At 47.4% G+C, this 288,358-nt stretch overlaps 2 protein-coding genes across 2 annotated transcripts; one reads left to right on the forward strand and one right to left on the reverse strand.

Moving 5' to 3' along the window:
- Window positions 1-46,030: 46,030 nt before the first annotated feature.
- Window positions 46,031-47,572, reverse strand: LOC142775159 (uncharacterized). The gene is made up of 2 exons (XM_075876501.1): window positions 47,207-47,572; window positions 46,031-47,122 (listed from the first exon to the last, which is right to left on the reverse strand). Exons 1-2 carry the CDS (start codon window positions 47,570-47,572, stop codon window positions 46,031-46,033), a joined length of 1,458 nt encoding a protein of 485 aa, XP_075732616.1.
- A 38,830-nt stretch (window positions 47,573-86,402) lies between these two features.
- Window positions 86,403-201,617, forward strand: LOC119177293 (b(0,+)-type amino acid transporter 1). Its single transcript, XM_037428751.2, has 13 exons — window positions 86,403-86,580; window positions 166,421-166,582; window positions 171,506-171,607; window positions 172,826-173,101; window positions 176,694-176,819; window positions 179,354-179,453; window positions 179,667-179,711; window positions 179,858-179,981; window positions 184,831-184,934; window positions 188,401-188,497; window positions 188,570-188,719; window positions 192,082-192,250; window positions 200,949-201,617. The coding sequence occupies exons 1-13, from the start codon at window positions 86,541-86,543 to the stop codon at window positions 201,020-201,022; spliced, it is 1,569 nt and encodes a 522-aa protein (XP_037284648.1). The 5' UTR covers window positions 86,403-86,540; the 3' UTR covers window positions 201,023-201,617.
- Window positions 201,618-288,358: the final 86,741 nt, after the last annotated feature.

The following is a 288,358-nucleotide window of genomic DNA, read 5'->3' on the forward strand; positions in this document are numbered from 1 at the left end:
ACGTTTTTCTGCTTAATACCATTGCATGCAGTGTAATGAATTTGAGTTTTTTGTGACCATTGAAAAAACTGAAATGTCATAATTTTCACGTGACTATGCGTCATTTCTTTCTGTTTAAACTGAAAAACACAAGCATTGTGCATGCTTATGTACCTGCTTATGTGTTAAGCAAATAGGCAACGCTGCAGATATGCCATGTTGCTTAATTCATCTGCGGAAGATGGCACGAACGCCGAATGAAAGTTCAAAGAAAATTATCCTTGTAAAACTGGCGCAAAGTGAACGGTAGTACAATTAAACATCACTGTCTAGTCATCAGTCAGGATCAGATTAGCTGGCGTTGACTTGAAGTGAACTCGTGGAAGACTCGCTGGTGATCGCCTTAGCGTGAGTACTTAGCGATCAGGGGAGTAGGGCCTACGAAAAGTAATTTGATATCAAATTTTGCGCTAGTGCACACAAAACGACGTCTCTTGTATACCAGCTATTGCGTCACATCCAAGTTATTTTTGTTCCACTGGAAGTGTTCCTTTCTCACACAGATGGCGCTAAGCCCATGAGCAGCTTAAAACCCCTTGATTTTGGGAAAGTAACGACACTCTCCTTTACGCCCGCGTTTTCTCCTCGATTCTCCTCGCCCGCTTGCTGTATGCGAGGCGCCATTTTTCGCCGACGCTCTCGCGGGCGCGCCCCAGAATTCAATGGAGGTGGTTTGTTTGCGGCAGCTTGCGCGCCATAGTAGAGCTGAAAAATTTTAAAGTGGTAATAATAAATTGAGGAACGTTAAGGCAACCGTTTATTAAAGGATTAGGTTTTTCCAACGGTTGTATAAATGGGGCATACTAACTAAATAAAAGTTTTTGTGAGAAGTTCTGCGATGCGGATGTTTTTCTGCCACATGATAACATGCTGTACGTTTGCATCTGATGTGGTTCCGCTTGTGGCATGTCCGTCTGTGTTCGGAATTTTTTTTTCGTGCTTGTGCGCCAGTATACGACACAAGTACTTGTGGCGTCACATATTGCAATGACTTCGTGGATGGTGGATCGTTTAGCCTTGTGTTCATCTTTTTGGAGTAAATAGCTTTGCGCAGTTGTCTTCATACTGAAGAAGGCCTTTGAGCAATGCCAATACGATTGAATGTCGCCAACAGTGGCTCAGATACTACAATAACAGAAACATAAAAAATGATTACTTAGAACTGTATTTTCGCATTTTTGTCAAAGAAACTAGCGATCCGGTTACTTATGACAGGAGGAACTCTGCACCAGGAATGTCATCATAGTCTGCGCGTCCTTAGTGACCAAGAAATTCTATTTGGACTGACGGATCCCGGTCAGAAGTACCCATGTGACAGTGGTGTAAAAGATAATATATTCTTATTGGGGCATTGAGGACATGCTAATGCAGGCATGACCAAAACGATTGTGGCTATGGTCACCCAGAAAATATCTCATTTGCTATCACCGTGCTATAGCTTTTTTTGTTGCGCCTCTGTATTTATTTATTTCTTTCCATGGGCTGCATCTCTTTCATGTTTTTTGTGTTGATTCCCCCCTACAATAAAGAAATAACAAAATAAATACACTTATGGAAACGAGCGCCAATTGGTGCAATCTCTATTGATCCATTCATTTGTTTTCTCCAACAGACGCTCTAGTAAACGAATACTAACAGTCACAAAATGCGCGATTGAGAAACTGTGCCATCCCATGTAATTGTTCGCAGCGAAAGCAGACTACTGTGGTGTATTTTGGCCGATTGCTGAAGTGCGTGCGAGGTGAAGAAATTTGAGTTAAATATTTTTATTTATATTATTTGTTAATTTCGACATATTGCAGACCAGCATTTTTGTCCAAGCTGGAGGGGCTTAAGAACCATCAAGTGATTTGTAACAGAAAAAAAAAAACATGTATTCATACGCTAACAGAGGTCACATGTCTGTGAAACAGCTACAAAATTCATAACACATTTGAACACTAGTAGATAATGTTCCAGCGACATATCAAAATTGTCAGCCGAAAAAAAGATCATGAGACAGTGAATAGCTTTCATCAACGGTTCTGGGAAAATAACTGTATTTATAAGCATTAGTTCGTGCAAATATGGGTGCCAAGGATCGATCATATTTATGGCGGGTATTCCTAGCAGTGGCCGGCTGAACGCAACAAGGTACATTTAAGACAACTTTACCTGACATAATTTTGTGTAACAACGTTAAATGATTCAACTTTTTTGTTGTATCTAACAAAGAAATTCAGAATATTGATGACAGCTCTACTTTGAAGCAGCGCACGAATAGCCGAGAAAAAAAATCACAGCCACGAAGTGAATGATGACGAGTGGGGTGAAGCGTGTGGACGGATGGATGGACGCATGGAAGGACAGATGGATGCACACACATGAACGCACGCAAGCATGGACGGACTGATGGACGCTTCGTCCCACTCATCATCATCCACTTCATGGATATGATGTGACACCCTTTTTATTGACATCCAATGTAATGAAACTGGCTACTACGACGACACGAGACATACAACCAGCGGGTAAGAAGCTTCGCCCCTCAAAAACACGTATGTTGATGAGCAGGTCGAAACAATATTTCAAATGCAGCATTCGGTGATGCTTTGGTACGAGCAACAAGAAAGGCGCCTCACCTCTCAAAGTACACTGTTCTGTGTCGGAACGAAGTTTTTTCAGCTGATGTTGTACAGTCCCTGCTGCTTGCGTAAGCCGTTGCGTTTGTCTTGGGGTTTCATGAAAAGTGCGTAACCATTTTCATTGTGGTCGTTGCAGTCAAAGGCCCAACAGCAGGGATTAGCGCCCGCAGAAAGCACAGAAAACAAAGCGCCACCCACGTTTGTTACGCAGAGCGTCGGCGAAAAATGGCGCCAGCGAAAAAGAAAAACACAAGAAAAGCGCAAGATCCACGCGTCTCATAGGGCAACCGCGAAGAAGACCAATCATCGCGCAGAAAAAGTGTCGGATACCGAGAGGATGCGAAGGGGGGCGGGTTAGGAGGGAGAAAGGAGACGAGCGCGTGGCTAGGGTGGCTAGAATGGGGAGGTGTGATGAGCCTGGCGCTTTTTGCTTGCCGGAGAAGGTCCTTCGGTGCGCCGATGCCGCGAGGGGCGCTGATGACAGCGGCGTGGGCAGCGAAGTTCAGTTCGGACTGGCACGGTGGATGGACGTGTTTTTTGAGCGCTACCGATCGACTGCGCAGATAAGTGGTTTTGCGTGTTTTGAGCTGGGCTTTATAATTATTAAGGCAGCAGTTAAAATCTTTGTAGCACCTATTACATTGTTTGGCTTTTCCGGGGGTCTGTCGCCAGGTATTTACTAGTTTTTGCGTGTGTGTGTGTGTTTGTTTCTTTGTGTTTTTTTCTTGCCACCCTGTGGGGGAGGTGCAAGTACATTGAACATGCAAATTTTTGTAGTAGAGCTTAGACTTTCTGTTTTTCGTAGGACAGGGATGGTGTTTTGTAGTTATCGAGTGAAACAATCATAAGGGCAATTGGTGTCATAAAGACATGGTTAAAAAGGCTGTAAAGTATTCAGGAGGCGGGGTGAGTTTGAAAATGGACCCAAGTGCAGAAGCAAATGGAGAGGAGGCTGACTAGAAGTGTAGGTATTGTGAGGTCGAGGAAAAAATGGAGAAAACGATGGTTACCCAAAGTGAACTACTGTTGAGAATCAAATCACCAAGCTGGAGACTGCGTTGGCGACAGAGCAAGAAAAAAATGAGGGCAATGGGAGAAAGACTTAAAGTCCGCCGAGGAAGCACTAGCCAAGGTGAACAAAGGATCGGCTGATGGAGAGAACCGTAGGGCTCTGGTAACCAGAACGGTGGAGAAGAAAGAGCAAGCAAGTTTGGAAAAAACAGGTTCAGCCGGTTATATTGTCGCAAGGCCCAGCTTCAGCGAAGTAGTGGTGAGGATGGGAGGGGACAAAGCAGCCGGCGTCGCAGGTGCAAGTAACCCCCAGGTGCAGAACGCTCCAGCTTAACAGTCATAGCATGTAATAATAGCCGGGGACTCGAATTTAAATCGCAGAAGCAATCAAAGAGAGGGTAAAAGGTGACAAGAGGGTTGCAGGAGGGACGTTCCCAGGACGCTAGCTGGAAGCAATCATGAGGCAAACTGGCGCAAAACTCAAAACTACAGCTGATAGACGAAACCTCGTGATAATTTCAGGCGGTTTAAACGATGTCTTAAATGAAGATACGGCAGGATTAGCGACCACACTGGGGAAAGGGGTCGATGACATGCGCGCCACTTTTCCTCAGGTACAGGTAGTGTTATGCACGGTACCGGGGCGTGACGGCAACCGGAAAAGAGCGGTGGTCAACGCAAACCAAGATATATGGCGGATGAGTCGAGAGAATGAGGCGGATGAGTCGAGGGTTGGCGACTTGCAGGACGCGCAGTAGCTTTTTTTTTTGGGGGGGGGGGGGGCACGCGGGCCCTTCGGGGTGCAGGATAGCTAGTAACGAGGAAAACAACCAGGGAGGGAGACTCTTTGATATGTGGTATGGACATTCCAAAGGGGCACCAGTATCTAAGATAGGTAGAGTCCGGGGCAGAAATAGACGTAGCCACGAGCGCCGAGCCAATTCAGACTTAGAGTATATTAACATGCAGGGTGGCATGAACAGGCCGAAGTGGGAAGAGATAGAAGAACAGCTAAGAAAGGAGAGGCCGATGGTATACGGTTTTGTAGAAACACATCTTAAGGACATGGAACAACCTCCTAAAAACCGGACTAGCTGTGGGATTATTGTAATAGAAGATAAGGCAGCAGAAAGGAGAGGAAGACATTCATTTATAAAAGTACAGACTAGCAAAGGGTCAAGCAGGAGTGCAAGGAACATTTATGGCTTAAAGGGAAAGTGGCAGGGCAAATGACACTCCTTGGTTCTATGATATTACTCGGGGTAGTGTCTGCTGTTTGAGGCAAGGAGGAGAGTATTGCGAACCAAGACATATGGGGCCAAATACGACGGGGTAGACACGGTATGCAGTGCGTGTGGAGAGAAAGGAAACTGCCGAACACTTGAATATGTTCTTGAAAGGGCTTCACCCTATAGTACCATTTTCATGGTACTTGTGGACGGGAGCAAAGGCCAGAGAGGAAACTAGGCAATGGTAGAGTGTATATCAAAGGACATTGAGGAGTTACGAGGAGAGTGCGAGATAAACATACTAAGAGATATGAATGCGCACATAGAAGATATACATGGGTATACTGACCCGACAGGCAAAATGATCATGAATATGTGTGAAAGGCTTGATTCGATCATTTGCCACAGTACCGAGAAGTGTGAAGGGCAAATAACATGGGAGTTAGGAAGGCTGCAGTCGACGATAGATGACGCACTGATGTCTCATAGGATGTATGATAAGCTCAGGGGAATGCACATAGATGAAGGTGGCTCGAGAAGTCTGGGTAGTGATCACAAACGTATCAAGCTAAGTTTTGGAAGAGCAGTGAAAGTGGGAAGGAGACAAGACGAGCAACTACAGGAAAATTTTTATTCAGAAAGGCAAACTGAAATAGCCACTAAACAAATTGAGAAAGTAATCACTGAGGATAATAAAACAGTGTGGACATACACGAATCTAATTAGACTCTTTGAGCTAGAGCTTGCTAAGACACATGACAAGTCGCCCCGGAAAAGAAGACACAAACCAAAGAGTTGGTGGGAACAGGAAGTTAAGAGAGTCATAGCAAAACGTTGGGAAGCCTCTAGGGAACACAGACATGCTAACCAGCGGGGTGAACCGACAGATGATGTTGAAAGAAAAAGGGAAATCTTTCTGAGCTGTAGAAGGGATGCATCCCTTCTAATCAATGAAAAGATTAGAATAAAGGGAGCTCAGTGGCTGGCAGAAGTACATAAAAGAGATAGAAATGCAGCTGCGAAATTTTGGAACCATCTAAACTCCCTAAGAAATGAGACGAGCCTAGAGCAAAGATTTATAACTACAGCTCAAGGTGTTAGGCTAAAAGACGACGAAGCTATTGCATATATAAGACCAAGAGTGACAGAAAAATTTTAACAAAGAAGTGCTTTATGCACCACAATAGAGAAGGATGAATCCAGTGGTGCAATGGCTCCATTTTCACAACGAGAGTGGGAAAGGGCTGAGACGAGGGTTTCTAGTAGTGCATCAACAGGCCCAGATGGTAATCCAATTATGCTGATAAATACATTAGGTCCGAAGTCTAAGCAGGATTTGAGAGAGACAGTGATCAAAATAATAATCGATGGTGAAGTCCCCGATGGATGGAAACTTAGCAGGATGGGCATGATCTACAAAGGAAAAGGGGACAAAGCTGACATAAACAACTACCGTCCTATAACAGTGACATCAGTGGTCTACAGGCTGGCGATGCAGATTATAAAGGAAAGACTGCTGGTATAGATAGATGATGAGGGGGTGCTGGGGTAACTGCAGAATGGGTTTCGGAAACACAGAAGGTCGGAAGACAATCTGTTCTCACTGACGCAATGCATTGAAATAGCAGACAAGGAACACAGGCCCCTGTGGCTAGCATTTTTGGATATCAAGGGAGCGTACGATAGCGTGGTTCAAGAGGATTTTCGGGGAATAGTGGACACACTAGGTGTGGAAGACGGAGTCACTAATCTTTTAAAGGATATCTATAAAGGTAACAAGTTAGTTACAAAGTGGGTAAAACGGGCATCCAAGCCTGCAGAGGTAAAACGGGGGCTTAGGCAGGGGTGTCCTATGTCACCCTTGTTATTTATGATGTACCTACAAGGATTAGCGGCCAAATTAGAGGGAAGTGGGCTGGGCTTCAACAGCTCTTTGGTCAAACAAGGAAAACTCATTGAACGGGCACTACCAGCATTGATGTACGCAGATGATATAGTGCTCATTGCCGAAAACAAGGAAGATTTGCAGAGATTGATGGAAATCTGCGGTAATGAGAGAGATAGGTTAGATTTCAGATTCAGGAAGGAAACATCAGCAGTCATGATATTTAATGATAATGAAGGTAGTGGACTTAGAATGCAGGGGGTCTTGCTAGAGATAACAGAGAAATACAAATATCTGGGCGTATGAATAAGCAATGGGGCCGAGTACCTAAGGGAACACGAAATACATGTGACGACTTAAGGTAACAGGAATGCAGTGGTAATGAAAAACAGGGCACTTTGGAATCACAATAGGTATGATGTTGTGAGAGGAATGTGGAAAGGGGTCATGGTTCCTGGACTGACGTTGGGCAATGCATCTTGTGTATGAGATCAGAAGTTCAAGGAAGATTAGAAATTAAGCAACGTGGAATAGGTAGGCTTTCTTTAGGAGCTCACGGGAATACACCAAATCAGGGAGTACAAGGTGATATGGGATGGACATCATTTGAGGGCAGGGAAGCTAGCAGCAAGGTAAAATTTAAGAAGCGATTGAGAGAAATGGGGGAGTAGCGTTGGGCTAGGAAGGTATTCAGCTACTTGTACATGAAGAATGTCGATACAAAATGAAGGAAGCGAACCATAAATTGACACGTAAATACTTAGAAAAGAGCAAGGGGCCAAGCCAAAAAGAACTATCGGTTAAGAAGAAGGTGAAAGCTGAGACCGATATGTGGAAGATTGGCATGATTAAGAAGTCCGCACTAGAGATCGATCGAACTTTTGAGCAGGAGATTGCCAAAAAAAGAATCTATGTAATATATATTACTCGGGGTAGTTCTCTGCTGTTTGAGGCTAGGAGGAGAGTATTGCGAACCAAGACATATTGGGCCAAATACGACGGGGTAGTGCGTGTGGAGAGAAAGGAAACTGCCGAACACTTGATAATGTTCTTGAAAGGGTTTCACCCTATAGTTCAGGATGATGGTGCAGAGTTTTTTAAAGCACTGAGGTTTAGGGACAGGGAGGGCAAAATAGACTTTAAGCGGGTAGAATTAACTTGAAGGTCATCTTATTGGTGGCTAAAGTGAAGGCACGAGTGAAAATAAACCCTTCACTGCAAAGTACGAGTCCTCAACCTCACTATTTAAAGAAAAAAAGAAAATCTAGTTTGTGATTCACCAAGTATTATGGCTTGGTGGCGTTAGCCACCGCCTTATGTAAAAGGTACAGTCATATCAATCCATCCATCCATTCATGGGTAGTGAGCGGTGCACTTCTCAGAGTTTTCTTCGCGTGCGCTGCTTTTTTTTTCATAGGTGGTAGCTGCTTTACAAGTACTTCGTCAGTCGGTGATTGCACCGGGTTTCTCTGAAATGCCTGAAGGTATCAACGACAAAAAAAAGTAAGTAAATTCAGCGTCGCTGCATTTTGCTTGTCCGCAAAACCTAATGCTTCAGTTCAGCCTCTTGAAGAGTCCCAAGGGTGGCAACGTGGATCACTTAGTGGATGAGTCTCTCTGTCTGTAGAAAAATAGAAAAAAATGCTGCATGAGATGGAATAAAATGAGAAAGACTATGAAAGACTTCCATCTGATGCACTAGCAGTGTCTGTCGCCCATGAATCGTACACCGCTGAGCGGCGGATGGTCGCCCTTTATATTATGTGGCAAGCTACGCTGTGAAAAATCTGGTACTTCGTAATAATCGTGATGAGTGCAAGAACGCCCGCCTTATTTCCAGTGTTGTTGGTTACGCGTTATAAGTAGCACCGTTACTGGTATAGCACGTTACTTCGGCGATTAGTATTTGACGCACTCGTTATGCATGTAGAAATAGAGCTGCTGCTTAAATTGTGCGAGTTGTAGTTGTCAGCAAGTCGTTCCTGCAACACGGTAGCGCCATTTATCAGTTCTTTTTCCAAAATAAAATTTGCTTCTGCTGATAGTACAGGTGACGGAGCATTAAGTTTGCAGTACCTGGAAAGGTAAGGCTGAAGTTTCCATAAACAGTTGCAATTCGAGCGGGCCCTGTGTAGGTAGAGGGGTAAAAATTATTTACACTGCCATTGTTTACGCTGCAAATACCTGCGATTATGGTCCGCTAGCAGATGCAGGCTGTCAGAATTACTGTAATTTGTTTTTTAGGTCAGTGATCATGTCTTTTCGGAGAAGGTTGCCGGTGAAATAATGTTTCGGTTTTTTGTGACAATGAGAACTGGATTTAAGATGTGCCACGACGTTATAAGTCATCACACGCAACTCTCCGATGCACATTCGGTTACTTGTACGTCCGGCATCTTGTGCGAAATTTGCTATAGTTTAATTCACCTCAATCAGCTGTATAGTTGTTTTGGTCACAGACTTCATTTATTTTTTTCAGTAGGAGAAGCATGGGGTTAAAAGCTCGAGGGATCGACAAAGTACCGACCCAGTCAAAAGTTGTCAATGCAGCAATACACGACACACATTCATACATGCAGAATAAAACATAAACTTTACAAGTATAAAATGATACCAAGTACGAACACAAAAGTTATGAAACAAAGCTCCACAAATATAGAGCGAGAGAATACATATGTATCATGACTTGACATGAACATGAAAAGCAAAAATCAATAAGTAGAATGACGAAAATTCCGGGAGATGTACCATTTTGGAAAGTGAATGAGCTGGGGGAAGCATGTAATGCGACGATTTTGATTATTTAAAATACATATATCTACAGCGCCCTAGTTGGGTAATAATCGTAAGAAATAATTACATATAATTTTATAATGAAGTGTCAAATTATCGGGACTAAAACTATACACTGGTACACGGACGCATGACAGTAAAAGATACAATACAGTAATAAGAATTATAAAAAAATGCGCGAAAAGGCCAATTGTAGCGAAATTTCTTGCAATATTTAAATAGATTCATAGGGAGCTCTCAATGGCAGAAGAAAAGACGAAGTATTAAGTATACGGCCTATGGTTCTTACCAAACAGTATGTCATACGCAGAAAGGATACCCGGTCGGGTTTCAGTTTCGCACCTTTCTGCTTATTAAAATCATTTGCGAATTTCCTGGGCATTTCAACTATTGGTCTCGTGACAAGAGTATCTCAGGAACATAGAAACACCATAACCTTGACATAGTCGAAAAATCGCCGGAGTCGGCCTTTAAGTACACGAAACTTGGCGTCAAATCTTGCTCGTAGGACTTTTCAAGAATGGTTTTCGGAGATGAGACGTTAAAGGGCTTAGGTGTCATGTACTGCTCTACGCTTGCTCGATCAAAACGATTTTACCGAAAACGGGTGACCTCCACACAGCGTGGGAGCAGTTCTTGTGGAAAGCGGCGCGTGCAGTCTCGTTTGTATCCTCCGCAAGGTTACCCTGATGGATGGATGGATGGATATGGCTGTACTCTTTAGATTGGGCGCTGGCTAGCGCCACCAAGCCGTAATACTTAATGAACCAAAAACTAGATTTATTTTTCCTTTTGAATAGTGAGGTTGAGGATTCGTACTTTGCAGTGGAGGATTAAATTTTCACTTGTGCCTTGACTTTAGCCACCAATCAGATAACCTCCTTCTAGTTAATTCTACCCGCTTAATGTCTATTTTGCACTCCCTGTCCCTAAACCTCAGTGCTTTGAAGAACTCTGCGCCATGATCCTGAACTATACAGTGGTAAGTCCCTTACACAACATTACCAAGTGTTCCGCACTTTCCTCGTTTTCTCTTTACGCACTTCATACCATGTCTACCCCTTCGTATTTGGCCCGATAAGTCTTGGTTCACAACACTCCCGTCCTGGCTTCAAACAGTAGAGAACTACTCCGAGTATTATCATAGATCCTTTCCTTGGCAATTTCCTGCCTAAAAGTTCAATATATCTCTAGTGCGGACTTCTTAATCATGCCGATTCTCCACATATAGGTCTCAGCTTCCTTCACCTTCTTCTTAATCGATAGTTCTTTTTGGCTTGGCCCCTTGCTCATTTCTAAGTATTTACCTGTCAATTTATGGTTCGCTGCCTTCATTTTGTATCGACATTCTTCGTGTACAAGTAGCTGAATACCTTTCTAGCCCAACGCTACTCCCCAATTTCTCTCAATCGCTTCTCAAATTTTATCTTGCTGCTAGCTTCCCTGCCCTCAAATGATGTCCATCCCATATCACCTTGTACTCCCTGATTTGGCCTATTCCCGTGAGCTCCTAAGGCAAGCCTACTTATTCCACATTGCTTAATTTGTCATCTTGCCTGAACTTCTGATCTCATGCACAAGACCGCATTGCCGAACGTCAGACCAGGAACCATAACCCCTTTCAATATTCTTCTCACAACATCATACCTATTGTAATTCCAAAGTGCCCTGTTTTTCATTACCACTACATTCCTGTTACCTTTAGTCGTCACGTATATTTCGTGTTCCCTCAGATACTCGGTCCCATTGCTTATCCATACGCCCAGATATTTGTATTTATCTGTTATCTCTAGCGTGACCTCCTGTATTCTAAGCTCACTACCTTCGTTGTCATTGAAAATCATGACTGCTGATTTTTCCTTACTGAATCTGAAATTTAACCTATCTCCCTCATTACCGCAGATGTCCATCAATCTCTGCAAATATTCCTTGTTGTCGGCCATTAGCACTATATCATCTGCGTATAGCAATGCTGGTAGTGCCTGTTCAATGAGTTTTCCTTGTTTGACAAAAGAGGGGTTGAAGCCCAGTCCACTTCCCTCTAATTTGGCCTGTAATCCTTGTAGGTACATTATGAATAATAAGGGAGACAGCTAGAGGACACCCCTGAGCACGTGTACACGCTTCAAAAAAAGCATTAAAAAGATGAATGTTTTATACTTACTTATCGAGCATTCTTATTTGTGACGTTTTTTAAGAGAAATTATAATAGGACCTACTTGCAAGGGGTGTCTCTCCCCTGACCAAGCACAAAGTGGTCGGGGAGTCAACGTTCTCTGCAGGCGTGGTCAACGGGCGTCCAGCTCGTGACCAGTATGGACTTTGTATCTGAGCAAATATTGCATTTGCTCTCATCTGCACACATGACCATCGACAGATTTTTGTCTTGGGGGGGGGGGGGGGTGCAAACCTTTCTTTCAACTTGTATCACGTCTGAGGGAGGGGGTCGTGTTGGTGTCGCTAGAGTGGGTAGCAAGTGCTAGTGCGGCTTCAAGGGGTCAAGTGCCCTTTTTACACCACCCGCCTCGATCACGCCCATGTCTACACTTCATTCATTTAACACCGCGGTGAGGAATAGTTGACTGAATGCGCAGATTTGTTTTCTTCCGCATCTTATACCGCTGCATAAAACATTCTCACGTTGTGAAAAGTAGGTATTTTGATTCGTTCGAAGGAAAGTTGCAGTCAAGGCATGACAGATACTCAAAAAAGTGCTTTCATGCAATCGCAATAAGAAAACTCGTAGCAGAGGTGCTTCTTTTTTTGTGATTCGATTCGAAAAACGCGAACTGAGTGACGTGCATCAGTGCTTGCTAATTGTTCAATGAAAGAAGGTTTCATGAAGTATGATGTAGCCAACAACAGCAACAAACTGCTGCATCCTAAATTAAAAAAAAACAAGCAAAGTGCTGCACATTTGTGGTAGAACATGGACATAGATTGAAATACGCGTTATTTTTTTTAGGAAAACGGAATGAAAACTATTTTACAAAACGTTTTGCATTCATCGTGATGTCGACACAACTGTGTAGTGTCATTTATGCTATTTGGATGAAAATCCTTGAATTTCAACAAATTCAGTAACTTGTGGCAGAAGAGCCTCTTGAATTTTTAGTTTCGGTTTCCGCGCCGCCGCCGATGAAATAACCGGCGTGCGCCGACAACGCCGCCGCCGCCGACTCTGGGCGACCCCCCCCCCCCCCCCCCCGCCGCTGCCTGTCGAAATCTTCTCGGCGCACACCTCTAGATAGGGGTAGAGGTGTGCGCCGACTGGTCGGCGCGCCGCCGCCGCCGACGCGAACTGATCGGCGCGCCGCCGCCGCCGACGCGAACTGATCGGCGCGCCGCCGCCGCCGCCGCCGCCGCCGACGTTTTTCATCGGCGCAATCGGCGCGCCATTTATGCGCCAGTACTGACTTTTCACAGATTTGTCTTCTTTTTCATCGTGATTTATAGCTTCGTTTCACATTTTATGTAGCCAGTAAAAACCAGGCTTCTTAGTTATCTTCATCCAGCTTCAGAGACCGAGAGTACCACTATGAACAGCAGAACGAGTTCGGCGGCCGCTGCATGAAATGACATATTGGACAAATTGACAAAAATAAATGTAACAGTTACAGTAAAGCATAGACACTGCCATCTTAGGCTTAGAAGCAATTTATCTGTTTTTTGTGTCGTAATTAGCTATAATTATGGTGATACGGCGTTGAATGTAATGGCCCAGCGTTTTGATGCGTGCGAGTTCTCCATAGCACAATTCGAATATTCATACGGACGGAAAATGGCATCATTATCAGTCCAAGATGGCAGCCTATAATTGTGCCCGAAACAGGGAGTACATAAAGAAGAAATGAAGTGGTAGCAGTGCAGCACGAATGCAGCGCGTTAGATGAAGGGAGGAGGAGGAATAAATGAGGAAGGACATGGAGGTTAGGCGTTAGATGAAGAACTACACAAAACCCCGAAGGATGAAATCGAAAGGGAGAAGTTTAATGAAGATTAAAAGCGTCGAAGCATAATACATGCTCGAACCTACTCAGGGTATATCAGCACCTGTCCGCGGTGTTAAAGTTGATAATTTTCGAGGATGACCACTTATATGCAGCGTCTGAACATGCTGCAGAAAATATTCACCATCTGTTTTATTTTTTAACTTGTCTGTTTGTACCGGCCTTTTAAGACATTGGATACCCGGGATGAAGATGCCAAGGCAGTAAGATGGCAAGAGAGAGAAAGGAAGGCTGGGGGATTAACCATATCTTGGCATCCGGTTTGCTGCCTAGCACTGAGGGTTGAGAAATAGGGGCAAGGAAGGGCGTGTAGAAAGACAGAAAAGAAAACGCATGTGCACTCAGGAGTAAGATGGCAAACTTAACAGAGTATTTATTACATTCTGTACAGACAGGGCGAGAGGTCTCTTGCGAATGAGCTGGGTGGCTCACTATAAAGTGTACGTTTTGACTTAATCAGGGAATGGGTCCCGAATGCGCTGTTGAATCACGAGACACACACACCATTTCTGACGGTGCGGCTCACACTCGCTCAAGTCAAGGTCTTTGATTAGGGCGTGGCCACCACACTGCACCTGTGACACCAAGAAACCATTGTAGTCGTCTCGTCGAATGTCTTATGGTGTCGGAATGCCACCTCACTTCCCGGCTAAGATGGGCAGTACACGGCGGACAGCAGGCTGGCAGCCCTTCAGTGACTTGTTTGATGAACAAAGAACGCGGCCCTCCCCCGTCGGCCCAGGTGCCGCGCGTAACAACGGCTATCCAGTGGTGAGGAGAGGCGTAATAAGCTTGTCTGAGACCACCAGTTTTAAAAAGAACAAAACAAAATTTTAAAAAACCTGCCAGTAGACAATTTACAAAAGACGGCTGGATTCATCAAAAATGCAGAGACCGACATTTGAGCGACATGTCATATATGACATAGTTCAGCAAACTGGTTTTCATCACGTAACTTGAACGGACCTACTGGCACTGGGAGAGGTTAAGAATGATTGTCGCTGACAGATGTACTTCTGTTGCGAAGGTAATGCTCAGAGTCAACCAAATAAAACTTAACATTATATTCAAGTCTTGATAAAAAATAAGTCAAGTTAGAAAGCTCCTCAGGTGGCCAAATAATAAATTACTTCACCATACTTTATGAAGAAGTAATTTGCAAATAAATAATGCAACCGCTGTTTAAATGACATTCAATGACGTGACCGCAATCAACGGTGTGTCGTCGCTATAAAACGGGAAAGTTATATGTGGACACGATCGGGCGAATGCGGCGGAAAACGAATATGTCACGTAATAAAAGCGATGTGATGTTGCACATTTTCATCTTTACAACTCCGTGCCCTTTTGCTTGCTCGTGATGTGTTCGAAGGAGCTAGCCAATTAAGTCTCAGGTAGAAGTCAAGCAGAGTAGCCAGGCTGATAAGAGCAACGTTTATGTTCACTATTTACACACTAAAGGTAGCATCATGGAAGCTTGATGAGAGCTTCTGAGAGCTGGTTCAGAGCGTCTCGGTGCTCGCGTTTTAAGCCGTGATCTTCCTAAAATTCTCTGCAGGAGAAAACAATAGACAGTTTGCAATAATCTGCAAGGCAGCTTTTCTGTAAGGTTAGTTTTCCAACCCTAAACTCTCGTTCACAGACTGCTTTTCTCGCTCATTTTGTTTTTGCCATTCACCTTTTTGAGATCTTGTGCTCGCGTGCCTTTGCTGGAATTTGGAGAGGTGACATTTTGTTGTACTCGCGTGCATTCGCTGGAATTCGAAGAGGTAAAGACGCAATGAGGGAAAAAAGCAGTCTGCGAACGATAGTTTTTGGCTAGAAAATAAACCTTACAGGAAAGCCGCCTTGCAGATCACTGTAAATGGACAGACTGCATGTCCATTCAGTCCAGGGCAGTCTTGTCTTGTCTCCTAGGAGATCTTGGCTCATCAGGGCAGTCCAAATAAATTGTCGTCTTCATCTCCGTCCCCCATATGGAGGGGGGGGGGGGTAGTGGTTAGAAGAAGGCGCCTAAATTCTGCAGCCCAGCAGGGAGCACGGCGCAGCGAATAAAGTTAAAAAAACGAGAAGGAGAAAGAGAGAAAAAGTCAAACACTGCCTTCTTTTCTACCCAGGAAATAGAAAGGATGCACGTTCAGTTCGTCACACGGCGAGAGAGAAACACAACGTAGGTCATAATGCAATAATACGCACAACACAGCACAGTGCGATAACGTTGCATCGCACGTGCAGAATAGGGCCTGCAGCGCTAGGCAGGCTAGGGCGTGGGGGAGTGAAAGACTTGAAAGCATCACAGAGTGTGGGAAACATACCTGACGACGAATCCCAACCTCTCGGCTAATTATTCAGCGCGTCTCGTGGCACGTCGAACAAATCAAGCTGCCTCGATTTCCGACAGCTCTTCCTAGGCCGTCAGTCAGTCAGGCGTGTCCAAAGGGTTTTTGACGAGGGGAGCCAACAGCCCTAAAAAATTCGAAGTATGACTTTCGTGTTGTCGCCTCTTTTGGCGCACCTCGAGAGCGTTGACCCGGAACAAATCAGGGTAGGTGAGGTGACTTTCCGCGAACCTTACCTGCTTTCCAAACCAGTTACTGCATGCAAGCTTCCCCTGAATGGATGAATGTGTGGTTGAAGAAAAAGAAAAAGACACTATCTTTCCTTGCGAGCCCACGGCTCAGTCCCTTGAAGGGAAAGGGGAGAGTGGAGAAAATAGTTTAGAAGTAGGTAGGAGGAGAAGGTTTGGAAGAACGTGACGGTCATGGCTGCTAGAGCAGAAAGAGAATAGGGGCCGTCGGCAGGGCAGTCCGAGTCGTACAACTTGGAAATGTGGAGCTGAAACCATGTACGCAGATACCTATGGTCATTCCCACGAAAAAAAAAATTCTGGGTCACCTTTCTTGGGCAAGAATACAGAAAACTAGCTAAACGAGAAAGCTAAAATAAGTAAAGAAATAACCGATAATCTAACCACCAGTTGTCACCACAGCTACGGAAGGAAAGAAGCAAAAACGTAATCCGCGACTTCGGCACCAGCGGCTACACAGAGACATTTCTTCGTTGAACACTGTGTATAAGAAAAGACACGGGAAACACAACACCAATGGCGCCGCAACGACGCCACGTGTCGACCAAACTTGAGCTCACGGAACAGGGAACGAAGCACAATGGCAGAACACTGCGAGACCACTGGCAACATATTTGCGTCATGCATACCAGTCCCGACGGCACGGTATACAGCTCGTTAGGTTGTATTGTAGTCTTTCTGAATTCCTTGAAGTGCACAAAGAGCGCGAAAGGTTGGGTACAAGGAACTTGAACACAGAAAACGACTTTGCCATCAAGCCTTTTGCAGTGTGTACTGGACGAACGCAGTGACGGGTGACGAACGACAGGAATTCAGTTCTTATGCGCTTCAAAAATGACTATGAATGGAAAAGTTTTTGAATGGGAATGAAAAAATCATCAAAAACATGGGTGTTGCTATGTCGGTGCAACAGAACTGCAAGCCTGTTGGAAAAAGATGGCAGCAATATCTCATAAAGAGACTGGAGAATTAAAAGCCTCTCTGATTGCCGAGAAGTAACAGAAGTCTTCAATCACGTTACAGCTTGAATAAATTGATTTCCACGAGTGATGAAGGATCACGTATGGCATGAACGGTGCGTTTCTGCCTCCTTCCTTCTTGAAATATGGCCGCGACAATTTTCATGGTAACCTAAATTACGCAGCCACTGTTTAATTGGTAGCAAATGACATGACAAAACCCATGATCTTTGTCATCGCTACATTTTAACAAAACTTGAAATCCTGCCAAATGGCGCATTGCTATCGGGAAATTTCGAGCGCTAACTAATGCCTCCACGCGACGTTCACAAGCACCCGTCCTGTCTCTCTCATTCTTGTTAGCGCCTTGTTTGGCGCTCACAACTTTCCAGATCGCCACATTTATTCAAAAAGAAATTGAAGTGGCATCTCAGGGCACAAGCAGTTCAACGAAATAGAGAGAGAGAACGGGCGCTCGATTGCTCACGAATCGTGCTGTTTTCTCGTCTTTGAAGCCACATTAATAATGAATCCGGAGCTTAGCTCTTATTCTCCGTTGATTAGGTACATAATCATAGATCATGATTCGATGTCATGTAATAAAGGTGACCTGGAGTGGCACATGTGTCACAACATGCTGCAGAACCCAATTCCATGCCTTCGTACCGTCATGCTCGTTTAATACGAATGTTTGTAGATTGGACTACAGAAACAACATGAAAAGACCGAGAAATATTTAATTCTTCCGTTCGTTAGTAATGTACTTCGTTATGCGTTTTTCTGTTCTCTGGGAGCATATCACGAGAGTTGTGTAGCATGAATGAACATAAATTGCTGTTTCTATTTCACCACAGTCGTTGAACGGTGTTCTCTATAAACGCATCATCTACAATAAACTTCGTGCCAGCACAATGCTTAAAATGCTCAATTACATCGCCAAAAAAAAAAAAAAAACGCGGATTTCACCGAAAGAAACTCGTAAACCTCGTTAGATATTCAAACGTCAAATTTAGAAATAGCACTGCCATGAACGAGATTAACTCCATGGCGAAATTTCACTGCAAAAAGCGCTCGAATAACTGCACCTTGCAGGTATGCAATATACATTGCATGAGGTTTTAGAAGTGTGGTAACATTATTAGTTAAGGTTACATTGTTTTAGCGTTGAATTAGCTTTTTAGTCACGTTTACTGTGCTTTTAAAGTTAATATTTCACCTCATCGGTAATTTAGTGACGTCATTTCATTTCCACATCTTTAAATGAGAGTTATGAATAGCTGATATCCAAGCATTTCTTTAAAAATATGTGACTGGTGTTAATCAAAGGACCAACCCTAGAACGAGTGCCGGGGAGGGAAGGGGGGGGGGGAGATATGAACAGTTTATAATTTGAAAAATAAAATTTTCGGCTTTACAAGCCAGAACGTCAATACGACACCAAGGCACGCCATAGTGGGAGGTTTTAAATATTCGAAACCATAGGTCGGCAAAAAAAATAGAGCCTATACATAGACTCTCTCAGTAAATAGGCTTTTATCTTAGGACTCAATATAGGGCCCAGCCATAGCCTCCTTTATTTAAATGAAGGAGGCTATGGCCCAGCCTATAGCTGAAATTTCAGTCACCTATAGGTCACCAAAAATATTTTTCTCTCGAAAGAATTTTCGCGATAGACTGATTTCAATGGAGTAAATCAGCCCGACTTTTTTTTTTTTCGAATACACCTGAGATAGTCGACAAAACGTTTAGGACGTTTGGCGGGGAACGACCGATCAAACTTTACGTCGATACCTATCACTTTTCGTCTCCACTGTCTCTTTCTAAGTTCATGTTCTTCCTTTCTTGACATTCAACTTCACAGTATTTTAACAAATCCGCATCATATTGGTTCTATAGAAGACAATAGCTTGTGGTATACGCATCTTAAACAAAACTTGGCCATGCACTTACGCCCCATCTCCCTATTTTGTATCAATCATTTCAGCGTTCTCATTTCACTTACGGTATTGCCGCGTGGTTGCGACGTCAAAGAAGATGGTACGTGGGTTGCTCAATACGACACTTTTTATTGAGTGAACATGTGCATAGGAAAGTGCAAAGTGCTCGAAATTCGTGCTTTACACAGATAGCGGTAATCAGAGCATTGGTCGTTGGTAATATGATCTGCGCGAAGGTACGTCACCATTTATACACGTAGCATCCATATCGTAGGTGTCTAAGGCTTATCAGAAAATTCTAAAATAATCTAGAGTGTTCACAGACAGCCAAGCGTCCTTTGCGCAAGGCAACTGATTAATATGTGGTGTTTAACGTTTCAAAACCACCACGTGATTATGAGAGATGCCGTAGTGGAGGACTCCAGAAATTTTGACAACCTGGGTTTCTTTAACGTGCACCCAAATCGCAGCACATAGGCCTACAGCATTTTCGTCTCTATCGAAAATAAAGCAGCCGCAGGTGGGACTTGATCCCGCGACCTGCGGGTCAGCAGCCGAGTACCTTAGCTTCTGAACCACTACGGCAGTGCCTTTGCGCAAGACTGACATAAAAATACAAGCGAGCGTGGCAGTATAATAATGTTGTGATAAAATTTCAGCAGATGCAACATGTTTCACTGTGGATGCCATTTTCATACAGAACCGTCATCGGGTGGCCACGCGTTGCACGGTGGATCGACGTCTTTGGGTATTTTGAGTAGGCTAAATTTCTACCTAAAACATACGGCGTGACGACCGCACTGACGTCGACTGTAAACTTTAGCGAAACGAAGTGCACGCTTCGGTGGGATGATATGCATATTATTAAGAAACTGTTGTGTATTCCTCAAAGGTCTAGATCCTCAATGGTGGAGCAACCCTTCTGGACGAAAGTAATATATCTCTATGTAATGTTTAAAGCCAGCCTGTAGACCGCAACAACTAACGGTGTGGGCCGACATCACTCCTGTAAGTCTATATAGTGATGTATCCGTTACAGTAAAAAGTAACTAAATACCTCACTAGTTACTCAAATAAGAAAAAGGGGAACGTTTCACGGCTCCACGTTATATAGATACATAAAAAAGGTAACGCATTACCGTTACCGTAACCGAAAAAAAAAACAGAATGAATGTTACCTCTGCCGTAGCTCCGGAGTCATCAGTTTTAATCAATGTGTAATTGCTGCAGAAACCCACAATGATAATTTTAAATCTCAAATTTATGTTTCACACATACTAACCTAAGCAAGGATTATACTCAAAATGTTCAATTAACGAGAATTATTTGTACAAATGTACTGAACCTTAGCAATGTCATATAGAAGCTTAATGATGCCTGCACATGTGATGGCTTCTGACTCTGCAGTGACACAGGATGAAACCATTTTTTTTTTCATTGGAACATTATACACAAAAAGAGGTCCAATAATCCACGGTATTCATGAAGAAACTATCACTGAACTCTCAAGAAATTTACAAATATCGGCCTTTTCTTGATCCTTCAGCACCTCCAATAAAGCGAGTCGAAATCGCCACTGTTGGATCTAGCCACCGGAATGGCCCGCCGCGCGCCAGTAGGCAATCACGGAGGCCTACGGAGGCCTACATTGGTGCCTTTTTATTAGAGGGGGGGAATCGGGAGATGTCGTGGGGAAAAGGGGGGGACACTTACAAGTTTGTGACACCAGATGTGCCTTGCAAAGACTTCAGTCTAGAAAAATCACGTCTTGCAACACACATCTTGAAATAGCAGCCTTTTTTAATATGTTGCAGGTTTTATTTTTGTTTATATAAGAATTCAAATCATGCCTAGAAATCAAATATACAAAAGAACAAAGGTTCCCAGCACTCGTAATTGCATTGTTCTATTGTGTCTTTTCCGGAACAAGTCGAGAGTGGCAGTTGCTATTTCGATTTCTTACACATCTTATGGGTATTGAGCACGTGAACACGCTACAAAAAAGCATTGAAAAGTTGAATGTTTTAGACATACTCATCAAGCATTCTTATTTGTGACGTTTTTAAGGAGAAATTTTAATGGAGCCCACTTGGAAGGGGTGTCCCCCTGCCCTAACCAAACACAAAGGGGTCCGGGAGTCAACGTTCTCTGCAGGCGGGGTCAACGGACGCCCAGCTCGTGACCAGTATGGGCTGTCTATCTGAGCAAATATTGCATTTGCTCTCATCTGCACATATGACCATCGACAGGTTTTTGTCTTGGGGGGATGCAAAGCCTTCTTTCAACTTGCATCACGACTGAGGGAGTAGGTCGTGTTGGTGTCGCTAGAGTGGGTGGCAAGTGCTGGTGGAGCTTGAAGGGTTCAAGTGTCCTTTTTGCACCACCCGCCTCGCCAACGCCCATGTCTACACTTCATTTATTGAACACCGCGCTGAGAACTAGTTGAATAAATGCGCAGATTTGTCTTCTTCCGCATCCTATACTGCTGCATAAAAGATTCTCACATTGTGAAAAGTAGGTATTTTGATTCGTTTGAAGGACAGTTACATTCAAAGCATGACAGATACTCAAAAAAGCGGTTTCATGCAATCGTAATAAGAAAACTCGAAGCAGAGGTGCTTCTTCTTTTGTGCAGCGTACAATGTAAAAGTAAGATCAGATCCGGAAAAAGCGAAATGAGTGACGTGCGTCACTGCTTGCTCATTGTTCAATGAAAAAAGGTTTCATGAAGTATGACGTTGCCAACAACAACAACAACAAACTGATGCATCTTAAATTATAAAAAAAAGCAAAGTGCTGCACATTTACCGTAGAACATGGACATAGATTGAAATACGCGTTATTTTTTCATGAAAGCGAAATAAAAACTATTTTACAAAACGCTTTGCATTCATCGGGATGTCGACACATCTGTGTAGTGTCATTTATGCTATTTGGATTAAAATTCCTGAATTTCAACTAATTCAGTAACCTGTGGCGGAAGAGCCTTTTGAATTTTCAGTTTCGGTTTCTGCGCCGCCGGCGCCGCCGACGCCGCCGCCGCCGACGAAAATTGGCCGCACGCCGCCGCCGATGAAAAAACCGGCGTGCGCCGACAACGCCGCCGCCGCCGACTCTGGACGACCCCCACACCGCCGCCGGTCAAAATCGCCTCGGCGCACACCTCTAGATAGGGGTAGTGGGACGAGGGCACTCCTCCCGAAAAGGCCCTCTGCACGGAAACCACTAGGCAGTGCTGCGGCGCCTTTCCACTGAAGCGCGCCGCAGTGGGTGCTTGTTTGGGACAATTTCAAATGATGAGGGTGATATGTTTAACGTTAATGCCAGACCCCTGATTGCCTAAGTTGTACACTGAGTCAACAAAAATAGAATAGTTTTGTCTCGAAAGCTCTGAGACGTGAGATTTCAGGCAGAAGTCTGTCAGTGAGAAAGTTTTTGAAACAGCGCATGGCTACTCATTCAGAACTGATGCGGCCCTGCACAGCCAGTGCCGTAGACGCAAAAAAAAAAGACAGTGACAGATAGACAACCGAAAAAAATGGATCAAACCTTTTTAACTAACCGAAATACACTTTTCCAAAACTATTTGTACGAACACAAACCCAGGCTTCTTGGTCGTTCGGCTGAACCTTTTTTTTTCGTTCTCTGTTGAAGCGCAGATGCGTGAAGACACAGACAAAACATTCTAGAGTCTGTTTCTCCCTTGCGAATGTCGCATAGAATAACTATTGGGCAGAGGACGTTATTGTTATTCAAAAGAGCCCCGATGTTACAAATGCTGTTGCTGTGTGGCTCCTAGACAATATAGCACGTCTATACACATAAATCAGAGCTGAGCAGATACACTCAAAGTATTCTCTGTCACAAACAAGCGCTCAAAAAAAAAAAAGGGGAGTGGGTTGGCCGAATTTTGGTGAGCAAGCGCCAGAGAGATGCCTCAAGGTCAACGATAAAGAAGAAAACAAGCATTCAAAGTCACTCCGTGTGCACTGTCTCCCCCCCCCCCCCCGCCCCTCGGAAGCGTAGTTTCGCCGACCAACCTCCTCACATCGGCCGCCGAGCAAGCCCTGGAAAGATCTGGAAGGAAAGGGGCGTGGTGATGTAGATTTGCGTCATGTGACGCGTACGGCCCTCGAAATGTCTCGCTCTTTCTCCAGCCTTGGCTGTGCATCGCGCCGACGAAACGATTAGAATTTTCTGGAATCTAGCGTGAAAGCTATTTAAGCGAGCAGCGGAGAAGGGAGATCAGGAGAAGAAGGAATGTTGCGCTAGTGTGCGTAGGGTCTTTCCTCAGTGTGGGCGAAGCCTTTTGTCCTCAGTGATAAAGAAAGAGAATGAAGAGGATTTCCACCTGAGGGGTGAAGACTCGTGCTACAAGCAGAAGAGTGTGTCTACCGCCAGCGAGCGAAGACGCGTTGCAACAGCTGCGCGTCGGAAGCCGACGTGCTACCGGCGAAGTTTGGTGCTTGGAGAGCGGCCAATTGAAGACGCGAGGTTTCCTGGAAGAAAAACTTCGGGTGCAGCGGAACGACAACAGCGCTGGACTTTGAGTGAGTGATTCTCGGAAGAGTATCATTCAGACTTGTGTTCCAAGGACTTTGGACTGAATAATTTTTTGAACTTTTTAGTCTTTAAATGTGTTGGTTGTTCGATGCATGTGATTGCATTGTAGCACGTATTGTTGTGTCCGTTGTTTCGAGTGTGGCTGATTGTCCTGTGTAGTACGTTGTTTCATTGCTGACATATCGTATTCAACTATTGTCGAGTGTGCATATTTGTGTATCGTTTGATCTGCCATATTTGAGAATATACTTTTGTTTTGTTTATCAACTCTCGGCTCTGACTCGTTCTTTGGACCACAGCCGGTGTCCGCTGGTGTGCCAAATAGGACCACTTCTAAATTGTTCGCGCTGTCGTTGTGAAGTTCGGGGGGCTGATACTTCAACCCTTGGAATTAGCCCGGCGATTGCCTCCCTAATTAACGGGACCTGTGACATTCTGATAGTACAAAAATCAAAATACACCTGCTATAAGCATAAAAATACAAGTCCTGAAAATACTTAGACAAGACGTAATGGCATTTTATGAAAATAGATTTGCAAAAAATGAAAAAAAGTATCTAGGAATACAGTTACAGGAATACATATACAAGAATACAGACACTAAGATATTTTAAAGTTACATGGGTATTCATATTCCGCCTCTATATTGATTAAGCGTAACTGTAATGTTGTCGATGCTGCTGCGGGTAAATAAAATGCTGTAAGCCGTATCGCTCACAAACAGGTAAACCACTGATGAGAAGTAAATATGCCCTTATTTCACGCACATGATCGATCTATTTTGCCGAAAAGGCTTACACTAATTATACTAAATTAACAACAGCTTCTAAAATAGACTGTCAGCAGACAGAGAGCCGGGAAAGTTTCAATTTAAGACTGGAGATATAGAAAAGGCTATCTATTATTGCAGGCAAATACAATAAGCTTTGTAATATAATTCCTAAATACCAAAATTGTCCCCGAAAATAAAACTAACAGTGCTTACCCGGATTGAGCGAGATCATAGACTGCGTCTATGCGAGATCATAAACAGGCATTCTCAGTACATATACTTGCATTCGGTTTCCAGCGCTCCAACATCGCCCCTTAAGAAATTCGCTTGGACGGTGGCGCCACACTGCCACTATGTACTGCCACACTTTCCTCTAGGTACAGTTTACTAGAATGGGGCAGTGGAGTGAACGAGGCGGCCGCGCCGTATCTCGAGTGATCCTCCGGCGGGTGACAGCAGCGGCGGCGCTAGAGTCGCATGGTACTGAAGATCTCAAAAGTGTCTGCATTGGGAGAGCGCGCGAGTAGCCCGCGAAAGTGTGTATTTGCGTGTTTTTAGTGCGTTTAATGCATTTTAGAGCCTTTATAAGTGTATGCACACCTACTAAGCGCAATAGTACACGAGTAAATATGCAGATGCGCAGAAATTACGTAGGACATTCACTGTTTCAAAAGCATGCAGACAAAAAAAAAAAAACATGTAGTACAATCAGAATTTGCATAGATCCGCCTAGCTTTTCACTCAAGCAGCGCTTTGAGCGGTGCTACATCATAAGTGGCTACTGGGGAGCTACAAAGAGGGAAGTATCAAAACAGTGAATAAATCATACGCTCGTTTTGTCGGCAGTTCCTATATCTAGAGCACTCTTCCTCATATCCACACGCGCTTGATTGTTTCATGAGAAGCCTGATTATAAGTAATGTTGTCACCGCATTTATGTCGGTGACGACTTAGTTTTATCATCCCAGTTTTACGGAAGATAATTAATTCTTTCTGAAAGGCTTTCCTGTTTTAATCGCGTGCTTTCGCACTCACTTTCCTTCTTTTATGCAAGCTCCAGGAGGCCGATCCAGGGAGCCGAGCTTAAAGAACGCCTGTACCTCCTAGTGAAGAACTATATGCGCAAGGGGTTATCTTAAAACATATTATAGAGTGCCATTTGTATAGTATACATAGCCGGTCTGTTACTCTGCGTACATTCACTGTAACCAGTTCTCATTTTGTATCGACAGCTTAAATTGTACTGCTTTCCTAATATTATACTGGCGTAACGCTGTTGCAAGCGAGAAAACTTATGACGATGTTTACTATTACAGGTGTAGTTCTTTTATTAGGTGTCAAAAGTGTAGGCAGAGTTGGTGCATTTTGTTTTGACAAATATAACTTGAATATGTACACAATAAACACACACACACACACACACACACACACACACACACACACACACACACACACACACACACACACACACACACACACACACACACATATATATATATATATATATATATATATATATATATATATATATATATATATATATATATATATATATATATATATATATATATATATATATATATATATATATATATATATATATATATATATATATATTGCTAAGGCGTTTATTAGCCGGCAACGAGCGAGAATATGCAATGGCGACAGTCACAGCAAAGCACGGGCTCTCAGCGCGAGCGGCGTCCTTGTTGGATAGCCCCACTAGAAGGTACGCAAGAGTTCGACCCATTTCATAGTTCGGAGGCTTCGCTACAATTACCCCGGGGTCGAAGAGGGAGCCGCCTGGCGACCTAACAGCTTGTTATTATTAGCGGGTCATAATAAGCCTTCAGGCGCTCCACGTTGACGATGTCTCGCCTACGGCGGCGCATGTCCGAAGATATTTCAACGGGTTCGATCAGATAGTTGACGGGTGAGGTGCGCTCGATGACACGGTAGGGGCCTTCGTATTTAGGACGTAGTTTGGAAGAGGGGCCAGCGGCAGAGGTCGGGGTCGAGAGCCATACAAGCGCACCAGGAAGGAACATGGGCTCAGAAGTGGTGGAGCCATCACGGATACTCTTCTGCCGCTTTTGATCTTGCGTCGTAAAAGTCTTGGCAAGCTCGCGACACTCTTCAGCAAGCCTGGCTGTCTCGGAAATAGGTGTACACTCAGATGGATCCGGCGTGTACGGGAGTATCGTGTCCATGGTGTGCGACGGGTGCCTTCCGTACAGCAAGTAGAAAGGTGAAAAACCAGTCGTGCTCTGAGGGGCGGTGTTGTAGGCGTAGGTGACGAAGGGCAGTATATTATCCCAATTAGTGTGGTTGGCAGCGACGTACATAGAAAGCATGTCGCCGAGGGTGCGGTTAAAGCGTTCGGTGAGGCCATTCGTCTGTGGGTGGTAAGCAGTAGTTTTGCGGTGGACAGAATGGCACTCCGTCAGAATGGCTTCGACGACTTCCGACAAGAAGACACGGCCTCGATCGCTGAGAAGCTCTTGGGGTGGTCCGTGGCGCAGTATAAATCGATGCAGCAGGAAGGACGCAACATCGCGCGCAGCAGCCGCAGGGAGAGCGGCGGTTTCGGCGTATCGCGTTAAATGGTCAACGGCAACGATGGCCCAGCGGTTACCAGCCGACGTCAGAGGAAGTGGTCCATACAAATCGATACCTACGCGCCCAAAGGGACGGTCAGGGCAAGGTAACGGTTGTAGACTGGCGTGCGACATGTGGGCTGACGGTTTACGGCGTTGGCAAGTGAGGCAAGAGCGAACGAACTGCTGCACATAGCGGTACATCCCGCGCCAGAAGTAGCGTTGTCGAATGCGATGGTAGGTTTTGAATACCCCAGAGTGCGCGCATTGCGGATCAGAATGGAATGATTCACATATCTCTGACCGCAGACTGCGGGGTATCACGAGTAACCACTGCCGGCCGTCGGCGTCGTAATTGCGTCGGTGTAGGAGGCCGTCACGAATGGCGAAATGGCGAGCTTGACGGCGCAATGCACGCGTGGATGGCGTTGCGGATGGATCAGAGAGCATGTCGATGAGCGGGCCGATCCAATTATCCTTTCGCTGTTCGGTAGCGATGATGTCAACATCAATGGCAGAAACAGCAGCCGAGGATACTGAGCAGAGCACATCACCTTCAGGCAGAGGGGAGCGCGAGAGGGCGTCGGCGTCAGCATGCTGGCGTCCGTTGCGGTACAGCACGCGGATATCGTAGTCTTGTAAGCGAAGAGCCCAACGGGCGAGACGGCCTGAGGGATCCTTCAATGATGAAAGCCAGCATAGTGCATGATGGTCGGTGACGACATCGAATGGGCGACCATACAAATAAGGTCGAAACTTTGTAAGAGCCCAGACGATCGCCAGGTACTCTTTCTCCGTGACGGTGTAGTTTTTCTCGGCTCTCGTGAGCGTACGGCTTGCATATGCTACGACATATTCAGGGAATCCGGGTTTTCGCTGCGCCAGGACAGCGCCGAGGCCTACTCCGCTGGCGTCCGTGTGCACCTCCGTTGGGGCTGTAGGGTCGTAGTGGCGTAGAATGGGAGGCGACGTCAACAAATGGCGGAGCTTCGCGAACGCGTCGTCGCACTCGGATGACCACGAATTGAAGGGCCCGTTGCTTCCAAGGAGCTTCGTCAGCGGTGATATGATCGTGGCGAAATTTCGTATGAAGCGTCGGAAGTATGAGCACAGGCCCACGAAACTACGCAGTTCTTTGACAGATGCAGGTTTGGGGAATTCGGCCACGGCCTGAAGCTTGGCAGGATCAGGAAGAATGCCGTCTTTGGACACGACGTACCCCAGTATGGTGAGTTGCCGTGCTGCAAAGCGGCACTTTTTCAGATTTAGTTGTAAGCCGGCATTGCTCACACGTGCGAAAACTTCTTTCAGACGTTGGAGATGCGTGGAGAAATCCGGAGCAAAGACAATGACATCGTCGAGGTAACACAAGCACGTGTACCATTTCAAGTTGTGCAGAATGGTGTCCATCATGCGCTCAAAGGTCGCAGGTGCATTACATAGACCAAACGGCATGACGTTAAACTCGTACAAGCCGTCTGGCGTGACGAAGGCGGTCTTTGGTCGAGCGTCGTCAGCCATGGGTACTTGCCAGTACCCCGAGCGCAGATCGAGAGAAGAAAAAAAATCGGCTTTATGAAGGCTGTCAATCGCGTCATCGATGCGTGGCAGTGGATAAACATCCTTGCGAGTGATCTTATTGAGCCGTCTGTAGTCTACACAGAACCGCACAGAACCGTCTTTCTTCGCAACAAGAACAACAGGAGACGCCCATGGACTGTCGGAGGGCCGAATAACGTCGCGTCGGAGCATATCGTCAACCTGATCATTAATTACTCGACGTTCAGCAGGCGACACGCGATATGGACGTTGCCGTAAAGGTGGATGGGCACCAGTGTCGATGCGATGCGTAACAACGGACGTGCGACCGAGAGAACTTCGCCCGACATCGAAAGAAGAACGATATTCTTGTAACAGGTCCAGAAGTTGGGAACGCTGTGCGGCCGTAAGGTTGTCAGCGATGGAGGGGCCAAATACATCAGCAGACGACGAATCAGAAGTGGAAACAGCATTGATGGTACACGACCTGGGAGCGCGCGTGTCATCTGGTACGTCCAGGACTTGTGCGTCGTCGACTGGTTCCACTCTGCCGAGACATTCCCCTCGAAGCAAGGTAACAGCGTACGGGAACGGGTTGGTTACAAAAATAGCAGTGTTGCCCTGGTTGACCTGCACGGTCGCGAAAGGTACTAGCAACCCTTTCCTGCTGCAAGCGTGGTCAGATGGCGAAACAAGTCCAATGGTGTCGGAGAGACCAGCGCAGTAGACAGACACAGCCGTCGTCGAGTTTGGAGGCACTGTTGTATCGTCTCTCGTTAGAATCTTGCTCAGTGTCGGGGGACTGTCTTCTGGCGTCAAATGCGAGAAGGGTGAGAGCTCAATTTCGGCAGCGGCACAATGAATGACGGCGTCATGGCGGGAGAGAAAGTCCCATCCCAGGATGACGTCATGAGAGCATGCCTGAATGACGATGAACTGGGCGACATACAGAACGTCCTGGATGACAACGCGAGCTGTGCACCCTGCTGTAGGATGATTCCGGTGCAAACTCGCAGTACGAAGGGATAACCCAGAAAGTGGCGTCGTCACTTTTCGAAGTAAGCGGCAGAGTTTTTCGTCCATAACTGATACGGCAGCTCCAGTGTCAATAAGAGCCGATGCACAAACACCGTCCACAAGCACGTCAGTGACATTCGAGGGGCTGCTCTGAGGGCTTTCACATTGCGATAGCGTCGCAGTCCTTGCCTCAGGGACTGCGACGACTAGTTTTCCCGCTCATGAGATGCCGCACTTAGCCGCATGGGAGACAGGGAACGGCGTCGTGGAGACGGTGATCTTCGAGATGGACCTGGGCGAGATCGAGGTGGCATAGACGGCGGTTCTTCGCGATAAGGACGGCTGAGTTGGCCAGCAACAGGTGAAGAAATTGGAGCCGGCTGTACGCGATGGCAATAACGGGCCACGTGACCGGCGTAACCGCAGGCAAAGCAGATGGGCCGGTTGTCGGGTGTGCGCCATCTGTTCACCGGGGTAGGTCTCACCCATGTCGCAAGGGCTGATGGACGGAACGGTGGCTGCATGGTGGACTGAAGCTGAGGCTGAGGGGTTACGTCAACATACGTAGCGGGCGTACCCGCTGCAACGGACGGAGGTCGTGCAGCAGCTTCAGCGTAGGTCAGAGGGGCGGGTGCTTGAACGACTTGGGGTGGCCTGGCGACCACTTGCGCGTAACTCAGGGACGCAGGAGCCGGAGGCTGTTGGGGGTGGTAAGCAGGCATTACCTCCGCCATTTCCTGTTCAATCGCTCGGCGGATGGGAGGGAGAAGGGTAGTAGCCGATTGTTGAACAGCAGGTTGGTGGGAAAAGGGCAGGAGGGCGAACTGACGCGCGATTTCCTCACGGATAAAGGACTTCAGTTCTGCCATCAACGCCACTTGGTCACAACTGGCCTCCAAGCTAGCAAGCGTTGCAGCTCGTGGTGGGGAGCGTCGGGTCATCGAACGCTGCCGGCGGAGCTCCTCGTAGCTCTGGCACAGTGTGATGACCTCAGCCACCGTGCCGGGGTTTTTGGCGAGCAGCATCGTGAAGGCATCATCGTCGATGCCTTTCATGATGTTTCGGATCTTGTCAGACTCGGACATGGTGTGATTGGATTTGTTGCATAGGTCCAGGACATCTTCAATATAGCTGGTGAATGACTCACCAGCCTCCTGAGCCCGTTCACGCAAGCGCTGCTCGGCTTGCAGCTTGCGAACAGCAGGGCGGCCGAAGACGTTGACGATTGCGGTCTTGAAGTCGGACCAGGTGGCAAAATCGGACGCGTGGTTGTTGTACCACAAACTGGCGACACCGGCAAGGTAAAACACCAAGTTTGTCAGCTTGCCGTCCTCGTCCCATTTGTTGGGGACGCTCACGCGGTCGTAAATGGCGAGCCAGTCCTCCACGTCAGTGCCATCAGCGCCAGTGAAGATGGGTGGGTCGCGGATTCTGGGGACACCGGGACAAGGGGGTGGCATTGGAGGAGGCGTTTGCTGAGAAGCGTCTTGGTACATAGTAGATGGCAGGGTACGTGATCGTAGCTCCAAAGGCATAGACAGGGATCGCAGCACTCTCCACCAAATTGTTAAGGCGTTTATTAGCCGGCAACGAGCGAGAATATGCAATGGCGACAGTCACAGCAAAGCACGGGCTCTCAGCGCGAGCGGCGTCCTTGTTGGGTAGCCCCACTAGAAGGTACGCAAGAGTTCGACCCATTTCATAGTTCGGAGGCTTCGCTACAATATATATATATATATATATATATATATATATATATATATATATATATATATATATATATATATATATATATATATATATATATATATATATATATATATATATATATATTGTCACGTTACAACGTAACTGTAACCTGCTGATAATGGCGCACAAGGGCGTCAAACTGATTCGAACAACGGCAGTATGACTATTGTTTTTCTCTGCATGCGCATCTTTGTCCTCTTCTGACAGCGGCACATACAAGCATGCCAGCATCTGTGGAAATAATAGTTTCAGAACTTGTACTAGTGGCATTACCTCCCTTCCCAAAGGACATCGTACCGATGTCATAACATTACGTCTGGAAGGGTCTTTAAGGTTCGCCAACCAGCAGAGCGCATGATGATCGGTAACAACTCTGAACGGGCGACCATACAGGTACGGTCTGAATTTAGCTATTGCCCAGACAACAGCTAGGCACTCCTTTTCAGTTGTTGTGTAATTCGCCTCCGCAGATGATAAAATCAGACTCGCATAAGCAATAGGGCGTTCGACGCCGCGTTGCCACTGGACGAGGACTGCACCAAGGCCGATGTTACTGGCGTCTGTGTGTAGTTCAGTGTCGGCATATTCGTCGTAGTGTCCGAGTAAGGGCTCAGACTGGAGACGCTGCTGGAGCTCGGAGAAAGCGCGTGTTTGCTCAAGGCCCCACACGAAGGGAACGTCGTCTTTTGTCAGACGAGTGAGGGGTTCGGCAATGTTTGCGAAATTTTGCACAAAGCGTCTGTAGTATGCGCAGAGGCCAAAAAATCGACGCACATCACGTTTGTTGGTAGGTGGTGGAAAATCTGCGACAGCCAATGTTTTGTCTGGGTCCGGCCGAATAACATCAGGGCTAACAAGGTGACCGAGGAACTTTAATTCGTTGTAACCAGAATGACATTTTTCTGGTTTCAGTGATAGGCCTGCTGTGCGGATTGCAGCAAACACAGATCTAAGTCGCTGCAAATGCTACTCAAACGTTTGGGAGAAGACAACGACGTCGTCTAAGTAAACAAGGCATGCTTCCCACTTGAGACCGGAGAGCACTGTATCCATCATCCTCTGGAATGTCACAGGGGCAGAACACAGACCGAAGGACAGCACCTTGAATTCGTACAGACCATCAGGCGTTATGAATGCTGTTTTCTCTCGGTCGCGTTCATCAACTTCGATCTGCCAGTAGCTACTGCGTAAATTCATAGAGGAGAAGTATCGGGCGCGTCGTAGGCGGTCTAGTGAGTCGTCGATGCGCGGAAGCAGATAAACGTCTTTCTTTGTGACTTTGTTGAGTTTGCGGTAATCGACGCAAAATTGGAGAGTGCCGTCCTTTTTTACTAGTACGACGGGGGACGACCGTGGACTGTTCGAGAGTTGGATTACGCCATCTTTGAGCATCTGCTTCACTTGAGAACGTATAGCCTCTTGTTCCTTTTGTGATACTCGGTAGGCATGCTGACGTATGGGTCGCTCAGCATGGTCAGTGACAATGCGGTGCTTTACGGTTGGCGTTTGTTTTATCTTGGATGTAGATGCGAAACAGTCGCTAAAGATGCGGAGGACACAGCGGATTTGCTCTTTCTGTGCACATGACAGCTTCGGATTGACATCGACTGCATCGGCTACCGCGGTTTCACTTTCAACGGCCGCAGAAATTGGGGCTATCGTCGTACACGCTTCATCGTCAATGGATTCGAAATGAGCGATAGTTGTTCGCTTGGCCAAATGTTGGTATGCTCCACTAAAATTGGTGACCAACAACTCAGTCATCCCACGTTTAAATTGAATTATGCCGCGGGCAACACAGATTTGCTGAGACAAGAGCACCGAAAGGTTGGCTTCAGCGATACCACTACTGTCACGGTCTATGTAGCCCTGTACTGTAACGAACATACTGGTGCTTGGTGGAAGTGTGACGGTGTCGTCGACAATGCGAAGCGCAGTCTTCTGCGGATTGGTATCTCTAGGCTTCGGGCCATAGTCGTCAGCAAACGTTACGAGGCAGTCTCGAAGATTTATAACAGCGCCGTGCTCACGAAGGAAATCCATGCCAAGGATTACTTTCCGGGAGCATTCGGGAAGCACAACGAAAGAAGCAACGAACGTCGACTCACAGATTTGCAGCCTTGCGGTGCATCTCTCGATTAGTGTCAAGAGATGACCACCAGCTGTCCGAAGGTTTGGTCCATGCCCCCAAGGAGTCGTGGCTTTCCTGAGTTCAGCCACAAGTTCTGTGCTGATAACTGAGTAGTCGGCGCCAGTGTCGACCAGAGCAATCACTGGATGGTTGTCGACACGATCGGCAATGTCAGCAGAAACGGGTTCGTCAGCGATGTGAGGTGTCGGCTGAAAGGAATCCTCGAAGGTCGGTGGAAGGGTCGGAGGAGGCTGTTTTGATGATAGCTTAACAGCGGTCCCACCCCCGGAGGTCGCTGATTCTAGTTTCCACGGCGTGGACTTGGGGACCTAGCGGATCGTCCCGCAACATCGGCGAAAGTGGAGTATTGATTCGCGGACGTAGTGCGTCGAGGAGACGGAGAGCGTGATTGGTGTCGCTGAAGATTTGGAGACGGTAGACTTGCCAAGTATTCTGCGATGGCGCGGGGTCGTTCGCCGTCCCTGGGCCGACGAGCGTCTGGCCGAAATCCAGATAGGCCCATCTGTCTGTACGAGCACTCCCGGTACACGCGACCTGGCTCACCACAGTGGTAGCATAGTGGCCGATTGTCGCAAGCGCGCCACACGCTAGATTTCCGCAAATTAGGTCGCGGATTCTCATAGTGTGGTGGGCCCGAGAAGTACTGCGGCATCTGCAGGCAAGTCGGTCGTTGGTTTTCATAGCGTGGCCCGCCCGAGAAGTGCTGTGGCATCTGCAGGCTAGTCGGTCGGGGGAAATAGCTGGCTGCCGGCGCAGGAGTACGTACAGCTTCCGCATACGTTAGCAGAGGAGCTTCGATTGGAGGTGGCGCTAATGGTCGTACCAGCTGCCGCACCTTTTCACGGACGACGTCTGTCAGCTAGAGCAGCTACTTGAGGCTGTGAAGGCACTGGATGAAGCTTTTGCAGCTCGTCGCGTACGATGCTACGGACTAGCTCAGCAAGGTCTCTCACGCTCGTGACATCGGGTGTTACCAAGGGTGCTGACAGACATGCAAGGTTGTCGGACCGCTCATACTGCGAAGGCCGCTGTCTTAGCATTCGCTCTATTGTCGTCGCTTCACGGAGGAATTCTGCCACGGTAGCTGGTGGGTTTCGTACAAGTCCTGCAAACAGCTGCTCCTTGACACTCCGCATCAGAATGCGTACCTTTTTGTCTTCCGTCATTGACGAATCCGCTCGACGGAACAGACGAGACATCTCCTCAACGAACATGGCCGCGCTTTCATTGGGTCTTTGATTGCGAGAATTGAGGAGACGTTCGGCTTGTTCTTTCTGGTCGGCCCTACCATACGTGTTCCGCAGCTGAGTGCAAAACACCGGCCAGGTTGCCAGGGCGGCCTCGTGATTCTCGAACCAAATACGCGCCGAATCCTCCAGGTAGAAATAGACATACCGCAGTTTCCGGCGCGCGTCCCACTCGTTGGCGACGGCGACTCGATCGTATTGGTCCAGCCAGTCTTCAACGTCTTCGTAGGGCTCCCCATGGAAGGGATTTGACGTTCGAGAGGCTGGTAGCCATGGTGCTGGTGGAGTCGTGGTCTGTTCAGTCTGGCTTGCAGTTGTCGCATATGCCATGGTTCTGGAGCGTTCCGGAAGAGGGCTGAATCGGGGTGTTAGGCCTAGTTGCCGCCGACTGCGTCGAAGGTTGGCTGTTTCTACTAAGGCGTCGATGTTGGGACCGAGATCTTCCTCGTGGTAACAGTGCATAGACTATTATCCAGCGCCTCCACCAGTGTCACGTTACAACGTAACTGTAACCTGCTGATAATGGCACACAAGGGCGTCAAACTGATTCGAACAACGGCAGTATGACTATTCTTTTTCTCTGCACGCGCGTCTTTGTCCTCTTCTGAACAGCGGCACATACAAGCATGCCAGCATCTGTGGAAATAATAGTTTCAGAACTTGTACTAGTGGCAATATATATATATATATATATATATATATATATATATATATATATATATATATATATATATATATATATATATATATATATATATATATATATATATATATATATATATATATATATATATATATATATATATATATATATCCACAAGTACACGCATTTAAGTCTCACGTCTCCGCACCCTTAACAATATCCATGCAATGCCCCTTAGAACAGCCGCGCGTTTTACGTCGTGCATTTTTTGTCCAGCTATGTTAGATTTGAACTAGTTTTGAGACCTCATACTGTCGAAAAAGTGAAATATACAGTGCACATTAGTACAGAGGCACGCTATATTGAGCTTCGCCAACTGTAAACGTTCGGCGCAGGGCTACCCAGGATTTTTCGGCTACCCAGAAACACACGCACTTAAGTCACGTGACCCTTTATTGTGTGTGTGCTGTGTGCCTGTTACAAAAGTGTAAAAACAGTTTGCTGTTTTCCAGCTGGCTGACAAAAAAAGAAATAAGAAATGCGTGCTGTCGTGAGCAGAAAAATCACAGCATATCCACTGAGTGAACGATGATGTGTGGGGCAGAGCGTTTGTCTGTGCTTCCGTCCGTGCATTCATCCATATGTGTGTCCATCCATGCGTCCGTCCAGCATATCCACAGAGCACAGCATAGCACGGACGAACGCTTCGCCCCACTCATCAGCATTGATGATGATGAGTGGGGCGAAGCGTACGTCCGTCCGTGCTTCCGTCCGTCCGTTCGTTCTTGCTTCCGTCCACCCATCCGTCCGTGCATATGTCCGTCTGTCACTCACACTAGCGTCACATGCTGAGTGAGTCGTACAACTAGGTGGTTACGAACCGATCACAGACCCACGGCTTTAGAAGCTTCGCCCCTAAAACTGTGATTGCGTACCATATTTTTATACATTGTTTTTGAATTACTCATCAGCTACCTCTTTTACAGACCACACCCTGCAATGCACAGTATATTGTATTTTGTTTTCATCTGTGTTGCCTTACTGCAAGCAACAGATTGGCAAAAAATTGTTGAAAACCTATAATACTATTTGGTGATCTATACATGTGGCTTTTACGGCATTAAATCATGGCTCGCGCGCAGACATTGACTGTCCCACCAGGTTTAGCGTGTTTTACACAGGAATAAGTCGTAATTGAGTAATTGTTATAAGACATTCATCGATATCGTTAAAGTGAAGCGACCACATATGGCTTTAGAACAATGAGAACGCAAGTTGCATTTACCTTTATTTGGATGATAACTTCAATATCTTTCGAAAACAAGTGCTCCAACTCACTGCAAGTTAACCACCTTACATGTATTGCTTCCACTTCCACTATATTCGGGTACCACTTAAGAAGGCAGGAGAGGCACCGCCCAGATGACCGAAGCGCAGCAGTCAATCCACTCCGCTACTAAAGAAATAGTCCCGCTCAAAAAATTGTGACTTCTTCTAAAACGCCTATTTGTCGGTATAAATAAGATTTGCGTATTGTAACAAGTGTTTTGGTAAGACTGTAATGATCGAAATGCTACAGCACGCGGGCCGGATCGCGAGAGAAAAATAACTCCGTGCCTTCTACAACGCTGTGCGTCGTCTGCTATACGGAGCAAGATCGATGGCACCGGGCGTGTAATTTTAAAGCAGTCGCTGGTTTCATAGCATGAGATTCGAATGCAATTTTTGTGTGTTTGCACAAGCTGTTTTTTCGTTGTGTTAGGCTTTTTTTTTTGGTTGCGAACCTGCAATCTCGTGAGTTCGCGCACGTTGGCGCACGGAATTCTATGCCAGAGTTATTCAATTATATGAGTTACAAAAATGCGTTCCAAAATCCGGACACAAAGTTGACCCAAATTTTTTGGGATGGATGGATGTATCCGGCTGTGCCCTGTAGATCGGGTGGTGGCTCACCCCACCTAGCCACAAAATAAGTACTATCATGTATGTTTAAGGATTGAATTTCATTCGCGCCTCGATTGTAACCGCCAATCAGTTTGCCTCCTCCTGGTTATTTCTATCCGTTTAAAGTCTATTTTGCCTTCACTGTCCCTAAACTCCATTGAGTTAGCTGACGTTCGCGCCACCTGGGAGTGGTAACACAAACCACAAATAGTGTGTTTAATAGTGGGCGTGCGAATCAACAGGTGGCACGACAATCTGCTCACTCATGACGTGTTTGGATTTCGACACATGGAGCCTATGGGGAGTTTCGCAACTCATTTCATTGAATAACTCTGTTTCGTGCAAGTTCACTTAGGCACAAATAGAACACCATGAAACAAACACGCACGATGTTTGCATCGTTATGTCCTCGCGGGATCCTGTTTCCAGACGGAGCGCAGCACAGCGTCACCGACGTTTCTGCAACCTCTTTTCGCCGGCTCAAGGCTCAGAAAAAGACATGCGGCACAAATTGTGTATCGTAAGCTCACAATAATGCTTCCGGCATGACAGACCACCACACATAATTTGAATTCACTCTGACAAAGGGAAACGCATACAGCCAACGGTACTCGGCCCAGTTCGAAGCGGAAGCGGCCATGTTGAGCATGTTCTCAGTCGGCTGGGTCCCCAGTTAGAGTGTAGTCCGGCGCATTACGTCACCTGAAGTGCGCGTCTATTAGTGGAGGCCCATGTACATCCGCCTTTGAGGGGAAAATGCGCTGCCTTGTTAAGTGGTACCTGACTATAGCTCTCGTTGTTTCGAGCTGGCGCAGGTGAATGCGCAAACTTACTCGTGCATAACTTGATATCAACATTTTTCCCAGAGAACCCTTGTGTTGCTGGCATGCCTGCACGCTGCACTTCGCCCTTTTGCTGAAATATACAGTTATAGATTTGAGAGGGGACTTCAGGGTGAACAGGTTGTCTGTCCAGGATGTGATTCATTTAAAGTTCTCTTCACAAGATATCAGTGAGCTCATGGGTGAACAGGTTGTCTGTCCAGGATGGGATTCATTTAAAGTTCTCTTCACAAGATATCTGCGAGCTCACAACCTCACAGCTTCGATAACATGTTTTCACCATCCTGAACATACCCCTTCAGTGCAGTTAAATATGCATGTTAATAGCTCACCGAGTGCCCACAGTCCGTTTTCTTCGAGATTCCTTTCACTTAATCCACCTATATTGTAACGGATTCAAGAGAAGGAACACCAAAAACTAGTTTATTATGGGCGAACTTCTGCCCTGAAAACTATGTGCAAAAATGGAAGAGTCCATTGGAGTGTTCCAAAACAAAAACTGTTCATCCGCCAACGCGCCTTCTTCCTCGCAGGTCCAACCCACACTGACTCGTGCCCGGAAACGAGAGGCATGAGCGTGCGGCCACGAGCGCGCACGAGACTGTGGACGCTGATTCTTCATAATATCAGATAGTGTAATTAGTCTATGTGGCAATATGGTGCAAAATGCTGCACTCTATTGAAGTCAACGCTTCAACGAAAAGAATTTCCCCATCACCAATTCACTCTTCAGCATTTCTACGACACTACTTTTCCTTGGGAAATCATGTCAAGCGGGTACTGTGAGTCATCATTTTCATAACTAGAGTTATGAAAACTGGCTGACGCATACAAGCGTTAAAGTGCATTTCATGTCGTAGGCGTTAGAAGCGGGCGCACGGACAGACAAACGCACGGACGAACGCTGGGACGGGCAATGGACGGATGCACAGATGGACGGACAGACGAAGGAACGGAAGCATCGACGGACTGACGGATGCTTTGCCCCACTCATTATTATTCACTCCGTGAATATGCTGTGACACCGTTTTTATTGACATATAATGCAATGCAACTGATTCTTACGACTACGACGACACGGGACGTACGATCCACGGCGTAAGAGGCTTTACTCCTAAAAGAAATAGTTGAAGGCGCCGGTAGCAACAAGCGCACAATGTAGGCGCACACCTTCGCGCAATCGCAGCTTGTGTACAAGAAGCGATTAAGAACAATGAATTTTTTGCTATCCAAAATGAACGAGTTAAATACGCATATAACATGCAAATGAACGTGCATTGCACCCGGTGCACTGGTGATAGCAATTAAGCCCGATCAGAATCACATTTCTCAACAGTGATTGGCACCCTTTGCAGCTGGCGTGAGAGAGTTAATCACATCAGGCTTGATCGCGATTGAAAGTGCCCGTGTGACAGCGCTTTAAGTTATAACTGTCGAAATGCTGAAATGGCATAACTTACGCTGCACAAACACGAACGATCTGTGGGCTGCTACTTGTCGCGCTTGATCTTTAGAAGCCACAAGAGCCACCTTTTCGGATATTTCGGGAATCTGAACAACCTGTAGCCATTTCGCGAGTGCTTTGTGCCCTGTGGCACACAACACCATGGCGACACCCGTGCATTTTGCCCGAGAAAATGCCGCGCACGTGTCTCACTCAACCAGCCGCGACGAGACGGGGGGAGCCCAATGGCGGCCGCCAATTGGAAGGCGGCACTCGCCCATTCAAAGAGTGGTTCCACCCTCCAAGGGGGCGCGCGCATCAAGGAACCCTATGAGCAGCTGGTCAGGCACCATTTTATGAACGTATGGGCTTCTATGGAGCTTTCGCTGTCAGTTGTGTCTACCTTGTATGAGTTACAAAGACAACGTGGCCGAGCGGAGGGCTCGGCAAACGGCTGCAGCAGTGCTCGCCGTTTTTACATGATGATCGACTGGGCAAAATGCGATCGCTCTTGGCGCGCTTGCTCTTTCGCCGGCGTTAATTGATATGTGGGGTTTACCGTCCCGAAACCACCAATTGATAATGAGAGGCACCGTAATGAAGTGCTTCAGAAATTTCGACCACCTGGGCCAACAGCCGTCACTGCAGTGGGTGCCGTTACGTTTGTCTGTTGCGAAGCTTTTGGGGCAGACTTTGGGGATCCCGATAAATTCAAGAAATAGCGTCCGCAGCGCAAAACCCGAACTCTGTGTGGGTTTCGCGCATGTGCTGTGGCCTCGACGATATCACTATTTGAAACGCCCAACTACAATGCTATTTGAAAAACTCCTTACTGGCACGACACGATGACGTATGCTAGCACTGCAGTGTGGGGCGACATGATGTCGCGGGACAGCCCCGCGGCGGTGGTCTAGTGGGTAAGGTACTCGGCTGCTGATCCGCAGGTCCCGGGATCGAATCCCGGCTGCGACGACTGCATTTCCGATGGAGGCGGAAATGATAGGACCGTGTGCTCAGACTTTGGTGCACGTTAAAAAACTCCAGGTGCTCGAAATATCCGGAGCCCTCCTCAATGGCGTCTCTCATAATATTATTGTTACGGGGTCGGTGACTTCTGTACACAATGCTTTTACAGAGGAAAAGCCACAGACAAGAGTCACAATGGCTGATTGTCACCCTCGTGCACCTCTCAGCTGATTATGTCCTTCCTCTTCCTTTACTTAATTTCCGTAACAAGACCCCCGGGTGCTGGAGCGCCATCTCGGCGCGAGTCCGGAGAAGTGCGACAGAAATATGGTGGTTTTGGGACGTTAAACCGCACATATTAATCAACGATGTCTCGGGACACTTGATGCCGGAAAGACGAGGCGAAGTTGATGAAAAGAGACGATATTTGTTCTATTTCTGTTACTAGCAGCATGGATGAGCAATCAGAGATTGGAAGGAAGTGTCTGCGCGGCTAACGAAGCTCGGCGCCGTGGTCACGGCTGCCACGCTGCCGATTCACGGCGATCGGGCATCTCGAGAAGGGCCAGGCTCAGGAACTGTAGAGAGGCGGGGGTAGCTCCCATCAGAGCCAGTGGGGGCATGCCCCCGCACTCAAAGCTGTTCCTATACAACCCCCACCCCCTTCCTGGCCTTCCTCTCCGTCGGTTTCATCTAGGAAGTTGACTTTTTTGATCAGTTAAAGGGTGCTGCCCTCAACACACGAAACAAAATATTCGGAAAGGCTGTGCTTTATGGTACACTATTTGTCGGTGGTTTTGCTGCGTAAAGAGCACTGCCTGTTTTTTTTTCTGGTTCAGCGTATCTTTCGTCTATGTAGTGGTTCTAGAGGTGGTAAAAACTGAAGCTCTATATTCGGCAGCCCTTACAGGGCCACGTTTCAGCGCCATGACTTTAGGATGCCTTTCGTTTTTCCCCTCTTTCTTTGCTCCTATCCAAGCCCACGAAAAGCAATCAGATAAAAAGGTTGGGGTAAGCCTGTTCCCACATAAGTTTGATATTAACCGTGTACCTATCCAGGGGCGTAACCATGAGCTGTAATTTGAATTAGAGCTCATGATTGTTGAACTGGACACGGAAAGCAGAAGAGTAGGTCTGAAAATAATAGGCACAAAACTAACGTGATGTGCAACAGTCTCGACAGAAAACAGCACTTTGCGATAGGTGGAGAGACGCTGGAAGTTGTAAAGGAATGTGTCTATAGTTAGCACAGGTAGTAACCGAGGAGCTGAACCATGAGAATGAAATAACTAGAAGAATAAGGATGATGTGGATCACATCCGGCAAGCATTCTCAAATCATATATGGCAATCTGCCACTAACCCTCAATAGGAGGGTATATAACAGCTGCATCTTGCAGGTACTTACCTATGCATCAAAAGCGTGAACGCTTACAAAAAAGGTTCAGCTTAAATTAAGGACGACACAGTGAGCGATGGAAAGGAAATTGATAGGTGTAACCTTAAGAGACAAGAAGAGAGCAGTGGGTCAGGGAACAAACCGGGGTTAAGGATATCATAGTTGAAATCAAGAAGAAGATATTGTTACGGGGAAAAGGCGTCGGAGAAATATGCTTACTATCAATTTAACAAGCAGGCATACAAGATGGAACCCAGTCTGCACGAGAGCTCCAACATCGCCTTCTTTCTTATCGAGTTTTGCGTTATCCGTGGCGCCATGTAGCATCACCCCCCGGCGGCGAAGGCACCATCTCGGTGCTCGGTTGGTCCGAGTGGTATCGCTTCAGCCGAGAGACGTGCACAACGTCAGAACACGAGCGGGCACTGGTGCTGTGAAATGGTTCAATTCCATAGGTCACGTCGGTAACTTGGCGCACGACACGGTACAGACCTAAGTATGGCGAAATCAGCTTTTCGAACAGGCCAACTCGCCGTGATGGCATGCTGAGAAGGACCGTGTCACCACGCTGGAAGTTCACATCACGGTGGCGGGCATTGTACAGCAGTTGTTGGTGGTCTTGCGAATTACCAAGACACAGGCGAGAAACTTCACGTGTCTGTAGAGCTCTAGAGAACATCGCGGGCGTAGTCCGATGTGTGGGTAACGGTTGGAAGGAGCGTCACAAAAGGTAGCCTGGGTTCTCGTCCATACAGGAGAAAAAAAGGCGAGAAACCTGCAGTATCATGCCGGGACGTATTATAGGCAAATATCACAAATGGCAGGACCACGTCCCAGTCACGATGGTCGGTGGAAACGTACATTACGAGAATTTCTGTGATAGTTCGATTTAGCCATTCTGTGAGCCCGCTGGTTTGAGGGTGATAGGCTGTTGTGCATTTGTGTCTTGTAGCGCAATAAAGCAATATGTCTTGTATAACCTGGGATAGGAAGTAGCGGCCCCGATCGGTAAGTAGTTGTCGAGGGGCGCCGTGAAGTAGAATGACATCATCTAGGAGGAAGTCGGCGACGTCGGTTGCACAACTGGTAAGAAGGGCCCGCGTGATGGCATACCGAGTGGTGTAGTCCGTGGCGACTGCTATCCACTTGTTCCCACGGACTGATAAAGGGAAAGGTTCAAGTAGGTGAAGACCTACCCTATAAAATGGTTCCGATGGTATCTGAATGGGCTGAAGGTCCTGCTGGAAGGGTTGTTGGCTTTTTGCGGTGTTGACAGGATTTACAAGAGGCGACGTAACGATGGACGGATCGGTACATACCAGGCCAAAAGAAGCGATGTCGAACACGGTTATAAGTTCTTGGGAAAACGATAATACCTCCTCTCCCTTTCTGATTTCCTCATTGCTCTCACGGTTTCAAGTAGCTATTGGATGAAACTTTCTTTTGCCGGAGTTACAGTATAGTGATTGCAATAGTGTGAGTTCCCTAGCTTATTAAATGATAATGCACAGCGCCTATGGGCGCTCTCAACAATATCGGTTGTTTTACCGCATTTGAATCACTGCCCTGCAGACGTGCTTGAAGATATCCAATTGCTTTTTGGGATTAAGGTACTGACATATGTCTAGTTCATGATGGTATAGAGGGTGTCTGATTCGCGTGGTAAAAAAAAGTTCCCTGGCCAGTTTTGTTCAGGGTGCGACAGCCATCCAGCCCTCGTAGCTCCATCTAGCGTTGGGATGGTTTACTATATGGTGCCACGTAAAAATTGAAATAGGGTGCGCGTGAAAAGAGAGGATTCCTGTGGAAGGCAGTTATGACCCCGCGAAACGATAATTAGGGTTCGTTGAGGTAAATATCTGTAGTATAGCACATCAATAGGGTATTGTTAAAAAGGACGAAATGCGCGTTGCTGAACATCCAGTGTATGTACGAAATAGACCCCTCAATTTACAGCACATTCTCGAGTTTTACAGGTTGCACAGAAGGTTTAGCTATAAACTAATTAGTTAATTAGTGCTAATTAACGAATGCATCTTTGGTTTGGCTTTGAAAGCACGAGTAATATTTACCAGGCGCGGTATTACGGATGGTGGTATCAACTCGCCGTCTGCGCCGCTTAAATCCGGCAGACCTCAGGAATCCGTCCTCGGGCCTCTTTTTGGTTTATATCAATAATGCCACCGGTGATACTGCAGCAAATATAATGTTTTTTGCAAATGCCTGCGCGCTTTAAAGTAGTTAACTCATCGAGCGACCAGGTTCTTTTAAATAACTCTTTTAAGATTCAAGATTGGTGCACTAAATGACAGATGACCTTCAACGCGAGAAAAACTCTGGTGATAACCATGACCTGAAAAAAAGATCAACTAAAATTCCAATACAACCTAGGCAATCGATTCTTGTCCTTTGTCTCACAGTATACGCACCTTGGTCTTGTTATCACATCTAAATTAAGATGAAACCAACATGTTTGTTATACTGAGAAAATAGCTTTGAATATACAAGGCTACTTAAGACGGGCACTCGCTATGGCATTTGGCAAACCTAAATGACTGCATGTGAAACGTATGTAATACCAATACTAGAATATTCATCGGCTGTCTGGGACCCACACACGCAAGCTAACACAGATAAACTTGAATCAATACAGCGAAAAGCTGTAAAATTCATATTCAGTACCAAAAAGTAACACATCTCCGTCAGTTCTTCTGGAAGGCGCTCAACTAGAAACCTTGGAATGGAGACGTTATCGCGAAATAACGAAGCTGTTGTAATACATATATTAATAAGCTGGAAATACAAAAAACTAATTATATCAAACCAGTTTTGCGCCACGAAACGCGTGCCTCCAATCTCGAAAGAGTGACTGAGCCCCTATATACAGGTACCTTTTTTTTTCCCGACAAGCAGAGAGCGGAACAATACGGCACCAGAGATTCTTGAAAGTGTCGATCTTAACTAGTTTCTTCGTGCGTTAGCTGTTTCACATGGCTCATAACTACACCTTCATACATATTACAGTGCGCTTCATTTTAATACCCATCTTGATCAGACTGATTGCTTGAGGTTCAATGCCTCGCTTCTGCACGATTCTTAAATGCTTCGATTCTGCAATGTCTCACTTCTTGATATTGCCGACTTTATTTTTGCTACAGTTAATATGTGAGTTCTTTTTTACTTTTTACCCAAACAAAATAACCTAGTGCACACTGGTTTTATAGTTTTTGTTTTGTTTAGTGTATTAAGGCCATTCTTGGGATTGTGGACCATGTTCCATGTCGCTTCTATTTTTTTGTTTTGCGTTTTGAATCCTCGCGCTTTCGTTCAACACATCTATACTGCTGTATCTCCTACACAATGTTGCTTTCACTGCGCTACACACTACTGCCCAATGTCCGGCACTAGACTGGCACTTTTTCTCTAAAATAATTAAAATCCACTTCCTTTTTTTCATTGCGCAACTCTCCGATTCAATAATAGAAATTAAAAAGTAAGTTAAAAGAGAGAGATATAATGCTGAAAGGCGGGGAGATTGAATTTGTTAGGAACAAATAACCCTATTTGCATTGTGTTATGTCCACGGTAGCCATAATACCAAGCGTACATAACAGGGAACTGAGTTTATTACTTTCAAGAAAGTCATTTGCGCGCAGCACGGTCCAAATGTTGTTGTTGTTAGTGGTTCATGAGGAAAAGGGAGAAGGCACCTAATTTCTGTCTGCCTACAGGCGGCACGGCGCAGTGCCTTTGGGGTGGGGTGGAGTGGGATGAAAGAGAATAGGAGAAATAGTGTGTGGTGTGTAAGGAGGGATGTCCGGTCCGCTTCAGCGCGAGCAGCAGGTCGTCGGCAAGGGCAAGGGCAGCATGGCTCCTAGGATCAGTGGTAGGCAGCGATTCCTGACTCCTCCACGAACTCCGCTAGGCTGCGGAGTGCTGTTGGATGTGGACGAGACGGGAACAGCAGGTGTTCCAGGGTGGAGACGGGCAGACCCTGTCTCCTGTAGGCCACGTAGGCCCTCAAGCGTTCCTGTGCTAAGCCAGGGCAGGCACAGAGGAGGTTTTCGAGGGTCTCTGGGTCTCCTCAACGGCTGCAGGCCGGGGAGGGGCAGAGGCCCTTGGCGTGGCGGCGGGCCGCTTTCCACACGCAGCCGGTCCGCACTCGCAACAGGGAGGCCCGTTCTCTCCTGGTGAGGCCCGTCTCTGGGAGAGGCTTTGGTCCTCGCCCGCTGGCCACCCTCGGGTCTGGGTGGACGGTGACGAGGAGCCTCTTGAGACGGGCCTGCGAATAGTCTCTGGCCGCCACGGCAGAGGAGTAGGGGGTACCAGGCTGGTGGGCAGCCTTGGCGAGTGTGTCCGCCTTCTCGTTTCCAGTGATGCCCACGTGGGAGGGCAGCCAGTAGAAGGAGACGGACGCCCCGGCGTCAGTGAGGGCCCGAACCTTGGCTGTCAGGAGGCAGGCCGTCAGTCTGGCACGGCGGGAGTTGGCCAGGGTCTGCAGGGCCGCCTTGCTGTCACACAACACCGTGGCCGGCTCAAGGGGGATGTCCTCGGCCAACAGGTCTACCGCGAGATGGAGTCCAGCCAGTTCCGCAGCCGTGGAGCTCGCCGGGAAGGGTAGCCTGCACTGCCTGCTGTTGGCTCTGGACGGGATTACGCATGCGGCCGCTGCGGTCCCGTCCAGCATCACAGATCCGTCCGTGAACACCTGCAGCCGTCCCTCCAGTTGTTCCTGGAGCTTGCAGTAGGCCGCCTGTTGCAGTGCGGCCGCAGGCGTCCGTCGCTTGGTTGCCTCTTCCATGCAGAGGTTGGCCTCTGGTGGCTGGTGGTGAGGCGGTGGAGAGGTAACCGGGACTGGCGGATCCGGGACCATCTGGTGGTACAGCAGGCAGAGGCCTCCCATCCATGATCCTGGCTGACTGCGTAGACGCTCCAGGAGGGCCCTGCCGTCGGTGGCGCGGTGAAGGCGGTCGTTGTGGCCCAGCGCACGTTGGAGCATACGTAACGTCGGGGGCCACTCTCCAGCCTCCGCGAGAGTCACTGCCACCGGCGAGCTTTTGAGAAGCCCCAGGATGGCCCTCAGTGCACCCCTGTGGAGTCCCTCCAGCAGGCGTCTCCTGGCCGGTGTCAGGTTCACCAGCGGGAAGGCGTACAGGAGGACCGAGGACGCCGCAGCCTGGTTGAGCCGGAGGGCTCACTTGGTGGATCAGCCGCGGCCACACAGCTGCAGCCTGCTGATGGCGCCCTGGACGCGCCGCACCTTGGTGGCAGCAGCCTTGGCAGCCGGGATCCACGTGAGCCGGTGGTCGATGGTGAGCCTCAGGTACTTCACCACCAGCCTCCAAGGCAGGCTGCGGTTGTCAACCCTCAGCCGTCTCACGTGGGTGTGAGCTGCCGCCAGCGGGTGAATCAGCAGGGCCTCGGTCTTGGTGGCAGAGACCTTAAGCCCGATGCCTCCGAGGTAGGTTATCACTGCATCGAGGGCCGCCTGCAGTGATCTCCTGATGGCTGGGATGGACTGCCTTGGTCCCCGGACCCAGAGTGCCACGTTATCTGCGTAGACGGAGCAGCGGGCCGGGAACTTGGTGTCTGTTGTGAGGGACGCCGGAAGTCCTGCTAGTGCCATGTTAAAGAGGAAGAGGCTCAGTATTGAACCCTGTGGGACACCAGCAGTGATGTCCCTGGGTTGGCTGGTTGCCCCACACGGACACGGAAGGTCCTCCTGGACAGGAAGGCGGTCACGAAGCCTCGGAGGCTCCCGCTGATGCCGAGGTGGTCCAGGGCCGCCTCGACCACCACGTGTGGGAGTCCGTCGAAGGCACTCTCCACTTCCAGCAGCAGCAGCATGGCCACGTCCCCGCTGCTCCTGGTGTCCTCGAGGGTAGCGACGACGTCCGAGATCGAATCTGCCGTGCACAGGTGTCGCCTGAAGCCCGTCTGCTGCTTCGGGAAGAAGCCCAAGTGGTCGGAAATTCACTCCAGTCTCTCTAGAGCCACCCTCTCCATCACCTTGCAGGGTGCAGAGGTGAGAGAGACTGGCCGGTACGAGGAGAGAGCCGTGGCCTTCCTCCGGGGCTTCAGGATTGGCGCCACCGCCGTAGTTCGCCAGGACTCGGGTAAGACTCTGGTGCAGCAGACGTCGTTGTAGTACTCCAGGAGTCGTTGACGGCCACCTCCATCCAGGTTGCGGAGCATCTGGAAGGTGATGCCGTCGGCCCCTGGAGCACTTTGTCGCTTGGTCTTCTCGAGGGCCGCCACCAGCTCGTGTATCCCGATGGGCTCTCCGCACAGCTCCCGCACCTGCGCGGACACCCATCTGGGATGATGGCAGGAGGCAGGGCAAGGGAGGGCAGCAAGCGGTGGTGCAGCAGGCAGTGGGGCTATGTCTCTGGCAGCAAACTGATCAGCCAGCCGTTCTGCCAGGTTTGCAGCCGTGATGGAAAGGTGAAGAGCCAGGGACAGTCCCTGGTTCAAGACCCGGGGCGCCATCAGCAGGCACTTCAGCAGGCGCCAGGCCTTGGTCCCATCGCGCGAGCGGTTGATTGAGACGCACACGCCCTGCCAGCCCTGGTTCCGGCGCCGGCGTGCGTGGCGTCTGCAGATGGCATCGATTCTCCGGAAGACCGTCCAGAGCTCCAGTTGGGCCTTTTTCAGGGCTTGCGGCTCTGCACGTCACCGTGCCACCCTCAGAGCCAGGTGCCGGATGTCCAGGACGGGCTGCCCCTGCTGGACCTTGGCAGTGACTGTTGCTGCCCTCGCACTGTGGGCCACCAGTTGCAGCAGGTCCACGCTGCTCGTGTCCTGCTTGAGTAGCCACCGGTAGACCTGCCAATCTACCACGCGGTACTCGCGGTCCCGTGGAGCCCTACCTCTAAAGGGGGACAGCAGGATGGGCAGGTGGTCCGAGCCCCAGGTGTCCGGGAATGGTGACCAGGCGTACTGGCAACCCTCTGTGCCCACTCTGAGATCTATAGCAGTGCTGGTGGCCTGGTGCCCACGACGGAAGAAGGTGTTGGCACCCGAGTTCAGGATCGCCAGCCCCAGCTGCTGGAAGATATCAAGCACTTCTCTGCCTCGAGCGTCAGTCCTGCGGCCACCCCAGGCTGGGTGATTGGCATTGACGTCCCCGCAAAGCAGGAACTCCCTGCCCAGGCGATGCGCCAGCTGCCGGAGGCATCTGGGGTCCCAGGGCTGGCCCGGCCAAAGGTAGATGCTGGCCACAGCGGTGTCCTGCACCCCGATGTAAATGCGGACGGCGCAGCATTCAAAGGGGCCTCCAACCAGGTCAGCCACCTTCACCTCTGCCTGCGGGAGCTCCCGCTTGGCGTAGACAGCACACCAGGAACGCTCTTGCTGGTGGCCGTCGTTCAGGCAGGGGGCATAATGGCAGGTCGCCAGGGTGCAGCCAGTCCTGCTGCTGTATCCAACATACCCCGGCAGGCGAAGGTCCTCCACCCGGGCATACACCTCCTGCAGTGCAAGCACGTCGTAATCACTCCGCGGAAGGTGCTCTGCCAGGTCGTCTCTCCGCCGCCCCAGCCAGTTGACGTTCCACTGAAGAACGCTCGAGTGGCGGCCTCGGCTCGTTCCGGGTGGGGAGCTAGCCATGATTGGCTGTGGGGAGCAGAGAGCCTTCCGTCTGTAAACAGATGACTCGAAGGGGGTGGTCCAGAGGAAGTGACTCTCCCACAGACCGCAGGGTGGCGATGATTTGGTAGGCCGGGTTCGCTGGAGGCAACGCTACTGTCGCAGCAGGCGGGGCCACAGGAGCCGTGGGCACAGCAGGCCGGCCTCCGGGGACAATAGCAGCAGGCTGGGCCGCGAGAGCGGCAGCTGCAGCAGGCGGGGCCTCAGGAACAGCAGTGGCCACCGGCGGGGCCATAGGGGCAGCAGTGCCAGTGGACTGCTGTCCCTGGAGTGGCTGGCGACGAGATTTGCGAGGCGCCGGGATGGGTCTGGCTGGAGGGGGAGGCGGCAAAGGGTGGCCCTTCACCACGCTCGCAAAGGTCCGCGCCTCCTAAATCTCCTCTCGCACCGCTGCTGCCACTGCATGCCTCGAGAGGATGGTTGGGGAAGATACCATGATAGTGGCAACCTTCCACTGCTCCTGCCACCGGGGGCACTCCGGGGTGTCTGCAGAGTGTGGGCCCCCGCAGTTGACACACCGGGGCCGGGTCTGTTTGCAGCTCTCTCCCGGGTGGGTCCGGCCACATCTGATGCAGCTGCCTGGCCAGCTGCAGCTCTCCTTTACATGGCCGAACCGACCGCATTGCCGGCACTGCAGGGGGCGGGGTCTGGCCGGCCGCACTGGGAAGCGTACCAAGAAGAGTGACCGTGCTCCGGTGGCACAGGGCCGGCGAAGCGGAGCGTCATGGTTCGCCCCTCCCTGGCAGCAGAGAGCACCGAGACGGCCGACTGGATCCTAGGCAGCAGGCTGTCCGCCGCAGGCTCGCCGTCGACAACGTGTAGAAACCCCGTGCTGGTTTTGTGGTCACCGGGTTCCTTGGCAGTGACAGGGATCCCCTTTAGCTCCTTAATGGTCAGGAGCTACTGCAGGCACTCTTGCGTGGTGGCGTGAGCAGCCACAATGTTGCGTTTTTGATTTACGCGAATCGCGGCTACGCCGGGCCTTGCAGAGAGCGCCTGTGCGAGGATCAGGCGTGGGGATCCACTGAAAGTACCACCGGGGGCCGACGGGCGGAAGAGAACTGTGCCCACAATGGCAGGGTCGACGGGGAGGGCTGCAGCAGCAGCAAGGTCCCTGGCACGGCGTCGGGCACCTCTGGTAGTGACCACCTGGAAGCCCTCTGTGTCTGGGGGACTCCCCGCTGCACTGCTGTGCCTCCTTGTGGTGTCGACTGCAGTGGGGGCCTTGCCAAAAGGTTGGGGGAGGTTGGCAGCCGTGCCCTCTGATGCAGTAACCGGGGGTTGCTTCTTGGTCGGCTTCTTCTTTCCCTTCTTTCTGCGGTTGGTAGGTGTGGCCCCCACTGACGGTGTAAGGAGAAAGTCTTTCGCCGTATAAGGGGCTTCCTTTCGGGTGTTGCCCCCTGCAGCGGTACTGGTAAGAACTTCCTCCACCGCCTCCATGGCAGCTGAAGCGTCAGGGGGTGCTTTGTCGGGAGATGCGGTGGTCCCTTCTGCTGCAGGGGCAGGTAGGGTGCTCTCTACTCCTTGGGGAGAGGTTGCTGGCAAGGGCAGTCTTTCTGTGTGGGGGGAGGGAGGGCAGGGGTCCCCAGGAGCCGATAGGTCGTCCGTTGAGGCCGTAGTAGGGAGTTGGCAAGTGACTGCACCATCCGAGCTCGCGGGGTCCGTGCCGCCTGTTGTGGCAGATGATGTCATGTCCGCTGTGGTGCACGCCACTTCGGAATCCACCGTGGTTCTGCACTCGCTCCCGGACAACTCCTCTGAGCCCTGAGAAGTGTGTGATTCCTCTTCAGAGGATCCAGAGGGGGTAGTGGCCGTTTGCTTTCGTGGTGCGTGGTCGTCCTCATCCCCACTTTCTTCCCGCAGCCTCTTCCGTGAGTTTGAGAAGTCCATTGCCTCGTCGTCCTCATCAGAGCTGAGAGGTAGGGGAACGCCAGCAGGCCCCTGTGTCTGCCCAGGAGCTTCGGTCTGCATGGGGCTTTGTGGCAGCTCCTCTGCAGTTGCGGGGGCACAGGCGCCACTGGTGGCAGGTGCGGCCCCGCTGGCGCACTGGGAGGCTGGCATGGGGGCCTGTGTGGGCGTGACAGGATTGGCCTGCAGCCACTTTTCCACTATGGCTTGAATGTTGTCGGTCGCAATCTTTTCGAAGAACAGATAGTGGTGTGCCTGGACCTTGTTGGTCGGGAGGCTCTCCGATCGTCGGGGACAGAAAGGGTGCTTCGTGGGCTCCTCAGAAGTTCGGGCAGGAACTGGAGCGCTCTCTGCTGATGGGGATGCCGCGATGGGCGAGCGGGCGTTGGGGTCGGAGTTCTGCCTTGGCGAGTGCATCGTCACACTCGCGCACGTGTTCACAGGGATGCACGACACCGCTCAAGAAAACACTTCGCAATCAATGAGAGGGAAAAAAACGGAAAGCGCGACTATGCTACGCGCTAGGAGCGGCGCCCCTACACCACGACACACGCTGGTCGGCCGCGTACAACACGCGATGTGAAAGAGAATTAATTCACTAACCAGCAGTGTGAAGTGTGGGGGGTTCCGGGGCAATCCATGGCAGGCTAATCCGACAGGAGTTCAGGGTAGAAGTCCGTCACTGACGCCTGAGCGAACGCATTGCTGCGGAAGAGCCGTACTCCTGACGAGCGCGGCCCGCGAGTGACCGCACTCAGCGGGAGTTGGGGAGCGACTGACGTGAAGGAGAAGCGGCGAAAAAGCGCGGAGCGCACAGACACGACCTTCTCCTCTCGCTGTCGAAGCAAGACCTCTCCAAATGGTCCAAGCGCTGGCTTTCGAGTCCACTGTGGGCCATAAAAGGGTCGAGGAGCACAAAGGACAGGCAACCAGTGCACGGGCGCACTGATTGCCCCGATAGTCCGTCACTCACCGGGCGCGCGGCGTCCAGTATATACGGTGGTGGAGGGGCGGTCAAGGTGGAGGGCAGGGTGCATCCCTGCATTCCTGGAAGGGGCAATGACCGGTCTAAAGCCTCTCCATGCGTTTTCCGGTAGAAGACGTGATGGAGGGGCTTTAACTTCAACAAACCGAAACTCCGGCTGAAACTTTTTTTACGATGGCTGCCGTTCATTCAAAATTCTGTGAAACTGGCGGGCGACCACTGGCTGTCCTTTGTGGAGATACCGGCAACGCGAGGCGTCTTCCTAATCTGGTGTAACCTTTCAAGGCGATTCTGGCAGAATGGCTGAGATATGTGTTTGCAGCTCGCAAGGAAACATGAGATTCGCCGATACCTGGCCCGTTTGGCCCATTGTGAGTTGCTCGACAAAAAAATTACGGCATATTCACGGGGTGAATGATGATGAATGGGCGAAGCTCCGGAGGGATTCATCGGTAAACTGTGAATCTTCCGTGTAATTCGCCTAGTCGATCATCATGTAAAGACGTGAGAAACGCTGTTTGTGTATATACACAAATCAACTTTTATTTGTTCTTAGACGATGGATGGCTTGCGATGTCCCTTGTCTCGCGCGCTCGCACATCGGGATTCTGTCTGCGAGCGCGCGCTGCTGCCGCCTTGCGCTCTCTCCGCTGTGCAGCCTTATCCATCCGGCGACTCCGAGCGCGCGCCAACAGCGAGCGGATTTTATTACAACGCTCCCCCTAGCGTACGTCGCCGCACTAAATCGAACGATTGCCTTCAACCAATGACACGAGCCATATGTGACATCATTCCTATTTTATAAGATCTCGCGTCTTTCATCAACTACAAGTACCGCTTTCTAGTTTATAACATCTTGCATCTTTTCATCATCAGCTACAAGTACCACCATCTAGTAAACACTACAAGAACTAAACGGGAGGTGGCTACATACAGGAGACGGTACCGCCATCTAGTGAACACTGCAAGAACTAAACTAGAGGTGGCTACATACAGGGGACGGTACCGCCATCTAGTGAACACTGCAAGAACTAAACTAGAGGTGGCTACATACAGGCTACAGGGGACGCACAGCCCACGCCCTAAGGAGCTTCGCCCCTAAAAAAAAGTGCAATGCACCACTGTAATGACCCCGCAGAGAATCTCGCGAGAGCACGTTATAGCTCTAGCACGTAGCGTTTGGCCTGTCCGTTTGTGGCTGGGTGGTTCGGTGCAGATTTCACCACTGTGATGCACTTGTTACTCGTAGGATTTCTGTATTTTGGCTGACAGGAATGCGATTCCGTTCTTTGAGACCACTTTGTGGGGTAACCCAAAAGTTCCGAACAACAAGCGCAGGAAATCGATGGCAGCTGTCGATGTTGTTCTGTTCACATGGCGACTTTCAACCCATTTACTGTAGGCACAAGAATAGGACAGCAGCGCAAATATTGCAAATGAACCAGTGGCTAGGAATGTTGCTATCTCTTGGGATAATCACTTGACCAGTGACTACACGTGAGCGATCATAGCTAAGTGTCTTCTTTTGAAAAAAAAAATATTCCGGTTACCTGACGAATGTACGTGGTATCCGATTGTTTTCTCAAGTTCTTGAAAGCTTTTATAATAAATTTCTGTAACATAGCCTAGGCTTCCGTAAAATCAAGTAATGTTCATGAAGCTTTCATCATATTGTCGCTGCCTTAAGCATTTAGTTCAAAATGGTTCATATTTATTTATTGGTTTCTTTTTTATTTGTTCGCTGTGCCAGCAGTGTAGCCAAAAACTTCTTTCGAGTGGAGGCTTTGCCGTTCCTTATGCATTCTGGTGCATATCTTTTCATGTGTATGTGTACACAAGCACCCCCCCCCCCCCCCCCCCCTCAGCGCAGCATTGCCTACGCCAGGGTCTGTGCGATTTTTGCAGCTGAAGTGAGTTCTGCCACCAATAAGACGCCCAAATTGAGCATTCCTATGGTTTTATGCTTGAAAGAACTGGAAGAAGTTACTGCAGTGGTACTTGTTTGGTCGGTGATGGGCTCTATCTCATAAAGAGAAAATTGTTGCTGAGGCTCTATACGGACAAGAAATGAAAGTACTTGTGAATACTTTATTTTTTATCCTTTGTTTGAATGTATACTAAGTGCATTTATTACTAATTACTGTGCTTGAGCATATGTTCCTTACTTCTGTTATGATCTTGACATTTGCATCTGTTTATAGGTATAATTTGTAAATTTGTGCACGCCATATTTCTTTTATGTTTGTATAGAGATATGTATATAGGTTGCGCACATTTTTTTGGCGGCTTTCATGTTTGATTTTTCGCGCATTTATTTCAAATGTGTGGACAATGAATGTCTAACAATCTTTTTATTTGTTAGGCACATTGTGGAAATAGATCATAATAGAGTTTTACAAAACAATTTTTTTATAAAACGAGCTGCGTTGTATTTTGCATGTGCATTTTCTACTACAGAAGACAGCTAGCTCTATTGAGACTATCACTTCACACAAGTACTTTACCTTATCAGTGGAAGGTATAAGGGAGGCAGTTCCACTTCTCAAATCAGGTAACAAAAGCCTAACGACCAAATTTCGGCCCATTTATTTTACCAGCACGTGCTTCTAACTATTATATGATACTTCGTAATCAAAAGCACTCTCAATTTTCTTGAAAATAACACCTTCTTTTCGCCTTCACAACATGGTTTTAGGAAATTAAAATCATGTGAGACTCAACCTGTACCTTTCACTGATCTAATTCTTGATCGTTCATCATCCGCTGGCTGCATTTGTTTTAGATCTTGCAAAAGCATTTGATAAAGTGTGTCATAAACTTCTCATCCACAAGTTACTGAACTTAAATCTTGACATTAACTTGCTTGACATTAACTTGCTTGACTTGCTTGCTTGACAAATCTTGACATTAACTTGTCTTGCTAATCACTTACAGTACGTTACTGCTTACGGCTACAGTTCATAAATGTGCCATGTTATCTCAGTAGTGCCCCTAAAGTTGGCAATTGGTCGTTTGTTGTTTCTAATATATATTATTGACCTACCCTCTCAAGTAGCTTCTAATATCCACCTTTTTGCTGATGATTGCGAGACTTTTACAGCAGTTACTTCAAACGACTATTGTAATCGCCTACACTCCGATTTAAATAAAATATCTAACTGGTGCAGCTTGTGGCTAATGGAACTAAATATTAACTTATGTAAAGTTAAGCATATATTTAGGTCACCTAACTCTTCTCGGGTATACTACTTAAATAATTTCCCTTGAGATCAAATAACCTCATACAATACTTAGGGATTTATATCACATCCACTCTTACTATACGCACGGGCTTGTAATAGTGCAATGGTGACTACCCGGCTCCCTACTCAAGCCAGGGTGTAGGAGGAGAATACTTATTTGACAGACAGACGTTTTTTGTTATCTCGTTGAACGCGAGCAAGGGTTCGTCTCAAGGTAGGCGGACTGCGGAAGCAGCATGGTCCTCTGGCGTCGTCGTCCGCACAATGAAGATTCGGCGAACGCCTTCCTCAAACCACATTCCCACAATCACAAACGACACGTGGGGGGAAGGGGGGTAGGATGGACGGCAACCATGGTCAGAGGTTCAGCCAAGCTCCCAACGAAAGAGAATGAACATTTTTCTGTTTGCAAAGTCTACCCCCCCCCCCCTTTTTTTTTTTTCTCTCAGTAGTCGGCTTGACGGAGGGATAATCATTACCGCGGGAGCAGGTTTTTCTTGCCGAAGTGCTGGTGTGTGGACAAGTGCAGAGGAGTCAAAATCGTGTCCGAGTTCGATACGTGGCAGGATTTCGACACTGCTTTCGGCAGAGATAACCATAGCATGCAGCAGTGACCCAGTGCTTCCATCATTTTGGACTCGCTCACTACATATGAGGCCTTATGCTGGCTGCTCGCCGTCTCATCATATTTTGGTTCTGGTTTTACTGCGCATTTGATATTGAACATTCTTTTTTTTGTATTCTCTTTCTATGGTGTGCCTGGATGTTTATTCACTCGTGTTCTTACCGATGAAATGGGCACACGGCAGAGGTTTTGCTACTTGATTCATTTCACTACAATAAAAATTGGCAGATCCCACGTACAGTGGGAATCGATGAGACGCGAACCTTGCTCGAATGAGAAATGTTGATATGTCTCTTTAAAATCAGCACAACGTTACGAGGTAGAAGTAAATGATGCCATACATGACTTCCGTGTCATCATTATCATGTTTGGATGTGTCATTTACCTTCCTCATCTGTTCATGTCGCGTGATACCAAAGTTAGTATATGTGGAGCTAGCAAACCGGCCGTGAGCACACTATGAGCTTGGTATGTTGACATGTTCCTACATGACACGCGTGTCAGGATTATCGTGTTTCCACCAGTCATATACCTTCGTCATTCATTGACGTCACGTAACACAGAATTTGGAATACGTGGAGCTAGCAAAATGGTGGCGAGCGCATCATGAAAGGCCCAATATACTCCCATGTAGCGTTGATGCTCGAGCACACTGGGCACAGCGACGCTACGTTAGCAAAACGCGAGCACTGTATAGTCTGACGGCAGGCGCGACCAGCGGGCGTCGGCGCCACCCGATGGCAACTGGTGTGAAATGCGACATGTTGCATTTAGTGCCGATGCGTTACCAAGACAACACTGCGTCTCCCTCTTTTCATTATGGAGGGACGCCGGACAAGCTGAAACGCGCATGCGTCAAAGCAACGCAGCGCGCCTGTGAGTATATCGCAGGACCGGCGCCTGGCGTGGCAACGCCAGCGTGACGCGACGAAATGAATGCCGGCGAGCACGCGCACCGCGTCACGTCAAAATGTATTGCCGCCTTGACTTAGGCATGTAGTCATGTTCTCACATGACACGCATGCATGTCATGATTATCATGTTTGCACCAGTCACATACCTTCGTCATCCATTGGCTTCACGTAATACCAAACTTGGCATATGTGAAGCTAGCGAAACGGCCGCGAGCGCATCATCAGTGTGGCAGGTAGTCATGCTGTTACATGACACGCATGTCGTGATTATCATGTTTGGATATGTCATTTACCGATGTTGTCCGTTCGCGTCGCGTAATACCGAGTTTGGTACATGTGAAGCTAGCGAAACGGCCGCGAGCGCATCATGAGTGTAACATGTAGTCATGTTGTTACATGACATGCATGTCATGTTTATCATTCTCGCACCAGTATCATACCTTCTTCATCCATTCACGTCTCGTAATACCAAATTTGGTTTACGTGACGCTTCCGAAACGGCCGCGTGCACATCATGAGCGTGGCGTGTAGTCATGTTGTTACATGACACGCGTGTCATAATTTTCATGTTAAGTGTGTCGCTTGTGTTCGCCATGCAATCATACTGTACGATACCAGTTTTGCAACATGCCATGTGAACGAATCCACCGCAAGAGCTACAAGACTATGAAATGTAATTCATGACATTCATGACATACATATCACGATTTTCATGTTATGACCAGTCAAATATGTTCTTCATACAGTCATGTTATGCCATACCAAGTTTGGTATTGATACCATTACCGAAACGGCCAGGAGAGCTAAAAGTCGTAGGCGGCTAGATAGATAGATACGCTGAAAGTCGCCGAAGTTCGCTAAGAAATGAAGGAAGGAAAACAGGAGGAAAAGAACGGCAAGGAGGTTAACTAGCCCATAGGCAGCCGGTTTGCTACCCTGCGCATGGGAGGGGGAGGGGGAGATGAAATATAGAGAACAGAGAGGGAAGAGAGATAAACACAGCACATTCGGCAGCACACGCGCGCACACTCAGTCATAGTCCAGTCTTGACTTTCGCGGTGTGTGACATTGCTGTTACATCCGCTTGTTAAAGTCCGTGTCGCGTAGGAATTTCAACAGAGCTTTTGTCGCCTTCTGTTGCAATGTCTTCTCTCGGACACTTGACAGAATAGTGTCCAAAGACATTTGGCTGCTGTCGATGCGCGCAAAAACGGACGCCAGTGACTGTATCTGGATGTCATACAGCGGACAGTCGAACAGGATGTGGTGTAGCGTCTCTTCGCAATGACAGGCTTCGCAGAGAGCGTTGTCGGCCATTCCTATGACAAAGGAATAAGATTTTGTAAATGCCACTCCTAGCCATAAGCGATGAAGAAGGGTGGCTTCTCTTCGGTCGAGCCCAGTATGCATGTGGAGAGCCATCAAAGAGGACAGGTGGTGTTGACGATTCGTATCGATGCTTGGTGGGCACCATAGTGAAAACGTGATTTCACGCGCAAGTCGCCGAAGATTACTGGCAGCATCGGTCCGCAAAAGTGGTATGGCTTCTTCTCGTGTTCCTTCAAGAGCTGCCCGCGCGGCAGTATCAGCATGTTCGTTCCCTATGACGCCGCAGTGACTTGGCAGCTACTGAAACGTCACATGATGCCCTTTCTCATGTGTGAAGGGGGCATCGAATTTTGAAAAGAAGCTGTTCGTACGGACCGCGACGCAGTGCTGAGAGCACAGATTGTAGGGCAGCCCTTGAGTCGCTGAAAATCGACCATTGTTGCGGTGGTTCCCGATTGACCAAACGAAGTGCAGCGCGCAAAGCAGCTAGTTTTGCTACTGTAGATGCCATGGAGTGGTCAGTCCTAAAGCTGATGGTAACACCTCTTGCTGGGACAACTACTGCAATGCTTCGCATTTAATATTGTGAAAGGAGCAATGCGTGCGTGTGGGCGTGTCTACTCTCTCTATATGTAAAGTTTATTAGATCTTGTGGTACCACTCAAGCCTCGTGATGCTTTGCAGGCCGCGTGCAGCAGTTTATTCGTGTTTTAGGCCCGTAAGTTATTACTGAAATATTTTGAATTTCTGCTTGAAGCTTTCCGGCATTGTGATTGCCGTGCATGTGTTGCAAATGACTAACGTTATTGCGAATCAACCTAACCTTATTTTTTGGTGAATGAGAGAAACATAGTGGGAGGGGTGGCTTTACTGTTAGTCTCCTAATTCTGCGTTTTTGCCGGACCGCCTAACATTATGTTTGTTTTCTTCGGGATCCTCTTTAGTCAGACTTTAACGTGTATTTCTTTTACATCTCCAAATTATTTTTTTCGTGAATCATCGCCGGCATTACTAAAACGCGCGATATTGTACGCAGAACTGAAATAACAAAGATATTATACGTTAAGCATTATTATTTTGTTTCGTTTTACTTCTTTAGTATTATTAAATTGCCGCGAATCCAATTCAAGAGCTTCTAACTCTTACTGAGCGCATTACCGATCATGATTTTCTTGCTTTTCTTGAGGTATACTGTGGTTATGGGGTCGTTTAAAAGCACGTAATAAACTGTTACGTAGCATAGGCTACTACGAATATGAGTAATGCTAATGACGCTTTCTTTTATCATATTCGTACTTACGTCATTGCCGTAAGCGTCTGCTTATATGTAAATATTCGTGTTTCTTTATAGGTTGATTTTTTTCAATTTGTCTGGGGCAGCACAATGTACGGAACTTTTTTTCTAGAGGGGGAGGGGGAGCAGGTGTTTAACCATACTTTACTATGTTCGTGCGTGTAGATTGTATGTGTGCGAGGCACTGCGCCGTGCTTCCGGTCGGGTTGCAGAAATTAGGTGCCTTTTCTCATCTTCTAACCACTACTACCACCACATAAACACATGCATCCACGCACTCCTGCATTGACCAGGCGTCCGTACAATTTTCGCAGCTGTAGTTAGTTTTGATAGTAATGAGGTTTTCATAGCACTATCATGGTTATATGCTAGAGAGAACTGAAAGATGTAGCTTTAATAATTTATGGCCCAGAAATGGTGATAGGATCTTTTTCACACCAAGAAAAGTGTTGAGGCTTGATAAGGACAAAAACAAAATTACTTTCAATGTATTATTGCATTTTTTCGTTCTCTGTTTTGAATATCTCGACAATGAATATAACATTATATTGTGCATGCATATACGTGCCTTGTATTGTCATGATCTTGACATCCGCATTCATTTGCAGGTAAAGTTTGCAGATTTGAACAGCATAATTTTGTACATTTTAATCGGGACATGCACATACGTTTCACACAATATATTGAGGTGTTTCTGTTATTAAAGAAAACTTATTTTTATTGATTCACTAAGAGCACACAATAAGTATCCAAATATGTCTATATTTTTAGACACATTACAAAATATATCATAATATTGATTTGCAGCGCATGTTTTATTACAAACGAACTGCGTCGTATTTTGCAGGTATGTTTCTTGCTATAGGCCACCACTCTATCAATGACAGAAATATTTCACTTTTCTCGGAAAATTTTACAGGCTCAATATTTTCGGAGTATTTTACATGACTTAATTCTACAAATTGACTACAAGTTTGGTTACTGTGATTCGGTTTGTGGTGGCAGCTATAAAACTCCGACGACAGAAAGACTCATGAAAACATACGATTGACGACATCACTGCCGTCTATTCCTACATTTGCTCGAGTACAAGTGTTTGCTCAGTATTATACACTGCACCATGATTCAGAAGCATAGCCTCAGAGGGACGGGACTTGGACAATGTCGGTGAAAGAAAGATACATAGTTTCCACGCTGAGTGATAACACCTTCACATTTAGGATATTTTGTGTGCGCCAAGAGTTTTACTAAGCCCACATTGCTCTAGTAGATTCCTCAAGGCCTTCAACGTGTACTTTGATGATGTTCGGGATTGTAACTATATGTGGATGAGGGGGTTCTGACCACCACCAGATTTTTTTGTAATGCTTTAGCTTTTCGGGTGATACAAAAGTATCTCCACGCCTTCACATCGACCCGGACGTTGCCAAAGATAGCTGATTTACAAAAACCCAGGCGTGTGTGCTTGAATTCGTTCAATTATTTCTTCGTAGTATCACCTTCCAAGACAAGCATGCTCCATGAATGACGATGGCACGAACGCAGACCAAAGCAGCAATTCGATTCATAGATTACAAGAAGGTGTTTTATTCAGTAGAAATATCAGCCGTCAGGCATACACTGCGGAATCAGGGCGTAGATGAAGTATATATAAACATTGTGGAAGAAATCTACAGGGGATCAACTGCTACCATAGTGCTTCATAAAGAAAGCAACAGAATACCAATCAAGAAGGGTGTAAGGCAGGGGGACACAATCTCCCCAATGCTATTTACCGCGTGCTTACAGGAGGTTTTCAGAAGCCTAGAATGGGAACAGTTAGGGATAAGAGTTAATGGAGAATACCTTAGTAACCTGCGCTTCGTCGATGACATTGCATTGCTGAGTAACTCAGGGGACGGACGAATTGCAACTCATGATTACGGAGTTAGACAAGGAGAGCAGAAAGGTGGGTCTTAAAATTAATCTGCAGAAAACGAAAGTAATGTACAACAACCTCGGAAAGGAGCAGCGCTTCGAGATAGGTAATAGTGCACTTGAAGTTGTAAAAGACTATGTCTACTTAGGGCAGGTAATAACCGTAGAGCCGAACCACGAGATTGAAGTAACTAGAATAATAAGAATGGGGTGGAGCACATTCGGCAAGCACTCTCAAATTATCACAGGTAGATTGCCACTATCCCTCAAGAGGAAGGTATATAACAGTTGTATCTTGCCGGTACTTAGCTACGGAGCAGAAACCTGGAGACTTACAAAGAGGGTTCAGCTTAAATTGAGGACGACGCAGCGAGCAATGGAAAGAAAAATGGTAGGTGTAGCCTTAAGAGACAAGAAGAGAGCAGAGTGGATTAGGGGACAAACGGGGGTTAAGGATATCATAGTTGAAATAAAGAAGAGGAAATGGACATGAGCCGGGCATGTAGCGCGTAGACAGGATAACCGCTGGTCATTAAGGGTAACTAACTGGATTCCCAGAGAAGGCAAGCGGGTTAGGGGCAGACAGAAGGTTAGGTGGGCAGATGAGATTAAGAAGTTTGCGAGTATAAATAGGCAGCAGCAAGCACAGGACCGGGTTAACTGGCGGAACATGGGAGAGGCCTTTGTCCTGCAGTGGACGTAGTCAGGCTGATGATGATGATGATGATGATGATGATGATATGGCAATGCTTTGTTTCCGCTGGGCTTGACACATATGTTCCGAGTTCGGAGAGGCCGTCGGCCAGGCTGGAAATGAAGCTTAAACACTCTGCTGTTGAAAATGAAATGCTACATGTATCAAGCGTGTAATTCACCAAGATTTTCATCTTACGCTCTTGTCTGAACTGTGGGAGGGCTGAAGGTGTAACACTGTTTACGATGGCATCAAACGTGAACATCAGTTTTCTTTTTTCCCGGAAGGAAAAATAAAAGCATATTGCTGCCAGTAATGACCTCACGTTAGCAACTACTGGAATATTCTCAATAGACACCTGTTTTATAGACTAATACAAAATGTTCTGCATCACTTTTTTTTTCTTGGCTACAACATGATTAGTGTTCCTGCCGTTGCCATGTTTACACATACATCAGCGGTACTATTGAGTAGAAAGGTGGATTATCATCAATATTTTCTAATTTAATATAGGCAATAATTATGGTGCATTCACTCTTCTATCGTGAAATCAAGCTCTGAATTCTGACAACATCCGGGGGCGAGAGGAAGCACTACGTACTTGAAATGTACACGTAAATAAACAGTGTGGGTTTAAAATTGCTTTGAAGTTAAGCATGTTATCCCTTACATCGTACGCCAAGGACCCCATTCGATACCTGCTTTGTTGCTGCGCAGGCCTTCAACACATATATCAAACACGCGGAGATTGTTGCACATTCGACTATCTGTTGCATAAAGCACTTGTAATGTGCACAATAACACTATGAAATCTCCTTTCACATGTCGCAATGAAATCTCGCCAGATGAAGTGTTACATAAATTATTTATCTTTTGCTATTTGTAATATATCAAGGCGATTGAAATGAGCCAAAAACATAAAGACACAATAGTTCTAGTTGTAGCAAATATTTTTTTTAAACACACGATGCTGCATAATCTGGAGTTGCGAAGCTCGTTAAATAAATGTTGTCACGTAGTAGTGCAAAAACAATCAGGGACACGCTGTCCCTTGAAGCAGGCATTGTTTAAAGTACAGTTTACGGAACTATGCTGAGTACCTTATAAAATTAGGCACCTGCAATGAGATGCCAGCAAATGAGATGTTAACACTAAATCACAAAAAGGTCTACAAAAGGCGCTCCTCCAGCTTACATTGTAACTGCGCTGTCCGTCCCGAGCATCTGGTGCTCTTTTCTCTATGGAACTATACTTAGCTCTTTACGCACATTGACGCAAAGAATAAGCTCTACGAAGAAATAAGAAAGCGAAAGAGCTTCCGCAAGGGATAACTGAACAGTACAATCTCGGAGTGTTTACTATGTAGTTAACAAGCACATTCCTTTCCTGCTCCATTACTAATGTACTGAACACATTATTTATTACTACTATTTATTTACAGTTACTGCAATCACCGTTTGGTGATTCCAGCAGGGTGGTACATATACTTAGTCGCTGACAAAAACGTGACGGTAAAAGTGATGCATAAAAGTAAGCAGAGCTACAGTCGGAACTGAAATCACTTTGGTAGCTTCTGTAAGAGTCGCGTAACATGTTTTTAGGTGTAGTTCCCCCTTCACCCCACCTATTTATCGGGCACCTGAAGTAATTGCGTAATCTACGCGAAAATGCGTGCGCATGATGCGGTCAAGTATACAAAAGTATTTCAGGACATAACTTTGCACCATTGATATCATTTAAATTGTACTAGCTCTGTCATGTCTTTTCGGTACATTGTTGCAAAAAATGTAGTTTTTCTATTAAAAAAAATTGCTGGCAATGCGAGAATTACCTTTGTCCAGTACCCTCACACCAAGATGTAATGGTGCACATCGTGCTCAATTTAGAAGGAAAAAAGCAAACAAGAGGTGGCTTGACGTGACACTCTTCAAGCCCAGTCATAAAAAAACAAAACTTGGACATGCTGGGAATCTATCAACAGCATGAAGCATGAGGAGGAACAGCGCATGATGAAGTTGAATTGTGGACAACATAGGCACGCTCTCTTCTACCACGAGAAACTTTTTCTCGGGTCAAAACAAACCCCGCTTGTGTTTTATAAGACTATTAAGCTAACAGGGCCAAAATCAGCGTTCTTTCTAAGAGAATAGCAGAATGTGTGTACCTATATGTTCAACAGATTATTCCCAGTGTCCAATATACTGTACATGCTTCTCCTGTGAAAATCTTTCTGCTAACATAATTCTTAATTTTTTGCGTGCTTTTCAATAGCCCAATAGCCAGAAAAAACAAGATTAAAATCTTTGTTCTGCCCTACAAAAAGTTTGGGTCGGAAAATAATATGGCTTAACCACAAATAAAGTATTCAACCTGATATTATGAATACAGTAGATTACCTACGACGAGAAAAAAACTAAAGTATGTAATGCAGTTGGTCGTAGCTTGTTCGTATATAAATTATCTATAACTATATCAAAACTGTGAGGACTCGAATTCAACCAAGCCAAAGAAAGAAAGAAGTCCTCAGTCTGAAAAATTGTTAATGGCCGGTCCAGAACCTGTTCGCGTACTCTACACCAGCCGGCTCTTAAACGACGTGAGTAAGAGTGCACTGGCAGCGGGGCGCTATTCTTTGGTTCCCGCAATGAGGGGTGGGCGAGAACAGGTTGAAGAGCGAAGCCATTTCCGTAGGGAACTCGTCAGCGTCGTGGTGGGAGGAGAAAAGAGGGAACGAGGGGGAGGGTTCAACTTTATGCGGCACGTGGTGGACGTTTAACGAACTAGCCCCTCATGAGCCGGAATCCTGGCCTCAAGTTGCCGATGATTCCCTCCGGAGCTTCGCCCACTCATCATCATTCACACCGTGGATATGCTGGGATTTTTTTAATTCTCAAAGCTGTAGGCGTCTTCACTGGAAAGGGGGACATCAGGTGAGAACTTAATGTTGCTGAGCGAATTAAATTTGCGTTACAAGTTCGCTTATAAAGACGCCTTCTCGGAAGTGCTTACAGCAAACCCGTGCGCGGCACTTCGGTTCATTTCCCTTTCTAAGCTTTATGGGCACGCGTCGTGATGTTTTTATTTTTGAGATAAAAGCGTAAATGTGAATTTGCGTACAGCCTCTCTACGTGCGTGATACATTAATTGTGGCACACAGCCACAGAGCAACAGGCCGCCGAAAGCACTGGTCAAGCTCTGGTTGTTTCTAGATGCCAGTGCTCGCTCCAAGAAACAACGTGCTCGGGCCGCCGGCTTCCCTTCGTCATCAGAAAGGATCCGTGAAGCAAGGTGGCGCCACTTTTAGCATGTCACAGCCACTGCAGAACCTGTGTCTCCAGTTGCTCGTAGTGATCGCAAACGCATTCCGGCCACGATTCGTCGAGATCTGTTCAGCTTAATATCCGTCTCATGTGTTTTTTATTTTGCTCACTGCCAGTTAACGCGGTGGTAATAATAACAGAAACCAGGTGTACACATATTTCTGGCTGCGCGAAACGTGCTTGCAGAGCTTTGCTGCAATCAGGTGTACTTTGACGCCAGCGATATCAACATCACGGCAGTATTTTTTGTCGACGTGCATGTCGTTTGTACGAGCGAGCATCGTACAGCGATTCTGCTTCGGATTTCACACGTTTTTTTTTACCGCTGTTCCGCAGATAACTATTAGGCTTCGATGGTTTTGATCGCATGGTATACATTTCTCCTGACTGGCACCCTCCCACCTGCTCTTTCATGGAAGGATTAAGTGCCCTTGCATGACTCTGCTCTTACTACTGTGCCACCCGCCTCTTCTCACTGCACGACGCCTCTGCTCGTGTTCTTCTAAACGAAATCGCCACCAATAGAAACGTAAAATGAAATACGCGAGTGCATATACAGCGTTCGGCAATCAGACGTCTCGCAAACCATCGACGAAAACGAAGCTTCGTTTTGCATCAGTTGCTGCCCGAGCCAGTTTCTATAAGGCGACAAAAAATATTGCAAGCAGGAAGAGCTTCTGCGAGAGCAGAGATGACCATTTCAGACTAATTGAAATACAATCCTTCTTTCATGGCGAGATCTACAATGCGATGTTTCTGCAACCACATCCGTTGCGGCCATCACGAAAAGCACAGCCATGCGTGGCCATTTCCACACATGGTAACGTGTCATAGCGCCTTCTAAATTTGATCAGAGCAATGAAATTCGTGATGACATCGCCTGAGCACCAAATACGGGGCGAGAGAAATCGAATAGGAGATATTCCATCTTTTCAAATATATTCACTAGTTCTTTTCGCAGCCAACAGGAACAGCATATATATTTTTCAATGCGCCTCTTTCATTCCCCATGCGTGAAAGTGGCTCCAGAAAACATTTACATATATGCACGTGTTATACGCCCTACCTCGGGTGACTATATTTAGACGGATCAAGAACATCGACTAAACCGTCGGCTTCAATGAGGCGGTGAACTGCCGTGATACCTCTTTTCTGTAATGCTGCTCAAGATTTCGCTTTTGATTGTTTCACGTAAGCATTTTATGGTGTCTCCATGAGATGGCATCAGCGTCATCACACCGATGCGGACTCCTACGAGGCAGAAAACACTAAATTTCAGAAAATAATTTCACCAGGCTCTTGCGCGATATTGGTACTCGAAAGCCGAGTTGTCAGTCGAGATAAATTTTGCCCCAAAACATCCTTTTGTTGTCAAGGTAGCGCCACGCACAAACGTGTGCACAGCCTAGAAACGTCGCCCCCACATGGCGCACTAGCTGTAGATGAGCCGTTGGGGGGAGGCTCTCTGAATCTCCCAATGTATCACAATTTATGTCAACAAGCACTGCAGGGTTATTCTTCGGGGAATCATCGCGAGAACAGCTATTTCGAGTGCGTCGCTGTTGTGTCCCTTACGGCCCCGGCGAGCTATAGGAAAGGTAGTTTACCGATCGTCACTTGTTGAAATGAAGAAAGTCACCAAAAAATAAAAAAAGAGAGTGCTACTTTTGTGTCCAATTGACATAGACGTAAACCGATTTTTTTTTTACAAGTATGACTCTGTAAACGTCTATTCCTCATCGCACATATACCAAAGGCGTTCATTCACCTTTCTAAAGTCATTTCAAGGCTTTTCTGTGATAGCAATTATATGGACACATCGTGAACTTACTTACAGCGCAACACCAGAAAAAATACAGGACAGGGAAGGAGCAAAAGAAAAAGAAAAGACGGCGCTGTCTCTTTTGCTCCTTCCCTGTCCTGTATTTTTCCTGGTGTTGCGCTGTAAGTTCACGATGGATCCTAACCAACTGGCCCAACTTACCGTCTTGCTACATTATATGGACACTCTCGGCTGGATTATGCCGCCGCTACTGGCGTCGGCGTCATGCGCCGTATATGTATACGTATCTATATATATATGGAAACGCAAGAAAGAAAAAAAAAAGACTACAGTGCGCGGCATCGAACGTGAGACCTCCGCGTCGTGAATGGGAGTCGTTAACCACTGAACCACCGAGAGGTACATCCCTCATTGTTCAAACGGCAAGCTATTCATATCTACCACTTACCGTTGTTGGCTAGCATCTCAGGGGGTACAATCGTGTTTTTAGCATTATCAGCAAGATGGCACAGTGAGCTCGTGGCGGCTCTCATTTCTCACGCGTACTTTGGCCGTAGTATAGAGAATAAGCGGGTGTACGCGCGATCACGCACCATTATCTTGCAGTGGGGACAGTCGTACGTCTTGGCTAGCCTTTAAGTTTTGTCGGAACGATTCTATTATAGTTACCGGGCGCACAAAGGTCACTGCCATCGTTGCACAGCCTCCGTTTGCAAAAAGGGCGTGCTTTTCAGACACAGCGAACTAACAACTGAGACGCTTATTCGCGTTAACCTGTACCTGTGAGTACGTTTCGTGCGTCCTTTTACGCGGAGCACGTTTCGATCTGCTTGCCATTCTGTGCGTGACCTTCCGATTTGTTGCTATGGCGTTCCTTGCTTCACCTTTGCGGCAAAGTTGTGACTTTTTTTTTTCGACGTTCTGTGTTTTTTGAGAGGTGAGTTTGAGAGCGTAACTTGGTACGTGAAAGGATCTTCGATAAAGTGAGCTACAGCGCTTACCACCACGTGCCTTCTGTCACAGAACGAGCGCTAAACAAGAGCGCGCCGCCAAATCCTTGCGACAACGGGCGGCAGAAACGCCGCGAGGTAAAAAGAAAAAAAAAAGAAAGCAAACATCCAGGGCTCCCGGGCGCGCGCTCTCCCCGCAGAAGCACGGCTTCGCAGACGATCCTCCTCACCCCACATCGGCGGCCCAGCAAGACCGCGATTTTTCTCGAACGAACGGGGCGGGGTCAGACCGAGCTGAGTCATCCGACGCGGAGGGCAGACAAACCGTCTCGCCTCTCCCCAGCCTTCGCTGCGTATCGCGCCGACGAAATGACGAGAAAGATCTGGAAAGTCGCGCGCAAGGTATTTAACCGAGCAGCCGAGACGAGAAATCAGGAGGAGACGGAAAGTCAGCGCCGGAGCGCGTAGGAATTCCGCCGTGTAGTCGGCGAAGGTTCTGCCCGTAGTGACAGAACAGGAGGAGACGGAAGTGAGCGCCAGAGTGCGTAGAGATTCCGCCGTGTAGTCGGCGAAGTTTTTGGTCCGTAGGGACGGCTCGAGCTACAGGCAAGAGCGTGGGTTTACCGCTATCGAGCGAAGACGCGGGCAACAGCTGCGTGTGGGAAGCCGACGGATTTCCGGCGAAGAAGTTTGAAGCTTGGAGAGTGGCCATTTGAGGACGCGAGGTTTCCTGGAAGAGAAACTTCGAGAACTACGGAACGACAACAACGCTGGACTTTGAGTGAGTGATTCTCGGAAGAGTATCATTCAGACTTTTGTTCCAAGGACTTTGGACTGAATAGGTTTTCTATCTCTTTAGTCCTTAAGTATCTTGGTTGTTCAATGCATGCGACTGCATTGTAGTGCGTATTGTTGTCTGTGTCCGTTGTTTTGAGTGTGGCTGATTGTACTGTGTAGTACGTTGTCTGATTGGTGACGTATTGTATGTAGCTATTGTGGAGTGTGCCTACGTGTGTATTGTGTTTTGATCTGCCGTTAATGAGAATATAATTTTGTTTGTTTATCAACTCTCGGCTCTGACTTGTTCCTTGGACCACAGCCGGCGTCCGCTGGCGCGCCAATAAGGACCACTTCTAAATTGTCCACGCTTTCGTGGTGCGGTTCGGGGGGCCGATACTTCGGCTCTTGGAATTAGCCCGGCGATCGCCTCCCTAATAAACGGGACAGGTGTGACAATTAATCTGGCGTCCGCGACAGGACCTTTTGGTGCACAGTGTGTCCAAAGTAGTAGGAAAGAGCCTCGAGTTGTTGATAGTGCTATCGGAACGATTTTGTGTGTTGTTCAGTGTTCTCGTTAACGAGTGCAGGGGAGTGTTCCGATAGACTGATTTAGGCAGATACTTTTTGCACGCGGCAAGGTTGTATTTGCGAGTTGCGAGACACAATGGATCTCGAAAAGTTAGTTGCGCTTGGTGAGAAGATGGGTCTTTCCGGCGCCGAACTACGGAAATGGGTAAGCCAGAAGGAGAAAGAGGCGGTGGAGAGAGAGAGGTTGGCGGCAGAGAGGGCCAAGGAAGAAAAGGCAGCTGAGTTGGAGAGAGAAAGGCTGGCCGCTGAAAGGGCGAGAGAAGAAAGAGAAGCAAAGGAGCGACAGCTGAAAGAAGAAAGAGAGGCAAAAGAGCGACAGCTGAAAGAAGAAAGAGAGCTGCAATTGAAGTTGGAGCTGGAGAAAGAAAGACTGGCAGCTGAGAGGGCGAAAGAAGAAAGAGAGGAAAGGGAACGGCAGCGACAGCACGAGATAGAACTCGAGCGGCTCCGTTTGCAACAGCGAAGCGAAGCTCCCGTCCAAGCTAGAGTTGAAAGCAGCGAACGGGAAGATCACGGCTTCCGCTTGAACCCAAGCAAGCTGCTCGTAGCGTTTGATGAAAGGAAGGACGACCTAGACGCGTACCTCCACAGATTTGAGACGATTGCGAGGAGCCAGAATTGGCCCGAACAGCAATGGGCAACTGCTTTGAGTACTTGCTTGAGTGGTGAAGCGCTCAGTGTGTACGGTAGGCTGACGCCGACCGATGCAGCCAACTACGCAAAGGTGAAGGCTGCTTTGTTGAAGCGATTTAGATTCACTGTGGAAGGATTCCGGGACAGATTTCGGACAGGAAAGCCAGCTGATGGTGAGACGGCTACGCAGTATGCCGCCCGACTTTGCCATTATTTCGACAGATGGATTGAACTTTCAGGGACAGCGCAGGAGTACGATGAGCTTAGAGAGCTCCTAATTAGAGAACAATTTCTTACTAGTTGCCACCCAAGCCTGTCGCTGTACTTGAAAGAGAGGAGAGCTAAGTCACTTGAAGACATGCTTGAATTAGCTGATCAATTCTTGGAAGCGCAAGGTGGCACTAATTTGGCCAAAGTCAAGAAGGAGTGTCCCGAGGATTCGAAGAAATCGGCTCCCGAGGAAAAGAAGCGTGCACCGGAGAGCATTCCGCGATGTTTTCTGTGCAACCGAGTGGGTCATCGCGCGAAAAACTGTCGAACGTTCTTTACGAGCCCTACGGCAGTCAAATGTTTCAAATGTGGTCAGACTGGGCACAAAGCAGACGCTTGTCGTAACGGAGTGAGTCAAACTCACCAGGTATCTTGTGTGCAAGTGGCACCGAAATCCGATAATAATGCCGTCACCGACGGATTCGTAGAATTGAAAAATGGGGAGAAAATTCCTATTGTGGGGGCTGTAATGTCAAAACAGCCAACCGGTGTTACGAAGGGAATGCCAACGCTTCCTGGAAAGATTGCAGGCAAGAAGATTACGGTTCTAAGAGACACCGGTAGCTCCACGGTTATCGTGAGGAGAAATTTGGTACGGGAAAGAGAGTTGACAGGCAGAACGAAACCGGTTTGCCTAATTGACCGTACTGTCCGGATGCTTCCCGAAGCAGAAATTGAAGTTGAAACCCCGTACTTCAGCGGGAAGGTTACTGCGTTATGTATGACGACCCCCCTGTATGACCTTGTCATCGGAAACATCGACGGGGCGCGAGGGCCAAGTGATCCGGAATGTTTGGGAGAAGACCCGAAGATAGAGCCCTCGCCAACACAGCGGCCGCGAGATACAGTGGAGGAGCATCCCGTGACGGATCTTACTAGAGCCCAAGGTGAAGCTGCGGCGCAAGAGACAGCGAAGGAGAAGACGATCGTGTCGAATAAGTTCACGGGCCGAGCAACCGGACTTACGTCGGCACGACCTCAACCGACCGACAGTGTAAAGGAGACGGAGTTGACCAGCCGGGCAAAAAGTAGAGGCATTATCAAGCGGGTAAATAAACAGACAGGACCCGTCGAATGTAATGACGCGTTAACGGTGTCGGAAGAGACAACGATGGCTGAGACGACGCCTCAGATATCGTCGTTGGAAAGGGCTCGCCGAAAAAGAACGTGGAAGCACAAGAAGAGATCGAGCGAGCACCGCAAAAAGGGGCGCAAGCGCTGTTCGAAGTACTCAAGATAGGTGCTGAGGTGGAATCAGAATGTGTTTGGCAGGGCTGAGTGACATATGTTGTGTTAATGTTCTTGTTATCCTGTGTCTCAAGTGTATGTCGAGTGAGTCAGTGTTCTGTGCGATGGTGTGATGTATAGTGTTGTATAATTGTTGGATAGACAGAACTTTGTACGTTTGTATTGTTTAGAATGTGTGATGAAGTGTTGTAGGCATGTACCTGTGGCTATATTTCATGTGTTGTGGAATTGAACTACAATGTACGATTGTATTGAGTGATATATTGTGAATGTGAAGTGTCATGAGCGACGGATTGTGTTACAGTCTGTGAGAATGTGTGGTGACTGTTCGCGCTCGTTTGTGTGGTTTTGAATATTATGAGATAATATTCTTAAAGTGGGGGGCAGTGTCACAGAACGAGCGCTAAACAAGAGCGCGCCGCCAAATCCTTGCGACAACGGGCGGCAGAAACGCCGCGAGGTAAAAAGAAAAAAAAAGAAAGCAAACATCCAGGGCTCCCGGGCGCGCGCTCTCCCCGCAGAAGCACGGCTTCGCAGACGATCCTCCTCACCCCACATCGGCGGCCCAGCAAGACCGCGATTTTTCTCGAACGAACGGGGCGGGGTCAGACCGAGCTGAGTCATCCGACGCGGAGGGCAGACAAACCGTCTCGCCTCTCCCCAGCCTTCGCTGCGTATCGCGCCGACGAAATGACGAGAAAGATCTGGAAAGTCGCGCGCAAGGTATTTAACCGAGCAGCCGAGACGAGAAATCAGGAGGAGACGGAAAGTCAGCGCCGGAGCGCGTAGGAATTCCGCCGTGTAGTCGGCGAAGGTTCTGCCCGTAGTGACAGAACAGGAGGAGACGGAAGTGAGCGCCAGAGTGCGTAGAGATTCCGCCGTGTAGTCGGCGAAGTTTTTGGTCCGTAGGGACGGCTCGAGCTACAGGCAAGAGCGTGGGTTTACCGCTATCGAGCGAAGACGCGGGCAACAGCTGCGTGTGGGAAGCCGACGGATTTCCGGCGAAGAAGTCTGAAGCTTGGAGAGTGGCCATTTGAGGACGCGAGGTTTCCTGGAAGAGAAACTTCGAGAACTACGGAACGACAACAACGCTGGACTTTGAGTGAGTGATTCTCGGAAGAGTATCATTCAGACTTTTGTTCCAAGGACTTTGGACTGAATAGGTTTTCTATCTCTTTAGTCCTTAAGTATCTTGGTTGTTCAATGCATGCGACTGCATTGTAGTGCGTATTGTTGTCTGTGTCCGTTGTTTTGAGTGTGGCTGATTGTACTGTGTAGTACGTTGTCTGATTGGTGACGTATTGTATGTAGCTATTGTGGAGTGTGCCTACGTGTGTATTGTGTTTTGATCTGCCGTTAATGAGAATATAATTTTGTTTGTTTATCAACTCTCGGCTCTGACTTGTTCCTTGGACCACAGCCGGCGTCCGCTGGCGCGCCAATAAGGACCACTTCTAAATTGTCCACGCTTTCGTGGTGCGGTTCGGGGGGCCGATACTTCGGCTCTTGGAATTAGCCCGGCGATCGCCTCCCTAATAAACGGGACAGGTGTGACACCTTCTCATCGGCGTGGCGCCCGTGGGCTCGACGCGCACGTTCACTTCTCCGCGATTCCCCGCTTCTAGGCTGACGTGAAATGGAAGAACCTGCAGTTCTCCACAAAGCTGGCGATGATAATTACAGTCGAACGCGCAGGAAAGAAGTCGTCACAGCATACCGATAAGCACGCTGAGTACGATATTTAAGAACAAGGCTAACATCAGGGCAAGGCAGAGTGGAGGCAGTAGAATGCATGGTTGCTGCAGCGCCAAAACCAACAGAGTGCACAAGACGAGACGCTGTTTGCACAAATATCGCATTTTCTCCCATATAACCTGATCGTGCGTGCAACTTTCACCCCCAAAAAACGTTAAGGCACACTGCTGTGAAGCCGCCTTTCTTGCGTTATCGTGGAGAAGGGTGATGAAGCCGCCTTTTTTGCGTTGTCGTGAAGCAGTGCCGTTAAGCAAGCTGCCATTCAAAAGTTACACAGAACAACTTGTGCATCTTTCTTAATCAACTAGCGCAAAGAAAGCAACACGAAGAAAAGAGGTACGCAAATGGGACGGCCTCTTTCTTTCGAGTTTTTTCGTTCATGCTTCTAGAAGCGCTTATAAACTACCTCTGAAAATACGGAGCCCGAGGGTGTTATTCTGTAGCGGCGTTTCACACCTTTGCGACGCTAGCTGTTTGCTCACGTGACGTCAGGACGCAATAAGCTCTCGAGTGGTTGATATAAGAGGGATACCTGTTGTGAAGTGCCTCCTACTCTGCTTTACCATGCAGTCGTTGTGCCTTGTCTCGCATATGACTGCGCGATAAACTCATTTCACTTGGTTTTCTGCATTTGCGACTGCACAAGCGGACACAGCAGCGCTGTTACTTTTGGTTCGGCAATTCGTCTGGGCAGACGCGATCGTGCGTAAGCCGGTCTACTAGAAAGGCTTTCAAGCCCATCAGCGCCCAGTCTGCAAGACGCTGTCCTGTAGATGTTCCAGGAAGTAGTCGGGTCTGATCAAAAGCTTGGGGAGACAAGCCTTTTGTTGCACGGGCTCAAACAGCGTGGGGATGGCACCACTGTGGTGGGTCTTATTAAGTCAACCTTTCGACTCGGCTATTGTCATCTACGTGAGGCTATCGCAAAGCACCTGTCAGTCCGGAAGCGTGGGAAGACGTCGAAGGAGCCATTCTCAAGGATCGAGTGTTTGGACTGCCTAAAATTGAAAGCAGCATGGACCGTTGCTGACTTCGGGTCAGCGGCCATCTCCCCAGAGGAGCTCAACCTTCCCTCTCCGCACTCTACCTCCTCGCCCTGCGGCGCCTTCGAGGTGGGGGCCGGGTGCGTCATTGTGTGGAGTGGACGCGTCCTCCCATCAGACCATTGAGACTTCCTGATTTGAGGCGAGAGTGCTCACCGCCTTCTTCGGATCTCCGTGGAAAGGAGACGGCGGGCTATAAAAGCCGAAGCATTTTGTAAATAAGTGTTGAATCGTGCTGTATCATGAACTGAATCTCTGCTCTACATATTGCGGTATCTTCTGGATCCCTGTACAGTTCCTATCTTTCATCTATCATGTAAATAAACTTTCGTTCTATATCTCTCTTACGAACGCGTCTCCTCACTGGCGAGCATCGGCTATGTGGACGACGGCCGGGTACCAGCTACCCTAAAGAAAACCCACCGTACCTACCATCGACCTTCGAGCCCTTAACAACTGGTGGCAGCGGTGGGATGCCATCTTCAACTTCCTTCCCTTTACAACTGCTTGGCAGCGGTGAGATGGACCTCGCGACATGGTGCTGTGCTGTGGTGAGTGCTTGGTGTTTACTTCGACTTTCCAGGCTTCGTTTTGTGAGTGAGTTAAGTAGAAGCTGTATTGTGTGTGAATTAGGGAGATCACCTATTTCTGAGTATTGAGTGGAAGGGATCACCTAATTATGTGTGAGACGCAGGACCAAAGTAAAGCAGCAGTCATGGCGTGGAAGCAATGCTAAAAGAGGAACTTTTGGCTCTGAGTAAGCATCTAGGCATTGAAGTAGTGGATGGAATGGGCAGGACACCGATTGTGATGCTGACCTCGCAAAAAGCCAATGAGGAGGATATTAGAAAGGCGGTAGAAACTTTCGAGAAACAAAAAAAAAAAGAAAGAGAAGAAAGGAAAAGAAGAGATCGAAAAGAGCGTGATCTAGCACCCGACTTAGAGATTAAACAATTGGAACAGAAAGTCTATAGGCAATGAGACGGAAGATTCAGCCATCCGTAAGTATAGCACATGAGAACTGCGAGAAAAAAATAAGCGAGATGCAGTTGATAGCCGTAGATAAGGCTAGTACGTGTAAAGACATCAGAAGGTTCGATGAAGAACCAAATTTGAGTGCTGAGAAACATGCCGCACTGAGTAGAGAGGCCGACGAAGGCCAGAGCGAGTGCGACGAGGTGCTGTGCCATTTAACTGTTTGCGAAATAGCTAGGTTATCTGTAGAAAAGCTGGTAGAAACCTCAACTGAGGTTGTCGCGACGGTGGATCTTGCAAACAATGTGGAAGTAGACAAGAACAGTGGGGAGAGCTCAGAAGCAGCGAAATTAGATAGCGGGTATAACAGTACAGTTCCCGACAGCCTCCACCTAATCGAGGTAGATTGTTTTGATAAAAACAGCGGCACTCTTTCTAAGCGCGTCAAGCTGTCCGCCAGTCTAGTGTGTGAAATAGATGATTTTGTCGAAAATCATTTAGACTGCGCGGGTGAGACAGCTGACGAAAGCTGTGAGAGGGTTCACGAGTGCGAGATGCGATCGGGAAGCTCGGAAACGAGCCGCAAGAAGCGACGCAGACGCAGGAGATGTCGGAAAGCCGTGAGAGAGAAACAAGGTACTACGCGGGTAAAAGAAGGCGCAAGACTTTCGAGCCTAGCTAGCGAGACTGAGTTCAGTACCGACTTGAAAGTCGGTTTTCATGCGTCCGGGCCGCCGAACGAAAAGTAAAAAGAAAGCGGGAATGCAATCCCGTAGAAAGAGCAAGTCTTACGGGTTCCCTTTGAACTTTAAAACCATCGAGGACTCAACCCGCGACAAATTTCAAAGCAGTGCGGGACAAGTCAGTCGCAAACGTTGCCGTAAAAGAGTGAAGCGAAGAAACGCGCTAATGCAAAGGCATGAAAGAGGTGGCACACAGCAGGGCGAAAAAAAAAACAGCAGGGCGAAAGAAAGAAGGGTAGATCATCGGCCCGTTCAACGAAAGGTCCTTTGTGGCGTACACTAAGGCACAGACAGCCAAACGGTAGGCCATGGCGCAAGTCGTTGCGACGGAACACGGTGGAGATTTAGAGCTTTTCGTGGACAAGAGTGTCGACAGGGTCCTAGAAGAAAAGCCACAGTAGCTCAGCGCCGCGCGGGTGCAAGCCCAAAAGGGGCATTGCCGCTCTTTCCCACGCGTTGCTCGTGTCCCCTCCGCCGAACTGACAGAAGCAAGCCAAAATCGCGAATCAGGCGTAACTGCGCAGTTCAGCATATGGAACGTGCACGTTGTGGTGTTGGACGTTCTCGAAATCCGCCAAGACCGAAACCGCCACGGGTACGATTAAAGAGAGAGGGACAGCTGCGCGCTTGAGAGAGTGACACAGGAATGATTTTGGAAGCATGTTTGTTGGCTTATTTTAGGTTTTGAAGTAATATGCCTGTGTCATCTCTACGGCTAGTTTGCTTGGATACTTTTTTTTCTTCTAGTTTTCTTTAAAGCATTGTAAGAGTTTTCAATTCAGCTGTTAAGCGTTATGCGAAAGCAGTGACCTGCCCCAGTCAACCGACTGCGTGAAATTAGGTTTTTTCTTTGAAATAAAAGCACGTAAGTCGTAATTGAAGATTTGTACGCCCCGCTAGTTTCGAAAGCGTGGTGGCGTTGTCGAGTGGAGCCGAAGTTTTATGCTTCGTTCCCTTTGGTGCAGCGCGAAGTTTTACACCATCTTTAGAACGTAAATTACATTGTTAAAGTAGGCATTAGAATAAAACCAAAAACAATTTTCGAAATTCTCATCTTTGAGAATCATTTGATACAGGGTTTTTGGCACAAAAATTACGCACGTTTTATTAGGCGCTCATGAAGTGTATGACATCTAGCGTTATTTTATATGTGGTTCCTTGTGAACATTTACGTCCAGATGCGTGTTTAGTGATGCCTAGGTTATAGGGATTGACCTATGGTTAGGTGTGTGTTAGTATGCTAGTGCTCTTTGGATGAGAGTATGATGACGTGATAGGGTGCGCAGCAAAGTCCTGTGCGTTCTTTAAAACATTAGCCGACATGAGGCTACATTCAGATAATGAGCGTGTTCGTATACGAGGTTTCTTCCCTTTGTTATTTTTGTGAGTGCTTGGGGATCATGTGATCTCTTGAGCTGAGAGTTGCGCATTACCGAACGTAAACGTTAGGGATACGTTTCAGGTAGGTATAAGACGCAGTTTGATCTGTTGTGAGTGAGTTTTCGTTGGCGTCAGGGTGTCCTAAAAGTAGGTACTCTCGATTACGCCTCGAAAGTATGTAATTAGAAAAGGAAGAATGCGCACAGTTACCTTGTGTTAAGTTCAGGCTGCATTTGTGTGAAAGTTAAGTAGTTGTGTTTCATGAAGTTAGTGATGAAATTAGTAGATGTAAGTTACAATTTAGTAGTGCGGATGGTAGGAGAAATCCAGTTTTGCAAGAGTGTGTTTATGGTTATATGGGGCCAAAGCGTATTTGCCTTTCTGTGCTTTTCTCGCGCGGCGAATTGTTCCATCTTTAGTAAGCATCTCCACATCCATGATTGTTGTAAACTTTGGCGGCACAAAATTTTGTTGAATTTGTAGAATATAATTTGTTTGTGTTTCTTGAGAAGCATGGAGGGTTTTAAGCAAGCCTAATGTGCTTGACTGCAGCATGGTATTGTGTTGTGTGGTTCGTTTTGCTGTTGTCCGTCATTGTGAGGTGGTTTGAGAGTTGGTTGCGAGTTCGCAGCTGGAGGTTCCAAGCCAGGCCATCGACCTCGCCACAAGCCATTCTCTTTGTGCCCAGCGGTAGGGAGCGCTGGCCAGCCGAGATTTTCCGCGCGGCGGAGGAGCTGTTATGTTCGGCTCGGCAATTCCTCATGGGCAGACACCATGGTGCGTAAGCCGGTATACTAGGGAGGCTTTCAACCTCACCGGCGCCCAGTCTGCAAGACGCTGTCCTGTAGAGGTTCCAGGTAGCGATCGGGTCTCAACGAAAGCTTCCGAAGACAAGCCTATTGTTGAACGGGCTCGAACAGGGGGGACGGGGGGACGGCGCCACTGTAGTGGGTCTCATTAAGTCAACCTCTCGACTCGGCTATTGTCATCTACGTGAGGCTATCGAAAAGCACCTGTCAGTCCGGAAGCATGGGAAGACGTTGAAGGAGCCGTTCTCAGGGATCGAGCGTTTGGACTGCCTAAAATTGAAAGCAGCATGGACCTGCTGACTTCGGGTCAGCGGCCATCTCCCCGGAGGAGCTCAACCTTCCCTCTCCGCACTCTACCTCCTCACCCTGCGGCGCCTTCGAGGCGGGGGCCGGGTGCGTCATTGTGTGGAGTGGACGCGTGCTCCAATCGGACCATTCAGACTTCCTGATTTGAGGCGAGAGTGTTCACCGCCTTCTTCGGATCTCCTCGGAAAGGAGACAGCGGGCTATAAAAGCCGAAGCATTTTGTAAATAAGAGCAGAATAATGAGCGGAATCATTAACTGAATATATGTTGTACATATGGGGGATCTTCTGGATCCCGGTACAGTTCGTATCTTTCAGCTATCATGTAAATAAACCTTCGTTCTACCTCTCTTACGAACGCGTCTCCTCACTGGCGAGCATCGGCTATGTGGATGACGGTGGGGTGCCTGCTTTTCTAAAAAGAACCTGCCATGCCTACCATCGACCTTCGAGCCCTTAACAACTGATGGCAGCGGTGGGATGCCATCATGAACTTCCTACCCTTTACAGCACGTAGTCGAAAAGCGGCCGCGCGCGCGTGCGAGAAAGAGAGAGAGAGAGAGAGAGAGAGAGAGAGAGAGAATTCATTAGAAGGCAGAGATGTCGGCCTGAGCTAGTTTGCTCTAGCCTGCTACTTTACACAGGGCATAAGGAAAGGGTGAAAGAAACAGGGATGAGGGATGATGATGGGGACAGGAAGAGGTGGTGCGTATGTACATTCTGTTTCAAACTTGGGGGAAATCTCGTAGTGCGTGGTATCGCGATGCGGCCATGACGCGGCCAGCGCGGCCGTCGTGCGCTGGCAGCAGTTCGTGCGTGCGCAGACGCTTCAAGCGCATTGTGTTGAATGGTTGAACCGCGTCGTCTGCTACGGCGGCGCGCACTGGTAGCATTTTCGGCCAGCGGATGAATTTCATTGTTACTGCGGGAACTGGGACAATATCGCTCATCGCGTCATTATACGCCTCACTACCATCCAAAATGAGCACCATCAACGCTGCCCCCAAGGACATGATGAGCTATGAAGTGAAGTTTGAAGCTTCGCGCGTTCATTTTAGCGCCGGCGAGTGAGTGCTGCCTCATGTAATGAATGCCGTAGAAGAGCACGTTCAGGACGTTATCTTGACTTTCAGCCTTCCTGAACTCGTTCTCGTTCGTTCTCTTGCACTGAACTCACAAACTGCACGGCAGGCACTATAGAGTGCTTCGTTTTATTTTTTCAGTGCGAAGTGAATACCACGCACAATGCGTGCTCATTATGGTGTTCTTCGTCGCGGACTCGCTCGCTGAATTTCGTGCCGACCGGTTGTGCCCTCGCGATCTCCGACGACAGCGCAGCTCTAACCAACTGGGCTCGCCCTGCGCCATCTCCTGACGCCGACAAGAGCTCTCGCCGAGTGGTGCCTTGTCCTCGGACTCCTGCGACCGTGTCCATCTTTCCTATCTTCTCCTTACTTCCGTCGTTCGCTGTCCCTCCGCCTCGCTCTCTCCTTGCTCTCTCTCTATTTCTTTACCTTATAATTTTATCCGTTGAATCCCTCCTTTACGCCCACCCCTCATGAGCTACTGTTGAGGTGTCCTCCTCCTGAGAGGCCGTTACGGGGCTCACTTTTCTCTTAAGAGAAAAGTGAGCCCCATTTAAAAATCACTTCCCCCCTCCCCCGTCACAGCCTACTGCGCATCACACTCGAAGAAAGGAGTATGCGTGAACGCACTCATTACTATGCCATTTCAATATTGAACAACGTATGCTGTTAGTAACTGGCGGCTCACCTCCACCCCCCGAGCAGTTCTCGGGCACAGCTGAGCCAGTTTCTCCTACAACCTGAAAAAGGTAGCAGGCCGGTATGGGGTACCTGTCGCCTTTTCCGCACCCGTAAAACTGGCTCAGCTGTGCCCGTGAACTGCTCGGGGGGTGGAGGCGAGCCGCCAGGGTTGCGGCAAGAAACATGGCATGATGCACAGGAAATGTGCCAAAGGCGTTGTTTATGAGATTCCCTTTTCTTGTGGCAACTCGTACATTGGGACTACCGGGCGCTGTATTAATGAACGGGTTAGGGAGCATGAATTAAATTTAATGAAAGATGGCTTGGCGCATTTGCCTATGCATTGTAAAGCCGGCGGGTGTGTACCACATTTTGACGAGGTGAAGATTCTAGGTAGAAGTAGGCATAAAAAAAACTGCGCGTGAGATGATGAAAGCATATTACATTAAAAAGAAAGGTGAAAATTGTATCAGCGAACCGTCGGTGACATTTTACTTATCGGAAGAGAGATTGTTCGATAGCTGGATAGCGTAAGGCTGTGTGAAGACTGCGCATGTCTGTATGTTGTTACTTAAGTCTATTTTTTCGCCCGGTCTACTTTAGTTGGAAGTGCCGCTTGTGCTTGTCGTTGAGTGTTTCTTTACTTTGTGTGCGTATTATTTGCGGCCAAGTCATGTCAGTAAAGTACAAGAATTTAGTCTCACTTCAGAACAGATACTCGGATCTTATCGAGAAAATCAGCCCAAGCGTTGACGCAATGAATGATTATCTGACGAGTATCATTACGGAGTGTGCGGTGGAAGTTGTAGGTATTGTAGCTAGACAGGACACTGGCAAGCTATCCCGGGAAACGAAGAACCTTATTAACAAGCGTGAAAGCATGAAAGCCTCAAGTGCAATAGACAAAATAGAGTTGGTAGAGCTTTCAAAATTTATTAATAAGCGTAAGGTATCCGATGTAAGAAGGTATAACATGGAGAAAATTGAACACGCTCTGAAGAACGGAGGAAGTGTCAAAGCAGTGAAGAGAAAACTTGGGATAGACAAAAATCATATGTTTGCACTGGGAGACAAGGAAGGCAAAGTAACTACCAATATGAATAGGAGAGTTAAAATAGCGGAAGAGTTTTACGGAAATCTTTATGGTAGCCGGCACAACCACGACCTTACTATAAGGACCAGCAGGAACCCAGATGGCACCCCACCAGTAATGATAGAAGAAGTCAGTAAAGCCTCATAGAGCATCCAAAGAGGCAAAGCGGCAGGTGAGGATCAGGTAACATCAGATCTGCTAATAGATGGAGGACAGATTTCCACCCTGTTTACGAGGAGTCTCCTGACGGGAAGAGTACCAGAATCTTGGAAGAATGCAAACATCATCTCAATATATAAGAAAGGAGATGACAAGAACTCGAAGAATTACAGGCCGATCAGCTTTCTCTCCGTCCTACACAAGCTATTTACAAAGATAATTGCTAACAGAATTAAGACAGCATTAAAATTCAGTCAACCAAAGGAACAAGCAGGATTTCGAACAGGCCATTCAACAATCGACCACATTAATACTATCAATAAGGTAATAGAGAAATGCTCAGAATACAGCTAATCACTATACACAGTCTTCATAGATTACCAGAAGTCGTTTTAGTCAGTTAAAAAATCAGCTGTCATGCAGACACTATGGAATTAGGGCGTTGATGAAGCGTATATAAACATCATGAAAGAAATCTACCCATCTCTGCCGTCAGCGTCACAGACAAGCCATCTGAACAGGTTAAGGACCCTTGAATTGTATCGCTCTTGAATATGCTTTCTGGCACATCAACTTCCGGTTACCCGCGTGCTCTTCGCCACCAAGCAATGCATTTCGCCGAACGGGATGCCCTGCTATGCCGTCGCAACTATCAAGTGGCGGGTCGTAAATGGCTGCTAGTCATACCCAGCCATATGCGGTCTGATATCAGTGAATATTTTCATGCTGAACCGCAACACGCACACGCCGGTACACTAAAAACGTATGAGTGGATCTTCCAACGTTACTACTACTGGCGGGGTATGTACACGTTTGTACGCAAACACATGTTGCCTGTGTCAGCAGCGCAAGACATTTCCTCATTCACCCGGACATCTGTAGCCTTTACCATGTTCTACACGCCCATTTGACCGTGTTGGGATTGACCTATACGGCCCGCTACCGTGCTCTGGTGGGGGTAATCGATAGGTGATTGTGGCTGCCGACCATCTGACAAGGTACGCCGAAACGGCAGCACTACCTTCGGCTGGTGCTCGTGAAGTTGCAACCTTCATCTTGTATTGGTTTGTTCTTCGTCATAATGCACCAGCAGAGCTTCTGAGTTACAGAGGTCGCGTATTTTTGTCCGAAATTCTGCAGCAGCTCCTACATTCGTGCCGTACGGTACACCGCACATCAACAGCCTACCACCCTCAGACGAAGTGCCTAACGGAACCTTTCAATAGAACCCTTGGAGACATGCTCGCTATGTATATTGATTCGGACCACTCCAATCGGGACGTCGTTCTTCCTTTCGTGACGTACGCTTACAATACGGTGATTCAATTTACAACAGGCTTTTCTCCATTTTTTCTTTTATATGGTAGTGACCCATGTAGCACACTTGACACAATTCTCCCATACAATCCCGATGGCTCCGAGTTCAGGCCAGTTTCTGAATGGCCGAACATGCTGAAGAGTGCCATCAGCTTGCACGGTCTTTCACAGCCGATAGTCAAGCCCTCCAAAAAGATCGCCATGACCGTGATCTTGTCCAGGACACTTTCCCCGTCGGTTCTCTCGTGCGGCTCCGACTGGCTTTCCACTCTCCTGGACTGACTCCCAAGTCTGCACCGAAGTATACTGGCCCTTACCGCGTTATGCAGCACCCTTCTTCTGTCACCTATGTGATTAAACCGCTCAAGCCATCCACGGACAAGTGCCGCCTTGGTCGTGACAAGGTCTACGTCAGTCGCCTCAAGTCCTGCTACGAGCCCCCTGTTCTCCCGTAACCTTGAGTCGCCAGGATGGCTCGTCGTAGTGGGGAATTCGCAAGACAATGACCAGTGGGACCATCTCTGAGTGCGAAGCGGGAGTGTGTGCACGAGCTGTCGATGCTGGACTGCTCGAGTATTTGTGTCCGTACCGGCTGTCTGCCTTCTACCTTGCGTCGCTATAAACTCCCTTGTAAGATGATCAACTGCCGCCATAGTGCTCCATAAGGAAAGCGACAGAATACCAATCAAGAAGGATATAAAGCAGGGGCATAAAATCTCCCCAATGCTCTTTACCGCGTGCTTACAGGAGGTTTTCAGAGGCCTAAAATAGAAAGAGCTAAAGATAAGAGTTAATGGAGAGAGCCTTAGTAACCTCTGCTTCAACGATGATGCATGTCTGAGTAACTTAGGGGATGTGGAACTCATGATTACTGAGTTAGACAAGGAGAGCAGAAAAGTAGGTCTTAAAACTAACCTGCAGGAAACGAAAGTAATGTACAACAACTTCAAAAGAGAACAGCGCTTCGAAATAGGTAATAGTGCACTTCAATTTGTAAAAGACTAAGTCTACTTCGGACAGGAATATAATAACCACGGAGCCAAACCACGAGATTAAAATAACTAGAAGAATAAGACAGGAAATGAGCACATTTGGCAAGAACTCTCAAATCGTGACCGGTAGACTGCGACTACCCCTCAAGCATCTTGCCGGTACGTATGCGGAGCAGAAACCGGGAGACTTACAAAGAGGGCTTGAGGACGACGCAGGGAGCGATGGAACGGAAAATAATAGGTGTAACCTTAAGAGACAAGAACAGAGCAGAGTGGATCAGGGAACAAGCAGGGGTTAAGGATACTATGGTTAAAATCAAGAAGAGGAAATTGACATGGGTCGGAACCATTGGTCATTTAGTAGCTGACTGGGTTCGCAGAGAGGCCAAACTTGTTAGGAGCAGACAAAAAGTTAGGTGGCCAGATGAAATTAAGAAGTTTGTGGGCATAAAGTGGCAGCAGCAAGCACAGGACCGAGTTGACTGGCGGAACATGGGAGAGGCCTTTGTCCTGCAGTGGATGTAGTCAGGCTGCTGCTGCTGCTGACGATGATGATGATGATGAAAGAGCAAAACGACTTTTCGCGTATTAGGGAAGTACAATTTCACAACCACGAAAACACCCCTCTAATCGCGATGTGACGCTTGGTAGGCGAGAAAACGCGCAAAAAAATGTGGGTAAGATTCACGCACCAAACAACGTGACGTCATGGATGTTAAAGGCGTCTACTGGGCGCTACGTTGCTCGTAATCGATGAACGTAAATGACATGGTCATCTGTGGGTGCAAAAACCTGGCATACAAAGTTTCAGGAAATCGCATGGAGCTAATTTCACGGAAATAACAAAAAATGTGTCTTGAAATTTCTGACGTCATGCGTGCAGGTTTCAGCGCCAAATTTAAGAATGAAACTTCAACCTTGATTTTCTCTGCTAATATTGAACTTATGTTAGCGAAAATTATGGCATTAGATTTCTCAGAGTGCAGTTGGTCAGTCTCAAGTAAGTCATTGTTATTATTTTGTGCCCGTTTAAGAGAAAGTGACTTGCGTAGAGATTTCTTCGTTAAAATTACACAAAACGAAGTCAGGTTATCTTTTTGCAGTGAAAAGTCAGCGGCTAAAGTTTTCTAAATAGCCACGCCAGGATATATAGGACTGTTTTTTTTTCACCATTATAAAATTGAGAGAGTTCAAATGTCGGACATGACTCTGACATCTAAAAACACGTGCGTGAAGTGGCTGCTCAGCAATTCTGTACTGTATTGTCAAGGTCTCGGTAGTGTCTTAGACATCCATTAGCAGGCTAGTCGAGAATCCGTCGTGGCTTTAAATGAAAAAAGCATTGTGTTGGATAGAACAGTACGGAATGTAGTTTTTTTTTTCCATTAAGAGGTTGGATCCTGCGCAACCGTGACAGGCTATGTGACACGTGTCTAAGGGCCTTGAGCGTGTGTTTCTATGCAACAAATGAAGGGGATTCGACACACCACCACCATGAAAGGTGTCTCAGAAGCTAGATATAAGACGTTAGGTTATCGGTATGTTTCAACAAAGGACCACCATTCAGTGTAACTGTCGATTGATTTGCACCAGTTTCTTGCATTTAGTTGTGTAAGTACTTTTATGCCATTGTTTATGCCCACTGAAAGAAAAAAGAAAGAAATAAAGAGAAAAAGAAAGAAAGAAAGAAAGAAAGGAAGGAAGGAAGGAAGGAAGGAAGGAAGGAAGGAAGGAAGGAAGGAAGGAAGGATGGAAGGAAGGAAGGAAGGAAGGAAGAAGACAAGACATGAGACAAACGAGTCTGCAAGTTTATTTGTCCTAGCCCTCGCATCTGTGCGTCGCGGGCAGCACAAGCGGATGGCTCTGTGTCTGTGGACGAGACACAGATGGCGCCACGGAGCATTTCCAGCGAGACGCCAGGAAAAAATCGTCTGCTCCCCTGCGAACATAACCGCGCGTGGTAGCGGGGAGCCGCAAAGCGAGGGCCAACCGGCACGGCAGGCGCACGCAGCTCCAGAACCGCAGCCGCTGGGTAGAAGAGAGGCACGCATCGGGCAACAACCCGCGGCTCCATCAGGGTGATTACCTTCTGCCGTTGCTCCTGCTGGCCGGATTACACTCAAGCTGGACATGTCGGCCACCGCTGGATACGACTACGACTACGCGCCAGGTGAGCGTTCCCACGCCAGGGTCCGCATATGGAAGCCACGTGGGCCGCCCGCCTCATCCGACGCTGTCGCGACATCGCGCCGGATGGAGCACGGGAGGATGTCCGGCCCGTTGATGCGAGCGAATATTTCTTTTTTTTTTTTGCCCTACACGGCGGGATCGCTGAATGCAAGCGTATCTCATAAAGAAACTGCGCGGCCCCTCATACTCCTCGGTATAATTTGCCATGTTCCACCCTTTGCCGGGTGCTGCTTCCTTTGCCGGGTGCCTTCGCCAAGTTTGTGATGCAGCGCGAAGCTATGCATTCGATCCGGTTACATTACAAGTTTGCGGTTGGCGTAACTTGAGCGTGGTTCATTTAAGTTTCACAACAGTATTCCGCTCTCTCCACTCCAATGCCTCCCCCCCCCCCTTTTTTTTATTCATTTTAGCACGGCCTCGCGTAAAGGGTGCCGTAATAGTATCATATTTGCACATCGGCGGCGGCGATCGTGCGCAGTTCGTTGTTTCGAAACGCTCACGACCAAAGCAGCCGATAGAATCTATTTCCCTCCAAAAACGCTACGATTATGCCTCTCACAACTCCGTACGTCGTACACGATGCCATGCAGACGCCCGTAAAGACGCTTCTCCCAGCTTCGATGCACAATGTTGATGATCGCGTTGTGACAGATATGATTATTAGGGTTCGCTCAATCTCGCACTCAATCTTCGCGCCTCATGCGCATCATGCAAGCACCGAGCGAGTGCAATGTACGTCGACGCATGCCTGACTCCTCCTTCATTCCTCAAAAGGACACTCCCAACATGGTGACTATTGGGAGCAGCAGAGTTTGCTTTTTTTCTTTTTTTTACATGACTGCAATTCGTCACTGTCGTAGACGTATCTTCCGCGCATAAGCGGTGTTCAGCACTCCCATCGCGCGAATGAGATAACTGAAGTTTCAAAGGCTTGATTGATTGATTGATATGTGGGGTTTAACGTCCCAAAACCACTATATGATTATGAGAGACGCCGTAGTGGAGGGCTCCGGAAATTTAGACCACCTGGGGTTCTTTAACGTGCACCCAAATCTGAGCACACGGGCCTACAACATTTCCGCCTCCATCGGAAATGCAGCCGCCGCAGCCGGGATTTAAACCCGCGCCCTGCGGGTCAGCAGCCAAGTACCTTAGCCACTAGACCACCGCGGCGGGGCAAGTTTCAAAAGCTACGTTGAACTAAACTGGTTCAGCTGTTACCAGAAAGGAGCTTTTGAAGCTATAATTGTTGAACATATTAAAGAAAACAGTCAGCCAGCGAAAAACAGCACCTAACGAAATGCATTGCGTGATTCTCTATTCACTCTTGCTTTAAGGCTGCACATTGTGAAACGTGCGTGAGAGATAAAACAAAGGTGCCCTTAATTCTCAAATTTGGACTGATAATTCGAATTGGTCGTGGGGCCGAATCACCTGCCAGGTGACTGTATTCGATAAGAATGAAATAAGGCATGCTCGTTTGTTTACATCATACGTAAGGAATCAATAAACAGATAATCAAGGTTTCGGCATATCATCAAAATTAATCGGGAGCGTTCCGGTGACTGAACCATGTCACATTTTCCACGTCCTACTCTTTGTTGACGCCGGCCTATATTTGATAACTTTACATTGAGGACAGACTGCATTCCATACGTTTTTTTGGGGGGGTGGGGGGGGGGTTAAATTAATAAGCGCCATTTCAGTCAGTAACGCATTCTAATGATGGGTGTCGTGAAACGGACAGCCTGATGAAACGTCCGCTTTTTGTGGGAAAGCCTAGTAATCGCATGGTGTGTACCCAGGTTTGCAATTTTTTTTTTGGTCTCTACTTTTTGCTCTCTATACAATTCCCACGTAAGTGTAGTGCAGAAAATTGAATTCCCTTGACAACTTTCGTGCCATCCGCTATATATTTATTGCGAAGACGGCTGGTCGACTTTGCTAATGCTATCCTGATTCAGAAAAAAAATTAGAGCTTGTTCATATCTATGGCAGTTCTGACCTATCGAAACATTCTGTGAATGCATGTACGGGCGTTTCGATGAAAATGTTTACGAATTCCATGTGATGGCTCGGAAAAAAAAATGCTGCTACACTGGAAACTTGTCTGCAGGATTCACAGCTGAAAATAATGAAGGAACAAGCTCCACGAAGCGGCCTATTCACGAGCAAGGATTATGCACATTTATTCAGCCATCCGTAATAACAAAATATGCTGTGAAAAAATTGTAGGTGACTCGTCAGCGTGAAACATAACTTAATGGACCATAGATATTTGCTGAATTTGGCGTCAGTCTCAAATCTTCTCATGAAGCACGCTGCGGTATTGGCCAGCGCACTCGTGAGCCCAACCGTAATCGAGGCCGGTTGGTTTTCTCCTATATATAGGTAGGTTCGAAGATTCTCACATTTACAGTACAGTATTATAGGTTACGTCATGTTTTTGCAGTTCAATAATATATATACAGGGTGCCCCAGATATCTTTAGCATGGTTTTGAAAATTCTCCGATGCGCCGGAAGATGATAGCAAATGCGTTTCTCTTACCCTCGTACGGAGTTAGTCAGACTGTTTTTCGTGTTCCACCTAAATGGTTAACTAGTGAAGATTAATTAATTAACTTTGAAAGCAGTAAAGGTAGGTAAATATTTCCTATTGGAAAGACGTATATTGATCTGTCAAACACCCAGTTAAACAGTTTCTAACCTTATATCTATTCAGTATTGGTGTTTTTCAGAATGCTGCGGATGGTCACCGAATAAAAAAAAAAAAGTGACGTACGTGCTTGCGCGCCGCAATTGCAGTGCTCTCGAAATTCGTGCGTACGAACTAACGTCACTCTTAGCCGGTTGTACCGCCGCCTAAAAGACGGTAGGTGGAAGGCGAAGACATTGGTTATTTATTTATTTATTTACACTTATACCCACATCGCCATTCAGGCATTACAAAGGGGGGGGGGGGTTACACAGAGAATTTATACATCATACATTTTAAGAATATTGACAGAGAAAAAAAAACTGAATTTGAACCATAATTACTATGGGGAAATAGTGGCATAATACTCTTGTAAATGCATATGAATGACAAAGATAATCTAACCTATATAGACGAAGATAGAAAAAATGAACATGAAAAATAAAAAAACTATGTGATAAGAACAAAACATTGCACAAAATTCAACTGCAGCCGAAGCAGAATGAGATGTCAAAGAGCGGCCGCAAAAGCTTCGTTATCTAGTATGCTGACCGCGTCATGAGGCAGACGATTCCATTCAGAAACTGTTAGAGGAGAGAGTACTTAAAAAAAAAAAAAGATTAGTCCTGCAGGTATATTCTCTAACCTTGGGCTCGTGATCTGTTCGTCTTGATATATAATGAGGCTGTAGATTGTACTGATTACGGTCTATTCCAATGTGGCCATGATTTACGCCAGCGGCATCGCTTCCCTCGCGCTGATTCATGATTACGATAAGCACTGCAGACGCAGTGAGTCTCGTTTGCCCTGCTTTAAGAAACGGTTGCGTCATTGCGCCATAGCTATAAGGAAAATGAATATGACCGAAAAAAAAAAGAACCTTTTGAAAACGCCGATCACCGTGGAATAACGGACACCTCGATGGCCGTAGACCGTTTCTTTTTTATTGGTGTTATGTTGAATCGGCGAAACGCGCTTTCGGAAAACGTACTCAAGTAGGTCATCCTGTGTTGCGATACAACACTGGAACATTTTGAGAAAGTTTGAGTACGGCTGGCGAAATGACATGGCATATTTCAGTTGTCCTCTCCTGCAAGGCTTTTGGGGTCGTCGTTTCCGTGTTGAATACGTGAATGTAGCCCCGCACACACACACACAAAAAAAAGCCAAGGGGGATAAGGTCGGGTGACCTTGCCGGCCAGTGTACGGGTCCGTGGGGGGGGGGGGGGGGCATCTCGGTGGCGTGCTGAGAGAGAGATTGTGGTTATATCAGAAGAAAAGAAAAGAAAGGTGCCGACCCGTAACTGTCTCTCCTTACGAGGACACCTCAACAGGTCAGCAGAGGAATGGGATATGGGGAATAAAAGATATAGAGAGAAGGAATAAAAAGAATAGAAGGAAAATAGATGGATAAGAAGCCGCCAGCCAGCGAGAGGAAAAAAGAAGGAGATAGGAAAGTGGAGATCCGGTCGAAGCAGTCCAAGGGCGGGGTGCCACAATGCGAGAGCTGCACGGCATCAGGAGACCGCGGAGGGCGAACCAGTCGGCGGGAGCTACGCTGAAGTCGGAGATCGCGAGGGCACAACCGTCCAGCTTGAAATCCTCCGAGCGAATCCCCGGCGTGCTGAGGACCGAAACGGCGTACTAGTACTTACACAGGTTCGCCCATACCTAAAGGCTACCCATACAGGTTCAAAACCAGCGAGGGCAAGCCACCACGCTATTGCAACATTCTCTTCATCACATTCTTCTCGCCTACTATCACTCCTGAAGCTAGAGGCTCTTTTGACTAGCTAAATAAAAAGAAAGAATGAAAAGTGCGATGAAGAAATGGCCGCTTCTTCGAGACTCCGGCTCCTGATAGTGCAACCGATAGCGAAAATGTGTTACCGGAGAATGACAGCTCCTTTCGTAATGCGCGTGCGCCATGTTATATGTGAAATATATTGCTGAACCTACTTTTTTACAACCATTGTTCATAATCAAAATTTGCTCTTGCGTGCGTGCTAATTTTGCAACAAAGAAAGTTTGCCGGAACAAAAATGTCAATGCATCATTAGCATTGACAGAAAAAGGAGGCATAGTATGCAGGTTTGATGAATGCAATAAACAATTTGGAACAATACTTTAAATGGCGAGATGATAAGAATCGTTTAGATGCCGACTTCATCATTCTCTTTTGGGTGGTTGCATGTAATTTACGAACTTCGTATATTACGTTCAAACTAGACAACTGGCCGGTAAGGTCCATTTGTTGTTGCACAATTTTTCTAACCTTGTGGTCTTCTGGCGGGTCGTACGATGAGTGGACGTGCAAGGCGGCTTTAGGTATATAGGGGAAGCCGCTCATTCCCTTGCCCAGAACAGTTAAGTGGCTTTTTAGATGTGAAGTGCAGCTTATGGCGGAAACATTGTCCCTCCCTCCTTGCCACTGCGTCCACACCCCTACTGCGCATGCGCGTCCTATCCCCCTCTCTCTCCTTCCCTACAGTCCCCGTGTCTCTCCCTCCCGAGTCGGGCGACGAAAAAAGCGCCGGCGGTAACGCTGAGTGACGGTGCCTAGGCGATGGTTGTCGAGGCGTTTGAATTCGTCCATCATGTTCTTGTACACGTTGTCGTCCTTGTGGTGGAAGCGATGGTCACCGGCAACAGTAGGGAGGTAAAGGTTATGAATGGTGGCGCACCTGCTTAAGGCGACGATTTTCTGCACATAATAATAATAATAATAATAATAATAATAATAATAATAATAATAATAATAATAATAATAATAATAATAATAATCATGAGGGGCGCTGAAATACACTTGCCATGTCCGCCGTCCTATCCAGTCACGCCAATGCTCCCTAACCTACTGCCCTGGAAAGTTCACAATGCGTGTGCTTCACTAGAGCTGTGGGCTGACGCCCCATCATGCTGACCACAACGCGCCGAGGCAGTGGTATGTCGCAGCGGAAGTCTTCAACATGCCTTTTAAGAATCTGACTTACGCACTTCCTGTCAGTCAGTGTGTTGTTGAAAAATACTGGGCCAATATTTTTGCTCTGATGTGTGCCACTGCAAACACTAAAATACCATTGATATTGGTGGCGCAATTTTCCGAGGCAGTATAGATTTCGGCCACTCCAGTAGTGTGAACTGTGGAGATTTACTTGAATTTCGGGAAAAGGTGGCTTCGTCAGTCCATATTATCTTGTCTAGAAAGTCACTGTCCCGTTCAGGTTGAATCAAAATCCAATTCACGAAGCCGCGTCTGTTTTGACCAACCTTGGGCTCCTGGAATTGATGCAGGTGCAGCTGCTTTCGGAAACCTCCAGGTTTGGACACTCCGGTCTCACGCTACGTGCACGTGCTATTATGGATTCATCGCCATATACGCCAACCGATTGGAGCGCAGCTCGTCACTTATACGGGAAGCCTTACAAAACAGCCATTTCGCTTCAATGATTCATAATTATTCACTATATTCATCCGGCTAGGTCACATTCCAGGATGACAGGTGTGAAATATTTGTGCAGCCTGCCGTCTCTGTCTACCTGTAACGCATATGACATGAACCATGCCTGCTTTTTCTTCGTGCGAACAAGGCATCGCAGTCGCAAGAACTTCGCTTCAACACCGGACACACGAGTCTGTCGCTTTCCGAAACTGCTGCGTCTGTAAATCGCCTTGTGCAGCGATAACGGCAACCTGCTTGCTGCACACCCTTGTCGCTTCTAAGCGGCGGTACACCTGGCTAAAGGCGGTGTAAGCTCGCATGCGAAGAAAAGTTTGAGAGCATTGCAGTCGCTGCGCGTAAGCGCGTATGTCACGTGGTCTTTTTTTTCTTGTATTTTGCGGGCATCTGCACACCAATTATGAATCGATAGTAAGGCAGAAAATTTTTAATTGGGTGTTTTACAGACCACTCTACGGTTTTTCTATAGGAGTTATTTGCCTTATACTTCGTTGCTACCAAAGTAGAACAATTAATGTTGAGTAATTCATTAATTAAGCGGAACGCAAAAATTAGCCCGGCTCACTCCATACCACAGTAAGAAAACTGCATTTGGTCTCGCGCGTTCTTGGGGCGCGTCGGAGTATTTTCAATGCCTGGATAAAGATATCGGGGACACCCTGTATATTAGCAATCAGTGTAAGCAGAAAACAGCGCTTACTTCGTCTGCTGTAGATGTCCTGATTATACATATAAAAAACTTCGGGTCACAAGCTAAGAGACAGAAGCGGCGGGTCGCTCACTCTCTGTTTACCATGGGACCGAATCCGCAAAACATTTCTTTGGCAAGTCTCCTTTGCCGTTGGTACGTCGCCTTCACTTATAACATTCACAGCACCACGGTATTGGCAGAAAAATCCTCTTACTAACAATCCTCGCATAATATGTTTTTGTGAACACGGGCTCATTGACCCAAACAGGCTTTCTGAGCGCTGGTACACAGTATTTTCTTCATGCCTCGCCGCGGTGGTCTAGTGGCTAAGGTACTCGGCTGCTGACCCGCAGGTCGCGGGTTCGAATCCCGGCTGCGGCGGCTGCATTTCCGATGGAGGCGGAAATGTTGTAGGCCCGTGTGCTCAGATTTGGGTGCACGTTAAAGAACCCCAGGTGGTCGAAATTTCCGGAGCCCTCCACTACGGCGTCTCTCATAATCATATAGTGGTTTTGCGAGTGGTTCTTAATAAAGAGAAAGGAAGAGAAAAGTGAGCCCCGTTATTGTCTGCTTCAGTGAGCGACACCGCCACAGGGCTCACAAGGGAGGGGGGTGAGGAGGGATAAAAAAGGGTAGAAGTAAAGATATAGAAAAGAGAAAGAAGAAGCAACAACAAACTGAGGGGATAGGAGAGACAGGAAAGATGGAAGCACGGTCACTGGAGTCCGAGGACGGGGTACACTTGCGAGAGATGTTGTCGGCCTCTGTAGATGGCGTAGAGCAGGTCCAGTAAGTCAGAGCTTCACTGTCGTCGAAGGTCGTCGGCGGCAGGAGGTGACGTTGGGCGAGCCCAGTCGGCCAGAGCTACAGTATTTATCAGTACATATCAACAGTATTTTCTTCATAAAAGAAAAATACGTTGTATTCAAGCAAAAGCAAAAATGGCTATGCACAAATCCTCGAGTGGACGTAAAACGAGTGCCGTTACAATTTTATGTAATAACGGTGTCGCTTTTGCGGCTGCCTCTCATATATCCACAAAGAAATGAGGCGAGAATCTGAAGAATTCAGAAGTGCTGGCACTGCTGCATCTTACAGCGACACCATATAGTTGTCATAAAAGAGCTCCAGCATAAATTCCATGTTTGCGCATATACGAATAAATCGCGAATACTCTGAACGAACGTGCAGAACATGGCAAGTATGTACAGCCACTGAGGTATGCCTATTGCTATATTTTAATATCACAACACTGTTTCCGCTGCTTAAGTTCTGCAGCACGCTCTCTGGATTGCTAAAAAATAATGGATACGCAAGACAAGCGCTGACGCTTGTTGATTTTATTGAAATTTCCACGTGCTCAACGTCATTGTGAAGATTCGTCAGAGCTGTGTACTTTTCCGTTTCCTGTCATCGCCAGTGGCTTTCAAGAGTTATTAAGGAGCGAAGAATCATTTATTCGCTGCTTTACGATTCCGTACTCCAGAACATTTCGAACTTTGTAGAGTCTTCCCGGGTGTTGTGTAAAAAGACGCGACGCCTGAAACATGGGTACATGCGCAGACACACGTCATGCATGGTGCAAGTCGACTGCCATCCTAGACCTAATGTCGCCGCTCCCTTTGACATTGTGTTCCCATGAAAGCGTATTTCGAAATCTTTGTGGCGCAGTGTTTTCATCGGACTAAAGTGTTTCCGTCAACAGATTACAGAAAAGAAGCTGTGTGCATAATTGCGGCCGTTCCACGCGATGAGCATACCAGACCGTTTTTCGAAGCCTTTACTCTACAATGAATACCCGACATGTAGAATTCAGTTTTAATGAAGCGATATCGTACTTCTTGAATGAAGCATGATTCTTTTCTTGCTGATTCAGCGCGTTCGAAACCCTACACCTTCCCATATAGCACACGAACCACATGAGAGTGGAAGATCTCTTACACAAGTACTAATTGTGGTCGACAAATTATGTGCTACTTACTGCCACTAACATTAAATATTTGCCTGCAATAAAACATTCGTACTTTTCGTTTCGTATGTAATATTTGTTTTCATATTGTGTAATGACAGCTGCTGTTGCTATGTTGTCCAGTGGTGCGAAACCTCCCTCTGCCAAGCCTTAGTGACTTTTTGATTTCATCCCAAAGCATTATTGTTGTGAATTTCGAAATGTCTCTCTTAATGTTGAAATAATGTTGAAACACCTTGTGCAGCAAGCGCGAACCGGTAGACTCGAAAGATGGCGCGATGGAGTGTTTGTGCCCCTGGCTTATACCTTGATCGCACCAGAACGCGCCCTATGGGCATGTGGGAGAGTGCATTACGCATCTCTGCTGAATTCACTTCTGGATTTTTTTTTTGAAGTGCACCGAAACTTAGACAAGGTGAAATAGACAGAACAGCGCTTACGCTCACTTCATCGTGTATTCTTCATCTTGTCTATAGACAAGATGAAGTTGTTCTTAAGCACATGTGCTCAACAACAACAACAACAACAACAACAACAACAACAACAACAACAACAACAACAACAACAACAACAACAACAACAACAACAACAACAACAACAACAACAACAATCAAAATGAACGTCAACCAACTGGCCCAACTCGCCGTCTTGCTGACGTCCGACGAATGTGGACGACTTGCTTACGGCCTATAGTTGGTTTGTGATATGTGCCGGTAAAATGACACCAAAACTCGGGGAAAAAACACCGGAAGGTCTGTCTTATCACGTTTGTGTTCTTTTCTGTATTTTTGTGTCATTTCAACGGCAACTATGTCTGTGCGTTTGTGAGTGGGAGCCATTTATTGCTTTAACTCGGTATGTCTACAAGGAAAGTGGATCTAAAGAGAAAACGGCTTTTGAGTCAAAATCGTATACCGGGAGCTTTGTGGTGGGAGGTGTGGGTAGAGCGGAGGGGCAGTCCATTCATTGGGGCCGTGCTCCACATCTGTGCGCCAACAATACGTGAATCAAAGACGAATACTTGCGAGCGCAAATGTGGAGGTGGGCGTTTGTCGCCTTCTATTCAATGTGTGCGTCGGGGGTACGTGCACGTGTTTCTTCCCTGCGGTCGTTGAATGCTGGAATAATAGGGCGACAATCTCTCCGACATAGAAAGGCGTTTATACGACAGCCTGCAGATGAGGGCCGTCCACCCCTCGACCCACGCGTGCAACCGTCGGCTGCAGGCGCGCATGGCGCAGCCGCCACTACGACTTTTCTGATCGGGGTTGCTGCAAACCTTGTCATCGGCCAGTTGCTGTCGTATGCATTTGCGAATACCTCCGGAGAGACAATCACGCTTCCGCTGAGCATTGCAGATGCGCCTCGCAAGCTTGCCTTTTCTGTGGAGCTCGTCAAAGAAGGCAAGGCGCAGCCACGTGCAGGCTTGTGGATAACGCCGAGAGAACAAACGAGACGAGCACGAGAGCATGCAGCCATCACCCAGAAGCCATGTGGTCGCCAACAACCTCAAGCTGAGGTCAAGTTCATATCGCCAGTAGAGCGAGGAGATTAGTCAGGGTTGCATACTACGCATTCGCTTCTTACCGCTCGTCTTCTTCCCTTATCTTTTTCTTCCTTTTGCTATGATGAATAGTTTTACTGGTTTTACGATACGACAGTCGTCGACGAGAGTGGGAAGGAGAGCTGTTGTCGCCCGTGTAGATAGGCAAGGTTTCCTCCCTTTTTATCTTCTTCTCTCAGAAGTAGCGTTGCGTTCGTAGGCTCGTTTGACCGAACAAACTGTGCCCATTGTCCGCCGCGGCGGAGCAGTGCTCAAAGGTCGCGGTTTCGATTCCGGCAGCGGTGATTGCATTTCGATGTAGGTGAAATAAAGTCCCGTGGGCTTTGCAAACTTGAAAAAAGAAAGGAAATCACCTTTTTTGTTCTTTGCGATTTGGGAAGGGAGCATAATTGTGTATATTTTTCACATTCGTGATTTTTTTTAAAACAGTATTCCTGCATGGTGGCTGAAACTAGCTTTTTGGAAAGCAAGCGTAGTGAGCGAACACAGGCCAAGCCCCTGCTGTGCACTCCGTCTTTATGGTTCATTTTTATACAAAAAAAAAAGAGAACTACATTCGTTCTTGGCCTTCAGAGCAAATCGGTTCGAATACATTCATCTCGCACCTTCATTACACCTTGTGTTTGTCGCGCTTGTCGATAAGTTGAGATGATAAGGCTAGAGAACTTCATCAGCAAGTCTTCATTTCGCGGAAAACCAATACAGTTATCTTGTAAATTTGAATAAGTGTCGGTCACGTTCTGAGGCGCTGAACGCTGAACCAGCAATATATTTATCGTTGAACCTCTTAGCCTTTTCAGCGTTCTTCGAGGTGAATCGCGAGCAGGGTGACAACCAGTATGCTGTGATAGACATGAGCATTATTTGTGACGCAATTAGGCCGAATAGCGCGTGCAAACTGCCCGATGCAAGTGTTGGGCTGATAGGAGCTCCGTCGCAGAGTGTCTGTGGCCTCTGTTTAGATTCGGAGTCCTAAGGACTGTGACATTGGATGTTGTTGTTCCATTTAAATATACCAGTATCGCGTGAGCAAAATTTCTGAAATAGTTAGGATTAAAGTCTGGCCAAACTGCAGTGAATTTGCTGAGAAACGTTCACCACAATCGACGGTATACATTGTGGATAGAGCTACATGACAGCTCACAAAGGAAGCAATACAAGAATTACCAGAGGTTCGAAATTGAAAATTTGACTTCGGCATTGATTACCAAGATTGTAGCTATTAAGCAAAATAGTTGAACAGTGTTCAAATAATGTGACAAAGTATCTATAACCTTAAACTCAATTATCTTAAACCCTTCTTTTTTATTACTTAAGCATCATTATTTCATGTATGTTTCAAGATAAACAGTTTATCATTCTTTTTCTCGTATTCTACATAAATGCATAAGCTACTGAAGTGGAATCGAAATATGGATGTTATAGTTTTTGAGTTACATATTTTCATAGATTCCCACTAACTCAACGTTTTTGTCCCAATGGCAAAACATTCGTGCGCAACGGAAGATTGTTTTAAAGGTCCACCCATTACGAACCGCTCAAGCACACGTTTGCGTGTTGCCTCACGTATACTTCGCTGATTCGATGAAAAGAACAATTATGGCGTAGTGGACACTTAACAACTATACTTACAGCGGGCATTGTAGGATAGTCTGAAAGTGCCAATGTTAAGCGTACGGTCATTCGTTTCCTCACGGCACGCGTTTTGTATACGCATTCACCGAGAACTTGCAAGCCAGGCTAGCGATTGAGAAGGTGATGCCTACGGAGCCCGATTACGCTATCGCATTCTACTCTTGAAGACGAAGTTAAATAGCCCTTCAAAATATTAATTATTATTATTATTATTATTATTATTATTATTATTATTATTATTATTATTATTATTATTATTATTATTATTATTATTATTATTATTATTATTATTATTATATCATCGCATAACGAGGAAAAGCCTTCCCATATTTTGCCAAATATAAATAAAAAATAAAAGCATGTCCGCCATAATAAATGATTATCACGTGTTTCCAATAACCATTCTTGCTCTCCAAATCTGATTTTTTCGCTTCCTAATTTCCCGTTGCATGTGCAAGGGCACTAACAAACGGGACGCAATGCTGGTATATGTATCCCTGTATTTATAATGTCATGCACGCGTTGTCGCATGTCAATGGAGTGGATGTACTTCATCCAAACAATCGTGTCGGCAGAGATCGTCAGCTACAAACATTCTTCACGGCAAACACCGCAAGGGCGACCTGCTTGCGCGATGTTCTCGGTAGGAGCGAATGGCGGCTCACTGACCCTGATGGCTCGAAGATTACTCGGCATCGTGGTGCCACGCGCTTGAGGTTAGCTATGCTGGGAACTTTCTCGCATTCATTATCATTCAGTATTAGTGGAGCCCACCGATCATACGGGGCGCGGTTGGACTGTTGTGTGGTTACTTTAGGGTCCACGCGAGGAAACCTTATCGTCTACTGGCCGCCATCTCCGCGATGGCGACGTTGAGAAGCGTTCGTTGCCGAACTCCGCTGATTCGAGACAACGGAAGCAAGCGGGCCACGTTGACATCCTCCTAAACGCCGTCGTTCGTTAGCCCACCAGCGCGGCTTATCGCCTCGCGTCACTGCCGAGTGAATGACCTCGGTCGTCCTCTCCGGAAATTTCGACAGATGCGCGCGATGAGCCTGCCCACGGAGAGAGCCGGAAAACCAAGTGCGGTGGACTGAGCTCGCATCCCGCGTTTCACTGAGCGACTGTGACGTCTTGACAGCACTCGTTGCGTAGCGTCGCGGCACGTCGGGTGGTGACAGCCGTTGTCACGTTTGGCAGGAGCGTAAGTTTCGCATTGAGCCAGCGAAGACGGTGCTGTGAAACTCGAGTCTCGATGGCGCCAGGTTTCCCATCGCGAACAGTATAACGTGAACAGACTTGGCGTGCACAAAACGAGAGTGAGAGAGCGAAATGCTATAGAGCACCTTGTGTTCGACAAACTGCTGCAAACTTGTGCTGCGTGTCCTGCCACCGATTGGTTGAACAAAAAATTAAATGTATGATGCATCTGGTAAGGGCTGGCCCCTTACTATGTTGCGGTGCCTGTGCGAGAACTTAATGAAGCTCTCAACAGTTATTCTGAACTTTTACAGGAATAACTGCCCCTCTCTGTGCTCATACGGCTATATCGAGGGAAAGCTGCCTCTCCCTAAGCTATAACGAATGCCGCTCGGCTCCGCTGTTCCTTCACATTTGGCACCATCTCCGTGAAGGTGCTCTACTTTTTTTTTCTTCGCCAAGGTACATACTTCGGAGAACACCTTCGTTTTTTTTTTTTGCGTGTCGTGACTTGACGTGCATTTATATCTGTCTACTTACGACGAATGCGCGAGAATGTTTCAACTATAAGTTAGCGCACTGACAGCGATGTCGCTAAAAGTGATCGACGGATAGAATGCGGCTTGTGTTATCGATTACAAGCGCTTATGAATTCCTGTTGATTAGCGTGCAAATAGTCGCTCGCACGTTTTCCGCAGGCAGATGTGCTGTGACACGCTGTGCTCATTGAATCAAGCGCGAAAGTTTCGCCTCGCTCCGCGTGGCTGTTTGACTGAACTAGCTTTTGTTTGTTAGTTGTTTAGTTGCTGACTTAAGACAAATAATGAATGCCCATCACCAATTTTTCTCCCCCCCCCCCCCCCCATTGTATGAAGGAATTAAAGATGTCGCTCATTGTACCTGTCGCTTTCGTCTTCATCGGCGCTGTATACGTGCAAGTTCAATATGTTACACGTACCAACAATCTATAGTACTGATACCCCGCTTCATAAATGTTGCAACCGGGTTTCCTTTCCGGTTAAACTTTCGCGCATCCTGTCGGCCGCCGTCTGCGTATACCTCCTGCTCAGCGCGATGCTCCGGACTCGCCTACGCATTCAGACGCCCCAAAGGCCGAGTTGCTGTGCGGCGTAGGTGGCCGGAGGGAACGAGAAAGCGCGCGCAATCCTCCCCGTCACTTAATCTTGTCGCGGAGACGAAGAGGCTCAGAAATTTTGAGAGGGCGCTATACGCACCTGTCTATTACCCCAGCGAAACAAGAACGGCCATACCGAGAAGGCGCGAATGGTAGCGAAGCGTTACCGTTATTCTTCCTATCACTAGTGAGCACACACTGCTTGAATAGTGCCATTCAAAAAAAAAAAAACCCTGTTTGTTTTCTTTTCGTCTCCGCACGAGCGGTCTGGAGTAGCGCGCGCATCTAGACCGGCCGTCGTCTGTGCAGCTCGCGGTATTGATAAGCCGCGGCCGTCTATTTTAATTTGTTTTTGCGTCTCGCCGCGCGTGCAGCACAGCCGTCTGAGCTATTCGTTGGTGGAGATGGAAAAAGAAAGAAAAGCATGACATGCCACGGTGTAGCATGAGGAGTGCAGCTCCTTTTTTTTATATATATATATGAAACGGATACGAAGGATGGAACATGTGTGTATAGAACCCGCTCTCTGCTTATAACACGTGCGCACGTGTGTTCTTATTATATTGATCTCAGTATTTCTGACACGGCACCGTCATTCCTTTTTTTCTTTTTTTTGTCTGGACTATGGACTATGGTTTTTCTTTGCCACTATTTTATTTCAATTGTTTATGCTGGCACTCAAACCTCAGGGCTGTTTCCTGGGCACACTAATCAATAATTGGTTCAGGAAGCTCGTATTTATTCCTAGAGTGGTCATGTTGTTGGTGTGTAGCAGGGCGTGTGCACGGTGAAGCGCGCGTATACGTACATACCTCTGGCGGGGCATCATGCATCGAGTGCAAGACGTGAGCTGGGCGTGTCTGTGCGGACAGTCATCGAAGATGAGAGGTGTCTCTGCTTTCTGTCGAGTTGAAGGAGCCCGAGCTCGGCCGGTTGCGTGTAGGCCTCGTGGGATGCGCCCACCGCAGGATGGGACCAATTGGCGCAGAGCGGCGCTCTTCCCCGCATCCGTCAAGAACGAAAGGGGCTCCTGCTGCGCCCACCGCAGCAGCTCGGCCATGTAAATCCTCGCTATCAGTTAGAGCCGTCTGAGTCACCGTCCAGCTAAAGCTGCTTACGATTTTCTTTACACCCCCACCACCACCACCACCACCACCACCACCACCACCACCACCACCACCACCACCACCACCACCACCACCACCACCACCACCACCACCACCACCACCACCACCACCAACAACAACAACAACAACAACAACAACAGACAATAATAATGTCTGGGGTGCTAGGTCCAAAAACCTCGACATGATTATGAGAGAAGCCGTAGAGGAAGGCTCTAGAAATTTCGACCATCTGGTGTTTTTAACGCGCACTGACATCGCATAGAACACCGGCCTCAAACATTCCGCCCCCATCGAAATGTGACCGCCGTGGGCGGGATTGGAAAGGCAAGTACGTTCTGTGCTCAACTATTTGAACGAAGCCGCTTTGACGGGGCAGCTTTCCTCGGAGGATAGGCACGATGTTTGCATAGGACCTTCGGAGCTTGAACGCCCTGCCGCGGAGTCGTAAATACCTACATAGATAAGCTCGGCTGAATTTCTTTGGTCAGCAAACACAACTGCGGCCACTGCCACGTTTACAGTCAGCAAGGTGATCCTGATTACGCGTCGCCGGGCAGAGCTACGGACTTTTGTAATTACGATCAACCTCGAGCTGTGTGAAGTTGCGTCGGTCCTGGTAGTTTTGAGAGGGCTGATGGGTACCACTGGGCTTCCGATTTACAAAGAGTGAAATGCTTTCACAGGTCAATGGTTGGCTGCGTCGTCACCTGGCGATTCACAAACAGTCTAAGCCACAAGAGAGGCCGAGGTAAAGGCGATCACTCGTCTAAGGAGGGTGTTGCTAGATTCAGATGTGCCTTCTTCATTGGGCGCCAAGCTTGACAATAACGTCACGTGAAGAAATATTCCCTGCCATAGCCTATTCCTACCCCGTTCTTAGGAATCATTCCTTTGAGAAAGCATCCTTTCAAGGGGAACGTGAAATATTATTCTGCAAATGTGTCTGCCAATTTGCTTTTCGCTGTAGAAAAGCAGAAAATGTTTCTAATCTGCACCTCTGGTGCTTCAACCGCAAAACCAAGCCATTAAAAAGCATGACACACACACACACACACACACACACACACACACACACACACACACACACACACACACACACACACACACACATATATATATATATATATATATATATATATATATATATATATATATATATATATATATATATATATATATATATATATATATATATATATATATATATATATAGTTTCTCCTTATCTAGCTTTCTATCCCTCTGTCGGCACTCGTTCTCTCGCACGTCAAAGCTATTGCGTATCTCACTCAGCAGAAATGGTCGCAACCGTCTTGGGAGCGGAGCAGAAGGCAACCATGGAGAGCGTGGGCAGATTCATGATCAGAACGATTTTGTCGTTACGACAAACGGCCGACCTCGAGCATAGCGGCTCTGCTTTAAAACTTTAAAACGGGGCGTTCGAGTGATAGCGGCTAAAGGTCACGGTTTTGCATTTGTCAGCGCTTAAGCTCATTCACCATGGTGCACACCTACGTGATATGCGGTTGACAGCATGTTAAAGAGCGATGTATTCTTATTGCTTGAATCCATTTCTTTTTTGCATAACACATATTTGAACAATCTAATTTTTACCTAATTGGAATGTCAAGTCGTTTATATGTATGGAGACAATTGGGGGGGGGGGAGGATAACACAATAAGGGAACGCCGATCGAAACGCCAGCAACGAAAAATAAAGCGTATTGCCAATCAATAAAGCGTCGAAAGCGTTTGTATTAGGCGACAGTCGGGGACATGCTAAAATAGTTTAGAGACGTCTGTGAATGCGGGATTTATTTGAAAGTATACATGATTGTTACTAAATATGTTACCATCTTTAGTAAATTCTATTATTTGTGTCTCGCATGAAAAGCCATTTCTTCAGACTCACGTTGGTTTGCGAAATAAAATACCAACATCCACAAAGCTTGGTTCTTCTAGTTACTAACCTTGCTCTATATATCGCCCTTATTGCTCTTCACCTTAAGCCACCAGCCACTGCTCTTAGTGTATATTAAATGCGGAACCACAAGCAAAGCAGACACCAAAAATATTCATGCTCCAATCTTAGCAACCATGATTTAAAGTGGCCTTCCGATCGAATTCCATATTCGACTTGAAAAACTGGGGAAAATCCGTCGTGTGTGTGTGTGTTGAAGGCTTCTTTACGATAAGGTCACGTCGCATCAACATGTCGGCTTAGCGCGTCTGTGTCTTTGTATACTGTGTACGTACTGCATATGATGAACGCGTGGTACCTATGTGGTTATTCCACTCGCACGGGTCTCGTTTGGGAGGCGCTATAAAAACTGTACGAAGCACCGAGCTAAGAAGCGCCTTCCTATGCTGAAGTGTACTTATACTGAAATGCTCGGCCTGTAAATTTGGCTGAATAAAAGTCTATTACTACTGCTACTGCCCGTCGTAGGTACAACAATCTGCGTTCGTTTTAACGGTGGAGCTGTTTAAGCTTTTTGTTGCGCCGGTTCGCGTGGAAACGGGTGCCACAGGAAGCGAGTACGTACCAAGCAGCTCCAAGTATAGCATAGCCATGCGTAGTATGATGTAGTAAAAGGGGGGAAGTGAAGAAGAAGAAGAGGAAGGGAAAGCGTGGCATATTCTTGCACAACAAGAGGGTGCGAAATGCAAGTGAGGGTGAGGAGGGTCAAAAGGAGAAGGGGAAGGGGTAAACCACGGCACTGCGAGCATATACCATGTATAGTGTAGAATAGCAAATGGTGCTAAAAAGAGGTGACAAGAAGAGGGTGTAATGCAAGGGTTAAGAGGAGGGCAAAAAGGAGAGAGTGAACGTTGAAATAGATAAAGAATACAAGATGAAAAAAAAAAGATGTAGACACTGATAAAAAGAGGTAAAAAGATGAAATATTGGAGAAGGATAAAAAAAAAAACTCAATGTTCGTTCGCCAAGTGGGGGCGCTTGCTTGCCCATTCCGCTGTTTACCAAGGTTGCACAGGCATAGAACTGGCTTTAATTTATTTCTAAACACCGCTATAGGAAAACGCTACCAAAACAGCTCGCAACTGCTGCGTATTCTATGCGTGGGCAGACGGTTGTAGTGCGCACGTTCACACAAACGGAAAACGGCTACTGCGCACACACAAAAAAAAATCAGCAGGCGGAGACATTGTTTGGTGTCTCGCTAAGCGATCGCTCAGAGGGACGGCGGCAACATATATATGGCTAGCGTATAGCGAGCTTATGCATATATACGCGGCAGCTGCACAGGCTCCGCCGCACGCGTTGCGCACTCGAGCGAGCTGCCTGATGAAGCAAGTTTGCCCCGATGCCATGGGGACAATAGCCGGCGTCGTAATGTTTACAGCATGAAGTCGCAGCTACGACGTGTTCGCTGTGCTCTTTTGTGTCGTTGCGGGCTCCAATTTGTACGCTTAATTTGTTCGGATGGTTATACATTCTGGGAGTGTCGGGATCTATGCCGCTATATATACGCCGAAGGAATGAAATGGAATGACGATAATAATAATAATAATAATAATAATAATAATAATAATAATAATAATAATAATAATAATAATAATAATAATAATAATAATAATAATAATAATAATAATAATAATAAAAACTGATATTACGTTTTGTTGATGAGATAGTGATGTGTCCTCAGGTGTAAGCTTTAATACTCGGGCCTGAAACATTAAAACCTATGTGCTAAGTTGATTTTTATCTGCTTACTCTTTTTCTGCCTAAGCATTTGGCTGCAGCGACGCTAGACGCCTTGACATCATGTTAATAGACTACATTGCTTATGCTCATTTCACGTTTTGCGAAGCTGCAGTTATTGTTTCCACCTTATCTTTTTTTAACGTGTATCTACGTTATGAACATGCAAGCATGGTAAAAGAACAAAACAAAACCTGTACAGGTTACACCAGTGCAAGTCCAGTTCACCGTGAGCGAGATGCGGCGCGCTGTTGTCGTCGTTGGAGCTCTTCGCGAGTGCATTCTTTCTCGACGTTTTTGGGGCGCGTGATAAGAATTCGCCCCCCTTCCCCCCCGGTGGCGACATCCCTTCAAGTCTGTGCTCGACCGACTTCCTGTCCGCCCATGCACGACGCGTGTGCAACACCAGAGAAGACCGATCATACCGACCGTGGGCGGTGGTCTGAAGCCAATACGGTGTCGGACCTTCTCTGTGGTGGGCTTCGAAACTCTCGCTATAGACAAGCGACGCCATGAACTCGGGGAGACGAATATCCCGAGCTTAATCCGAAGCTCTGTGAAACCGCCGAACGAAGCATCAATGTGCAACGTGCGACGGAAGCATGTCCAAAAGCCGCCCGGGAGAGGCGATGACGTTGCGGACACGGCCATAAAATGTCGACGTACCACGTTGTGCCCGGCTAAATTAGGAATGTCCGCCACGAAATTCGGGTCTCCGCGTATGCACCCTAGTCGAAAAACACGCCGGGTCTCCGATCGCGCAGTGCGTTCGCAGAGAAACGCATGCAGGCAACCATGCGTGCACAATAAAAACATGCGCATGCTTTCTGTTCTTATATGGCATGGCGTATATGTAAATATGCCTCGCTGTCTGTATCCCTTCGCAAGCGTTAGTCGCCCGGAAGCCCATATTGATGCCAATTTCGCGTTGTGTATTCTTTCTCACGAATAAGCGCAGGATGTTAGCGATCAATGTTAGGTTTTGTCATAAATTGAAAATTCCCTTTTTCACTTTCGAGAACTTGCTTGTTTCGGTCACAGAAACGACAGTAAGGGCAAAATACATAGATATGTGAAGAGGCATTGTTTGAAATGATGGCAACAGCGGTGATACACTTATATGCACTGTTGAATGCACATCGCAATTACCCCCATGGTGAAAGAGGGCTGCTCTGTATTTGCGTTTAAAAAGAAAATGCACACGTATCTAGTATTACTTAAAAAATATTTTTTTCCTCTCCCTATGACATCACACAGGTTCTTGTTAAAATTGGCGTGTATAAATATCTGTCGCATATCAATTTAGTAAGTAATAATGGCATGGTTGTATATATATATATATATATATATATATATATATATATATATATATATATATATATATATATATATATATCGTGGTGTTTTACGCGTTGAAACCAAAACATAATTATGAGACAGGCCTTATATACCCGATTATGATTTTTTGCCACTCGGCAATTCATAACGTGCCCCTCAGTCGAAGTACGAGACCGTTTCCACATTTCGTCTCGGTTGATTGATTGATTGATTGATTGATTGATATGTGGGGTTTAACGTCTCAAAACCACTATATGATTATGAGAGACGCCGTAGTGGAGGGCCCCGGAAATTTAGACCACCTGGGGTTCTTTAACGTGCACCCAAATCTGAGTACACGGGCCTACAACATTTCCGCCTCCATCACATTTCGTCTCCGCCGACGCGTAGCCTCCATCGGCAGGTAATTGAACTCGCGCTTGCGATCGTGCGCAATGCCATATCCGCTAAGCCGCAACACATGCATGGACGGTGCCTGACTCATTGCATTTAAAAGTGCGGCTATGGTAATCCGTAAGAACTCGTGTGTCTTTCCTACACTATTGCATAGCACTTTTCGAAAAGCTCCTGTATCGTGCCTGCGTGATGGCAACATTGCACTTTATTTCCTTTTTTTTTTTGTAAACGCAGTATATAAACATTGAAACAATAGTACTCCGTGCGAGGTGCGTTCCTGAAAGAAGTCGTGCATGCTGCAAAGATTTTCTCCTTTTTCTGTTTATACTTTCGCTCATAGGCGTGCGAATGAGGGGGGTGGGGGGTGGCCCCCTTCCCCTAGTCACCTGAAGGTGGCGCAAAGTCGGCCCCACACATTGACCTAATGGGAAGGGGGGCGCTACTAATGGGAAGGTCGCCTTGACGTGACACCGTGTTATTGATTGTAATTAACGCCGCAACACCGTGGCCTGGCTATTGAGGGACACATGTAGGATGAGATTGGACCACGCGGTTGTTTTTAACGCTTGTCACAACGTTACAACGTAGGGGTCGGGCCATGGTATAGGGCTGTCACAACGTATCGTGACAACCCCTACCGTGACCCAAAATGGAGCCCACGACCTGTCATATATAGTCGGGGTCATAGAGTATCTGAACTACAGCTGTGTGGTTGACAGGACACCTACCTTCTTGCAGATTACGCGTGTGAGAAAAAAAGAAACAGTTATATTCTGTCCCTATACATGCTGCGTCAATCGTAAGCATGTACTGTCAGGTACGATGGTTAAATGACCGAAAAAAAAAAGTTGAGGTATAGAATTTGTGAGGCCTAAGACATCTGACATTGACCGGTTAAGTCAAAAGCCGTACGCAGGATCATGCTGGTACACACACTAGGATTCCATGAGCGCGTTGCCGAACAATGCTCCGAACGTATACAGCACTCGGAGCAAGCACCTTGTTGGTATTTCACTGCTCACGCTATAGGTACTCCTCACGCACTATGTCCGAAATACTGTTAGCAAGGTGAAACAGTGATGTTCTATCGGGAAGATATAAAAGAAATATTTTCTTGTCGTAATTTGTTTATCTTACACTGCGTGTCTGGCTCCCCCCCCCCCCCCCCACACACACACACACACTTCCCATTCTTTTTCCTAACGTAATACGTAATATTTTCTCTGTGTAGTGGTAAGTTGCAGAATAATGATTTGCTGTAATCCCCAAAATCACGCGCGCCTGTAGGCTGGTCACGTTGTTGTTAATTCGTTAGCAGGTTTCTCGGATGGTATTATTTTGCCACCTTCTGAAGTTGTTTTCAATCATCTATCGTAGTATCCGCTACACTTTCCCTGCTATTTTGCAATCCGATTTCTTCGACCATGCAGGGCGTTTGCTTTTTCACTGCTGACAATATGCATTGGGGTGTTGTAAGTATAATTGCTTGAGTTTTTCTTCTGTTGATATCACTCGTGTTGTTTGCAACATGCTTGGTGCTTACGATAAAAAAAAAAACAACAGTAAATCAGGGACGACACAAGGTCTTGCTATGAAACATATCCTAGCAAGCACGATGCACCGACCTGTTTGGCAGTCACGCAGTTTCTTTTTTTTTTTTTTTTTGCGTGAAAGAGGAATCCGCTCGGCGCGGTCCGAAGGAGATGCTGCACGTCCGGCTGTTCAATTTCTCACGCGCGCTGTCGCAGCGAACGACATGCGATGCAGTTGGACCTCACTGTATAGCATGACGTTTGTCATTAAAACGCTTTAGAGAAAATAGCGGACACAACTGCCGTTTCATTACCTGAGCAGCTCGCGTGACGGCATACACGTGGCGCCATGGCCGTAGTGTTCCTTCAGGTAAACCCCAAACAACCTCCCAATTCGTCATGCCAGCCTTCTCTTAACATGACGTCACGAGGAAGTAAACTCCCTATTGGTTCATATACCAGGGATATATCAGTTGTGACATGTCTTACGCTCTGCCTTGTCATGCAGTCACACGCCGGTTCTTCCTTATCTTTCATTGTGCGCGATTGAAATGTAACGAAAACTATCGATTAGAGCCAGACCGAACGGCGTTCCAATTTCTTCTTCTATTGCAGTGCGTGCCTGCACTCGTTTATCACCTCATCTTTGTCCACATACTCCCGAGCCCCGGTAGAGCTCTCGAGCTTGCGGAATTCGTTGGTGGGTGTTCTTAAACACTTGCTTTCTTGGGATTTTACTCGTCAAGCTCGGATGATGTCACTGCACTCCTTTTTGTGCGTTTTCGATTGCGCAAGCAAGATACAGCATGCGTGTAGCCCAAAAGTGCGAAATCCTGACAGGCTCAAAGCTTAGTGCCGGTTTTGCTAAACATATTTCTGGCAAAAACTTGTTATTTCTGGGGTCTTATAGCGCAGACATTGTCGCAATGTTTTATGAAGAGATACGAAGGACGAAACAACGCTCGTATTTAAACTCAGAGGGTTTAGGGTTTTTTTCTGCGTATACTCGTACTCCAACATGGCACCTTCGATGACGTCCAGGCATCATAATTACGTGTTGGTTGACCTGCTTCAGTGTGAGAGGCAGCTGAAATGTTGATGACCTCTGTGCTTGACTTATTATCAGCACGTAACGTTATCAGCACGCGATGTGCTGATAACATTAACCAGACATCACATACTTCTTGTCCCACCATGGTGGTAGCTTGCCGGTTTCAGTGACGTCAGTGCAAGCCACCTACAATGTCTTATCTACGTCGTGGCGGCTGCACTTCGATGAAGTCGGACTGCGAAAGCACCTGTACCGGGTACTGGGCATGAGTCGACGAAACTCGGGTGGTGAAATACAGCGTACACGTCACCGATCTAAGGCTTGTCTCGCAATCAGATCGCGGCCAAGAACCAGTCTTCATATTAAACGGGCCAGCACAAGTGCATAGTATGCGGTGCAAATCTTACACCGGGCAATGTATACGTGCATGCATTTCGGTGTTGTGTGTGTACACGTGCGACTCGAGTGGCACCGAGTGCATTCACTGGAGTTCAGCTATTTTCTTACCGCGTATATAGCACGGATGAACAGTCATTGAACTTCTTTTTCCCCCCGAATGTTTCATTGTGTTTGCCGTCTCTTCTTCCCGCTTAACGCAATGGCAAGTGTATGAAGTTGGGGACATTGGTGATGCAGAAATGTTCTGCCTAGCGCCAAGATTTAACACTCATAGAAGATTTTGTCTTCATCCCTTTTCTTGTCCTTTGTCAGATTTCTTGCGCTTAGTCAACAGTTAGATACAATGGCTTTCAGAAATTTCAGTGTTTGTTTTTAAAAAACAGTGCAATATCCTACACTACCGTATCGCATCATATCCATTCTTTGGTTTTCCGTTCTTTGCAATGGCTGAGTGTACAAAACTGGTAGTTTTCATCATTGTCATCAGCCTGACCACGCCCACCGCAGGGCAAAGGCCCCTTCCATGATCCGTAAATCAACTTGGTCTTGTGGGTTCTGCTGACACGTTATAGCTGCGTACGTTTTAATCCCATCGGTCCACCTAACTTTCTGTCTCCCCTTCTTGCATTTGCCTTCTCTGGAAGTCCCCTATGTAAACCTTAATGAGCAGCGATTATCTGGCCTGTACGTGCTACGTGTCCGGCCCATGTTCCTTTCTCTTAATTGATTTCAACTATGACATCCTTAACCCCGGTTTGTTCCCTGACCCACTCTGCTCTCTTCTTGTCTCCTAAGGTTACAGCTATCATTTTCCTTTCCTTCGCTGGCTGCGTCGTCCTCAATTTAGGCTGAACCCTTTTTGTAAGCCTCTGTGTTTCTGCTGCATAGGTAATTACCTGCAAGATGCAGCTGTTATATACCTTCCTCTTGAGGGTTAGTGGCAGATTACCATTCATGATTTGAGAATTCTCGCCGGATGTGATCTGCATCATTCTTATTCTTCTAGTTCTTTTATCCTCATGGTTCGGCTCCTCGGTTACTACCTGTGCTAAGTTGACATATTCCTTTACAAGTTACAGCGTCTCTCCACCTATCGATAAGTTCTGTTTCCTGCCGAGACTGTTGCACATCACGCTAGTTTTTTGCATATTAATGTTTAGACCTCCCCATGTACGCTAGTCTTAATATGGCTATTCCGCAGACAGTATGAGACGTGTGCGCTTAGTAGTGCGCACGGGGTCTGCCAGCCTTAGTCATCCAAGAAAGGGGCGGGTGGTGCTTAGTCGGCCCCAAACATTGATAGGGAGGGCGGTGACCCGACTCGGGGAGGGTGGGGCGCAAAGTCAGCTCCATACCTTGACATAAAAGGGAACGGTTCAGTTTGGAATTTAGGGGTGTGTGGTTCGGTTCAGACTTCGTAAATACGTGCAATAACTTAATTAGAAGCATGTTAATTCACTACCGCAATATCAGGATTTTAGATCCGAGTTGTACGTTAAATATTTTAAACTTACCATCACTGTTGTTTTATATACACGTCTTTGCAATAGCAGCACCAATAACGGTGCGTTGTCAATAAAATTAATTATAGAATCTGGGCCCCGAAACCACAATATGTTTATGCAAGACGCCGTAGTCGAGCGTTCCGGATAATTAGATTAACGTGCACTGACATCGCACACGGGCCTCTGGCGTTTCGTCTCCTTCGAAATGCGACCGCCCAGGCCGGTATCGAGCCCGCGACCTTCGGGTCAGCACTCGAACACCACAGCGAGTGCTCCAACGTGGCGGACGTTGTAATCAAACTTGCACCTTTCGCACGGGTAATGAAACTTCAAGATCGGAACATTAGTAATCATTCACTCTTAACAAAAGCAAGATAAAATAAAACAAAATAGTTCAGGTGTTTTCGCTTTGTGAGTGGCGAGAGCTTCACTTAAACAAATTCTGAATGCTTTAGGCGCTGCTTCTAGCTGCTGCAGAACAAATCGAGCTCGCGTTCATGTATTCTATAAGTAGTAGAAGAGTGGACCGAAAATCACCGCCGAATGTGCGGCTGCAGAGTGCGTGGGATGGGGGAATTTAGCAGTCCCGAATAGGGCGTCATTGACGGAAGGGGCAGCATACAGACAGCGCTTTAGGAGTGTGAACGTTATGCGAAGCATCGCGCAAACACCTTGTAAGTATCGATACTTAAACTATACAGCTTTAGTAAACGAGGTTGCACAGGTGTTTTACATCCATTACATGCTCAGAACATACACATGCCCAGAGTGTAACTGGTGTGCATGCGTGTATGCGCGGGTGTGAAAGAGCCAGAGACAAAGAGAGAGAGAGAGAGAGAGAGAGAGAGAGAGAGAGAGAGAGAGAAGATAGTACGCCTGAATGGGAGCTCTGTAGCTCCATTCACTTACACTGAAAAGGGTAAGCGAGTTTTGCCCCGCCGCGGTGGTCTAGAGACTAAGGTACTCGGCTGCTGACTCGCAGGTCGCGGGATCGAATCCCAGCTGCGGCGGCTCCATTTCCGATGGAGGCGGAAATGTTGTAGGCCCGTGTGCTCAGATTTGGGTGCACGTTAAAGAACCCCAGGTGGTCGAAATTTCCGGAGGCCTCTACTACGGCATCTCGAATAATCATATGGTGGTTTTGAAACGTTAAACTCCACATATCAGGTAAACAAGTAGAAATGGTCACTCGTTTGGCAGCACCCGATATACCTCTGGCGATAGCGTAATTTTCCTAAAGTGTGTGTCAAACTTCAATAAAAGCCGCTGCTGCGGTACAATCGTAGGAAAACCATTTGTGAAAGCTGCGCCGAAAGACATGTAAAGGCGTTTAGAAAGAAATCAAGAGCGGGAATATATTTCACAAACGCCTAATCATTTCGGTGCTCTACGTGATACGTTGGACACACTTATAGGCTTTAGCGTGGTACTGCCTAATTAAAAAACAACGTCAATAAAAAATGACAGCATATCCACGAGGTGAATGATGGAGAGTTTGGCGAAGCTGGGTCCGCACGCCGCTGCCGCTTCGGCCTCCTGTTCTCGTACTGCAGGGTCCTCGCGGCACCGCCGTGCAGCTTCGTTGCGCGCTTCTGCCTCGCGCGCGGGCACGTCGGGGTCCCGTCGAGCACGAGCCGCCGCCCTGTGCGCACTCCGCTCAGCAGCCATCCTCCGTCGGCGAGCCTCTGAATGGGCGCGCACGCCAAAACGGCGATATTATTGTACTATAGAGCGATCCTGGCGTGGTGGTGGTAGTGGTTAGAATGAAGAAGAAAAAGGCACCTAATTTCTGTCTGCCTTCAGGCGACACGGCGCAGTGCCTTATAGGGGTGGGGGGAAGGAGGGATAAAAAGAATAGAAGGAAAATAGACGAAGAAGTAGACAGGCAAGCGACGGAAAAAAGAAGGAGATAGAAAAGTGGGGATCCGGTCGAAGCAGTCCAAGGGCACGGCACCACAATGCGAGAGCTGCACGGCGTCAGGAGACCGCGGAGGGCGAACCAGCCGGCGGGAGCTACGTTGGCGTCGGAGATCGCGAGGGCACAACCGTCGAGCTTGAAATACTGCGAGCGAATGTGGTGGTGGTGGTAGTGATTAGAATGAAGAGGAAAAAGGCACCTAATTTCTGTCTGCCTTCAGGCGACACGGCGCAGTGCCTTATAGGGGTGGGGGGAAGGAGGGATAAAAAGAATAGAAGGAAAGTAGAAGCAGAAGAAGACAGCCAACGAGAGGAAAAAGAAGGAGATAGGAAAGTGGGGATCCGGTCGAAGCAGTCCAAGGGCGGGGTGCCACAATGCGAGAGCTACACGGCGTCAGGAGACCGCGGAGGGCGAACCAGTCGGCGGGAGCTACGCTGAAGTCGGAGATCGCGAGGGCACAACCGTCCAGCTTGAAATCCTGCGAGCGAATCACGAATGTCCTGGTGTACGGCGCCGCCGAAGAACCCGCGATCATAGTCGCGCGATCGTCTCTCTCTCCTTCCGTACGTGTGACGTCAATCGTTCTTTCCTACAAGTAACGCCCTCTAGTGTCGTACCATTTGCATTTTCCAGCGTATAGTACAAGTACCGCCCTCTGCGGTTGGTTTAAGAATTAACGAGGGGTAGTTTCCCACAACGGGGATGCACAACCCACGCCACAAGAAGCCTCACACCTAAAAAAAAAAGAAAAAAAAAAACTGCATAGTTTAGAAAGGTTGTTAGAGCGGGATTAGATTCGAAAAATAGTTGATTGATTTGTGGGGTTTAACGTCCCAAAACCACCATATGATTATGAGAGACGCCGTAGTGGAGGGCTCCGGAAATTTCGACCACCTGGGGTTCTTTGACGTGCGCCCAAATCTGAGCACACGGGCCTACAACATTTCCGCCTCCATCGGAAATGCAGCCGCCGCAGCCTCGAAAAATAGTTGCAGCTGAGATTCTATACAATGCTCAGCACGCGAATCCCCTCCGTTTACGTGTATAATTACGTGGCGTTATTGCGCTATCCAGTCAGACGTCGCGAAACTCGTATAGGATGTGCAGTCGGTGCAGTTCTTTTTTATTTATTTTCTGAAACTATGTTCGAAGGTCAGCTGCGAGGTGCGCATGTCCGCCCTGAATAGCTGGGCGTTCTCCATTTTCCGAACGTGTGTCGCGAGACTGGGAGCACACTTTCACAAAGCCCTTTGTTATTTGCGACTATAAACCGAAGATAAGGTCGATGGGACTACAAAGGTGATGACGCTTACCTCGGCCCATGAAGGCTTGCGATAGCTTCCGCGATGCCCGAAGGCAATAAACTTTTGGCTAGCTTTTGGATCGTCTATTTGTCCTACCTTTTCACTTCATTCCCATTTCCCCTTGTTGCGTGTAGCCTTTTGAAGAGGACCACTTAAACGAGCACCCTGATTCACCCCTTGCTTACCCTACAGGAACAGGTTTCTGTAGCTACGGTCAAAAGGAAGATCGTGGAAGCTCCTTTAGCTGCGCAGCCCAACCTTAGACAACGACCAGCGACAAGGGTTGAAATAGAGACGCACCGAAGGGCTCGGAACACGACCGAGCGTCGTGGTCTCGCGTGGCGCCGGCGTGAGGACGCGTGACGTTGAGAACTTGATCTCGTTTGTCAACATCCCACACGTCGTTCCCTCTAGAAGGCGGCGACAGAGCGCCTATCTTGTCGAGACGACTGCTCGCGCTTTGCGCAACACCGGAAGGAGGTGCTCTTCGGCCATACTTTCGCAACCAGGAGCTGGTGCCAGACGAGAGGAGAAGAAACAAATGCTAGTCACGCGCGCAAAATTTTTCAAACATTTCAATATCGGTGCTCAAATGAATTATAAATAGGAAAGAAAGCCAGAAAGAATTCAATGACAAAAAAGGAGAAAGAAAAAGATAGGGCAAGGCTTTCTTTTCGATAATATTTCGCAAGTCCGACATTGTGCATCTTTGAGCAGGCCGGCGCCGTGCAATATCCGGCAATATGATTAATGTCTGTCACGTCATCCGGATATCTGTGCCCCACAGACGCAGTTAATGCGATTTTGCATTCGTCTGCTCTGTAGTCTCTGCCACAATAATAATAATGTGAAATAGGCTGGAACACTGAGCGTAGTACATGGGTATGTGGGAAACTTGCGCCGATTGAAGCTGTGCCAGAAGGACCCTGGCTGTGCATCAGAACCGATAAGGACGCTTGGACGGTCCGTTGCATGCTTCTTCTATGCGACGTGCATGCGATTTCCTGCAGCATGCTGACTTGTCGTGAAGTCTGCAAAACTATTTGTTTCTCGAGAAGCGAAATTCTAGATATACATTGTTTTCTGCGCATCTGTTCCGCACAAACTTCTTTGATATTATTTTTGTTTAGTTTTTTGTCCCGTCACCTTGTTGTGTGAACGGTCTTGGTTACCCTCCTTTATAGCTTTAAGTTCTATTTCTGTTCCTTACTAACAAATAGGTGGACGCGTTGGGCCCCTCAAGGTGCAAGCTTTCGGCCTGTTCTTTCTACATTTGGCCCCGTTTTCCGTTGTACTTTTGTATTTTATAATAATAATAATAATAATAATAATAATAATAATAATAATAATAATAATAATAATAATAATAATAATAATAATAATAATAATAATAATAATAATAATAATAATAATAATAATAATATTATTATTATTATTATTATTATTATTATTATTATTATTATTATTATTATTATTATTATAACGGCGACGACGATGATGATGATGTTGGTGATGGTGATGAAAACTCGACTAGTTGCGCAAAGAGAAGGACAGAAGAAGAGAGACAGGAAAGAGCACGGTCTCCCTCACCTTCTGCTTGCCCAGCAAGTCGTTTTCACTATAAACCAACTAGCTTGCAGAGAAGTAGTGCTGCAGTAATACTAATTTTTCATTTTGACTAGTTAACTAATAACAAATGAAAAACTTCGCCATGAACAATTTCATTCCCTCTCAAGCAAGGTACAGGGTCCAAAGAACGCTTTCTCGCTCACTCAAGTTACACACGCGCTTCCCTACTTCCTCCCCTGCCATGATACGACGCGCTTATGCTGCCCCCCCCCCCCCCCCCCTCTACTTCCCAAGACAAAAAGAAATGATACAGAAAGAAGACACTCGCATCCTTTCCGCTGATCGGATTTCTGTGTCTGCAGAGAGCCGCTGTTCTGTTTGCCGAGCGTCTGTCAGCAAGTCACATCCGGCCATGTTTCCCACGGAGCTCCGAGTAACAGTGGTAACCGTTGAGGGGAGTAACCGTTGAGGGGACACGATAGTTGCGGCTCATTTGTTTCTCACCGAAAACGCGAAACGGAAAGACGCAACATCGGCATTAAAACGGACATCTTTGCTCTCCCAGCCGGTCTTCTAGACCAAATATTCAAGGCCAGCGGCTCGCTCCGGAGCAGCAATGCCAGGTACCGGGTTACGGTACGTCACTCAAATTTTCACTAGGTATACAGGTGCGTTTGCGCGTTCATCTTTCTGGTTATTTGTTCTTTTCTTCTGCTTTTTCGAAGCTTCATGTCAACCTATGTGGATGCACTTTTCGGATTTATACTGACAGTCGGCGCAGCTCGGCCATCCCTGGAACTTCGTATGCTTTCGTGAACAACGGTTGGTTAAATGTTGTGAAATTGACTAATCCGACACAAGTGAATTAGCCTCATACTAATTCTTGCCTTGAATTGCGTGGTCAGGCTGGTGCGAATGAGCGCGTAGAGTGTTCCCATGTCGCATGAGAGGAACGACCGCGGTGGGGAGGCAGATCGATGACCGCGGCGACACGATGACGGCGCAGCGGAGTTTGCTGCTCGGGTCGCTAGCCTGGAGCTCGCGCGACCGCCTTTGGTATGGCGGCACTTTCCCCTTATGCATGCATCCCCTGTACCCCCTCATGTGCCTCGATCTTACCCACCGATGTGGACATCCATAACTATCGAAATATAATGTACATATTTATAGATATGCTATCTGCGATACACTTGCACAAATCAATTACTGCGTCATTTGTAGCAAGTGAGCGTGGTTGTTTCCGCCCTCATAAGGTCTCGTAGCGCGATAGCGAATTCACAAGTCTGTGCGTGCGTATGTGTGCCTGCACACACGCACACACACACACACACACGCGCGCGCGCACGCACACGCACACACACATATACACACACACGCACATATACACACACACGCACATATACACACACACGCACACACACACACGCACACACACGCACACACACATATATACACACACACACGCACACACTCACACACGCGCACGCACACGCACATATACACACACGCACATATACACACACACGCACACACACACACGCACGCACACGCACACACACATATATACACACACACACACGCACGCACGCACGCACGCACACATGCACGCTCACGCGCGCGCGCGCCGTCACGCATGCAGACATTGTGCCGCTGTATGCAGTCCGACGCCGCCACGCTGCCAAAACCAGCTGATGCAACCGCGCTGCTGCCACTCTTGCCTGTGAACACGCTGCTGGGCCGCGCACGTGGCTCGCGCCCGCTGCTTGTTGCGGCCTCTATAGGCGCGTCGCCGCCGCCAGTGGCGTGACGCCGTCATCTGACTCGGATTCGGTTACAACTGCCTCGGCCACCGTACGGTCGGTGGCACTCGTCGGGTATACGTTTGCGTACGTGAAGCTGCGGTTACACATCCTGTTTTTTTTTCTTTGTTTCGTTTACCTGTAAGAAACTGAATGCAAGAATATCCACGTATGCTGACGTAATGGACCCTGTGCGTCGCGTTTTCCCCGAAGCCAAGGACGATGGAGTATCTCGTGACGCATTGCGACCGCAAAGAACCCGTGATCTTCGTTCGGTGCCCCCAGACGGTCGCATATATCGCCGCCCCGGTTCTGTTCCCTAAAGCGGCGCCCGTTCAGCGTGTCTGGCCTCTCCGGTTTGTTTTCGACGCGAAGACGCTTCGCTCCGCGAACGTTAAGAATAGGTCTGACGTCGTCAGCACGGGCATCGCAAGTTTCCAAATCGCGTGCGGCATAAAAAATCTATGCGCGCCCGCTTGCGTTGACTCTCGTTTTCACCAACTTACTTTGAACGTCCTTCGCTTGTCGATTTTTTTTTTCGGCTTCTACAGGTAAGCTCCGCGGCTAAATATACCACCCTTTTAGCCGACAGCACTCAGTTGCGGGGCAACGATCGCTGACCGTATGGCGAATGCTTTTCGGTAGAGTGCGCGTGGGCAGCGGATAAACTGTTCTTCCAGCGTGCAGCCGCCTCCGTCGTTGCGCAACGAATCTTCTCCTCTATACATCAATTTTGCCCTAGATAATTAATACTCTAGACGCTGTTGTTTATTTCAACCTGCCTGGTAAGTACCTAGGAAATCCTTCGCTCCTTTCTTTCTCGCTCTTTTATCTCTCTTCCCCTTCTTTATCTCTCTACTTCTCGCTCCCTCTTTATTTTTCCTCTTTCTTTCTTTCTTTCTTTCTTTCTTTCTTTCTTTCTTTCTTTCTTTCTTTGAATGCAGTGCTTTACTTTCTCTCTTCTTCCTTTTATTCTTCCTCACCCCCGCATAAATCATCTTCCTCTATACTCCACTTGCACGATCCCCGCCCGCGGCTAGATATCTTTTCATCCACTTTTACTTCTACCCATTTACATTGGAATTATTTCTAATAACATCCCCTATACTTTCCTTCATATTTTTGTATGTTTGTTCTCATCAACACTGTATCCAACAAATAAAAGCGATCCCTTAAAATTTCCACTTCTTCCCTTGACACTACACTTTAGAAAGCTACGCGCTTTGCCATCTCTCCTCACATTCCTCTTCCATATTTCCTCACTTTAAACCTTTATGCTGTGCAATATATTGTTATGACATGCTTTACCCTCACTTTCACGTCACTCCTGTTCCACCCATTTGCTACTCTGCCTTATTACCTAGCAATGCTATACTTCCGATTCGTTTTGCACAGCTGTGCCGAGGTTTGAGCGGCCGCTGGCCACGGACAGAACTCAAGCTTAAACAGCTCCGCTGTTAAAAGCATGACATCATGTGGCAGTCGTGGACCCGACCAGCATGTGGCAGTCGTGGTCAGGAATGGAACCCGATCGGCAGCGCGCCGAAGCCAATGAGCCATAGTATACAAGAAACTGGCGCATAAGCCGTGCTCTTGTTATTACGCGCGTGATGATTTGTCTCAATATGAGGTGCGAACCATACTGCGAGCAGCGATATGGTTTAAAATCTGTTTCACCGAGCGCTTTTACAACGCAGCGTGCATTCACCGTGTGCTCCGCGACCCACTCGTCACATGCCAAGGCCGCGCAGCGCGGTTAGCTCACTAACGCCACAACATTAAGTCAGCTAACAATAGCGCAGCCACCGCCCAGTGGGAAGAAGGTTATCCGTGGACTTCTGTTTAAAAGCAACCTGCGCGTGCCCTAGCCTTTTTAAAACCAGGCAGCACGTTATGTTGCTGGGTGCATTCCCTTAATCAAGCTCGATTTTCTTGTTATCTTTCGCGGCTAATTACAGTTAAACACAGTCCGCTTTCAGAAGACCGGTGTTGCGCAATGTGAGCTTTGCTCTTTCCTTCTTGCACGCATCTGTAATAGTGACGTTCGTGTGCTTGCAGAGGCGTCGAGCATTTGGGTTATGCATGAAAATATCCTCCTCACTAAATCCTCGATCCGAGCGGAAATCACGAATGCTGAAAGATCGGACCGATGTATAAAAAGAAACAACGTTAAACGGAATTGGGTACTCGGCAAAATTAAGGCATTTACAAAATTTTTCATGGGTTTCAGCGGCGATTGTTGATCCTCTCTGTTGATGTAAAAAAAAATGTCTCATGAGAAGGGGAAGTTGAATTCGCGCGGCTTTTAATCGCTTCGTTTCTCCACCGTTTTGCTTGTGGAATGATCCTTCTCCACGTCCACGTTTTGACAAGCACACAGTGACGAGAGACTGTAGTATTCACTCATTGCAACTAAATTAGAAAACGTGCGCCGTGTATATACCGTACATTTGAAAAACGTTTCGTCAATGGTCAAAGCGATACACTTAATTCTGGTGAGCATCCTCCACGTTCACCTCGGTGATCGCGCCAATTTTCTCTCACTGAGTTGCCCTCACGCATCCCTCGCACTTCCATTCGCTCCGTTGTCAATTCGCTCATGCTGTCGCTTTAACAAATGACCTGTATGCCTCACCGAAGGAACCGGTATACGCATATAATACGCAAAAAGGCAACTAAACTAAATAACAGTGTCTGGGGTTTAACGCCACAAAACCACGATTTTGTTATGAGGGACGCCGTACAGACTCCGTAAATTTGAATTACCCGGTGTTCTTGAGCATGCACTGACGACCATTTCGCCTCCATCGAAACGCGACCACCGGGATCGAACCCGTGACCTTCGGGTCAGCAGCCGAGCGCCATAACCGCTACAGCGTGCACCGCAGCGGCCGCGCTACTAAACTTCGCGGCAAGACTTCGCGCCGTTCACGTAAATTATAACCCAACCCCATAATGAGAAACGGCCTTTCATTCGCGGTATATATATAGTCTCGTGCATGCGACGACTGATATAAAGCATATACATATATACTTTTTGTCTCGCTGCTTTTAGCTACTGTCCGTGATAGTTTTGTGGGCGCATCGGGACGGTGCAGCCCGGTGGAAGCATATGTGAAAGCGTTCGCGACGCTAGACATACTTGCACGTTTCATAGCGTGCCCACAATGAGATTCGCGAATGGGAGTACCACGGGTGCCCATGTATGCCGTCCGTGGCCCGGTCAGGTTTATGATACCGATCGTTGGCTAGTTTTACGACAAAAGCAGCATCGGGTATGCTCATAAGTCCTATAGCTATTCGCGACTATACAACTAAACGCTGGCCACCTAGCGGCCACTTCTGGAAACGGGGCTAACAGGGTCAACCTTGAAAGGAGCTATGTTACCACATTGCGTTCGTTGAGAAGTGGCCGCATAGTTTCCTTATTTTCGGCATGTCACACGCGTGAGCCTGAAAAAAAAGAAGAAAGCGATGTCCGAAGACCATTGAATTGTGCCGCAACGCGTGGCAGCGCGCGGTGGAAAGGTGGCAACATATCGTTCTATCATTCTATCATTTTCCCCGTCGCAGTGATCTAGTGGCTATGTGAGGTACTCGGCTGCTGACCCGCAGGTCGCGGGCCCGGCTGCAGCGGCTGCTTTTTCGGTGGAGGCGAAAATGCTTTATAGGCACGAGTGCTCAGATTTGATTGATTGATATGTGGGGTTTAACGTCCCAGAACCACTATATGATTATGAGAGACGCCGTAGTGGAGGGCTCCGGGAATTTAGACCACCTGGGGTTCTTTAACGTGCACCCAAATCTGAGCACACGGGCCTACAACATTTCCGCCTCCATCGGAAATGCAGCCGCCGCAGCCGGGATTCGAACCCGCGCCCTGCGGGTCAGCAGCCGAGTACCTTAGCCACTATACCACCGCGGCGGGGCGTGTGCTCAGATTTGGGTGCACTCTAAAGAACCAGCAGGTGGTAAAAATTTCCGGAGTCCTCCACTACGGCGTCTCTCATATTTATATGGTGGTTTTGGGACGTAAAACCCCTCATATCAATCTATGAATCTTTCTGTCATTTCCCGAAAGTTGCAGACGATGCCTGGCCGAGAACGGCGCAAATCAGAAACTTTTATAAATACGCATTACAAAGCTGGTGACGGAAACTGCGGTAGTCTATTTTAATCAAGTCGCTCACGACGACCTAATTCTCCTCGGTGGGAATTAGGTCGTCGTCTACACATTCTTATCAACATTCGGGCTTCTTTAAGCATGGAGCACAGTCTGTTTACATAAAAGCCAGCGCTTTAGGAAATTTCTTGCGTTACGTGTGTTTGTATTTTTCGGGTATATATATATATATATATATATATATATATATATATATATATATATATATATATATATATATATATATATATATATATATATATATATATATATATATATATATATATATATATATGGTGGGGTGATAATCAATGGATCCGGTGGAAAATGCAGTATAAAAAGAGGTCGACAAACGTGCGAAAAAACACTAGTTCTATTAACGTTTCGGCAGGTGGGCCTGCCTTCGTCGGAGTGAATCACTCCGACGAAGGCAGGCCCACCTGCCGAAACGTTAGTAAAACTAGTGTTTTTTCGCACGTTTGTCGACCTCTTTTTATACTGTATATATATATATATATATATATATATATATATATATATATATATATATATATATATATATATATATATATATATATATATATATATATATATATATAAATATATATATATATATATATATATATATATATATATATATATATATATATATATATATATATATATATATATATATATATACTAGTTTTCTCCGCAAGTCGTGTTACCGATACTGAAATTACGCTGTGGTCATTTTTTATTTCGCATGCGTGTATACATATATACACGCACACTAAGGCGCGCACGAAGGTCGCGCGTGTGCGTGCGTGTATGCATGTTAGTGCTAATATATATATATATATATATATATATATATATATATATATATATATATATATATATATATATATATATATAGATGTGTGTGTGTGTGTGTGTGTGTGTGTGTGTGTGTGTGTGTATCACGTCCGTGTTTTAGTAGCGTGCGTACTCTACTTGCACATATTTTCTTTGAATATTGCGTATACGGCCTACACAAACAAGTGGATGTTAGAAAGTACGCGGCCTTACTCATTCGAAATCTGATAACGTAGATCGGCGAACGCAAAGGAACGAGCACTCCTATTACAATCAAGACTACGACTTACCTCATCTGACGATACACCAAGGCCCGTTCTGCAATCAAGTGAACGGCATGCGTATTCAGCTTTTGACAGGACAACGAAACTGAATAGGATACATGGGATCCACAGCGCGAGTCGCAGCGTACTTACCTCGAAAGCTGTTGCCTGCAGCAGTGTAGCAACCCAGCGCAAAAGTGCTATAGCACCTTTCGGAGAGGCTCGCTACACATGAGAAGTTGCCTTCTTCAACCTCGAGCTCGCTAGACAGGTTCTTCAACTTGAAGTAAATCAGATGCCATTCACCAAAAAGTCTCGATGTTTGCATGCACAGCGCAACCATGTCTGCTGTTTCACCAGTGAAATTATTCATACCGATGAGAATGATGCGGTCTGCGGCCAGCACCCTTTCTCCTTCGACGAAGCGACGCAATTAGACGCCACAATCAACAAACTTCGGCACAGTGCCAAGTGAAAGTGCCGCATTGATCCCGTTCAGCGTAGCCATCATTGTTTTTCGATTAGTGTTGCCATTACACAGAGCGTTTTATTGAGTTTTTAATAATATGTCTGAACGTGTTGCCAGCACGCGAAGAAAACACTCGCCTCGATTAGATTGCAAGAGAACTATTACATTAAAAACTGTGTCGTACTGAATGAGAATAAATTATCAAGTGCTTTACATACCCAACTTGAGATCCGGTGCTTTAATGCGGAGTTATGGATTAATTTATGAGACCTGGACTTTTTTAACGTACTCTTAAACTGGTAGCGCGAGTGTTTTTTGCACCTCACGCAGAGTCAAAATTCGCCCACCACACTGGGAACTGAATTGCCGATCGCGTGCGCTCAGCAGCATGAGGAAAAACACAGTGGGTGCAGCATCAAATAGACTTGTTGGTAACCACCTTCAATGTAAAGTGATTGCAGGTAGCACAGTTATAACTGTGTTGCTATAATTAAGTCAACATTTCAAAGCACGCCTCTTTTATACAGATGATTTCACCGTTTCTTGCGCTGGCGGGCTGTCGGTATTGTCCATCTACGTAGACATTGGTGAGGAAGAAAAGCCTTGGCGAATAGCCCACCGATATTCAACACTCTTTTCCTTGTGATCTTCCAAATAATAAAACAAAACTATTTTTGTAAGCTCTGCGCAACATTTTAAGCGGTGCCCATGAATTTTAAGCACCTTCATTTTATCTGAAAGCGTAAAGAAACTTTTCTCACTCTCTCACAAAAGCACACGCTTTCCGCTTCGGTGCTAGAGACAGGTGACTGGAAGTTCCTTGAGGTGTACGCTTGTGCGTCTATTATCGCATTCTCGAAACCTTCGAGCGACACTGAGGGGTTGCAGTTTCGTCGGGGAGCGACTTTCGATTCTTCCCGCACAGCTCGAAAATCGAAGGCCCACATGCTGCACAAAGCTCATCAGTTCGCCCGACTCTTCTGTTCTAGCTCTTTTGCTGTGGAGAGGTCGAGGTTCACATCGCCTTGGCTACTTCAACTCTTGTTATTCCTTCATAGTGCTCCCACCTTGGCTCTCCCCCTGCCGTCTCACTGTGGCTTAGCAGAAAATTTCTCTTAGAGAATGTGTTGCACCCGAGTATGCCGCTCAAAGGCTTGTATCTCGTCCAGACTGATTGCCAATCGTTTCACCCTTAACTCTTGGCACTATATCGTCGCCGTCCCTTCTCAGCTTACGACTCCACTCTTATTTACACTCGAAGGCTCCTTTGATAAGCGCATATAATGCCTAGTGAAGGTTCACAACTAATTGTGAATAGTGCAAGCTCCGACTATATATGCCACTTCTCTAATCTCGTATCCCGACTAAACGCACCGCAGTTTTCCCACTACTGTCCAGTATGGTCATTTGCCGTGTTTTACTACACAGCAATTCAATATAAAGAACCCTGTCCTACGTATGCGTACGCCTGTAGTTTTGCATGATTCATTTAGAGAGGAAGAGAGAAAGATAAAAGTTATAGGGGGGTTAACCAGAGGAAGACTCATGTTGGCTACAACATTTAGCGAACAGCTGGACTATGGTTACGGGCTCAATTTCTTTCTTTTTTCTATAGCCAGTTCGTTTCTATCTCCCGCTTATTTTAACACGAAAGTGTTTTATGCCGGGGTTCACCACGGCTCCACTGACGTACTTTCGTCAAGGAAGTGACGTTGAAAAATATATATTATGATTGCAAAGAAAAAAACAAAAGGAAAGTACCTGCCAAATGAAATCGAACCAACAACCTCTCAATTCTGGGCACGCGGCATTGGCCACTACGCCACAAAGCTTACTGCACGTTACGCTGTTAGAGCAAACACCCGAGCTCGTGGCTAGGGAAACGCGCGGCGCTACCTGGCGGCGAGATTTGTCAGTACGGCACATGCGCATAGAATCGTAAGGGTGGCGCGTGCCCAGTTTCGTCTGCTACTTCTCCGCTGGTGTGCATGAAGGCGTTGGAAAGCGCCTCCGTATTTTTGCGCTGCACTTAATCTACTTGTAATTCTGCCAGCTGATCGTTGGATTTCAAGCAAGCGCAAAAAATGCATAAATTTATTTACTACTGAAGTTTTTCGCGAACTCCCACCGTTAAACCAGTCATATTTTTCACATACTGCTAGCTGGAGCAAGTCGCTTCTGATAGCAGACAATTCTGGTGCTGCGAACATTCAAAAATCACATTTGCTGTCATAAAATATCTTAAGGCAGAGTTTTTCTCACATGATTTACGATGAGAAAACGAAAAGCGCAAACGGCCATGGCTCTCTAGCGCACGCCGAGTGCATCAACAAAGAAGTAGCAGATGACGTCAGGCACTCACTACTTCCACAGGCCCATGCGCATGCGCCGCATTTTGAAATATCACCACTAGTTAGCGCTCCGTGGATCACCGGCCACTCACTGGCTTGTTCCCTCTAACAGTGGACCGTACTGTACATTGCCTGGAGTGTGAACGGCAAGCCATTTATATAACACCATACACCGTTTTGCAGTCCTCAGAGCTTCGAAACTTTAGTGCGTTTTCGTTATCACTGGCAAGATGGCGCGACGGACTCGCGTTGGGCGCGTTCTAAGGTCGTTCCCACTTGAGGAAAGGACGAGCCGCCACCCCATGACGAAGCCACCCATCGACCTCTTCGTTATTTCGAATGCCCTGCTCTAATACCCGATGATGATAATGTCGCTCCTCGTCCTCTACACAATTTGCAATATCCCCAACGCCCCCTCAGTGTGGCCTCCTGATGAACAATATCACAGTTGCTGTTAACACTAAACACACAATGTTCGTCAGTATTAGTTTGAGGTCCAAGACAATCCACGTGCAACAATCCGGGCTTGCGCTTGCGCCTGGTTTTCCAACGGTGCTTCCGACGCTTGTTCCGTATACGTGACTTCAAACGCGTCGCCTTCAGTAAACTTGCGCTCTAAACGATCAGGTTTCGTTGGCAGAAACATGGTTTCTTTTGCGAGCTTCTGGTGTAGCGCATATTGAGAAGTTTTACTTTTGAATCTTGCCTTGGCTGTGTTCCCCTTGGAAGCATCATCTTTCTTCCTCTATCCCGGACTTGATTGCTTCATTCGCCGTTGTGGCCCTGTCTCAATATACTTAATCGGCAGTGAGGTAGCTTGTACGGTTCGCATTCTTCTCCCCCTTGATGTTTGTAGCTTACTCGTAGAGCCCTTAGGACTAAATCAGGCAGCAGACTCCTCTGCCCTCGCAGTTTTTCTCTTGCTTCTTTTCGCTTGAATTCGTCTTGATTTGCTTGTGTCAGACATTTCTACGCGTGACTGCGAGGACTGTGCAACATCTGAATCTGCTGGCTTTGGCTTGCACCCATTCTTATTATTCTATGAATGCCCTTTTAGATTTTCAAAGACTTCCGTTTTTCGTTAATAGAACTTTGTCCTTCCACCATATGCACTTGAGTTGTTGTGACTGTCGTGTCCTTTGCTTCATTCATAGTGTACGCTGACGGGAATTCTAAAGGCGAGGGCTAGTTCCTTGAAAGTAGCGGTTCTGTGGGTGCTAGAATGCTCGTTACGCTGGTAAAATTGGTGACTTTTCGGCTTCCAGCACCAGCAATTCGTTGTGAGTCTGAGCCTTCTAGCTTCCGTAGAAGAACATTGCTGCTGAAGAAGCAGAGGCTAGATGGTAGCGCCTCAGACGAAGAGTGCACATTCGTTTGTACTTCTGTTCGAATACTTTGCCTCATGATCTCCAAGCGAGCTTGTAGAGCGTTTAATGCGTCCACGATCTCATATACCACTCTGACCTTGGCTATAGAATGATCTGGTGTTCAAAAAGCGGTGCTTACTCCATCGCTGCTTCCAAATGATCAATGTCAATTGTGTTTTCAATGTTACCATCAATTCCTCTGAAAAGCTCGTACTGTTCAGTCAAAATTCGGTGAATATTGTGCAACTCACATAGTGATGGGTGGTCCATATGCCGAAGGTGTACGATATCTGCGATGACCTGCGTGATGGCCTTGCGTGTTTGACTCCGCCTTTCGTAGAGGACCTCCATGATTCGGTCCAGTGCCGGAAACAGTAGAGATCACTGGCTGGCCGTGTTCCGAGACGAAGTCGAAGTCAACACGGCATCTATCGCAAAAGGTTCGCACAACGAATATGCGTTACTTGTCGGGCTGTCGTTCTTCATGACCTTGTGCATATCGGGCCATCGTCGTGAAGGGCGAGTCAGGACTGAGCCGAAGAAGACGTGAGGGCTCCTGTCTCGCGAGCCTCCAGACGATGCTTGCACTCATGGGGCTACATGTCAAGATGTACGTCTTTGGCCTATGGACTGCCTTGACTTGTGAATATCGGGCCCTCGTCGTGAAGGGCGAGTCAGGACGGAGCCGAAGTAGACGTGAGGGCTCCCGTCTCGCGAGCCTCCAGATGGTGCCTGCACTCCTGTCGGTCCATGAGTGCTCCTAGTGGTCTCAGTTGCAACCGGAGTCGTGCTCCCAGGTCCCACCGGTGGTTAGGCCTCACACATCAGCTTTACCCATGGTGGCTTCACAAAAGTCCTCGAGGCTACAGCTGCGGTTGAAATTCGTGAAGTCTGCTCCGTCTCGCCTCCAACGGTCTTTCTTCCTGGGTTTCACGGCACCAAAATCTAGAGGAAAGCGGACTAGCCGCCGTTCCCATGACGAAGACCCCCGTCGACTTCTTCTTTATTCCGAATACACTGCTCTAATTCCCGATGATGAAAATGCCGCCCCTCGGGGCGACATTCGGCGACAAAGTGTTTGGACAAAGTTGGCGACAAAGTGTGTCGAGGACGAGCTCGTACACACTTTGCAACGGCCTCCACGGAGCGTGGTCTGCCGTGTGCGCGAGCTTATCACACTCGCAACTCGAGAGAGGATGAAGGTCCCTTCGCACGCAGCCACGGTTGCGTTTACGAAAGAAGCGCGCTGCTGACACACGATGCAGGAAGAATTGTGACAGTTGTTCGTGCTTGATTGATTGATTCGGGGGGTTTAACGTCCCAAAACCACCACATGATTATGAGAGACGCTGTAGTGGAGGGCTCCGGAAATTTCGACCACCTGGGGTTCTTTAACGTGCGCCCAAATCTGAGAACACGGGCCTACAACATTTCCGCCTCCATCGGAAATGCAGCCGCCGCAGCCGGGATTGGAACCCGCGACCTGCGGGTCAGCAGCCGAGTACCTTAGCCACTAGACCACCGCGGTGGGGCAAGTTGTTCGCGCCTGCGTATACATGTGCACTCGTTTAGTGCGTCTCTCTTTCTGTTCAAACAGCACGCTATAAGTGCCGAGCTGTGACACTTGTTAGTCTGCACTCGTCCTGTGTATGCCGATTTCCTGCGTGCTTTCTGCTTGAGTTGTGCGTTGCAAGTTTCGAGCTGCTTGCCGTTCCTAACGTGACTTTGCAATTCGTTGCTGTTGCTGCAACAATGCACAATAAACCCTTAACTACTTCCGTAAGGACACGTTTCACTTTCGTGTTATACTGATTCCTATATACAGGGGTGATCAGCCGCGTTTTTTTTATAAGCTGAGCGTCATTTGCGTTTAATATCAAAGTTATACTCTCCCATCTTTATCTACAGCTGGTCTCTCTTTACCCGCCAAGGTGGTCCAGTGGCTAAGGCACTCGCTTCCTGACGCACAGATCGCGGAATCGAATCTCGGTCGTTGCGGCCTCATTTTTGATGGAGGCTGAAAGGCTTGAGGCCCATGCGCCTAGATTTAGGTGCACGTAAAACTTTCTGGAGCCCCCTCCTCCACACTACGGCGTCTCTCATAATCATATGGTGATTTTGTGATGTTAAAATCCAACAAATATTTTATTAGCTAGTCTCTGCTTAGACTTTTTGCCCAGTCATACCAATTCCTTTCACCCGTCTGAGTACAGCTTAAGCACTGTCTTATTGAAACAGTAGTTGTTCCTGATGATAGGATTCGGAAACTGCGAATCCTGTGTAGCATATCGCGTTACGTTATGGCGTTCGCGAGCTAGGCCAACGGCTTTATGACGCGCACCTGTGGTCCCAGCTGGCCTGTCAACTGTAGCGTACAGGTGTACGGATCCTAAAGCGTGTCCTTGTGCGGAGCAGGGTCAGACAGTGGCGCCGTGTGCGCATAAACAAACGTGGATATTGAACGTTTCTTTAAGAAGGCCATGTTACACTGTACTGCCATTAAGCGGTTGCGCAATACTTTCTCAGTTAGGCTGTGTTTGGTTGTCCACCAGTGAGGTCTTTAGGAACAGTTTTTATTGTATAGCGCTGTACTGTTCGGACCACTGCCGCATTGCTACGCCGCGGGCCCTTTGCCGCTCCATTGCGCGTAGGGGCATGACCATTGTGTCACTGCAGGAACTATTCCGGAGAAGCCGTCAACAGTACAAAAAACATTGCAAATAAAGCCGGCACTCGGCTATGGATTAGGATGGCGAGCACGTCTTAATTTACTTTTTGGGCTGTCGTGTGCGAACTAACGAGTTCGGCATTGTCACCAGTTCATGCATGGGTGTATATTTATGAGACGGTTCGCGCACCTTAGTCGAGTTCTGTATAAGAGTTAAAGGGGTACAGACACCAATTTTAGAAACCGAGTTTACTGCGCCATGCAAAATTCCTCTTACAAATCAAATGCTCTGAGAAAGTGTGAAACTCAGCTATATGATTATGAAAGATGCACGCACTGTACACTTGCTATTGACACTACAGCGTGACGCTATAGGGTGCAGTATCAATTCTGGCGATACAACGTACCAGTATGACTAGTTGTGAGGACGTCAGTTTCCAAAACATACAATATGACCGCTTGTATGTCACCAATGTGCGCCGAGCGGAGTGGTCGTAGGGACATAACGATAACTCGTGCGAGCACCGGACGCAAATCTTCACTAGGGTTGTTTCGTCAGGGTACAGTAGGAAGCGAAACTATAGCCTTTGAAAGCATGTTGTAACTATACTTCAATGAGCACTCGTTCTTACAAGTGTGCTTGCCAGGCTATTCAGGGCTTGGCCTTCCATTTGATGAAAATAAAAACAAAAATGAAAAGTTTTTCTCACATACACAGCTCGAGCCCCATGCACTTGTAGCCCCGCCGCGATGGTATAGCGGCTAAGGTACTCGGCTGCTGACTCGCACGTCGCGAAATCGAATCCCTGCTGTGGCGGCTGCATTTCCGATGGAGGCGAAAATGCCGTAGGCCCGTGTGCTCAGAATTGGGTGCATGGTTAAGAACTCCAGGTGGTGATAATTTCGGAGCCCTTCACTACAGCGTCTCTCACAATCATGTGGTGGTTTTGTGACGTTAAACTCCACATATCAATCAATCAACCGTGCTCTTGCACTCGTTAATAGGAATAATATAATAGGAATGCTTGGGGCTTCAACGCTATAGCTTTACCTATCAGATGACCGTATGCGCGGCTGTCGATAAGTTCAGTGAGCTGTTAATCGGTATATAATGTTCACGAGTGGGGCAAAGGATGCAACGACTGCCGCTGCCTTCGACAAAAAAGAAGCCGCCACGGCGACGTCACAGTGCCATTAGCGGGACGGCACCAGACTGCGCGCGCATTGTCTGAAGCCCCTGCGTAGAAGCTCAAGCGCGACAAACGAGCCGCCGGGCTCCGGCCGATATCAGCGGACCGCTCAGTGCGCAACGTCGACTGTCGGCGCTAAACAATCGTCCCCTCCACACGTCACCTCCAGCCTTCGATGTGCAAGGAGCACGTTTGCACGCTTCCCGCCGATGGTTCGCTTTTGTTATGTTCATCCGAGCACCGTTCAATCGCCTTGTGTGACCACACGACGCCACACACACACACACACACACACACACACACACACACACACACACACACACACACACACACACACACACACACACACACATTATATACATATATATATATATATATATATATATAATAAGGAAAAGAAGTGTATACCTAAGGGCTCGTTTTCCGTGTTTTGACACAATATAATGAGGTCTAACAGACAGTAATGCCAAGGAATGTGTAGGGGAAGTTATTAGAACAAATAAAATGTAAATAAGAAGAAAGAAAAGTGGGTGAAAAAATAACCAGCCGTGAGGAGGAACCATTTTCTTTCTTATTTACATTCCATTTGTTCTAATAACTTCCCCTATACATTCCTTGGCATTATAATGTCTGTTAGATCTCATTATATATATACACACACACACAACCTTCAACCTAAAGAATAGATAAAAATCTAGGATCTTTACCCCAGCCAGTTCCCCCCGCCAGCGCATAGGACCAGCGAAGCGGCCGTGGCCGCATACCACACAAGCTGATTGCAGCATGGTTAGGGTGTAATTGCCTCGAACTTGAAAACGTTGAGACATTCACATTTGTTTGCTACGTAATACGTATGCCTCAGCACCAGCAATGAGTGATATGTTTACTGTACTTCGCATTTAGAGAGTATATCTTTAAAATCTGTATTAGCAACCACAAGTAGCTGGTGTTAGAAGTCAACAAGGCAGTACCCATGTACACACGCGATTACCTGCTCCGATCTGAACTCGCGCTTTCTTCACACCCACTGTCGCCAGAGAGAGTCGGCTTCGAATCATAGAAGTGAAAACAAAAACAAATTTATATACAAGGAAGGTTACGAGCAAGAATTTGTGTAGTGACAGCACGTTGTCAAAAGTTGTCGCCGTCTACCTCGGGCGACCTCTGAACTCCTCGGGAGACCCGAGAACTGCCAAGCAGTCGTTTCAGCTTTGAATGGCCTTCTTGTTGCAGACCTCGCGTCCTGTTTTAACGAATCAAAAGCCGTCCACTTTGCCTCCTCGAATCACATGGTCTCGTCGACTTTGTCCTACGTATCAGGGGATCCAAGGTGTTGGTGTAGCCGTTACGGTGCTCGGCAGCTGGCCCGTAAGGTCGCGGGTTGGATCCCGAACGTGGTGGTCCCATTTCGGAGAAGGTAAAGTGCTAGATGCGTAAAACAGCAATAATTACTATTGTCACGTAGGCCGCTTGGAACGGTGTTTACGTAACGAGACTGACACGTTATCTGTCCTGCTGCGGAGAGGCCGACGTGCTTCGTCTCCGCGAGTCCCAACCACTCGGAATATAAGGGCCCCGACGACGCGTCGTTCTTCGATACGACGTTTTGTTTTCACCTTGGTTTGCGTTAACAACGACGCGAAGTGAATTTTTGAACAAAAGCTCTGCCATCAGTGATGACGATTTCTTCGCCTGTATCACCAAGGCAGAACTCGATAAGAGAGTCTGACGCGTCTTTTCCAGCTATATTTCTTTGGAGAATTTGTCGAAGTGTCGCCGTAGCGAATCATCATTGCGGATATATGCCCATTGTCTCATACCGTTACAAGACGAACGGTGGCGACGGCTGGATGAGTGAACCCGAGCGCACACTTGGGCCCCCCTTGTCCCGGCCGCTGTCTGACCCAGTTGCTAGGTGGCGTATCCCGGAAGCCGCGGCGGCGCACTCGAATAGGCCATGGCGAACGGGCTGTGGGTGGCGGCGATACCCGGCGAACAAAGTCCAGCTAACGAGGCCGCACGAGCGTCGTCGCGTCGTCTCCGGTGGCGATAGCGGCGGAGCACTCAACGCTTGGCACTCGAGCCACGCGCGCCGCGTCGTTTTTCTTGAGTGGCGATTGCGAAACTCTGTTCCGGAGGGCAGCGCTACGCATTGACGCCATTGTTGACGCAGTCACCCTTGTCAACCGCACGGAACGCAGCGTCACTTCACACTGATGATTAATCACTGCGCCCATTTTACAAGGTGCGACAGTCACATAAATGCCGTGGATAATATATGCGTACGAATGCTGATCAAGAACGATGCCGTGTCGAAGGTGCTTTAGAAATCTGAGCTACACGTGGTTTCAAATGCAGCATCGTGTAGTGGCGACTATAGCCAAGGGCCTGGCCTTCTTTGTCGAGGTGTTCATGCTCATGTTCTTTTCCTGGTTGTATCTCTAGGCTTACATTTACAGTAATTTCGGAAAAACCCTGTCCAAAACCAAGTAAAATAACATCCCATTCGGTTCCTGCCACTAGAGAGAGAGAGAGGAGAGTAAAGTCGGGGAGGTTAATCAGAGGAGCGTCCGGGTTGCTACCTGCACTGGGGAACAGGGAATAGAAAGAGGATCACTGCGCGTACCGCAGTCGCGCTCAATATGACTTGCACCGCGGGAGTGCATGGCCTCACTAGTTCAAACACTGCGCATGGCTACAACTTGCCTTCATTTCGTCAACTTTGATGTTTTCACATTTGGTTTCTGCTCAAATTAGAGATTAGTGATAACCTACTGAAAATAAAGGCTAGTGGAAGCCGTGCGCCGTTGTTCCACGCGCTCATGTTGCAAGTCACACTGAGCTGACAGTACATGTAAATAAAATTGGTCACTGAGGCCATAGAGTTTCCCATATACTCACTAGAGAGAACTCTAGAGCTAGTTTTTATGGTAGCCGCAACGCATCGCGCTATAGCGAGCATGGGAATGATAGGTATAGTACACGGATTTGTCTAACTTTTGTACTTTCGGCTCCCGTTTGCTTCGCGTGACTTGAAGTTGCTTCGTTGCGAAACAATAATTTACAAATTTTTGACAGTTGCACTTCACTATTTTAACCTTTTAAGCTCACCATTTCAAACAGGGTCACAAAGTTTGAAAGTATTCTTTCTTTCTTGCAAAACAAAACCGAAACACAGCAATAAACGAAGCCACAAGTGCGATACGCTACCCGCAAGTACGAATACTAGACAAATCCGTACCCATCATTTTCATGGTTGCTAAACGATTGCAGCGCCAGAGTCCTCTCTAGCTAATTTTAGGAAACTCTATATGACTGAGGCTTGGAGTGTCTCTGACACACAGCTTGAGCGTTCTGGCATTCTACAGATAAATCGCGGCCTTACTTCAGTTCGAAAATACGCCCGGTGAGCCACGGCGACTACCGAAGGACTGAAAACACTGGACTAGGAACATCCAGCACCGAGCTACAGTGTGTAGAAATATACCGCCTAGTGTGCGGAGCGCGCGCATTCCGTGCGAGAGAGGGTGGTCCCGCATGTGATGACTACGCTCAGATGCCACAAGCGGCGCTGCTTGTCGAGAGGGTGCACGAACGCGCGAAATTCATCTCGTCCTGTTGCTAACAGGGCCTCGCCGCGTTTGAAATCAGAGTGTTACAGCTACCATCTCATTTACTGTGAAGTTCGACGGCGTCATATGTACACTGCAACACCCTGAGATGTTAAAAGCTGAGCGACAATGCAAAGAAAGGACGTGTATTCTGCCACTGCGCCAAAGAAGTTATCGGTTAAACAAGGAAATGGTGTCTTGTTCCCCGCACTAACGGATCCAGCGCGGTTTCCTGAATGAAAAAGTAAGATCAAGAGGGCAGACAGAAGGCTGAATCTGAAGGCTGTCGTGTGAGAAAATCATTCTGAGAGTGACTCCATCGAACTATCGTTTCGGATTAGGGTGAACGGTGTCGGGAACGAAATCGCCGTATAGGCATAATTTAAAATATCAATATTTATCTGAAAATTTGAAAATATCCTTTCAAATTTCATTCACACAGTTTTTCTCCCATTTCAACGTCGGACTCCCTTTCCAACAACGTTTTGGGTATCATATGCGGTGAGTGTCACATTATTCATTGGCATGTTATCATTCTTTGCTTTCACTCGAATCCTAATGAAATGGAGGCTAAGAGGTAAAGGTTTTTGGTCTTCTGTGATAATTACTTCTCTCAAGAACAAAGCACATTTTTAAAAATAACTCTGGTGGTTATACTGTCAATGGTTTTTAAAATTAATTTCTTTGCGTACTGCAACCACCTTGAGCTCCTATCTATCTATCTATCTATCTATCTATCTATCTATCTATCTATCTATCTATCTATCTATCTATCTATCTATCTATCTATCTATCTATCTATCTATCTATCTATCTATCTATCTATCTATCTATCTATCTATCTATCTATCTATCTATCTATCTATCTATCTATCTATCTATCTATCTATCTATCTATCTATCTATCTATCTATCTATCTATCTATCTATCTATCTATCTATCCTGTGCTATCTGTCCTGTCCTGTTGTCTTTCTGTCCTGTCTGTCTGTCTGTCTGTCTGTCTGTCTGTCTGTCTGTCTGTCTGTCTGTCTGTCTGTCTGTCTGTCAAATCGCCTACGTCTGGGTGCCCTCACGATCACTCCCTTAACTTAGGGTAATGCAAAATTAGTGTTGGCGGGTAAGATGGTTTGATGAATATGGCTCGCTGGCCCTGGCATGAATAATTTCACAATTCCGTCACGTACGCCATCAAACCCTTCTCGCCACATCTTTTTTAACGCGTGAGCGTTAAGCTGGCATTGGCAACGCTGACCCTACGAATGCAAATAATAAACGTTTGTGTCCTAGCAGAGAAATCGAAGCCAAGCAATTTGCGTGGAAACTAAGTATTCTATTACGCGTAGTGACGCCAGGTCTTCGAAATAATTTGCAAGAAGAGCCAAACGTTCGTTAAACGCCAATGCTGGTTCCAGTGTTGACTATCCAATTTTTCGCATATATTTAGCGCCACTTCATAATGTTTCACATATTAAAAAATTACAACAGAGTCACCTCGCATAGCATTGATTCCCAAGTTACGTGGGATCTGCATATTTTTTTTTTTTTTTTGCGGGCAGTAGCGCATGGCGATATGTATGTCACGAAATAATCCTCATTCGGTATTGCAAACCACCAGTACTGTGAAAGCAATCGAGTAGTTCTTATAAAGAATTATGTAAATGACACTCCGAAAATGCAGGAAAATAATAGTTGGCCTCACGCGGCTTGGCCTCCTGAAAGCTTCGCAGCGCTTGCGGAGCGGAAGGATTGAACGCAAATGCACCCACTGACACTGCATCGCACCATGCGGGCACCGCCGGCAGTCATCAGCTGCGGGGCCATCTCCTAGCCCGCGCTCAGCACACTAGGCAGTATATTACTAGACACTGTAAACAAGCTGCTCGGGCCGTCAGTCGTACGTATTCAGCCTATTCAAGAGTGCGCGCGTTACCGCTAAGTATGTGATTATTCTTGGTGAATCCCTTAGGAAGACGATATACGTCCGAAGAGATAAGGACACAGACTACGCGAGCACTTATGGGTGACAAGTTCTGTAGGTCGCTTACACAGCGTCATCAAGAAGATGCTAGATCGATGGTGCGTGTTTGATAGCCGAATACGGCGGGTACGAGGTGAAATGGAAGACCAGATTTAAGTGTCCGTAGTAAAGAACGCCAGCTGGTCAAAATGATTGATTGATTGATTGATATGCGGGGTTTAACGTCCTAAAACTGTCATATGATTATGAGAGGCGCCGTAGTGGAGGGCCCCAGAAATTTCGACCACCTGGGGTTCTTTATAACGTGCACCCATATCAGAGCACAGGGGCTACAGCATTTTCGCCTCCATCGAAAATGCAGCCGCTGCAGACGGGATTCGATCCCGCGACCTGCGGGCCAGCAGCCGAGTACCTTAGCTACTAGATCACCGCCACGGATTGGTCAAAATGCAGCCATAGTCACCCACTACGGTGCGCCTATTTTGCCACCATGGTTTTAGTCCAGAAAACTACAGAATTTATTGGATAATATGGAAGATAGGGGGTAATTCAATGAAGTTTACCGAGAGTTATGAGCTGAAGACTTTGGTAATGAAAGGAGCTGAATGTGTGAAAGTTCTAAAACGAAAGGAAATAAGGAGAAGAGATAGCGCATTGAGTGACGATCACGAACCTATAGTTCAAGCATGCAACAAAGAAAAACGTAGGCTAGCTTGCAATAAACACGCAAGACAGGCAGGAGATGGTGATCTAGTTGACTTGCCTCCATCTCAATTGCAATTATTTAGACCTAATCAACATAATCGCGTCGCATATGGCACCTATCTTGACTGGGCTTATTTATATCGTTCACAACTGAATTATGAGCTATTTATGTTCCGCCTAATTAGGATATACCACGCTAGATTATGGCTAATTAATTAGATTTCGGCTTTACTTTCGTTCAGCTTAAATTGGCTTGATCGGCAAAATTAGGCCGCATCAAACTCAATTACCTTGAGTGGGCTTTGTTCCATAACACATAGCTCAATTAATCTTACTAAACTTGGTCTCAATTAGCAATATTTAGATATAATTTGTAATAATTAGGCTTGACTCCGTCAGTAATAGTTAGTATCTTTCTGAGCTTGGCCTCACTAGCCTCATTGGGAATTCAACTTTTGCCCGCTTTCTGTGGCTGATATATCATCCGTCTTTGATACTAGCTTTCTGGTGACGCGTACCCGCATTGCGAGAACGCGAAAAAGTTTACTATGCTGCTTCAGAACAAAAATTGATTCTTACCGGTTTCCACATACTCATGCATGGGATCTGCTATATAGTCTCCTAATGATGGGCGAATACTGTTCTTTATAGGACCATGCACGCGTTCAACAAGCAATTTATAACCTTGTTTGAAGATCTTACTTTTCTTGATCTATACTACCTTGCTGAGTCTTGACAGAGTCATACAGCTCGAAATATATGTTCAGGTTTTCATACGTACTTTCGAGTTAAAACAGTTTTGATGTTTCGATTAGTTTTGCCCGCTCTGGGTTATTCGGTGTCATCGAATCGCACAGAAGTGACGAACACGTTTAGTATTGCGCTATCTCTGCATGTGAATATTCCGTTGTCCTCGTTTAGACTTGCCGAAACATAGTGAAGAATGGCTGCGTGGGATGCATCATCGCGCACGGCTGCACAACTTGGCTTACACTTCGTAAAAAACACAGTGGTTCTTGGGGCACTTTCACGTTTAGGCGTAATAGTTGCCCCGCAAACAGACACAGTTTGCTCCATTTTTCACGGTAACCGACGCAACACTATATAAGGTTTCGCGACCCAGAACCGCCATATAATTGTGCAGTACACGAGCCTCTATCATTTCGCCTCCATTGAAATGCGACTGCCGCAGACGGGATCGAACCAGCGACCCTTGAGTCAGCAGCCGAGCACCATAGCCACTGTTCCAACGAGGTGGACAACCGACGCAACACTGAACGGAAGTTGCAAGTATTGAAACCATTCAGTGCACTTCAGCTACCGCGGTGAAAGTCTGCCTGATGCTCATCGTCGAGAAGGGCCGGTCACGATACATGCGTGGCCGAAAAGTACACAGCGTATAAACGAACATGCGCCAGTCCACGGCAAGCGTTTGAATCTGTCTTTATGAAGTCGTAACAGGCAAAGGAGTGGTGCGATGTCTCGTGCACCACAGGCTTTCGAAGACGGGCAGCTTCCTGCTGTTCCCGATAGATGGCACAGATGTGAATGCCTCTTGTGCCACTGACGGCGAGGCTTGATGTGGTATACCGAGCTGGGTGGTCTTTGAGACGTGGCCAAGGCGAGCGCATTTTCTATGGAGATGTTTTTATCTTCTTTTTTTGCTCCTTTCTGCTCTAAGCCGTGTTTCTAAACTACATGAACTTCACTGGATGCGATGGTCGCGATGATCGGCTGTGTACTTCCGACTTCTGCTATCGTACGCTCCCGCTTCGGTTCGACGATCTGGTACTGCGGAAAAAAAAATCACTCAGTGAAACGAGCTCTGCACAGACATTACTTGTAGAACCATGCTGCGACAGTGCTGTAACACCGAGGCAACGCACTATTAACAAATTGTATAGAAATCTAAATCCACCTGTAGTCGCATCGCTGAATGGGATTGTGAATTTTCTATCTTAATTATGTTTCTCACTTGCTGGTGGATGGCTATCGGAAAGCACTAACGCTACGCTTTATATTTTCCTGATATTTTATTTCACGTGTAATTTCGCTCGTATGCTTGCTTATTCGTTCGTCCGGTGCACACACATGCACGCACATTGCTGCCCTTTTTTTAGCAATGTCCCGGCCTGAAAGTGAGTTGGTGGCCTGTATTATCTGAATTAAATCTGATCAAGTGTAGTCGCAGTGTTTCTTTATGTGCGAATCAAGCCAACGCTCGAAGCTAAAGCAGGTGCGTGCTTGATTTCGCTTGTAGATAGAAAAAAAAAAGAGAGTTATTGGCCATGTGTTTTGCCTCGCGTGGGGACAGCTAAAGTTCTGCACGTGCGACAAGCCATTGCACGCAATCGTGAAAAACGGAAACAGATGCGACTGCACAATGGAGCAGCTGCGACGAAAGCTTCTCGTGGGCCGCCGGCGTGCCGGAAGTGATGCGCCGGCTGCACTGCCGGAAAGCAATGGCGCGCAGTGATGCCCACGTGTCCGCAGCTTCGTGCGCCGCGCCTCACTCGCACCCGTGCCACCGCGAAGCTGTAGGCAGTGTAGGTTGGCTGTTCCCGCTTCTTCATTTTTTCTTTTAATCGGCTTTACAGTCTTCGCTGGTTGGGACGAACCGGTTGCGACTGGCCTTGCAAGTACTGTACGCGGAAGGAATAAGACTTGGCGACGCTTGTCGAATACGCAACTGCCGTCCACGTTTGACCTACGTCATTGCAAACATGCCTTCTCTCCACGATTGAGCAGTGCAGAGCTAATACAAATGCCTAAAGGGCCCCACTAGGAGCATGACGCGGCCGTATAGTTTATACTCGATTGGAAAAGAGTGAATAACCCTATGCGTCGGACAAACGCGTCCTCTATTTTATCAATACCAGCCAGATGCGCCCGATCTACCCTCTCCTCCAGCCCTTTCCCGCTCTCTCCTATTGCCTAGGCTTCGGTTGTGCTTTATAGGTCATGGGGGAGAGTATATCCTTTCGTACAGTGTCTCATGACGGAAATTATATGACCTATTTTTTGTTCAATTGTGTACAGATCCGTGGGGCGGCATCTTAAATTCCTCAGGTTCACAATATTGGCAGTCACGCTGGCTTGGTGAAAATGCGGTGTTTTGACATAGTGTGTTGCCGTTGGTAGGGCTATGCGGACAACTAATGGGGAAGCGTCACTGCAACGTTTCTGCAAGCGCTGCTCTGTGACACGACGGCGGAATCGTCTCTACCCAGTAAGAAGCAGCATGAAGGAGCGATTCTGACAGACGTGTGATATTGGTGTGGGAAACAAGTCTGTCACATCACTTCGGGAGAAAGCGCTCGGACGCACGTGTGACGCGAGCAGCGCGCCGCGTCACGAACCACTCCCTGAATACCGACGGCTCCCGTTGAGAAGCGCGCGTTTGCACTGGCATTGAAATAAAGGATGCGTTGGTCGGATACACGCCGACGTGGTTTTATTTGAGAAGCCTCTCTTATCCCCTAAAATGTATCACGGCAAATAAAGCGGCTATTGAAGACATTGCTGCGTTCGATGCATTTTTTTGCATAGCGGAACCCGAAGATGCATAGCGGAACCCGAATTTCCCTGAAACCGGAAAGTGTATATGACCACCTTCGTCTATTTCAGTGCGCCCGTATCGCTTTATACCGGTGTGTAATTCGTCTCTGTAGGCAATCAGCCCAAGCCATCTCTTGTCACGTGCGTATCGTACAAGTCGCGAAAAAGCGCACGTTCCTTCCTCGTTTTTTTCCTCTTCTTTTTTTTTTTCACGTCGAAAAACCGAAGGCTGCTTTTCCCCTCGTTTTCTTTTCAGATGGAGAACTTTTACGGCTGCCCCAGCTTTCTGCGTGAAATATGCGAGACTTACGTTCACCGCTTGAGTATTCGTGCTCTTTATGGCTGAACTGAGTGTTCTAAAAAGCAGGCACGTATATTTTCAGCGATCAATGGCCTCGATTATGAACTCGAAAGCTCCACCTCCTTTCTTTTCATGTCAATATAATCGTCTAGCAAGAACTCAAGGCCTTGGTCGCTTTAAGCCGTGCGCACCGAGCTCGTTGCGTGCAGACCAGAAACATAGTCGCGACGGGGCAGTCAGGGTGACGATTACTAATCCCCACTGCGATCGGCAGAAGCCTATGACTGCAAAGAACTCACCAGCATGCTAATTGCCCTCGCATATATGGGCGTTCTTGTGACTCTCGTTCGTTGACACTATGCTGTCCATGAGGAGCATAGCCGGGCTGCGTTCTCACGACCTGAAACCCCGGTGCCTTTCTCACGGAACCAGCATCCAGAGGCGGGAAACGACAAAGGAATGAGAATGCGGTAACTTCTATGGACCGCGAACCAATGTCCATACAAGCGTTCTCTCCAAAATGGCTTGTTCGGGGAGGCTACGTGGCCAACCTACCTCGTGGGTCAAGACAAATGCGATAAGTCGCCTAATCTTTTGCTACACGGCAATAGCCTACTCGTCCGCCAACTTGCTCCGTGATAGACCCCACTCCCTCTCTCTGCAATGGAACTTACCGGAGGAATATTGCGTCAGCAAGTGCAAATGACTATTCAGCGACCGCGTGTTTTTGGCTGATGCCATGATGGGTGGTTTTATGTGTGTGATTGGTGTTTCAATCAAAAAGGAGGAGCCCGACAGGGCTTAAAACGACGCTGCAAAGTGCAGAAAGTCGCTCTGAACCATGTTTTAACGGTTCATTCACCACGCTCGTGGTTTACAGAACTCTAACCTACTATGGTGTAAATAGCTGTACAAAGTGACAGTAAATCTGTTTGTTTTTCGTTTCCCCAACTTATCAGCACCGTTTCTTCCACTCTTAGTTTTTCCACGCTACAACAGAAGTCCGGATCCGACGTAACCCTGACGTGTCGGCAACCCACGTCAGCGGGGACGCGTCGGGTAGACCCCGGATACGCAACAGCGTGCATTCTACAGGGGCCACAGTCTTTGGTCGCACCTAACTAATAGAAAGGGTGTCTGCACACGCCCGTAAAACAATCAGCCTATGGAGCACGCGAACGTGTCGAGGCACATTGCTAAGTTCAGATCCTAGTCATTCTGATTCCGCATGCACCAGTGCGTGGTGTAACAGTTCACTGTACCCAACAGCGTAGAGGCAATTTGTTCATACCAAAGGCGTCGCCCCATCCCTCTTTCTCTACAGCGCAAGTGGAAATAAGGGCACACTAATTGAAATCTGGACACGAGCTCTCGTCTCGGGTCTCTTTTTCTAGCTTGTGTACTTTTTGCACTTCATGCATCCTCAAGTATGCTTACAAGTAATTCCGCATGACTATTTCAGTGATTACGCATATGTATGTATACGCTGACGTCACTTGTTGTGGTAGCCTACAACGATACCACAGTTTCACAGTCATGTCCGATGAAGCCACAGAGGAGGAGGATGGTTATATTACGCTAACCGCCTATAAAAACACACACGAAACACAGCGATCCAAGCGGCTTCATCACGAGTACGGACAGTTGGAAAGACGATCTCTTTTAGAGGAAGGAGCTAGGATCCTCTTGCACATCTGACGTTTTTAAGGGACAAGTTTCATGCCAAAGAGCGTTTAGTAGCAAGTCGCAGCCATATCCTTATCCTTCTTTCCGTAATTGTTCAGACAGATGGGTGGCCAGACCTCTCTGAATGGGTCCTGATAGAAATGGCGCATAAAAGGCCCCCGGTGGGCCGAACGCCTCCCGGTAGTCACATCGTGGGCACTTCGATTACAGCCGTTCGCCGCGATTCTTCCGGACGAGTTCAGCGGACGCGAGCAAGCAGCGCGCAGGCTTCGATAACGGCCGGCGCCGTGCATCCTTGAAAAGCAGCGGCCGCGCGATGTGCCCTTCGAGGAAACCGGCGTCTCTCGCAATCGACCGCGGCGGCGCCACCGGGCCAAGACCTCTTCGCTTACAAGCTCTTTCTCGCCACAAACACCTCTGACGGTCTCCCTCCAAGGGAGAGAACAAAAAGAGAGTAAAGCCGACCGGCTTCTGTGCCAAGAAAGCCAGAGCAGTCGACTAGTTCTCTCTTCTTTTGTTTCTGTCGGTCGGTCGCGAAAGAGAAACGAGAAAACCGAAACGAGTTGGTGGTTTCTACTCTCAGGTGCACGGTGTATACGGTCATGATACAAAACAGAGCACGGCGTCTCGATGCCATGTCTACTGTTGCGTTTTGACAGGGAACGATGTTCTTTTTAGGTCCCATTTGGAAGAACTGCGCACTTCCTAATAACTTGGCTGCATATACTACTTGAAGTATTTGCTGGCACCTGTGAAAAATAAACTGCCTTAGCGTCTTTTATACAAAACGCGTCTGCTCCGTGAGTTCAATTCATCTAGTTGCGTTCACCAATGGAGCCGCCTTCTAGCATCTTATATGTGGGGTTTAACGTACCAAAACCACCATATGATTGTGAGAGACGCCGTAGGGGATGGATCCGGGAATTTAGACCACCTGGGGTTCTTTAACGTTTACTGACATGATTTGTCCGCAAATAATACACACACAAAGTAAAGAAACACTCAACGACAAGCACCAGCGGCACTTCCAACTAAAGTAGTTGGACGACTTTTTTTTTTCCATGCGTTGGAAAAAAAAAAAAAATATGAGTCGCACTGCTGTTCGAGGCTCCAGAGATATGTTTACATAATGACTCTCTTGCGCTATACATGTTCTGCAGGAGAACGCAGCTTCTGCGCATCGCGTTCCTCACAGGTGCTCTACGCCATTGTTTAAGATTTTCCGGATATGTGTCACGAACAGCTTCATCTTGCCCAAAATCTCATTAAAAGGTGTTCTTGTTTTCTCTTTCATCCTCCGCCATTATGCTAGTCCGCTTACGACTGTGCGTTGTATAGGTCGACCAAACAACCGGCAAAGCAGCAGGAACTTGACTTTTTCCTGCTTTGGCTGCAGCATTTCCTGGGAACAGATTCATTGTAAACGGTTCCTCGTGCGCGCCTTTGTCCACATGGGCTCCAGCGGTCTTTTTTATCTGTCCATTACGTAAACCATACCCGCTCCTGCGTCGTTAGAACTGAGCCATGACAGATGCATTGGCGGATTTTCGGCTTTATTTTATTATCCCGAGTGCCTGGCTCCATTGACGGGGTGTATAAACATGTACGGGGAAGTTCGTAAACACTGTCATGTTTTTAGTTGTATTGCCTTGTTAACTGTCGCCAGAATGTACAATGGAGCCGAGTCCTTTGTCAGGCACCCCAGCCTCTAGCCTCGGCTTTCTCCTTTGTATGAAAGGAAACAAAACTTCACTCGCGCCAACAACACTCGGAGGCCGCTAGACGTCACGGTAGTACTTTTTTTTTGTAATTGATCACACCATATACGGTGGCCCACGCATGCGCGCCGTAAGCCTCGCGTTACGTGTATGTGGTTGTTGCCGTAACGTATATAGGCTACTATCCTTCAAGAGGAAGGTATATAACAGCTGTATCTTGCCGGTACTTAGCTACGGAGCAGAAACCTGGAGACTTACAAAGAGGGTTCAGCTTAAATTGAGGACGACACAGCGAGCAATGGAAAAAAAATGGTAGGTGTAACCTACCATTGAATGAGGGCCAACTGCCAGATGACTGGAAGATCGCCAAAATTAAGCCTTTACACAAAGCGGGAGACAAGTCATCTATTCCGAATTACCGACCGATTTCCCTTATATCAACATCATGTAAAATTCTAGAACACATTATTCATAAACATATAATTACCTTCCTTAATTCTCATAAAGTATTAACAAATGTTCAACATGTGTTCAGGCGGGGCTTTTCAACGAATACTCAATTAGTGGAAATTACGCATGACTTTGCTCAAGCAATTAACGAAGGAAAGCAGACGGATGCCATATTTATGGATTTTCAAAAAGCCTTCGATAAAGTTTCGCATGCTAAATTACTTGACAAATTAACTTGTATTCTACAAAACAAAAAGATCCTTGACTGGATAACAGCATATCTAACAAACAGGCGTCAATTTGTTACGGTAAAAAATACATCTTCTAAACACGCTCCTGTAAACTCAGGCGTTCCTCAAGGATCCGTCCTTGGGCCTCTTTTTTTTCTGTTATATATAAATGATATCGTCACTGACCTTTCTGTTCACATTAGGTTGTACGCCGACGACTGTGTCTTATATGAAAAGATCACCTCAGTTGACGATCAAATTAAACTAAATCGGAACTTTCTAAAAGTAATTTTGTGGTGTGACAAATGGCAGATGCCTGTTAATTTCGCTAAAACAGTTTTTATGAGAATTACCCTTAAAAAAGACCCTCTTTTGTTCCAGTACTCCACCAACAATACAATTCTGTCAGAAGTAACTCAATACAAGTACCTTGGTCTCTGGATTACAAAAAATCTATCCTGGTCAAAGCACATAGATTTTGTAGTAGCTAAATCTCTCCGTAAACTTTTTTTCCTAAGGCGTTCTTTAAGATCAACCACACCAAGTATTCGTCTCCTCGCTTACAATGCCATTATCCGTCCTATACTGGAGTATGCTGTGGTCATATGGGACCCGTTCACTCAGACTGATATCCAAAAACTTGAAAGGGTGGAAAAAAAGGTTGTTAGGTTCATTTATAACTCGTACGGTCCTACTTAAATTACAAAACTTCTCTTGAAAAGCAAATTTCCAAACATTCTGGACCAAAATCGAAAATTGCGCTTAAAATTTCTTTTCCAGTTAATAAAAGGTCACTATGCAGTTGACACATCACATATCGTTCCCTTTTCATTGGATTACGGAACAAGACAGAGACACAATCTTACTATCTCTCCATTGGTGCAACGGACAAATTGTTTCAAATATTCTTTTTTTCCGAGGACTATCGTGGATTGGAACAATCTACATAACGATGTTGTTACCCTAAATACATTGTCTGCATTTGAAGAGTCACTGCAGAAATGATTGTCATCTATGTTTGTACCTTGCTTTTTGTTGATTCTCTTGTCTCGAAGAATCACTGCAGCTATCAGTTACATAAGTTTGTATTACATTTGATTTTGATTGTTTCTTTGCCTGTTTTCACTGATGTTTATGTTTATGTTTTGTACCACCCCTGCTATGATCTTGTAAAAGATCGCAGTATCAATAAATAAATAAATAAATAAATAAATAAATAAATAAATAAATAAATAAATAAATAAAAGAGACAAGAAGAGAGCAGAGTGGATTAGGGGACAAACGGGGGTTAAGGATATCATAGTTGAAATAAAGAAGAGGAAATGGACATGGGCCGGGCATGTAGCGCCTAGACAGGATAACCGCTGGTCATTAAGGGTAACTAACTGGATTCCCAGAGAAGGGAAGCGGGTTAGGGGGAGACAGAAGGTTAGGTGGGCAGATGAGATTAAGAAGTTTGCGGGTATAAATTGGCAGCATCAAGCACAGGACCGGGTTAACTGGCGGAACATGGGAGAGGCCTTTGTCCTGCAGTGGACGTAGTCAGGCTGATGATGATGATGATGATGATGATGATGATGATGTGATGATGATTAGGCTACGTGCGCAAACTGTACGCCCTTCTCACGTAGTGCGGCGAGAAAGGTGCCTGTTGAGCAGCAAGGACAGCCTATATGGAGTCGCGAGATGGAAAACAGACAGCAGCTCGTACGTGTGCGAGTGACGAAACGTTATGCGATTGCAGCAAATATGCATGCTCGATTTGAATTGACCGGACGACGTTCCGCTTTTTATTATTGGCCACTTCGAGGTGATGACTTCAAAATAAATGTATATAGCGCACTTGGTGCGTCTGCGCAAACCATTATTTTGATGCACGTTTGCGATCCCCGCCAATCATTTTTGCCAACGCCCCCTTTATTTCCTTCAATGTCAGAGCAAACGCGCGCTCCTCAACGGGAGCCGTCACTCCGCCTTAATCATCATAATCATCATTAGCCTAACAACGTCCACTGCAGCACAAAGGCCTCTCCCATGTTCCACCAGTCAACTCGGTCCTGTGCTTGCTGCTGCCATTTATACCTGGAGACTTATTAATCTTATTTGCCTACCTGACTTTTTGTCTTCCCCTAACCCACTTGCCTTCTCTGGGAATCCAGTTAGTTAGCCTTAATGACCAGCGGTTATCCTGTCTACGCGTTACATGCCCAGTCCACGCCCATTTCCTCTTCTTGACCTCAACTATGATATCCTTAACCCCCGTTTGTTCCCTAATCCACTCTGCCCTCTTCTTGTCTCTTGAGGTTACACCTACCATTTTCCTTTCCATTGCTCGCTGCGTCGTCCTCAATTTAAGCTGAACTCTCTTTGTAAGTCTCCAGGTCTCTGCTCCGTAGCTAAGTACCGGCAAGATACAGCTGTTATATACCTTCCTCTTGAGGGATACTGGCAATCTACCTGTCGTAATTTGAGAGTGCTTGCCAAATGTGCTCCACCCCATTCTTATTCTTCTAGTTACTTCCATCTCGTGGTTCCGCTCCGTGGTTATTACCTGCCCTAAGTAGACATAGTCTTTTACAACTTGAAGTGCACTCGAAGCGCTGCTCCCTTCCGAGGTTGTACTCGAAGCGCTGCTCCCTTCCGAGGTTGTTGTACATTACTTTCGTTTTCTGCAGATTAATTTTAAGGCCCACCTTTCTGCTCTCCTTGTCTACAGCTCCGTAATCATGAATTGCAATTCGTCCCCTGAGTTACTCAGTAATGCATTGTCATCGGCAAAGCGCAGATTACTAAGGTACTCTTCATTAACTCTTATCCCTAACTGTTCCCATTCTAGGCTTCTGAAAACCTCCTGTAAGCATGCGGTAAATAGCATTGGGAAGATTGTGTCCCCCTGCCTTACACCCTTTTTGATTGGTATTTTGTTACTTTCTTTAGGAAGCACTATGGTTACCGTTAATCCCTTGTAGATTTCTTCCAGGATGTTTAGATATGCTTCGTCGACGCCCCGATTCTGCAGTGTCTGCATGATTGTTGATATTTCTACTGAATCAAACGCCTTCTCGTAATCTAGGAACGCTATGTATAGTGGTTGGCTGTATTATACTGAGCATTTCTGTATTACCTGATTGATAGTATGAATGTGGTCGATTGTAGAGTAGCTTGTTCGAAATCCTGCTTGTTCCTTTGGTTGATTGAAGTCTAATGTTACCTTAATTCTGTTAGCAATTACCTTTGTAAATAGCTTGTATACGACGGAGAGCAAGCTGATCGGCCTGTAATTCTTCAAGTCCTTGTCATCTCCTTTCTTATGTATTAAGGTTATGCTTGCATTCTTCCAAGATTCTGGTACTCTTCCCATCAGGAAATACCTCGTAAACAGGATGGTAATCTGTCCTCCATGGTTTGGCAGATCTGATGTTACCTGATCCTCATCAGCTGCTTTGCCTCTTTGTATGCCCTTTAAGGCTTTTCTGACTTCTTCTATTATTACTGGTGGGGCGCCATCTGGGTTACTGCTGGTTCTTATAGTAAAGTCGTCGTTGTCCTGGCTACTATACAGATCTATGTCAAACTCCTCCACTATTTTCACGTAGTTACTTTGCCTTCCTTGTCCCTCAGTGCATACATATGATTTTTGCTTATCCTCAGTTTCCTCTTCACTGCTTTGACGCTTGCTCTGTTCTTCAGAGTGTGTTCAATTTTCTCCATGTTATACCTTCTTACATCGGATACGCTTAATATTCAACTTCGAAAGCTCAGCCAACACTATATATATATATATATATATATATATATATATATATATATATATATATATATATATATATATATATATATATATATATATATATATATATATATATATATATATATATATATATATATATATATATATATATATATATATATATTGTACTTGAGGCTTTCATGCTTCGACGCTTCTTAATAAGCTTCTTCGCTTCCTGGGATAGCTTGCCAGTGCCCTGTCTAACTATTGTACCCCCAACTTCCACTGCACACTCAGTAATGATACTCGTTATATTATCATTTATTGCGTCAACGCTAAGGCTTGTTTCCTCGATAAGAGCCGAGAACCTGTTCTGAAGCGAGACTCTAAATTCCTGTACTTCCCCCCTCAGTGCTAGCTCATTGATTGGCTTCTTGCGTTTCAGTTTCTGTCGTTCCTTCTTCGAGTCTAGGCAAATTGGAGACCGTACTATTCTTTGGTCGATGCATCATACCTTGCCAAGAACTTCCACATCTTGCACGATGCCTTGGTGTACACTCAGTATAAAGTCTATTTCGTTCTTACTTTCGCCCTTAGGGCTCCTCCTTGTCCACTTACGCTTCCCTCGTTTTGGGTTGAAGGTATTTGAGATTCATAAATTATTGCGTTTTACGATTTCTACTGATATATATAGAGCTTTCCTCTGGCATTTCTGGTACCGATGCCGTAATGTCCTACCAGCTGGTCTCTAGCCTGCTTCTTCCCTACCTTGGCATTGAAGTCTCCCATTAGTATAGTATACTATGTTTTTACCTTGCTCATTGCCGATTCCAGTTCTATTCTGTCAGCCAAGCCACGATGGCACAGGACGTCTCCATTCTGTAGCACTGTATATTCTCATGTGTCCTCTTAACCTCATGAGCACTGAGCCCTGTTACACCCCATTTAACACTTCTAGCTCCTCGAATAGTACAGCTAGACTTGCCTCACTAGACAATGCTCTAGCATTAAACGTTGCCATGTTCAGGTTACAATGGTGGCTGGTCTGGACTCAGAGATTCTTAGCACCCTCTGCTGCGTTGCAGATCTGACCGCCGCCGTGGTCAGTTGCTTCGCAGTCGCTGGGAACTAGGAGTGAGTTAATTGACGTATGCATGTTGGAGGTAGTGGCCAGATACTGCACCAGGGTGGCCAATCCTTCTCTGGTGAGGGAGTGCGTTACCGGCGATGGTCACCTGTGACGCTGCACCCCAAGCTTTCTAATGCAGTTCCATCAGCACGCGGATTTTTTAAATCCGGTTGGGAGCTGCAGGGCCCCGGGATTTGAACCAAGGACCTCTTGCATGCGAGGCTGAAGCTCTAACCACTAAGCCATCGCACCAACCTCGCCTTAATCAACGGTGGTCTTAATTCAGGGAGTGGTCGGGATGCGGCGCTATATGAGGGGTCACGCCAGGTCTCGTGTTGCTCGCGTCACACGTGATTCTGAGCGCTTTCCCCCGGAGATACGACATTCCTTCGGGTTCCTTCTTTGTGGCTCGAAGCAATGCCGCCGCTCCATCACAGCGCTCTCAAAGTCAGCGCATGCATTTTGTTGCAGTAACACTTCCCCATTGGTTGCCCGCATAGCGCCAAAAACGGCGACACCCTTTCTAAAAACACTATTCTTTTACTGAGCCAGCGGGACAGCCGACAATATGAACACGAGCAATGCAAGACACCGGCCCACGGATCTGTATGCAACCGAACAACAAATTACTTCATATGATTTCCGTCGTGAGGCCCAATACATGATGGGTTCTCTCCTCCATGACCGCAAAGCACTCACGAAGGCTAGGCGTTGGGCGAGAGCAGGAAAGAGCTAGAAGAGGGGGTGGTGAACGGCTGGATTTGGCGCATCTGGCTGGCATTGATAAAATAGAGGAGACGGTGTTTCTGCATTCACTCTTCCTCGTCACTCTCGTTCTCTATCGTTGCCGTTGCCGTGGGATCGTAGTGGTGCCATAAACCGGTGGCCACGGGGGAACACAGCAGCGCGAGATGGTCGATAAGCGTGATCCGGTGGCGCAGGTCTCCACATGGGTAGGCATGGGAGTCCACATGGATGATTAGGTGACCACCAAAAAAAAAAAATTGAAGAGGGAGGCGCACAAGTCCCCCCCTTTTGGCGAAACGGTTGATTGATATGTGGGGTTCGACGTCCGAAAACCACCATGTAATTATGAGAGACGCCGTAGTGGAGGGCTCCGGAAATTTCGACTATCTGGGGTCCTTTAAAGTGCACCCAAAAGAACACACGGGCCGACAGCATTTTCGCCTCTATCGAAAATGCAGTCGCCGCAGCCGGGATTTGATTCCGTGACCTGCGGGTCATCAGTCGAGTACTTTAGCCCCTAGACCGCCGCGGCCTTTTTTTTACTTTATTTACGAGACCAACGCGGCGGGGCCTTTTGGCGAAACAACACAGCCGTCCCCGGTTCGCACCAACGGTTGTGTCGTCAGAGCAATCCATAAGCGCCTATAGAGCACCGTGCGCACTTGACGCAAGCGCAGAAACACGCTCACCACAGATGGGGACATCGTTCAGACGAAACACTTGGCCCGGTCTCAAGTTAGGGCTTGACTCACGCAACGAAGTGGGCGAATCAGGAGTCGAGGCGGAAAGCGGGCGCTGTTGTGACACCTCTAAACCCTCGTGGATAAGTGGCATCGATGGCGCAAGAGTAAATTCAGCGATATTTGACAACGAAACTGTCTGATCCAATAAGAGCTTGCGCAGGCGGATATGGACGTAAACCGTACAGGCAGTCTGTAGAGCTTTTATTGACATCGGTGACGCCATTGCGATAAGGGCCGAGAAATGGCCTTGGCGCCAGCGCTTTGCTACAAAGTATGGTATGCACGTGTGCGCACAAGTGCCACCGTCGACAGTGTTCAAGTAAAACTTCCGGGTTCGGTATTACGTATTCGCGACTGCGTCGTTCTCAGTGGCGCACTATAATCTTCCAAAGGAATCTCGCTCACGCTGCCAAGAAAATCACAGCTTGATTTTGCATTCAGCGGCATACTATCGCGCATAAAGTATGTGTTGTATTTACATATTACCTTAACTCGAAGTACTCTTTAAGACCGATAGAAGGTGTTCGGGTCAAATAGCAAAAACTTGCATCTCGTAACCTTGTGAAACTTGCGCTGCAAAATAAGAATAGCAAGAAAATGGAAACGTACTTTTTGCGTACCCTCGGCAGATCGATCGAAAAAAAAAATCAATCATATCTTCAGTTCTTTCCCTTCTTTTTCTCTCATACGCCAAGAAAGAAGCATCGTTTACCACAGTTTTGAATGGCCGAGTTCTGTTGTTCAGATGTCTGACGGTGTTCATTCAGCGTACATTGAAACAGTGCAGGAGCTTTGAGAGACGTAATTGTCAAATCTGAATTATTTTGCCCGCCTGGAGTTCTGTGACGTGAACCCCACACTCTGTGCAAGAGCGTTTTAAAGGCGATAGTCTTTCTTAGAGACCTTCGACGCGAAACTTTGGTCTGTATGTCTGTCCATTTGTCTGTTGGCCCGCCCTTAACAGTACTCTAAAAGGCACCCCAAACGGCCGACGCTATCCACAGCGCCTACCAATATTGCTTAATGTTCAGCGCTCATGCTTGGTCGATTGGTAATTAAAAAGCAATAATTGCGCATATCTGAGGCACCATAACAACTTGTAAATATTTTGTATGGATGTCTTTTACCAGAAAAGGCATACATAAGTAATTCTAAGGACCATAGCGTTCATCACGCTGCGCGGACCATGCAACGCTTGCACGAAAAAAGAAGTGTTTCCAACGCCTTGCTAAGACAACACGGTGGTGGCACGTACCCGTCGCCTTGTGTTCTACACCTTATCACCTCCAAAACGGGCGCGCACGGCGCACGCTTTGTTTTCCAAGATAACTGCCAGATAGCGCGTATGTCTCACTTGTGACGCGACTTGATGCGCTCGTTCACCTCGGCTACACGCTCGAGGCACTCTAACGCAGTGCCTCCAGAATACAATTCACCAAGTTTCTTGCGCCGAACATCAAATCAACGTTTTGTTCGCTCTCTCCAGACGCAAGACCGTCGTCTTTCGACGACATTTGCATTGTAAAATGCAGATATGGGGCCAATTTTTTTTTCTAGATCCAGGAGTGCTCGATCAAACTGGGCCATCACAGGAGTGACCCGGAACATCTTAGCCACTGAAGCACCACGGCATTTTTATCCTGTCGTCACAGTGTCGTGTGCACTGTTTCAAAGATACGTGTGCCATATGGCCCTCGAATTTATGTTTATATACGTTCTCCCTTTTATCAGTTCTTAGCTGATATTTTCTTCTGTAAGTTTAAAAACAACAGTGTCGAGCTGTGGTAATGACACAATAATAAGCATGTTAACAGCGTCCGAGTTCGCACGCCTGGCCTCTTTCGTGTTGAAGCGTTTGCACATGAGGCATAACACGTGCGAAGCATGCAAATAACACACTATAGACAGGAGTAATGTTGCAAGACGAGCTAGTTGGTATGAGCGCATCGTAACTTATTTTTAACGCACACTGACACATGGACAAATAGAGGGAGCAACACCAGCACTTTTTAATATATATCAATGTTGTCACCCGCTGCCCATGCGCGCCGTCGCGATTTCAAATTCGTGGCTATCGTATCGTATCTGATGTGCTCAATATCCGCTTGAGTAGCGGCACGTCTTTTTCCAAAATTGTCATTGACGGGTGGCTCATACAAGATGGGTGCCTAATGTTGATATCAAATGTCTCCGTGATCTCTCGTGCGGTGCGATCATGGTGGTTAAGCAAAATGATTGTATTTGAAAAGCGTGCCTCGCATCTACACTTTGTACAATGTACGGCCAAATGCGTAGTGGCCTGCCCTTTAAAGATGACTGGCACTCCTTTAGGCGAGTGTTTACGCAGCGACCAGTCTGCCCCACATACACTCGTCCACATGTCAGAATAGTACAGTAAACAAGGTCAAACGCACATGAAACAAAACAAACCTTGTGCTTAATCTTGCAAGTTCGTGCACCTCCTCGTTCGTTGTTCCCTCTCTTTGTCTGTGTGTTAGTGTGCGCTAAAAATAAGTCATGATACGCTATAGACAATTTTCCACAGCCAGTTGGTCTATATGCAAAGCTCGATGGCCCCACCGCACCGAAGCGCCACGGCCTTCTCCTCGATGGCGCGGCCGCGATGTGGCATGAGGCGGACGTCACCCTGCAGCCCACGGCGAGAAACGGTAGCGGCAGTGATTCTTGACGAAGGAAAAAGACACCTGATTTCCGTCAGTCATAAGGCGACACGGCACAATACCTAAGAGAGGAAGAAAAAAATTGGCCCCGGATCTGCATGTTACACTGCAAATGTCATCGAAAGACGATAGCCTTGCGCCTGTAGAGAGTGAACAAAACGTTTATTCGATGTTCTGCGCAAGAAAATCGGTGAATGGTATTCTAGAGGCGCTGCGCTTGAGTGCCTCGAGCGTTGTAGTGGAGGCGAACTAGCGCATCAAGTCACGTCACACGGGAGACATGATCGCCATCTGGGAGTTATCTTGGAAAAAGAAGCGTGTGGTGTGTGCGCCCGTGAATTACTTATGTATGCCTTTTCAAGTAAAAGACACACACACAAAATATTGACGTGTGGTTATAATGCCTCAGATATGTGCAATAATTGTTTTTAATTGAAAATCGCACGAGTATGAACGATGAATCTTGAGCTTGGTGGGCACTGCAGATGGGGTCGGCCGTTTGGGGTATCATCTAGTGCCTTTTAGAGTATACCATTAAGGGCGATCAAACAGACAAATGTACAGACAGACAGACAGACAGACAGACAGACAGACAGACAGACAGACAGACAGACAGACAGACAGACAGACAGACAGACAGACAGACAGACAGACAGACAGACAGACAGACAGACCAAATTTTTTCTTCGAAGGTCCCCAAAAAAGACTATCGTCCTAAAAAAATAACAGAGAGAAATAGGTGACGCGGACTAAGCGCTGCGCCCACTTTGCTGGCCTTTAACCCGGGAACGGCGGCGGAGAATCGGCCGGCAATCGGCGACACTGAAGTGTAAAAAAGGAGGCCATTATATAACGTGTTCAAACGTGGCAGCGCCCGTTCGCCGCTGCGAAAACCGTCTATAGATCATCCGTGCTTTGATCTCGTTGAAGTGCACGCGGGGGAGATCAGTCGTACGGATCATCACGATCCACAGATGATAATTAAGTAAGCGGCTTCGGCAGGGTACACATTCAATAGTGTTTATCGATGAAACACTGTCTTCTGGGGCGTCGTCGTCATCGTCGGCCTAGTGTGACCATGGGGCCTAGCGACGTCGTCGGCGGGAAACTCGTCGGCAGATGGTTGGCGTCTGCCTCGTGTCTTCGGCGGGCTCATGTCAGTGTCGTGTCGCTCTAGTATAAACGCGTCTTAAGGGACCAAGAAAGGCGGGTTGCGCCTAGTGCTATAGATCGACATAATTATATTTCGGTTGTTATGACGCACAATAAATTCATACACGAAAAGAACACAATGGCGTGTGACGCTTCCTGGTCCTTTGAATCTGTGATAGCCTCTTTTCATCAGTAAGGGTGGGGATGGTACTCATGCCCACATTGACGCTTTCGTTAAAAGGTCCGTCAACCACCTCAGATATTTTTTCAAGCATTACAAGTAAACAGGCGCATCGTGTGCAGAATGTCGTCGTGATAAACGATTCTACACGTAGTGGCGCTACGAGCTGTTGGCGCACCACAAATTTCAAGAAACAGTCCAGGCCTTTCGGGCATCCGCGTTTACGCGCCGTACGAATATCTCTGATGCGCCGTTCAAATGTGATGTGATTGGTCGAGCAAAAGCCTACGACTTCCGGTTGGTCTGCAAGCAGCTGTCCACGCTGCTTCTTGTTGTTCGCCGTGTTGCCCGCGCGCGTGCGTGTGGGTTCGTCATGTTGGCGATCCTTTGAAGGTGTGCGCGCAACGCAGGCTGCATACCGGCACAATTCGTTTAAGCACGGACTGGGCACGGCAGCCGCGGTTTGCCAACAAACAAGCAGTTGACGGAGTCGACGGAGGGGCGGAGTCCGGGCAACCGGAAGAAGTAAGCACTGCGTCAGCGATGACGTATGCACGCGAGATTGTGGGGGGGGGGGGGGGGGGGTAGGCATGGGAGAGGAGTTCGGCGACCGGGCAAAGCGGCTTTGGGAGAGGATACAATGGAGGGTAGCGCAAGAGAGAGTGAAATGGGGGATCGTCACAGCTTCGATCATCAAACGCGTCTGACTCTGGCATTACGGCACCGTTTCGAAAAGTTCTAATGGCTCTGTGTTCACCGTACACGCGTGCACAATTTCCCCACTACAACTGAATTTTGACCTCTGGGTGATTTAGTGGCCCTTTAACGGCACATAAGAAACATAAGAAAAAAAACGGTGCATTAGTAACATCTCAAGGCTTTGCCAAGCCTTGAGATGTTCCTTAATTATGCACCGTTTTTTTTTTTGTCATATAGGTATACTGCGCAAGACGCTTATGTTATACCTGAAACCACGCTACTGTCACTCTGTTTGCAATGGCAAAATATAGCGACAGCTGGGTGAGTGGGCATCATAACAATGCCACACTATAGTAATAATTAACACGGTCTTAAAGGTACGCAAAAAAATGAGAAAGATCTGGTGTTACCAGATCATTGAGAGAAAGAGCTAAAGATATGATCGTTTTTTTTTGACCGATTTGTGAAGGGCGCAGAAGAAAAATCGTGTCGCGCGTTATTGATTTTTTTTATTTTCTTGCTATTTTTATTTTGCAGCACTACTTTCTCAAGGTTACAAGACCCTCATTTTGACTTTTTGACCCGAGAACCTTCTATTGGTTGTTTTTAATAAAAAAAACAGAAAGAAATGGTGCCGTATAGACGACACTTGTCGCAGCAAAAAGAATGCACGTAGCTCAAACAAAAATGAAAACATTGAAGGGTAAGCACTTTGGATTCAGTAGCAGGGTGTCTGATTGGCTGTTTTTCCTAATGCAGTGTCCCCTTTGTGCTAAACAGCATCGTTGGTTATCCACCTTCGCAAAGTGCAGTGGGGTCTCTGTTTATGGTGCGCAGCTCTTAAGCGCATCTTCATGCGCTGAGCGCCGTCGCTCTCGGTGGTGTAACCGTTAGACATGAAAAAAATAAAATGAGAAAAAAATACCCGAACGACTTTCAAAAATCGACAGGCTAAATCACACTATCTATGCGGATGATGTAACCATATGGTGCTCCACAGGGTCGGATGGCTTCATTGAGTCCGCCCTGCAAGAGGCTATCGACACCGCCGAGTCTTACCTCGACCACATCGGTCTCAGGTGCTCACCTGCAAAGTTGGAGCTGTTGATATATTTGCCCAAACACCGGGGTGCCAAGCCCAACTGAGGATAGAAACCTCCGGCGTAACGCAATATCACCCTCCACACCAGAGATGGTCGTACTGTACCCAGGGTAGACACCATCAAGGTCCTCGGCATGATCATCGAGTACCACGAAACCAACACCCAAACAGTACACAAGCTCAGGACTAAGACTGAGAATGCCATACGACTCGTACGTAGAGTAGCCAACAGGCACCATGGCCTCAAAGAAGACAACCTGCTGCGTCTCGTACACGCGTTTGTTTTGTGCCATTTTACCTACGTTGCCGCTATACACAAATGGCTACGTGCTGAGCGCGATCAACTCAATGCGCTTATTCGCAAGGTGGTCAAACGAGCCCTTGGCCTCCCTCACCACTCCAACGTACAAACTCCTCGAGCTTGGCGTACATAACACGCTAGAAGAGATCGCCGAAGCTCAGGAACGCGTGAAATTGACCCCAATCACTACCACCAAGGCGGGCCGCCATATTCTGCGCGAGCTCGGCTTCTTCTCCTCGAGGGCCAGGGACCCCCCAGAGTTGACTCTAATTCCCCGTGAAATTCGCGACCTTATCACGATCGCTTCCATACCACGAAATGTACGCCCCGAATACAACAGAGGCAGGCGCCTTGCGCGGGCAACTACCATTCTCAAGCGCATAGACATGGAAGCAGACAACGTCTCGTTCGTGGACGCCGCTGTCTATCGCAACAACCAAGCTTTCGCAGCGGTCGCGGTATCATACGCGCAGTAGACTCTTAACTCAGCCACAATCCTCACCTAAAACCCCGAAGTAGCGGAGCAAGTAGCTATAGCTATAGCTATGCTCGACAGCAAACGGGAATTCATCTACAGCGACTCCAGGCCGGCCATCAAAGCCTTAGAACGCGGAGTCATCTCCGACCAGGCGTTACGTATCCTGCGCAATGCGGACCCGAGTGCCCTGAAGCACCACACTGTCATCTGGTTCCCCGCTCATCTCGGCCAGGTGCCGGGTGCCCTATCCAACTTCAACGAGATCGCCCATGATGCAGCGCGCGCACTTACCGACCGCACTGCCACAGGGCAACCTCATCTTGCTGGGTTAGATACAAATCGGGATGCACCAATTACGTACAATGAAATTACAAAGCACTTTTACCTGGAACGCCGCATTTTTCCACCCCCACATCCGAAACTTAACCGACCGCAGGCATTAACCCTACGCCTATTACAGACACACACGTACCCAAACCTTGCCACGCTTCACGTTTATTATCCCGATGCATACCCCAGCGACACATGCCCATCATGTGGACACACAGCGACACTCGCACACATGCTCTGGGAGTGTAGAACAACTCCTCCCGACTCTGCCTCAAGCAAGTGGAAGAAGTCCCTCAGGAGCTCACTTCTCGCCGACCAGCAATGGGCCGTCCAGCAGGCCCACGAAGCGGCCGCCAGGTACTCCCTGTCGATCCCTACGTGGGAGACGCCCGCTACGCGCTAAGCGCGTCTTGTAGGACTGAAATAAAGTTTTTCATTCATTCATTCATTCCAGAAAAAAAATACCCAGGATCCAATTAGATTTCAACCCGGGCCGTCTGCGTGGCAGTTAAGCATTCTACCACAGAGATAGGTCGGTGCTTGAAACACATATGAAAAAAAAAACCTATACAGGCGTGATGTCTGGCAAGGAATCGCGCTAACCTATGTGTTACATAGCGTAACAGAAAAGTAAATTAAGAACCAGTTATCACACATTGTTAATCACACAACTAATGTGTGATTTAGTGCTTCAAACAATGCAAAGTGGTCAGCCATAATTCTTCACCATCTTAGAAAGCTGAGCTAGTTAGCGCGTATTCGTTTGAAATCGACAGGGCGTGCAAACACCGACACAAGGAAGAAGTCCGGACATCGCAGATTGCGAATTCCTTCTTGCGACCGTGTGTGCACGCCCTGGCGTCTTCTTCAACGTCGTCAGTCACATGCACCATCAACTAAGTGCACATAACATCTTACAGCTGTGTAGCGGGTACCTTGCTTATCCGCAGGAAGACGAATAATGGCGAAGTGGGTACTTCATAGAAGTTGTTATACATGGCGTAGTCGATACCCAACGAAAAGCCGAAGCTTCAAGCACATTTTGCCTTGCCCGAACATGAAGGTTCGCTCAAAATTCTCATTAAGCATTATCTTTATCGCCAGCGATTTGTTTCTATTTCAGTGGTAGTAATTATTAGAATAACCGAATTAAATAAAGTGGACGAAGAACAACTCGTCGTCGGCAGGCAGCGAACCCACGACCTTCGAATAACACTTTCGGTGCTCTACTAGTTTAGCCACGACGTGGTGGCTGATCCCCCGTCCACTTTATGATGTTGTTCTGTACATGTAATCTCGTTAATTGTCTGCAAGCGCAATTTCTAGACATAATTACTAGCATTCTTTTGAAAATTATCTATAAGGCTCCTCCACCACAGAGTTTCTTTTAAATACACCAGAGGGAACTCTGGCGCTAGTGTCTATGGGAGCCGCAACGCACGGCGCTGTACGAGAATGGGAATGATGGGTAGTACACGGATTTGTCTAGTTTCAGTACTTTCATCTGACGTTGGCTTTGCGTGGCTTGAAGTTGCCTTGTCGCAAAACAATAATCGGTAAATTTTCAGCCGTCGCACTTCACTACTTCAACCTTTCAGGCTCACCATTTCAAGTCAGCTTACAAAGTATATATAACCATCCGGAACAAAACCACAACACACAGCAATAAAGGAAGCCACGAGTGTGTTCGAAGCGCGCAACCACGAAGACCAGGCAAATACGTGTACTACCCATCATTTCCGTGGAACGATCGCAGTGCCAGGGTCTCTACTTAATTTTAGGAAACTCTATTCTCTGTGCATGCATGCACGGTTTCTTTGAATTACTTGTTTGTTGGCTTACTTTCATGAGGCGCGCGTAAAAGCCTTTATCGTGCACTGTCATCGTATATATACTGTTTGTTTATCCATCTGGTATATTTGAATTTCACGCTGTAAGAGTTTCTTTTTGTGCACCAACATTTAATTTATAGACTATGTTGTCTAACAATACTTTGTGCTTTTCTTTTCTGGATGTTCGATAGTTAAACTGAGGTGGCACCAGGGTTGTAAAATGGAGGGGGGGGGGGGGAGGAGGCGGCGGGCACGACTACAAGTGAGTTCTTTCAGGGGCGCACGAAGGCACGGAACTTATGCGCTAAGGGACAGGCAAAATTTTTGGGGAAAATGAAGCCCCCCCCCTTCCCCCCGTGCCCCCCACTGGTGCCGCCCCCGTAATTTTTTAAAGATGAGCTCTAAAATACCCGAGATGCTGCTGCTTAGATTCTCTGAAACGTCCAATAAAATGTACCAGGCTGATTCCGTATAGTGAGGCCACACATGCTACAGCTTTATGTGCTGTAAGTGTAACGGTAAGTAACTGCAACAGTATTTCCCGTTACAGGTACCGCGTGAAAAAGTAAAAGTGTTACAGTTACAAGTTTCTTCAACCTAAAAGTAACTAGTTACAGTTACACATTTCTGCAAAAAAGCAGCTTATTACCAGGGACGCGTTACTAGTAACTAGTCACTGCCCATTGCTGATCAGTATTGCTATCAAAGAGCTCTTGTATGAACCGGGATTTTCGTTCCGGTGTGCAATCTCCCCATCCTTTTTTAAAGCTCCGTCTTCTCTCGTTTTATTAGGACGCTTGGCCGCATGCGCGCGCATGCACTTTAGCAAGCGCAGAAACAATCCAGCGGTGTTTCAATCCTGTACCTTTAACGTACGTACAGTATACAACAGGCAAAAACCAGCAGCTCACGTCGTTCTCCGCAGAGGGCACCTCCGGTTTTGAAATCTCGAAGAGCCCAACACCGTCTTTACTTTGCGTTTGTATTGCAGTTTTGTTTTAGCTTTTTATTTTGTCACATGTACTACATCTTGATGGTTCTAAAAGATATAAAAAAAAGACAGCCCACGAGAACCGACAAGTTTTGAATAGGTTGATCCAGTGCGCTGCAGCTGCTCACACCAAAACGAGTTTCGCGCTTATCGGCCAGCGGGACCCTTCACAGAACAGGCGAGACACACGGCCTTGCTGCCGAGCGCATTGACCGCAACTAGTCGCGATGAAACGCTTCTCTATGCTACGATAAAAACGAAAGCCGACCACTACACGGGGCGCGGAATATCGTCTACCGATTACCGTTTATGGCGTGCTCCGTCTCGTGTTCGTGATTTCGACCGGCACGTTTTCTAGGGCAGAGCAAACTTTGTTATGATCTTGAAAAGCATGCGAAGAAAATAATGAAGAAGGCTGTAAGGGCAACGGTTTCCACGAGAGAACTATGCCTAGTATACTGGACACTGGAGGAGGAGGAGGATTGAAGGAGAAAAGGACAGGGAGGTTAGCCAGTTCTCTGACTGGCTGGCTCTCTTGTACTGTACACTGGGATCGATTTGTTGCACATATGGGTACACGCCCTCTAGTATCTTGCCTGAAAGAGTGCTGATTTTGGCGCTATCAGAAGGTTAATTGTCTTATAAAACCCGACTAAAGTTCGTTTTGACTCTAGAATAAGTTCCTCATGGTTGGCTGCAGAACATAGCGTCCACGATATGAGTACACGGTCCGCTAGCATTTCCCCTCCGAAAGATTGCCACCACCGCAGCCAGGATTGAAGACGTGACCTTCAGATTGAGCATTCTTGATGGCGAAGTAGAGAGCGTGCAGTTTTCGACGAGAGAGTAAACGGAAACAATCACGTGAGATCACTGTGTGGCACACAGTGATAGTCACCACAAATACGCCTTTTCCATAAGAGTGGAGCTCTTTTTTTGCACTCAGTATAAATTCGGTTCATCTTTTTGAACGTCGCGTTCTCGGGGTTGAATCGTGGGATGCACTGACGAAAACGGGGGCAAGCAACTATGGTGCAAGCGCTTTTATACGCTCCTATTTTGCATGCGTCATCCTTCAACGCGCACCCTAAAAACAGAGCGAGCAGGTGCAACAACGCACAAAATAGTAGCGCATGCAATATCTAACCACAACGTTCAATCTTCCTTCATAGGCAGAGCCCTCCGGCTATTAGCTTTCACTAACATTAATTGAGCTTCACCTCGTGGGAGTATACATTTAGTAAACGCCGCGCCTTCCCGCGCCACCCACGCTTCCCGTTCATGCGTACCGTCCGCTTTTCGCCCGACCCTCTTTGTTGTCGTCCGCGCGGATCGAAGAATCGATCGGCGGATTCTCGGAGGGGGAGAAACGAGCGCGTCTCCCTTGGCTTCTCGGTGAATGCGCGCTACCGTGTGCGCTGTGCGCGAGATCGACCGCGCTCCTTTCTGCCGCGTATACACGGGAGTTTTGATGCGTCCGTGAAAGCCCGCGCGCCCGTGGAATCCACGCGTGAACTGCTCATACGCGTCCCCGTTTCCGTGCTTCTTCAGGGCGTTTCCGCACGGTCAATCCAGTGTAGATCGTCAGAGGCCCCGTGGGAGACTACCAACTACGCCCTTTGCAAAGGCCACACAGCCAGCCTCGGAGTGCGTGTGAACGGAAGACAATAATACCTCGTTGTATGGTTGTAGAGCATGATTCTGCTTCTAATTATTACAGGAGAGCGAGAATTCCGCCTCTTTTTCGTATTTGTTTGCAATATCTCGTACATATACAGAAGCGTGACAGGCACTTTCGAACAGAATACACTTATTTGTGATGAGTCACAACCACGCCCTTTTCACTTCTTTTTCTCATATATTCTTTTATAGTCCGTAAAAGCTTACCTGTTCAGTATCCTGCGAAAATATGTGACTGACGAGAACAAACTGCACGGAGGTTATAAGTAGAGGGAAGAAAAGAATGGTAGAAACAATTTTTTTTTATTTGCAATACTCGAAAACTTCTAAAAAAATTGGATCTCGCATGAGTTGTGCGGGAGGCGAGCAACACATATATTGAATTACGGAACTGTCTGATATTTAGTATTAAGGTGACATCTCTGATAAAGACATATTGCGGTAAAGTGGTATGCTTTGCAACAACTTTGTGTTAACTATATCATGAACCATTCCTTGCAAGCGACTCTTAATCGGTGACCGTGTTATTTAGTATGATGATTTCTAAAACACATTACCAACAAGATACTGCATAACCTAACGATTAAATGCATTCTATTGCATCTTGATGCAACACGTGAAGTTGTTTCATAACTTCATGACATTTAATTGAGCGTTAAATATCACAACAATGCTTTTCGAGGAACGTCGAGATAGGGCACTCCGGATTAATTTATTCCGCCTGGGTTATTTGACGGGTATGGTTGTTTTTTGCATCTCGTGCCTTCCGCGATTCGGTAATCGAACCTGCGTTCTCGAGTTTAGCCATTCCAGACGCCGTATCACGCGTTTTTCGCAAGTTGTGTCGACTGTTCGCTTATAAGGAGTATTATGCAATGAGTTTTGAATGAATTGACTCTCTTGCGCAATAAATATGTCTTAATTTAACTTAGTTTTGCAGTGTATTGTTGCATATAATCACTTTTCTAAAGGCATCATGTTTGATGAATTGTTCGGCGTGCCGTTTTCAGATAGCCACGTCAAAGGTTTAATTTTTCTTTGTTCGAAATGAACATAACCGAAAACGACATTGTACCGCATTTCTAGCTTGAGAGTTTATTATATTTATGCAAAAACAGATCATCAATTAGTTCAGGATTAATCAATGTTCAGTTAAAATGTAATTAAAAATTACTACTATAAACACAGATATTAACGCATTGTGACAAAATTTTGTCGCAGTTGTATGTCGAGTGCCTTCCTAAATTGTAGAGAATAGGTGTAAATTTAAGGGCTTGTTTTCTTTGTTAGACACAATATTAATGAGAACTGACAGACAATGATGCCACGGAAAGTATAGGCGATGTTATTATAAGTAATTGTAATGTAATTCTAAAGAAAGAAAATTGAACGCGTCCAATACTGAACTACCACGGAGGATATTCCCCTGTCCGCTTTTCAGGGTATATATCTACATTAAAACGTAGTCAGTAAGCGCCGACCGTTGCCATTAAGGTGAGTGTGGGACACTCTTCACCTGCCTGCTTGGCGTCATGTAGCACGTGATCTTATTACGAGCTGGCAGCTGACCGAAAATCCCCAGCATACCACCTGAAGGCATCAAGTCTGCCAGAACGAGACCCTATTTGACACCTTGACAGATATATAGGCCCCTTCTGAATGTTTTAGCAAGAAAACGTCGCTTTGAAATACGAATAGTCTCAGAGGCTCCAAAAATAAGCCACAATAACCAGCCCTTCCGTGGGAACTATCCTTGTTCTGAGAAGCGCAGGTCACGCTCCATCATTACCAACCAGCCCTAATGGTGGTGCTGCTATAGCAACCAGGTTCAACGTCAGCCTACATTCACAAAGACGCCTCACGATAAAAATATCCGTAAGCGAATAAATGCCGAAGCTGGAAGTGTTATTGTATGAAGAATTGAGCCTGCCAATGTTGAAAAGCCCTTAGGAAAGAGAAGTACGTTGAGTTCGGCCTCAGCACCTTAATTCACGTCTATTCTTCAGCAGGAACCGCAAAGTTTTTGCCTCGTATGCCAAAATCTGATGGTTATGCACTTTATACTTTTTAGAAACAGTGGTAAGTAAAGTGGCATAAGCTGAGAATGTCTACCGTGCCAGCCCATTCTTATTCTTCTATAAATCTCCCTTACATTAGTAGGCGTTCTTGTTAGTATTGGACCTGTAGATATACGTACCTTTATAAAGGTTTTGGGACTCGGTTGTCTATCACGAACCCTCGAATGTATCGTGCAGTAATGAGGTGGGCAAAAGAGGCGCGGGAGCGAGTGCTCGCACAGCTGATTGAATACCACAAGCCTGATGTAAAAATGTCGCGCTGAGGAGTGTAAAACGCGTAAGCGAGGCAGAAGGAAGCATTGTATTCTGCTTTTTCACGGTGCCGCCTGCGACTCACCGTCTTTTTTTGTTTTTATTATTTCGTGTCATTGCCGAATGGTTGAGAGAGGCATGCCTGATGAGTGTGCGTATGCAGTGTACAAGCCGACTACTGCGCCCCTGGACCAGTCCAACGGACACGTGGCGGCCAATGGCGCGCGGCCGGAGGACGAAGTGGCCCCGGGGGAGGGTGCCGTGCAGCTCAAGCGCCGTGTGGGGCTCCTCAGCGGCGTGGCACTCATTGTGGGAACCATGATCGGTGAGCGAACATTCTGGCCGCTGCTTCTGACTGCACAATATTCACTGAAACACCCGAACATGCGTGTTCATACTCTCCCTGGCTGTCTCGCAAAAAAAAAAAAAAAAAATGGCTAGAATGATGGTGCAGCCACTTAATTGTGCCCTGTAGTAGAGTGACCTTGTGATCAATAAAAAAAAACGAATGCGTATAATACATAGTTCTGCTTTTTTTAATTTAACATTATCTGGACAAAATATGAAAGTAGCATTGCGGGTATTGGCAGATATACACTAACAAATGCCAGGTACTGAAAAAAAAAAGAGGGCAAAAAGATACGACGGTGGCAGCCTCCTTGCAACAACTGATGCATTTCTAGCACAAATTTCCTCATTGAATAAGTTAATTATTCGAATTATTATTTACTCTCATGATTCTCAAAGCTTGCGAGTAAAAATGTACATCGCGTTTCAAAACAGTCATGTTAATTGAAATGGCTAGATCTTTCCCTGAAGGAAATCGTGTAATAAATCTGAGTGCTTGTTTTTTTTGTTGTTGTTGTTAGACACGACTAACAAATAATCATGCGAAGAAAAGTATAGGGCGTGTTATTGGAAGTAATTCTAATGCAAATGAGAAGAAATAAATGTGGACGAAAAGATAACTTGGCAGGATCCGAATGTATACGACCTTCGAATAACGCTGTTTTTCGGGGCCCGCATTTCAAAGTTACGACCCAAATTGCGAGTAAATTGCGAGTAAATTGCAAATTGCGAGTCCTAAACTGACTATGGGCGCAGTATCTGTGGTATGAAATTGTATTCATGAAATCTGAAACTAGTAGGGAGCTACCCTACAGACTTGGCATTATAGGCTAAGGACGTAAAACATTTTCAAGCCCGACACTCTGCACTCTCAGAGCAACATTTGATTGATTTGTGGAGTTGACGTCCCAAAAGCACCATATAATTAGGAGAGACGCCGTAGTGGAGGGCTCCGGAAATTTCGACCACTTGGGGTTCTTTAACGTGCACCCAAATCGAAGCACACGGGCCTACAACATTTCCGCCTCCATCGGAAATGCAGCCGCCGCAGCCAGACTCTCAGAGCAACAGGCACGCGTGTATCGTCGAACTTGACTTAGTGTAACTTAAATCCTGTTTTCGTTTAATGTGTTTAAAACATTATGAATTGCGAAACAAGGGTTTCGTGTGCGTGCTACGCACGTGCTCTACCATTCGACAGTCGTAAAACCAGCCCTAATCTTTTTAATTGGTTAATTAACTTGACTTGGTCAAAGTATCACGTATGTGGTATGTCGGGTTAGCTCATCGCAATTCCTGTTACAGTACAATGACACAATAAAAATCTGTTTACATATTTGACAACTGTTTGGTGACGTTCCAGCGATTCTTTACTCGAAGTTCGCAATGAAAATTTCGCCGGAATGTCGTTATTACTAAATAAAGGTCCACCGCACCACCCGAAAACTACAACACACACGCACGCACGCACGCACACACGTGTGGGCAAGTGTAGGCTGCCCGTACCGACGTACTTCATGTTACGCAAAGCCACGTGGACATCATCTTTCGCTTTCTTGTATAGAGTCGCAAAGTGCACATGCTTTCTCTCGAATCTGTCGCCGAGAAGGATGCGTTGTGAAGCTCAACTCGAGAGGCATCTCAAGAGCGAGCGCGCACTTTCGAATCAGATAACGTGTGCCTTGTGTGGTACACGGCCCTTGCGGACACTCCTTTGAAGCACCTTATCGCTGTAGATGCCGAACCCGGCACTTACGCTGGTTCTGCCGGATGCTCTGAAAAACCGAGCTATGCGCAGCCGTACAACGTAATGCAGAGAGGGGACATGATGGCACCCCTGGTATTAGCGGAATAGACGGTTTCAAGGTTGCGACCGTTGTGCCCCACAAAACTTCTGGTCTCCTCATTTATGAGCTCCTAACGTTAAAATTGAGAGCGTGCTTTCAAGTTCCTTTTAAATGTAAAAATATGTCTCCCTTTAGTGTTTTTTTTTTCAGATAAAGGGAACGTACGTAAAGTTCAAGATCTTTCATTATTTATTTATTTATTTATTTATTTATTTATTTATTTATCTAGTACATACTGTGAACCATAAATGGTCCAAGCAGGAAGGGCACATCACATGCAGAAACAGGAATAACATGCACCATACATAACGCAGTTCACTCTACTTAATTCACAATGAATGGGGATCACATAATTTGTTCCAATCAGACACTGTCCGTGGAAAGAAAGAATACATAAAGACATCAGTTCTCGCGAAATATGGGGTAAGCCGATTGGGATGGTGATGTCGGGTCTGCCTAGTTGATAGGAAAGATAGATACGGTGATGGATCAATGATTTTTATGTAGCTCAAAAGGAAACTTGTTTGAATATATTTTGTCTAATAAAGGAAAGAAAGTGTAGAAAATCGGCGGGTCAGTTTCTAAAGCTCTTATTGCCCACCGATGCTATTAAGGCAAATCGGTGGACAAAACAGGCTGTCATCAAGGGGCTGTGTTTTTAAGCAGTGATAGGGTCTATAGCTCTTGCAAAACGAATTTTCGGTACACCACCACCAGCACAACAACAACAACTACAACAACAACAACAACAACAACAACAACAACAATAATAATAATAATAATAATAATTGTGCTTGTGTTACTATCACCATTTTGTGATAGAGTGTTTTTTTACGGGCGAAGCTCTTTTAAGTCAATTGAGCCATATCCCCTGCCGTGGGCGTGATACGCCACGAATATCTATATCCATACGGACATGAATATGGTATCTATATGACCACCTCAATATCATATGCACATTTGGATTAATAAACAACTTTGTACATACTGTACACACGTGTTTCCATGTCTTTGCATGATAGAGTGGAGAATATGTACGCGTCGCCCACTCGTCATCATTTGTTTCGTGGGTATGCTGTGATTTTTGCATGACATGAACGCTTCTTGGCGAGATTTCAGTGCATACATGCACGTATGACTTAAAGTTTAATAGGAACAGCCGCTTCCTGTCAGTCATACAGGCATGCCGACTTACCTTTGCAATGGAGCAAGTGGAAGTTCGTCAGTTTGACAGCATATTCAATACATTCAGCATATTAAAAACGCGGTAGTACCTCGTTAAAGAAACGCTGGTGACATGACAAAAAAGCTGCCGACTTCCAAGTAATTGAAAACAGTGTAGTGATAAACTTTTCCACCAGAATTCCAGAGACAAATCTCTTGGTCCGCAGCAATATCAGAGAAATAGCCGCCCATGCATCCGTTATTTCTGGATCTGAGTATCCTGTCTCCGAAAAAAGTAGGGTTCACTTTTTTTACGCTAGCTTGTCCGTTTCTTCTTTTTCTTTTCGTATGGTGACAGCGTCCTCGTGGGAAAATGCGGGTTGATCTCTTACGAAGAAGCGGGAAGTGCGAATCCTCATTCGAGAGGCATCGAACGGCGCATCGCGAAACGTAACGTTTGGCGTCCGGACGTCGTTACACAGTGTGTAATGACATGGTGCGATCATGTCGTCACCACTTCTTGGTCACGTGGCTTTTTCGTTTCATCGGATGTTAATCCCGGATTTTTCGCTTCATGGACCTTCATAAAGAGCACCCGCCTCAGCAGTGGTTTTCATCAGCTTAGCTCTTGAAAGCTGTCACGGGCGCGCACGAGGAGTACAGAAAGAAAGCGACTCTCCACGCGGCCGGCTGAAGATATTTTATTTTACGGCTTCGGAGTGCCGTATAATCTCACGCTCACCCATAGGCCGTCGACGTGCGTGTACACGAGGTGCCGAGCCACAAACGCTACCAGTGCTTGAATGGTGAGTCGGGACTTTTTAAACGCGATAACGAGCTCGTTTCGCGGAAATTGCCCGCAGCGTTGGCGTCAATTTCGGCGCCGTTGGTTGTGAGCGAAAAATCATCTCGTGCGTGACCGAAAAATGGAGAAAGAAGGAAATAAAATAAATAATGAGAATTTCTGGATGGTAATGAGGATGGAACCCAGGTCGTTTGCGTGGCGAGGCTTATAAATACAAGTAATATGACCTCCATTGCATGGAAATGCAGTGAAAATGACTTTCATGCTTTACAAATACACGCGTACTGTATACAGGCTTGACAATACAACAATTAACGCCCCATGTGGCAACAGGTGGCGCTGACTGACGCTCCTACGTTTAACGCCACACATATACCCCATAAAGTGTACCGGGAGTTGACCACCACCGTGCTATAGCTCAGTGGAGGAGCACCAAACTTGTTACTCGAAGGTTACAGGCTGGGATCCGGCCTGTGGCAAGTTATCCTATCGTTTACTTTATATTTTTTTCCTATTTGCATTAAAATTACTTCTAATATAATTCTCTATACTTTTCCTGGTACTATTATCTCCTAGTTATCATTAATAATGTGTCTAACAAACCAAAGGAGCCCTCACACTTACACTTTCCTTCAAGTAATGCCGCAGTAATATTGAGTGGTACAAACGTACATTGCCATCGGCCGTCAGAACATGATGTGATTATGAGACCGAGTAAGTCTTCGTGGTTTAAAGCCGGCCACCCATTACAAAAGGCCCACAGGTTACTGCGCGTATTCCGTTAAGTCCACATAGTGCGTGCATAGCAAGTTCGAAAAGACGCATAATTGCTCATGTTTTAAAGTGCGCGCTACCCATGACACAGAGTGCAGCGGTATGCGAAAGCTTCACTGACACAAGCCATCTTCAACTTATAAGACTACATTGTAGTAATCCGTAATTTAAACTTCTTGAGGAACGTCATACAATAAAAAGTGTGCACTAAGTGGCTGAAAATGTCGCTATCGAGTCCAACTCTTGAGGGCGAGGCTTAAATGTCTCTTAACGTATTTGAAGAGCTGTTGTTCGTTCGGGCATCTTGCAGGTTCTGGCATCTTCGTCTCGCCAAAGGGCGTTCTCGAGCGGTCCGGCTCCGTAGCGCTCAGCCTGATCGTGTGGGCCGGCTGCGGCATCCTCTCCCTCTTCGGTGAGTGCCCTCTCTCGCATAACCTCTGTCCTCCTAGCTTTCTCTCTCTTAATAGCACAGTGCCAGTTTTCATCCCCTCGCTTTTCCTGCTTAGGGCGTCACTCTAAATCTTTTGTGGCGTTAATAATAATAATAATAATAATAATAATAATAATAATAATAATAATAATAATAATAATGTCACATCCCTCGCATCTTATGAATGGACGTTATCCGAAGGATGCGGAGGGAAGGACGAGCTGCACGCACTACACGCAATACCAACGTGAACTGTAGTAGGCTGCAATGTTTGTTATCAGGAACACCAGACGTCGAAACCGAGCCGAATGTATACATATTCTAGCGAGCCAACTCAACACGCTGATTATTCAATTTAAGTAGTTCAGTACGCAGCTACTGGTAATAGAAAGCTTGTAGACACTGCAGAGATGACCACGCTGCTGTATTTAATGACACCAACAACGCTTATCGTGGGGCGTGCAGAGCCGTCCCCTGATAATGAATTGTCCCCGGTCTGCGTAACCGAGGCATCTTTGTCGCTGTTGTTGTTTCGACGTGCTATTTAAGGCGTACGACTGGCTTCCCTTGTGTGTCAGCCCTCCAGAACATTTCCCATCATTTCCGAATCGAAACCACATTTTGTAGCGGAGTGATCGCGTGCCATCTAGCAACATTGAGGTAGCCTGGAAGGGAACTGTCGTGGCACATACTCGTTTGTGGATTGAAAGCGCGCTGTTACGCATGCAAACCGGTGAAAATCGAAAAAGTGATTTCCTGCCTTCCTCAAACGCCCGATTTCAGTTTCTCAGAGTAGTGTAAAAAAGTGCACGTTGGTGGCATTAGGACCTGTCTTAGAAAAGGAGCCCTTGATGGATTCTCGTCTTTCGCTCAAGCGTTCCAGTGATGCCTGCACATGACTTTTGCGTGATTTGAAAACTCAGTATCTACAAATTTCGGATTGTCATCAATACTCATATAAATACACTGGGTGAGTTGATTAACATGTCTCAATAAGACTGGCAGTAAAATTATAAGACAGTTTCTTTTACGATTTCAGCCATTGCTGATGAATAAGTTTTTCATTAATCACGTTTTTGCTATTAGTTATTATTAGTTTTTTTGTTTTACTTTTCGGCTTGCTTTAGAGAAACAACACCGGTATGTATGAAGCTGCATCTGTATAGAATTCATGATTGAAGAAGCGTTGTGCGGTAACAGGTGCACTGTCGCTGGCCGAGCTGGGCACCATGATCCATAAGTCCGGCGGCGACTTCATCTACATCCTGACGGCGTTTGCGGGCGATCCTCCTGCGCGCGGTGGGATAAAGCCCGTGCCGGCCTTCCTGCATGCCTGGACCACCGTGCTGCTGCTCAAACCGGCTGGCCTGGGAATCATGGCGCTCAGCTTCGCTAAGTACCTCGTGCAGCCAGCCTTCCCCGAGTGCGGAGACACGCCTCCCGTGCCAACCAAGATGGTCGCCGCTGGATGCATCTGTGAGAACACCACGCTCTCGACATGCTCCTGCACCTTTGCAGAGTCTATAGGGAAAGCCATCTTGCTGTGCTTCATGGGCGTGAACGTCTGTTTACTTTTTAAAGACACGAACAATTAATTTGCATACCACATACTGCGGTCTACCCAATGCACCTCAATAGGATTTGAATAGACGGACGTAGCGCTGGTTGAACAAGAGCACAAGACGAAGACGCACGCACTACTTCCACTGTGGAACCCTGCGTCTGCCTTTTGTGCCCTTGTTCAACTAACCCCTTTCTTCAATGATAATGTATGCCAACAAAACTCATTTTCAACCGTCCTGTTCAGGATTCGGATGTTTTTGTATATTTGTAAAACACACACACACACACACACACACACACACACACACACACACACACACACACACACACACACACACACACACACACACACACACACACACACACACACACACTGTCATTGCTGAGAATAATGCCAACGTTAGCCGCGGAGCAGTTTAGCAGTTTGCACAAACGCATTTATGAAACGTGTTGGGCTGCGCATGCAGGTGTTTCCGTCGCATCACGCGTATTCGTCTGGTCCTCGTTCGTTGTCGTGGATGCAGCTGCTCGCTTACGTTGCGCTGGCAGGTGACCGATCTGTAATCATAACGCTTTTGCAGGGGCTTCATGCAAAAGATCGCAGCAGGATCGAGCAAAAGCTCTGACGAGGGACGACGTTGTTCATGTTGCGAGGGGGTTTCAGCCAATTGCTTGGACGAGGAATACTTGAATTCCACGGGGCTATCATCCAAGCTGTAGGATGACTTGATGTCCCCTGCAGCCCCACACTTCCAAATCTTACGACTCTGACTGCCCTGCCACCGGCCCCTATCCGGCTTCTACTCTACCAATCATTCTTTAAAACTTCTCCTCCTGCCTATTTCAAGACTCTTTTCTCCACTACCCCCCCCCCCCTCTAGGCGCTGACCGTGCTCCTGCAAGCTCTGCTTTTCCTTTTCTTCAACCATTCATTCATTCATTCATTCATTCATTCATTCATTCATTCATTCATTCATTCATTCATTCAGAAGGGGAGGCGACACACCACTGGTTGTCCAAATCACACGTTTTTCGCTGCTGCGCTCCTAATATGCAGGCTGCAAGGCTAATAATCTGTGTGCTTCGTAGCGCAGGAGCGCACGGACGGCGACGTGCTGCATCCCTTCGGTTATTTTGTAGCGTTAGCTACACTGGCCTCGCTAAGCCAATTTCGCGTGGCACTGTTCTCCGCACGCGCAATGATACTCCGCCGCCGCCGCGCGCGGCTCGCCGCCGGTGTGCGCGCAATTCGATGCGCTGCGAAGACGATCAGTGGTGTCACGCACGGGAGCCGGCACCTCCCTCGCACTCGGCCGCGCGCGACTCGCCGCCGCCGGTGTGCGCTTTCCAGAGGAGTGCCGTCATAGCCTCTGTAGATATATGGACGCCGACGCGCGCGCCTTCCCTGTGCAGTCGCCATTTGACACTGCGCTGGAGCCGCTTGATAGCGCCTCTGACTGGCGTTTGCCACTGTGGTATAGCCATGGAGAAGGAGAGTGCAAATGCTGCTCAACGGTGCAGTAGAGCGGAGAAGCTTAACTCCTCGGATCCCGAAGTAGTTACCCGGCAAAATATACATGTGCCGCATAATACGTATACCGTGTGTGTGTGTCATTGGAACAGCTGTAAGCATGATATCTGGAAAGCTAAGAATAATCAGCTGAACCTTTGCTAAGGCTACGTATATATGCTGGCATAGCTGAGCTAAGCCAGTGCCATTTTTTCTTATCTTCGCTTACTCTGAAAAGTGCGGCAGCTCCTCATAGGAAGAGAGCCCAACGGACTTAAATAAAAGAATGCTACACTGTTATCATGGAATCAAGTCTATCATCTTCTGAAGACGAGTGATTAGAGCGGAAACCTTTAGCACAAACGTTTGAATGATTGAATTATTCATTTTATTTCTGCTGCATTGGTTTCATATGTTGGGCCGCATGGCCTCGACTCCACCGGCTTAGTTCCCTATTACTTCTCGCTCGCGCAGGCCGCCCACTACAAACACGGAGGCGCCCTCACAGACACTCCACTATTATTTTCTTATTATTCGTTGTGTATACAATTAAGCCGACTTCACTGAGTACATCCTTGTTCAATGCTGCACCCTGAGGAGAGAGAGAAAAAACATTGAATGAAGCTTGTGAGTGAAGGTGGGAGGGTCCCTCATTCCAGGAACCCTCTGGCTTGGACAGCCCGCCGGGCTAGAGCGACGAGTTGATGCTGCTCGACCAGGTCCGGCTAAGAGATCGCAGCCTCCCACGCTTCACTTAGGAGGTCTTGGTCCGCATCTGGTGCTGCTTCTTGTAGTCTTGGGACACTTGCTTTGCATTGCAGTAGGCGGTGCGCCAGAGTGTCTGCCACATTGCAGTGAGAACAGATGTAGCTGCGCAACGTTGGCCTCATATGGTGCAATAGTACGCCGTGGGTGAACGTGTTGCTTTGTAGACGCCTGTAGTCAGTGCCTTCGTCTCTTGTGAGTTTTGGATGTGACGGAGAGTATGACCTGCGTTCGAGCCAATAATGTTGCAGCAATTCATGATACGTTTGTGGTACGGGTTCTCTTGCCGCTGATTCTGTTGTTGAGTCGGAGGTGCCTCGGATCTCGTAAGGCAATGCCCGGTGGACGCATTCGCGGGCTGCGGTGTGTGCCGCTTCATTTCCCTCGAGACCTTCATGACCCGGAATAAATACGATGCATGTGTAGGAAGGAGGATTGTCCATGCGCTTTAGTAGCCTAATCGCCACCGTGGAGACCCTGCCTTTCAGGTAGTTCCGTGCTGCTGTTAGTGAGTCGGCAAAGACTATGATGGGATCCTTACTCGTATGAGTGGTGAGTGCTATAGCAGTCTCTTCAGCTGTTTCCGCACGTTTGGTGAGGATAGTCGCCGATGACAGTACCGCGTCCTTGTAGTCTGCGACGGTAATCGCGAAGGCGTTACGTCCCGGATATTTGGCTGCGTCCACGTATCGCACCTGCGGGTCCCTGTCATGGTTTTTTGTGACGGTATTTTGCACCCTGAGGCATTTGAATTGTTTGTTTTTGGAAAATGTGCGAACTGGAGAACATTTTGTACGTTATTAGCATTAACTTTTGGAGAGCGCGGGGCTAGCTAAACACCGCCTGAAGCTTCGATTCTTCGCAAGGTCATATTAACACGAGCAGCTGGTACCACGATTCGAGCGCATGTTCCAGAGGCTACCTTGCAAAGCCCATAGGGGGAAGGAGTAAATTTGATCATGAAGCAGCCGTGTGTACCTTGGTTTATAATACATATAAGGTCCCTGCGGACCGAAGCGAGTTAACTTAGCGCCAAAGCTTTCAAAGCACTTGTATCGTTGAAGAGGTAGCTGCTGGAATAGCCATAACCCCTAATTTCAAACTGACTTAGCACTGAGTGGTGCTTCGGCTTGCTTTGTGTCTGTGGGCGAAGCGCTAATGCAGGCATCTGACTATGGGAAACTATAGCGTGCAATATAACCCTTGCATATGCTGTATGCTACCGTGCAGGCCTGGTGACGTTCGTCAACTGCTTCAGTGTGAAACTGGCAACTCGCATACAGAACATCTTCACCGTCACTAAGCTCGTGGCCGTGGCTGTCATCATCATCGCTGGCGTAGTCATGATAGCCAAAGGTACGTGTTGTGCATATATATATATATATATATATATATATATATATATATATATATATATATATATATATATATAATAAGGGAAAGTATACCTAAGGGCTCGTTTTTCCGTGTTTTGACACAATATTAATGAGATGTAACAGACAGTAATGCCAAGGAATGTACAGGGGAAGTTATTAGAACCAATGGAGTGTAAATAAGAAGAAAGAAAAGTGGATGAAAAAATAACCAGCCATGAGCAGGAATCGAACCTACGACCTTCGAATAACGCGTTCGATGCTCTAACCACTGCCACAGTGGCCTTCCCTGCATCCACTGTTTTGGGGTTTATATGTGCATTTAGAAGTAGGAGTGACAGTGAGCGCCATCTATAAGCCAAGCGACGAGTGTGAACCACTCCTTTATGCGCATGTTTGGCGTCACGTAGCACGTGAACTTATTACGAGCGGGCAGCTGATTAATAGTCCCTCGTATACAACCTAATATATATATATATATATATATATATATATATATATATATATATATATATATATATATATATATATATATATATATATATATATATATGTGTGTGTGTGTGTGTGTGTGTGTGTGTGTGTGTGTGTGTGTGTGTGTGTGTGTGTGTGTGTGTGTGTGTGTGTGTGTGTGTGTGTGTGTGTGTGTGTGTGTGTGTGTGTGTGTGTGTGTGTGTGTGTGAACAGTCCCAGTCTTCCTCTTGGGGATTTTTAAATACTTGCTACGATTGGCGTTGCCATCTCGACCTTGGTTACTTTGCAAGAGACTGTTACGCTATGCCACGAAAGAGCATGAAAAGGGAAACTATCAGTGCAAAAAAAGGTGTCGTAGTCCGTTTTCACGCAGGAGCGAAGCATTTACTGTGTGACTGTTAGGACACATTCGTACCTTTAAAAAGCTCAAACACATATTTTCCGTTTTAATAAGTGCAACTGTTTTGGTTTTGCGTTCTAAAAACCATGATATATATATGAGGGACACCTTAGTGGAGGGTGCTTCGGAAGTTTTCATCAGCTGAGGTTCCTTAACATGCACTCTAAAGCTAAGCAAATATGAGACTCAAGCACTTCGCCTTGATCGAATTGCGGCTGCCGATGCTGGGATTCAATTTTGCAGTCGAGTACCGCACCGCTGCGAATTCACACCTTTACCAAAGTATCCGCATTTCGATGAAGACCAATTGCAAAAACACACCGGATTGTTAGATTCAGGTGCATGTGAAGGAATGTAATCCCTGGAAGTTGAAAATTAGCTTCGATTTTCTCACTACAACGTGAATAATAATAATAATAATAATAATATTAATAATAATAATAATAATAATAATAATAATAATACTTTATTGTACACATCCACAAGTGATACGAAGAAACGGGCCTGTCTAAGTTCCAAAGACTTTTGCGACTAGGCCCGGCAGAGCCGGTTACAGCGATGTGGATACATGGGTAACAAAAACTATGGTTGCTTCTTTGACAACGAACAGACTAATGATTGACACCATGGCTTTTTTGCAGGAAGTAAATAAAAAACTATTATTATTATTATTATTATTATTATTATTATTATTATTATTATTATTATTATTATTATTATTATTATTATTATTATTATTATTAAGCACGTCTTTACACTGAAAATTCAATGTAATAAAGGCAACTGCGTGCCTCAAAAATACTCACATGAAATCGCACATCAAGTTAATAAAGTCATTAAGTATAAATCACACAAACCGTGACGTAAAGCCAGGCATTCTTTTTTTTTAGCTGAAGCACAACGTTCACTCACATAACACAAAAGCTTGACTGAAAACTTTTCTGTCGCTGAGTCTTTAAATGGAACATGCGATGTTGAACGCAGACCAACTGCAAAGGGTAACGACAAAGAGTATTTATGAACAGAAGTATTGGTGATTTCGGTCTCTGCAATCATATGCAATCTGCATAGCTACTGCTCAACGCACGATAAAGCGAATGACACAGCTCAGACTTAGTGGTAGAGTTCCACAAAATGTTTCTTCTTCGTTTAGCTCTGGGTATGTATGTGTAATCAGAATGTGTGTGGGAGAACAGAGAAATCGTTTTGCGGGACGACCATGCGCTCCACCCAATATTATGACGTTATATTCCTGTCCACTTCAGAATTATATGATGTTATATAAGCCCTGCATTTCAATTAAACATAATTATTTGTATTCTATTGAGCTTCGTTGTCTGTTCCTTCGTACAATTGTAAATGCTAGAAGTTGACGAAACAATATTTTGTTTGCGCGGTTTAGAATTACGCGAATATCATGAGTTCAATGCCTGTTCGCAAATATTTCATCTCTGGAAAATATATAATGACCTATTACGTCACAGATAAAATGTAGAGGTGAGATGGTGGGAGCGCGTTAACAAATGGCAGCGGTGCACCTTCCTTGCCTAATAATACATATTTAGCCCAGATCGGTGGCACAGTCTGTCTCGCAGTTGCCGCAAATGCAACTCCTGATTTTCCCACTTCTTCCCATTGTGCAGGCCACACGCAGTACCTGGCCACTGGTTTTCAAGGGACTACCTCCTCGGTGTCTGACATTGCCACTGCATTTTACTCCGGACTGTGGGCTTACGACGGATGGTCTGGACAGTTTTGGCCATTTAGTGGTAGGCTTAGGCGCTAGGCTTTTGTGCATGCTCACATCGGCGACGCTTGAGTAGAAACCGCTGACGCATAATGTGAAGTGAGACGCACCGGTAGGAAGTAAAACAGGAAACTGAATCAAGTATACGACGGCTTTACAAGAACGAAAAGAAAGACTTTACCACTGATGTCGCTATTTTGATGTTCCAGGAATAACTTGAACTACATCACGGAAGAGTTGATCAACCCATACGTGTAAGTGCTAAAAGGGTTTACCTTTTGTGAGCTTCTTTGAAAATTGACATGTATTGGTGAAAGGAGGGTAAAATATAACCGTTGAACTGCGTAAACGATGCAGTGTACAGTTGACATTAATTGCATTTGCGTTGCGTGGTTTGCAGCAACCTGCCTCGCTCCATACTGATCGGCATTCCCTTGGTGACTCTGTGCTACGTCCTCATCAACGTGTCCTACATGAGCGTCATGTCTGCCACCGAACTGCTCGCATCTGAAGCCGTCGCTGTGGTATGCTCACTTTTGTTTGCTTGTTGAAACGTGTTATTTAACTCGCAAAAATAACAGAATAAAAAAAAACACGCAATGAATTCACCCTACATGTGAGCATAGGTCGGCAAAAGTTCTCGAGCTCACTCTCTACCGAAATATATTTGGCGCTTCGGGCTCACTCAAACTCACCATAAATTTTTTCAACCGAGCTTGCTCAGACTCACGGATTGATCTGAGTCCGAGTGAGTCGACTCATGCATGCGAGCGAGTGCACTGCTTGTCGTTTGAGACGCCCTGGTGTCGCTCTTGAACCGATCATATGCGTAACTCGATTCACCTGGCCCGTCATGGTGGTCTAGTGGCTATGGTGCTCGACTGCTCACTCGAAGGTCACGGGACTGTATCCCGTCCACGGCAGCCACATTTTCGATGAAGGTGTAAATGCTGGAGGCCCGTGAGCTGAGATTGAGGCGCACGTCACAAAACCCCAGATGGTTGAAATTTTCGGAGCCATCCACAACGGCATCTCTCATAATTATATCTTGGCTTTGGGACGTTAAACACTCGACATTATTCTACTAAATATGCTTGTTTAGAAGTCATTTTCAGTAGAAATAACACTTAATTTGGAGACAGGAGAAATCAAATTTTTACATAACATATATATGCTGAAGATGTTAGTCTGAAATCTGAAAATGTTATGCAGAAGACTGACACGACAAACACTCTGGGTCCCGCCGCACTCGACGCTCTTTGAAACCGCGTAACTTCGTTTGGGAGACATAGAACCATGCTAAAACAATTACCTGTACCGTGCTTAAGCAAACTGACTTTTCAGCCGCAATAAATAGGTTTTAGCTACCTATAGCAACAGAAAAAAAAACAATATGCAAGATTTTGGTGTCCGTGCTCCTTTAAAGCTCGAGGTAAAACGTCGGGTGTCTGCAGGAAACCCTCGGCACTGTCGCATATCAGATGCGTCCACCGACGGAGAGAGTGTGCAGCCACCGCGCCGTGTTTGCCCGCTGCGCAAGCCGATTACGAGCGACGAAGGGCCCCATTTTTTACACAGGCAATGCCAAAGCCAGCTTTACACGTTAGTTCTGGCTCTGAAGTTGGGACATCCTTGCAAGGTTTGTGACAGGTTGTTGTTCGACTTTAATTTGTCTACACGAAGGAAAGACCGAGGACGTCTCCCCCCTTTTTTATTCAAAGTTCGTCACGTAAGCGTCCCGTCTGACGTACACACTAAATGTAAAGGATAAGCGGTTCGATCGGGCGTTTGTGACGACTTGCTGTTCTTTCCTTGCCATATTCTGTTGCTACGCGCCTTTATTTCAAAGTACTTCGCTCGAGCTTCCGGTCTGACGGGACACAGATGCCGCGTTTCCTGCGCGCCCGATGCGCTCGGTTTCGGAGCCTGGAATTTCGACTATGTCTAACTACGCGTTTTTGAGTGCACCTGGGGGGGGAGGGGGTTAAAGAATGGGTACGCCATACATTTTCGGTGTACACAGATATGCCCTCATGCTAATAAATAATACGTCAACTTATGCCAGTTTTTGTCAGTTACTTATTTTACTGTAACTTTAGGTGCGACACAGTTCTTCCTCGTCGGCGTAAAGTTCACTTAAAGAGATGAGAGAGGCCTGACTCTCCTAACACTTTTGCACAAATCTGTATTGTATAAAAGAAACAGCCTTCGTAATCTGGGCCTATAAATTCAAGACCCGGAGCTAATTCTAAATCCAGATTTACAGTCACGCCAATGGTCCTGTAAAAAACAGAAACTTGGACAAGTTGTTACAACACAAACCCCCATGTAATATTCGCGTGTTTATACTGTCAACCACTATATCTAACGTCCTGTTACAGTGGTTTCGGGCAATATACAGTATATTTATGGGTAAATTTGTATAGAGCGAGAAGACATTTGCGAAAAAAGTATGTAAGCTCATCGCGGTGTATACATGGCGCGTGATGTGGATGCGCCTAGCTAAATGCAGATCTTACGCACGTCGAACCTGTACACTAAGCTCGCTTCAACGCAGCCGTGGCGTGACACGGCACCGGCTACTTTCGCGACCATCTTTGTTTCACTTAACCCCTTCCTTAATCATCATAACCGGTCCACGCGAACACAGATGTATAAGCGAATAAGCGGTGGTCCCTGTTTTGCTGGCGATCACAATAACAGGTGTATGTTAGTGCCGTGCTGGCATTCCGCTTAAGCGAACGTGGTAGCAGTACTCGCGGTGTAGGAGCGTCGCACGACGCAGAAGAGCGTAAACAAAGGGGCATTGTGCCTGGCGTGCACGTGATGACGCTTCTCGACTGCACGTGTGGGCCACCTCCGACTACGACGCAGAGCTTTGTGTTTTCGCTGCTACTCAAATGACGTTTGACGAGGGCGAGAAAAGAGCCATAAAACAATATTGTAGACAGTGCTGCAGCATAGTGACAGACATAATCTTACTCAAGCGTAGACAGCTTGTCTATTTGGTTCTGGTTATCACCATGGAACATGATACTGGTGAACAGTCAAGAACATGCATTAGAAGAAGCCTGTCCATGTAGAGTAGAGCGGCTGCAATTTTTCGCTTAGGCTTTTTATACTATCTTCGATAGCGCCGAATAATAACGAAGAATTTGTTTTTCTTGCCTTGTACTGCCAGCATAAGGGCTGTATCGGGTTGGCTTGAGCAAAACACGTTCTTGTTAAAACGACCTGTAGCAACACACCAGGTTTGATAGCGACTAAAAAGAGTCGAAAACAGATGTGGGGTGTGCGTATAGAGCGCTCAGCTTCGAGAAGCTGGTGCATATGTGCCGCCACGTTGATGCGGCCAAGACAAGACCTGCTGGCAACGTGAAGCGCACAAACCACCAGGGTGAATGTGACGATGGTACTGTGTATAGCTCACCCCTCGTCTGTCTTGCACTGGCTGCAGTCTTGACGCTGTGTGAATGAGCGTTTGCTAGAGAATCGCAGGAAGACGACATCAATATCAGGCACCGGTCATTTTTCTGGCCACATTCACACACGCCGCTGCACATATTTGCAAGCAAGCACGAAGCTTTTCTTTTTTTTTGACGGGAAAGTGTTTTAGGCCGTGGTCCAACACGGCTCCGCTGGCATAGTTCCGTCGCGGAAATGACGTCTAAGAATATGCACTAAACGATTGCAAAAAAAAAGAGAGAGAAGGCAAGCATCTATCCTGCATATTCGAACAATTAACCTGTCGCTCCTTAGCGCACGGCGCTAACCACTACGCCACAAACGACCGTTATGCTTACGTTATGTGTAATGCTAAAAACAAGCCATTTATATGCACCATACACCGTTTGGCAGAAGATTCGGAATTTTCGCGCGTTTTTGTTATCAGTAGCGAGATGGCACGATGGGATCGCGTTGGGCACGCTGTAAAGGTCGTCGCCTCCACGAAGGGCCACCTCCACGGAGCGTGGTCTCTTTGTGCGCGCGCTCATCAGACTCGTAATTCGGGAGAGGACGAAGGTCACTTCGCACGCTGCCACGATGCCGTTTACGAATGGAGCGTGCGGTTGGCACACGACGCAAAAAGAATTGTGACTTGTTCGCGCTTGTCCTGTGTATAGACTTGTGCGCTCGTTTCGTGCGTCTTTCTTTCTGATTCAGTAGCGTGCTTTAAGTGTCAAGCTGTGACAGTTGTTAGTCCGCACTTGTCCTATGTACGCTAATTTCGTGCGTGCTTCCTGCTTGAGATGTGTGCTGCAAGTTTCGAGCTTCTTGCCGTTCCTAACATAACTGCAATTGGTTGCTGTTGCTGAAACAATGTACAATAAACGCTCAACTACCGATGTACGAACACGTCTCACTTTCGTGGTATACCGATTCGTATATAAGGGGATCAGCCACGTTTTTAACCAGAAACGTTTGCCACGAAAATCTGGTACTTAGAAAAGAACGCGAACATTTTTCGAAGCCTTTAGTACAAACGAGATAGAATATTACGTGCTCCTTCTATCACTCTTGGGTAATAAGAACTGAAATTTCTCGAGGCAAATCTGTCTATGCAATCTGCGAGGGTGTCATGGCATCTACTAGAATCTACGTGATTGCTGTGTGCACGTGTTTATTATCTGCCATAGATAAATTACTGCTCGGCTGATTACTTGTCGTAATGTTTTGGCATTATAGATCGAGGCTCCGTTTAGAGTATAAAAGAAACTCGTTTCCTGTGCAATAAAATTTTGTCTTACATGTTAGGTGTGATACTACACCCTTGTTTGTCAATGTAATGTTCCATACTTCTACTTTCCCATTGCATTCACTCGCTAAGAGTATCTGCAAAATTTCAGCTGTGCTGTGTATAAATATAGCAACGCGCACTTTTTTTTATTACGAGCAAATGAGAGTCAAGTTGGTGCTGAATACGAGGTTTTTCATATTTAAGCGTTTTCATGTGATTTAAAGCCATAGAACGTAAGCAAGTAATCCATGCTAAAGTTAGAATTAACTTCAGTCACATGTCGTGTATAACCGCAGCAACTGCAAATTGTAAAACAGTTCTCATGTCGAGAAATCCCAATCACCGTGTTTTTACTGTTCACGCTTTTCTTGTGTACACCGCGCACAGAAATTGCAAGCATTAACTTTAAACGCAAGTCTGCTTGGTTCAGTTTCCTGTCATATCGGCGTGGTCAGATCTGGTTCGGTAGCACACGGTGATATTCTCGTAAAAGAGTACTCCAAGGTTGTGTATAGGAGGATGAAATAGTATCTAGTTTCACTGCCATCTGTACGGCTGTGTGCTCACAGAGTTTTGTCAACGCGTTCACACGAGAAGTTAGTCCTTGACATACGCGCCGTGTATCTGCCGTGCAGCGGTTCGGCAATCACGTGCTGGGGCCAGCGGCAGTGCTCATCTCACTCTTCGTTGCCGCCTCCACGTTCGGCTCTGGCAATGGGACCACATTCACCACGGCCAGGTGAGTCGTTTGATGTAGTACGACACCGCCGGCGCTGCATGTTGTGTCTCGCTCGTACAAAAGCAGTCGCAGCTTCACATGGCACGAGCGCAACTGAAACCACCGACCTCATGAACAGTCAAAATGTCATGATTGACTTTCCATGCTGCCCCATTTATGTTAAAGTTGTTATCTGACAGTTCAAGAAAACTATTTTCCGTAACTTTCATTTAACTTCAGCCTCCAAGACCGCGCTCGTCCCGACATTCATAATCAAATTTGACACTCGTTGAGTTATTTCGCATTCATGGATTTTGGCGCTGTGATGTCTCCAAACTAAATTTTCGTATCGATTGACTTCCGAGTTTGCGTCACGCACTAACAGGGTACTTTAAATTAATTGTGCTGACCTGGAGTTCTTAACATGCGTCTATAAATCTAGATGCACTGAGATATTTCGCATTTCGCCCTTCATCGAAATGTGACCGCCAGGGCCGAGAATCGAAACCACATTCTCGGAACACGTCAGTCACTCTAACAGCTAAGCCGCTAAGCTTCCACGGAAGTTGTCAAGTCCATACTGTGGCGTGGCTTACCGCGTGGGGCATATCGTTTGCAATCTGGACAAAGCTGAGAGCAGCTGAGCTGTCTCTCTCAGCTGACATTGACAAACAGCGACTTTTTACGTTTTCCCCCTGTTTATGAGCATATGTCTTCACAGCTTGACGTTCTGTCGAGATTTATGCTTCTAAATGCGAAATTTGCTCACTGTCTCTCGTATTTGATAATGATTTCGGACTGGAAGCCTTGCAGGATAATCAAACTAATTAAAGAAAATACGACGGTCTTCGGGTTTTAAATATAGACATATACTTCAGTAAGAACTGTGAGCAGAAAATGTGAATAGGTTTTCATTAATCATGTGTTCGACTATTGCTATTTCTGGCGGGAACTGCATATCAGATATAGTACCATATTTTTGCTATGATGGGAATTAACACTTAAAGTTGATGACTGTATATTGACTATCGCCTTGAACGCGTCGATCTTTCTAGTCACTGGACAGACGTCCATGGATCATGGCTATGCATGTCTTATAGAACTGGCCTTGTCAAACGTAGAGTTACATACAGGCTATTAAAATTAGCGCAGTGAATAGGGGACACGCCCTGCACCTAGCTCCCTGTTTCTTATAGTCACTATATAAGCGCAGAAGTTTGAGTTAGCAAACCTAAGTTAGATGTTGCGTTTGTATAGCATGATAAGAATATTGTGGAAGACATTCTCGCCACAGAATTTGAACAGCGACAGGATGTTAGCTAAAGCTATGCATGTTAAATTTGGGGTCGTCTGTGGTAATATTTGTAGATTCTGCTCAGAATACGAGTTCCTTCGATATAGTCTAGAATGTCTTCGAGCTAGCGACGATTCCTGAGCCTTGGCGACCAGCCTTCGCTGATCCTCGAAGTTGGAGCTGGCCAAAGCAATCTCCCAAACTTGATGATGTGGTAAGAGGAACACCATAGTAAGAGGCGCTGTCAGAATTTTTTTTTTTGGGATGAGGGTCTATTAAACAACTTTTTACGTATTTTCGTGCATGTGCTTGTATATTTGCGAGCATATAAATTAGAAAAGGTGAAACATATCCGGGGAATGGCAGAGGAGAGCTCTGATTACCCCAATTTCCCTCTCACGGCTGTGCTAGTGAAAGATACACTCAATATAAAAATTTTTTGTTCTTTCTCTCTCCGCATTATTGGGGAAAAGAGTTCAGTGAGTGTTAAAAGTAGGTGCAGGCTGTTTGACGTATTCGGGTTCACTGAGGAACAAGTGAGCTAATACGTGTTAATTGCCATTCTGTGACACCAATCACAATATTTCTCACGTTCTTTACTATTTATACTTCATCAAGATCGATTAATAAACTCTGTAGTCAATATGGAAGCGAATAATAATAAGGAAATGGTAGAGTTTGAGCAAACGCACGATTCAGGAAAAGCGTTTTAGTTTCAGTTTTTGTGTGATATTTCTTCCACGTCTTAAATAAAACCTGTGATATATTATACCAACGCACGTGACTGCCTGATGTCGAGTGCTTTCCCACGCACTGCGCTCGAACAAACAATGCATTTAATCTACAGCGCAATGCTTTTGAGAAGGCGAGAAAGTAACGAGAAAGTGATGCAAGCAATGACTTCGAAATACACGCTATCACGTCCCCCTTGAACCAAGACACCATGAGATCGCGGCTTGCAAGCGGGTAGACACACAGTGCTTTTGATATTTGGCGGCCTTTCTTAATGACGAGGAACAATGACGTAGCCAGAGAGTGGCGAGGTAGTTCAAACCCTTTTCCCAAAATGATTTTTCACTTTTTAATATGTATATATACGCGCATACATACAAACGCGCGCACGTAAATACGTACAGTATAACTAAAACCCTTCCTCTCCCTCCCCCCCCAAAAAAAATATGGAGCGTTTCCCCGGAGGAAACCGTGATGAATGCGAAGTAGCAGTGGTGCGCACGGTATTGACCCGGTTGAAACTGGTGTTGGCGCGGGTGCTGAAAGAACGGTTTGAAGCGAAACTTGGTGTAGCGTTTACTCGAGTAAACGTTTGTTTGAAACGCAGACACGGGAAGCGGGACCCGTTGAAGACGCTTACACTCGGCTTCCTTGGCTCGCGTCTCGTCGGTGTTACCCGCGTGCCGTCTGTATTCTCGAACGCGATTAATGTTCTAGACTCACGTCTCGTCGGTGTCGCTGGTCTACCACTGCCGACGCTTGCGTTCGGCTTTCCTGGCTCGCACCTCGTCGGTGTTGAAGTCGCTATTCGCGAACACGATTGGGTTCGCTAACCCTCACAACGCCGGTGACAGCCGGGAAAATTATTCGCACCCTAGTGGGAAGCATGCCGCGGCGGCGTCGTGCCCGTTGACGTGATCGCGCAGCAAGCAGCGGCACGCTGTCCGCATAGTCGGCGCCGCAAGGTTCTCGTGGCGCGCGCAGCGCGCGCACCCACCGACTCGTGGCTTCTTCTCGCCGACAGACGGAGACAGGTGGCGCAGGGGACTTGATGACCACTGAGGTGAGAGAGAGATGTGTGTGAGAGAGAGCGCTTACACGCGGCGAGTGCGTGGCAGGCGAGGGAGTGAGACGTCACCGAGGCACTGCTAGAAGGGCGTGAGCTACTTGACACCGCTCCAACCCCTGCGGTGAGTGGAGTGGTGTGGACGGAAGGACAGCGTTACACAGGCTAGTCAAAGAGCTGCTTCGCATCTAAAAAAACGTTACGGCAGAAAGTTGGGCAGTAAGTGAGTCCCTAAATACTGCGTCTTTGGACGCCCTAAATAACACTGTCCGATTCCCCTCCCCCTGGAAGTTTTTCTCTAAGAGTATAACTTGCTCGCGGAGGACATCACTTGAGCGTCGGGCCAAGGTTGCAACCGCGTGGACTCGCGGAGCGTCAACTCCTTCTCTTCGCAGGATTGGTTTTGTGGCTGCTCGAGAGGGTCACCTGTCTGAAGTCCTGTCGTACGCGCACGCGCGGAGACTCACCCCTGTTCCAGCACTGGCTCTCAACGTGAGTACGGACGTTCCGCTACAGGCGCCGGCGAATCGTTAATGATTGCGCTACACACTTTGTGCGCTGCAGTGTGCTCTGTCCATCTGCATGGTGTCATTGGCTGATATCGGCAGCCTGATCGACTTCTTCAGCTTTGCGGCGTGGATGTTCTACGGTGCCACCATGCTAGCCCTCATCATCTTGCGCTGGACCAAAAAGGACGCCCCGAGGCCCTACAAGGTATCCGGCAGCGACCACAACTCTGCTGTCTCCTGCATGCAGGAAATAATTCTTACGCGAATTTTTTCACGTTTTCGCACGAAAATTATTACTCTTTCTTACCGACCATCACAATTACAGAAAACAACTGCATGGTAACAAACACCCCTGTAGTTTTGAGGTTCTGGCAACCGTTATACCATTACCGTAATTTGTTGCTCAGTGGAACAGCACCGTGCTGCAGACGTGTGCGTGCACTGCTTTGGTTTCATATGGTTTTGTTATCTCGAAGCAGTAACAGTTTAGATATATTTACCCGTTAGATATATTTGTCTGTACTGTATACAACGCAATGTTTATCATTATTTTTGATTAGCAGCAGCTTGGAAAAGTATAAAGCACTCTCCCCAACAAACACATTTGGTAACGATCCAGTTTCTTCAATTTTAAACGAGAAGCATTATTTTGATTACTCCAGACATATTAGCGTATCTATAGATGGTGAGGATAAGGTAACAACGGACCTCCTAAAAGATGGCGGAAAAATTGTGTTAAAAAAAAAACTGGCCACCTTATATACGAAGTGTCCCTTGACGGGAAGGGTACCAGATGATGATATGCGGGGTTGAACGTCCCAAAACCACCATATGATTATGAGAGACGCCGAAGTGGACGGCTCCGGGAATTTCGACTACCTGGGGTTCTTTAACGAGCACCCAAATCTGAGCACACGGGCCTGCAACATTTCCGCCTCCATCGGCAATGCAGCCGCCACAGTCGGGATTCGATCCCGCGATATGCGGATCATCAGCCGAGTACCTTAGCCACTATACCACCGCAGTGGGGTGGGAAGGGAACCAGAATCTTGGAAGAACACAAACATAATTTTAATCCATAAGAAGGAGAAATCAAGGACTTGAAAAATTGCAGGCCCATTAGTTTACTGTCGGTTAAGTTCCATACAAACTATTTACAAAAATAATACCTAATAGAATTAAGGCAAGGTGACATTAGTGTTCAACCAACCAATGAACCAAGCAGGATTTCGTACAGGCTACTCCGCAATACTATCAATCAGGTAATAGAGAAATGCGTGGTATACACCCAACCCCTATACATGCTTTCATAGATTACAAAAAGGCGTTGGACTCAGTCCAGACGTCATCAGTAATGCCGACACTACGAAAATCAGTGCATCGACGAACCTTACATGAACATTCTCAAAGGAATCTACAAAGGATCTACAACCACCATAGTTCTGCATGAAGAAAGTGACGAAATCGCAGTAAAGAAGGGTGTAAAGCCGGGAAACATGATCTCTCCAATTCTACTCACCGTGTGTTTACAGGAGGTTTTAAGGATCCTATATAGGGAAGAGTTAAGAATAAGAGTTAATAGAGAGTATCTTAGTAAGCTGTGATTCGCTGATGGCATTGCCCTAATGAGTAACTCAGGGGTCGGATTACAGCTAATGATTACTGAACTGGACACGGAGAGCAGGAAATTAGGCCTGAATATTAGTAAGGCCAAAAATAAAGTAATGTACAACAGTTTCAGCAGAAAACAGCACTTCACGATAGCTGGAGATGCGATGGAAGTTGTGAAGGAATACGTCTATACTTAAGGCAGGTATAGTAACCACGGAGCCGAATCATGAGAGTGAAATAACTAGAATAAGGATGGGGTCGATTAAATTCGGCAAGTAGTCTTAAATAAATAATGGTAATCTGCCACTAACCGCCAAGAAGAAGGTAGACATACCAGCTTCAGTTGCCTGTACTTACCTATACGGAGCAAAAACCTGGAGGCTTACGAAAAGAGTTCCGCTTCAATAGAGGACGGCGCAGCGAGCGATGAAAAGGAAAATGGTATAAGTGTAGCCTTAAGTGACAAGAAGAGAGCAGAATGGGTCAGGAAACAAGCCGGGGTTAAGGATATAGTTGAAATTAAGAAGAAGAAGTGGACATGGGCCGGGCATGAAAAAAATGGCGACGTTTTTTTTACCCCTTTGGCGAAAATTTCAATAAATAATGCGTGAACTTCATAATCGTAATTGCTGACATCAAAGCATATATCACTGACTTTAAAGACCAGCAATCGACCCTGATGTTCAAAAACTGTTATAAAGAAAAATATGTGCACTTTTCCTTTGTTAACACGCTGCCGCAATAATTTTGCGAATTTATGCTATATTAAGCCCGTTACCGTGGGTTATAACATCGGTTTCAGCTGGTTTCAAACTTTCGCGTGCCACCCTTCTCCCTCACAGGGAGGGGAAGGCGTAGCCCGTCGTCGTGACTGGTTTAGACCAATGGACGAGCCACGTGCTACGTCAAGTGGCCGATCGGCGACTTTGCGTCACTGCGCATTTCAAAGAGTGATTGGTCAAGCGTAGGAAAGGGGTGCGGGAATCATTTTTTTTTTGAAATGGAGGCTCTGCAAAGCGCCCAGCGCTGTAATATTCGGAAAACGTGATCGCCGTGGTCTGCTCTACGAATCTCAGGGCTTCTTTGGTCGTTTTAAAATAAGGTGCGCAGATAGTTGCTGTACGATTCGGTGTCACTGCGCTTGCGTGATGCTCTAAAAATCTGGATACGCGCGTTATATTTTTAAATTAGCATACGCAAGAAGCGACGCAAACGCTATGAACTCTATTGTAAAGTGACACTCTCATCAGGAGTCTCGCGTGACGTTACCTAGGAGGACTAGAAGTGACAGCCCTGTGGTGACAAAAAAGATGAGTACGGCATGCTTGTACTGAAGGTCACAGTGGCTGGGGTAATGCCATTGAAGCAAAATGTAGTTATTTTCGCTGCGTGTTGACGAAGTCTGAGTCTCCGTTTATGCTTATTCCTAAGAAATAAGGCAGGCAGGTTGTCGGATTTCTAATGTCGATGAGAGCGGAGCGCCAAAGATGCAGAGCACTTTTGATCACTATTTGAAGTCGCGATAAACAATAAGTAGTGTGCCAAACTCGCCGAGTCCCAGTGACGCATCGAAAAGGCTTTCTTTATTGCCGGGCTAGGCTTAGCTACCACGTTTTCGTATACCCAAGCGGCTGCTACGTCATGAAATATTGAACATATTGTTTGAATCGAGGGAACAAGAAAGTGGCTAAGTGACCAAGACATATTTTCCGCCACCCTAAAAGAGTCGCCAAGTTGACGTGGAGTAAAAAAATGCGACAACCCCGAGCATAATGTGCTTGGAGCATAATGCAATCAGTAGCCGTGTAGTAGTAGTTCCCAGTCGATTTGAACGTAATGCTACTTTTGAATATCAATGGTGTGCCCGAAGCACTTGGTAATTACGGGACAAAGGTCAAGATGGCATGCGCCTGGACTGTGTCTCATAGCTGTAATTGCATGAAATGTCTTCCACAGGTGCCTATCATCATTCCTTGGATCGTGTTGGTACTGTCCATATACCTGGTGGCGGCACCCATAATCCAGAACCCACAGGTGGAGTACGTCTACGCCTGCCTGTTCATCGTCTCGGGACTCCTTTTCTACGTGCCATTCGTCCACTACAGGCTTAGGCTTGGCATAATGCGTGAGTATGAGCGTGCAAAGCAGTCGCACGCAGGTTTTGCAAGGCCGCCGTCAGACCAACGCATGTCCACCGACCCCATTTAGTATCGCTGGAAAAATATACGTTGAGTCGGAAATAATCTTTGTCAATTCCGTGAAAGTGTGATTTGGACGAGATCTTATACATAGAAACTACTGTAGCTGTTGGCTTCAGGTTATTTTTGATATACTGTGAATACCATGAGTTTAAAAGTGTTAACTTGCCTGTTTTAGGCTTTTACTTTCAGGAAAAATTCCGAAGTGTGACAACCTATTCCATAATGCTCCAATTCCATTTGTAATCGTCATTCAAACATGTTATGTCATACCAATTTAGGTGCAGATGCTATTAATCAAATGACCAAGAAAGCACATTGTCGTAGGCAGACGTATTCACTCATATGAGTTGCGAAACTCCCCATAGGCTCCATGTATCAAAATCCAGACGCGCCATCCTTCCCCCCACCCCCCTGTCGGGAGTGAGCAGATTGTCGCGCCACCTGTTGAGTTTTGTGTTGCCACTCCCAGGTGACACGAACGTCAGCTAACTCCCGAAAAATTGGGCCAACTGCATGTACCGATTTTGGAACCAAGCCCATCCTCTGGTAGTCAGGGGAACGCGGTGAATGATTATTCATGGCGGAATTTACACGAGTAACCTGTCCTTCAATACTCCACTAAACACATGCGAGTACAAGCGCTCGAACGATAACAACGCGCGCGGACACGGTCTACCCTGACATCAGCCACGGCTTATGCTAGAGCTACCACCATAGCTCCCACAGTCACTTATACTCACTCAATTCTGTTATAACGCCGAGCATCATCGCAGATGTAAGCAAAGCACGAAAACAGCAACAAGAGAAAACAGCGCACGGCGGCGGCCGTAAGAACGTGCGCCGTAGAAAATCTAAAGCCTTTCCTATTACTTGTGAGGCATGTCCTAAACATTTTGAAAGACTACAGCGTACGTACTGGGAGCATCGCATTGTATCTGCACCTCAAACTACCGTCTTTAAGCCAGCAAAAGACATTTTATACAATGTGTCTTGGTACACAGGTGTTTGTTTTCTTTTTCTTAATAATTCTTATTTATTATTTGATTTTTATACATGGAAACACAAGAACACAGAGGAAAGAGGGAGAGAGCAAGCTGGCAACTGCCACCTGGAGGCGCACAACGCGTGCTCACTCTTTCGGGAGGAGGGAAGAAACAGAGGAAACGGAGCTAAGAGGGGAGAAAGAGGAAAGAACAGAGGGAAGTAAAGAAAAGAGGACGAAGACTTAGACAAGTATAAGCAAAAAAATCAAAATAAAAAAATCTGCCTATAAACGGGTGGCCAGGTCCGCAGAGTTCACTTGCGTCAATCACTGTGAAATGAACATGAGATTGTATGTACGATGACGCTTTCGAAGCATTTCGTGGGTGCGTGATGTATGTACACCGGAAAGATGCACACGCCATCACCGTGCATCGGACATTGCAGTGAATGCCTACGTAACCCCGAAGTCTGAGCTCATCATTTCTTACATTGGTTTCTTCGAGAGCTATAACATCCGGCGGATTATTCATTGCAAGGAGCCTAAGAATGAGGTCAGCATGGCGCGGTCGTAGAGACCTGGCGTTCCATTGCAGCACGTATGTACGGAGCATGCAACGGGTGTTAATGGTGCTTTTACTGAAGACTGTCAAGAAATAGAACGAGAGCCTCCAAAAGATGTTGTGCGGCTAACGCTGCTGGCGTTCGACGACCAGCTATGAGAGATCTGATGACGTTAACAATTAAAGGCCAATTCCGGCGATTTTTCGAGGTCAGTGGATCTCAATGAAATTCACTGGGTACATTCATTTGCACGTTTGCGCCATCCATGCCAAATTGCAGGCTTGAGAGTTTCACAGATTCTGTTCAAATCAATTGTATAGCTTGCCTCGAAACGCTCACCTCGCTTGCTAGAATTAATGACAACATTGTGTGTGTGACGTTGAGTTTTGCTTGGCAGAAGTGACGAACTGATGTGCCACTGTAGCGTCTGCTTGTCTTCTATCATGGAGGAAGGAAACAACTGAGGAGAGACCCTGATGTCACTCGTTGTGAAGCCGTGGTGAAGCCGGAAGTTGGCCATATTAACTGGGCAAATTCTCCTCTCTTGTTTACATCCGAAAGTAAAACAGAACGCACGACACTCTCTCTGGCTCGGAAAGCACGTTGGCTGCGCAGCGCGCGTGTCGTGACGATTCCAAACCAACGGAACGGGTCTTAACACTCTGGGCCAGCGCGGCACCTTCGGCGAAGTCATTTTGTCCGAGTATTAACAGCGAGTAACAGCTCGCCGACAACGAAGCAAGCACAAGAATGCGCGCTAGATGCACTGACAACGGGAAAAGTTTTCACGTCGCTAATTCACGCACTGTACAGACAACGCGATCAGTCGTGTGCCTTATTCTACGGGTGCATTCCGACACGCGGCCCACGCGGCACCCGGCCACTGTGTCCGTGTTCCACGTGAAACTCACCGGCGTCAGCATTCTGCGACCTTGGTGGCTTTGAGCACGGTGCAAGTGACACTTGAACGCAGTTGCTCTAACGTTGAGACTACAATGCTGGGGGCGAAAATAACAAGGTGCGATAGAAAAGGTGTTTTAATATGTACATGCAAGTTCTTACTGTACACATACTGAACACGAAACTACGTATGTGCACATGGTCCTCTTTTCGTCTTGCTGGGCACAACAGTTTCGTCCGTTGTAACAAGCAGGAGCACGGCACAACTGTCACTGACCTGCACGGTGTTCGTCATCGTTCCGTTTCGTCATGGTCCCCTACGCAATTTCGCTGAACACTTGAAATGCTTCATCCGCGTCATCCGCCGCACGACACATGGATATATGCACTCATTTCACGCACTGTTGAGGATACGTGACGGACAAAAGGTTTTAGTAAGCGTTGCCAGAAGTACAGCAGCTGTCAGGAGAACACTGCGTAACCAATAGAGCGGCGCAGAGCATGGTTATTGTCCACCACGGCTCAGCACGAGAACTTCCGAGGTGCACATGCCACCGCTAGCTGCGGCCGCTCACTGCAAAACCACCGACACTGCGCAACACGTAACCACCTTCCTCCATGCGTAACCATATCAACGCCGCCATTGTGCCCAGTGAATATGGCCGCCATGATGTAATTTCCTCCACACTTTTCACGTAGTGCGCCGGCTGGGCATGCCCTCTCCTATCTTTCCTTCCTCCGTGCCTGCTATGGATGCGTGGGTTTGGCCGGAGCTTTCTGGGTTGAGCGTGTGATTTCTTTTTCCGTGTTGGTTGACGTGTGATAGCCTAAGTGCCAGGTCGTGTTGCGTTGTGAGCCACACACGATTCGCCATATATTCACCATAACAGCGTAAGCGTTTTAGCCGACCGCCGTGGACAGCGTAGACATGTAGTGCCATCTGGCGGGCATTATGTGCAATAAGGCAGGTTCCGGCAGCGTCAGGCAAACTATTACGCCACACGTAGAAGCGCACTCGGTTGGGTTTAGGTTTCGGTATTCTGGTTTTTCGGTATTAAAGTTATTAAAGTTATTATCAAGTTTTTTAAGCATTTCAGCTATCGGGCACGTGGGAGGAGTGTCTAAGGAACATAAAAGCACCATTATCCTGACGTCGTCAAGAAATCGCCGGAGTTGGCCTTCAATATTGGTGACCAATTGGGCATCGATCATCGTTCGATTCCACCCGCTTCCACCCGCCGAAGCATAATGCACACTCGATTATCGATAAAAATGTGATTACGACGTAGCCTGAAACACGTCTTAAAATGATATCAAGCCCTTTCAGCACTGCAGAGACAATGTGTGATAAACAACTAATCACTCTTGATAAGAGATCGCATCACTCATCAAGTTATATGAGTTGTGCAATCGCTTACATACCAACACGCATAGCACTGTTAACTCGTAAATTGACAGTTTATTTGGACATCAGCAACAACCCCACTAACTCGTGCTACTGTTGGGAATGGCTGATAGCCTGCTTCCGCAGAGCTGATGCAGACGTGCAGCTAGCGCTGTGTAGTACCTACGAAAACAGTACACTCACCGTTAAAAGGCGCACCTTGTCCATGTCCGCAGCTCCATGAACATTCCTTAATCCTAGCGTCCCTTTGAGCATGGAGCCATGCGTTACCACCACCACCGAAGATGTGCATGTTTGCCCGAAGTCAGAGCTACCAAGACCCACTACCAACCTAACATATTCGACAGACGGATGAGGCTGAAATAGAGAAGGAGGAGGCACTGGCGATGGCGTGGCAGCTGTGGCCGAACTAGGCCACACAGGTCGCGACACGTCACCCCCCCCCCCCCCCCCCGTGGCTACCCCGACCGTTGCCGGGGCAACTCTAACCGGAGTGATCAGGGAACACGCCAAGACATGTTTGGTGTATAGACGTCAGACTCTGCCAGGCGGCGCTGCAAGAAACACCGCCACCAGCGCCCTCATCACCGCGCTGGCCATAACTGGGTAGTGCAAAGAGAGCCGTTCGCAAGCGAACGTCCATAGGCCCTTCTGTTTTGTGGGTGTTGAGACGAGGTTTCCGAAAAATCAGGGACCTGACAAGCTTCTTTCGTCAATCCAACCCCGCTGCAGAAAATTAGGAAGCTTGTCAAAGCGACATGTGATGTTTCAGTTATTTTGGAGTGCTGCAACCGGCAATTGAAGTGCAAGCGAGCATCGCATGACATCGAGTTCAAGGCAAGCGCTTCGACGTGCGTTCTGTAACACCTAAATGGGTAAATTTTGGCATACACATGTTGGTGGAGCAATGAATTGCATGCGTACACGAGCAATGTACCTTACGATCAGTGGTACGAAGTCTCTTCCATCCAGCACGAATAGTTTCGGTGATTCTTGTTTTTGCAGTTGAATTCTCCATCCATCTCTCGCTAAATGTGCGTTGAACTGCAATTAGCTGCGATAAAGCCCGTTGCGTGAACGTGGCTTCTGCGTGAAGCGTAGAAGTCGCCTTCACTTGTTACGGCTGATAGCGGAAACGTCGCAAAAACTACCTTGCTTCGGTGCGCAGCAATTTGAGCAAACACGAGTACAAATGCTATTTCACGTCTTGCTTGTAAAGGAGAACGCAAACACGTGTTTTGGGAGCAGTAGCCGGAGTACATGCTGGAAACGTCATCAGCTTAAAAAAGTGACAAGGGGTGAAATTTCCGGCTAACCTTTTTTTTTTCTTCGGCAGTTTGAGTTCCTCTCTGTGTGCAGCAAGGGACGCAGCAATACGTGGGCATTGCAATTATCACTGAATACACGTCCGAAGTATACGTAAACACACGCGGACCGTGTGTACTGCGCTGTGCCTCTAACATGGCGGTAACACATGACGGCTGACAGATGGCAGCAATTTTGCATATGGTCCATACGGTGGCACCTTCGAATCGAAACGCGCTTTGCCAGAGTTCCATGACGCCCTTTTAAATGGCTACTCTCTCTCTCTCTCTACGTCTACCTTTTAAGAGCGGTCAAGTGAGTGCCCGAAGAGAATTAGCGTGTGGAAATCCTCTTTTGGCTCTTTTTTGTTTGTTTGAGAGTGCAGGCGAAAATTGAAATTTGAAGCACTCGCGCAATCCCCATAGTAACGTCCGGCGGTTATTTTTTTCATCAATCAAACAGTAACAAATGAGCAGCATCTTATTACATCTCTTGATGCACGGAAGGTTCTTTATTTAGTGCAGTTAGGTCGATTACTAGTGATTAGTTTTTGGTTGTAACTCTGACGTGATCGGAATCATTTTGCGAATGTCTATATTGCAGCGCATGTGTTCTCGTGCATTAACATTAATTTCTCAGTATGTAAGGCACTTCCGTGAATAATATTGTCGTTTTAGAAGTTTTACATTGAGCTTTCACTCTCACGTAAAATGTTGTTTCACTTTAGTGTCCTTTTGTAGTACGCATGCGCGCACGTGTAGGCAATAAAAATTACCCGTATTGCTTCTTAATCAGGTAAACAATATTGGCGTACTTCATGGGGCCTGCAGAATCGCACGCAATGTGTAAAAAATATGTTTCTCTAAGTAAAATCAACCCTGCTCCGCCAAAGCTTCAGCTGTGCTGGACCACATATGAGCACCGCGTCTATATAATACCACGTTTCTTTTTTGCACCGCGTCATAATAGTCAGAATTATCAAAACTTTGTAGAACGTTGCCACATATTAGGTTAACAATTATGCCACATGTAATTCTTCGGAATGAGGTCAAACGTAAACCAAAATGGATAAGTAAAAGTATGTTGCTTAAATTCGATATTGGTGTTGAAAATTTGAGACGTTAAACCCTAAAATTATTATTATTACTATTATTGCGAAAATTTCAGTCCACATGACCACAGATGAAGGCGACAAAAGATAAGATGAGTGCCTGGTATTGTCTTTTCCTGCTGTTTTCCATTGTGTTCTGTCGTCCTGAAGGCACTCTAGCATATTTCCGACCTCAGAATCTTAACGATGGCAACTATACCTACATGCTCGTTGACGTCAGTTGGGCCATTTCGGGGTCTAACTCCAAGCTCACCAAAAACTTGCAACATGTTTTTTTTATTGCGATAGCAATTGTATAGACACTCTCGACTGGATTATGCCGCTGGCATTGACGACCGCCGTCATTCCCCGTATATGTTTATATATCTATATATACAGAAACACAAGAAAAAGCGTAACTCAGAAAAATACTGCAGTGCGCGGAATCAAACGGGGGACATCTGAATCGTGAGTGCGAGGCGTTAGCCACTGCCACAAAAGTGCACGTCCTTCAACTTTCAAACGGCAAGCTATTTATATCCACCAATTAACGCTTGTGATGCCGAACTCAGGGAAACTATTGAGTTTTCAGCATTACCTGCAACATGGTGCAATGAGCGCACATCGCCAAATCGCCCCGACGCGATGACGCGTGCTCATGCGTTCATATTCCACATGTATTTTGACCCGCGGGGGGGGGGGGGGGGGGTGTGAAAAATGCTCACGCGTGCGCGCGCTTATTCCGTGGTGCGGAGAATCACATACATTGGGCTTACTCCGAAACGGTTTTCTTGTAGTTACCGGCCACACAAAGGTCACTGCACTCGCTGCACAGTTTCCGTTTGCAAAAGGGTGGGCTTTTCAGACACACCAAAGTAAAAACTGAGGCACTTATTCGCATTCGTCTCTAGCTGTGAGTACGTTTCGTGCGTCATTTGTGCGTTAGCAATGTGGGGCAGGCTTTGATCTGCTTGCCATTCTTCGCGTCACATTCCAGTTCACTGCTATCACATTCAGTGCTTCGCCTTTACGGAATAGCTGGGACAAATTGCGTGAAAATCCCGTTTTCGCGTAATTTTGCTAAAAGCGATTCTGGCTTCAGATTCACACAGACACACACGCACGCACACATGTATATATATATATATATATATATATATATATATATATATATATATATATATATATATATATATATATATATATATATATATATATATATATATATATATATATATATATATATATATATATATATGCCGCTATAGCTACAGATGGCGCTGACTGACACTCCCACGTTTAAATTCACATATAAATCTAATAGAGTGGCTGGGAGATGGCCGCCATGATAGCTCAGTGATTAGAGCATCGAACGCGTTATTCGGAGGTCGTAGGTTCGATTCCTGCTCACGGCAAGTTATTTTTCTCACCCACTTCTCTTTCTTCTTATTTACACTACATTGGTTCTAATATTTTCTCCTATACATTCCTTGGCATTATTGTCTGTTAGATCTGATTATTATTGTGTCAAAACACGGAAAAACGAGCCTTTAAGTATACACTTATTTCCATTGTGTATATATATATATATAACAGACATTAATGCCGAGAAAAGTATACTAGCAGTAATTAAACTGAATCGTAATGTGATTGTGAAGAAAGATAACTTGTCGTGGGCAGGAAGTGAACCTGCGACCTTCGAATAACGCGTTCCATGCTCTACCACTGAGCTACCACGGCGGCTATCCTCCCAGCCACTTTATTTGATTTATATGTGAATTTAAACATGGGAGGGTCAGTCAGCGCCACCAGTAGCCATGGCGTCGAGTGTGGCATACTCTTTATGAGCCTGTGTGGCGTCACGTAGCACATGAACTTATTACGAGCTAGCAACTGATCAACAATCTCGCGCGCGCGCGCGTGTGTGTGTGTGTGTGTGTGTGTGTGTGTGTGTGTGTGTGTGTGTGTGTGTGTGTGAAAAGCGAAATGAAAAATGACAGGGCGTCGTCTGACACCAACGTTCTCATCTGCACACACCCTGGAGTTAATATGCGCAGCTCAGCTGCTCGATGATTTCTGTATCCAAGTGCTGTGGCTGAGACACTGTATACCACCTTTAGTTTCTGTGATAATGCCTTTGATGTGTTGTGTTTTTTTGTCTTGTTCTTTTCACATTTGACGTTTGGCGCATGTATAGCTAGCCTTACGTTGCTATGACGCAACACCAATTTTATTCCATTTTAAAGATTTTTTTATAAAACAGTATCGCCCTAATTCAATTGCCCTCTAGTGCTATGTTCACTTCCCACCTGCCTTAGTGCAAAACACTGCACTTCTTAATTGACGTTAACCGCAAACTTTGAAATTCTGTTTTCAGGAAAATTCACGATTCTTCTACAGTTGATGCTCAACGTAGTGCCGACAACGTACAAAGATATGGGCCAGGACTAAGACACGACGGCCTCGTCCCACGTGGACGAAGATGTCCCTCCTCTGCACAGTTCTCCAGGTGCAGCACAGGATGGCAGGGGGCAAGCGTTGACAGTGCGGATGGCGTCCACAGGACATTAGTGGGCACGGGACGATGGCTCTGCGTGCGTGACTGTGAAACAGGGCGTGCCTGCAATGGACTCTTCCGAGTGTGGTGTCTGTTAACCGGTGACGTAAAGTGGTGCTCAGACATGCGTTTCGTCTCAAGAACACAAATGATCTAGCAGCTATCCCGTGAGCCCGAGATATACATATATATAATTTTTAAAATATTTGTTCCCACCTTACGAAACAAATCATTTCTTTCCCACCATTATACCCAATGACTTCTCCCCTTTTTTTATATAACCGTGCACGCCACGCTACGTACAAAGCAATCACAGTGGCCATTGCCTGCGCTGAGCAGGTTTTCGTGGAACTGTACAGAACGGAGTCCTTTGAAAGGTCCGTCCTTCCCGCGCTGCTCTTTTCAAACACTGTAAAAACAAACAAACAAAAAAGGAAGAGAGAAGCGGCTGCTGCAGCTGGACTGAATTAAAGTTATGGCCATATTTTACTTGTGTTCAATTTTTTTGTAATTTTTTTTAACCTTAATTGGTTCGTCTTGCGCTGAACTGTATTGGTCCGAGCTGTAGGTGGTTTTCGGACCGATACTTTGGAGTGCGCAGTGCTTACTTTTTTTTTTCTTGCTGTTGCTAACGAACTCGATTACGAACTTCATAAGTTTCAACGTTTTATTTATTAGGCGATGTCTGGGACCACTTCCAGTTCTGCCAATATTGGGTATCAAAACTTGCTCGTTATGCAGGCAAGATAATATTAACCGCTATGTCATGGTCAGATTCACTATTTACGGGGCTGATCGCCTTGGCCTCATAGCAGCATGGCGTTTTAACTAATGGGGAATTTGTGTCAGCTTGTAAAAGAAGTTTGCCCGCTACTTATTGACCCTAGCATTGGTAAATCAAATGTTCGGGGCCAAAGAATGAGATGGGCTCGTGTTTGCTTGTGCAACCTGCAGACACCCGTGGCAGTTAATGTAGCCCCGCCGTGGTGGTCTAGTGGCTAAAATACTCGGCTGCTAACCCACAGGGCGCGGGTTCAAATCCCGGCTGCGGCGGCTGCATTTCCGATGGAGGCGGAAATGTTGTAGGCCCGTGTGCTCAGGTTTGGGTGCACGTTAAAGAACCCCAGGTGGTCTAAATTTCCGGAGCCCTCCACTACGGCGTCTCTCATAATCATATAGTGGTTTTGGGACGTTAAACCCCACATATCAATCAATCAATCAGTTAATGTAATTAGTAGGTGAACGTTTTCACCGCCTACCCACGTTGTTCTTGTCTCAAGAACGCCTCGTTTGCGACACTTCGTGGTTTCCTGTTTTTTTTTTCTATCTCTTAATTTGCCCTCAAAGTGGCAGTATTTGTGGGGTCGCATTCAAGCGGCAGTAACTCGGCAAATGGAGGCAATTGCGCATGCGCGAAAATAAATAAAGTAAACGCGCAATCGGAGCAGAAATCACGGGGTTTGACGTAGCCCCCCCCCCCCCCCCCACGCCTCGACGCTGCGCCGTGCTTCTTTAAGTGCTGCAAGAAATATAGCGTGTTTTCTCATGCACGACCTAAAAACAGAAGCTGACGATGTCGTCCGACGCTACATCGAGCTGTGCATGCCCGCTTTTCGGACAGCGCTGACCTCGGCGACTATATATTTGGGCGTGGAAGGATCGGCGGGTGCTTGTGACTCACCACCTCTCGAAGCGGGGTAAAAGACAAACGTAACAAACACAAGCTGGCTGCGCTCAAAGGCATGTTTCTGTCATTGGCTGCCCAATTTTAAATATCGTTTTGAGGTGAACTCGCTGTCCCATCGTCTGGCACCTAGCATCAGAATGCCGAAGATATATAGTCAATATTCCGGCGGAATCGCTTCTGGTCGGGGACCATGCAACATGATGGAACAAAAGAAAAACTCCGACCGAGGTAAAGGCACAAAAAAAAAAAAACCACTGTTTCGGCACCTGTTTCCGCTCCTGCACGGGAGCCGAAACGGGTTTAAAATTTTTTGTGCATCTCACCTTGGTCTGCGTTTTTCTTTCATTCCATTATCCCGAAGACAACTTGTGTGGAAAATTTCATTGTGGTCAGTGGGAAGAAAATCTGAAGTTCCGTTTTCAGCTTTTCTCTGTATCCACTTTTACCGGGAGGAATAAAGCTAGAAGGAACTTTTAGTATTCGTACTATCGTCTGCTATGAGTGAAATGGTATAGATCCCACCATCCATTCCTTTCTTCACTTTTTACCAAGTTTGTGCACTATACGTAGACAATTTAAACGCTGCTTTAAAGCTACAGGAGTGCGTTGCATTTAGAGTAATGGTTGTCACAACTTCCACATTAACCAAAGAAAGAAAACGAACACCATTGTTCAGTGCTATTGAACAAGCATTCATTATTGATAGAAATGTTTTGCTTTATTTGGCAAATTGAAAATTACTCGCCTCGTTTACTCTGCTTTTATACATGTGATTTCTTTTTAGCAGCCGCCGAGAATTCAAACTCTAAAGGTGGGCAAGCTTTCGCACGCAATGGTTCATAGTCGAGATAAGTATACGACAATGAACGCCATGGGCGAGCGCGATAACGTAATCACGAGCGAAACGGGGTGAAAACGGGATGCCCATTTGGTGCATTTGACCCACCGGTTCGGCAGACTGGAAACAGAAATTTACTAGTGAAACCGACGCGCGTTTCATCTATCGTTTGCTGCAGCAAGCGTATCATTTTCAACGCTTGGTGGCGCTCACCTCAGTTCAAGCGTAGAGTTACTGTAGATACAGTAACTCTAGTCAAACAAGCAGAGGCCACGCGTCGGAGTGTTCGAGCTAAAGCTGCTGATGGGTTGTACAGACGAAGTGACACTTGTCTAGAGCGCCCAGCCAGCCGCTTTAGCTGCCGTTTTCTGCAAAATATGCTAATACCTATGATGTAATGATACGTAGCAAAGTAATATCACATGAAATCTTTCGCTTTAATTCAGGCATGAGCTGTAGCTAATGTAAAGTAGCAGCTGCGGACCACAGCGTCCACAGCGACGCCCTCCGCTGCACTATGTGTGAGTCCCTCTGTGCGCAAATCGCTGAAGGTACTGTGCTTGCTGCTACTAGTACCAACGACGAAGCACCACTGTTGGCAGAAGCGGAGCTCATTCTTGCGTAGCTAGCGCGAATGCGCGCTGATGAACGGTTCAGACAGCGACTTACGTGAAGAGCGGACACTGCCGTAGGGCCCTGCGGCCCAATCAACCATGACACACCTGGTGGTTGGTGAGAGCAACGGGCCTGCGCTTCCCGTTTCGGTTTCACTGGCGCCAGTTTTGGATTACTGTGCGCAACAGATGTTCGGCTATGGCGAAATTTAATCATTTCAGGCCCCCTTTTTCCTCTAAAATGGCAAGGCAATTTTCTTGTTTTGATTTTGCGATTCCCTATTTTGTCTAGCCCGAATTGTTTCGTTCGAATTGAGGTCATGGCGCAATTTTTATTGCGACTAAGTTATAATGGAAAGAGATGCAGGTATTTCTTTCAAAAAAAAGAAGAGTGAATACCCCATGGCAAGCCGCCTAATACTAGTTGTGTTCCAACTGTGCAAGACTACAAGGGTGGCGCAAACGCCATTCGTTCACGCCGTGCATGCAGTGATTGCGGCGTGCGTAGTCGTGTTTCGCTTGTGGCCGGAGGTGCGATGCAACAATGCACGAGCCTTCTGACCGACAAACTGTGAGAGAAAAGTACCTCCAATGGTTACATCGTCATGAAGATGACGACTCCCACGGCTGCCTTAAGTAAGACGATACTGTGTGGACATAGAGACGTGAACAAAAAAATGGCTTCTCAGTGTGTCGCTATGCGCTTTGATTCAACATCCAAGAACGCAGAAGTAATTTCAATTAGGGACTTCACTATAATACGACAAAAATGCTCGGCGGTGACCCATCAGGATTTTAATACAGAATTCAACATTAGGCTTGTGCCTTGCTCTAAATGCAAAATTCACACTTCTAGCAGGACGACCGATATCATACATGGCCATGCCCGAAGGAGGACAGCCACAACTGCTTTTTCAATGTTCAAGAAAAATAAATGCTCAGATGCGTACAAAACGAACAATTAAACGTAGCTATTCCGAGAATTAAAAGCATGTATGTCAAGAGCTAGGGCCAGTCTCGTTTTTTTTTAAAGTCACGATTAACTTTCATGACTGAAATCAAAAAATAAAAGTTCAGTTCCAATTGTATCAAAATTTCTAAAGTTCGGGTCATGTCCCGATAACCAAAGCAACGCTCTACTGAATTCGCAATATATGAGTGCCGCGAAAACTCTGAACCGGTAACCAAAACAATGATAACCAGATCTTGAGAAACGTGAAATCATTTATTCAGCTATAACCCTAACTCAAAACATGTTGTTCTACCGTGTTGAGTCCCTAGTTGAAATTAATACTGCGTTTTTAACGCTAAATCAAGGCACATAGCGACACCTTAAGAAGAAATCAATACATCCTTACATTTAGATGACTTGTTCTGGTCTCTTATTGTTCGTACAGCATATTTTTAGTTGACGGCAGCCAAAGACCTCCCTTTAAGCCACGGAGGAAGAAATGAGAGGAGGGGGCATGCCCAGCCAGCGTGCTACGTGAAAAGTAGGGCGCAAATGACGCCATGGCGGCCATATTCACTGGGAACACTGGCGGAGTTGCCATGGTTACGTGTTGTGCAGTGCAGCTGGTCTAGCATTGAGCGACGGCGGCTTGCGGCGTGTTACGAAGACGAGACGCCAACACGGTCCCGAAGGCGCCACTGCTCCGAACTCCACCGACACGGTCACTAGCCGTTTGGTAGCGTGTACTATTCAGCTTGCGACTGCTTCTGTGCAGAGCTGATGGACGAGCGGACGAGACGACGGTGAGTTAAGGCAAAGCTTATGTACAGCAAAGGAATAGAGGCGTTACAAATTCGGCACTGGGGCCGACAGCTTAGAGCCTCGAAGAGCCGAGCTCTCTTCTCCGACATATAGGTCTACTGCTGGCGACGCGCCACAGTTTTTTTATAGGTACCGGGTGGATCCTTTGAGTAATCAAATATCCAACCAGAAGCGCCGCTGGCCGTGATGACGGAATCCTCCAATGGGGCCCGCCGCTGCGCGTGGTTGCACCAAGGACGAGGAATGTTGCCACGCATTGCATAAGACTCGCCAGACTGGAAGGCGCCGATAACTAGCTTCAACGGGCTCGTGAGCTAAGAGAGCTCGCGGTGCATTGCGTGACAGACCGGCGCCGCCGCTTGATGACGTCGTTGAGTTGATCGCGTCAGGCGGGCTCGATTGCCGGCCTTGACACAGATATCCTTTTGCAGAGGCATTGACGTTCGGTGTGGACTCGCAGGAGTAACAGCACCCCCGCCGCCAGACAATGCGCCGGAAAGACGAGCTGCTTCCACGTGGCTCGGATGTCGGGCACGCTCGTTCGCCAGGTCGCTCCAGTTTCGCCTCCAGGGCCTCGGGGAGAATGCAGCTCCAGACTCCGTTCCGTGAACACATTCTATTCTTGAGGACGGATCCCAGCTCCACTGGCTTGTCACCACAACTTGTCGACCAGCTTCGCTCGTCTCTTCTGACGATTTTTGGTCTCAGCACTTGTTGATGGATCTGCAACTTGTTAAGAACGGTTCGACAACACACGACACAAGCAAGTTCTCTCGGTCACCCGACAGAACACCAAACAAAGTATAGTACAATATTTACCTAGCTACGTGTCTATCAAAATTTCGTTCCCTATACATCAAGAGGCACATGTGGGACACAAAACTCTTAAAATGAGAACTCAAATTTTTACACGTACAACAACGTAACGAAATAGAATACAACATAAAGTTGGCCCCTTGAGATCACTCTGGACGAGAGCGCTGAGCTAAGGCCGTGATGAGGACAAAATTTTGCCCCGAATCACCAGCTAGAGGTACTAACTAAAACGCACGGCTCAATGCGTCTGCTTTAGCGTTTAGCTTTACTTTTTTGTAGCGAACATCAAAGTTTTCCTGTTGGAGTATCATGCTCCACCTCAGTAACCGGCCACTTTTAGGCGACATGCTATTTAACCAAGTTAGAGGACAGTGGTTCGTTTTGACCACAAACCTCGAACCGGAGACATACCTCGAACCGGAGACATAAGAGGCTAGCTTTTGAACGGCCCACGCGAGGCAAGCGCATTCTTTTTCAGAGGTACTGTATGCCTCTTCCCTGCCGCTGAGTTTTCGGCTTAAATACAAAACAGGCCTTTCGTTACCAGCACTGTCTTCCTGGCACAATATAGCTCCCATGCAGCGATCACTCGCGTTGCATTGAATCACAAATCTCTTATAGAGAAATCGGATACCATGAGAACTGGTTTTTCGCTCAGGGCCTGTTTCAGCTGGCAAAACGCATTCTCCTTTTCTGAGTCCCACACTACTTTAACCGGCTCGGACTTTCGAAGTGCGTCAGTTAGAGGACTGGCAATGCTAGAGTAGTTTTGCACGTAATGCTGATAGTATCCAGCTAGGCCTAAGAATGCACTTATCTCAGATTTTTTGGTTGGTCATGGATAGTTCACGACGGCGGCTAATTTAATTTCTGAAGGTCTACGCCGGCCATGCCCCACAACGTGTCCCAGGTAAGACACCTCATTGCACCCTAGGTGACATTTAGTAGGTTTCACGGTAAAACCAGTTTCTTTCAACCTGTTCAGCACGACGCGTAAATGCTCGACATGTTTTTTCCAGTTGTTTGAGAAGATGGCGACACCGTCAAGATACGGCAGAGCGAACTCAGAGAGGCCTTTAAGAACGCGGTCCATTAAGCCTGAAAAACAAAAGGGCATATTTTTCAATCCAAAGCTCAGCCTTAAGTGGACGATACGTTCCAAATGGACAAACGAATGCGGCATAACGGCTAGCACGCTCCATAAGGGGGACTTGCCAATACCCTCACACGAGGTCTAACGTATAAATATAGCTGGACTGCGACACAGTTTCTACCCTTTCCTCTAGGTTTGGTATCGGATAAGTTTGGTCTCGAGTTATAGCGTTAAGACGCCGATAATCGATGCATGGCCTCGGATCTTTTCCCGGCACTTGAACCAATATTAGAGGAGAAGTATAGCCACTCTCACCCGGTACTATGATTCCCAACTCCAGCATTTTATCGATCTCCTCTTTCATGATATGCTTTTGCACAGAGGAACAATGATACCGCTTGCTACGGATTGGCTCCTCACAAGTTAGCTCGATATCGTGTTCAATCGCCGTCGTGTTTCCGGGACGGTCCGAAAACACGTCCTCAAACTTGGAAACAATCCTTCTCGGGTCCTCCTTCTGGACTTCACTTAACCTTGGCTCTTAGTTCAACTGCTCCAAAATTACCTCCAATCCCATTTCGATTACATCACAATAACTAAAAATTTCTGCCCCCTCTTCCTCTGAAGCATTCAACAGCAAATCTACGACCGCTTCACGTTGAATGCATGGTTTCATCAAGTTACTGTGGTAAATTTTGTTCGGCTGCCTTCCTAATTTCACTTCATAATTGGTATCAGAAAGCTTCGATATTACATTGGCGGGCCCTTCCCAATGAACCTCAAGCTTGTTCTTTTGTACGGCCGCAGCAGCATTACCTGACTACCTGCTTCAAAAGCGCGCTTCTTCACCGATTTGTCGTAGTACTCCTTCGACAACACCTGTGCAGCCTTCATGGGGCTTTCCACAAGATCTTTTGTTTTTCCAAGCCTCTGAAGGAGGTCTAGAACATACGCAACTACATTAGGGTCCTCATCGAATCCCTCCCAGGACTCGCGTAGCATTCGCAATGGTGTTCTCCAACTCCTGCCATACACAAGCTCTGCAGGGCTAAAACCAGTGCTCTCATGAGGAGCTGATCTCAAAGCGAACATAGCGGGAGAAATAAACGCTTCCCAGTCGCATTTGTGCTCGTAGCAAAGAGCTGTCAGTATCCGTTTCAGAACGAAATGCATACGCTCTACTGGATTAGATTGCGGGTGATGGATCGAGCTGTGCACTACTTTTATTCCACATTTATCCAAAAACGTAGAGGTAAGGCAGCTGGTGAAGACACTACTATTGTCGCATTAGAATTCAGAAGGAAATCCGACGCGTGCGAATATAGAAAGCAGTGAATCCACGACATGAGGGAAATTGAGCTCTTTAAGAGGTGTCGCTTCCGGAAATTTCGTGGCTACGCCGAGGGCCTTCAGGATGTACCGACAACGTTGCCTTGACTCTGGCAATGGCCCGATGATATCAATTACTAGGCACCGAAAAGGTTCTGTGATAATTAGCACAAGCTTCATAGGTGCCTTCCACTTGTCCGTGGATTTCCCCGCTTTCTGACAAGTGTCGCATGAGCGTACAAAGTCTTCAATATCCTTCCAGCATTTAGGCCAATGAACCCAAGGGAAACTCTAGCCATGGTCTTTTTTTATGCCGAGATGCCCTGCCCACGCGTTTTCATGCGCCAGTTCCAACAGTTGGCGACGATACTTTTGTGGCACCAAGAGCTGCTCATACTTGCGACCTTGCGCCTTAGTGTAGCTCGGTTATAACTCGGTTATATAACCGAGGGAATATAACTTCAGGGGCAAATTTAATCCTCACATACTGCGCCGCCGCCCCTCGGGTGAATTCTATACTAACCCGCCACTTCAACATTCTTAAACAGAGTAGTCGCCTCTCTGCCGTTTTTGACTCCGCCCAAGGTGGTTTACTGAAGAAATAAAAACCTGAGAGACTTACTGGTCAGGGCGAAAACACACAAATCCGACCACCATCAGGGCTGTAGACCGTGCGGGAAACCTCGCTGCAGGGTGTGCACACACATGGTGACCACAGATACGGCCGAAGCCTCCTGTTCAGACTATGTGTACAAAATTAAAGACGACCTTAACTGTGACTCAGCCAATGTGGTATACAAAATTCGCTGTGAGGTGTGCAAACAGGAATATATTGGACACACGGAAACCGCGTTTCGTTTGCGTTTCAACAACCACAGGGCACACGTAAAGGGCCTCCCCAATTTGCCGTTCTCCAAACATATCAATATTCCTGGTCACTCTTTCGAACGCGTAAGTGTCATACTCTTACAATTCGGCTTCCAGAACACACGGGAGCGCGAACAGCGGGAGTCATACTTCATATAGAAATTGAGATCACTTACTCACGGATACAACGAGAGCCCTGGGCGACTGACGTGCCTCCGCGACGTTTCGTGAAACACAGAAATTGAATTACTCAATTAATTTATTTATACACACGTGAAGTCACACACGTAAGTTGGTCAATATAGCGCGTGAAACTAAACGAATTCGATGCTACGTGAACCAAACGGCGTGTGTTACTATTATTAGACTTTATTTTCATTTCTGAGTACTTTTTCATAGTATTATTTATTTTTTTATTTTTTGTTTACGTTTTTGTTTGTTCATCCTTTACAAGAATACCCATTCATTTATTTTCAGTATGACTGGTTGTACAGTTTTCTGCAAGAGAGGGCAAGTGGAGGGAGAAGAGAGGGAACATTAGCTTTCCAACGTGGCCATTATTTTCCGAAAGCTGGAGCGGGTCGTATGCTTCTTGTGTGTGTGTGTGTGTGTGTGTGTGTGTGTGTGTGTGTGTGTGTGTGTGTGTGTGTGTGTGTGTGTGTGTGTGTGTGTGTGTGTGTGTGTGTGTGTGTGTGTGTGTGTGTGTGTGTGTGTGTGTGTGTGTGTGTGTGTGTGTGTGTGTGTGTGTGTGTGTGTGTGTGTGTGTGTGTGTGTGTGTGTGTGTGTGTGTGTGTGTGTGTGTGTGTGTGTGTGTGTGTGTGTGTGTGTGTGTGTGTGTGTGTGTGTGTGTGTGTGTGTGTGTGTGTGTGTGTGTGTGTGTGTGTGTGTGTGTGTGTGTGTGTGTGTGTGTGTGTGTGTGTGTGTGTGTGTGTGTGTGTGTGTGTGTGTGTGTGTGTGTGTGTGTGTGTGTGTGTGTGTGTGTGTGTGTGTGTGTGTGTGTGTGTGTGTGTGTGTGTGTGTGTGTGTGTGTGTGTGTGTGTGTGTGTGTGTGTGTGTGTGTGTGTGTGTGTGTGTGTGTGTGTGTGTGTGTGTGTGTGTGTGTGTGTGTGTGTGTGTGTGTGTGTGTGTGTGTGTGTGTGTGTGTGTGTGTGTGTGTGTGTGTGTGTGTGTGTGTGTGTGTGTGTGTGTGTGTGTGTGTGTGTGTGTGTGTGTGTGTGTGTGTGTGTGTGTGTGTGTGTGTGTGTGTGTGTGTGTGTGTGTGTGTGTGTGTGTGTGTGTCCCGATGTCGCGGGGCCAGCCGCCGAACCACGTGAACTTAAACTCGATCCATGTGTGGGATGCGAGTAAGCGGCAACATGTTTCACCTTTTTCCGTTTTTCTTGGTCGCCTCCGCTGGCGGTGCTTCTTCTGAGCGGGTAATTCTGGCATTCTTACCCAGTAACAATGCCAGAATTACCCGCTCGTTTCCGGCGGCTCTCCGTCGCTCCTTTCTAGTTCCTCTCCTTCTTCTGCTTCTTGTTGTCTGTTGCTATCTTGTTCTCCCGTTTTTTTTAGGGTCTTCAAACTGTGAGGGTGACCCTCTGCTACGGGAACTTGTACCATTTCACTTAGATCCTCCGAAGAAGGCTGGTCCACCAGCCGAAACTGTTAGGAATAAATAAATATTTTATTGTTTTGTTTCCTATACTGCACTATTCTCGATGTTTATAACTATATATATATATATATATATATATATATATATATATATATATATATATATATATATATATATATATATATATATATATATAAAGTGTATATAAAGTGTACAGGGGAAGTTATTAGAACCAATGGACTTCCCCTGTACATTCCTTGGCATTACTGTCTGTTAGATCTCATTAATATTGTGTTAAAACAACGAGCCCTTAGATATACACTTCTTTCCCTTATATATATATATATATATATATATATATATATATATATATATATATATATATATACCGACGTAATTACACGAAATAAGTCAGAGTGCACCACATAAAGTCGTAACACTGAAAGCAGTTACAAAACATTTACTAGAATATATTTTGCGTGAGCAAGGTACATTCACAATAAACGAAGAATCGACAGTGACTCGTATACGTTCAAGGCATAACTGGCTGAAACGGGCCGGGTCCACACCTTTCGGGCCCGGGCCAGGTACGGGCCCTATTTAAAAACACCGGGCCGGGCTTGGGCTGGCCGGAGCACGAAGTTTTCGGGCCGGGCCGGAAAAGTCGATGCATGCAGGGCTCTAATTGGACATCCGACCCGTGCAAGCCAAAAATCCAGTGACTGGCTAAATGACAGCCAGCGTTTCTGTCGTGCTTTGTAGTTGCAGTGGTCTTTGTGTGTGTGTGTGTGTGTGTGTGTGTGTGACCACATTAGTTAAGGGTTTGATGAAAAAGCACAGAGAAGAAATATGAAACAGCTTAGAAACCTCAGTTTTGATCTTACACTAAGATTCTTTTTAACGTTACATTTGTCCAATTATATGGCGGCATCCTTCCGGCGTCATTAACGCCCGCAAAGTTCTGGCGAGCGCCACTACGTGGGGATGCGGCTGGCAGTGATGTAGCGACATTATTGCGAGATTAAAATACTAAATATTGTGATATCAGCGTTTAGACCCATGCTAAAATTATTACCAGCTATCGGCCTATGCAAACTACAAACAAAAATTAGGCGTTTTATTAGTGTTGGAGGGCTTCTCCAAGGCGTGGAATTTCATCCGCCTCAATTCTTTCTTTTGTTTTTTTTTCTTTGTACCTGGCAAGGGCTTTAGTGACGCAAAACTTTGGTGTGCAGCCACAATCCCTACAGTGAATGCCAAGGTAACCACTAATAGTGTTTTAACAATAAATTCGTGCTCCTTTGACTTTCACTCACTTTCCAGTTTGTCCCATCCATTTTTTTCCACAGGACAGCGGATCGAATACTACACTTTCCGCGCATTGTACTAAGCTAAGTTTGTGACTTATTGCACAGAGCTGCTGCTTGCTTGTGGGTTTGTTTACCTGCGCACACTTGGATGACAGCTTTCTCGGCGTGGAAAATTGCATTGAGATGTTGGCATGCTTCTCTATCTCTTTCAAGTTACGCGCCATCCCATCCATATAAAGTATTTCAGTAAACTTTTCATTTTTATTGCAATCCGATATTTATTGACGGTTCGGGGTATTCCTTGGCTTTTTTAGAAGAGATTCTGCAACAAAAATTGCCCCCGTATCTGTAGGATGTACTGCAAATGTCATCGAAAGATGATAGTCTTGCGTCTAGAGAGAGCGAACAAAAGATTTATTTGATGTTCAACGCAAGCAAATCAGTGAATGGTATTCTGGAGGCGCTGCGTTAGAGTGCCTCGAGCGTACAGCGAAGGCGAACGAGTGCATCAAGGCACGTCATGGTGATGATGATGATGAATAAAGGCCTCCCCTTTGAATCGGGGTGACGGCATGCGCCATCTAGCCTACCTTAATAGTTCGAGTTTAAATTCTGTCCCTCAACTCGGGTGTCTTTTTAATTTTGCCCAGCCGCTACTCTTGGCTGGGATGTTATTTTATCGACTTCTCTGCTTTTCCTCCGCCAATACTCCAGCCGCTGCTTAGTAATACCTACTGCTGACCAGTTAATGCTTCCATCAACCGCGAAGCCCAGCGCCTCAGGAAGTGTGACCTTCCCCCCATTTCTATCCGGCTGAATCTTTTGGCATTCCATGACTATGTGGTCGATTGTTTCTTTATTTATGCCACATCCAACACATGTCTCATCCTGTGACGAATATTTGCTCCTGTAAGTTAGAGTTCTCAAGCAGCCAGCCCGCGCCTCAAAGAGCAACGCACTACCTTTATTGTTGTCATAAAAGTTCTCTTTCCGGATCTCTTGTTTGCTTGCCTTGTAGATTCCCAGCGATCCCTTCTTTTCCATCCTCTCTTTCCCCATGAGCGTCTCTGTTTCCCTCACTTGCTTTTTAACTGGCCCCCTTTGCTTATTTGCAGCGGTCAAGTTATATTTAGTCGCCAGCTTTCGCGTCCTCTTCCGCCATTGGGTGTCCACACTTTTCAGGTACAGGTATCTGTGCACTCTGGCTGCCCAGTTATTCTCATCTAAATGTATAAGTCGCTCCTCAAACCGTATTTTACTTTGTCCTTCCCTCGCCTCAAATGAAGCCCAACCCATATCGCCTTGTACAGCCTCCTTTGTAGTCTTACTGTGAGCTCCCAGAGCTAGCCTGCCGACTGCCTTTCGGTTAACCTCCAGCCCCGACAGGATATCTGCCTTTAAGCATAATACGGCATTAGAGAACATGAGCGCCGGCACCATTACCGCTTTCCAGATGCCTCGTACTACCTCGTACTTATTGTGTCCCCAAAGTGCTTTAATGTTTCATTACTGCTGCATTTCGTCTCCCTTTCAGTTTGAGGTGTTCTTCATGAGCATTCAGGTAGCCTTTTCCTTCATTAAGCCAGATCCCCAAGTATTTGTACTTATTTACTAATGGTATGGCTTCCTGTTGTATCCTTATTGGTGCTACATGAGCTTCCTCGTTGAACACCATGACTCCAGATTTCTGTGGGTTAAAATGTAGGCCTAGGTACGTTGCCTCTTCACCACAAATGTCAGCCAGTTTTTGAAGTTCTTCCGCATTATCCGCCAGCAGCACTATATCGTCTGTGTACATCAATCCCGGAATCCGTTGCTCCACTAACACTCCATTGCTTCGGTGTGACAAATCAAAGCCCAATCCACTCTCCTCTAGCCGTCTTTCCATTCCTCTAATGTACAGTGTGAACAGCAATGGCGAAAGAGGGCACCCCTGTTTTAAACCTCTTCGAATGTACACGGGCTCTGTGTATGTACGCCCTTCCCATGTAATGTGTGCCTTGTTATCCTCATATATTGCCCTTAGCAGCCCTACAAATTCCGACCCAATCCCCTCCTCTTCCAGTATATGCCACAGCAATCCCCTGTCCACGTTGTCATAGGCACCCTTTATGTCCAGAAACAGTAGCCATGTTGGTCTGCCCTGTGCTGCCGAAATTTCGATGGTCTGGGTTATGACGCAAAGATTGTCTTCCAAGCGTCGACCCGGCCTAAATCCATTTTGCAGTTCCCCTAAAATACCGTTACTTTCAACCCACTTCAACAACTCGGCTTTGATGGCTTGAATAGCTAATCTATAGAGCACTGACGTGACTGTAATCGGCCTGTAAGAGCTCGCCTTGTCCCTTTCTCCCTTGCCTTTGTAGATCAAACTCATTCTACTTTCGCGCCAGTGCGCAGGAATCCTCTTGGATTTTATAGCACGCTCGATGGCTCCATACAAGTGCGCCTGTCCCGCTGGTCCCAAATGGTTGATAATCTCTATCGGGATTCCATCCGGTCCTGTTGCCGTACTTTTGGGAACACTGTGTTCTGCCTTTTTCCAGTCCAAAATTTCGATATTAAATTTTTCATCTGCCACTCTTTTATTTGCCACCTGTGTCCAGTTAGCCGACCTTTCGCGTGCTTGGCCGAAAGTATTTCCTATGACTCCATGTAGGTATTCTAATGCGCTGTCCCCCAGGAGAACGTTACCGTCCCCGTCCTGTATCTGAGTCTGCATCTCTTTAGTCGTCGTTCCCAATGCTTTTAAATGGTTCCAGAATTTTCGGGGGGCGCTCTTATTCTTCTTACGTATGTCTAATACCCATTTCTCACTCGCAGCTTTAATCTTCGCTTGTACTAGTTTCTGCACCTCAAATTTCTTTTCTCGGTACCGGCTCCACCGTAACTGCACCTCATCATCCTGATATCCCATTTGCTTTGCTTTCTGTGCAGTCTAAGGCCCGTCGTCGCTCTTCAATAGCCAGTTTAATTTCCTTGTCCCACCAGCTTCGTGGTTTCCGTTTACCCCTCCAGTGGTTTTTTTCCTTACTTTGTTTATTTCCTTTTGTATACAACTAACAACCTCGTCATATTCCCACACCTTTGTTGGCTGTGCTTCTAATTCTCTTTCGATGTTATTGACGATGTCTGCTATCTGCTTTTCGCTTACTTTCGGGAGCCCAACCTCCTGTGTTTTCTTCCTAGCCCCCCCCCCCACTGTCAAATTTCAGGATTATACGCCTGTGGTCGCTGCCCAGACTGTTTTCTCCTTCTTCATCTATCGTCATTTGGTTCAACCGCTCGTACGTGTGCTCTGAGACCAGGCCGTAGTCTATGCAAGACTGTCTACTGCCGCTTTGCCACGTTATCTGCCCGTCGCATTTATGTTCCCGGTTAACTATTACCAGTTGCTGTTCTTCACACATATCGATAACCATTGCACCGTTATAGTCTGTATATCCATCTAGATCCTCAATGTGGGCATTTAAATCTCCTACTAATATCACCTCGCCAGATTCTTTAAATTTTTTTATGTCCTTCCTGAGGCAGTCCACCCACTCTTTATTTTGTTCTCTGGCGTCATTCCCTGTCCACAGATAGGCCACTCCCAACCGTGTCTTTTATCCCCCCCCCCACCGTTCCACTAACCCATAAGTGCTCCTTACAGCCCTGATTTTCCCTCTGCCAATTCCCTCCTCGCCTAATCAACATGCCCACGCCTCCACCTTTCCTTTCTCCCGCGGCCCTGTTGCACCCCAACCATACGTAATCATCCATCACTGGTGGCTCCTCCATATCTCTCAGGTGGGTTTCGGTCAGGACGTACACGTCAGTTTCCTCTTTCTCGAGTTGGATTTGTATCTCAATTTATTTTTCCTGCTTGCGGCCGCCTTGCATGTTTATATAACTAATTTTAATCCCCCGGTTTATTTTCCTTTTCTTTCCTTTGTGGTTCCGCCGCCGTGCATCATTGCCCCCTCCTTCCTGCCTTTCACCACCTCCTCCACTCAGTCCGCCTTCTTCTTGAACGTTTGGCCTCCCCCCAAAAAAGCCACCGCGCGGGCTGCCAATCGGTGCCCTACATGCTCAGCTAGACGGTTACTGAAGTGTATGCCGTCAGACACAAACGCCCTGTTGCGGCCTGCATGGACCAGGTTTCGGTTCAGGTTGACCACCTCGAACTTCATCGTTTTACCCAGAGTCCAAAGCTCCCTGTTTGCCGTAACCACCGCCCTTTCTACGTGGACTCCCTGTTTCTGCACCTCCGGCACCGTGCAGACAGCAATCTGCACATCCTCCGAGGTCGCCCTCAGCTCAGTGATCCCCTTCGCAATCTGCTTTGCGAACCCTTCCCCGCGTCCCTGCAACACATCATTCACACCCCCCATTACCACTACTAAACTGCGGTCCTCCATTCTATCCCACAGTTGCTCCTTTGCTTGTTGCATCACTTCCCATATTCTTTTTCCGGGAAGCTTGCTCACCTTCACGCGTTCGTCGTCTCCCACCCTCCCCTTAATCACATCTCCCACCCTGGCCATGTTGGAGTCGCCGACAACAATCACTTGGCGCTGTTGCGGAAGACGGCGACGCCAACACGGTCCCGAAGGCGCCACTGCTTCCAACTCCGCCGGGAAGGTCACCAGCCGTTTGGTAGCGTATGTTTATCAGCTCGCGACTGCTTCTGCGCAGAGCTGATAAGACGAGCGGACGAGACGACGGTGAGTTAAACAAGGTTTATGTACAGCATATATACAGAGGCGTTACAAATTCGGCACTGGGGCCGACAGAGACTCGAAGAGCCGAGCTCTCCTCTCTAACACATAGGTCTCCTCTCAAACGGGTCCGCCCTGACACACATGTCAGCTTTCACCTAGGACCGCCGATCGCGACGCGCCGCAGGGCTTCTTTTATTTGCACCGGGTCCAACTAAAATGTCCAATCAGAAGCGCCGCTGGTCGTCAGGGCAGACTCCTCCAATGGGGTCGCCGCGCAATGCGTCAGACCCTAGACATGAAGACGCCAGTTGTTTACTCGACGGGTCGCTTGCCGAGGCTGACTCACTGCACATGCACGCCAGAGAGGCGCCGTTGAGTTGTTGATCGCGTCAGGCAGACTGGCCTTGACACAGATTGCCTTTTTCAGAGGCACGGCCGTTCGCTGTGGACACGCAGGCATAACAGCACCCCCGCCGCCAGACAATGCGCCGAAAAGACGAGCTGCTTCCACGGGGCTCGGATGACAGGCGCGCTCGTTCGCCAGGTCCCTCCAGGTTCGCCTCCAGGGCCATGGGGAGAATGCAGCTCCAGACTCTGTTCCGTGAACACATCGCATTCTTGACGACAGATCCCAGCTCCACTGGCTTGTCGCCACAACTTGCTGGCCAACTTCGCTCGTCTCTTCTGACCATCTTCGGTTTCAGCACTTGTCGATGGTTCTGCAACTTGCTAAGAACGGTTCGACAACGGACAACACACGACACAAGCAAGTGCCCTCGGTCACCCAACAGAACACCAGACAAAGTATAGTACAACATATACCTATCTACGTGTCTATCGGAATTTTGTTCCCTCTACATCAAGAGGCACATGTGGGACACAAGACTCTTAAAGTAAGAACTTGAATTTTTCACACTTACAACAACGCAACGAATTAGAATGCCACATAAAGTTGGCCCCTTGAGATCACTCTGAACGAGAGCGCTCAGCCCAGGTCGTGATGAGGTCAAAATTTTGCCCCGAATCGCCAGCGAGAAACCGAAAGGTTGAGAAGGTACTAGCTAGAACGCTCTGCTCAATGCACCTGCATTAGCGTTTGGCTTTCACCCTTTTTTTTGATAGCGAACGTCAAAGTTGTGCTGTGGAGCAACATGCTCCACCTCAGTAACCGGCCACTTCTAGGCGACGATACCTATGCGGCACCAAGAGCGGCTCACACTTGCGACGTTGCACAGGGAGACAACGATACGGCTTGCTACGGATTGACTCCTCACCGCTTAGCTCGATATCGTGTTCGATCACCCTCGTGTTTCCGGGGCGGTCCGAAAACACGTCTCCAAACTCGGAAACAATCCTTCTCGGGTCCTCCTTCCGGGCTTCACTTAACCTAGGCTCTAGGTTTATTTGCTCCCAGATTACTTTCGATCCCCCTTCCTCTGAAGCACTTAAAAGTAAATTTACGACTGCTTTCAAGTTACTGTGATAAATTTTGTTCCGCCGCCTTCTTAATTTCACTTCATAATTCGTATCGGGAAGCTTCGATATCACTTTGGCGGGCCCTTCCCAATGAATCTCAAGCTTGTTCCTTTTGGACGGCTGCAGCAGCATTACCTGATTATCAACTTCAAGAGCGCGCTTCTTCACCGATTTCTCGTAGTGCTCCTTCGACAGCACTTGTGCCGCGTTTTTGTGGCTTTCCACTAGCGCTTCATTCGAGAGGTCCTCACGCTGCTCTCGAATGAGCGCCTCTCGATCAACTCTCGGCAGCTCGCTCCAACTTTCCGCTACAGGCGAGAGCGTTGCAACCCTCTCGCTCTGATTCAATGGCGCCATGTCGTCTCCCCTTTCTACGGGGACCGCGCCGGTCGGTTCGGCGACGGGCCGCTCGCGCGACTGCTCACATGACTCACGCGGAAAATTTCCTCTCTGGGGTTCCGTCGACCCGCCGACAAGGTCACTAGAGAGTTCACTGCATTGAACCAGATCAAGCTGCCGCGATAGCTTCTGCGCTTGCGATCGCGTGAGGGCCATGCACGCTAAGTTGGGGAAGAACGATTTGCCACTGCTCTTTGAGAAGCTGCTCTGGGTTGTTGGAGAAAAGATAAGGAAAACGATCATTTAGCGCGGCAGACACAGCCGCTTCGGTGCGAGGCTTACCGAACGGGGCTTCAATGACAACCGTGGCGATTGGTAAGCGAACACTCTGCTCCTCGGCGACTTGCCTGATCCACGCGCATTCTCCTGTATAGTCATCCGGAGACACCAATGAAGGATGGACAACGTCCATGTTTGCCGCTGAGTCTCTAAGTGCTCGGCACGTTTTCTCATTCACCCTAATTTCTTGGAGATACGGCTCCAACAACCGCATGTTTTTTTCTTATTCTCGCATTGTTGCGAAGGCAAACTTTTCCTGACAGTTTCTCGCGATCTGTCCTTCCTTTTTGCAGTTGTAGCAGATTAGCGGCTTCCGTTTGTTTTCCGATTCAAATGCCTGTGTGGTAGAAACCTCACTCGATTTCTCCGCTTCTGTTTGCCCTTCCCCTACACTGTCCTTCGTAAGACACGGGTCCTTCTTGAAATTACGGTGCGGAGCGGGTCTCCGTTGATCTGGTTTCTTTGAAAAGCCCTCTATTCTCTCATCCTTTTCAACGCGCACTGCCCTGCTGTGTAACTTTCGGCGAGTATAATACTCCTCAGCTAACTCTGCTGCCTTGTTTAGCTGTACTTCACCAAGTTTGTCCTGCAGCCAAAGTTTGACATCCTCCTCGATGCAGCGGTAGAATTGCTCCAATGCAACGCATCCCACCACTTTATCGCGGTCGTCATAAACACCTTCGCCCTTGAGCCATTCAATTAAATCGGCTTTAAGACGAAACGCGAAGTCAACGTGTGACTCATTCCCCTTTCTAGCATACCGGAACCTTTGCCTGAAAGCCTCGGGTGACAACTTATAACGTCTCAAGAGCACTTCCTTAACCTCGTCATAGCTCTCAAACGCTTCCCTAGACAAGCAAGTTATCGCGTCGGACACTTCACCGGGAAGAAGAGCTAACAGGTTCCGCGCCCAAAGAGACCGCTCCAAAGCGTTTCGCTCACAGACGTGTTCAAACTTGACGAGATACTTCGCCATGTCCTCGCCTACTACGAACGGTGGCAGTTGGTCCCGAATTCTAAAACCGCTGACCTGAGTCGTCGGAGAAGCTACGCTAGGCGCCTGCGAACACTGCAGTATTGCCAATTCTATTCGTTTCAACTCGAGGCGCTCCTGTCTCTCGGCTTCCTCGCGGCGTTCTCGCCTTTCAGCTTCACGAACTTCTCGCCTTTCAGCTTCTTCACGAGCTTCTCGCCTTTCAGCCTCCTCGCGGCGTGCTTTGATATCCACCCAGGCCTCATCGACTTCCTCAGCCGACACTCCCTCATCCTTCATGATCTCAAGGATCGCTTGTTTTCGTTTCGCACGGCCCAAAGTAATGCCGAGTTCCTCACAAATTTCGATAAGTTCCTTCACTTTAAGGTTCTCCATCGTTCACACTAGCCTCTTGCTGTTTGCCCCTGTTAAGAATTTGCTTGCCGTACCCACTATAAGTCTACTAGCAAGACGCGCAAGCAATTTTTCACACTCCCGTGTTTACCACCTCCGCATTAACTTTGGTTTCAAAGCACTTCAACTTGGCTTGAAACGATCAAAGCTCACTCGAATGCTTCACACAGCCCTTCTCTAAACTACTACAACCTGAGCTAGAGTAGTCTGGTGAACTGAGGGGAAAACGTCAGGCACTCACCGCATCGATGTCGCTGACGCCGGCCGATCCCACCGCTGCCACCACTGTTGCGGAAGACGGCGACGCCAACACGGTCCCGAAGGCGCCACTGCTTCCAACTCCGCCGGGAAGGTCACCAGCCGTTTGGTAGCGTATGTTTATCAGCTCGCGACTGCTTCTGCGCAGAGCTGATAAGACGAGCGGACGAGACGACGGTGAGTTAAACAAGGTTTATGTACAGCATATATACAGAGGCGTTACAAATTCGGCACTGGGGCCGACAGAGACTCGAAGAGCCGAGCTCTCCTCTCTAACACATAGGTCTCCTCTCAAATGGGTCCGCCCTGACACACATGTCAGCTTTCACCTAGGACCGCCGATCGCGACGCGCCGCAGGGCTTCTTTTATTTGCACCGGGTCCAACCAAAATGTCCAATCAGAAGCGCCGCTGGTCGTCAGGGCAGACTCCTCCAATGGGGTCGCCGCGCAATGCGTCAGACCCTAGACATGAAGACGCCAGTTGTTTACTCGACGGGTCGCTTGCCGAGGCTGACTCACTGCCCATGCACGCCAGAGAGGCGCCGTTGAGTTGTTGATCGCGTCAGGCGGACTGGCCTTGACACAGATTGCCTTTTTCAGAGGCACGGCCGTTCGCTGTGGACACGCAGGCATAACAGCGCCTCCTCTGGTCTTTAGCCGGCACTTTTGCAGGTGTTCGGGGACTACTGTGGTTGACCACGGCAGCCAAGGACCTGGCTGGCGATCCCCCACTTCCCGGCGCCGCCTCGGGGCTTTCTTTGTTACCCGGGTCCGCTTTGCGTTGACGGACACCGCTCGTGCGCGCAGCATCAGTCACCCCCTGTGGGTCTGCGTTCCCGCCGGTGTGCCGCTCGTTGTTCTGAGCCCGCGCACTCACGTCGTCTCCTGCCGCCGGAGTCACGAGCTCTTCCACCCGCTTTTCAAGCTGGGCCTGCTTTTCCCGAGCTTCGTCCAGTTCGGCCACCGTGCGCACCAACTGGGCGGTCTTCGCCTGACCCGCCTTGTCAAGCTCGGCCACTTGCGCCTCGAGAGCCTCCCGCGCTTCTCTTTCCTCCCTCAGGTACCCCTCCAGTTCCTTCACCCTCGCATTCATCTGCTTCTCAAGGTGGTCGAAGCCCTGCCTTGTCCGCTCGCAAGGCCTACATTCGAAGGGCGCCTTCTTAGCGTCCGCCACACTCTCGAACATTGTCTCGCCCAAGAAGCACCAGCACAGGCACTCTTGGCACTGCACCTGGCCCTCGTCTCTAGTGCCCGATCTCTTTCTCGGGGCCATTGTTCGGCCAACCCCTAGGCCTAAGTCGCCCGTCCCACAAAGCCCGCTACCAATGCCCCAACTTCTCCCTTGAACACTAACGCGCCCGCCGCGCTGCCACCGTTCGGTCACACTAGTTGCTCCCAACCCTCAAAACATTCCAAAACAACTAAAAAAACCCTACCTACCACGTGGCTTTACGCCTCGTTACATTTAGGTTCCCGCTTACTCCCGCTAGCTGCGCTTTTATCTGTTTACCTCTATTACTTAAGCCGATCCCTACTTCTACAACATTATCTCTCGCAAGCAAAAAAGGAACAAAAAACAAAAACTTAGGTTTTCGTCCTCCGGGCCGTCACGTCCGCGCTGCCGCTCCGCCTGAGGAACTTCCGTCTCACGTCTCACGTCAAACGTGAGACGTGAGCGCCATACGTGAGCGCCATCTGCCAGTTATCATGAAAAACAAAGCGTGGCAGCGTGCGCGTGCGTCTCGGAGGTGATAAGCTGTAGAACGCAAAGCGACGGGTAGGTGCCACCACCGCGTCCTGTTAGCAAAGCGTTAGAAATGCCTTTTCGAGCAAAAGTTTCATGGCCAGCGCAGCGTGATAAACGCTACAGTTCTTAGAACTGCTTATGTATGCCCTTTCTAGGAAAAGACACACATGCAGAGTATTGATGTGTTGATATGGTGCCTCAGATATGCGCAATAATGGCTTTTTAATTGACAATCGCTCAAGTATAAACGCTGAATCTTGAGCCCTATTGGTGGGTGCTGCGGATGGAATCAGCCGTTTGGGGCATCCTTAAAGGTGAACAAACAGGCAAATGTACAGACAGACCAGAATTTTTTCGTCGAAGGACCGCAAGAAAGACTATCGTCTTTAAAATTAACAGATGTAGTGCACAACCTGCTGTCTTAAGGCATTCTGGCTGTTTGCTGAAGCTTTTTGAAATTAAGTGGCAGTACGACTTCTTTGGGGCACTATAATAAAGCACATTGTGCCAACAAATTTCTTCACCAACTTAAAATGGCAGGAATGAAAAGGTAGTAAAGGTTTGCTGACGCAAGTAAACAAACCAGCAATCAAGCAGCAGCTCTGCTCAATAAATCATAAACCTAGCCTAGCCAGGAAAGTGTAGTGTATTCTATCACACTGTCCTGTTGAAAAAAATGCATGGGCGAAACAGGAAGGTGGGTAAATATAAGGTTGAAGGACTATGAATATAATGTGAAAAATACTATTCGTGGTCACCTTGCCATCCACTGTATGGATTGTGGCTGCACACCAAAGTTCTGCGTCACACAGGTGTTCGCCGGGCACAAAGAAATAAAAACAAGGGAAATAATTCATGAGAATGAAATAAATGCGTTAGTAGGGTATCTATGACACTCTCTGAGAAAGAATTGTAATCTTTGAGATGAACTTGTGCACTGTGAGGCAGTGTGCTTATAGGGTGATGTTGATGTTCAAGCAACATTTTTGATATTGTAGTAGCCACGTGTGTTTTGCCTGCTATGATATAAATGTGTTGGCATTTCTAAATCAAAGTTAGTTGTAAGTCGGCACTCTGTTCTGTCTCCTCCTTTTCCTTCCAAGCATTTTCGTGCTGTGTTTTTTTCCTATGCCAATAAAAGCTAGAGCAAGAAACAAATTTGTTTTCTGTTGACGCTTACCAGGCAGATACAGCAAGAAATTTGCCAAACTTTTAAATGAAAAATTTTTCTCAGCGGCCTAACATCACTTCCTTGTCACCACCTTAGATACAATATGCTGGAGCTCCCTGTGCATCGTGTATTCAGCACTGCTGACGTTTTCTAGGAACAAATAGCTGATATCTGTAAGAAAAAACGATACACAAATTAGAAAATTGATAAAAAGGTACACATGTTTAAAAGCTTTTATGAAGTATGTACTATATGCAGTAGTTGTGGCGCCAACAAAAAGATAATTTTGCCATAATGCAACAGCATCAATTCATCAAAATATTCATTGTACATTCCATGCAGTACTTGTGCGGGCAGACAAGAAAGCTATGTGTTTCATTGTAGAAAATTGGGATTGAAATGCAAAAAACCCAGTAAGCATTTAGGTCTGACTCCAATCTTGTGAACAGCAGTTTCTGTGTGTAAATTTCATGAAGTTTCTTTTTGACAACTGTAATAATAGTGTTTTTATGTAATTTATAAATAGTTTGATGAGTCGCACTTACAGAATGCAAGAAAATAGAGCAGGTATACGTTACGAATAATACATTTAGCTGATGCTAGCTCATTCATGACAGATTATAAATGCAAATTCAGAATAAATGCATTACAGCCAAAATAGCATGGCTTACCAATGTTGCGTACTACTGACCAACCACACCTTTCAAACTGTGCCATCATTTGAAATTACAACTTTTCAATGTCAATAAAATTCTGAAGTCACTGAAACTAAAATTTCATCATAATATTATTTTTTCGAAAAGTTTAATTCCACTCATGTAGACCAAACAATGCCGAGGAGCCGTATTGCATCAAAGCTGCACGTAAATAAAAAAAAATACACACGCGGTTGAATTCGGAAGGTACATAATCCCATGACTTTCTGAAATTCGGCACGAGCCTTCATATCTAGTCTACCTTTCAAGTGAGACCACATACACAAGTTTATGATTTTGAATTAATTAATAAAGCCCCGGTATCAACCCTAAATCACATGGCGCGTTAGCGAGATGCACTCGCCGTCATCGACAGGCACTCCGCTAGAAGCGAACAGGAAATTGCCGCGCACTGCTCGCCAGCCTACACAGCCTGCGCCTGGGCGACTGTCGTTCGGACCGGGCCGGGACGTTTCATTTATTTCAAATTTCACCTTTTCCCCGATAACAGTGAATCGCTCATCTAAAAAAAATTAAGGTGAAATGAATCGGTGCTTGAACACTGTACCGAAGAACGTTCCGAATATGTCCGCTTTTTGCTTGTAACATGAGAAAATCACGCTATCTGCAATCTCGCCGAGAGGAGCTATGCAGGCACTATACTTGCGCAGCGCCCACTTCTTAACCATCCGCAATTTTCGCCGCCGTAAACGTGACCGTCACTTCGCATATGACACTGAGGGAACAAGGGCAAATACAGTGATATTTATTCACGATCTATTTGAACTTGAATAAGAAGTTCGTCGTGGCCACAACGCCCAACCAACTTGCGAGAAATGCGAGGCGAACTGGCACGAATGAAGACGGCGCGCAGTCATACACACGGTGAAGTCGCATTCTTACAGCCACATGAATGGCCGTATTTCTGATGACTTTCATACGATTATGTAAGCGCTGGACAGCCGCTGAAGTTTGTGGGCTTCTGAGAATCGCCTGTCCGGATGCTTTGCTGAACTATTTTTCTTTCGCGCAGTAGCTAGGGCTGTTCACAGGTCAAACTGCGCGCACGTGATTAAAAGTGTGAAATTTACACGCCACGCTCTGCACTTGTAAATACAGTTCTGGTCTTTTGAATTAAAAAAAAAAGTGATGTATTCTGTAAAGCAACCAGTGCGAACTGAATGAATGACCAGTAAAAATGATCGTCTGTGGCTATTCAGCAGCTGTTCGTCCGGCTTCACGACAAACTGCACCAAAGAAACGGACACGTACGCTATAGGTGCTTTACCTTTTTTGCCGTTCGTGTTCCATGAATTACCATCAATTAGTATATCATGGAGGAAAGTGAGTATGCTTGATGGCCGGGCAAATTCCGAGAAGATTGGCCAGAAATCATGGTATGTGTCAGAAACGCCTCCATGTTAAATATCACAAGTATTTTTCCAATCGTTTGTGCTGTTTAAAATATTAAGAAGTGCCAACAACTAAGAGAAACGCACACTTAAAAATTGTCAAGCAAGTATTTAGACAACAGCAGAATACCAAGACTTAAAGAAACATTGGTTAAGAAGAGGGTGAAAGGAACAGAGAAGGACTTGTGATAAATTCGAATGCTTACGAAATCATCACTGGAGACCAACAGAATTTTCAAGCAGGAAATTACAAAAGAAAAGATCTACGATAATTCTCGGGCTAGTTCTCTGCTGTTCGAGGCAAGAACGGGAGTATTGACGACCAAGACGTACCGAGCCTAATACGAAGGCACAGACACGTTACGTAGTGCATGCGGATAGGAGGAGGAAAGGGCTGAACATTTGATAATGTTCTGTGAAGGGCTGTGCCCTATAGTTCAAGATAATGGCGTGTAATTTTTCAAAGCATTGGGGTTTAGGGACAGCGAAGGGAAAATAGACTTTAAACGGGTAGATATAACCAGCAGGAGGTTAACTATCATCGGGTATCACCGATAACCAACTGTTCCGTGCTGCCTTAGCCAATATTGTATATGCAGAAATATCTGATGATTAATCTGTGTTTGTGTGACCACATTGTTGCGATAATACTAATTTGTTTTGTCTTTCCTTTTCCTTTTATGTACACAACATTTTTTTTTGTAACCATGCTACCTCATGTTATGCCTTTGTTCTGTACCACTCCCCTCTGTAATGCCTCTGGCGCTGAGGGTATAATAAATAAATAAACTAATTGGTGGCTACAATCAAGGCGCGAGTAAAACTGAACCCTTCAACACATAGTAATAGCACTTTATGGCTAGGTAGCATGAGCCGCCGCCCGATCTAAAGAGAACAACCGGTTACATCCATCCATTCATCCGGTCTATTGGAAGCGTTTGAAACTTGAACCATTTCAATCACAAAAAACAAAGCTAAAATTTATTTGATTTATCATGAACATTAAGCTCATGAAACACTGGTGTCGCCAATTTTATAAGGAAGTGTTTTTCTTCAGTTTTGTTAGCAAAGACGCATGTTTATTGGGTGATTGGTTGGGTGGTTGGCTGAAATCAGGAAGCGCTCAGACGACACTAAAATACGTATGCTAAACAATAATACTACAACACATAAGCTTCGATCAAGACGACTTGGTCACATCTTGCAGCTGATTTCTGAATGGTGCTCAGAACAAAAAAAATGCACTAAAACATATATAAGCGTAGTGCACGCACGCATGAGTTTTATATTAGTACATGCCCAGTTCGTGGTTCCTTTTTTTCCCACCTCTCCTTCTTAGAATGGCATACAAGCAAGCGTGCTGACAGAGAGAGAGAGAGAGAGAAAGAGAGAAACAACTTTTGTTGACGGCACTACGAGGTCGCTTACCGGTAGTTCGAAGGGTGGGGGCCAAAAGCTTGCCACAGCCGTTTCGGCCCAGGTAATCACTTCAGCCTGAACACGATATCAGTTGACGACAGGGGTTACTCCCACGCCTCGGGTGCAGAAGCTGGTAATATTGTTTTGGAAGCTGCCTGAAGGCTACCCAATACCACATTTTGGGAATGTGAGGGGAGCCCACCACCAAGCGCATTGAAGCGGTGGAGACGACTTGCCAACAGATTAGCACACATCCAATTACCACGCATGTTACATTGGTATATTTCACTAGAAAGAATGCGACAATATTCCCGCGGTGAATATGGTTTGCGCTCTGCGGCACGGCGCCCTTATGTAAAATATTGTCACTCATTCGTGAAAAGGGCTAAGAAAAGATCTCTCTCTGCGTGACAGGTTCTGGCAGGGCCCTGTTACCAAAGACGGCGACGCCAACACGGTCCCGAAGGCACCATTGCTCCGATCTCCGCCGACACGGTCATCAGCCGTTTGGTAGCGTAGGTTTCTCAGCTCGGGACTGCTTCTGCGCAGAACTGATAGACGAGCGGACGATACGACGGTGAGTTAAAGCAAGGTTTATATACAGCATAGATATAGAGGCGTTACAAATTCGGCACTGGGGCTAACAGCTTAGAGACTCGAAGAGCCGAGCTCTCTTCTCTGACACACGGGTCTACTGCTCGAGAGGCGCCGCAGGGCTTTTTTTTTCATAGGCACCGGGTGGATTCTTTGAGTAAGCAAATGTCCAACCAGAAGCGCCGCTGGCCGTGATGTCGGAATCCTCCAATGGGGCTCGCCGCAGGGCCGCGTCATGCTCATCAAATCCAGAGCCGCTGCACGTGGCTGCACCCAAGGACGAGTGACGCTGCCACGCATTGCGTAAGACTCGCCAGACTAGAAGGCGCCGATTGCTTCGACGGGCTCGTGGGCTGAGGGGACTCGCTGTGCGTTACGCGACAGACCGGCGCCACCGTGTGATGACGCCGTTGAGTTGTTCGCGTCAGGGGGGCTCGTGTTCTGGCCTTGACACAGATTGCCTTTTTCAGAGGCATGGACGTTTGGTGTGGACTCGCAGTCATAACAGCCCACACTAGCCACCTGAAAGCGCTGCGTCATTGGTTGATTCTCCTCGGGGCGTTCTTCTCTCTATCCGCTGTGCGGCGCCGGCGCGTCAGTTTACGGACAGTATGAAAACACTAGAGGGAACTTTGACGCTATTGTCGATGGGCGCTGCAACGCATGGCGCTTCAGAGAGAATGGGAATTATGAGTAGTACACGGATTTTCCTAATCTTTGTACTTTACGGTCCTTGTGGTTTCGCGTGGCGTGAAGCTGCTTTGTCACCACACAACAACCGGCAAATTTTCAGCAGTTGTGCTTCACCACTTCAATCTTTTAGGCTTACCATTTCAAATCGGGTCACTAAGCCCAAAGGGTTCTTTCTTTTCTTCAAAACAAAACCAAAACTAGGAATAAACAAAGTAAGAAGTGCGATTTGATGCCCGCAAGTATAAAGATTTCAGTAGTCACAATCGCCGCGCTCCCCAGCAAAATGAAAGAGTATCGCCTCGCGCGCCCGTCTGCCTCAAGATGGCGCGAATTCCGCCGGCTGCAGGCACCGCGGCAGACATCAGAGCGCACGAGATTCCAGCGTGCGCATGTTTCCCTATTTTTTTTTTGTTCGCGTACAAGCAAGAATCACTGCCGAAATCTTCTAGCTGAACTGAAGGTCGTGAAAGTAATTTGTGCTGTTAGGGTTTTCATTTTGGCCCACTTCACGAAGAAAAGCCTGGAAACTGCTGTATTTTTCTGATAGGTTGTAAAGAGGTAGATTCGTCTGTGGGAGTATTACTTTTTATCATGGTTCATTTTGTCTAGTTGTTAAACACGTCGATTTGATAAACATAAAAGCATTCTAGCATTGCTCATTTCTGGAAACTTGTATGGGGGAAACTGAGCTAATTCCGAAGCAACAATTTATGGTTGGCAAAACGTCGACCATCGTCACTCGCCAACTACTTGAGGGTGGCCTAACCATGGCAACCAGCGTAGGGCCAGTCTTAGGGATTGACATTGAGGTCACACAGGCCGACGTCGGAACAAATGCAGGCCCGACCACGTTGGCCGACGAGGCCGAGTGCGTGCCACACGCGGGTTGACCATGGCACGACCTTACATAAGCGTCGATTCACCTACGGCTACAGGTCAGTTGCAAACGTTTCTTTCTCTGATTTTATCTTTTTTTTAATATTTTGTGCACATGACATTGGACCAGTGCACATGTAATACGAAATTAAATGCCCCTAAAGTCTGCACTTGTGAGCGTGCGAGTACGTAGCATGCCATAAAGGAAAGACTTGAAAGTAAGCTTCCTTACTTTATATGCTGATTTCGCAGCTATGTGAATGCACTATTTTTTATGCAGCAATGTTCGCATGAAACCATTTGCAGCAGGCCTTGTGCAACCCAACTGGGTTGCACAAGGCCTCGGTTGACTGGGTTGCACAAGGTTGCAAATGGGGTGGTATTCGTGCTAGACCAGTTCTGTCTTTCGGTCATTTCTCGTGCTATTGGCCGTGAATGCGTATTCGGTGTGCGACATTTTACCCCCGAGATGTGAATCTTGTATCGTTCTGTAGCTGGGTAAAGCTGAAAATAACAAACAAAATGAATAATACGTAGAGCAAGGCAGATTATTCACTTGACTAGTTGCACTGTCGCATGCGTTTATAAGCTATATTCACACAATTCTGCAAAATAATTTTGTGTGTATATGCATTGTAATGGAGGTCGTGAACATGCGGCTTCACCAAGGAGGAAGAGAAGGACAACGACGACAGATTGCTACCCACGCTGTCAGTTAGCTCTTACGGTGTTAAAACCTGTGTCCAGTTGTCGCGATTCTTGCCCTTAACACTCGTTTGAATTGGTGGAGGTGCTGGGTACGCCTGGTCTTCATTCTGGAACTGCTGGAACTGCATAGCCGGACACTACCGTTGTCTGTCCCGATGGCTGATGCGGGACCGTCTCAGGGTGCTACGCACATCTGCCCTGGTGCACTCCGGCAGCATGATCCTCCCATGTTCAGTCGTACAGATGAGCACGACGTGGAAGACTGGCTTGCCGAGTATAAGCTGGTGACCGCTTGCAATAAGCAAGATGCCAGGGACAAGCTTACTTACCTCTGTGACCAACGTTGCAAAACGCTGGTTCAAGAATCACCAAACCAATTGCACCATCTGGTGTTACAGGCGTCTCTTGACCGCCGCCGTCAGCAGGTTGTGCTCGTAACTTGCATCAGGACCGACGAGAAGGGAAGTACCGGCGAGACGGCGCAGAACAGCAAATCAAAAGAGTTTACTACTACATAGTTAGACCAAAGTGGACATTCAAGTTTACAAACAAAGGTAAGAAGCCGAGGAGCAGAGTTCCGGCAGAGTCTCAATCCAGACTGCTTCACCCAGTCTCTCCCTGCGCGTTTTTAAAGGGTTCCAGACGCTTGTGTGACGTCAGGCGCCTCCAGACATGACCAAATATGGAACACCTTGTGTTCCCACCACCAACCACGCCACTGGTCACGCCACCGATCACGCGACTGATCGCGCCACGGATCACACCACCGGCGTTCCCACACTCAAGAGCCAGGTGCGAATGAGCCACGAGCTCACCGCGTTCTCGCGCACAGCACATGACGACCTTCGCGGCAGCAGCGTCTCAGGTTCCTCGGCGTCTGGGCATACACTTCTGCGCCTCTACCCCCGATACGTTTACAGGCCCGGGAGCGTTCGCACGCTGTCCGTGCTCTTGCAATTGGGCCCAAAGGGGTTCGCGTAAAATGAAGCGTAACAGACTGCCCCCTCGCGGATGGAGATCCCGAATGGCAGTGGACAGCATCCACTGTCAACAGGGATCAGTCGTCGAAGCTCGTAGCCTTCTTAACCTGGAGCACGCTACGTGATACCTGGCTCCAGGCCCTGTTCCGTCTCGTAAGTTAGTTCCGCCAGATTTCCCTGATGTTGTCGAGGTTCGCCGGAGGCTGGAGGCGAACCATACAATGGAATCCAGCAAATGGCGACAGTCAAAAGTGGCCAAAGACAATGGTATGAGCTCCTTTCCGGGGTGACCCCGCAGGGGCTCGTCGGTGGGGCTGGTCGCCAGGCAGCTCCGGGTGGTGAGATCATCACACCCCACCGCTTCAGGTCTTTCATCAGCAAGAAGGGAAACCACAGGTTCTTCCAGCGTTCCTGCCAAGAGTTTGGAACCGACGTGGTGTCCGAAGAGATGCCAGATGACAACGAAGTCCTCTCTCTGGGAGAGCAAGATCCTCGCCATGGTAAAGCCGGTCGACTGAACAAACAATCCACGGGAAAACACAGGATAACAAAGCCACTGAAGAAGCAAGCGCGAGACACGTATCCACTGAGCCCCGCCAGGCTTACCTTAAACACAAAAGTCTCAATCTTATTACTCGTACAAAGTACTAAACACACCCCTAATTTCGTTGCCCACCTAACGACGCACAGGTCTTCCAAAACTACGGAAGAAATAATAACACAAAAACCTATGTCAGGAAGAAAAACAATCGAGGCCAATTCATGACCTAGGGGCTTCGGCTTAAGCCATCGGCATTGCCATTGAGACTCCCCTTTTTGTACCGTATTTCGTATGAATACTGCTGCAAAACGAGGCTCCAGCGCAGGAGGCGACCATTTTTGGAAGAAGTGGACTGCAGCCATCTGAGAGGACAGTGGTCTGTCTCTATTATGAACCTCGAGCCTGCAAGGTAGCACGACAACTTTTGCACTGCCCATACGAGACACGCAGATTCTTTCTCGGTTGCGCTATACGCTTGTTCTCGCACAGTCAGCTTACGACTGGCATAAAGAACTGGGTGTTCACCGTCCTCTCCTCGTTGGCACAACACTACTCCCATGCCTCGCTCACTAGCATCACACTGAACTATGAACTCTTTCGAATAATCAGGTGATTTCAGCACAGGTTGACCTGTTAAGGCGGCTTTTAATGCTTTGAAAGCCTCCTCTTTACGGTCATCCCAGATGACAGTTTGTGGCTCAGTTTTCCGGAGCGCGTCAGTTAAAGCGCTAGCTAATTCCGAATATCTCGGGATGTAACGTTGATAGTAACCTGCAACCCCCAGAAATGAGAGAATATCTGTCTTTGAGCGTGGTTGCGGGAAATCGCGTATGGCAGCCACCTTGAGCTCAGAAGGTCGGAGGCGTCCTTGTCCGATTATGTGACCTAGGTAGATCACCTCAGCTTGAGCGAGTTGGCATTTAGGTGCCTTTACAGTTAGTCCCGCTTCACGCAAACGCGTTAGAACCACTCGCAGATGTTGCATGTGTTCCGACCAAGAGGACGAATATATCGCCACATCGTCTAAGTAGGGTAAAGCGAATTCCCCTAGTCCTCGTAACACCTTGTCCATAAGGCTTGAAAAACAGTATGGTGCATTTTTCAAACCGAAGCTTAATACCTTAGGGCGGAACGTTCCCAACGGCGATATGAACGCTGCATATCTGCTAGCCCTTTCGGTGAGAGGAACCTGCCAGTAGCCTCGAACGAGATCCAGCGTGGAAATATATCGAGCTCCACTAACCCTCTCAATGCGCTCTTCAATGTTTGGTATCGGGTAAATCTGATCTTTGGTGATCGAGTTTAGCTTGCGATAATCCACGCAAGGGCGTGGATCTTTTCCCGGTACCTCAACTAAGATTAAGGGCGAAGTGTAATCGCTCTCACAAGGCTCGATCACGCCTAATTCCAACATCTTCTTCACCTCGGAATCCATAATCTCTCGTTGGCGCGGTGACACTCGGTAAGCTTTGCTACGCACGGGTTCTGAGGATGTCAGCTCGATGTCATGAGTAACAACCGAGGTTCTTCCAGGCCTATCTACAAATAAGTCCTGAAATTCTGTCAGAAGATCCTGGAGCTCGATCTTTTGCTCCGGCTCTAACTGCGCTTTCGATATTAATTCTTTGATTAGTGGTTCACCATCCTCACCGTTTATGACTGATGCAAGCCCTGGAAGTTCAACTGGAATCTCCTCGGGGATGTTCACCATCATGCATACCACTGCCTCCCGTTCTCGGTATGGCTTGAGCAGATTGCAATGATACACTTGCTGTATCTTTCGCTTTCCGGGCAGGCGTATCACGTAGTTTGTGTCAGAAAGCTTTTCAACTACGTTGGCGGGACCTTCCCACTGCACTTCTAACTTGTTTTTCTGCGACGGTCGCAGTATCATTACTTTGTCCCCGACATCGAATCGACGGGTTCTGGCTGTGCGGTCATAGTACACCTTTGACCTATGTTGCGCTTTAGCCATGGCTTGCTCTGATAGCCGTTGAGCGCTTCTTAAACGCTCCAGTAGCTTCAAAACGTACTCGACCACTACTGGGTCTTCGGCTCGGCCTTCCCACGATTCTCGAAGCAAGCGAAGAGGAGATCGCAACGAGCGGCCGTACACGAGCTCGGCTGGTGAAAACCCCGTTGCTTCATGCGGGGCAGTCCTTAACGCGAACATGGTAGCCGGCAAACATAGCTCCCAGTCCGTCTTCCTTTCGTAGCATAACGCCCTCAACACTCGCTTCAGAACGGAGTGGAGCTTCTACACGGAGTTAGACTGAGGGTGGTAGACTGAACTATGAATTAGTTTTACTCCGCACCTTTCCAAAAACGTAGTGGTAAGAGCACTAGTAAACACAGAGCCTTGATCCGACTGTATTTCGGCGGGAAAGCCAACTCGTGCGAATATGGAAAGGAGCGCGTTAACTATTTCCACAGAGCTAAGTTCTTTAAGTGGAACCGCTTCGGGGAACTTATAGTCGCTGGGCATATCGTGGTCAGCACGTGGCGGTACCCCGACGATGTCGCCGGCAGTGGGCCTACAGTGTCCACTACGAGCCACCGAAACGGCTCTGTGATGATAGGCACCAGCTTCATCGGCGCCCTCGACTTGTCACCCGGCTTACCTACACGCTGACACGTGTCGCATGTCCTTACAAATCGCTCTGCGTCGCGGAAACAGCCTGGCCAATAATACTCCTGCAACAACCGTCCCTTCGTTTTCTTGACGCCCAAATGACCTGCCCAATAACTTCCATGCGACAAGCGCAGTAAATACTCTCGATAAGCTTGAGGCACGACCAGCTGATCAAACATTACACCCCTTTTGTCAACATACTTCCTGTACAGTATGCCATCCTTCTCATAATAACTTATGTTTTTCGGGGCTATCTTTTCATGTACCCTGCTCTGGATGTTTCGCAAGCTCGGGTCTTTATCTTGTTGATTCCTCAAGGCCATGCTGTCTACCATTAACAGTCGCTGTAAGCTTTCCGACGTAGGCGCTACAAGTAAATCTCTGGAATGCTCTTCCAATATTTCTGATGGTGCCCGTGCCGTAGCTTCATCCTCCACGGATGGGACCCCCTGCTGTTGTAACGGTGGCGTAAGTTCGACCTCTGCTGGGGAGTCCTGCGTCAGGCCGATTTCAGCTAAAGGGGACTCGGCAACTGCCTTCGCAGCGAGTTCCCGTGCTTTCGAACGCGTTAGCGCCATCACATTTGCCTCCCCAAACAGCTGCCCTCTCTCGCGCAGCATCTTGTCAGATCTATTCGAAAACAGGTAAGGGTATTGCGGAGGGAGTGCCGGCGACACGGCAGCTTCCGTCTCGAGCGTGCCGAAAGGGCCTTTGATAGTTACCTTTGCGACGGGAAGGCATGCACTACACGACTCTACAGCCTGCTTGATCCAAGCACACTCACCCGTGAACATTTGCGGTTCAACGTACGAGCTGTAAACTACGTCCATCGTAGCCGCAGAATCGCGCAGTACGCGGCATGGCTTCCCGTTCACTTCAAGGTCGCGCATGTAAGGTTCGAGAAGCTCGATATTCTCGTCCCTACCACTGATTGATAGAAACACAACTTTTGGTTTCTTACAGTGCGCCACAATGTGACCGGGTTTATGGCAGTTATAGCAAAGGAACGGTTTCCTCGCTTCTAGCTTCCTTTGCTGTTCTAACGCAGGTTCGGTGTTCCGTTCCGACTCCGACGTATTTACGGTTCGGGCATTCCCAATTTCAGGCTCTTCCTTCGTTTTCACAGGCCCTCTCTTTGGCTTGAACCCAAAATCGGGACCCCCTTTTCGACCACTGTCACTGCCTTCGCGAGCCCGACGTGTGACGAATTCCTCTGCTAGCTCTGCGGCTCTGGCTACAGAGCTAACATCTGGCCTGTCTTGCACCCAATGCCTAATGTTCTCTGGTAACCGGTTGTAGAATTGCTCTAGTAAAAAACACTCAATAACCTTTGCGTGGTCACCGAAGGCCTTCTTCTCCTTTAGCCATTCCACCATGTTTGACTTCAGTTTATAGGCAAATTCAGTGTATGACTCACTCCTTTCTTTCTCCAATTCACGGAATTTCCGCCGGAATGCCTCCGCGGACAGCCTGTACTTCCTAAGCAAACTGGATTTTACTTTATCGTAATCGTCGACCTCCTCAGTGGATAAACGAGCGATTACTTCTGCTGCCTCGCCAGGTAAGAGTGTGAGCAAGCGCTGTGGCCACGACTCACGGGAGAACCCCTGCTTCTCACACGTCCGCTCAAAGTTCACCAAGAACAACCCAATGTCCTCTCCGAGTTTATAAGGGCGAATTAGTTCTGTCATTTTGAGCGATATGTGCACTCCTGCACTGTTTGCCTCGCTTCTCTGCCCTGCCGTTCGCACGCGCTCTATTTCAACCTCGAGTCGCTTTAACTCGAGCGCGTGATCGCGTTCCTCGCGCTCTCTCGAACGTTGAAACTCGAGTCGTTTTAATTCGAGCTCCCTTTCCTCACGCTCTTTCTCTTGCTGTTCTCTACGCTCCTCTGCCTGTCTTTTTGCGGCTTCCCTTTCTCGAATTATCTCAAGGCATTCCTTCAGCTCATCTTCCTCAGCCTCCAGAGCACTAATAGCCTCGATCAATTCTGGTTTCCGGAGTGCGTCAGAAACATCCAAACGCAACTCCTTTGCAAGCTGTAATAACTCCGCTTTACGCAGCAACTTCAAATTCATGGCTGTGTTCAGTGCGACCTTTCCTACTGTACACAACTATCTTGCCACAGCCCACTTTGGCGACAACAATAGTTCGAATTACCAGTTACGCTTCCCCACTGAAAAAGCCTGGCAAAACTCAGCAGACAAAGCCCCGCACTCACCACTCAACAGCCAAGAATTCCGCGTAGACCCTCGCAAACACTGCATCTGGTTGCGGCCTGGCAGACGAGACGGCTCGTGGATCCGTGTCGCAGCTCAGCCCTCGAGTCGTCGAAATGACTGCAGCATCCCACCGCTGCCACCAGTTGTTACGGGCGTCTCTTGACCGCCGCCGTCAGCAGGTTGTGCTCGTAACTTGCATCAGGACCGACGAGAAGGGAAGTACCGGCGAGACGGCGCAGAACAGCAAATCAAAAGAGTTTACTACTACATAGTTAGACCAAAGTGGACATTCAAGTTTACAAACAAAGGTAAGAAGCCGAGGAGCAGAGTTCCGGCAGAGTCTCAATCCAGACTGCTTCACCCAGTCTCTCCCTGCGCGTTTTTAAAGGGTTCCAGACGCTTGTGTGACGTCAGGCGCCTCCAGACATGACCAAATATGGAACACCTTGTGTTCGCACCACCAACCACGCCACTGGTCACGCCACCGATCACGCGACTGATCACGCCACGGATCACACCACCGGCGTTCCCACACTCAAGAGCCAGGTGCGAATGAGCCTCGAGCTCACCGCGTTCTCACGCACAGCACATGACGACCTTCGCGGCAGCAGCGTCTCAGGTTCCTCGGCGTCTGGGCATACACTTCTGCGCCTCTACCCCCGATACGTTTACAGGCCCGGGAGCGTTCGCACGCTGTCCGTGGTCTTGCATTTGGGCCCAAAGGGGTTCGCGTATAATGAAGCGTAACCAGTTGGATTTCACGACAACAATCACGGAGGTCTTTGGACGCCCTGCTGTACGCGGGCTTCGAGCTGAACAGCGCTTGCGTGGCAGAGTCCAAAGACAGGGTGAAACGTTCGCGAGCTACGTTATGGATGTGCTCTCGCTTTGCAAGCTCTTCTACTCATCCCAGGACAAAGCGGGCAAGATCAACCTTATTATGAAAGGCATCGATGACGATGCATTCCAGCTACTTGCTGCGAAAATTTCTCTAGTGGTCGCGGATGTCATCCAGCTCTACTAGAGTTACGATGAGCTGCGTAGGCAGCGCGCTTCGAACTGCTCAAGATAGCGCAGACTTTTCACGCCTGGGCTTGCGCCGTGACAATGCCGATCATTCGGCTTTGCTTCCAGAGATAATGCAGTTCATTCGCTAGGAAGTTGCACGGCAACTCTCTCTCATTACCACCAAATTGGAGCCGATGGGGTCCTTGACGCCTTCTCCACGTCAAGTGATCGAGACGCAAGTTGGGGAAGCATTGTCCTCCAGTTCCACTCTATTGCCTAATGCTGCCCCACTCACCTATGCTGCCGTTGTGGCTCGAGCGTGTGCTCCACCGCCTCCTGCCACCTACCAAGCTACTGGCAGAGTTTACACGCCTCAGCCACTACCAACATGTCCACCTTGGGGGGGGGGGGTGCTGACATCCCCTCTAAAGTTGTTTGCGCCGCGTGGTGCACCTGTCCCACTGTCCCACGCAGAAGCCGTATTTCGGAGTCACAACTATTTAGCGGTAGGTGCGCTGTGTTCGCGAGCGTTGATCACGGCTATGATCATCATAGTTAAATTGGTAGCGCCGGCGATGACACCTGGCGGCAAGCCTTGGTGGCGGCAGGAGAGAATTGAGCAAGGTCTTTCTCTGGGGGCGTTTGGCGCGAACGGTTGTCTCTCGCTGTGTGTCCCCGGTGCACGGCACCCCAGGCCGTCTGTCGGGGGGCACTGTGGTGAGTCAGGCGTTAGCGAGGCCGCCTTATTTGTCATGTTGTTGAGCGTTGTTTATTGATGTGTAAGGTTGTTTAGCCGGTGGATCACAGTTGATATTATAACAATTCGGCTGACGATACCGTCGTTTCTATAGCAGTTAAATAAACGAGTGTTGCTTTGGTTCGTTCCGACCACGTCTGCTGTCTCCGTTCACTTCAAGAGCGTGGCGTGGCGCTCACTATTTCAAGACCCCACAGCCTTCAGTTCTTCATTCAGCAAACGGTGCCGATCCGACACACGACTGTCAACTTGTCCTCATCGCCGATCCATCTCTCCAATGCTACGTCACCGCAGCCCACCACGAAGGGAAAACTGAGAGCCACAGTTCTGGAGGCAAGAGCTGCGTTACTTTCGAACATTTCAAGACCTAATCTTTCTCCTCCGAACGAAATTGAACGATTTGTAGATGGCGTCCGTGTACGTCCCTTGTCGACACTGGAGCAGCTGTATCTGTCATAAGCGAAAACTGCCGCAATTTGAACAAGGTGACCACTCCCCTTATCGACATCTCTTTGCGAACAGCTACGTCACACCACATTTAGCCGTTGGCGTTGTGCACCACGCGAATCGTTATTCAAGGTGTCATGTATGTCGTCGAATTTGTCGTCCTGTTCCGTTCCTCGCATGAAGTTATTCTTGGGTGGAATTTCCTATAGTCAAATTCTGCTCTAGTGACTGCGCTTGTTCTGAACTAACATTGTATGAGCCCTGCTTCGACCTTGAAGAATACCAAATCAGTAAAGTGTTTCCAGCTTCGGACGTCACCATTACACCGTTCTCTGCCACTCTCATTTCGGTATCATGTGCCCCTGTTGTGACAGCACCTGTTCTCTTTAAGCCATGAGCCAGTACCGCGCACCGTTGGATTGTCTTGCTTCCATTCGCCATTGTCGCATTCTACAACGGTCATTCTGAGGTGTGCGCATGGAATCCTTCTGTTAGCTCTCCATGAGTACTCCGTGGGCAATGTTTCGGAGAATGCCAAGATTTTGACAGCGTTTTCTCTGCGATATGCCCGGCCCTGCGATGTAAGTCTCGATCTGTGCCGTCACGCCACCTACTGCGGCCGCTGACAATGTTGACGTTTTCTCCAGTGCAGTATATTCCGAGCTCACGCCCAACCAACGCGGAAAATGGTTAACCTTCTACAGCGTTTTCACGCTTCATTCGATTGCGATGAGCCATCTTTAGGCCGAGCTTCCACAGTCGTCCACACTTTTGACACCGGCCAGCAAGTCCCAATACGACAGCGTCCATACCGTGTGTCGTCAGCTGAACGCCGTGTCATCAACCAACTAGTGGATGCCTGATGAAGCACATGATGCAACAAACGTCCGCTGTCAATTACCTCGTGGAGCCACTCGAAGCGTCTTATAGCATCGCCGTGGCCAGGAAATTGTGCACGTGTCCAGGCTCAATAAGTACTACAATCCTACTGTGTGCTCTAGCCCTTAGATCACTAAGATGGCTCCCTTATTGACCGAAGTGATTGTAATGGAGGTAGTGGGCATGCGGCTTGACCAAGGAGGAAGAGAAAAACAACGACGAGTGATTGCAACCCACGCTGTCAGTTAGCCCTCGCGGTATTAAAACCTGTGTCTAGTTGTCGCAACTCCTGCCCTTAACATACCCTCGTTTGAACACAAATAAAAAAAACCTGCACTTACAATAATTATATCAGTGCGTTGAGATTCTGGGACGTGTTTAGAGCCCCAGAGCACACAGTTTCCTCATAATACGTCACTGGAAAGCAAACAGTACGACAACTAAATTAAGGACAATACAACTTACCTTGAAGACGGGCCAGGCAAATATTTTTCAGTCGGCGTTTACAGCCTATGTGCGACCTAATGCAACGTGAAAAAATTGCGTAGGACTTTAGTAACCAAACATGCATGTTACCAGACTTCCCTTCAGTACGGCGATACCAGTGCATCACGCTATCCACACTTTTTGATGTCCTTGTTGCAGTGCTCCGTAAAGGAAATAAATAGCAATAATTGTCACGCTCTCTCAATATAAAGAAATGAACAAAAAAACACGATAGGCGTATATTTACTCGTAAATGATTAACGACGCCTCATACAACAGCCGTTAACCTAAACCATTCTTATCCGTCAGCTGGAAGAGACTACCAGATTAACACATCAGTTGTGCAGATCAAAGTAAATTTTGTCAAAAGACAAAACTGGCATTGTGTCAGGAAATGAAATGTCACGAGTAGGCATGAAGTCCTCGGCGGGGGGACGCGGCTGCCTCTGGGAACATGGCAAAGGAAATGCTGCTAATGCCGCGACATAAAAAAAGTAGGGAAAATAGCGAAGGGTCGACGGTAACGGTGGTGAGAGTTGGTTAGGTGTAAAAGGAAAAATACGCTTATTTCTGCAGCCCCTGAGGGATCATGGCGCAGAGTGCCGACACAAGCACCGCCCCAATAGGCGCACGACGGAGGCTTAGAGCATTCCTCTCTTCTTTCTGGGAGAGGGACGTGACGCGTGGTGTGTGCGCAAGAAGATTGAAGAAGAATTCGCTGGAGTGGAAGCTCACACAATACCTTAGCGTTTGGCCTCCAAAGATCTTAGAATGGTAGTACCCACTTCGACTTCAAGTGACTTTGATCTGCTAGTCTGAAGGCTACGTTAACTTTAAATTAAAAGACAGTTGTTTCCGACGAAATAACCCGTAGAGACGAGAATCGGTGACTTGATCTCCAATAAAGTTTGCCTTGAATTCGAGGCTTACTGAAGATCATGTACTAGTAATACAATAACGCACTTTGAGCACAATCTCACCCGAAAATATTGCCACGTTAATATCGTTGGGCGTGAGAAGAAAACACTCCTTCTGGATCGCCAGACGCCAACACCTCATCATGCCCCTGATAAGATGACTGCTGCCGCTGCCGTATAACGGTGGGTACGGCTTCACTCGTGGGCTATAATTTCCATTCCGGCAATTTTTTAGACCTCCTTGGGCGTGTGGGTTTTATCACCTAAGACCGAAACAACAGAACCTCAACTTTTCACTTTTTTTTCTTTCTTTCGAAGGAACGCACGTGCTGTTCTGTGTGGCGGCAGGGGCACTAGAACACGCAGTAAGAGTTTTTTTACATATCTTTTATTTTTCATTTTCGTGTTTCTCCGATATCTGTAAAGCAGCACACGATTCATCAGTTGACCTTGGCTTGCCTGTACTTTTTCCGCATGTTTACCTCGTCTGTGCTTAGAAGACGGCAGTTACTGCGTGTTCATTCTAACAATCTTGAAGAAAAATTTGCAGTTTATATTGTTTGTGTGTATGTATTAAAATCTTACATGAGATAACGCACGTCATGGACAGCTTTCTTGGGGGATTTTCAGTTCGGGGATGAGTCACGTGTCACGGCCCCCGGGTCCACGGCCTTGGACAACCGAAAGCGCGCTTGACTCAGCGGCTACTGCTCTCGCCTCCGAAGAGGGCCATGAAACGGGAGACACGTCAACCAGTGTCAGTGGTTGCTTTTGTGTGTGTTTACACATGTGTGGTGCAAGGAGGAGAGCCAACAGGACTCCCAAGGACCTCAGTGACCAGTCGCCAGCGAACCATTTGAGCTGCGTGCACGTTCTATTCAAAGTTTATTGGTGTCATTAAATAGGTTCGTTTTGTTTTTCTCACCGGCTTTCTTTCACCCTTCTATGTTTAACAGCTTGAACCATCGAGTCATAGGGACACTACAACGCCTTTCGCTGAGTTTTTTTTTCACATAGCAGATTTGGTGCTGCCGTTTTGATTTCTAGCTGTCTGTGAGATATGCATTACTCGTATCTACTGCACTAGCAACTAGCTTCTATAACAAAACGTTGCGTATACGCAATCGTAGACTGGAGTTTCGCAGTGTAGCACTGGCAGCACTGAAATATCTTCATGTGTGATGTTGTGCCAGTATCGATGATGGTTTTTTTTAAGGTGATGCAGAATTGTCTTTTAATGGTCGTAATTTAGCTGAGAGATGGCATAAATGCAATGTGTTAATCAAATTTACTCCAAGTGGTGGACGTTACTCACATGAAAAGTCAGTGATGTTCAGTTACGGCCGTTTTCAGTGGAGGCAAAAATGCTGTAACAGGTACGTGTGCTCAGATTGGGGTGCCCATTTAAGAGCCCCAGGTGGTCAAAATTTTCGGAGCCCTCCACTATGGCGTCTCTCATAATTATGTGGTCGTTAAGAAACGCTAAACCTCAACAATCAAATCAAATCATGAGTTATGACATTCAAATTAATTACATCTCAGAATACATGCTGCAACTGGTGAACTGTATATAGCCTCTGATTTTGCTATATTCACCCATGTAAACCACAGTACGGCTCCCGCCCGAACGTCAACTTCTTCAGCTACATTCTCGAGGCCTTTTTAGATCTGTCTCACTATGCACTGAAAATGCTATAGTTAAAACCACGCAACAATATACTTTATGCCACCCTAAATAAACACACATTATTTTACTATGCTCATTTGGCAACCAAGGCTGGCCTGATGTGTTGCCGACTGCTCACCCCGACGAGTGTTTGGCACGCTCATCGTTCCCTCAGCCGCTGACGGTGGCCCGAACCATGCAGCCGGCGAGCGTTTGGCGCGCTCGGCTTTCACTCGTCTGCCGACTGGTGGCCCGAACCACGCCGCTGACTAAGTGCCGACGTAGCCGGCAGTGCATTTTGGGCTGACCCTTTTGGAATGTCTGGGGGCCAGTGAAGTCAGCTCCCGACTACATCCAAGCAGTCCACCAATCGTCGGCAGTGGTCCAAGGTTTCTTGGGTTATCGTCGTTGAATCATATTGCTCTCCAATCTGACTCATAACTTTACGATTGTATCGCGTACGGATATTTATGAGGTGGTCAACCCAAGCTCAGTTACGCTCCTGATAACTGAGTGCCCTGGTCATGTCACTGAAATAAGGTACGTAAGAAGTAAACTTGCCAGAGTGTTGTAGAAGGCTTCGATTAGCCTACCTACATTCACTCCCCACGTCTTTCACAGTGAAAGTGTCTTTGTCATCGTCTCCTTTTTCGTCATCTGAATTTCGATTACATGTTTTGGTGGCGCAATGGCAATATCAATGTCGTGTTCATTTACTGCGCTCTCGACTGCATTCAAATCACAAGGTCGCACATGTCGCATAACGGCGTCTTTCTACTGAAAACTAAGTATTCGCCGAGGTAGACTACTAAAGAAAGAAAAAAAAATCACATTATTTTCACAAAGTGATTGATGATTGGGGCGAAGCTTCGGAGGGTTTTATCAGCAAACCCTGAATGCGTGCGTCCGTCTGTCTGTCCGTCCGTCTGTCACTCACACTACAGACGGTTTTTCCCAAGCCTTCCGCTCTCTGGCAACATTGTGCGATCACCGAAAAACCACCCCTGGAAACTTCCGGTTTAGCTAGCTTCTTTGATGCTGGCCGCGGCTGCTTGTGTCCCGATGTTTTATGTGGATAGAATTATTACAATGAAGCACTCGCAACTCAGGCACAGCAGTGTCAAGCCAGGGTGCAATCTGCAAGCTTAAACTAATTTTATATGCAAGTCAAAAAGTTGTTTCCGACCTATCACGATAGAAATAGTGCCTGCATTGCAGCGATTACGTGAGAAAACTGAATTCCCACTTAGAGCGCATAGGCTATACTCAGACGTTAGACTATTGTCGAAGACCCCGGGTCACCGAGAACACATTGGTCGCTGTCCCCTTCCATCCGTGGCAGTTAAGTGTACTGACGCCTGAAATGAATACCCAACGTGAAAGTTAACCATGAAAATTCACCGCAAGGATGTTCCTTTTATAGTTTGAGCGATATCAGTGATGTGTACTATCCGAAACAACACGGGGCACAAAGTAGCCACGTTTAACGCGAATCGCCGCACAGTGTACGTCGTGGCGTCCACGTTTTGCTGTCGTTTCGCATGTTCAGGATGGTGAAAACTTGTGTTATCCGAGAGGTCAGGTTATGAGTTCATTCATAGCTTGTGAAGATGTCTTTGCAAAAAGCACATCCTGGACAGACAACCTGTTAATATTGAAGTCCTCTCTTAGGCCGCGTTCACACTGAGCATTCCGGCCGCCGAAAGTGCTCCGAATCCGGTTCGGCGGCGGCGAGATGGGCCCTCTCCGCGCCGATCACTCTCGGACCGATTTTTGCGGCGTCTGCCGCCGAATCGGTCACCACGGACCAATAGGAGCGCTAGTCAAGTAATTTTGAAAAATGGCGGCCAAGCCCTACTCACTTGTTATGCCGCAGTGCACGTAACTGAATGTTGAAACCAATGGCAGTTTAACCTACTCTGTGCCTACTTCGCCTCCGTATTTCGCGAAAGAGGTGACCGAGCTTGCTGTTGGCGTGACCGAGCTTGTTGCGGTCCTGCAGAGCAAAACGAACCCACCAACGCCGCTGGCGTCGGTGGTTTTTCTGCTCTTCGTGCATTACAAGACAGCCACTTGCCAGCAAAGTAAGCCGTACTGTCTTTTCTTGCTTCCTGCGTACGAGAATCATCGAAGTATACGCCACCGGATAGCGTAGTGGCGTTTTCGAGCCGCGACAACAACCGGGTGACAGCGCATCCATCCCGCGTTCACCCCGTAGTAGATGGCATATTCGGTGGCGCGGGGCGCGTCCAGTGCGAACGACGCTGCGTTTCGGTGGCAGGGGAATTTCGGTGACTGTAGAAAGCGGATGTTTCAGTGTGAACTAGGCATTAAAGCCGTAACTGAATATTAAATCAAGACGACCAAGTGCAGCGTGCAGGCATGCCAGCAAAACTTCACTGAAAAAAAATGGCCCCGTGTCTGCATGTAATCTGCAAATGTCGTCCAAAGACGATAGTCTTGCGTGTGGAGAGAGTGAACAAAACACCTATTTGATGTTCTGCGATAGAAAATCTGTGAATGGCATTCTGGAGGCGCTGCGTTAGAGTGCATTGAGCGTGCAGCGGAGGCGAACGAACGCATCAAGTCACGTCACACGCGAGAAGTGAGCGCAATTTGGCAATTTTTTTTTTTGGAAAACAGAGTGCATGGCTCTGAGACCGGCGTTAGCGCCCGTCTCAGAGGTGATAAGGTGTAGAACGCAAGGCGATGGGTATAGGTACAACCACCGTCTCGTTTTAGCAAAGCGTTGGAAACACTCGCCTGTTCGTGCGAGCGTTGCATGGTCGGAGCAGCGTGATAAGCGCTACGGTCCTTAAAATTACCTATGTATGCCTTTGCTAGTAAAAGACGCACATTCAGAATATATGCGTGTTCTTATGGTGCCCCAGACATGCGAAGTAATTGCTTTTTAATTGACAATTGCACAAGTGTGAACGCTAAACCTTGAGCAACATTGGTGGGCACTGCGGTTAAGGTCGTCCATTTCAGGTACCCGGTGCCGTTATGAGTAGACAAACAGACAAATGTACAGACAGACAGAAAGACAGACAGACCAAAATTTTTGCGTCAAAGGTCCCCAAGAAAGATTATCGTCCTTAAAAAATGATATCAAGTTATGCAGGAATAACGCTCCGCATTCACCTGCGCGAGCTCGAAAGGACTAGAACCATTTGACTTGCCGTGAGTTTTAGTGCTTGTTTTTAAAGTATATTAAATCGTCAGGTCTCGTTTCCTGATCCCAGAAGGCGCCTATCTCGAACATGGCAAATTGTCCGCAGCCTTCAGACGCCCACGCAACAGTTGTTCCCTTTCCGAGCTTTGGCTCTAAAGCAAGGTCGAACTGAAGTAAAGGGTGTTGAAGACTACTGCTACTTACTCATAGGTATGTCCTCATCACAGATGTCACCTTCTTGTTTAGCTTCACCGCCATCTTGCGACGATCGCCTCTAATTACCGTTCACAATGTACAAACTCGACGCTGCGATTTCTGCGTCTCCACGCTCGTCCGCACCAGGGCCTGATGGGATTACCTATTCGGCTTGTAGAGAAAAGGATAAGCCACCGTGTCCATGGCGAAGCCCACCCGTTGACGTCTTCTTTTTTCCGAACACAGACCTAATCTTGATGATGATACTGCCCTCTTCCTCGTTTACAGAAAATATTTAACATCCTCCACGCCCCCATAATGACGCATGACGACGAAGAACACTAAACATATACCCAGGTTCTTAGTACACAATACTAGTCAGTAGTTATGAGAGTTCCAAGTCAGTCCATACAGGACAATCCAAGTTTTCTCCTGTGCCGGCTCTTCCTCAATTGCTTGTGGTCTTGCTTGTGGACGTGGCACTAGTCTGCAAGTGGCGTTCGATCTGATTAGGCGGTTCTCGGTGCTGGTTGAGTGGCTAAAAAGCACCAGATAGTTTTTATTTTTCGCCTAGTATTTGTTGTGTTTTTCATTATTTCATGCAGGATAATTTTTTTGTTTTTTGATCTAGTCTTGAGGCTGTACTGATGTTGAGGAATTCTCCGGGTCAGGATCTTTCCCTGTGGACGGCCTCGCTACACAATGATGACTTACCCCTCGACTTGTTTCTCCGCAGTCGCGTGAGCAATATTCCCGTCGCTCTGGTACCTTTGGGTGGAAATTTCATTAAGCTGAATAACCCTAAGTCGACACAAGAACATCTCGATGCCGTGACCCCAAACTACCAAAGCATAACCGACGCGCGGCAGTTTGGTCGCGGTGGCATTGTATCTCGAACACCAGATCAGCAACGTGTAAAGGATCTTCTTAAGTGTTCTTCCTTTGCTTCGATCCCGGTAAGTGCGTATGTACCGCAACATCTCGCATGCACTAAAGGCACTGTGCGTGGAGTTGACGCACAACTAAGCCCTGCGGAGACGCTCGAGAAGATGTCGGTGGCAGGTGCGGTTGCAGTTCACCGGTGCAATTGACTGGTTGACAACAAACTACATCGCACAGAGTCAGTGATTGCGACTTTTGCAGGTTAGTCGTGCCCTTGAGAAATTAAAGCATGGCATTAAGTATTTAGAGTAGATCATTTAGCGTCACGCCCATTGCAATGTCAGAACTGCTGGAGGTTTGGGCATAGCTCTCGCGGCTGCAAATTGGAGGGTCGATGTCGTAGATGTGGTGAACGTCACTCAGATCAAGATTGTAAGGCACAAAATGACTTGTGTTGCTTGTGCGGTGGACATCACGCAGCTGATTTCGCAGAGTGCCCAATGCACCATGAAGAAGTACAAATTCTAGAAATCCTAGACAAAAGGAGATGCTCTAGAAAGGAAGCCATTGCAGCTCTTAAGGAGAGAGTCCATGGCTATACTGGCGGTACAGCACGTCATTATTGTCAGGATACTAATATCGCGCGGGCCGTTGAGGTTGCGGTAGGAAGGTTGCGGTACTGGCTACAGTTATGGACCAATTGGTAGCTAGCATCTCCGAATGCACAGCACAAGTTTTCCGTAATCAAATTACTAAGCTGTTGATTCCAACTGCTTTAGGTAATCCTGAACCCAATAAAATATCGACTGCCAGTGATGCTACTGCAGTACGTAATGATGAGGTGGATAACGCGAACAACATCCAGGGCTCCTCAGAGTGCATGACAAACATTGAACAAGAACAAGAGTTAGACCTAAATGTGTGTACTAGCTGATGTCGAGCTTGATGCTGGCACAGAAACGCAGCCGGTCCCCATTGAACCATGACGTTTCAAGTTCCCTTCCGTCAAATCCCAAAAAGACTCCGTCTAGTAAAATACTTAGAGAGAGTATTTTGGAGAAAGTTATACACCAAAATAGCGTCCCTGAGAGTTCTGCAGTGGAATCGTCGTTCTCTATTTGCTACTCTTACTGATTTACATTTCTGCGTGATAAACTAAATCCCCATTTAGTCTTACTTCAAGAATATTAGTATCAGGATTGCTCCTGATACTAATATTCATTTTAAGAATTACCGTTTGTTCAGACTAGACCGTCATACGAGAAGTGGCGGAATAGTTACAAGATTTCGAACAAACTTCGCCACAAAGCCAAACTGATGGTAAAGTTCCTCTCCCTGGCATACGAAATATTAGTTGTAGGCTTAACTATCCAGACCGCGCAGGTTTCGACAGTAGTAAAGGCTTACTTCCCTTCAGGCGCACATGACACCTGGCCATTAGATACCTTAGTAACCACGTGTGGAGGAAATATTTTACTAGCAGGTGACTTCAATTCCCATCATATTACACGGGGAGTAAAAACTTATACGAGTAGCAGCCACTTGTGGCATTGGGCCCAAAATAATCATTTTTCATGTCAGGATTCGGGAAGCCCAACATACGTATGCAGTCATACTTCTTCAGCGCCAGATTTAACTTTTACAAGCTCCAACCTTAATGTTTCATCTTGGTCAGTCATCGATTGCGCGACAAACAGCGACCACTTACCGATAACTTTCGAAATAGAAATTCAGATAGTCTCATCAATATCTATTACTCGTACGCATATAAACTACTCAAAATTTGAAAATTCCTTCTTTTTTTCACTGTCTTCTTTGTCAGATAATAGCACGATGCCAAAGTCTCGGAGCTTATATTCTTTATTAAAGAATTCCCGTGAGACGAAGAGACGAAGTAGTGTGTTTTGAATAGGAGCTACTTCTGCTAACTCCGGCGTATTTCAGTTGTAATTTAAGTCTGTTGATCAGTTTTCGCTGCTCCCTTAGAGGGGATGGATGTAGACCACCCCGGGCGCCTGCCGGCACCAGCGGCGTCAGCGGCGGCCGCCTCCAGGAAGCGGATGGGACAAGCGAGTGACAGCGACAGTGAAGATACTCATGCTTACTATCTCAGCAGTGAGGACTTTTCAGATGACGGTTTCCAACCTGTGCTGAGCCGCAAAGCGAAGAGGAGGAACATGAGGACATCCTCATCCTCAACTATTCAAACTGTAAGTGAAGCGCCAAAATCGAACACTTATACCATCCTGTTTCTGCCTGCACTTCCTACTGTCAGCATGAAACGCCTTAACAGACAGTCTGTGTCGAGGTCTCTGGAAACGCTCGTGCCAAATGAGATCACGGACATAAGAGTGAACGCCAGAAAGAATATACTGGCTGTGGACGTTTTGCACGCAAGTGCGTTGGGCGTTCTGCGCAGTGTCTCTGACTTGGACGGCAACCAGGTGCGCTCTCATGTTCCCTTTGGATGTGATGTAGTAACCGGCGTGATCTACGACATAGATGTGGCTATTTCCAATAATGACTTACAATTTCTTGTCAAGTCAACAACTGATACTGCAATTGTTGATGTCACCCGGCTAGGCAAGTCTCGCTGTGTGAAGATTGCGTTTAAGAGCACATCACTCCCCTCTCATGTGAAGGTGGGGTACTTCAGACATGCTGTGCGGCCTTTCATTCCAAAGCCTCTCCAGTGCTGTAAATGCATGAAACTTGGACATGTGAGCAGCGTCTGTGAGAATTCGGTGGTATGCCACCGCTGCGCCGAGCCCCATGAAGCGGATAAGTGCGTGGAAACTGTCAAGAAATGCTCTAATTCCAATGGATCCCATGAAGCCACATCAAAAGACTGCCCGCGGATTCAAAAGGAAATTGCCATTTTGAAGTAGATGGTGCGCGATCACTTATCTCATCGAGAAGCCGCAGCTAAAGTCAGAAGGCGTCGTTCACGTCGACGTCGGTCTTCAAGGACGCCCGCTACCTCCTCGACACGTTTGCCAGATCCCTCATCAGTACCACCTCCTTTGCCTCTCAGACCACATGCCGTGGGAAAGGCTGTAAAGGACAAAGCCAGTCAGCATACCCTAACTGCGACAGAGTGGCCTGCACTTCAAAGGGAAGCAGCATCAAGCGAACCGAAGGAGTTTCATGACGGTCAGTCCGCGATCCCGGTTCGAGATCTTTCCAACCAAGACAGGCAAGTGACTGCAATCGTGCAATCATTAATTGCCGCGATTCGCACGCTACTGAGCAGCATACAATCTCCGTCTGCTAAGAGTGCACTGCAAATACTGGATGCACTGAATCCAGTTCTTGCTAACTTCGTATAAGCACAATGGCTCAACAAAATCTCATCTTCCGCACTGAAGTTAAAAGTGCGCCAATTTTTCAGTGGAATGCAAGAGGCATGAAGTCCCGTATCTCGGACTTTCGTCAATTTGTCCGGGCCAATCAATTCCTTATACTTGTCATATGTGAACCAAACGTATCAATGCCTTATAGATTGTCCGGTTATGAAGCTTTTTGTTCAGCCGCTCGCGAAGAACGAAGCAAAGTAATTGTTTACATTCGCACAGACTTGACTTATCTTTCGCACCCAATAAGTTCAAATGACGACAATCAGTACGTGTGTCTTCGTGTAAAGAAGAATGCAGTTTCGTTCACGCTTATTGGTGGATATATATCTCCGTCATCGCGATTATACTGCGACAGATTAAAAGACATCCTAATGAGGACCGATGGGCCTTGGATCATCACCGGTGACTTCAACGCCCATCACATGCTTTGGGGGAGCACTAGGATGAATGCCAGTGGCCGGAACATTGTTACATTTGCTTCCGATTACGACCTTTCCATCATGAACGATGGTACCCCCACGTATCTGCGGGGTCTCACGTATGGCAGTTGCCTTGACCTGACATTGGTGTCACGGTGCTTCTCTCACAAAGTTAAATGGTTTTGCGATATTGAGACTCAAGGGAGTGGTCACATACCCACCTACGTGACAATCGATGGTATCATAAAAAATTTCTCTTCCGGTGTTGTAATTGGCACTGACTGGTCGATGTTTACATCGCGTGTTGAGGACGCTTGCCAAGAAGGCCTCGCCTGCAGCCTGGAAAATACCATAGTGAAAGCTATGCAAGCGTCGAAATGTAAATTACCATTTTCTTCTAAAATAACACAGTTTGACATCGAACTGGAAAGATTACGAGCTATACGAAGGCGTGTTGAACGACGATACAGACGCACAAAATCAATTTACGATCTGAGGGAAGCAAGACGGCTCCAGAAAAAGATTCAACGACGCATTTACAAGCTGGAGAGCGAACGCTGGAAAACATTCTGCGAATCTCTAGACCCTCATAAACCGCTGTCATATATCTGGAGAACAGTTCGTGGTCTTCGCTCCTCTCCGCAACAACGGCACCCTTTTAAAGCTTTGGCACTCCATCATGGAAAAACAGAACTCGAGGTGGCTGAAGAATTTTGCACGAGAGTTGCCGGGAATATTATGAACGAGAGCATCGACGCCGTGATTGTTCCTGAGACGCGATTACCAGAAATGGACATTCCATTCACCATGAAAGAACTGGAAGGTGCTTTAGTCGCTTCTAAGCGCATGTCATCTCCAGGTCCTGATGGTATTACTTATAGTGCGTTGGGACACCTTGGACAAAAAGCCAGAAAAGAACTTTTAACATGCTTCAACAACTCTTGGCTCAGCGGCAGTGTTCCCCGAGAATGGAAAATAAGTCGATTAATACCACTTTTGAAATCGGGAAAATCACCATTGGACTTGACAGCGTATCGCCCTATTGCCCTCACAAGCTGCCTCGGAAAAGCGATGGAAAGAATGGTTCTATTTCGTCTCGAGTGGTACTTGGAACGATACACCAAATATCCTTCTTGCATGGCAGGCTTTTGTCGGGGCCGCTCCTCCATCGACTGTGTGCTTGACTTATCGACATTTGTACAACAAGAAAAAAGTCGCAAGCGCATATCAGTGGCACTCTTTCTTGACGTGAAGGGTGCATATGATAATGTAGCTCACAATGCCATCCTCACTTCTCTCGCAGCAATGGGCATTGGTGGACGAATGTTTCATTGGATAAAAGATTATATAACTGGCAGGTGTTTCTTTGTGCAAACATTTGAGGGTACAACTGCTGAACATTACACCTACTGCGGAGTACCTCAGGGAGGGGTTTTAAGCCCCACATTGTTCAACGTTGCCCTCATTGGTCTGGTGAAGGTTCTGCCAAAGTCGGTGTGCCTATCCATATACGCCGATGATATTTGCCTCTGGAGTGCTGCAGTTACTCGCCCTCAGGTGCGTGCACGAATACAGCGGGCAGCAACCCTCACAACAGCCTACCTTCAGAAACAAGGCCTAACTATATCAACGGTGAAGTGGGCGTTGATGGCGTTTACACGCAAACCAATGACGCCATACGCAGTTTACATCAATGGACAGAGTGTCAAATATGCACGCACGCATCGTTTCCTGGGCGTAATAATCGACAAAAGTCTTTCGTGGAGCCCGCATTGTGCGTGCTTGAAGAAGAGACTGCTATCTATTGTGCATATAATGAAATTCATGTGCGGGAAAGCATGGGGAACTTCTGTGGCCTCCATGCTACAGCTGTACAGGGCCCTATTTCTGGGTCTATTGCGCTAGAGCTTGCCGGTACTCACTAACACTTGCAAATCCAATACTCAGTCATTGGAGAGTTTGCAGGGCCAGGCACTGCGTATCTGCCTAAGACTGCCCCGATGCGCTTCTACTTATGCCACAATCATGCTTGCCAAAGACCATCCGGTCAGGACATATAGAGTTGTGGATTGCCTCAGAGCGCACATTCGACATGCTAGCCGTGTCCCCGACCACCACTTGGCCCTTCTACCATCCAGAAGACCACGTACTACGTTTTCAGACGTCATAGCCAAGCACCTAAACAGCATTCCATCTGGATATACGCCAGCTGCGAGAATGGCATGTCCTTTGTGGTGCCTCGACCAGCCGCAAGTACGTCTACAAATTCCGGGAATCAAAAAGAAAAGCAATCACTGCAGAGTAGCATTGAAGCAAGCAACACTGCTATTATTACATGAGTTGTACTTAGACCGAACGCAAATATACACTGATGGGCCCGTCTCGTCCAGCAGCTCATCAGGTGCCGCTGTAATTCCGGCTGCAGCAATGACAATCAAGTTTAAGTGGTCGCATATGACTACATATACGGCATCAGAGCTTGCTGCTATAAGGGCTGCTTTACAATATCTCGTTCAAGAACATCCAGGAAAATGGGTCATATTCTGTGATTCGAAGGCAGCGCTTCAGAGTTTGCTGTCTGCCATACGTAGGAGGAGTCATGACCAATTGGTACAAGAAATAAGACATTGCCATCATGAAGCTCTAGCACGAGGGCATGATATTATATATCAATGGCTGCTTGGACATATCGGTATTACCGGAAATCAATTAGCCGATGATGCAGCCCACTCAGCCCATGAAGGAACCCATGTAGTCCCGATTCCTCTATCAAGGAATGATGCAGCAAGACAACTTTGTTCTGGTCGTCTACCAGCTTCCAAAGGTGTAAATTTTATGAACTGGATCCTTCGCTCAAGCTAAAACTACCATCACAACTTTCCCGCTCCGATGCGACACTGTTATGCCGCCTTTGGTTGGGTATTGCATTTACAAAGGTGTACTCTTTCCGCATTGGTATGGCAGACACTCCTACATGCGACTACTGCGGAGCTGAAGAGACCATCGAACACGTCCTGTGCAGCTGCGCTTGCTACGACACACAGCGATGCCAGCTCCGAATGGTTTTGAATCAACTTGACCCCGGACCATTTTGTGTGCAGAAGATACTAGGACCTTGGGCCTCTGCCTCAGTTGCGCAGAAAGCAACTAAAGCACTGCTAATTTACCTAAAGTCAACAATCCTGAGCGACCGCCTGTAGACTGTGTGTGCTCCCCGAGTGTGCTCGTGATTGTGTGTACCTTCTCATCTCTCTGCAACCTCTTTTCTCCCCTTTATCCCTTCCCCACTGCAGGGTAGCAAACCGGATGTGCGTCTGGTTAACCTCCCTGCCTTTCCTTGCATCTTTATCTCTCTCTCTCTCTCCCGTGAGAAATCTGAATTCGTGGTGTCGTCAGCTAATCATAACCCGAATTCTCCTTGGTGGAATGACGATTGCTCGAGGGACTATAGACGCAGGAAGGCAGCAAGGAAAAGGCTTTTGTGCAATCAGTGCCCTCGAAATTTGAAAGACTACCAGTTCGTTGCAGGTGTTTTTAAACGCACAGTTGCCAAGTCAAGAGAAGGTTACGAAAGGCGAAAGTTCGATTATCTTTCTAAATCCAAGTATAAGAAAGCGTTATTTAGATTCCTACGTAAAAAGAAAATGATTCCGCAATCAATAAATGCAGACTCTATCATTTTGTCGACCGAAGAAATAAAAGCTTCATCAGAAGTTATTGGTAAGGAACTGGAGCAACGTTTTTCCAGCCAACTATCACCACCTCCTTCACATGCGCTATGGGCGAGGACTTCACAGAAGTTTCCAGGTATGAATTGTCGCAGGTGTTAGCTAACTTGCCACCAGTAGCTCCGGGCCCTGACAGAGTTACGTCGTTCATGTTGAAAATGATGCATAAAGAGTGCCAAGAATACCTATTGGATGTAATCAACTATTCTTTAAGAACGGCATGGCTCCCATTGGAGTGAAAAATAGCAAAGGTAATACGAATACTGAAAGTTCCGGGTAAAGGATACGTTTTGGATAACATTAGGCCCATTGCGTTAACCTCAAACTTTGTAAAAGTAACTGAAAAAACTTTGTAAAAGTAATTGAGAGAATCCTAAACGTTCGAATAACAAATTTAATCAATGAGAGAGAAATTCTGAATTCATCCCAAATTATCTTCAGATCCGGATGCTCCATATGGCAGGCCCATATAGACCTTGAAAGTCACATAAAATTGGCTAAGCGTGAAGGAAAATATGCTGCGCTCGTCACTCTCGATATAGAAAAAGCGTACGACAGCGTTGACCATACAGTGTTAATCAACCAGCTGCACAATCTTAACTTCCCAAACTATATACAGTAATGAATAGCAGAATTTTTGCGCAATAGAACGTTTTATTGTTACAAAAACGGCATCTCGTCTTCTAAATATGTGCAAACAAGAAGTGTGCCGCAAGGGGCTGTCCTTTCCCCGGTGTTGTTCAATGTCATGATGAGCTCTGTACCTCGGCACCGGGACGTCCACACTTATGTGTATGCGGATGACATCGCATTCTTTTCAGCAGCAGAGTACATTCATAAGCTATTTCAAACATTACAGACATACCTATCTGCCATAGAAATGTCGCTTGATAGCTTACATCTGTATTTAAATGTCAAGAAATCTTCTGTTTTAACATTTCCACTCAAAGACCCTTTTCACACTTCGCTCTCTTATCATCCGGATCCTATCCCTCAAGTAGTGAATATGAAATATCTGGGGGTGATCAATGACCAATCAATGTCTTGAAAGACACACATTAGGTACATTGCAGGAAAGGGAGGTCATGCGGTGGGAATATTAAGCAAAATCAGTAATAGTCAGTTAGGTATGCGGAAAAATACTCTTATCTCAGTGTATTATGTATATTCGCCCGGTGCTTGAGTTTGGGTGTGTGTTATACGCGGGGGCACCTGCCTACAAGATACATCCTCTGGTAGTCATAGAGACAAGCCTTGAGACTATGCTTAGGTCTCCCTAAGTTTGTTTCAATCAAGATCTTGTATCTGGAAGCTAGGCTTCCCTCACTTGCGACCCGTTTTAAATTGTTAGCTACACAGGCATTTCTCAGGCTGTATGAATCGCTGGTAAGGCGCTTAGAAACAGTTTTATTCACCATCCTGACTTGTTTTTGGACAATACTGGTCAAGATTTTGTATACCCCAAATTCTGGTTATTCAACGCTTTCTAGATAATTTAGACGTTCAAATTAATGCCACTCTTTAATCAGTACATTAACAATGCTATTAAATTACAGTTTGATTATATATTTCCGAAAAATTCAAATTGATGCCGCTTAGGTTTTTAGAAGCTATAGATTACCTGACACATACGCCAATACAAGCAGTCATAGCAACTGATGCGTCACAAAGTGAAGAAAAATGTGGATTGGTATTTTTTTCCTGACCTAGACTGGTCCTTTTCGCTTCGCCTTCCAGATTTTGTGCCCATATTTGAAGCTAATTTTTTGCGATAATTCTAGCTCTCCGTAAAATAACTGCTTCAGTAAGGTCCGCAATAATTTTAACGGATTCACTATCAGTATGTGCCTCCCTTACTGCAGATGAGAACTCGCCTGCTCAGAGTGCTTTCAAAGCATTAGATCCCTCACATGCCAATCTGATCAAATTGGCCTGTGTTCCAGGACATGAGGGCATTTATATGAATGAAATGGCAGATGCGCTGGCCAAGTCATCTTTAAATGGGCCTGTTATTGAGGTATTACAGGCATCGAAATCCTTGATAGGCGCTAGAGTAAGAAGGAAACTGCTGTTAGAGGAATTTTCTACATCTTCACTAACAGCGACACCAGAATTCAAGCACTTGTTATACCATTGGAATAGTAAAATATGTCAAACGCGAGGAACGGAAGTCGCAATCACTAGACTGCACTGTCAAATTCCACAGCTAAATTTATATTTACACAGAGCTGGTCTGACATCCTCCCCTCATTATCCTGTTTGTGGAGTAAATGAGTCAACTGAACATTACCTCATTTATTGTAATAGATTCTCTGCCTTACGTAAAAACACTTTAGGTACCGTTTGCCACCTTCTCACAATAGATTTAAATCCTCAAAATGTGCTTTCTTTCGGGAATTTGTCTCTAGGCCACAGCGACGAGAAGATTGTTGACGCATTGCAGGAGTTCGTCAAAAGTTCCAAAAAGGTTTAAGTGTTGAAATCATTCTTCGCTTGATTTTGAAATTTCCAAATTCATATTAAATCAAGTACCAGGCTTTGTTGCACAACACTACAGATTATTTACAATTCAACCATCAAATTCGTCTTGTTGCATGTTTCTTTTATTTATCGTAAATAGATTAATTTTAACCTGTTATTAAGAAAGAAACTTATGAAAACTATCTGGTTCTTGGCCAATCCCCCAGCGTGGGTATGCGCCACATCGTCAAGGATCTTGACTTGACTTGACTTGGTCGCCAGTACGTCGCACCGTCCCATTCATGGCCTATCCCTCTAGGTGGGTTGCGCCAAAGTGTTGAGGAACCAACCAACCAATCTTCCAGCGGTGTTTCCGATACTTGTTCTAAATACGTGGTTTTGAATGTGTTCCCCGTGGTGGACATTCACTGAGCACTTTCAGTTCACTTGAACAACGATGATGCAGTCTCTTCCACGATGTTTTTCTGTAACTCGCTTTGGACAGTTTTCTTGATTTTCCTGCTTTGCTTTCGTTCACTTCAGAAGCACCAGCCGTCTCTTCCTGTCTTGGTCTGCTCTCTCTTATACGCGGCTGAGATGCTGTTTCGGCATTCTTCGCTGAAATAAGATGGTCATCCGTATCGCCCTCAACCTTGACGTTTGTAGCACTGTAGGCGGAGAACCTAAATGCAGTACAAAGGACTTGCATCTGTGTCCTCGCGGTAGTTCTTCTGTGTCCACTCGCTTTAAGAAGTGGTCTTGTCTTGCTTCCAGCCTGGCACTTCTAAGCATATTGGCGGTGGCATTATTTGGTCTGGAGTTGTCGTCTTTGGCGTGCATTCACCTTTGGGACCTGGCAGTTTACCTTTGCGATATTCAAAAGCTTCCCCGTTTCCTATCAAATAAATGTCTTCCACCATGATCAGCTGAGTTGTTGTAGATATTCTGTCATTATTTTCGTGGGTGCAGTCCGTTGACGTGAATTCTAAAGTCGTGAAAGGTGTCTTCAGACTTGGAGGTAGTTTTTTCGGTGTTGGGTTCTTGTTTTTTCTTTTCTGTCGTGGAAACTCTAGTTTGTATGCTGCTGTTATATTCCTCTTTTTGTCCTGAGGCTGACTTATCTAGCTTTGGTACGACAAGAATGCTATTTGGCACGTAATGGCTAGATGGTGGTGACACAGATGGAGAGAGTATTTTCCTTTCTGCTTCTGCTCTCATCCGTTGTTTTACCGATTCCGCGTGGCTTTGTCGAGCCTTTTGTGCATCCTCCGTTTTATACTCCGCTTTCATCCTCGCTAGAATAATCTGGCATTCATAAACTTCGGCTTATTTCATTTCCGCTTCCAAATGATCGATGTCAACTGCCAGTGTTTTCAATCTCCTCATCGATTCCTCTGAGAAGCTCGTAATGTTGAGTAAAAATTCAGTGAAACCTTTTCAACTCACGTATTGATGGGTGGTCCATATGCCAAAGGTATTCGATGTCTGCGATCACCTGCGTGACGGCCTCGCGTGTTTGACTCCGTCTTTCGTAAAGGGCCACCATGATCCGGTCCAGTGTCAGAAATGAGAGAGATCACTTGCCAGCCGTGTCCCGAGGCGAAGTCGGAGTCGACACGGCATCCATCGCAGAAGGTTCACACAACGAATATCCATCACTTGTCGGGCTGTCATTCATGATTTTGTGCATATCGGGCCGTCGTCATGAAGGGCGAGTCAGGACGGAGCCGAAGTAGACGTGAGGGCTCCCGTCTCGCGAGCCTCCAGACGGTGCCTGCACTTACGGGGCTGAATTGTCAAGATATACGTAGTTGATCTATGGACTGCCTTTACTTGTGAATATCGGACCATCGTCGTGAAGGGCGAGTCAGGACGTAGCCTAAGTAGACGTGAGGGCTTCCGTCTCGCGAACCTCCATATGATGCCTGTACTCACGTCAGACCATCGGTGCTCCCAGTAGTCTCAGTTGCAACCGGAGTCGGGCTCCCAGATCTCAGCGGGGGTTAGGCCTCGCACATCAGCTTTACCCACGGCGGCTTCACAAAAGTCCTCGAGGCTGTGACTGCGGCCGAAATTCGTGAGGGCCGCCCCGTCTCAGGTCCTTCCTCCCGGGTTTCATGGCACCAAAATGTAGAGAAAAGGAGTAGCCGCCGTGTCCATGTCGAAGCCCACCCGTTGACCTCTGCTTTTTCCGAACACAGACCTAATCTTGATGATAATACTGCCCTCTTTCTCGTTTACATAAAATATATAACACGGCTCATATCACCTCAGCCAGGAAGCAAGGCAAGCTCTCTTGCCATTGTACAACTCTACGTGGGAAACGGCGACCGTCCCAGAGAGTTGGAAGTGCAGCCGCATAGTGGCCTTACTGAAGCCAAGCAAGTGTTCACACTTGTTGTCTTCCTATAGACCCATTGCCCTAGCCAGCCAGTTGCACAGGCAATGTGATGGAACGCATGGTGCTGACAAGATTGGAATGGCTGCTGGGGAATAATGTCAACTCACCAGATTTTATACTTGGTGTGGTGAGTGATGAAAACGACAACGACGGAAGTGCGGGGCAAGGCGCGTGTAATGTGCGCGTGAGTGTCAGCGAATCAGCTGATGACCTGTGGTGGCCCATAGAGGTGGCGTGCCACGATTGGGCCACGTGTGACCATTACTTGGCAGTAAGCTTTGTGGCTGGGGACGAGCCGAAGCAGCGGCAGACGGAAGACAGCGGGCCGAAGCGTCGGACGCAGGCGATCCAGGTTCCGACCAGGGAACGTGGCCGTCCACGCTGCTGCCGTCCAACCACCAGCTGGGGTGGCATTGCCGGCACGAGTACTGCATCTCGGGACGCGGCCTGGCCTGCTGTTCTTTTCCTTGCCGAGGGCATCGCGGATCTCGGCGAGGCGTCTCCACGGTCAGCCGTTCGGCACAGCGATGAACGTGGCCTGGCTAACGGTCACGATTGCGCCGAGCATCGCGTCTCGACGCAAGCTGTTCGCTGGACGGGCTGGCCATTCCCTGCATGGAGCATCGCGTCTCCGATGCGGGTTGACTGCTCCGTAGCCGCACCCACGCCATCAAGCACCGGTGTCACCAGAGCGTCGCACATCGGCAAGGGACGAGCGAGACGTTCTGCCGGGCGAGACGCGGGCGTGTGTACGGAGGACCACGAAGCCGGGCGAGGTTCAGGGGGGCCGAAGATCCAGGTGCCAGGGGAGTTCTGGCTGAATCGAGGATCGCCGAGCGGTGACGAGCCGTACCGAGCGGCGCGCCAGACTCGGACGTGGGCCGCGAGCTCATGAGCTGCAGTGTGCACCCGAAGGTACCTGGCGGTGCCCTGGCCAAGAAGAAGGAACGTGGGAAAAAGAGCTCGAGGGTTGAGGCCACGAAGGCAGACGAAGCGGTGCGCCACTCGAGAGGACGAGTTTCTGGCAGCGTTCCTGAGCCGGACGTGGGACCCGTACGTGTCGGCCAGGTCGAGCTCCGGTGTGTTTATTCGAGGTCGAGTTCGTCGGCCTGTACAAGGTCCAAGGACGGGGCCTGCTGAACGGCTCCTGTCTGGGTGCAGTGACCAGGAGCAGGTTCGTGGGCGAGACCTACCGGGTGTGGTCCTCGTGAGCCGTGGTCTGACCCTGGACCTCAGGAGTTGCGACCCCGACTGCTGGGTTGGCCGCGACGTCCGACTAAACGGCGCTGCACACGGTAGCGATCCGTGTGCCGTCGGCCGTTCTACCCGTGCCATCAAATAAATTGTTCATGTTAATCCTTTCTCGTGCGCTATAAGCAAACATAGTGACGAACGTCCTTAACCATCACAATATCTGGCGTCCGCGACAGTACTAAGCTCTCGCGTTACATCTGAGAGCCTCACGTTGTTTGTGTGTGGCAGACGAGAATCGACGACAAGAGAAAGCTAGTTGAGCTAGGGAAAGAGATGGGGCTGAGTGGAAAGGCTTTGGTGGCATGGGTGAGCGCTGAGAAAAAAAGGACACCTGTTTTCATTCCTCATCACTGTGTATTGTGAGAAAAGTTGTTTGACTGAAACAACTTTCTTGTGTGGGGGGTTATTGTGATGAGTGAAGAAAACGACAACGACGGAAGTGCGGGGCAAGGCGCGTGTAATGTGCGCGTGAGTGTCAGCGAATCAGCTGATGACCTGTGGTGGCCCATAGAGGTGGCGTGCCATGATTGGGCCACGTGTGACCATTACGTGGCAGTAAGCTTTGTGGCTGGGGACGAGGCGAAGCAGCGGCAGACGGAAGACAGCGGGCCGAAGCGTCGGACGCAGGCGATCCAGGTTCCGACCAGGGAACGCGGCCGTCCACGCTGCTGCCGTCCAACCACAAGCTGGGGCGGCATTGCAGGCACGAGTACTGCATCTCGGGGCGCGGCCTGGCCTGATGTTCTTTTCCTTGCCGAGGGCATCGGGGATCTCGGCGAGGCGTCTCCACGGTCAGCCGTTCGGCACAGCGATGAACGTGGCCTGGCTAACGGTCACGATTGCGCCGAGCATCGCGTCTCGACGCAAGCTGTTCGCTGGACGGGCTGGCCATTCCCCGCATGGAGCATCGCGTCTCCGATGCGGGTTGACTGCTCCGTAGCCGCACCCACGCCATCAAGCACCGGTGTCACCAGAGCGTCGCACATCGGCAAGAGACGAGAGAGACGTTCTGCCGGGCGAGACGCGGACGTGTGTACGGAGGACCACGAAGCCGGGCGAGGTTCAGGGTGGCCGAAGATCCGGGTGCCAGGGGAGTTCTGGCTGAATCGAGGATCGCTGAGCGGTGACGAGCCGTACCGAGCGACGCGCCAGACTCGGACGTGGGCCGCGAGCTCATGAGCTGCAGTGTGGACTCGAGGGTACCTGGCGGTGCCCTGGCCAAGAAGAATGAACGTGGGAAAAAGAGCTCGAGGGTTGAGGCCACGAAGGCAGACGAAGCGGTGCGCCGCTCGAGAGGACGAGTTTCTGGCAGCGTTCCTGAGCCGGACGTGGGACCCGTACGTGTCGGCCAGGTCGAGCTCCGGTGTGTTTATTCGAGGTCGAGTCCGTCGGCCTGTACAAGGTCCAAGGACGGGGCCTGCTGAACGGCTCCTGCCTGGGTGCAGTGGCCGGGAGCAGGTTCGTGGGCGAGACCTACCGGGTGTGGTCCTCGCGAGCCGTGGCCTGACCCTGGACCTGAGGAGTTGCGACCCCGACTGCTGGGTTGGCCGCGACGTCCGACTAAACGGCGCTGCACACGGTAGCGTATCCGTGTGCCGTCAGCCGTTCCACCCGTGCCATCAAATAAATTGTTCATGTTAATCCTTTCTCGTCTGCTATAAGCAAACATAGTGACGAACGTCCTTAACCATCACACCTGGTTTCCGCAGGAATCTATCATCTATAGACGGTGTTGTAGAGCTAGTTTCTTCTGTTGAAAAGGAAAGACAACGTTGGATATTGGTAGGGGCCTCATTTTCTTGGATATAAAGGGTGCGTATGATAGCGTCCTTCATGAGGCTATTTTTGGTGCACTTGAAGACAACGGCGTAGGTGGCCAACTCCACGCATGAATAGTGAGCTATCTTAGAGGAATTACCATTTTTATGTCGACATCTGATGGCGACACTGCCAGGCACCTCGTAAGCCATGGAGATCCGCAAGGCGCCTTCCTGAGCCCCATGCTTTTGAACATAACACTCATTGGCCTTAAAGCTGAGCTCCCCGACATTGTCAAAATCAGTGCGTAGGTGAACGACATATGCATAAGGGCATCTGGAGCAACCCGACTTCAACTACGAGCAAGGCTACAACAAGGCACATCAGTAACATCTAAGCACTTGCGTCGTCAGGGCCTGGAACTTTCAACAGCAAAATGTGCTGCATTGGCGTTTACGAATAAATCAATGGCGCGGTATCCAATCTTCGCTGCCGGAGCTGTGATCCCGCGGTCAAGCACTACCGCTGTTTAGGGGTGGTAATTGACCGCAACCTGTCTTGGTCGAAGCATGTGACTGCACTGCGGAACAAACTAATCAGTTTTGTGTATGTTCTTCGTGTTAGGCAGGACTGCGATGGGGACTTTCGGAGAAAAGCCTTCTACAGTTATACGAGGCATTCTTTATGGGCTGTACACGGTACAGCTCACCTGTACTTTCCGGCATGCGTGCAACGTGCCTTCGTACTTTGGAGAGCCTTCAGGCACGAGCACTGAGAACATACCTAGGCCTGCCACGGAGCACGTCAACCTCTGCCACTATAGAGGAGCCCCGCACCTACACTATACAAGTTTACACGTCCTGTGAGCCTTTTAGAGTGCACCTTTGTCTGCTGACCCGACATCCACAGGCGCCCGTTGTCTTCACTACAAGCGGACCAACCAGGCTGTACACATTGATGCGCGTATGTGCCAGTGGTGGTGACAACGAAGCAGCGCGAGTGTCTTTGGCCGAGGGCAGAAACGAAGAAGACGTTGCAGTCTTTGTCCTGTGATCGATAAAGGTTATTTGCGCGAGGTGCTTTGTGTGCTCGTCGATCCCGCGTCGTCACACTGGTGGAGGTGCGGGGTAGTCTTCATGTTTGGCACCCCTTCGCGAACCCGACATTCGAGCCCGGAATTGCTGCCATGCGTCGACACACCAGTCCACTGTTTCAGTCGCCGTCTGCTAGGCCTGGCCCCTGAGTTCAATCCCTTGGAGAAACTGCCAGAAATCGCTTGCCTCCTTCATCAACCATGGCCACTGCAGCTCCAGTGCACATGACACTACAGAATCCCATGATTCCTGATTGTTTTCATGGTGAGACTTATGAAGACGCCCAAGACTGGCTGTACCAGTTCGAACGCTGTGCTAAATACAACCAGTGGGCCGCCCCAGAAGACAAGCTCGCGAATTTGTACTTCTACCTAAAAGACAACGCTCAGACGTGGTATATCAACAGGGAAAGAAGCTTGGCTACGTGGGACGACTTCCGCAACCAGCTGGTTGATACCTTTACCAGTCTCGACAGAAAGGAAAATGCGCAACGCCTTTTGGAAGTTCGATTTCAAAAACCAAATGAGAGCGTTGCTATGTTCGCCGAGGACATGACCCATCTTTTCAGCAGGGCAGATCCCGAGATGCCGGAAGACAGGAAGCTGCGATATTTCATGCGAGGTGTGAAGGAGCAACTGTTTGCTGGACTTGTGAGAAATCCTCCAGCCACAGTAGATGAGTTCACGAAAGAAGCCGAACGGGCCCTACAGCAACGGTACCACCAGCAGAACCCGGTCAACTTTCGAGGGAGTAGTCCTGTTACGGCTGCGGCGAGCCTCTCCGACAATGACAGGCCTCTGTGGGAAATCATCCGGGAGATTTTTAGGGAGGAGATTTCGCAGCTTGGTTTAATTACAGCAACCGAACCGACACCGGCACTGTCTTTTGTCGCCGATGTTGTCCGGGATGAGGTCCGTTAGGCTCTCTCTTCATCCGGCTATGGTGATGTGTGACGGCATCTTACTTATTCTGATGCAGTCCGACGCCCTGTCGTGGTGCCTTCGGCACAGCGAACTCCAATGACTGGACCACCACCAACTCTGCAAACACAGCACTCTCAGCACCGACCACTTTCCCAACCTCACCGATTTCTCCGACAGAGGAATGACATATAACCAACATGCCCCACAACAAGGCCCCACAGCGTGGCCCAGTAGTGAGTCTCCACTTACCTACCAACGTCGGAAAACCGATTTGTGGCGCGTACCGCTGACCGTCAACCAGTATGCTTTCATTGTGGCGAAGCAGGGCACGTCTACAGAGTTTGCCTTTATCGCGACGCTCAGTACTCGAGATTTCCTCGCTACCCTGATTACGCTGCGTACGACGATCGACGCATGTACAACGACGCTCCTGTGAACACACCGCCACAGAATCCAGTAATGCCCAGATCACGTTCTTAATCTCCTGCGCGGGCCAGTTCACCGAATCGTCACAGTTTTGCCGACGTCACCAGGGGCAGGTCCCCTAGCCCGTGACGGGGAAACTAGACGCAGCGACCTCGTGGGGTGGGGTTGCCAATAATCGAAATTCCAAACAGCCCCCATTGCAGACAAATGACGGCTCGAAGCCACCGATACCGAAGAAGACGACAGCAATGACTAATCCGACGAATGAGACAACTGCCGACGTAACCGACATTATCTGCGCTGACCTCGTCGTTCACATCGACGGCCGCCAAGTGACGGCTCTTGTGGACACTGGCTCCCACTTTTCTATATAAGCCTACAGCTAACCGAAAGACTAAGGAAGATGAAGATGCCATGGCACGGACCCAATATAAGAACTGCAGGAGGTCAGTTGATGACACCGGTTGGAAAGTGCACGGCCCGAATTTTCATCGCTGGTTCCGCCTTTGTCGCCACCCTCGTCCTTCTTCACGGGTGCTGTAAACAGCTCATATTGGGAATGGATTTTTTGCGCGAATACGGGGCTGTGATTGACCTCCGCGACAGAAGCGTAACGTTCGCTATAAGCTCGCACACTGCTACTGAGGATGAACACCACCCACCTCGTTTCCGTATTGCCGATGACCACGTCATACTGCCGCCACGAAGTTGCTTACTTGTATCCGTGCACTGCGACATCTTACAAAACGCTAGTGACATCGCTGAAAACGTCAAGGGGCTCGTATTCACTAGCGGCATTTCTATTGCTAGGGCTATCGTCACTGTTATTGATGGATGCGCTGAACTCCTGTTGACAAATTTCAGCAGAGAACGCCAACACATAGTTATTGGCACGGCTATTGCCTATTTCGACGAACTCGCTCAAATAGAAGATTGTCATTTAGTGGAGGTAGCAGCAGCATCTACCATCGCCACACCGACATGTGTCGACGTACGTTAGTTTAACGTTATCTCCCATTGAGCGAGACCACCTTCTCACGCTGATAAACAAGTTCCACGGCTGCTTCTCATCTACATGAAGAGTTGGTCAAATGGCACTGACGAAACACCACATCATCAAGGATTCTGACGCCAGACCCATCTGGCAAAATCCTTATCGCGTCGCCCCAAAATAGCGTGAAGCAATTCAAAAACAGGTGAAAACGATGCTGCAAGATGGTATTAATTGGCCATCTAACAGTCCTTGGGCATCACCAGTAGTACTCGTCAAAAAAAAGGACGGCAGCTTTCGTTTCTGCGTCGACTACTGGAAGCTAAATCAGATCACAAAGAAATATGTCTATCCTCTGCCGCGTATTGATGATTCATTGGATAGACTACGAAACGCACGCTACTTTTCGTCCATTGACTTGAAAAGTGGCTACTGGAGAATTGTAGTGGATGAGAGAGATCGCGAGAAGACCGCCTTTGTTACGCCTGATGGACTTCATGAATTTCAGGTACTTCCTTTCGGTTTGTGTTCGGTGCCAGCAACATTCCAGCGGCTGATGGACACAGTTCTCTCGGGACTTAAGTGGCAAACCTGCTTGTTGTACCTCGACAATGTGATTGTCTTTTCGGCGACTTTCGAGGAACACTTCGGAAGGCTTGAAGCAGTTTTTGAAGTGATACGCTTGGTCGGTCTTACTCTAAAACCCGAACAGTGCCACTTCGGCTTCCACGAACTTCAATTCCTCGGTCACGTCGTGAGCAGCCAAGGAATCGACCCGACCTGGATAAAACTGCCGCCATGGCGAATTTACTGACGCCATCAGACAAAAAATCAGTGCGACGTTTTTGGGACTCTGTGCCTATTACCGGCGGTTTATTGCCAATTTTTCGCGCATCGCATGGCCATTGACACAGCTTACTCGAGAAGATATCCCTTTCGCATGGGGCGAAGACCAGCAGCAGGCATTTTACGAGCTTCGTCGGTGCATGCGAACACCGCCCGTGCTTGCTCACTTCGATGAAGATGCGCCAACAATACTACATACAGACGCTAGTAATGTGGGTCTTGGAGCAGCGCTCCTACAGTTGAAGGACAACATGAAAAAGGTGATTGCCTACGCCAGCAGGGCGCTGTCCCGATCAGAAGCTAACTATACTACGACGGAGAAAGAATGTCTTGCAATGGTGTGAGCAGCCCAGAAGTTTCGTTCTTACTTGTACGGCCGCCCATTCACCGTTATTAGCGATCACCACTCACTATGTTGGTTAATCAACTTGAAAGATCCATCTGGCCGTCTTGCACGCTGCAGTCTTCGGCTCCAAGGATTTGACTTCACTGTTACCTACAAGTCGAGAAAACGACACACCGATGCCGACTGTCTTTCTCGATCTCCTGTTGGGACGGCATCGCCGGATGACGACGACCACACGGCCTTTTTGAGAATTGTGGACACTGCCGCCTTTTCTCAACAGCAGCTCGACGACCCTGAACTAATACCACTCATAAATTACCTACAAGGGCGAACGAATCGCTTGCCGAAGTTATTTTCGAGAGGGCTGCCGTCGTACCGCTTGCAAAATGACTTTCTTTATAAGAAGAACTTGTCACCCGCCGGCAGCAGCTACTTGCTCGTAGTTCCTTCTTCGCTTCGCCGTGAAGTACTGCAAGCATGCCATGACGAACCTACCGCTGGTCACTTGGGTTATGCAAGAAACTTGGCGAGGATAAAGCAAAACTATACAAGCCAAGACTTGCCGGAGTTGTCAAAACTTACGTACAGGCATGTCTAGATTGCCAGCGTCGCAAGCAACCATACATAAAACTAGCCGGCCTGCTGCAGCTTGTCCGAGTGTCAGCGACACAAATCGGCATGGGTTTTCTGGGCCCATTCCCAAAGTCTGCCACTGTAAACAGGTGGATAATTGTCGCCACAAATTACCTGACTCGATACGCGGAGACAGGCGCTCTGCCACGCGCAACGGCAGCTGAAGTGGCGCAATTTTTCATCGAAGCTACCGTTTTAAGACTTGGTGCTCCCGCAATAGTCATCACCGACAGATGTACTGCGTTCATGGCCGAGCTTTTGGACACCGTTTTCCTACTAAGTAGTACAGCTTACAGGAAGACAACGGCATATCATCCCCAGATCAACGGGCGCACCGATCGTCTCAACAAGACACTGGCAGACATGATAAGCATGTACGTAGATGTAGAGCACAAGAACTGGGACGACATATTGCCCTACGTCACGTTCGCGTACAACACGGCTCGTCAGGCGATCACTCGGAAGACACCCTTCAGTCTCCTTTACGGACGCGAAGTTACGACAACGTTAGACGCAAGGCTCCCTCATGAAAATGATGGCAATGAGACGGATGCCGAAGAGTTTACCCAGCCAGCAGAGGTAGCCGGACAACTTGCCAGGTTGCGAATAACCAAACAACAAGACGACGACGCCAAACATTACAACCTCCGGCACAAAACTGTCACATACAACGTGGGCGACAAAGTGTGGGTGTGGACACCTATTCATCAGCGTGGGCTCTCCAAAAAGCTGTTGCGAAGGTACTTCGGACCCTACAAGGTTCTGCGACGCATCAGTGACGTCAACAACGAGGTCGTTCCGGACGGCGTTCAGTGTTCGAAGCGCCGCAGACATTCACCAGAGATTGTCCACGTTCTTCGGATGAAGCCTTACTTTTTCAGTGACTAACGGCGCAGTTTTGGTTTTACCTTGCTTTTCGAAGGTTTGACATCAGGGCGATGTTTTTTGTTAAGGGGGAATAATGACGCGCGTATATGCCAGTGGCGGCGACAACCAAGCAGCGCGAGTGTACTTGGCCGAAGGCAGAGACGAAGAAGACGTTGTAGTCTTTGTCCTGTGATCGATAAAGCGTATTTGTTCGAGGTGCTTTGTGTGCTCGTCGATCCCGCGTCGTCACAAAATTCACGATGCCTCGATACGCGTAGACATGTGACCCCTTCATGCTTTGCACCTGCCGTAATCCCGGCAGCGCCTCCAAGGACATTGACTAAACCACTGGTGTGCCTTCACATACGTGACATTTTGTATAAGTCGCACGTTTCTTATGTTGCACTCAAGGAACTCACCTTGGAACATTTGAATGACCAATACAGCGACTCTTTGCACATCTACACCAATGGATCTGTAACTTCGTCAACCTCAGCTGCAGCCTTCATGATCTCTCAACTCCGTCATTGCTAGTGCGGCAAAGCCGACCCCAAAGAGAAGCGCTGGGCGTAATGCTATGTGGAAGGTTCTTTAAAAAATGATTACTGAACAATGCCTCAATTTTCACTAATTGCACTTCAGGCAGTTAATTCTGACAACGTCTTTATGCTGTACAACGCGATTAGTTTTAATTAACCAGCTGGATTTTTTCCCGAGACCCTTATGTGTATCCATTAAAAATGCATGGTGTGATTTTGAAAAAGCTAATGGTAGCGCAACGATAAGTTATTCGCCAATTGCAATCTAGTGACATGTACGATCGGACAACTTGTCTTTGTGTTTGCAATTTCGGGGGATAACGATGGGTGGATTTTTTTCCCTTAAAGAGCTTTCCATTATCGATAGTCCTGGAAAGCAGCAATACAGGGGTGAAGAAATCACCTGTCAGTAAATTTATGAGAATGTGGAAGTTGATCATGTTAAAACCTCAGCAAATGTCTGCAGAGGTGATTTACATACTGTCGATGAAGCATCAGGAATTTCATAACTGTAATAAAAAGTTATCACTAATGTGGCCATTTTATTTAAACTTATAGGGGAGGGGGGAGAAGCTCTCGACGTAGAAGTACATAGGTAGTACAGTACAAAGAGTGTTTCAATGTGAACAGTTACAATAAGGTGGTAGATAACAACTTCATATCACTCATTTGTGCTATTTATTGTTCTAATTATTGGGGAGTATGGCTTAATTACAATAAATAATTATATAATGTGTATGTGTTAAGTGATGCTAAACGAAAAGTGTCCGAAATGGCATACTGATTTGAAAGTATGAAATTCTGAAATTGCTGTGGAATGACATGACTGCATGAAGAATATAAACGTCAGGTTGGAACACGAAACTCACGACACGTATATCATGAACGGTATGACCTACATGCCGCATTAATAGCACTCTCGCAGCCGTTTCTTAGTTTAAGGTAAGCCAAAAATAGTGAGGCTTGTCAAGAGTGTATGACCAACATACAGAGCAGAGATAAGCAATTATGACATATATGCCATTTTTATGACATGATTTATATGCTATCTTCATGTTGCGCTTGCAGCTCTTTCATTCACTTGATATAAACTAGAATTGGTACTATGTAATGTTACTGTGTGACAAATATAGATGAAAAGTGTTAACATAAAAATCATCGCATGTATGGTTTATGTCATGTATGACATGACTTACGTTCCACTGTCACGGCGCGCTCGCAGCGGTTTTGTTTCTTGGATATACACTAAATTCGCTATGGCAAGACATGACCGTATGACGAACGCAAATAATGAATCCTTACATGAAAACTATGGTACATATGTCATGCGCGTCATGATTCGCATACCATGTTCGTGGCGTGCTAGCAGTCGTTTCGTTTGCTGGATATATACTAAATTTGATATGATGTAACATGACCGTATAGCGAACCTAAAAAAATTACAGCATATCCATAGAGTGCATGATGGTAAATCGCGCGAAGCGTCGGTCGGTCGGTCGGTCGGTCGGTCCGTCCGTCCGTCCGTCCGTCCGTCCGTCTGTCCGTCCGTCCGTCCGTCCGTCCGTCTGCCTATCACTCCGTCTGTCCGTCTGTCTCCCCTTCATTCTGTCTGTTTGTCTGTCCGTGTGTCTGTCTGCCTGTACGTCATGCCACACCAATTTCATAATTTTTTACTTCCAAATCAGTTTGCCATTTTAGACGCTTTTCGTATGGTATCACTCAACACACAGATAGCATACAATTCATGATTGTAATTAACCCGAACTCCTCAGTAAGAAGAACAATAAACAGTACAAACTAATGATATGAAATTGTTATCTACCACTTTATCGTAACTGTTCACATTGGAAGCAATTGAGAGCTTTCCCATATATTTAAATTAAATGGTTAAATTAGTGATAAGTATTTACTACAGTTGTTAAATTCCTCATGCTTTATCGACCTAATGTACATCACATCTGCAGACCTTTGCTTAGGTTTTACCATGATCAACGTCCACTTTCTCACCGACTTACGGACAGGTGATTCCATTATCCCTGTAATGCTGCTTTCCTGCACTATTGATTTGGCAAAGCTCTTCAGTAAAAAAATCAACCCAACGTAATCCCATGAAATTGCAAAAACAAAGACAGGTTGTCGTATCGTACATGCCACTGGAGTGCAATTAGCGAATAACTTATCGTTGCGCTACAATTAGCTTTTCAAAAATCACCCCATACGTTTTCAATGAATACACATAAGCGTCTCGGGAAAAAATCCAACAGGTCAATTAAAACTACTCGCGTTTTACAGCATAAGGACGGTGTCAGAATTAACTGCCTGAAGTGCAATTAGTGAAAAATCAGGCATTGCTCAGTAATCAGTTTCTGAAGAACGCTCCCCATAGCGGTACGCCCAGCGCTTCCCCTTTGGGTCGGCTTTGTCGCACTATATATGTCCCAGATTGCTGGGCATGATTTACCAACAGTACAAATTAGATCACAGGTCATCTTCAACAGCTGCGGAACTTGTTGTTATACAGGAAGCCATAAAATACGTGAATGGCCAAGCACCGCGTAAATGGACGATTCTTTCCGATGCAAAATCAGCGCTTCCATCCATTCTTGCTCAAGAAGAGGCCAGTTTTACGCGTTAGCGTTAGGAATCGTTCAAACATTCGACGTAACACACAGGAGTGGTCACTTGATTACACTCCAATGAATTCCTGGACACTGTGACCAGGTTGGCAACGAACTAGCCGATAGCGAGGCAAGAGCGGTAATATACAACGCTCCTATGTATGTCAAATTACCGTATTCGTGAAGTGGCGTCAACACATTGTAGCGATCGCTCATGCGCGAATGCGCTGCCTCTTACTCGTCGCTACCAGATCATCGGAACAAGCGTCTGCGAAAAACAGACCACAATATGATTTTTCGTCTTCCAGCTAAAATCAGCCGAAGACATATATGCTAATATACTGCATTCGTCCCTACACCCACATAACCTGCCGTGCGGACAGCCCGAATTGTGAGCGCTTCCAAGTGCGTGAAACTTTAGCTCATATATTTTGTGACTGCCCATCATACGTGGCGCAAAGAAAAATGTAACTTCAACGTTGGCAAGCATCGGACGAACGCCCCTGAGTGAAAGCTACATGTTTTCAGCAATGAACGACCAAACAGAGTCAAAAACTTCTAAAAAGGCTGTTTTATACTTTATCAAAAGCACTGGACTGGATACTAGACTTGTAGGGTGCTATGCTAAGTGGCTACTGTACATACGCACCACCTCTTCTTGTCCCCATCATTATTCTTCATCCCTCTTTCCTTCCTCCTTCTTTTATCCTCTGTGTAGAGTAGCAGGCTAGAGCGAACTAGCTCAGGCCAACCTCTCTGCCTTCTAATAAATTTTCACTCACACAGAAATTGGGGGGACGCTGTGGTCGCCGGAGGGTGCGGACGCACTTCACGTCGCCTCCTGTGTGATTTCGCAGTGACAATTACTACGCAACCACATAAATTTGGTCTCAAAAGAACCGCCTTATCATCAGGAATCAGCGGATACCAACATCCAGATGGGCCGACTCTTTTTTTCACCACTTTACGGCCACTTTCTTGCACGTCGTGCTACTCGGAGAAGCGCCAGGACAAGCTGGGCTCCCCGACGCGCAGGGCGGCACTAAATGCTATGGAGCTGGTCTCACCGGCAGCTGGAGCGTCCGGCGACGCCGCCGAGGCAATTGAAATCAATTTTCAAGAAGAAAATGCCGAAATGCGTGACAAATCGGGAGATGAAAAGGGATGGCACACTGTTTAAGGGCGACGCCGTCGCGGTGAAGACAAAAACAAGGAACGCGGCGTCGATGGCGAACGCGATGGCACCAGCGCTGATGCTAGAAGTAAAAATCAAAACCCAAAAACTCGGCCAAATCGAGAAGAGGAGCAAAATGCCTAGGCTACCTGCTGGTGACTATAAGGTGGTTATTAGACCCAGAGCAGGACTGTGCGTGGCTCATCTCGGCCTGATGGAAATCAACAGTTGCATATACGAAGCAGCTGGCATACCGTTCGAGGACAGAGAGTACGACGTCATCTGTCCCAACAAGATTCAGAACATCTTGGTGGTGAGCACTCCTGATTCGGGTAGGGCTGGCCAGTACAGACGAATCAAGTAGATCAACGCCAGAGACAAGGTAGACGAAGTGGCGGCGTACGACACAGCACCCGAGGATACATCCAAGAGAGTCATCAGAGGGATTCCTCTAGAGGAAACGCCAGGAAATATTACATCGGCTCTTGTTACGACTATAGACCCCATGGTCATCCCTGCAAAGAGACTGGGAAACACTACGAATGTCATAGTGATCTTCAGCGGCAACAGGGTCCCGACTAATGTGTGCTGTTGCGACCAGGGTTTGCAGGCACCGGAGGTCCAGGAGGAAGTTGTCGAGGCAGGAGGAAGAGAGACTTGAAAAGGGTTCATTTACATTATGTACAAGGTGGGCTCTCGTACATGACGAGCTCTTTCTTACATGGCGAGCTTTCGAATCTGGCGTTCCTCTACATGGTGCTCCTTCGAATGAGCCGGGTAGCTCATTATAAAGGGTATGTGCTCCCCAGATACCTAGATCAGGGAACATGTGCAGATGCTACTGTCCAATCACAGATCACACACAACTGGTGAGGGGGACGAGCATGCACGGCCCACGTGAACGTCCAATATTGAGGCGTGACTCTGACGTCCAAGGTGCCATGGCGCCAGCAGGGCTCTTCCTCGTCGTGTGTGTGCCACTGGTCGAGGGGTCCCAAGCTCATGACAGCATACTTCAAAGGGTCCGCCGAACTGCTCGCTTAAATATAGCCGGGCGATTTGCGACGGCCTCCACGGTCGCTTCAAAGGAAGATGCTGCGTTTGTTGTCTTTTCTCAAACGGCTTAGTCTCACCCTCCGGCTAGGAGGGTCAATGCCTGGCGGTCATAGGCAGCCGGCCTGTCGGCTACCTGTTTGAAGATCAAAAGAGCACCACTCCCTCGTAAGCTCTCGCGCCAGTCACAACAGTGCTACGCCGGGGTCATCACACACTGTGTGCTCTATCGGGAACAAATCAACTTTTTGCAGACAGTGTAACAGGATCGGCCACAGGGTGATGTCTGCCCAAACCCGAAGAATAGACACTGCCCTGGGTGCTATGCCTTCAATCTACACAGAGACCACCCGTGCGAACCCAAATGCCGGATGTGCGGCAGGGATCATGCCACTGCGGACAGAAACTGCCAATCCAAGTATAAGAAGCCCTTCATCGTCAAGCAAAGACAGTGGGCCAAGACACAAGAAAACCAGAGACAAGCGACTCCTCCAGCAAAGGGTAAATCCTATCCGAGGTCGAGATCAAGGGGATGACGAGGGACGGGGTCCACTTCTAAAGGCTCCACCCCTCTCTGCTCGTGGTCCAGGTCCGGATCAAAGTCAAGGAATTCGCCATACACAGTGAGCTGGGCGGATAAAGTACGGGGGTCGCGACCGGCTGAGACTGGAGAGTCAGTTAAACACACTCATGAGGAACTCGAGAAGTCAAAGCAGAAAACACCCAAATGAGAGAAATGATCGCACAGTTAAAATGCCAAAATTGAACAAATTTCGCGAGAGGGTACAACCGGGAAACTCGAAAAATTCACTCCTACCATGGTAGCGAATAGCGAAATTTCGATAGGTGAGGATTGCATGGAGGTAACAACCCCCCCCCCCCCCGCTGAAACGAAAGGTCAAAAGTCAAAAGACCGTGGAATCGCAAGTCCCCAGGCAAGATCTCGCTGAACAAGAAAGATTAGACAATATTGAGAAGGTAGATCAAATACTAGCCACGATCCAATCGTTAGTTAAGGCCTAGCCCAAAGCGTTCTTTGATATTGCAGCACTCACCGCCAGAGTCTAAACCATAGAGCGATGTACGAATAGTGCAATGACAACACTTACTATACATGTAGGAGCCAATGTGCAACCACAGCAACAGCACTCCTCGGATAATCCAACCGCGGCGACACCAATAGCTATTCTACGGCAAGCTACTTTTATCCCTCCGTCACCCGCGACTTAAGGCAAGGGCAGACGAGGTAAGAGACGGTTCAAAATCTGGTAATAAAATTGTAGGGGATACGGGACCAAAACATACATTCTCCAACAATATATTAAGCAGGGCAATAAACCGGACGTTCTTTTGCGCAAGGAAACGCATGGGCTTGCCAAACTGGCGGGTTACCAACCCATAGGCACCGGACAGGGTGACAATGATAGAATAATTCTCACGACATTAGTAAGCAGTGACCTGATGGTCAAAACCCACGACCTCGGTTAGAACATGATTACATAATGACAGAAGTCATTCCTCGAATTTCAAGGGTGACAAGTATTTTGACATTAAGTGTATATAGCAACCGGTCAAATCAGCGACAAAATTTCAATAATCTCTTCGGAAAAGTGGTTGTGGTAGCAGGGGACACTCCACTTTTATTGGGCGGAGACTTCAACGCTCCACACGAAGCTTGGGGCAACGGCTTCACCTCCCCCAAGGGCAAATATCTATGGCAAAGCATACAAAACGAGAACTTAACGCTAATCACTGAGCCCAGCGCACATACGCGAATAGGTCATCATCATCATCATCAGCCTGACTACGTCAACTGCAGGACAAAGGCCTCTCCCATGTTCCGCCAGCTAACCCGGTCCTGTGCCTCCTGCTGTCAGTTTATACCCGCAAACTTATTGATCTCATCTGCCCACCTAACCTTCTGTCTCCCCCTCACCCGCTTGCCTTCTCTGGGAATCCAATTAGTTACCCTTAATGACCAGCGGTTATCCTGTCTACGCACTACATGCCTGGCCCATGTCGATTTCTTCTTCTTGATTTCAACTATGATATCCTTAGCCCCCGTTTGTTCCCTAATCCACTCTGCTTTCTTCTTGTCTCTTGAGGCGAATAGGTACGAGTGTCCAAAGGGACAAGACGCCGGATCTCACTATGACTATAAACGCCTCGGGTGCGACGTGGCATAACACTTTCGACGATCTGGGTAGTGACATGGAATTCTTGTGACGACCATACTACGCGAGAATGACGCAACTCGGTCATTCAATCGAACGAAATGGCTTGTTCACTGGGACAAATTCTGGGAAATAAGACGAAAGTCATCTTCCCCGCCCACATCGGACATAAAGAGCTGGTGTTAAAATGTAATAAGGATCACCTGGCAGGCCACGCAGGAAGTGCATACGGACCTTCCCATCGACAGGCTGGACAGTAAGCTTATACACCTATGGCAGGCGAAAGAATCACTTTAAGCTAGATGGAGGAAGCAGAGACACGAAAGAGGGTTACGAAAAAAGATCGCGCAACTAAACAGGGACATTGAGGCATATTGCAGGCAACTAAACGAGCAACAATGGGAAGAAATCTGTAGAGACATGGGCAGGCAGCTCGGGGCTTCCCGAACGTGGAAGTTACTTCGGTTTCTTTTAGACCCGAACACTACCAAAATGGAACAGAGGCCCACCATTCACCAATTAACACACAATCAGAAAGATAACGAGGAGCAGTTAATTGAGGATCCAAAGGCTCTATACGTTGCACAGACTCCACCTGTGTGACCCCCAGATTATTCTGGAGACGCCGATCCCACGCTACACCAGACATTCACCACAGCGGAGATAAAAGCGGCATTTTACAAATTAAACCTTAAATAGGCACCCGGGCCAGACTCTGCAACGAACCACATGCTCCGAAACCTGGACGAGGACTCTGTAGAATTTTTAACCGAGTATATAAACGAGTGCTGCATCATTGGTGAGATACCCGCGTCATGGAAAGAAGCCACAACCATATTAATTCCCAAATCAGGCAAACCAATCAACAAGATGAACCTCAGGCCTATCTCGGTACGTCGTGTGCGCGAAAGCTAATGCAGCACGCCTTCCCCCGTACACTGAACGACTACCTAAAGGATGGTGGCCACTACCCAGATACATTGCTAGGCTTTAGAGGGAAATTGTCTACACAACACGCCATGCTGCAAATTAAGCACCAAGTATATACTCAACCATAAATTCAGATCCAACCGGGCCATCCTTGGACTGGATCTCAAAAAAACCTTTGATAACGCGGTACATGGCGTCATTCTAGCTCAAATTTCTAGTCTAAACATGGGAGAGAGAGCGTACAGCTATGTTAAAAACTTACTGTCCAGCAGGCAAATGAGGATCACCGTAGGTGTTAAATCAGACCTCTACGAGTTGGGCAGCAGCGGAACGCCACAGGGCTCCGTGATTTCGCTAATGCTTTTTACTTTTATAACGACAGGTCTACCGAAGGAGCTCGATAAAATTCTGGGAGTTCATCACTCCATCTATGCAGATGATATTACCATTTGGATAGCCGACGATAGTGATGGCTACATAGACCAGAGACTTCAAGAAGCCGTAGCCATGGTGGAGAGATATCTAGAAGGAACGGGCCTTCGATGTTCGCCAGAAACGTCAGAGCTCCTTCTATATAGATCCACGCTTAGAGGCAGACCGCCGAAATCGTACGCAGTTAGTCGCGAGTACTAAGAGATTACAGTCATCAGCACGGCCGATGGCAAACTTATACCCATAGTTCAGCATATAAGAGTCCTCGGATTGATCATTGAGTCCAAGAGAACCAATGGGAAAACGATTCACAAGCTACAAACCAAGGTCGCCAACGCTGTGAGGTTAGTGCAGGGTTACAAATAGACACCGAGGCATGGGCAAGGCTAGCGTCATGCGCCTAATACATGCGTTTTAATTAGCCATGTTGCATACGCAGCGGCTTTTCACAATTGGCACACTGCCGAGAGCAACAAATTTAATGTCCTGATCAGAAAAGTGTACAAACAAGCCTTAGGCGTCCCAGAATATGCAAGTACGGAACTACTCCTGAAACTAGGCGTTCACAATACGCTAGATGAGATTGCCGAAGCTTAGCGCGTCTCACAATTAGAAAGGCTGTCAGCAATGAAAACTGGCAAGAACATATTAGCGAAATTGGGTATCGCATACCACGTTCAGCACGGCGAGAAATACGACATTCCCACCTACACGCACTCTAAGATCGTGATAAACCCGCTTCCTAGAAATATGTACCCCACCACGAATGCAGAACGCAGACACCACAAAGCAAAAGCGCTGCTCAAGACACACGGGACAAGTGAAAAGTCTCTGTTTGTAGATGCAAGCCCATACTCCAAGAAGAAAGCGCATGTTGCAGCGGCTGTAGATGCGACCGGAAACTGCGTTAATGCCTGTACTGTCTTTACGACAAGGACTGAGGAAGCTGAAGAGGTGGCCATCGCCATGGCTCTCACTTCCAGAAAACGCAGCTTCATTCTGAGTGACTCACAGATTGCAATTAGGAATTTTGCGTGCGGACGCATTTCGTATATTGCCCCAAAAATTTTAGCGAGGAACCAGAAAGTGATGGGTTCGGATAAACGTAAATATCTAATCTGGTTCCCGGCACACACAAATGCGGCCACCAACAACCCGAACTAGACGGTCCATGCGCTGTCGCAAGATTTAACCCGCCGAGCAGCCCAAGGGGTACCCTCGTCTGTAGATGCTGCCGCCGAAATAGAACCTGTATTAAAATACAGAATATCCAGCTATGCAGAATATACTAAGTATCATCGTGACTTCAGGCATATTTTCCCTCCACCTCACTCAAAATTAGGTAAAAAACAGGCGACAGACTGGCGAAAATTACAAACTCATTCTTTTCCCAGCTCTGTTCAGTTACACAGAATATTTCCATCAATTTGCCAGACTCGATATGTAAAGCCTGTAAAGTAGAAGCGGCCTTGCTAAGCCACATGCTTTGGGAGTGTCCTGAGAAGCAAACAGATTCCCCGGAACCTCTCCGAAAACGCTGGCGTACAATGCTGCTCAGCTCCGAACTAGAAGACCAAACCTCTGGGCTATCCAGCAGGACAGGGAGGCTATTGGGAGACAAGGTCTTACATCCTCCATCTGAGCGGTCTGGCCCGGACCAGATACTAGCCGGATTTCACATTGAAGTTGTTTCATTCGCAGAAATCGTCAAAATAAAGCTCTGGCATCCGAAATTGCCGTATATTGAATGTAACTTGCTTTCTCACTGTTGTAAAGCCATGTGGTCGCTTCATTTTAACGATATCATGAATGAACGCTTTACAACAATTACTCGTTTACGACATATTCCTGTGTACAGCACGCTAAACCTGTTTTTATAGTCAATGTCTGTGTGCGAGTCATGATTTAATGCCATGAAAATCACATGTAGTGCACCAAATATTATGATGTTTCCAACAATTTTTTGCCAATCTTCTGTTTGCAGTATAACGTAAAAGAGATAAATACAAAATTCAAAATACTGTGCGTTGCAGGGTGCGGTCTGGAAAGGAGGTAGCTGATGAATAATTCGAAAACAAGGTAGGAAAACATGGTACGCAATCGCAGTGTTTCTCTTCTCTCACAAGAGCACGCGTTTTTTTTTGTTTTGTTTTTTCAGCCAGGTGGCAAACCGTCTTTACACTTTTGCAGAAGGCACACAACACACAGACACAATGAAAGGCCATGAGACTTAGCTGGACGTGTTTGACATCTTCAACCTATATAAATATATACCGACAAGTCCAATAAAATGTTTATTTAAGGTGTTAACGCAGCTGGCATGGATGGTAATTTTCTGCTGCGAGCAACTACAGCTGCTAATGTCGCTATGAAAATACAGATTACAGGATAGAAATATGAGACTTCCACACACCCGATGCGAAAACTTTCTATTCTTTTAATGTTGTTTCAGTATCCCACGTTTTGACAAAACAAACTTGTTATGCAGCCGCGCAACACCGGTTGGCTGCTCATCGCGGCTGTAGGAGGCTTGCAGAGAGGGCATCGTAATGGCGGACGCCGTAGCAGACGATGCAGTTGTCTCCACCCTCCAGAGCGGTGGATGGGGCGCGCGCATTAAAGAACATGGACGCCAGACTCTGCCCAGATGGCGCTGCGAAAAACGCCGCCACCAGCGCCCCCATCGCAACGCCGGCCATAAATGGGTAGTGCGCGCACAGAGAACCTTCTGCAACTGAACGTGCATAGGCCCTCCTCTTTCGTTGTCTTGAGGCGCGGTTTCCTGAAAATCAAGGACCTGGCAAGCTTCTTCTTTCAATCCAACCTCGCTTCATAAAAGTAGGAAGCTCATCAAAACGAAATGCGGGCGCGATGCAAAAGATGTTTCATTTATTTCGGCGTGCTGCAACAGACAATTTAAATGCAAACGAGCATCGCATGACATCGAGTTCGAGGCAAGCACTCCGAGGACAAGCGTTCTGCAATGCCTAAATGCGTTGAACTTGGGCATGCACATGATGCGAAAGCATATACTAAGCGCCTATGCGATCAGTGGTGCGAAGCTCGCTGCCCCGCCGTGGTGGTCAAGTGACTAAGGCACTCGGCTGCTAACCCGCAGGTCACGGGATCGAATCCCGGCTGCGGCGGCTGCATTTCCGATGGAGGCGGAAATGCTGTAGGCCCATGTGCTCAGATTTGGGCGCACGTTTAAGAGCCCCAGGTGAAAGAAATATCTGGAGCCCTCCACTATGGCGTCTATCTAATCATATGGTGGTTTTGGGCCGTTAAACTCCACATATCAATCAATCACGAAGCTCGCTATATCTGGCACGAATGACCCTGGTAATTTTCGCTTTGCGGTTGCATTCTCTATCGATTTGTCGCTTTCTGTGTATTAAACTGTTTTATTACGCATGCTCGAATGCTCCGTTGACAGTTATCTTCAGTTTGTATATACTGAAAATGGGGATACATGAGCGTCCACTTTCTCACTGTTGAACGAAAGGCAAAACCGATGCCTCCTAAATAGCTCCGGTGATCGCGGAGACCAACGGGGAAAAAAAATACTCCGATTGTGATTGCAATCATTTTGCGATTCACCTGTATGACGCACGTCTTCGCATTTCCTAGTAAAAGCCGGGACTTATAGCTTTTCAAGCACAACGTGCGTAATGCTGTGTGGTGGCAACAACTTCAGATGGTCGGTGGTCGCGACGTGTGCGACGCCCAAACCACCGGGCGTCACCTGTCTACTGTTGTACGTCGCGCAGGGTGGTGAGAGGGTCTGTTAAGCTTCATAATAACAATTACCACGGTTCTCCGTCAAGGCTTCTCAAAACAATAGCAGGAGACTTACATTATCACACTTACTTATGCGAACGGCTGTGGAGAACGTAATTCACTTACCCAACACGTTCGCAACGACCTGTATTTAGCGCTCTCTGCTTTGCGAAAGCTGCGGAAATCAGTAAAACTGAAGTCATTTACGTCCATGGCCATTCACAACGCAACAGTAGCGCAGAATCGTGTCCTTTTTCATAGAACGCACAGCTGTTGCGCCTGCTCTTGTTTTCGCCGTCGTTCAGGTGAGTTAACCAGCAATCACTTCACGGCGGTTCGGTGACGGGTCCGACTAGCGGAGACAAATTCATAGCTCTTTTTCTGAGTGTTCAATGCGCAAATACATCTAATATTTTGCTCAATCGTTGTTTCGTGCGCTGTAGTTGCACCTGGTTGCGCAGCAAACTGCGCAAGAAGTCGGGCATTGCACTACTTAAAACTGCGCCGACAGGTGGCGCTACGTGTCCTCAAAACTCCAGAGTTTGACGTTTTGCACATCGCAACGTAGCACAGTTGAGTCGCGCACGCTTCGTCATTTTATACCAGGGACACGGCCACTGGGGAGACGCGGACGGCCGTCGACACGACAAACCGCGTCGCTGTCTGACGCATTTCAAATATTTTTGGTTAATTATGCCTCCTTGATCAGTCTAAAAAGAGTGCGAGTGAGTGTCTGAAGTTGCCAGGATCAACCGGACGCCAAATTCACCCCGGTAGGTGCACATTTACGTATTTTATCTGGGCTTTTGTGTTCGCGTCACGTTGGCGGCAAGCTAGACCTCACTCCTATAGTGGGCCTAGCTCGGCGAGGCGTATACCCGCCGTTTACGCCAGGCTCGAAGCGCGAATGGCGTCTACTACCGACGAAAAGGACAGCTCGGCGGAGGATCTACAAGCAACGCTGGGTGCTTCATCCAGATCTGATGAGCAAGAGATCGCAGCATACGAAGACGCGGGTTTCGCCACGGACAACACGGGTTGAAAAGTGTGAGCAGCCGGAAAACGAAGAAGAAAGAATGCGCCGAAACAACTGTGCCACTTATGCAGGAAGAAAGCCATCCAAGCAGCGGACAGGTGAGCTCCTCTCGGATGCCTCCTAACATCATGAATAATGTGATCAGAGCCTCACGCATGCCATTCTTACCGGAAGACAACATCAATATAGTGTTTCGCCCAAGGGTGGCTTGAACATAGAAAAGGTCGGACCTATCTTGGTGAGCAAAGCCCTTGTAGCAGCAGCAAATCTTCGTTCAGTTCAGAACACCGATGACATTATTTGTCCTAACATTATGCAGAATATCATGGTGGCAAGCATGCCGTTTAGAGAAAATGCAAATAAGTACGTGAGCGTAGGGGCTATTCAGATAGCCGGAAAAAAGTACAAAGTAAGCACTCACGAAGCTGCCCTAAGCGACACCTGCAAAAGAGTAATTCGACACATCAACACTGCTGACGGCCATGAGACGATTGAAAAAAAAAAAACATCGTGAGCGCTCGCAACCCCTTGGCACTGGCGGCGAAAACAATCAAGGACTCAGAACTAGTGATCGTTGTGTTTGATATATTTCGCGTCCCGATCTTTGTCAGATACGAACCCACTTTAGTACCCTGCTATTTATATCGCAGACACGTGGACATATGCGGCGTTGCGGGGAACTCGACTATCGTGCGGACGTTTACCACGACCCGGTCTCCGCCAGATGCAGAGGCTGCGGAATTTCTAACCCAACATAATCTCATGCTTGTTATCCGCAATGCAAGCTGTGCGGTAGCTTGCACATGACGGCGGACAAGGTGTGCTCGAAACGCCATCTCGTGCCGTATGTAGTGCGCGCACGACGACAACGAGCGCGGTTGGAGCAACAAGGTCAGGCAGAGCTGGAGGAAGACAATCAACAGACAAAGCGAGGTCGACCTACGTAGAACACGTCGACACGCAGCCACTCCCGCTCTCGATGGCGGAGCCGCACACGTGCGAGGACATCGACCACAAGCAGGAGTCGCTCAGGATCACAGGTGCGTTTCGCGGGAAAGAACAACGGAGGAGACGGCGCGTGGGTGGATAAAGCCAGAGGCGCCACGACGACTACACCGAAGCAAAACCGTGAGTTCTGAAACACTGATAAAGAACGGATAGCTACGTTAGAACAGGAGTTAAGAGAGCTTAAAGTGGTTTATTTCAAGCTAATCCACGCGTTATTCGAAGCACTAAAGCAAACAGCAGTACGCCAACGAGCACTCCCGAACCACCAACCGATATCGAAACTCCCCAAGCACTTGAGATTGAGAGACGGGGAGAACGCCGCGAAGACTCCCCCGTTCCAAAGAAGCGAACTGTAACGCAACCCCGAATTGTAGTGCGATCAGACGTTGGACGCCATGGATGCCATGAGCGGGAATATGAGACTAATAAACGAGAGCATGATTCGAGTGAATGAGAAAATGGACATGTTTAACACGCGAGTTCAAAAAATCGAAATGTATATGAACAACACGGTAGTACCAGCCATGGAGACGATGAAGTCACAGCACATCGGCGTGGATGGCCCTCTGCAAGTTGCTTTCACTGCAAGCGAAGGGGGCTATGATGGCCAACATGGCAGTGACAAATAGGACACGAAATTTCAGCATATGGCAATGGAACTGCAGGGAATCGCCTCAAGAAAGGCGGTCCTCCTGCAGATGGTAAAATCAGAAACCGCTAAACCACACGTAATTTTATTGCAAGAAACACTCACAATGGAACTTACCCTTACGGGTTGTAAGCCCGAAACCCACAGAAACGAGCAAAGCAGAGCCGTCGCTATTCTGATTGGCAAAAACATCCCGTGCATTCGCCATGAAATCCACCACACAGCCTGCTATCTAGAACACGTCACAATCGAGATCATACCTAAAGACCACGTAGGGAACAAGCAAAGCATCTTTCTCACTAATTTGTACAGCAGCCCTAAGGACACAAGGCAAGAGTTCAGAAGCATACTCGGCAAGATCGCGAGCATCCCAAAAGATAGTCCCCTAATAGTAGGTGGCTATTCTAACGCACCCCCCCCCCCCTTCACCAGGCATGGGGCTACGCATATTCCTCTAGCAAAGGTGAGCGTCTTCACATGACCGCGTCCGATCTAGATCTCACTCTCATCACAGACCCGGAAACTCCGGAAACTCCAACTATAGGGTGATACTTCCACATGCCACGACACTACACCGGACCTGACTGTCGTCCGGGGCATTGATAAATGCGGCTGGTGTAACTCGGGCATAGACCTTGGCAGCGATTACTACATTCTCCGAATTGATGCAGAACTCCCAGGAAAGAGGCAAAGGTAGTAAAAATTAATTGATTGGGACAAATTTCGCAAAATACGGACGCAGTCATCAAACTCATCAGGAGAAACCACATAGTACACGATAGCAAGCTGCACTGAACAGCTCAAAACCGACATCGCAGCCTCGGAACGAACGATTACCACGGATGTTAAGGTGGAGAGAATGGACAGCCGGATAGCGAACCTTCTTGAAGCCAAGCACTCTTAGCCAGGTGGAAGGGTCAACGACTCAATCGAAAACTGCGAAAGAAGCTCGCTGAACTCAACAAAACCATTGAAGAATACTGCGTAGTTCTTTCCCGACAGCAGTGGGACAAAGTTGGCAACTCCCCCAACAGGCAAATACGAAAAGAGAGTGGATGGAGGCCCATAAAACAGCTACTCGACGAAAATGGCACCAAGTCCAAATCTGTGCGACGCAACAAAGATCTGCCGAAGAAGTTTTTGACGGCCTTGCTAAACGCTACTTACCGCTTAAATTGGGACAATTCTGTATCTCATCGCGGAAGATCCATAACGGTGCCCCAAACTCGGGAACTCGACGCGGACTACACAGACCGTTAAGTCCGCTACGCAATTAACTTAACAGCAACTCTGCAGCCATTCCCGATGGCGTCACGAATCGGGCTCTCCGAAATTCAGATGACGATTCGGTCACCAAAGTAAACAAATCAACGAAGCCTAGAAAACCGGCCGTTTACCTGAAGAATGGAAGTATGCAAATACGGTCCTCATTCCAAAACCTGGAAAGCCGCTGGGACTATAAAACCTGAGGCAAATCTCACTAACGTCCTGCATAGGAAAGCTAGCTGAACATGTCATTTTGCAGCGACTGACAGAGTACGTCGAAGAAAAGGAATACTTCCCCTGCACTGCAATCGGATATAGGCCGGGTTTATCAACGCAAGACGCCATGCTGAGAATAAATAATGGTATGCTCCACATCTGCTATTTCTCCCAGTGCGCAAGAGAGCTTTGCCATATCCAAATTTAATAAGAATGGTGAAAGTACCGAGCCTTGCGGTGTTCCCTTATCACCCAGCTCAAAGCTTCAAGAGACGTCCTGGATCGCCCCGCACGAGATATCAAGGCGCTGCTGGGTATCGACGTGGAGGAAGCTTTTGACAACATCCAACATCAAGCCATTCTGACCGCTATATCTGAACACAATTTTGGTACACGTTTTTATCAATACGTCAATGCTTTTCGACAGGATCGAACGGCCACTCCACGGATAGGCGAGCACGTCTCTAGCAGCTTTGAGCTGGGCGATAAGGGAACACCGCAAGGCTCGGTACTTTCACCATTCTTATTAAATTTGGATATGGCAAAGCTCTCTTGTGCACTGGGAGAAATAGCAGATGTGGAGCATACCATCTACGCAGACGATGTCACCATTTGGAGCACTGGTGACAGCACTGCGGAGTTAGAAGCCCGCATGCAAGACGCTATCTCAGTCACCGAAGCACATCTCACCCCGCTACTCTTCCAGAAAATCTGAGGTACTTATCTACCACCCTCCCAGACGAGGACGCCTATCAAAAGACTGGCGCAGACCCGTCCCTCCAAGCATAGTGTTACGTGATTCGGACGGTAACCGCATGCCTACGGTCAACGAAATTCGCATCCTTGGACTCACCATCTAAAGTAATGGTTCCGACTTGGTGATGCTGGACAACATCACATTCAAGATTGGGAACGCGCTTCGAATGTTTCGGCACATCATGAATAGCCACAGAAGACTGGGTGAGGATAACGCCATCAGAATGGTCCACGCATTTGTCCTCTGTCACACCAAATACGTGGCTGCGATGCTGAACTGGAAAAAGGTAAAACGTCAAAAGCTCCAAGTACACATACGACGCGCTTTCAAGACAGCGTTGGGTCTCCCGGGTAATGCCTCCACTGCTCTCCTCTTACAGCTAGGAATGCATAATCCCCTTGCCGAAATAATCGAGGCCCAGCACATGGCACAGATCACACGCCTATCCAGCACCAAAGCGGGCAGAGATATTCTTGTCAAGCTCGGTTTGCACACCATAGCGGAAAGGGACAACGTTCAGAAGTTACCCAAAGTCATGCTAAAATCAATTACAGGGCTCCCCTTCCCAAGAAATTTACACCCAGTCCACAATCAAGGAAGAAGACTCGCCCGCGCCAGAGCCCTCGCGCCAGACGCCGCAAGATTTCCCGACCAGGCAGTTTTCGTGGATGCAGCGGACATACCGGAAAAGCACGCCTACTCGGTCATAGTAATTGACGGACATGGACGAACACGGAGCTCACTCACTCTTTACACCAAGAGGCCGGATGTAGCCGAACAAGCAGCGATAGTTCTGGCTCTAACAGACTCGAGCTTCAGAACAATATACAGTGCCTCTAGAGCAGCCACTCGAGCTTTCGCAAAAGCCGGGATAGACAAGAAGACACTGCGAATATTGGGAGGACATAGCATCACCGAACACTCCATCGTATGACCGTATGGATCCCGGCACACGTGGGCAGCTTAGGGGGCAACCTGCGGAATCTCAACAAGACCGCACACGAGGTGGCGCGAGGACTGATCGACCGCGTCACTCCGGTTTCCCCCTCTACACTGCACATGGAGTACAGGGATCAGTTTTAGGGGCGAAGCTCCTTAAGGCGTGGGCTGTGCGTCCCCTGTATGTAGCCACCTCTAGTTTAGTTCTTGCAGTGTTCACTAGATGGTGGTACTTGTAGCTGATGATGAAAAGATGCAAGATGTTATAAACTAGAAAGCGGTACTTGTAGTTGATGAAAGACGCGAGATCTTATAAAATAGGAATGATGTCACATATGGCGCGTGTCATTGGTTGAAGGCAATCGTTCGATTTAGTGCGGCGGCGTACGCTAGGGAAGCGATGTAATAAAATCGAGTGGGCAAAATGTACAGAGGATTCATGGTTTACCAGGTTTACCTCCGGAGCTTCGCCCACTCATCATCATTCACTTCGTGGATATGGCGGCCCTTTTTTCACTTTCAACGAAATTACGAAGCACTTTTTATCTAGGCCGGCGAGACTTCCCCTCCCGAATAAGAAATTAACGCGAAGCCAGTCGCTCACGTTACGCTTCGTCCAGACACATA

The sequence above is a fragment of the Rhipicephalus microplus genome, chromosome X (assembly GCF_043290135.1).
Source record: "Rhipicephalus microplus isolate Deutch F79 chromosome X, USDA_Rmic, whole genome shotgun sequence".
Lineage (NCBI taxonomy): Eukaryota > Metazoa > Arthropoda > Arachnida > Ixodida > Ixodidae > Rhipicephalus > Rhipicephalus microplus.

What these genes read in the sequence shown, in the direction of transcription:
- LOC142775159 (XM_075876501.1), bottom strand. Translation starts at nt 47,572, where the DNA reads ATGGCACTAGCAGGACTTCCGGCGTCCCTCACAACAGACACCAAGTTC. An exon ending in CCAAGGCTGCTGCCACCAAG is followed by an intron (nt 47,123 to 47,206) that starts GTGCGGCGCGTC and finishes CGGCTCAACCAG; the next exon opens with GCTGCGGCGTCCTCGGTCCT.
- LOC119177293 (XM_037428751.2), top strand. Translation starts at nt 86,541, where the DNA reads ATGTCGGCCACCGCTGGATACGACTACGACTACGCGCCAG. An exon ending in GAGTTGATCAACCCATACGT is followed by an intron (nt 179,712 to 179,857) that starts GTAAGTGCTAAA and finishes CGTGGTTTGCAG; the next exon opens with CAACCTGCCTCGCTCCATAC. An exon ending in TTCCAGCACTGGCTCTCAAC is followed by an intron (nt 188,498 to 188,569) that starts GTGAGTACGGAC and finishes TGTGCGCTGCAG; the next exon opens with TGTGCTCTGTCCATCTGCAT.